General features: G+C 40.9%; 1 protein-coding gene and 1 non-coding gene across 3 annotated transcripts; both read right to left on the reverse strand.

Annotated features, from left to right (window-relative positions):
* Nucleotides 1-12,695: 12,695 nt before the first annotated feature.
* GABRB1 (gamma-aminobutyric acid type A receptor subunit beta1) lies at nucleotides 12,696-176,232 on the reverse strand. Of its 2 annotated transcripts, none has more exons than XM_070756591.1 (9): nucleotides 176,153-176,232; nucleotides 175,820-175,911; nucleotides 175,072-175,139; nucleotides 115,202-115,422; nucleotides 90,243-90,325; nucleotides 74,960-75,097; nucleotides 74,715-74,867; nucleotides 47,799-48,034; nucleotides 12,696-13,043 (listed from the first exon to the last, which is right to left on the reverse strand). In XM_070756591.1, the coding sequence occupies exons 1-9, from the start codon at nucleotides 176,230-176,232 to the stop codon at nucleotides 12,696-12,698; spliced, it is 1,419 nt and encodes a 472-aa protein (XP_070612692.1). The 2 variants fall into 2 exon arrangements, with proteins under 2 accessions (XP_070612692.1, XP_070612691.1); XM_070756590.1 differs by having other exon boundaries at nucleotides 47,793-48,034.
* Nucleotides 78,379-78,450, reverse strand: TRNAQ-UUG (transfer RNA glutamine (anticodon UUG)). Its single transcript has one exon. It is a non-coding gene; the product is annotated as a tRNA-Gln (tRNA).
* Nucleotides 176,233-288,358: the final 112,126 nt, after the last annotated feature.

Genomic DNA, 288,358 nt, shown 5'->3' on the forward strand with positions numbered 1-288,358 from the left:
ACTGGGGAGATGGATGTGCGGTTAGGGGGTGTTTGCATTTAATTAGGTTAATTGGCTTACCTCTGGTCATTGGGTAGGCAGGTTAGGGGCGGAAATCTGGGTGGTTTCAGCAACTGCGCGTTCTCCCTTGGGCATCTTTGGGGATGATTGACAGGTTCTCTCCAAGACCATGGTGGGTGCTACCTGCGCACTTGGGGGGAACCTGTCTTTGGGTCCCGCTATTGAAGTCCCAGGGTAGGGGTGAGCCGGCGGGACCCCCCTCATGCGAGTGTATGGCAGGGTCTCAGGTGAGGGAGAGGTCCCTCACCTGGACCAGCATCGATTACGCCCATAGTTGCCCAGGAATGTTGACCTTTTACGTCATTTCCGCCCCGGAAGTGTTTGTTTGACCCTGCAGGTCCACTGTTTCCGGGTCATAGTTGAGTATGTTGATTTATGCAAATTTATGCTAATTCATGCTAATTTAATTAATAAATTATGCAAATTTATTATAATAAAAATGACCCAAGTTTAAATCCAGCTCTTGTGTCCGAGTCGTTACTCCGTCTCTTCTGCAACAATAATAGCAAAAAAACAAAAACAAAAAAACAGTGAAAGCAGAAACAAACATGTAGCACCAGAACCAATCTAATGCAATAAATACTACTATCTTCCATTTCCAACTTCACCCTGTCCAAACTTAGGTAATAGTGAAATCTTAAGACTTAATTGTGCCCTGATCTTTGCCTCTGATTTCTTTCTAAACCACAGGCATCAGTGCAGGGGTGGCCCTCAAAAACTTTAGCAAGAAGTGCTCTGCTTGGTTGCTGGGTGGGCATGGCCATGGTGGGCATGGCCTAATCGGCCTCCTGAACCATGATGGGGAGGACATTTTTATCCTCCCCAAACTGCGGAGGTTTTTCTTGAACTTCCGGGAGGGCAAAAATGGTCTCCCCAAGCTCCGGATGCCCTCCAGAGGCCTTCCCGAACTTCTGGTAGGCCCATTTTTCGCTCTCTTCAAACCTCCAAGTGTGCCCTGCACTTACCTGCATCCAAAACAGGCTGAATTGGGACTCCTGGGAGGAGCAGTGTGGGATTGGCAGGGTCAGTCAGGAGTAGGATTTATTTATTTATTTTATTTATTTATTAGATTTGTATGCCCTCCCTCTCTGTAGACTCAGGGCAGCTAACAGTAATAAAACAACATATAACAAATCTAATATTTAAAATAACTAAAAACCCTTATTAAAAACCAAACATACACACAAATATACATGCATAAATTGTATAGGCCTAGGGGGAATGAATATCTCAATTCCCCCATGCCTAATGACAGAGGTGGGTTTTAAGGAGCTTACAAAAGGCAAGGAGGGTGGGGGCAATTCTGATCTCTGGGGGGAGCTGATTCCAGAGGGTCGAGGCCACCACAGAGAAGGCTCTTCCCCTGGGTCCCGCCAATCGACATTGTTTAGTTGACGGGACCCGGAGAAGGCCAACTCTGTGGACTTCCGGGGGTGGGGCCAGGCTGAAGCGACGTGAATTGTGACTGGAAATTGATCGGCAACCAATGCAGACTGTGGAGTGTTGGTGTGACATGGACATACTTAGGGAAGCCCATGATTGCTCTCGCAGCTGCATTCTGCACGATCTGAAGTTTCCAAACACTCTTCAAAGGTAGCCCCATGTAGAGAGTGTTACAGTAGTCGAACCCCGAGGTGATGAAGGCATGCGTGACTGTGAGCAGTGGCTCCCGGTCCAAATAGGGCCGCAACTGGTGCACCAGGCGAACCTGGGCAAATGCCCCCCTCGCACAGCTGAAAGATGTTTCTCTAATGTGAACTGTGGATTGAGGAGGACGCCCAAGTTGCAGACCCTCTCTGAGGGGGTCAATGATCCCCCCCTCAGGGTGATGCATGGACAGATGGAATTGTCCCTGGGAGGCAAAACCCACAGCCACTCTGTCTTATCAGGGTTGAGTTTGAGTCTGTTGACACCCATCCAGACCCCAACAGCCTCCAGGCACTGGCACATCACATCCACTGCTTCGTTGACTGGACATGGGGTGGAGATGTACAACTGGGTATCATCTGCATACTGATGATACCTCACCCCATGGCCTTGGATGATCTCGCCCAATGGTTTCATGTAGATATTAAATAGCAGGGGGGGAGAGGACCGACCCCTGAGGCACCCCACAAGGGAGAGACCTAAAGGTCGACCTCTGACCCCCCACTAACACTGACTGCGACCGACCAGAGAGGTAGGAGGAGAACCACTGAAGAACAGTGCCTCCCACTCCCAACCCCTCCAGCCGGCGCAGAAGGGTACCATGGTCGATGGTATCAAAAGCCGCTGAGAGGTTGAGAAGTACCAGGACAAAGGATAAACCCCTGTCCCGGGCCTGCTAGAGATCATCCATCAACGCGATTTATGGGTTCTCCAAACTGCACGGAATCTTAGCTAGAGGTTTTCCCAAACACATGTGAACCCCCAGCAGCTCACCCTGCATCCACAAATTGGAGAGAGGGGAGAAAATGATGAAATGGAACCGGAAGTGGCTATTTGGTGATGGGGTGAATAGCGAAAGCTTCAGAACATAGCAAATTGCCCAGGATTCTATTGCTGAGATATTTAATTATTTACAAATTTATCTTTTGCCAGATTGGTTTTTTTAAAAAAAATTCTTTGTGGAGGCTGCTTTTTTTTTCTTATATTCTCCAAATGAAGAGGAATATTACATATTGGAGGATTCTAAAATCTATCATCTATTGCCATCTAATGGCTGGAGGAAATATTGCAGTCGGTATAAAGATGGAGTTTTTTGTTAAATGTTGTTTTTGGTGGAAAGCATATGTTATCTGTTTGGCCTTCACATCTGTTTTTCTTTGAAGAAAGGAGGTTACCAGCTTTGGTGTGGAAGGAAGAAACATCTGAGATGAGATAAAGGAACTGATTGAGTTGACTGAAAAAATAATAGATAACACTATTTGAAAAGAGGCTTAAAATACTACAAGGAATACAGATATGGAATATATAGATGGCAATAATATTGAAAAGTAGAGGAAGAGGACTGAGTTCAACCACAAAGTTATAAATTTTACAAAGAAAAGACTATGCAATTAAATGAATTGGAATTATTAATGATTTAATTTTATTGGATTATATTATTAAAAAGGAAATAAGAGATAAAGAATGCTAAAATGGAATGATTGGTTAAGGAAGAGAAAATTGAATGGTTATGATTATTATGGATGTGAAAATTGAAAATTTGTTATGATTATTATGGATGAGAAAATTGAAAACGGATATAGTTATTATAGATGATTAATTTTAATATTTTTATTGACTATTTGAATTATAAGTTTATAATGTGATTTATAGTGATAAATAAAATAGGAGGAAAGGGAAAAGGGATATAAATATAAATTATGATTATTAAAGAAGGACTAATATGGGATAAATAATTAGTATTGATTATGCTGGGCACAATAGTGAAAGATAGATGGAATAAGGAAAAGTTTTTTCTTCTTCTTTTGGGAATGATAGTTAAATTAAATAGATTAGGGAAGATTATCACACTGAGTTCAATAGTGGAAGACATATAGAATAGGGAAGATATATAGATGAGGGAAACACATAGATTAGGGAAGATTATCATACTGTAATTGGCAGTGAAAATAATTAGAATAGGGAATATTATTATGCTGGGTATGACAATGATGTATAGATTAGGGAAAATAATTACCCTGGGATTGGCAGTGGACTTTATAGATTAGGGAAGATTATTACACTAAGAACAACAGTGGGAAATATGTAGATTAGGGAAGATTATTATTATACAGTATTGGGATTCTCAAGGGGAGATATTTTTTGTGAAGAATAAATGGGAAGCGAAAAATAATTTCTGAAATCCAGATGATAAAATCTGAAAAGGAGGTAGCACAAGATGAATCATGTGTACCAGAATAAAATTGACAAATAATTAGGACATTTTGATTAAGAATTTGGCTATTGATATTATATTGAATTGTATTTTAATTTGAGGTATGTGAATTTGAATCTCTGTAAGGTGTGGAAAAATAATAAATGACTTTGAGCAAGCTTATTAACTTAAGATAGTGATTTAGTCATCTTATTGAGTTGCACTTCCACATATTCATGTCAAATTATTTTTATTTTAGAGAAGAGTAATTTTAAACATGGAACTACTTCATTGTACGGTAACCATTAGGCAATATTGCACAGACTTTAAGTAGTGATAATTTTTTAGGTTTATAATAATAACAAACATTTATTCATAATGCCCTTTTACCACTCCATATTGATTTACAGCACTGTATAGGCAGTTTGTAATGTCTGCATATTGCTGCCAACAATCTGGGTCCTCATTTTTCTGACCTCTGAAGGATGAAAGGATGAATCACGTGATGCTGCGAGTTTGACATCCCTGGGTTAGTAAATGCTGAATGTCTATTTTCACAAAATTGTGTTGAAAAAAAACGGCAATAAGACTCTCAATGTCTTTTTATTCAGAAGTTCTCCAACCAAAAGGTTTCTAATGACAACCCCCCCCCCCCCCCCCAGTTTAAGGACAGAGATTCAGAGCACAAAGATATGAAAAGGCTGAAATGTGTGTCATGACATCACTACACATGTTTTCTTACCTGCCCTTTAACGAACTCTACTGACACAAATGCCTATACAGTACAACAATTCACATTGTTGGGGTCATCAATATTATGCTGCACACAGAAATAGAGGATCTCAGCAGGGTGGTGGATGGACATGGATGAATTTTGTTCCCCACTAAGTTCACATCCAAAATTGATCAGAATTATAGATGTATTCTGATAGTGTTATATTTGCACAGAGTCTTTCTGACTGAAAAACACTTCTGTTTGGTTAAATAAATGAGACTGCAGGAATGAGTAAGCTGAAAGGAATATTGCCCAAAACTGCCCAAAAGCAGAAATAAAAGGCAGAGAAGGAAGGAAGGAAGGAAGGAAGGAAGGAAGGAAGGAAGGAAGGAAGGAAGGAAGGGTGGGCAATTAATTATATTAATCCGGCCCTCTAAAACCATCCCAATTTCTCATGCAGCCCCATGGCAAAATTAATTGCCCACCCATGTAATAGAGCTATCCCTATGGATATGTATTTGGGATTATTCTAAAATACCTTTGGAAATCAGATTTTAAAACAGAGACTTGAAATGAAATTTGAAACTATTTTTTATGAACATCAAAAAAATTGATCACATATCAGTTTTTTTTACAGAGCTGCCATGTTTCCCTGAAAATAAGATTGTCTTATATTTTTTGAATTCTGAAATAAGTGCTTGGCATGGGTGAAATCCAGTAGGTTCTGACAGGTTCTGGAGGACTGGTAGCAGAAATTTTGATTAGTTCAGAGAACCGGCAAACAATGTACCATCTCTGGCTGGCCCCAAAGTGGGGTGGGAATGGAGATTTTGCAATATCCTCCCCCTGGGAGTGGGGTGGGAATGGAGATTTTGCAGTATCCTTCCACTGCCATGCTCACCAAGCCACACCCACAGAAACTGGTAGTAAAAACAATTGGATTTCACCACTGGCTTGGCCTTATTGCCATACACTCAAAAATCTGATTGGGCTTATTATCAGGGGATATCTTATTTTGGGGGAACAAAATAACCACCAGCCCAAATATATTTTGTTATTTGGGTCTACTTCCCATGTTGGCAGCACATGGCAATTAATTAATTTTTAACCTCATTATAGCATTAAGTATTTACACATACAGTTTGGTAGAATAGTGAGAGGACATAGACTTCTCTATAAAAAGTTTGTCTCAATCAAAAGGGAATTCAGTCAAGGCTTATTTGAACAAGGCACCTTTGTTACAAACATGGATTCATATTTCATGGATTTCAATAGCACTCTCAAGAGTGAAGACATAGGCACAGTGTGAGGAAATTCTTTTAACTAAGCCTTAAATCACTTTCAAAGAAACTCTCTGCACTTTGGGTACTTCTTGAGCTGAAAGTATATTAGGATAACACTTCAACAATGAAGAAGAAAGATACTAGTGTTAATGAAACTCCAAATTTCCTGAGACATTTGGATTGGAAAAAGCAGCAGAGTATTTGTAATATAATAGCTGAAGAGCAATTGAATGGAATTATAAGTGATAGTGTTTATAAACCTTGGCAACTTTAAGATAGTACATTGGGTGGGGAATTCTGGGTGTTGAAGTCCATACATCTTAAAGTTGCCAAAGTTGAGAAGTGCTGACTTAACTCTTGGCTTAATGAAGATTATCACATAGAACTATTTCAATCAATAGTGTGCAAAAGGTTTCATTTTTTGATCAGCTTTTATTTTAATTGTCCTGGGGCCTCTAAACCAGGAAACATGGCTTACTTGCTAATGGCTATATTGCATTAAATAAACTGAGGTTTTCTGTCTTTTTAAATAAAAGATTTGCTGAAAAGGTATTATATTTGCACATCCATCACTTTTAGGAGGATCATCTCATAGAAACATAGAAGATTGACAGCAGAAAAAGACCTCATGGTCCATCTAGTCTGCCCTTATACTATTTCCTGTATTTTATCTTAGGATGGATATATGTTTATCCCAGGCATATGTAAATTCAGTTACTGTGGATACCAACCACGTCTGTTGGAGGTTTGTTCCAAGCATCTACTACTCTTTCAGTAAAATAATATTTTCTCACATTGCTTCTGATCTTTCCCCCAACTAACCTCACATTGTGTCCCCTTGTTCTTGTGTTTACTTTCCTATTAAAAAACACTTTCCTCCTGAACCTTATTTAACCCTCAATGAATCTCAATGAACTAATGCTCTGGGAGACAAGTAGTAGAACACAATAGTCACATTCATTGCTTATTTTATTTCTTAAGGACAATTTGTTTCAACTTTTCACCCATTCCCATGAATATTACACAGTTGGAAATCCTGTTGTGTTGCATTCTGAATGATATGTGGTAGAGGGATTACAGACTCAGTTACACAAAAGCTGGCAACTTTTGAAGGTGATCTCATATTTTAATAGGTAGATGACAGTAGAACAATACTGTCCACCCACAATTTGCAAATGTATTTTTTTTTTGTATTAACTGATAATTCTTCTGAGATTCCAAAAATTTTGTTAGGGTTCTATATGTTCAGTGCATATATATTGTGTTGTGTTATGTGCTATCATCTGTGATCATTGTGTATTTTGAGGTACAGAGCCTCAATTTGTGAATGTAATATGAACATTCTGGTTTTATATTCAATGTCAAATGCATCAGATTTCAGCTAGGATAACATTTATTATTGTTCCACTGTAACATTGTTTTTATTATTGTTGTGAGCTGCCCCGAGTCTTCGGAGAGGGGCGGCATACAAATCTAATAAATTATTATTATTATTATTATTATTATTATTATTATTATTATTATTAATGGATTTAGCATTGAATAAGTAATACTAAACACTCAAATAGTACGTTTTAAAAGCTTAAACACATAAAGTTGCAACATGTAAAAGCAGGAGAAATGGCAAGTTATTTGGCTGTTCCTGAACCACTCTTGAGCTTAGACCATTGATAAATATTTTTGTGCAATTGTCAATTAAATTATAAACTTTATTTTATCAATACATGCCCTTTTTTGGCTAAATTATTTTTACTAGCAAACCGAAGTCTAGCTTTCTTTGAAAAAGATTCTAGTCATAGATTTATCTTGAGTATAAAACTTGAGTTTAAAACTACTTTCTACTCTTCAACAGATCTTACTTTCACTTAAAGTGATTTTAGGATTATATTAATTTATGAAAATAGGACTTCACTGATAAGAGAATTTTGAGCTAACATTTAATATCCCTTTTCATATTGCTTGTTTTCTGAACAGAGGAAAATAGACCTTATACAAACATACATGCACATCATATATTTAGGATTAACATCAAACTGTGCTGCTTAAAATATATAAAATAAATGTTAGGGAATAGATAAGAGGTCTCGATACTAATATGCTCTCTATTGTAATTGCTTCCCTCTTAGTCTTTTAACTCTACATATTTTTCTCTGCTTGATTTAACAGTAAGAGTGTATCTGTGCTATTAATGTTTTCTAGAGCAATGTTAGTCTCAGCAACTGTAAGATATGTGGCCTTCAGTAACCAGAATTCACCAGCCAGAATGTTTGAAATATATGTGCTCTATTTCAGGAGGGTCAACCTTGCAGCCTGCGTGCCAGATGTCTCACATTCTAGCCACACCCACCTGTTTAGCAAAGGGGAAAAAAGACGTGATTTGATAACAATGTGACACCGTGAGTTTCAGACCCCTGCTCTATTTCTGAGTCTCATGCCTTAAATTTACTAAGTAGGAAATTTAACAAGCTTTGAATACCTCTCATTGCAGCATAGGAACTGCAGCATAAAATTAGCTTAGATGGAAACGTTTATTTCACATGAACTTCCTTGACTTATTTCATTCAACAATTTCACCTTAACACACTTAGTAGTGGGATGATATATGTGAAAATCAGCAATCTCTAGCTCCTTTTCTGAACTGACAATTGTTTATTGGGAGCCATTTTAAGAAATAATGGGAGCCAGTTTGATATACGGTAGTCACTAGGGCATAGCAATAGCACTTAGCTTCATAGTACTTTACAGTCTTCTCTAAGCAGTTTACAGAGTTAGAATATTGCCCCCAATAATGTGGGTCCTCATTTTACCAACCTTGGAAGGATAGAAGGCTGAGTCAACCTTGAGCCAGTCAGAATCGAACTCCTGGCACTGAGCAATGAATTAGCCTGCAATACTAATCACTGTGTCACCGTGGCTCTTGAGGCTAGAAACTGAAAGATTATGAATTCTAAATCTGCCTTGGGCACAAAACCAACTGGGTGACCTTAGGCTAGTCACCTCCTCTCTGCCCTAGGAAGCAGGCAATGGAAAAACATTTCTAAAATATTGCCAAGAAAACTTCAGAGACTAATTCAGACATTTATCAGAAATTAACAATGATTTAAAGACAACAAATAAATGAAAGCTCATGTGTTCAACTGTGCCTTATCAAGTTTTACAACAGATGCTGTGAAGGCAATTTTTAGCAAATAATTATATGCTAATATTTTCATTTCCAGTTATGTAAATGCTATATATTTACAGATTAAATCAAAGCATTGTATTGGTTCTGTATCCTGAGTTTTCAGAGATATAATAAATACAAGCTTTCACACTAAGGGCACTTTGGGATAATAAACTCACTGTGTGTAACTGATGTGGTCAAAAACTTAATCTATTATATTTTTAGTCATGAATCTTAGCTCCCTCCTTGAAAAAGAAGGGCAGGGATTTGAACTATGAAGAAATTTGCCACCAAACTATTTAACAAAGAAACAGATTGTCTCTACAGCTTCTAGGAAATCAATTATACCTCACTAATAATATGCAAATTCGAATAGTTTCATGTTATATCAATTTTTTTGTATGTATGTATATATATCCATAGATATACATATTGTAGATATGCAAACATGCTTTAGATCTCACTGAGCACAGCACCCCTCTGCTATTCTTGAAAGCAGTTATTGTCAATGATTGGACTCTTTTTAGGCACTCTTTTTTCAGTGCTGTATGGTAATCTAAAAAAGTGACAATACTTTCATTAATAGCAAAGGGAGGGGGTTGTGTTTAAACGCAAAGCGAAGAATATTTCAAATTGTTTTCAAATTGACAAGGGAGAAAAACACCGAAAATGAGAGAATCTGATGGCATATATAATGATATAATATATAATATAACAGGGGTTTTTGTCTGTGGCCCCATATCAATATAACTGAAAAGGAGGTTTGTTAACCCCAGGAAAAATAAAAAAAAACATGATCTCTAAGATACAGTCAACGCAATATTGTACTATTATAATGCCACTCTCAAAGCCACATCTCACTGTAAGATGATGTAATCAAAATACATCTGTAAGAGGTAATTACAAACTCCTTCTCCTAGAAGAATGAAATATTTTGGAGAATATTAAAAGAGGCAGAATATTATATTTCTTCAAATGAGAAATGGAGAAACATGCTTCATGCCCAATTTTCTGCATAGTAAAACAGTTTCCAGCAGAAATTAACATATTAACAGAGTTGAAAGGGATCTTGTAAATCATCTAGTCCAACAACCTGCCCAAGCAGGAGACCCTACACCATTTCTGATAGAGGACAGTCCAAATCTCTTTGTGAAAGCTTCCAGTGATGAAGCTCCCTTAGCTTCTGATTCTTTAGAGATGGAGATTTTGGACCCATTAAAAAATCCAGGACAATCTATTCATAAACATGACCTTTTAGGACATAATAGGATTAACCTACCATCATTTGGTAAAAGACAAGGCCCTTCATTGCACAATCCCAGAACAGTTTAAAGTCATAGAAACCTAAAAAGATCCACCCATTTGTTCAACCATTTGGTCAGCTATCCCAGAATCACATGCTGTTGGTGGTTGAGCTCATCAATAAACAGAATCTTTCTTTCCAATCAGCCTCCAATATTATTTGCAATGTCTTTCTCCCAGGTTGTAACTGGACCTAAATTTTTCTTCTATGACTTCACTATTAACTCCTTCATATACATTGGGGTGCGAGGGAGAAGAGCTAAACTGTAGCTGATCATGTTCTACTCATAAAATAATTATTAATTGCTTTAATTTTACCCTATAAAATAATGAAATAATAACAGCTCTTGAATTATTTATGGCACTTTATTCCTACATTTTGGGGTATTTATTGGTGCTGCAAAAATTCAGTTCCCCAGTAGAGGGCAACAAAGAGATCACCATCTCTTCCCCCTAGCAATTTTGCTGATGTTTGCAGGCCAGATCTGATGGTCCTGTTCTGGGCTATGGCTATCAAAGAGTTATAATTGCTATACTATTAATTACTTTACTCTGGCATGCTTTCCCCCTCAAGTTGAAGTTATTTTTCTCATATCAGCCATTTGCATCAGGAAGAAACCATTATGGACACTAAAATCAGATTTCTTGAAAACAGCTGTAGGGTAGAATGCTAGTTATTTGGATCAGAATTGCAAGAAGGAAAATATTAAAGTCCTATTTTCTCACCTTATTTTCTACCATAGTAATGGGCCAAATTTTGGTGGCCAAGGTATGCCCCAATGTTTAAAATTTTGTAATGAGGACTGAAGACCAAGAAATGGTATTGGCACAAAGCACACATATAGAGTAGCTAGGTTTGGAGAAATTTTATTTTTTGAAAGAGGAAGTCCATTTTAAAGCTTATTGTAAGATTTCAACTTTTTCCACTTCAAAACAAAAGGAAATTTGTGCCACTGATTTTTGTGTTTTAACGATTATAGTCAGAAAGGGGTTTTGAAGGTTGAATGATCTTGGTCTGGGGACCTTAGGGCTGTTCCCTGCTAAATTAAAAAAATAAAAGAACCAATGATGTGACTAGAGATATATGCACGTTGGCACTTAAAATAAGTTTATGCCTTGGCCACAGCTTTCCCTATGGAATATAAATTTCTATTATCTGGCAAACATGACCCCTCTTCTCCCAACAATAATTCCCCGGATTCCTGGGATAGAGGGATAATAGTTGAAGCGATAATCTGATGATTCCATTAAAGTAGCCTTTAATGGAAGTAGAAGGGAAATATTTTTCTTCCAGCAAAACTTCATGTATAATATACTACAGTAAAGCTTTGTTATTGTAGACTTCTACTGGCATATCTTCCTTCTAGCACTGTCATTTCATAAAGGTATCCTTATTGACTGAATGTATGAATTATAATCAAATATTAATTAAAGCTGCATAAATGTATATATGAATAAAGGAATAATTCTGAATAAAAAATATTTTTGTGTAAAAGAAATCCATTAATTCATCACAGCGATACCACTTTTTAAGATATTAACTTTTATTGTGTGAGAGAAAAACCATGTTCTTTCTAAGCTATTTCTTACCATCTCCAATATTTAAAGATGTGTATTAAATGCATTAATCATTTGAAAAATATGTGCTGCCGGTTTCAGCAAGAGCACATTTTAATTTACAAAAATGTCTGACATTTATAAATTAATAGATAAATTATTTAACAATTCAGCTCTTTTCTCCATCAATATTGGCAGACCTCTGTCTACCCATGTACATTTTTATACTGTAAAATTATATATTGTTCTGGATTTTATTTATAATAAAAGACCTGCACTGAAAACCAATGTGTTGTTTCTCATGAGTTGTGCAGCTAGGTTGCCTTCTCAGTAAATGTGCATATGATTGAAGTTATCATCTGTCTTTCTTTGCAGACAGATTTTAATTTTGTTTGACAAACAATATTGTGATGCCATTAGATATCGATTTTTGAGGGAATGGGATTAGATAGAATTTCATTTCACATTTTAAATGTTAAGAAAAACAGGAAAGATTACCAGAAATAGTGTTAAACAAAACAGGAGAAAAGCACTTGTGTCTTAAACATATTTGCTCTTTGAAAGCAGATATAAAAAAATGATATGATATTCAAAGAGGTACTTTTGATTTTTTGGAATATACAGAGTTTAAATTGGGAGATATGAGCAAAAGGATACTCTCGCCTACTGAATAGGTGGACTCTGTACTGTGAATCTTCCTTAGAGTTGACAGAAAGTGAAGAGAGGAAAAAAAATGGTGTCTATGATGACTTGATGGAGGGATCACAGCATAACTCAGTGCACATAATAAAGCCAATAGACAACATTAAAAAGAATAAAAGTGATAGGAAAGACCATTCTGGACCATTTGTCTATGGAATTAACGTCAGTCAAATCTGGTATTTTGACTTTGAGCTGTGATGCTCTTCTTCGTAGTCGTCCCTTTTGGTGGGCAGTGTGTCTGTCCAAGGTGCTTCTGCTGCTGAGGTCTTTCATAGTAGGTGGTCTCCGGTAATGGATGCTGGCACTATCGTAAGAGTACATGGTGGCTCTTGGATCATTCAAACTTGCAAGCACATCAGAGCTGCTGACTTCATTTCTCATTTCCAAGTTAGTAAGAAGCATATTCCCACAGGTGTCAATCTAAAGGAGGGGTACACTTTAGAGAGAATCTCTATATCACTAATGCTTTTTACACTCCTGTATATTACCTGAAACAATGGAGCACTCCAGATTAAATGACATACACACACTCAACCAAAAATTTTTAAAAATGAAAAAATAGGAAAATCCATTCCTTTTAAGGATATTTTAAAAACTATCTTATTTACTACTGAATAGTCTTCTTACTTTCAGTGAAGTTTAAATTAGTCAAAACTAGTTTCAGCACAACACATTTCAAGTACTATACTATAAGGAGTTGCAAATCTGGACTTTTTCTAGTGTCATCTTGTTCAGGGAATATTGAGAAAATTTGTTGAAATAGAATCTTGGTCTGTTTTCCTAAAAATGTTGTCATTTTATTTCAGTTTCAGTTTATCCTTTCATTTCTGGCAATGGCAACATTCTTTATTGTCTATTTTAAACTGACTTTGCAGCATCCAGAGATTTCCATCAGGAAGCTAAACCTTATTTAGTGACTACAGTTATGACCAGAATCTTGATAGTTAAGTAAAATAGTCACTAAGAAAAACTGTAATTGTTCTTACAATGTATTTCAACTTTCTTTTTCTTTACCAATCTATGAAGGTTGTAAATGTGAGGACTGGTGTAAAGTTGCTTATTATCACCATTGTAAGTGAATGATTGCTCAATGAGGCAATCACTAAATGAGGATTACCTTAAAATCTAAGAAACTAGCATAGCACTTTTACCCTGAGGATCTCTAGAATAGAAGCTATTATTTCAGCAAAACCGGTAGTTGTGGGAACAGCAACCCCCACCTGGGTTAGATTAACAGATTAACAGAGTTGGAAGGGATCTTGCAGGGTCTTCTAGTCTAAGCTTCCCTCCACCCAAGCAGGAGACTCTATATCAGTGGTGGTGAATTTATGGCACGTGTGCCAGAGGGGGCACTCAGAGCCCTCTCTGGGGGCATGTGTGTCGTCCCCCCAGTATAGAGTTCACCTGATTTTGCTGATTGGGGCAGCCTTGGTGGGATCAGATCTCCACTTCTTTAGCTCCAGCTCTGTCAGCCTCTTCTCTCCTTCCCCCTCATTTTCTGCCAGGGTGAGTACCCCACTGCTTAGGCTACAATGCAACTTGCCTGATCCCACCAGGGCTACTCCAACCCCTGCCTCAAAACCCTCAGAGGAAAAGAAGTAAGGAAAGACTAATGTGAAGTGCTTGGTTAGAAAGAATTAGAGCCTTTCTCCATGGTGGATGGGCGACATGGAGGTCCTAAGACCATCAGGCAGTGCCACAGAGAGACCTCGCTCGGCCGGGTCCTGCATTAACTGTCTTAATTTGCCTACTGTCACCCCCAAATCTTGGTTTAATTTGTAAGTTCACAAAACTACAAACCTCATCCATGTAGCACTCCAAGTCATAATTTTTTTGGCTTGGCAATGTCAACAAATTTGACTATTTTGAGCAAATCAGTTATGCAAATTATGACATATGTTCCATGAACATGACATTAAACATATTCATTGATGCAAGTTCTAGATTGGGATCATACTTCATACTAAGGCACAATAGGATTTGTGGTAGGTTACATCGATGAAGCTATTAACGCAACCTTCTTAATAGGTTCTTCTATGTGCCCAGCATGTTGTACAAATTAAACATTTTGGTCATTGCTGGGTCAAAATATCAACAAAATATGTTAGAATAATAATTTAGTCTGAAAAAAGGAGGATGGATGGATTACTTCAGTTACCATCAATGACTCTGTAATTTTTAGAATTTAAAACAATTGTTGAATGTTGTTTTAATATAATATAAAACAAGCTAGAAATGAGAATAGAAAAATCCCTTCCCCCTCTCCAAAGAATCCCAAGATATATTCTAATGGAGCTAGTACTTACAATTAAGACTCTTTTTGTCAAAAGAGCTAAAAAACACACTAGCTTTTAATTGCTGTAAATCATCCTAAATCCATAAATTATCAACCAAGTGACTAATTTGATAGGAATGTTAATAATGAGAGAGGCAGAGAGGCAGGCAGCAGAGAAGCAGAGCTGCTTCTTTCGAAGTGGAAAAGACATCTCCAAAATACCTAAAACAATGAAAAAATATTAAAACAACTACTGAAGAGGTGCCCACAGACTCCTTCCTCCTAGCGGAAAGCCTTCACAGAGCTCAGCTGGAAGAGAGCTAAAGGACTTCTAGTGGAAAGCGTCCACAGGGCTCAGCTAAGAGGAAATCCTGATCAAAGGGTAAGCAGGGACTATTGAGATGTAGCAGGATGGGTAGAGACCATTTGGGCTAATAAGGCAAGCTTAAACTACCAGGTGCTATCAGCGTCGACTGTTCAAAACTGCTTAAAATTTCAAAGTGCTGGCTGTGAAGGAAGGGGGGGGGGTACTGTACATTTGAAAGCCATTGTTCTTGCCTGTTTCAGCTATTTGCCTCTCTCTTAAAGTTACAAACTGCTTAAGTGAAGTTGTTAAGTAGCAGCATGACAACCAGGTTCTAAAGAGGCCCACAGAGCAGGAAGCCATAAACCGAGGCAGGGTATTGTTTAAAAGTCAAGATTTTTCCTTCGCTAAGTGCAAACTATGCTGGGATTCCCACAGTAATCCCCAAAGCCAGCAAGCCCATTCTCAGCTGAACCCAGAAATAAGGAAATAGCCTTAATTAACCTGGATTCAACTGGTAACTGAAAGACTTTCCTGAAGCACTAAACCCCCGCCCCCACACATCCTGGAGACAGCTGCTGTTACAGAACAACACAAAGCATCCCAACACCCTATCTTCAGATCAGCAAAGCCTTTCCCAAACCACACCTCCCCCTTCTGATTACATCAAAGAAGAAGCCTAACTTCGCAAGCATCTTCAAGCATCTGGACAACATCACACTTCCTACTCCATTCCATTGCCTCTCCCTTCATACACTGAATCTCAAAGCAGACATGCCAATCAAACAGAATATACAACAACAAGCAACAATTGATAATCACAACTATCAATGCTTTACATGCAATGACATTATCAATGATCATGATGGTTTCATAAAATGCAAAACCTGCAATCAGGATGCACACAACTGCCTCAATATTTCTAAACATATTGCCACCTTTCTAAAAGCAAACTCTTAATTTCTTTATATGTGCTCTTCCTGCACCCCCAAGCTAAATATACTCAGCAGTTTGTCTGATGAGATTAACACCTTAAAAGAAGCCATCAAAACCCAACAAGCATTCATAGAAAGTATTGAACCAAGACTTCTCAAAACCCAACAAGCATTCACAGAAAGTATTGAATCAAGACTTTCATCCATGGAGAAAAATATCCAAACACTGATTAATCCAAATACCTCTCACCACGTCACCACCCCAACCTCAACCTCAACCACTTTCAATACTCCAAAAACCCACTAAATCTACCACTGATATCTCTACCCTAGTCAAGGATGCCATGGAATGTGAACAAAAATGCCAGAATGCTATCCTCTTTGGTCTTGAAGAAAGCCATGAATCAGATATAACAGATATAACAAAAATAAGAAATATCATCCACCTCCATCACTCACATGCACCCAAATATCATCCACCTCCATCACTCACATGCACCCAAGAAGGCATTTTGGAAGTTACCAGAATTGGACCTGAACACAAGTATAGCGATGGCTCAATAACCCCCCGCTTCTGCAAAGTGGTATGCAAAAATGAACAAATAAAAACAGCAATTCATCAGGACCATTAACGACATTGCCAGAAATAACAAGTCTTTCAACAAACTCAGATCCAGACCAGATCTTTCTCTCCTCCAATGTATTCGGTCTCGTGAACTACGGGCAGAACTCAAGAGACACTATGAACTTGGTGAAACAAACCTTTACATAGATTACCGCACAGAATACATCAAACCCAAAACCCATAGTCCTTCCTATATCTTCCGGTCTAACTTCTTCCAACCTACCACCTCACAACATCAAACTGACACCCGCCAGACCACCATCCCACAAGAACAAATGGACATCCCTACCACCTCAAACAAAGAATAGGAAAGCGTGCCCCTTACTTCCTCTAACCACCCCAAAACCAATCCCCAACACAAGACCAATCTCAAATGTAAACTATTAAATGCTAGAAGTTTAGTCAACAAGATGTCTGAATTCCTCCTTCTACTTGACACCTCCAACTTTGATATAATTTTTATATGCGAAATATGGCTAAATGCTTCCTACCCATCTTAAAAGCCATCTTAAAAGCCACAAGACTTTATGTAAAGCAAGTAACTAAAGGTAAAAGGAAGAAGAAACCGCTATGGTTTAGCAATGATGTAAGGGCTATAGTCATTGAAAAAAAGGCTGCCTATAGGAGGTATAAAGAGTCTGGAAGTATGGCTGATAGAGAGGTGTATAAAATGAGACAGAAGGAGGCAAAACAGATAATATATGCTGCTAAAGCCTCAAAAGAGGAAGAAATAGCAAAATCTGTAAAGAAGGGGGATAAAACCTTCTTCAGATATATTAGTGATAGGAAGAAGAAAAACTGCAGCATCACAAAGCTTAGTACCGGGAATAATACATGCATTGATGGAAATAAGGAGATCGCTGACCATTTCAATAGCTACTTCTGTTCAGTTTTCTCAAAAGACACCTTACAAAATAATACTATAGAGGGATATAGCATTGCTTCCAGCTGTACGGATTCAGCTCCAGTGATCTTAGAAGCCGATGTCTTAGAAGAACTTGAAAGATTAAAGATAAATAAGGCAATGGGTCCAGATGGCATCCACCCCAGAGTTCTTAAAGAACTCAGATCTGTCATTGCTACCCCCCTGACTGATTTGTTTAACCAATCCCTGTTAACAGGAGATGTTCCTGAGGATTGGAGAATGGCCAGTGTTGTGCCTATCCACAAGAAGGGCAGTAGAGAAGAAGCTGGTAACTACAGGCCAGTTAGCTTGACATCAATTGTAGTTAAAATGATGGAGACGCTACTCAAAAAGAGGATAAATCAGCATCTAAAAAACAATAACTTATTGGACCCAAATCAGCATGGCTTTACTGAAGGCAAATCGTGTCAGACTAATCTCATTGAGTTCTTTGACTATGTCACAAAGGTGTTGGATCAAGGTGGTGCCGTGGATATTGCCTATCTGGACTTCAGCAAAGCCTTTGATACGGTTCCACATAAAGAGCTGATAGATAAATTAGTGAAGATTGGAATTAATCCCTGGATAGTTCAGTGGATTTCAAGCTGGCTGAAGCATAGACATCAGAGAGTTATTGTTAATGGCGAGTATTCTGAGCAGAGACAGGTTACAAGCGGTGTGCCACAAGGGTCTGTTCTGGGTCCTATTCTTTTTAATATGTTTGTGAGTGACATAGGAGAAGGTTTGGTAGGGAAGGTTTGCCTATTTGCTGATGACTCTAAAGTGTGCAATAGGGTTGATATTCCTGGAGGGGTCTGTAATATGGTAAATGATTTAGCGTTACTAGATAAATGGTCAAAGCAATGGAAACTGCAGTTTAATGTTTCCAAATGTAAAATAATGCACTTGGGGAAAAGGAATCCTAAATCTGAGTATTGCATTGGCAGTTCTGTGATAGCAAAAACTTCAGAAGAGAAGGATTTAGGGGTAGTGATTTCTGACAGTCTTAAAATGGGTGAGCAGTGTGGTCGGGCGGTAGGAAAGGCAAGCAGGATGCTTGGCTGCATAGCTAGAGGTATAACAAGCAGGAAAAGGGAGATTGTGATCCCCTTATATAGAGCGCTGGTGAGACCACATTTGGAGTACTGTGTTCAGTTCTGGAGACCTCACCTACAAAAAGATATTGACAAAATTGAACGGGTCCAAAGACGGGCTACAAGAATGGTGGAAGGTCTTAAGTATAAAACGTATCAGGAAAGACTTAATGAACTCAATCTGTATAGTCTGGAAGACAGAAGGAAAAGGGGGGACATGATCGAAACATTTAAATATGTTAAAGGGTTAAATAGGGTTCAGGAGGGAAGTGTTTTTAACAGGAAAGTGAACACAAGAACAAGGGGACACAATCTGAAGTTAGTTGGGGGAAAGATCAAAGGCAACATGAGAAAATATTATTTTACTGAAAGAGTAGTAGATCCTTGGAACAAACTTCCAGCAGACGTGGTTGGTAAATACACAGTAACCGAATTTAAACATGCCTGGGATAAACATATATCCATTGTAAGATAAAATACAGGAAATAGTAAAAGGGCAGACTAGATGGACCTTGGGGTCTTTTTCTGCCGTCAGTCTTCTATGTTTCTATGTTTACCCAGACTCCATTATCACATCAAAAAACTACCATGTTTTCCGCTCAGACCGTGAATCCTGCAGAGGAGGCGGAGTAGCTATATTCTATAAAAAACCACTGAACCTAAAAATCCTCAAAGTTGCACAGGATTTATCGGTACCTGAAACTATTGTCTGTGATTTATCCCTAAATACCATAGTTCATTTTTTACTCTGTTACAGAGCCCCAGACAACGACATCGAACATGCTAACAAATTATCCACATTATTAATGTGGGCAACCAACTGCCCATACCCCATTATCTTCCTCGGGGACCTCAACCTACCAAACATTAAGTGGTCCTTAAATGAATGCAGCACGGAACCCATCCATTTTACTATATATAATACCGTCACCTATCTGGGACTCGACCAACTAGTAACTAACAATACCAGACTTGATAACTGTCTGGATCTCATCTTCTCCAACAGCAAAAGTGCAATATATGGCTTATAAATACAGTGGTACCTCGTGATACGAACCCCTCACCATACGAACAATCTGAGATACGAACCCGGGGTTCGGAAATTTTTTGCCTCTTCTTCCGAACTTTTTCCATCTTACAAACCTGCCCCCGCCGAGAAGCCCGGCCGCCCGGCTGTCGCTTTTTGAAACAGCCGGGGGGCTTCTCGGCATCCTCCCGAACCTGAACGCCAAACCCGAACTTTTGCCGAACCTCTGGGTTCGGCGTTTGGGAGGCTGCCGAGAAGTCCCGCCACCCGGCTGTCACCTTTTGGAACAGCCGGGGGGCTGCTCGGCGTTTTCCCGAATGCCGAACCCGGAAGTTCGGCAAAAGTTCGGGGTCGGCGTTCGGGTTCAGGAGGATGCTGAGAAGCCCTGCCGCCCGGCTGTTAGCTTTTCAAAAGACCCGCGGATTTGTCGGGCAGGTCAGGAGGCTGGAAAGGACGTGGGGAATCCCAATAGGGAATTCCATGGGCGGAGCTTTGACGTCACAAAGACGTCCTTCCTGGCCGGCCAAAATGGTTCGTAAGACAAAGTATTACTGTAACAGAATCATTTTCCAACAGCGACCACAGCATGATGTGTTCCGGTTCCGGAGTAGCGACGAGAAGATGGTGGATTCGCTGCTCCTCTGAGACAATGGCAAAAATTCGTCAAAAAATGAGTCAATCCAGATCAGATGCTGTCTGATTCCTTCTGGTTTTTCAGCCTTCCGTGCTGGGAACTCAAAATCGAATGCTGCTGTGTGTGTTATGTGGCACTGGGGACAAAATAGCCTTGAGAAACTGCTGGGGGTGATCAGCTGGGCAGCGGAAGATGGTGTCCGCTCCTACCCGATGCCCGATGCTGAGACAGAGAGGAAAGAAATGCGAGGCACCAGGAAGTGAGAGTGACTGGGGCCATAGCATTGGAATGACAGAAGAGATGGAGGAGTTGAATGGATGGAGCGGAGACCACTGCTGAGGCCGGGACGTGCCTGCCTGTTTCGTGAGACCGAGGACACCGAGGACGCCAAGGGTGCGGTTGGTTGCCGGCGCCAGAGGTCGTTCGGGAAGAGCGGAGGAGTTGGGAATGTCATCTGGTGGACAAGGAATGGCAGCCTAATCCCCTGTATGGCACCAGTGAGTGAGAGTTGCTGGTGCCGAGGGGGGGATGAAGGGAGCGGCGTTGGAGTTCGAAGGAAGGAGACTGAGGTGAGTTGGGGACTGTCGTGTGGAGCTGAGGTCATTGGCTGAGATTGGACTAAAAGAACAGAGTGGATATAGCTGGGGGAGAGTGAACAGTGGAAACTGAACTATTGAACTTTGAGGGTGTTGGTAAATGTTAAGATCGTCGCTTTGTCATCTTCCCCCCCACCCTCTTCCTCTCCCTGCTCCCATTTCCCATTTCTCATTTCCTGTATTCCCTATTGAATTACATTGAAGAACTGCGCCCCTGGTGGATGGCTCTATAATTACAACAGACAATGAAGGATTTTACTAAAGACATTATTATCATCCTGTTCTGGATTGACCGATTGACTGATGAATTTTAATCTACTTATTTATTCAAGAACTGGTTTTATATTAATTGATTCTAATTTATATAATTGTCTCAGATTAATTTTATAACTGACTGGTTAACCTTTTTTAATTAATTAACTATTTTTTAATTTTTATACATTTTTAAACTAATTTATTGGGGGGGTAATTTTAGTGATGGATATTTGGGATCAGATGGAAGGTATATATGAAATCAATCGAATGAATGGTGGGATTAACTTGCAGGATGGGTGGGGTATGGATGAGGTAAATGGTAATTGTAATTTTTATAATATGAATGGGTGGGGTGAGTGGGATGGTATGTATGGGAACAATAAGGTCAGTATAAATGCAGAATTTAGCCTACTTGGCGGTAGAGAGACAGGAGGGATGGGGGTATCTTTCTCCAGGGTGACAGAGGGCCAGAATATTCTGGTCCTGCTGGGGAGAGGTAGATATGGCGGGAGCCACGGGGCTAGACGTTCTGGAGGAAAAAGAGATCGCTGCTTAATAGCAATCCCTTGTTCCGGTCCCGTGAGCTCAAACCAGAGCCCTGGTGATGAGTGTAATCCGGGCCCTGGGCTCAAGCTGCTGCTACTCAATGCCAGATCGGTCGTGAATAAAGCTCTCCTCATCCGGGATCTGATTCTGGATGAGGAGGCCGATCTGGCATGTGTTACTGAAATCTGGCTGGGCCCAGAGGGAGGGGTGCCTCTCTCGGAAATATGTCCAGCCGGGTTTCAGATATGGCACCAGCCTCGACCCCAGGGAAGGGGGCAGGAGTGGCTATTGTAGCCAGGGAGAGCCTCCATCTGCGTAGACTCGTTGCTCCTGAGATCGCGGGTTGTGAGTCACTCCTTGTGAAGTTGGACTTAGGGATTCAGGTGGGCTTGTTACTCATGTACCTGCCTCCCAGCTGCGTGTCAACAGCCCTGCCTGTGTTGCTCGAAGAGGTGGCCGGGTTGGCGGTGGAGTTCCCCAGACTCATTGTCCTGGGGGACTTCAATCTGCCGTCGCTCGGCGGTTCCTCAGGATTAGCACAGGAGTTCATGGCCACCATGACAGCCATGGACCTGACTCAAGTAGTTCAGGGTCCGACTCATGAGGGTGGACACACACCCTACATGGTGTTTCTCTCAGAGCAATTGAATAGTGGTCTGAGACTAAGAGGCTTAGAAGCATTGCCTTTGTCATGGTCAGACCATTTTCTACTGCGGCTTAACTTCCTGGCTCCAATCCTCCCCCGCAGGGAGGCGGAACCGATTAGGAGGTTCCGCCCCAGACGCCTGATGGACCCTGAGGGCTTTCAGAAGGCGCTTGGGGTTTTACCAGATTCGCTCGTCCACAGCTCGGCAGAGTCTCTTGCTGAGGCCTGGAACAAGGCTGCAGTGGAGGCTCTTGACTGAATTGCGCCACTGCGACCTCTCTGTGGCACTAGACCCCGTAGAGCTCCATGGTTCAACGAGGAGCTCCGGGAGTTGAAACACCAGAAGAGACGTCTAGAGAACCGATGGAGGAAGAGTAAGTCCGAATCCGACCGAATACTTGTAAGAGCTTTTATTAAGACTTACAAAGTGGCACTCAAGGCGGCAAGATGCACGTACCATGCCGCCTTGATTGCATCAGCGAAATCCCGCCCGGGTGCTCTGTTTAGGGTGACCCACTCCTTTCTAAATCAGGGGGGAGTTGGGGAACCCTTGCAGGGCAGTGCTGAGGAATTTAACTCGTTTTTCGCTGATAAAGTCGCTCGGATCCGAGCGGAACTCGACTCCAATTGCATAGCAGTATCGGCTGACAATGAGTCAGTCGAGGTGACTGGGGCTAAACGTCTTTGTCCATCTGTCTGGGAGGAGTTTGACTTGGTGACATCTGATGAAGTGGACAAGGCCATTGGACCTGTGAGTTCTGCCACCTGCTTACTGGATCCATGTCCCTCTTGGTTGGTTTCGGCCAGTCGAGAGGTGACATGGAGCTGGGTCCAGGAGATTGTCACCGCCTCCTTGGGGAGGGGGTCCTTCCAGGCTCCTTATAAGGAGGCACTTGTGCGCCCTCTCCTCAAGAAGCCTTCCCTGGACCCAGCTGTGCTTAATAACTACCGTCCAGTCTCCAACCTTCCCTTTATGGAGAAGGTTGTTGAGAAGGTGGTGGCGCTCCAACTCCAGCGGTCCTTGGAAGAAGCCGATTATCAAGGGCCTCAACAGTTGGGTTTCAGGCCTGGTTACAGTATGGAAACTGCTTTGGCCCCGTTGATGGATGATCTCTGGCGGGCCTGGGACAGGGGCTTGTCCCCTGTCATGGTGCTTCTTGACCTCTCAGCGGCTTTTGATACCATCGACCATGGTATCCTTCTGCGCCGAATGGAGCGTCTGGGAGTGGGAGGCACTGTTCTCCAGTGGTTCTCCTCCTACCTCTCCGGTCGCAGTCGGTGTTAGTGGGGGGTCAGAGGTCGACCTCTAGGTTTCTCCCTTGTGGGGTGCCTCAGGGGTTGGTCCTCTCCCCCCTGCTATTTAATATCTACATGAAACTGCTGGGTGAGATCATCCAAGGGCATGGGGTGAGGTATCATCAATATGTGGATGATACCCAGTTGTACATCTCCACCCCATGTCCAGTCAACGAAGCAGTGGAAGTGATGTGCTGGTGCCTGGATGCTGTTGGGGACTGGATGGGTGTCAACAAACTCAAACTCAATCCAGACAAGACGGAGTGGCTGTGGGTATTGCCTCCCAAGGATAATTCCATCTGTCCGTCTATTACCCTGGGGGGGAACTATTGACCCCCTCAGAGAGGGTGTGCAACTTGGGCATCCTCCTCGATCCATAGCTGACATTGGAACATCATCTTTCGGCTGTGGCGAGGAGGGCGTTTGCCCAGGTTCGCCTGGTGCACCAGTTGCGGCCCTATTTGGACAGGGAGTCATTGCTCACAGTCACTCATACCCTTATCACCTCGAGGTTCGATTACTGCAACGCTCTCTACATGAGCTACCTTTGAAAAGTGTTCGGAAACTCCATATCATGCAGAACGCAGCCGCGAGAGCCATCGTGGGGCTTCCCAGATTCGTCCACGTATCTACAACACTCCGTGGCCTGCATTGGCTGCCGATCAGTTTCCGGTCACAATTCAAAGTGTTGGTCATGACCTTTAAAGCCCTACATGGCATTGGACCAGAATACCTCCGGAACTGCCTGCTACCGCACGAATCCCAGCGGCCGATAAGGTCCTACAGAGTTGGCCTTCTCCGGGTCCCGTCAACTAAACAATGTCATCTGGCGGGCCCCAGGGGAAGAGCCTTCTCTGTGGTGGCCCCGGCACTCTGTAATCAACTCCCCCCGGAGATTAGAACTGCTCCCACCCTCCTTGTCTTCCGTAAACTACTTAAGACCCACCTATACCGCCAGGCATGGGGGATTTGAGACACCTTTTCCCCAGGCTTATTATAATTTATGCTTGGTATGTATGTGCTGTTTGGTTTTTAATTATGATAGGGTTTTTAGTTTTTTTCTTAATATTAGATTTGTGCCTGTATAATATTGTTTTTATCGTTGTTGTGAGCCGCCCTGAGTCTTCGGAGAGGGGCGGCATACAAATCTAATAAATTATTATTATAATTATTATTATTATGATAAATTTCAGTCTCAACCTAAGCCACACTATGATCCACCAAAATACTACAACACCAAAATTCAATTTCAAAAAAGTGAACTATGAACTCATTGAAACCCACCTCTCAACATTAAACTGGAAAACTCTATTCTCTGAATGCTACACTACTGATGACCCCTACAACACATTCCTACTCGAAATGAAATTTATCCTCAGACTTCATGTACCTCTAACATGTACCATAAACAAAAAAAATAACCTCCCCATCTCAATAAGAAAATTACAAACAAGAAAAAAATCTCTCTGGAGGAAAAACAAAAAAGAACAAGTTTCCAACTTCAAAAGCCGATATAAAAGCATTTGCAATCAAATAAAATAGAATGCCTTAACTACTACAGCAAACAAGAGGAAAACCTCCTATGCACCAAATCTAATAGAGCTTTCTACAACTTTGTCAACAATAAACTCAAAGACTCTAGACCTATCCCACCTCTCAAAGGACCCAACAACAAAGAATACCCCGATGATTTATCCAAAGCCAACCTCCACAACTCTTTCTGTGGCTCTGTCTTTGTTAACAGCAATGGCTCATCCCCCAATTTCATCAATCGTACCTCAAACTCCCTCAACGACCTAACCCAAGTAGACTTCACTGAAGACCGAGTTGAAAAAGCATTACATGGCCTTCTCTATCAGTCGGACCAGATGGTCTATGTGCTTACCTCCTAAAAAAGCTCTCTTCTGCCACAGCTGAACCACTAAGCATAATTTTCAAAAAATCCTTCAGAACCAGCACACTCCCTAAGCTATGGTCGAAAGCAATGGTCATCCCCATCTTCAAAAAAGGAGACCCCTCTCTTGTCGATAACTACAGACCAATTTCACTATGCTGCATCCCATGCAAAGTCATGGAATCAATTATAAACAAATCAATTACTCTCCATCTAGAAACTAATAATTTGCTCTCTAACAAACAGAAAAAAACTATCCTGCAAGCTGCAGCTCCTCCACTGCAAAAATATATGGACAACTCATCTAGATCAAGGGAAATCTATAGATGTAATTTATATCGACTTCTGCAAAACCTTTGATTCAGTGGTCCACAACAAACTACTCCTAAAACTCAACTCCTATGGCATCTCAGGATCCCTCCATAGCTGGATTACAGCATTCCTGTCAAACAGACAACAAGTGGTCAAAATAGGAAGCACCATATCCACCCCTGTCCCTGTTAAAAGTGGTGTTCCCCAAGGTAGTGTACTGGGACCAACGCTCTTCATTCTCTACATCAATGACCTTTGCGATTACATCACAAGCAACTGTTTCCTCTTTGCCGACGATGTAAAACTCTTCAACACCACTGATAACACAACTACTCTCCAAAAAGACCTGAACTCTGTTTCTGAGTGGTCTAACACATAGCAACTCCAAATCTCAACTAGCAAATGTTCTGTCCTACACATTGGGAAGAAGAATCTGAACTCCAAATACGAACTGAATAATCAAATTATCACAGATAATCCCCACTTGGTTAAAGACCTTGGTATACTACAGTACTAACAAAAGATTTAAGTGCCAAAGCCCACTGCAATAACATAGCCAAGAAGGCTTCAAGAGTTGTAAACCTAATCCTACATAGCTTCTGCTCTAACAATCTCACGCTACTTACCAGAGCTTACAAAACTTTTGCCAGACCTATCCTTGAATACAGCTCATCTGTTTGGAACCCATATCGCATCTTAGACATTAAATAAGATCTAAGTATTACTCACAAGATCATATGCTGCAACGTCCTGCCTGTCGGCGACTACTTCAGCTTCAACCACAACAACACAAGAGCACACAACAGATTTAAACTTAATATTAACCGCTCCAAACTTGACTGTAAAAAATATGACTTCAGTAACCAAGTTGTCGAAGCATGGAACTCATTACCGGACTCCATAGTGTCATCCCCAAACCCCCAACACTTTATCTTTAGATTATCTACAGTTGACCTATCCAGATTCCTAAGAGATCAGTAAGGGGTGAGTACAAGTGCACTAGAGTGCCTTCCGTTCCCTGTCCTATTGCTCTCCTATACCTTTCTTCTATTCCTATCTCTTCTTCTATTCTTTCATTGATATGTTCTATTACTATATCTACTTTTCTATTCTTTCTTAGATATATTTTACTATGAGTATCTCCTCTATAACCTTCATCATGTATTTTACTATGTGTGTGTGTGTGTGTGTGTGTACACACACACACACTAAAACCCTCATTGTGTATTGGAATAATAAATAAACAAACAAACAAACAAATAAATTTGCCTGATTGTGTTATGCAACAGGCTTCTTTTACAGTCTATAATCTTGTACACAGAGCATCGCAATCAGGGATATTTGGTGTCTAAGAATAACGCCGGCTGACTCACCGGCCCCACGGCGATGTTGCTGAAGGGCCGGGCAGACTCGGACCCTTCAGATGGCGGCCGCCATCTTGTTTTCGGCCGAAATCTCGCGAGACGAGATTTCGGCCGGGAATGCCCTGCCCACGTGGCCGGGCATGACGTCGGGTCCGGGCGGGGCCTGCTGGCCCTATTTAAGGGGCAGCAGGCCGGGAAACAGCCTTTTCGCCCGGACCTGGTTGCATGAGCAGACACTTCTTTGGTGCTGCTCGGCCGCCATTTTGGGATCCCCTCGTGTCGCGGCCGCCATTTTGTGGCCTGCCGAGGGGGCGAAAAGTGCTGTGCTCGTTGCGCAACGAGGTTTATCCGGAGTCTAGTAAAACTTTTCCTTGCAAGACGACGTTGAGGCCTTACTCCTCCCCACTTGGCAGCAGTCTTCAGGATCCCCCTCGGGCCCGAGGGGGACTGGTAACCTCCTCCCGGCTGGGAGGAGGGCGTGGTGGGGGGGGTGCGGTCTGGGCCCCCGGTCTTGGGCGGTTGTTGTTCGGGAGGCCGGGTTGCAGGCCTTTGAGGCCTGCCTGGGCAGGGAAGGCCTGCCATAGGGCAATATAAAACAATAAATAATAATAAATACTGTTCACTATCCATATAATTATAAATATTATAATAGTATAAAGGGGTCGTGGTAGCAGGGGCTTCCCCCCCCTTTTTTCTCTGGAACCAGGCCCTTGGTAGGGCCCTGCGGTGGGGGATTTGTGCCTGCCACTTTTCAGGGGGTTCGGTTCTAGGTTTGTTTGGTGGCTCATTGCATTCTAGGGGAAACCTGTGATGGCTCCTAAGAAGAGGCCTGCCACTGCTCCGATGGCTCCGCCAGCGGCGCGCCCCAGGAGGGCCCTTAGGCCTTCTGCCCGGGCTCGGGCCAGTAGGGAGGGGGCTGCGGGGGTGGTCCCTGACCAGGGGGGGGGGTCTCGTTGCCTCCTGCCCCTCAACCTGATCTTTCTCCTGCTGTGTCTTGGGCCAGGGTGTTGGAGAGGCTCGACGAGCTCGAGCAGTGGAGGAGCGGTGCGGTCCCCGGAGCGTCCAGCGATCCAGTACCCGCGGCGTTGGGGAGAGATCCGGCGGCGGCCCAGGCTGGGCAGACGGCCCCGTTTGGACGGCAGGCCCCGGTAGGGCCTATGGCGGCTTTCCCGGGCCCCGCACCATTGGGCTCCCCGTGGATGTCTTCGACCCCGTACGGGGCAGGTGAGGCTGCACCACACACTACATCTCTGTCCTTTCTTCCTCCCCCCGCCCCGGGTTTTCCCCCGGCGGGGGTCGGGAGTGGGTCCAGCTTTTTGGGGTCCCCCGCGGGCACCTGTGGGCAGGTGTGGGCCCCGCCGGTGCCTCCTCCGGGGCCGCCGGCGGCTGGCGCTGCCCCGTTGTCTGGGGTGGGTCCTGCGGGGACACCAGCGGTGCCAGGTGCAGGGGGGTGGGTTCCACCGGCCCCTCCTGTCATGCCCCCGCTTCCGGTTTTCCCCTACCCCCATGGGGCGGGAGTTTTTGGTGTAGCGGCCAACTCGGTATGGGACCCCTTTGCTTGTATTAAAGCGGGTGCCATACCGTGCGGGCTGCCGTCTACCCCTCTAGGATGCCACCTTCACCCGTCGGTCAAGGAGGCTATTTGGCGGGGTGAATACGTGGATCTTTTTTCGCTTTTGAACCGAGAGGTTCCCAAGCAGGAGAAAGAGATTGTCCCGGGGGAGAAAACGAAGAAGACCAAGGTGACGAAATGCTTCAGCTCTTGGCTGTATGCTTTTCTCACCTATGGGTCTGTGGTGATCCAACGGCAGCCGGCTATGGCCTCTGCCATGTTTAAGTATATAGACTTGATTGCCAGGGCCCACTTCGAGTATAAGGGCACCATATGGCGCCATTATGATAAGGGTTTCCGTATGAGGATGTCGGTGGAGCCTAATTTGCCATGGGATATGGTGGTCCCGGACCTTTGGTTCCGGGCCACGCATATGTCTGGAAAGGAAGGCTGTGAGCGTACGGATAGTGGGCACTTCATGGAGGAGGAGCCTGGCGCGGCTTCACCGGCCAAGGCGACTCCTGGTGTGGCTGGCAAGGGGGCCTCGCCCGCTTGTCATGAGTTTGCTGCAAAAGGGGCGTGTTTTCGTCCCTTTTGTAAGTACAAGCATGCCTGCGGGAATTGTGGGGGGTCCCATGCAGCTTCAGTCTGTCCCCGCCCCAAGAAAGGGGGGGAGAAGAAGGGCGGGGGTCCAGGAAAACCTCCCCCACCGGCTGGGGGAAAAGGGGCCCAGCCCAATTAAAGTATCTGTGCTCGAGGGTTGGTTGTTCGACTACCACCCTCGCCCGAGAGCCGAGTTGCTCTTGAGGGGCTTCTCCGAGGGATTTAGGATCCCTTATGTGGGTGTTAGGAGGGCCTTCATGTCCGACAACCTCAGGTCGGTTGTCGGACATGAAGACATTGTACGGGCTAAGATTCGGAAGGAGGTGGCTGAGGGCAGGGTCCTTGGGCCCTTCCCGGAGCCGCCCTTTCCGAATCTTCGTGTGTCCCCCTTAGGTGTGGTCCCCAAAAAGGCGAGTGGTGAATTTAGGTTGATTCACCATTTGTCTTTTCCAAAAGGGGAGTCAGTGAATGACTTCATTCCTGACGAGCTTTGTTCTGTCCGGTACGCATCTTTTGACGCGGCCGTGGCTATGGTTAGGGAGTGTGGGGTGGGAGCCCTTATGGGTAAATGCGACATTAAGTCGGCATTTCGGCTCCTCCCCATTCACCCAGGCGACTTCGAGCTGCTGGGCTTCCATTTCGAAGGTGGGTTTTACGTGGATAGGGCATTGCCTATGGGCTGCTCTATTTCTTGCTCCCTTTTTGAGAGCTTTAGTACCTTCCTGGAGTGGGTGCTCAGGAGGCGGAGTGGCCTGGGGTCCGTCGTTCATTACCTTGATGATTTCTTGATGGCCGGGCCGGCGCAATCGGAGCAATGCTTTGCTTTGATGCGGGACTTCGAAGCCCTTTGTGCTCAATTGGGGGTGCCTTTAGCCTCCGAGAAGACCGAAGGCCCTGCCACCAGGATTACCTTCCTCGGTATTGAATTGGATTCAGTGGAGCAATCTTCCAGATTGCCCCTGGATAAGTTGATTAAAATCAGGTCCAAGCTTGAGGCGGTCTTGGGCTGCAGGAAGGTTACTCTTCGGCAGCTCCAGGAGTTGGCCGGGATTCTTAATTTTGCCTGTCGGGTAGTGGTGCCTGGTAGGGCTTTTTCTCGCCGGTTGTATGATGCGATGAAGGGGCTCAGTTTGCCCCACCATCGTACCCGCTTATGTGCAGGGGTCAGGGCTGACCTCTGCGTGTGGCGGGAGTTTTTGGAACGTTTTAACGGGTTGTCGTTTTGGCGGCAGGAGCTTCTTTTGGAAGCGGAGCTGCAGCTGTGTTCCGACGCCGCAGGGACTTGCGGTTTTGGGGTGGTTTTAGGTGACCAGTGGTGCTGGTCGGCATGGCCTCCGGAATGGAGTGCCTGTTCATTGGTTAAGGACTTAACTTTTTTGGAGCTTTTCCCCTTAATAGTGGCCTTAGAGCTCTGGGGGGAGCAGTTCAGGGACAAGACTGTGCATTTTTGGTGTGACAATCTAGCGGTTGTCCATGTTGTAAACGCCCTGTCCTCTAAGAGTGACAGGGTGATGCGGCTTGTCCGCCATTTTGTGCACAGGTCCTTGTCTTTGAACGCCTTGTTTTTGGCTAGGCACGTCCCTGGTTTAGATAACGGGGTGGCTGACGCCTTGTCCCGTGGTCAGTTGTCCAGGTTTCGGACCCTGGCCCCGTGGGCCCGAGAGTCGCCAGAGGTGTTTCCAGCCCACCTGTGGAGCCTGGGCGGGCTCTCGAGAGCTGGAGAGACGAGGCCTCCAGGGCGATCGCCTTATCGGTAGCTCCTAGCACCCTGCGAGCTTATCAGCGGGCAGGTAAGGAGTTTGGGGATTTCAGGCTGGGTAAGGGTTACCCCCATTGCTGGCCTGCCCCGGTTGAGCACCTAGCTGAATTCTGTGTCCTGCTGAAGGGGCGTGGCCTTTCAGTGAGGACTATCAGGGCTAGGTTAGCCGGCCTCGCCTTTCTGTCCAAGGCGGGGGGGGTTTGGTGATTTTACGGGTGATTTTCGCATCCGGAGGATGCTGGAGGGTTGGGTGAGGGAGCGACAGGGGTTCCCCTCTGACACTCGTCGGGCCCTGACGGTTCAGCAGCTGTCTCTGATTAATCAGACATTTGGCAGTCTGTGTGCCTCTCTTTATGAGGCTCGGCTGTTCAGGGCAGCGACTTGTGTTATGTTTTTTGGGGCCCTCAGGGTCAGCGAGGCAATGGCCTCCTCACAGTCTGACTTGTCGCTCCGCGCCTTCCAGCTTGCTGATCTGACCTTTAGACAGGGGGGTGTCTCTCTTTTGGTGAGACACTCCAAGACAGATCAGTTACACAGAGGGGTTAGACTTGAACTTAGCGCAGCCACCGATAAATCTGTTTGCCCGGTGGCTGCTTTGCAGCAATTTTGTGTTTTGCGTGGGTCAGGGCGTGGGTACCTTTTTCTACACCAGGATGGCACCCCCCTGACCCGGTATCAATTCTGGGCGATAGTGTCTAAGGCTATGTCTCAGGTAGGCATGGATCCCGCCGCCTATGGAACGCATTCGTTCCGTATCGGCGCCGCCACTAGCGCGGCACTTTCTGGTTTCCCGGCCCAACGGATTCAGGAGATCGGCCGCTGGCGGTCAGCGGCATATTTGGGTTATGTTAGGCCCGCTGAGGATCCGGGGCAGGGTTTAGGCTAGGTAACCTCTCTGTGTGTGTCCTCTTCCAGGTTCCCAGTCCAGGCAGAAACCGACGGCGCTCCTGTGTGGCCACAGCATGGTCTTCTGGGCCGGCCGCTCCGCAGCCAGAAGCGCCATCGGGACCCAGCTGTCGTTGGGACGGTGGGTCAATGTTGTTTGGATGGGCCGGAGGGGTATGCGGTGGGAGGGGCTCCTACCGACGTTGCTGGGTACTCAGCATCTCAGGGCGGTACCCGGCGCTGCTGGGCGGGCGGCTACCCAGGGTCGCGCCCAGATGGGACTGGGTGGTCGGCAGCCCATAGCCGCACCCAGATGGCTGGTCTTGCACCTCGGTGGCAATGACCTATGCCTGCTTGGCGGTCTACCGTTGATCGTCCAGGCGCGTGAAGACCTGCGGCGGCTTCGCACGTTATGGCCCACCACGCAAGTGGTGTGGTCAGAGATCCTTCCAAGGATCGTTTGGAGGGATGCCATTTCCCTTAGGGCCATCCACCGGGTTAGACGCAGGGTGAATAAGGCCGTGGGAAAAACTGTCAAAGAATTAGGGGGGATTGTAGTGGCCCATCCCCTCATCACTGTAGATCGGCCGTGGCTTTACCGGGCCGATGGCGTTCACCTGTCAGAACAGGGGAACGCCATTTTCTTACAGGACCTGCAGAGGTCTCTGCGTGAGCTGGCGCAGATAGAGGGGGGAGTCGGGGGGCCAAGATAGAGATCTGACCCCCGCTCCGTGGCAGGTTAGGGGCGGAAATCTGGGTGGTTTCAGCAACTGCGCGTTCTCCCTTGGGCATCTTTGGGGATGATTGACAGGTTCTCTCCAAGCCCATGGTGGGTGCTACCTGCGCACTTGGGGGGAACCTGTCTTTGGGTCCCGCTATTGAAGTCCCAGGGTAGGGGTGAGCCGGCGGGACTTCCCTCATGCGAGTGTATGGCAGGGTCTCAGGTGAGGGAGAGGTCCCTCACCTGGACCAGCATCGATTACGCCCATAGTTGCCCAGGAATGTTTGACCTTTTACGTCATTTCCGCCCCGGAAGTGTTTGTTTGACCCTGCAGGTCCACTGTTTCCGGGTCATAGTTGAGTATGTTGATTTATGCAAATTTATGCTAATTCATGCTAATTTAATTAATAAATTATGCAAATTTATTATAATAAAAATGACCCAAGTTTAAATCCAGCTCTTGTGTCCGAGTCGTTACTCCGTCTCTTCTGCAATAACGCCGGCTGACTCACCGGCCCCACGGCGATGTTGCTGAAGGGCCGGGCAGACTCGGACCCTTCAGATGGCGGCCGCCATCTTGTTTTCGGCCGAAATCTCGCGAGATGAGATTTCGGCCGGGAATGCCCTGCCCACGTGGCCGGGCATGACGTCGGGTCCGGGCGGGGCCTGCTGGCCCTATTTAAGGGGCAGCAGGCCGGGAAACAGCCTTTTCGCCCGGACCTGGTTGCATGAGCAGACACCCACCCGCCCTTCCCTATTTTGCAGTGTGCCTAGGGGTCGCCTGCGGGGGCCGAATGGGAATTTTTTGCAGCCTCGCCCATTAGGCCAGGCTGTTTTTTCGCCCATTCCACACTGGGGAGATGGATGTGCGGTTAGGGGGTGTTTTGCATTTAATTAGGTTGATTGGCTTACTTCTGGTCATTGGGTAGGCAGGTTAGGGGCGGAAATCTGGGTGGTTTCAGCAACTGCGCGTTCTCCCTTGGGCATCTTTGGGGATGATTGACAGGTTCTCTCCAAGCCCATGGTGGGTGCTACCTGCGCACTTGGGGGGAACCTGTCTTTGGGTCCCGCTATTGAAGTCCCAGGGTAGGGGTGAGCCGGCGGGACCCCCCTCATGCGAGTGTATGGCAGGATCTCAGGTGAGGGAGAGGTCCCTCACCTGGACCAGCATCGATTACGCCCATAGTTGCCCAGGAATGTTTGACCTTTTACGTCATTTCCGCCCCGGAAGTGTTTGTTTGACCCTGCAGGTCCACTGTTTCCGGGTCATAGTTGAGTATGTTGATTTATGCAAATTTATGCTAATTCATGCTAATTTAATTAATAAATTATGCAAATTTATTATAATAAAAATGACCCAAGTTTAAATCCAGCTCTTGTGTCCGAGTCGTTACTCCGTCTCTTCTGCAATAAACAAAGTGGGCCATACAATTGCTAGAAAGATGAAGGGGAAGGCTGTATTTGATTTTGGGGTTCAAATCCTCTATTAGGGTTGCCCAAATGTATTTGGGGACAGAACTGCCATCAGCAAGATTTCCTCTTTGAGGGAGATGGACAGTTCAGAAATGTAAAAACATAATTAAATAAAATTGTGGGTGAGGTCAGCCCCAAAATGTAAATATCAAAAACTGTTTATCTCATCGAAAGCTCTGTTATTGTGTTTTTCTTTTAAGACAAAAGATGTTAATATGTAAGTTGTTTTTTCTAATCTAAAACCTCAGTATTTTGTAGCCCAAGTATGCCCACCCATTTTCTGGAGAGCTTAAATGACCTCTCTGCTAAAGGGTTTCACTTTATGAGCAAGAGTTGGCTGCTGACAGCTCTCGTTGCATTTTAACTATTTTAATTTCTCAAGCTGTTCTGGCACCCTGCCTGATTTGTAACTCCAGGTTGTAGATATTGCTAATAAAAAGGAAGGTATTCAGACCAAATGGTTTAGGTTTTCATGAAGGCTGTGACTGTCACTGATCTTCAATGTCTTTTTCCCCATTTCTAATCTAATGATTGGTATATAGGGCAGCTTTTTGCAAGCAAAGAAGCTTTTTGTATTTGTGAACAGGTAATCTTTGAATTATAACTTTCATTTTAGTGATCATTCAATGTTATAATGGCACTGAAAAACTGTTTTTCACACTTACGACCTTTGCAGCATCCTTATGGTCACGTGATCAAAATTCAGATGGTTGACCACTGTCCCACATTTTTGACGGTTGTAGTCACCCAGGATCATGTTTGAAACCTTCTGACAAGCAGAGTCAATGGCTAGATTCACTTAACAGCCATGTTACTAACTTGCGATTCACTTAACAAATGTGGCAAGAAAAGTCATGAAATGGGGCAAAACTTATTAAATTTCTCACTTAGCAACATAAATTTTGGGCTCAACTGTGGTCAAGGAGAGGCCAGGCAAGGAGAGGCCAAGAGTGACAAGGAGTGGCTGGGAGGGGAGGGGTGAGGCAGGGCTGGGTGTCATAAGGAGAGGCATGGCGAGGTGAGGTGCCCTCGATATGAGTGACATTAAGTTGGCCATGCCCATCCAGTCACATGCCCACCCAGCCACGCCTACCCAGCCAGTCATTATGACAGAAAACTGGTTATTAAATTATTTGAATCTCACCACTGGATGGGGCTATGGGCTGGAAAATGGCAAAAAGAGTGCCATCCTGATATCATGTAAGCTTTCGTTCTTTTTTTTATTCCCTTTGGCAGACCATTGAGACAAAGCTTGTGTTCTGTTATGCTGTGTCAATTTGACAAATGCAATAGTTCCTGCAACTGCCTCTGACAGTGAACCATAAGACCAGGCTTTGCCTCCTGAAATGTTTCATTGAATGTTTTTCAGTAAATCTATGGGACATTAGCTAAGCAGGAATTCCCTGAATGGAGAAATAGACTGAAGTCCACAGTCATGAAAGAGAGAATGATAGCCTCAATCTTTACTAAATTAGATCTCAGAAAAGCATACTACCAAGTCCATATCAGGGTGGGAGATGAATGAAAAACTGCCCCTAGGGAGCTTCCAATTGAGAGTAATGCCTTTCAGACTGCAGGAAGCCCTGGCAGTGTTTATGCAGTTAATAAATGAGGTGCTGCACAAGCCCCTCTATAGGTTGGTCCTTGTTTAGTTGGAGATATCCTCATCTAAACTGAGACCATGAAGACCACATACCTCTGGTCTGCCAGATACTGGAAAAACCTCTGTCGGCAAACCTGTACATCAAGCTGTCAAAATGTGAATTTCACCATGCACGGTGAACCAAGTGATCACTTGGACTACCAACATCACTTGGGCTACCAACATCACTTGGGCTATCAAGTGCTAAATGAGGGCAAAGAGATGGACCCAGCCAAAGTACAAGCTGTCCTTGGTTGGCATCCACAGACAACTACAAAGCTTCCTAGGATTCACAAACTTTTATAAGAAATTCATCCCCCTTTTTTGCAAAGATTGCCAAACCCATGACAGACCTCCTAAAGACAGGGAACCAGGGATAACTGGCCACCCAGAACTAATGAGGCTATGGGAGAAAATCACAATGAACCTTTTTAGTGGAGTTGCCAAAGAGTAGGGGGAACACAGTGATCTGGACTGTGATAGACATATTCTCCAAGCAGGCATACTTCGTACCCTACAGTGGACTACCCTCAGCCTACCAGCTAGCCAAACTGTTCCTAAAGTCCATTTATCACCTGCATGGAGTGCCATAAAGAATTATGTCAGACAGAGGGGTCCAGTTCACGGCTAAATTTTGGAAGGAGTTCCTGTGATTCATTGTATCATCCCAGGGCCTTAGTTCAGTCTTTCTTCTGAGCACCAATGGGGGCAGGGCAGAGAGACTGAATGTCATGGTAGAACAGTATCTGAGGTATTACATCAGTAGTCCTGTTTACTGAATTGCATACAGTTATTTATTTATTTATTTATTTATTTATTTTATTTTATTGGATTTGTATGCTGCCCCTCTCCAAAGACTCGGGGCAGCTCACAGCATATATAAAAACAGAACAATAACGTAAATCCAATTAATATTACAATTTAAAAACAATTAAAAAAAAAACTTATGAACAAAACATTCAACAATCATACTTAAAACATTCAGTGGTCAGAGGGAAGATCTAAAAGTCCCAAGCCTGGTGGCAAAGATGAGTTTTTAAGCTCTTTCAGAAGGCAAGGAGGGTGGGGGCACTGCAAATCTCTGGGGGGAGCTGATTCCAGAGGGTCGGGGCTCCCACAGAAAAGGCTCTTCCCCAAGGTCCCGCCAGCCGACATTGTTTGGTCAATGACACTTTAAGGAGTCCAACTCTGTGGGACCTCACCGGTCGCTGGGATTCGTGCGGCAGAAGGTGGTCTCGGAGATAATCTGGCCCTGTGCCATGTAGGGCTTTATAGGTCATAAGCAACACTTTGAATTGTGCCCGGAAATTGATCGGTAGCCAATGCAGTCCGCGGAATGATGGCGAGATGTGGGCATTTCTTGGACGGCCGAAGACTGCTTGCACGGCTGCATTTTGGACAAGTTGAAGTTTCTGAACACTCTTCAAATGTAGCCCAATGTAGAGAGCATTGCAGTAGTCGAACCTCGAGGTGATAAGGGCATGAGAGACCGTGAGCAAAGACTCCCTGTCCAAATAGGGCTGCAACTGGTGCACCAGGCGAACCCGGGAAAATGCCCCCCCTCGCCACAGATGAAAGATGGTGTTCTAAAGTTAGCTGTGGATCGAGGAGGATGCCCAAGTTGCAAACCCTCTCTGAGGGACTCAATAATTTCCCCCCCAGGGTGATGGACGGACAGATGGACGTGTCCTTGGGAGGCAGTACCCACAGCCACTCCGTTTTGTCTGGATTGAGTCTGAGCCTGTTGGTACCCATCCAGACCCTGATAGCCTCCAGACATTGGCACGTTACTTCCACTGCTTGGACATGGGGTGGAGATGTACAGCTGAGTGTCATCAAACAGATGGACTAAGACGGGCCCCTGTCACCTCAACTGACTCGTCAGTCGACTCTGCACTCCAATTGGAGTCAAGGCCAGTCCGGATCTGAGCGATTTTGTCCGCAAAAAATTTATTACAAGCCTCAGCACTACCCTGCAAGGGTTCCCCAACTCCCCCCTGATTAAGAATGGAGCGAGTCACCCTAAACAGGGCAGCCGGGTGAGATTCCGCAGACACAATAAGGCCGACATTGTATGCACGCCTTGTTGACCTGATCGCCACTTTGTAAATCTCAATATGAGCTTTTACAAGTGTTTGGTCAGATTCGGATCTGGTATTTCTCCAATGCTTCTCTAGAGTTCTCTTCTGGCATTTCATTCCCCGGAGCTCCTTGGTAAACCAAGGAGACCTCCAGGGTCTGTTGCCAGAGAGAAGTCGCAAAGGTGCAATTTGGTCTAGAGCCTCCGTCGCAGCCATATTCCAGGCTGTAGCAAGCTACTCTGCCGAACTGTGGACAAGTGAATTTGGCATAACCCCAAGTGCCCTTTGAAAACCTTCTGGATCCATCAGGCATCTGGGGTGGAACCTCCTAATCGGTTCCACCTCCCTGCGGGGAAGGATTGAGCCTTAAAATTAATCTGCAGTAGAAAATGATCTGACCATGACACTGGCAACGTTTCTAAGTCCCTTAATATCAGATAATTACTCAACTGTCCCGAGAGGAAAACCATGTCGAGAGTGTGTCCCCTCTCATGGATTGGGCCCTGAACTACTTGGGTCAGGTCCATGGTTGCCATGGTGGCCATGAACTCCTGCGTCAACCCTGAGGGTTCACCGAGTGACGGCAGATTAAAATCCCCCAAGACAATAAATCTGGGGGACTCCACCTCCAGCCCGGCTACCACCTTGAGCAGCACAGGCAGGGCTGTTGACACACAGCTGGGAGGCAGGTACGTGAGCAACAAGTACCCCTAGGTCCAACTTCATAAGAAGGGACTCACAACCCGCAATCTCAGGAGCAGTGAGCCTACGCAGCTTGAAGGTCTTCTTGGCTATAATTGCCACTCCTCCCTCCCTTCCCTGGGGTTGTGGCTGGTGCCATACCTGAAACCCGGCTGGGCACATTTCCAAGAGAGGAACGCCCCCACTGCGCCCAGCCAGGTCTCAGTCACACACGCCAGGTCTGCCTCCTCCTCCAGGAGTAAATCCTTTATTTATTTATAGCAGACCTGGCATTGAGCAGCAACAGCCTGAGCCCAGGGTCTGGATTTCGCTTGTCACCAGTTCCCTGGGTTGAGTCCATGGGGCCGGAACAAGGGACCACTTTCAAGCAGTGGTCCCTTGTTTCCCATGAATGGCCTACCCCATGTATCCCACCATATCTGCCTCTCCCCAGCATGACTGGAATATCCAGACCCTCCACCACCCCAGAGATAGGCACCCCCACTCCTCCTGCCTCCAAGCCGTCAGACCAACTGTCCCTTCCATACATTACATCCCAGACATCCTCTCCACCCAATCATATTCATACATTCGTCTTAAAATTGATAAAGTTAAAAAACTTAAATAAAGTTAAAAACAAAGTTTATATTAACCCATAAATAGTGTCCCATCACAATGACATTCACTATCATTTTACATACACATAATCAGTCACTCTACTCCCCATCCCACCCCTACAATAAAATAACCTTAGCAATATATCTAAAAACAATTATTAAAAAATGTGTAAGATCCAATATAATATTGTTAATGCTATTCACAACACAGGACTAACTCCGTTCAAAGCAGTGAGCAGCATGGACTTTGTCCCAATGCCAGAATATCCAAGGGATCTCCCAGTGAGCTTGACAGACTGGCTGTCTGTCATGGGAAAATGTCAAGAAATTGCTAGCTAAAGCGGCATAGACCTATAAGAAACAGGCAGACAAATACCAAGCCCTGCAATGCCATTTCAGCTGGGGGGAAAGATCTACCTCTCCAACAAATACTTGAGGTTAAAACTCTCTAGCAAGAAACTGGAACCCAAGTTCATGGGGCCATTCTCCATCATGAAAATTATCAACCCAGTCATGGTATAATTAAACTTGCCCCAACTACTAGGGAAGATATTCCATAGGAGCCTTTTAAAACCCATAGTTGTGACTCCATGGTTGTAGGGGGCCAAACCTATTATAAAGTGACACATATCCTCGACTCAAGGTGGCACAAGAGACAGCCCCAATGCCTAATCAAGTGGAAGGGCTACCCCTTATTAGAGGCATCTTGGGTAAAGAGCAGAAACATCGAAGCTGACCAAGTCATAGTTAAAATTCAACAAAGCCTGGGGGGGGGGGGGGTGTTGCACTCCTAAAATCTATACCTGTACTCAAACTGTTTTTGTCTTGCACAGATCATCTTCAGGATGGAAGCTGAATGTCAACTTGTGAAGCATTACTGATCTGCTCTTGAGTTGCCATAGGCAGAGGGATGGGGAATCAAACATTGCAGCTGCATTGAAGAACTTGCACTTCAGTCAAAACAAAGCACGTTCCAGCTGGACATGTCAAGGTCATATTTATTTATTTATTACTTACTTACTTACTTACTTACTTACTTACTTACTTACTTACTTACTTACTTACTTACTTACTTACTTACTTATTGGATTTGTATGCCGCCCCTATCCACGCAGACCCACAGTGGCCAGAGGAAGGGACCTCTATCAACTGTAAAATTGCTTTGTTGGAGAATGTGACTGATGACACAACTTGGGGGGGGGGAGGGGAAAACAGGGTCAGAGCCAGGATGCAAATTAAATGAGAGTTTGCTTCATTTGGTCCGTGCTGACATGAAGCTCATAATAAATAACTGGATTTCTTTGAAGCCTGGCTTAAGGCTCATGATCTAATTAGGGCATTAATCAAAACCCTGACATTACTATTCTAGTGACCTGAATGACCCCAAAGGATGAATTCTATTCTCTGAAAAACCATCACCTTCCTATTTAGGCCAGTCAATCAAGGCATATCATGTGTAAATAAAATCTAGGACGTTCTATTCTATGGAGGATTTGGGTTAGTAAGCATGTATTACTTTTGCTCTTGGAACCCATAGAGACAAACCACAGAGCTATTTTCCAACCTCAAACAGCAGATAGTTTATATTAGTTAGGAATGAAAAAAAAAGAAAAATTAAGAGAGATCCATAGAATCTATGGATAACTGAAAAGTGCTTTCAAGGTCACATTCCTATCACCTACCCCAGGAGTCTGCAACAAACACTCAAAAAGCCAGTTGGAGGGAGGGAGAGAAGGAGAGAAAGAGAGAGACGTTTTGCATAACGGATCTCTCTCACCCATTCACATGACCCACTCACATGACATCTCCCCAGCCATGCCTAGCCAGGTTTTGTGGCTCCTGGTGTTTTATTTTCTATGGGAAATGGATCTCTCTCTTCCCCCCTCCCTCTCTCCCTCCCCCCTCTCTCTGTCTCATTTTTCTCTCTCGCTCTCTCTTTCTCTCTTCTATCTCTCTGCTTTCTCTCTCTCTCTCTCTCCCTCCCTCCCTCCATGATCCATCCATCCATGCTCTCGTGCACAGCTTCACATGTCATGTGAATTCAACCACTTGGGCTGTGGAGGCGGGTGGTGGAGACTGGAAGACAAAGCCAAGCATTGGAGATTCATGCAAAATGATGCAACTCTAACCCAGATCCTGTCAGGGACATCCCCCCCTTCCTAAGGGATTGCACAGCATAGAAGTTGAATAAATTAAATTAAATTAAATTAAATTATCTCTCTCAAGGTTAGCTTCCTCCTTGGAGGTATCAAGCAAGCAAACAAACAAACATGTTCTCCACCTGGGAGGTGGCAGTGCCGAACCCCACTTTTGGCTAGCGAATAGAGAAGGTACTGGCTGATCTCTATACACTGGTAGAATGCAGAGGAACCACTGAGAGGCTTCTGTGGCAGCTGCACCTTGTGAGGAGCCCTGGTAGGGTCTCCTCTCTCTGGCTCCATAAGATGCCGTCAGCCAGTGCCACTTCGTTCTCCACCAGCTGGTGAGGTGTTGACGCAGCATCTCCTGGATGGAGGGGACCTTGACAGCAGTGGTAAGAAATGGGCAGAGGCTGGCAGGTGGGTGCTTACTCACCTGCTCCAGGAGGGATGGCTCAGCCATCCAGGGGAGGTGGGCACCATAGCAGGTGGGGAAGAGCTGGGAAAGATGTGCGAGCCAAACATTTAGAGTGAGCTTGGCAGAGTTTGCAAGCAGGCTCGGTGGAGCTGGTTAACAGGGAGGGAGACCCTGGCATGTTTGGTTCACTTCAGCATGGGGTGGGAATGTGAAGGTGGAGGAAATCCATGCCTTCATTCCTACTCTGGAATATGGAATTAGTCTCCATCTCTTGCCATTGCCCTTATCTTCTCAGGCCAGGTAAGCAGTGACTGGGAGGGGAGGGCAAGGGGTGAGGCCAACCAGTGGTGGAACCACCTGACAGGGAGCTGCAGCAGAGGGATGAAAGAGATGTATGTGCCTCCGGAGCTGCAGGTTGTTGGCACCCGACCGACACATTTCATTTGTATTAATACAGGTACAGTAGTTCTTATTTTATGACTTCAACTGAGCCCAAAATTTATATTGCTAAGTAAGAAATTTGCTAAGTGTGTTTTGCCCCATTATACAACTTTTCTTGCCACATTTATTAAATGAATCACTGCAGTTGTTAAATTAATAATACAGTTGTTAAATGAATCTGGTTTCTCAGAAGGTTGTAAAAGGTTATCAGTTGACCCGGATATACAGCAACAGTCATAAATGTGAGTCAGTTGTCAAGCATCTGAATGTAAATCACATGCTGCATGGGCATGCTGCAATGATCATAAGTCATTTTTAAATGTAAAAAATTGTCATATGTCAATTTCTTTGGTGATGTTGTAGCTTCGAACAGTCATTAAGTGAACTGTTGGAAGCCAAGAACTACCTGTATGTATATGGATGCACATAGAACAGAGAAAACAGGTTTGGAAGGCATCTTGAAAATCTTACAGTCCAACCCTCTTCTCAACAAAGGAGACACTATACCATTTGGGACAAATGGTTGTCCAACCTCTTCTTGAAAACATTCAGTAAAGAAGCACTCACAACTGGTTCCACTAATTAATTGTTCTCTTTAGTTCTAGCTTTGATCTCTTAAGATCACCTTTTCTCTGTAAAATACCTTCAAGTACTGTAAGGTTGCTAACGGAGGTGATATTCACATGATTTCCCTACCGGTTCACTCAACACCAAAAATGGGGTTTAGGACATTTAGCCTCCGCCAGTTGGATGAAGCTCTTTCCTCCGCAGCAGCTGATCGGCCGCTGCCTTCACTCCCTCGCCCAAAGGCCCCTAGCTCTTGGCCCCAGCCCTTTGGCCACAAAAATCCAAATTCAGCCACAGCCTTTTGGCCACATGGGACACTTCGCCACCATCCAATCAGAATTGTTGTTACAAAATGCTACTTTTGGAAGGAAAGAATGGGACAGTTTGCTCTTTCATACACAAACACACACATTGAATGATAGAGATGGAAGGGACCTCGGTGGCCATCTAGTCTGACCTGACCCACCTTCTCATTCAGGAGACTTATAGAATGATAGAGAGAAAAGGGAACTCAGTGGCCATCTAGTCTGACTCCCTTCTCATTCAGGAGACTTACAGAATGATAGAGAGGGAAGGGAACTCAGTGGCCATCTAGTCTGACCTGACCCACCTTCTCATTCAGGAGACTTACAGAATGATAGAGAGGAAAGGGAACTCAGTGGCCATCTAGACTGACCCCTCTTCTCATTCAGGAGACTTACAGAATGATAGAGAGGAAAGGGACCTCACTGGCCATCTAGTTTGACCCACCTTCTCATTCAGGAGACTTACAGAATGATAGAGAGAGAAGGGACCTCGGTGTCCATCTAGTCTGACCCCCCTTCTCATTCAGGAGTCTTAAAGAATGATAGAGATGGAAGGGGCCACAGTGTCCATCTAGTCTGACCCCCTTCTCGGCTAATGATCCCCCCCTGTTTGCAGAGAGAGAAAGAGGTCCGTTCATGCTGTGGGCATCTAAACGATCCCATGCCCTTTTCACCCCCTCCTCTGTCCATGTGGACAGTCCACAAAGTGGGGGGGGGGGAAAGAGTGTTGGAAGGGACCCTGAAGAAAAAGAGAGAGAGAGAAATGCAAAGGGAGTTTTAGAGAGGAGCATGTAGCAGTGTGTTCCCCCAGTCAATGTTCCTTTCGCATCTGCCTTGAGGCATCGTAAAAATTCCACAGATAATCATGACAAGCAGGTCATAAAGGGGCCCCAGACAGCAAGCAGCCTTCACTTCTGTCATTTGCTAATAGAATCCTACCTATCTCTCTCTCACACCTACCCACCTGTCTTTTGTGAGGACCAATCTGATTGGCTTCCCAAATTAGCTTGTTGTGAGACAGGGAGTTCCACCAGCCAATTTAGCACCCCAGAAATTTGACCAGGAGACCAATTCTCCTGCTTGTGAAGAGGGCTGGACTAGATGGCCTCTGAGGTACCATCCATCTCTATGACTCTGTGTCAGTTTCCTGCTTGAGGAGGGGTGCTGAGTAGAATTGGTATGTGTGGGTTTGTGTTTGTGGGTGTGAAAGAGCTCACAATGCCCCCTCCCCATCCCACTTCTGGGGACCCTCAAGACGAATGAAGGAGGGGTGAAAAGAGGCATGGGTCCCCAAAGTGTGGGGGGGCAGGGGGCTTTGTGGGAAAAAATTGGGAAGGCTAATGATCCTTTCCTTTTTGCAGAGAGAGAGAGGTCTGTTCATACTCTGGGCATCTAGACGATCCCATGCCTTCTTCTCCATTCATGTGTAGAGTCCCCAAAGTGTGTGTGGGGCGTTGGGAGCTCTTTCACACACACACACACATACACACACACACACAGAGACACACACATGATCAGCAGCAATGAACTTTTGTTTTCAACAAAGCTAAACTCCAATGCTTATCCCATCAATAGATATGGAATCAAAATCACCAAGTACAGAATTCCTATATCTCCTTGAAATGCTAATTGTTTTAGGAAACTCCTGTTTCTTTGGTGTGGATATATGGTAAAGGGGTCATGAGGTCTATTGCCCCAACTAAATGTGACCCGGTATGCCAATTTGTAGAATGATAACTTCTATCTTTTCCTCACTCTTTTGTTAATTCCTGTTTCTTTGAAGATGAGGACCTTTTTCACACACACACACAAACACACATACACACACACAGACATGTTTGTCTTTGGGTTGCACTCAGCCATTCTGGTGTTTTGGGAAATGTACAACATTAACACTTGATTTGAAATGGAAGCAATGAACACTCACACTTAGGAATGAATTTGTCAGAAGTGAGGGTAGGGGGCCACCCCTGCCCTCCATCTATACACATTTAACAAGAGTTGGAAGGGACCTTGGAGAGTCCACAAAGTGTGAGGGGAAGGGGGGAAAAGACTTGGGGTCTAATGATCCTCACAAAAGATGGGTGGGTGGGACAGAGAGATAGGTAGGATTCTATTAGCAAATGACAGAAGTGAAGGCTGGTTGCTGTCTGGGGCCCCTTTATGACCTGCTTGTCATGATTATCTGTGGAATTTTTATGATGCCTCAAGGCAGATGCGAAAGGAACATTGGCTGGGGGAACACACTGCTACATGCTCCTCTCTAAAACTCCCTTTGCATTTCTTTCTCTCTCTCTCTTTTTCTTCAGGGTCCCTTCCAACACTCTTCCCCCCCCCACTTTGTGGACTGTCCACATGGACAGAGGAGGGGGTGAAAAGGGCATGGGATTGTCTAGATGCCCACAGCATGAATGGACCTCTCTCTCTCTCTGCAAACAGGGAGGGATCATTAGCCCTCCAATCTTCCCCCCCCACACACACTTTGTGGACTGTCCACATGGAGAGAGGAGGGGGTGAAAAGGGCATGGGATTGTCTAGATGCCCACAGCATGAACGGACCTCTCTCTCTCTCAGCAAACAGGGAGAGATCATTAGCCGAATGAGAAGGGGGTCAAACTAGATGGCCACTGTGGCCCCTTCCATCTCTATAATTCTGTAAGACTCCTGAATGAGTAGGGGGTCAGACTAGATGGCCACCGAGGTCCCTTCCCTCTCTATCACTCTGTAAGTCCCCTGAATGAGAAGGGGGGTCAAACTAGATGGCCACTGCGGCCCCTTCCATCTCTATCATTCTGTAAGTCTCCTGAATGAGAAGGGGGTCAGACTAGATGGCCACTGAGTTCCCTTTCCTCTCTATCATTCTGTAAGTCTCCTGAATGAGAAGGTGGGTCACATCAGACTAGATGGCCACCAAGGTCCCTTCCCTCTCTATCATTCTGTAAGTCTCCTGAATGAGAAGGGGGTCAGACTAGATGGCCACTGAGTTCCCTTTCCTCTCTATCATTCTGTAAGTCTCCTGAATGAGAAGGTGGGTCACATCAGACTAGATGGCCACCAAGGTCCCTTCCCTCTCTATCATTCAATGTGTGTGTTTGTGTATGAAAGAGCAAACTGTCCCATTCTTTCCTTCCAAAAGTAACATTTTGTAACAACCGTTCTGATTGGATGGTGGCAAAGTGTCCCATGTGGCCAAAAGGCTGTGGCTGAATTTGGATTTTTGTGGCCAAAGGGCTGGAGCCAAGAGCTAGGGCCTTTGGGCGAGGGAGTGAAGGCAGCGGCCGATCAGCTGCTGCGGAGGAAAGAGCTTCATCCAACTGGTGGAGGCAAAAAGTCCCATTCCCCCAAAAATGTTAGAGTGCATGAGCACATGTTTGCTTTGGTGATGCATGCATCTTCTGTGCCTGCATGAAACCTTCTCTGCATGTGCATGACCTTTTGTGCATGTGCATGATCTTTATGCATGTGGGCACCCTTCTCATCATGCACACGGCCTTCTGTGCATGCACTTTACTCCTGTACGCAGCTTGCATGCATAGTGCCAGGGTGGGTGGATGGGGCAGGTGGGGTAGGCCTACTCACCCACAAGTCGCTACTACCATTTCAAACGAACTGGTCTGAACCATCTGAATACCACCTTTGTTGCTAGCATGTCATTCCTAGTCTTTCTCTTCATTAGACATACTTAGTTCCCATAAACATTCATCTATTTAGTTTCCATATCTCTTATGTTGCTTTTCTCTACACTTTTTCTAGATTTTTAAGAATATTTTTGTATCATGGTGACGAAAACTGGATGCCATATTTCAAATGTGGCCTCACAAGTGCAATATAGAACAGTATTATTACTGCTTGTGGTCTTGATGTTTTCTCTGTTGATTCAGCCCAGGACTGTATTGGTTTTTTTGGTAGTTACAGCACAGTGCTGGCTCATAAGCTTTTGACCACTGACTACATTGCTCTCACAGTTACCACTGTTGAGCCAGGTGTTGTCTACCTGTACATTTAATTTGATGTTTCCTTTATATGTCTAGTACTTTACTTTTTTCACTACTGAAGTGCATGCGTTGGATTCTTTACTTACTTTACTCTGATATTTCTTACATCTGTTAAAAAAATTCTCACACCCAGGCCCATAATACAATAAAAACAGATAATCAGCATAAGTTGATCAACAGATTTTCCAAATTAATTTTAAAGTTTTTTACTTTATAAATACATTTATGGATGTATGCAGTATACAAATATATTTCTAGGCTAATTTTGGGAGAAATATATTTAAACAATAAATACTAATATTAAAATCACTGACTATTTAATATCTTATACTAATTATTGACATGATGAACTATTGAATATTATGAATATGTTCTAATACTCATTCCTTTCATATTCTCTAATTCAAAATTTATTTTTCCAAAAATTATTTTCCAATTAAGAGGATTAGGCCACTTTATAAAGCCTATTTACATTTGTAATATGAATTCACTAACAGATCGATTTGTTTGGAGTGCTACAATCTTCTGCTTCAACAATGCTTGTCCAGATAAATAGGAAACTATATCAACTTTCAGAGATATACCTGAACTTTTTGCATCTCCACTTTCTTCCTCTCATTGGTGGCTTTTTGTGCTGCTTTCTTCTGATGTTGAGGACCTTTGCCAAAGAACGTGTAGTTGACAAATGCATATTCCAGTAAAGCAAGGAATACAAACACAAAGCAGCCCATAAGGTAGATGTCAATTGCCTTCACGTATGGGATTTTGGGAAGGGTTTCCCTGAGGTGAGTGCTAATGGTGGTCATTGTCAGCACAGTGGTGATTCCTATAGAGAAGGAAAGAATTACCTTTCTAAAGATACCACAGCAAAGAATTCTAGCACAGGCATCCACCTTAATATCTGAGCCATTTCATATAAAGACTTTTAGCATCTTTTCCATTGTATCATTCAGATTTGGGGAATTATAACTTTCAAGACTTGCCACAATGAATAGCTGAGACCTTAGAGATTTGGGGACAATAGGAGAGAATATGAGTTTGTTTCTTTCTAAAGCAGAAGAAGCTTAACTACCATGATTTGAATAATATTCTATGTACAATGTTGCCTGATATAAAATGTTTTATATTTTATTGCCTTATGAATTGGAGGATATGTGCTGATTCTTAAGTTACAGAAAGTTCTCTACAACTACGTTTCACCAAGTTAGAATATTTGACCTGAATATTTGATCTAGCACATCTTCATATGAAATTCTTATATGCAGAAATCAAAGATTTTGTATAGACGTTTGTCAGTTAAACGTATATAATTATGACATTATTGTTGAAAAAAATCTTTGGCATTTTTAAGATAAATTTGTATCACTATGTTTTCTTCCCATCTACAAGATTTGATTACTTGATTATGTACCATTAAGTTGGTTTTGGTTCTCAGTGACCACACTGACAGATTTTCTTCAGGATGATCTATCCCCAACAAGGCGCTTTGGGTCTTCTAATGGTATACTATTTGCCATATAATTAAGTTGGTCATCCTCATCTTTTCTTTCCTTCCTTGTTCTTCCTATAATATTCACAAAATATGATCATTTGAGCCTGGGTGTTTGTGCCTCGAGTGAGAATTTTGAATTGATTTTATTATCCATTTCTTAGCTTTCTTGGCTATCTTGGGTATTCTCAACTTCTTCAACACCAAACTAAATTTCAAAAGCATCACTATTCTTTCTATCCTGCTTCTTCAATTTTATTGCTTCCATAGAGTGTCATAAGGAAAACCACTGCTTACATTGCCTGGTACCTGTTTATATAAAATATATTTTGTGGTATATTGGAAGTGACACTTTTCTGTACAGAATTTCATCTTTGTTTGATCTTCTTTGAGTTAGTTTCACTCTACAAACTACTACTAGACTTTAGATAAAATAATCAATTTTTTTAAAATTTCATTTCATTTCATCTTATATTTTATTTTATTATTTTATTTTATTTTATTTTATTTCAATTTTCATTATTGTCATCAGCTATTCAGTTATATCTGACACTTGGCCAGTCTATGGATCAGTACTTTGCATGCCCCTCTGTCTTGCATCACCTCTTTCAAATCTGCCATGGTCATCCTGTGTTACCCTTTATAGTGTTCAGCCAATGAATACTAGGATGGTGCCTTCTTATTTTCTCACTGATTACTGCCAGCATGATTGATGTTTCAAGTGAATCACTCACATCATATGGCAAAACTGACTTTATTAAAAAATAATAAATTTATAAAATTGGCTTTATAAAAGTCAATTTACCAAACTGACTTTTTTTTAAAAAAAGAGCTGAGGTGGCATATTGATTAGAGTGCAGTACTGCAGGCTATACCAGCTGACTGCTAGCTACAGTTCAGCAGTTCAAATCTCACTGGCTCAAGGTTGATTCAGCCTTCTATCCTTCTGAGGTGGGTAAAATGAGGACCCAGATTGTTGGTGTCAATATGCTGACTCTGTGAACTGCTTAGAGAGGGCTATAAAAGCACTGTGAAGCATATATACTGTATTTTTTGGAGTATAAGACTACACCTTTTTACCTCCCAAAAGAGGGTGAAAACCTGGGTGTGTCTTATACACCAAATGTACTCCCATCCACCCACCCACTCCCAAACTTTGGCCTCTGCCTCCGAGCAATTTACCTCTTTGCACCAAACAGAGAACAGCCTGTTAGGCCAAGCAATTCATTATCAGCTTCCCAACTCTCAGTTGACTGAGGCAGCAAGGCAAATGAAAGTGAAACTAAAGTGTAACTTTAGCTGCAAGGAGGCAAACTGGGAGTGAGGCAGAGGCACACTTTTATTTTATTGTGCTAACCAGTTGCTTCATCTGGATGCAAGGAGGTAAATCAGAAACTATATATGTCTATAGAATGTTCAAATTATATTAGATTATATAGATCAAATTATATTTTTTAAAGACTGCTTTATTATTGTTCTAGAAAACTTAACAAAATGAAGAAGCTTTTTAAAATAAATGCTAGATCTGAAGAGGCCCAGTGCTATTGTATCTTCTTTTAAATAGCAGAGAAGAAAGCCATATAAGTTTTAAAAAATCTGTAAAAGCATAATCTGAAATGTAACAGTGTCCTGTTTTATTATTAAGATAAGGCAGCTGAGTTAAACCCTGACTTCATAATGTTTGGAGTAAATCAATTTAAATAATTGGGATGAGTTAGTGTGATTACATTTAAGAAAACTTTCTGGTATTAACATACTGTCATAATGTACATTTCTCCAATTCTTTGTTATTTCTATGGGTTATTTCTATGCACAGAAATACATAGCAAACCATGTATATCATCTGTACTGTTTGCTTTTTTATATTTGGCAAATTGCTGGGAGGTAAGGGCCTTTTTTCCTTGCTTTCCGCTCCCAAAACTAAGGTGCATCTTATACTCTGGTGTGTGTTATACTCTGAAAAATATGGTAAAATATGATACTGCTATTGATAAAATTAACCAAGTTAATTTTTAAAAACTCAGAGAAAGGCTAAGCAAAATTTCATGGATAAAAATTTCTAAAGGAGGAAACAATTCAAGTAGTATGGGAAAACACTGAAAATGTGATCATAAAAGGCTAATCCAACATAATACCATTAAAAAAAGAAAAACAAGAAAACAAGAAGAAACCAACATTGTTGCACAAAGATCTTTCTGATAAACTAAAAGACAAAAAGAATAAGTACAAAAAATGGAAAGAGGAACACATAACAGATAGTCTGAATCTGCAAAGATGAAATTGGGAAAGCAAAGGCTCAGAATGAACAAATATTTGCAAAAGAAAATAAAAAATAATAAAGAAACTGTCTTTCAGCATATAAATAACAAGAAAAAAAATCAAAGAAATAGTCGGTCCACTAAAGAGAGAAGATGGCAAGCAAGTAACAGGTAGTAGAGAGAACTCATTCTTTGCATCAGTCTATGCAAAAAGAAATTATAGTCTGGTCTAACAAAATAAATAAATAAAAGACAGCCTAGAAATAAAAATGTGTATGTTGTGCTACAATTTCTTTTTGTGTGAAGACTGATGCACAAAATGAAAGTAAGGCAGTCCATGGTCCAGGAAACCAAACTGACCTTTTAGCCAGTGGTTTATTTCTAGAATTCTTTTCTCCCTCAATGGGTGTGGACCTTTCACTGGAAATCCTATGTAATGTTATTTATGTATGTATGTATGTATGTGTGTGTGTGTGTGTGTGTGTGTGTGTGTTTGTTTGTTTGTTTATTTATTTATTTATTAATTAATTAGATTTGTATGCCGCCCCTCTCCGTAGACTCGGGGTGGCTCACAACATACAATAGAACAATTCACAAGAAATCTAATAAATTAAAAAAAAAACATTTAAAAACCCCATTATTAAACCAGACATACATACACACAGACATACCATACATAAATTGTATGGGCCCGGGGGAGGGGGGAAATGCCTCAATTCCCCCATGCCTGATGGCAGAGGTGAGTTTTAAGGAGTTTACGGAAGGCAAGGAGGGTGGGGGCAGTTCTAATCTCCAGGGGGAGCTGATTCCAGAGATACCAGAGAGTCGGGGCTGCCACAGAGAAGGCTCTTCCCCTTGTTTAGTCGATGGGACCCGGAGAAGGCCAACTCTGTGGGACCTAATCGGTCGCTGGAATTCGTGCGGCAGAAGGCGGTCCCGGAGATATTCTGGTCCGATGCTATGAAGGGCTTTATAGGTCATAACCAACACTTTGAATTGTGACTGGAAATTGATCGGCAACCAATGCAGACTGTGGAGTGTTGGTGTAACATGGGCATACCTGGGGATCTCACCCAACGGTTTCATGTAGATGTCTCTTCTGGCGTTTCAACTCCCGGAGCTCCTTGTTGAATCATGGAGCTCTACGGGGTCTAGTGCCGCGGAAAGGTCGCAACGGTGCAATCCGGTCAAGAGCGTCCACTGCAGCCTTGTTCCAAGCCTCAGCAAGAGACTCCGTCAAACTGTGGATGAGTGCCTCTTGAATAACCCCAAGCGCCTTCTGAAAGCTCTCTGGGTCCTTCAGGCATCTGGGGCAGAACTGTTTAATCAGTTCCGCCTCCCTGCGGGGAAGGATTGGAGCCAGGAAGTAAAGCCGCAGTAGAAAATGGTCTGACCATGACAAAGGCAACACTTCTAAGCCCCTTAATGTCAGACCATTGCTCAATTGCTCAGAGAGAAACACCATGTAGGGTGCATGCCCCCCCTTGTGAGTCGGACCCTGCACTACTTGAGTCAGGTCCATGGCTGTCATGTTGGCCATGAACTCCTGTGCTAATCCAGAGGTTCCGCCGAGTGATGGCAGGTAAAATTTCCCCAAAACAATGAGATTGGGGAAACCTTCTGCCAGCCCGGCCACCTCCTTGAGCAGCACAGGCAGGGCTGTTGACATGCACCTGCGAGGCAGGTAGTTGAGCAACAGGCCCATCTGAACCCCTAAGTCCAACTTCACTAGGAGGGACTCACAACCCGCAATCTCTGGAGCAATGATTCTACACAGCAAAGGCTCTCCCTGGCTATTATAGCCACTCCTCCCCCCGGTCCCTGAGGTCGAGGCTGATGCCATATATGAAACCTGGCTGGGCAAATTTCAGAGAGAGGAACTCCTCCCTCTGGGCCCAGCCAGGTTTCAGTCACACATGCCAGGTTGTCCTCCTCATCCAGGATCAAATCCCGGATAAAAAGAGAGCTTTATTTACCATTGACCTGGCATTGAGTAGCAGCAGCCTGAGCCCAGGGCCAGAGTTACACTCATCACCAGTATAGAGAGCCGGAATGAGGGATCGCTATTAAGCAGCGGTCTCTCATTCTCCAGGAACGGCTAGTTCTGTGGCTCCCGCTATATCGGCTGGCACACGAACCATTACCTAGCTCAGCTCCAATGTGCATGTGCATGCTGGCCAGCTGATTTGTGGCTCACCTGGAGGCTCTGGGAGGACATTTTTGGCTTCCATAGAATCTCCGGGGGATGGGGAAGGGGATTTTTGCCCTTTCCAAGCTCTATAGAAACCTCTCAAGCCCGGGGAGGACAAAAATGGGCCTACCGGGCCCACCAGAGGTTGGGATATGGGCTGCTTCAGGCCTCCAGGGGCCTTCGAGGGCCAGGGTATGCCATTTTTGCCATCCCCAAGCATTGAAATATGGGTGTGGGCACTCATGCATCCGAGTGCTATCACAGTCAACGTTCCCTCTAAGCTGCGCATTCATGCAGCCACGCAGACGAAAACAACCCCCCACGCAGTCTTTTCCAAGACTGCTCAGAGGAGTCAGCCGGCAGAGTTGGCGGAGGAGTGACAAGGAAATGCTGGCAAGGGTTTTTCCTCCTGCAAAGGTTCCCATTCCACTGCAAGCCCGCCACGAAGTTTAAAGAGTCTCTCCCAGCAACCACGACTGGGAGATTTGCCACCACCCCGGTTCCCTCCTCCCACCACCTGTGTCTAGCCATTGCCTCCCGCCAAGCCGGCAGCCATCACTGTGGGTTCCTTGGGTGGGAACTGCCGCTTCCCTCCAGGCAACCCAGCCACATGGCTGTAAAAAGTGCAGAGGTTATTGCCATTGCCTCTGCCTCCACTCAGAGCCACTGTGGTTTGCCACACCTTTTCCTCTCGCTCAGCTCGACCATGGTGGTTCCCTGAGTGGAAGCAGAGGTGGCGACAATAACCTCTGTGCTTTCTATGGCCGCATGGCTGGGCTGCCTGGAGGGAAGCGGCAGCTCCCGTTTGAGGAACCCACGGCGACGGCTGACAGCTTGGCGGGAGGTGCCGGTGGTAGTCACAGGTGGTGGGAGAAGAAAAGGGAGCAAGGAGGCAACTGGGAAGCCATAGAAAGCACAGGACGACACTCAGCCAGGAGCTTCGGGACTATGCAGCCATGGTGGGAGCAGCCCCAGGATGGGGCACCGCCACGAGAAAGAGAGAGGGGGCTCTGCCCCGTGAGGAGACACCCACCGAGCTGCAGGTCCCGCCGCCACTGCTGCTGCCGCCTACTTTCCCTCTGCCTCTTTCTCCTCACACTTCCCGAGCCTGAGCCCACCTTTGCAAGTCCATGAGGCGTGGTCGCTCTCCCACCACAGCCCAGGCGCTGCCAGCTCTGACCTAAAAGCAATGTTAACACAGGTCTACATCTTTACATTCATATGCTGTAGCATAGATGGGGACAACTCCACATAGGGTGCTTTTAAGTCTCTGTGATACAGTTTGCCTCTTAATCAGCATTTGATATCAAGATAGCAGAAGCACGGGGAGATTCTTTTTAATAAAAGGTTTTTACATTTTCATTTTCCTGCACCAATCAATATGGATCTACAGTACTTTACTTGTTACGGGGATATTCAGCAAGATTTAGTAGATATGAATGGATGATATTTATTTAGGAATAAATAATATTGCTTTTTCTTTTCTTCTTTATCTTAATGTTTGTTGTTTTTTTTGGTTAAAAAGGGCAGTTAAGCTAGAATAAGGATTTAGAGATGCATATGAATAAATAAGGTTATATGAATATTGAAAATTAGCAGTGTTATAGGTCCCTTTGGCCCAAATGTATTAGATGATTAATGTTGTGGTTGGCTCTGGCCCAGCTCCTGCCCCAGGGAATGTGGAGGTGGAGGCATGGGAAGCGTCAACATGTCCTAGGCTTGTTTTGTTGCCAGCAGAGTCAGGGAGTGCAGTTTCCTTGGACGAAGAAGAAGGTGGGGGTGACTTGGAAGAGGGGGGCTTGGCACACAGCACAGGAAGCCAATCACCATAATCTTCGGTAGATTCGGATGATGAAGTGTTAGACCCATGCAGGTGCAGACATGCATCGAAGAGACCAATTGAGAAAATATTACAGGAGATAAGAGAGGCCACCTGTGTTTGGGTGGGGCTCCAGTAATTAGAGCTGCTGCTATAAATAGCAGCGTGCTGGTTTGGCTGTGTGGAAGATTATCTGATTGCAGTTCTTCAGGATCGTGCCTCACTGTTTCTGAACTTTATTTGTGGATTTTTCATGCCTTTGACACCAAAGCAGAGTAAAGTGTGTGTGTGTTTCACTTTGTGGGAAGAAGGAGGGCTGTGACATTTCTTCACAGCTACTAGCTAAGAACTTAAGGACTGATTAAGGGACTTGTACAGCCTACAATGTTGTTTTGGGGAAGAGTGCATTTTGCAATACAAAAAGGATGCTTTGTTTCTTTTGAATTTTGTGATAAAAGACTGTTTTGAATTTTCAAACTTTCAGAACACAGAGGAAGAGGAGAGGAAAATAGTGCTGTTTACAGTTTGTATTCTTGAATTCAAGGAGGAGGGGATATAGCTGGCTGTAAGGGGAAATTTCATTGACTGATTGTGTTATTGAATTCAGGGAGGAGGGGACTAGATTGGGAAGTATAAAAGGGTCAGAAAAGCCATTTTAAACTGCACTTTCAGAACACAGAGGAAGAGGAGAGGAAAATAGTGCTGTTTACAGTTTGTATTCTTGAATTCAAGGAGGAGGGGATATAGCTGGCTGTAAGATCACCATGGCTCTCTGGAAGATCCTTTTCCACATCTCTTCCATCTTTGCTGCCTGACTTTTGCAACATTGCATAATTTAATGGGCTAGCAGATCAATTTTATATCACCTGTTCCCTTTCTTTCCTATATTTTTTTGTCCTTTCCCCCATTCAGCTAAGAAGAAGCACCTTTAGGACTCATTTCTCTTACCTGCCCATACTCATCCTGTAGTCTGGGCAGTGCAGAGAACTCAGCATAGCTTCCAAACTGTAGGTCAGAAGTGGAGAGAAAGAAAGAAAAGGGAAAGAGAGGGAGAGAAAGAGGACGGGATGGAAGGAGGGAGGGATGGAGGAAGGAAGGAAGGGGTTATGACCTTCGCAGCAGCTCCACGATTGTGTGATCAAAACTTAGCCTCCGTTTCATATTTATGACAGTTGCTGTGTCCTGAGGTCACATGACCCCCTTTTGCTACTGTCTTACAAGCAAAGACAATGGGGGCGGGGGCGGGGAGAAACCAGATTCACTCAATGACAATGTTTATAACTAATCCACACCCAGGCCTGAAAATGTGCCATTCGGATATTATACTTTTCCGCTCACACCGAAAAAAAATTAGAGGGAACATTGATCACAGTCCTAATGAGAGCACTACTTGTGCTCCTAGCTCCTTAATTTTGTTGCCTAGTTGCTTATAATCTCTCAATATTTTACTGAGTTTCTTTTTGTATTGTTCATCCCAATTGAAGGAGGAAGAAAAGGTAATAAACTTTGGACCTAATTGTCGCGCTGGAAATTGCCAGCCCCCAAAGACATTGAGAAACATCCAGTAGTTAGATAGTTAACTCTGTCTAGTAATATAGCTCCTCCTGTGTGATGTAACCTGCTTGCTCACATCCCCTCTTCTTGATGAAGAAGGGCGGTCTCTATTTTAGAGTCCATTCTTTCGGTTCATCTTTCCTAGCTATAAGATGTGCCATCTTATGTCTCCTCAGACATTTATTATTTTTATACTTTTCTAATAAAGTAACTTGTTCATTCGAACATGCTTTGTCTGTACTTCAATACCCATCACCTCCGGAAGGTCCTGGCTCACTCCTCACGGGCTGAGCGCCTTGCTTAAGGTAAGGGCCCTTCTAATCTCGACATGGTAGCAGAGTGACGGTTATTGTTGAAGGAATAGACCCCGCTTACACCCCGTAAGCTCACTAGGAATTTCTCCAGATGCCAGCGAAGAAGAAGCGCAATCCTCTTACGCAATCCTACGTAGATTCTCTCACGAGTCAGCAGCTTGCCGAGCTCAAGGAGACTATTCGTGTAACGGATAGTAAACGGAATCCTACTATGTTTTTGCATTCTGAGAAGGAAGCCTCTCCAGCTGACGACAGCATTCAGCAAACTGTAAGTCTCTCTTACATGATTGATGATGTTGGGATTCGGGAGGAAGAATGTAAATCTGCCCAAGGGGGCCCCTCCGGCAGTCTTTCAATTAACCCTAGTGATGAAGAAGAAGACGAGACGTTAACTCTTTTCCCATCTCAATCATCTGTTATGCATGTAAAGGCATCAGCCAAAATGAAGCATCTAGATGATTTCAGCTCTCTCACTTCTGCTAAAATAAAGGGAACATTCCTAAACCTGCAGAAAATTGAGGAGCTCATTGAAAAGGATGAGAAAGAAATTCACGCTTTAGAATCAGTCTGTCTTCACTTTGATAACTTACCTACTATGAAAAATATAGAGCAGCAAGAAATCTATTTCAGTTACTTAAAAAAGGCTGATGATGCCAGGACTGAATTAAGATCTTTGAAGAAACTCCAGCTTAAACTTATTACAGAAAAGATGGAGGTTATGTCCCTGAGAGGTGCCACGTATGCTCATTCTCCAAAGGGAGAGACAGAAGGAATCCATTCCTCCCACTCACCCGAAGATAAGCATGCGCATATCAGCCATTCTCCCGTGGTGACCCATTTCTTCCCGCCTGCCTCTAACATAGAAGACATTCCAATTGAGGAAGGGAGGGCTAATCAGCCCAAAGAAAAAAAGCCGGAGCTTTTGCATTTTGAATTTGCTGACTATAGAAAAGAGGGGGTTTCCCCCACTGCTAAAAGTTACGCAACAGCGGCCACTAGTGGATGGAATGCCCGAAAGGAAAAGGCATTACCTGAAACCAGACAGGCTTTTTCCCAAGCTGATTTGGCAGCACAAATGCAGAAAAACCAAGTTCCATTTATTCCAGGTCCTTCTGTTTCATCGCAGAGACCTCCAGTCTTTATTCCACAGATGCAAGCGCAACTTCCCCAGGTGGGACAGCCACAAGGTTTGCCAGGAGGGGTTGGGGCTCAACCCCAACCACTCCAAGCAGTTCAGATGACTGCACCAACGAGGCAGACCATCACTTCTTCTGCTCTGAAAGGTGAGTTTGTGCTGTTACCTAATGGACACAATTATCGGAAGTGGCTTCACAGAATAAATTTGCACCTACTGGCTCATGACATAGATGGGATTGCACATAATCCCCCAGTAAGGCGCTGGACTGCAGAAGAAAGGGAAGCTGACATAAAAGCCAAGCTACTCATTCTTATGAGCATGGACTCACAATCGTCAATAAGATATGACACACGTGACATTACTTCTGCTCAGATACTAGAGTCAATAGACGGCATGTTTAGGCCAATATCAGATGAAGGCAATTACATACTGATAGCCAAGTTTAATAACACTAAACTTCCAACTGGGGGTGAACTTGCACCACACTTATCTAAGCTTTTAACTATTCATAAAGACTTAGAAGAAAGAGGATACCGCTATGATGACAATCAAGTAAATGCGGCTATTATAACTTCCCTTGGTCCTAAATGGAAGGAAGTTATTTACAAGTTCAGTATACTCCCACTGGCCCAGAAGACTACTCAGAGACTCTGTAACATGCTTACTGAAGAAGCAGAGTTGCTGAACACTGGCCTTAGACCTATGTCAGCAGCATTTAAATCTAACTTGGCCAAGGGCGGTCAGCAGAAAACAAGTACTCCAAAGTACTCACGCCAGAAACCTTTTAAGAAGGATGACACTCGCAAGTCTCCTGATGTGCAAAGTGTGAAATCTGGCGAGACTGATCATCCACCTTATCCAACTCAGCCTAAAGGCGCACAGAAGAAAGGATCCAGAGGAAAGAGTTCTGGAGCTGCAAAGTCAACTCCCAAAGACTCAAAAGATGAGAAACCTACTTATGTTGGTACCATCCACCTCAGCATTGTTCCTGAAAAGAGTCCACTCTACGACATTCGTGAGTTATGGACCCTAGACAGCGGAGCAGTGGCACACATCGCGTACCGGAAGGAATCCTTCAGTGAGCTACACCAGACAGATGTCAAGGAAGTATTCGGAGTTGGTGATCTACGTTCCAAGGTGGAAGGAAAAGGAAAAGTCTTCGTCAAAGAACTGGACTCCCTTATCTCAAATGTTTTCTACGTTCCAACTGCCAAGAACAACATCCTTAGTGGATATTGCCTGAGAGAAGAATTGAAGGTTGTAATAAACTTTGAACTTACTGATACTAATATTATCAAGGATGGCAAACTTCTTGCTACTGCCATTCCCATCAAAGGTATTTTTTATTTGCAACCCAAACCTGCCAGCAAAGGTAGTGTAAGTATAAGCGTTCCAAAGGGCGTTAGCACAGGTCCAGAGAGAAACCCTGGTGCCACCGCTAGTTCAAAGGTTCCTAAAACCAATGAAACCCCTGAGGTTCCTAATGCTATTACAAATGTTAAACATGTGTTAACAAATAAATCTTTTCATTCCAGGTGCATTCACAGATGGCATCGTCACTTGGGGCATGCTTCTTACCCCGTCTTAGCAAAGATGTCTGAATATGTTGATGGTTTCAAAATTGATGGGGCTTGCAAGGTTTACTTAGATTGTAAAATTTGTAACTCAGCCAAGTCGAAGCACTCTCCAGTACCTAAGGTGGCTGTCCGACTCTGTACATGCATTTTTGAATTGGTCCATACCGACGTTGTCGGTCCATTTCGTCCTACTGTTGGTAAACGTAAGTATTTCTTAACTGTAGTTGACAGTTACTCACAATTTGGCTATGTTTTTCTTTTAAAACAAAAATCAGAGGCGTTTGAGGCTTTTAAAGGCTTTGCTGCAGAGATACTCACCCAACACGACGTCTGGATCAAGCGGATTCAAAGTGATCATGGAGGTGAATTTATGTCACAAGAGTTCCAAGGATGGATGGCCAGAAATGGAATCCGCCAGCAGACCTCATCACCCGGGACTCCGGCTCACAATGGTGTGTGTGAACGCAGGAACGGGATTTTGCAGACAATGTTTCGTTGTCTCATTGAGGATGCAAACGTGGACTTTTCGTAGTGGGGCCAAGCATTAAGGTATGCTAATTACATTGTTAACAGAACATGGAGTAGCATCATTCAAGACACTCCTTATTACTTGCTTCATGGCAAGAAACCTGATATTCAAAATATCTACATTTTTGGTTGTTATGCCACTGTTAACATTCCAGTTGAACAGAGAAGAAAAGGAGGTCCTGTGTCAGAAAGAATGAGATTCATCGGCTTTGATGAAGTCTCCAAGTACCACAAATTTGCTGACTCTCATCATAGAGTTTACATTTCTAATTCAGCCAAATTTGAGGAAGACACAAATTGGTCCAGTATACATAGTAATGATACTTCAGTTTATTTTCCTAAGGAAGGTGTGGCGATACCTGATGACCAGGGAGCTGTGCCAGATATTCCTGATGTTCCAGATGATGAACAGCCTTCGACAGTCGCAGAGGAAACCTCTGGTGATGAACTTGAAGGCGGAGATGATGATGAAGGATGGACCAGCATTCCAAGACGTTCCAAGAGGACTACCAAAGGAACTCCTCCAAAGAGATTTGCACAGCAAGTATCTGAATCTCCTTATCTTTTCATGTGTAACAATCTTACACTTCCACCTGATCATTTTCACCAGATCAAACTTTTGCCTGACTTTGAACAAGAAAAATGGCATGAGGCTATGGAACGCGAACTGGACTGTTTAAAGAAACTTAAAGTGTTCCAAAAGGTGGAGCCTCCTAACAAGAAGAAAGTCATTGGCACACGCTGGGTGTATAAAGTCAAACAAAAACCTAATGAGGAAAAGCTGTACAAAGCTAGACTTGTAGCTCAAGGATTCTCTCAAGTTTATCCAGATGACTACACTGACACATATTCACCCACAGTCAGAAATGAGAGTGTCAAGATTGCCCTAATCACTGCTGTTGCTTTGGGCTTAGAGGTTTTTCAGTTTGATGTAGAGACTGCCTATTTGAACGCTGATCTGAATGAAGAGATCTACGTCAAGGGTGCTCCCGGATTCCAGGACCGATAAGGTGAGGTCTGGTCTCTCAGCAAGTCTTTATACGGCCTCAAGCAGAGTGCCCTCTGTTGGTACAAATTGTTATCCAAAAGCTAAATTCAATGGGCTTTATTAAGTCCGAATCTGATGGATGCGTGTTCACAAAAGGGCAAGGTAAGACTTATGAAATTGTTCTTGTTTATGTTGATGATATTGTTTATGTGGGTCTAAATGAAAGCACTAGTCAAACTTTTGCTAAGGGCCTTGAAAAACATTTCACCTTAAAAAGCCTAGGGCATATCAATGATTATCTAGGTGTTCAGTTTGAGAAAACTGAGAAGGGGTTCTCTCTTTCACAAGAAAGTAGGTTGACCAGCTTTTGCAAAATTGTAACATGTCTGATGCGCATACTTGTCGTTCTCCTATGCAAACTGACTTTTACAGGTTAACCCGAGAAGAGTATCCTGATTTTGAGAACAAAACATTGTACCGGTCAGTGATTGGATCGCTATTGTACATCAGCAGCTGGACGAGACCTGACATTTCACTGAGTGTGAATCTACTGTCCAGATACGTTGGCAAAGCAACCACGTTTCACTGGTCTTGCATAAAGAAGCTGCTCAAATACATGAAGCTCACGAAGGGCAAGAAGCTGTACCTCGAGCCGGATCATGTTGAGTACCCTGAAGTGATTTGTTATGCTGATGCTGACTGGGCAAGTGACACAGAAACACGAAAAAGTACTTCTGGTTATATCATGTTTTTAAATGGTTGTCCTTTCTTTTGGAAAGTTAGGCAGCAGAAGTTTATTTCTTGCTCTTCAACTGAATCTGAATATGCATGTGTTTCTGATTGCTGTAATGCATTAATGTCTCTTTTTCCTCTCATTGATAGTATTTGGGAAAGTCCTATGACACCAATTGTTATTATGGAGGATAATATTTCAGTTGCATTCATTGCTGAAGCTGAATTTGTTGGAGCTCGCTCACGGCACATTCACATCCGGTATCAAAATACCAGAGAGAAGGTGAAAGAAGGATTCGTGAAAATTCAGTATGTATCCACTACTGAGCAGATCGCTGACTTGCTGAATAAGCCATTGCCAGCTGATCAACATGAATACCTCACCAACAAAATGTGCCTCAAGTGAATTGATGTCTTGATGTCCTGATGTCCCTTATGTCTCCGATGACTGACAAAGAAGGGGTGCCGCGCTGGAAATTGCCAGCCCCCAAAGACATTGAGAAACATCCAGTAGTTAGATAGTTAACTCTGTCTAGTAATATAGCTTCTCCTGTGTGATGTAACCTGTTTGCTCACATCCCCTCTTCTTGATGAAGAAGGGCGGTCTCTATTTTAGAGTCCATTCTTTCGGTTCATCTTTCCTAGCTATAAGATGTGCCATCTTATGTCTCCTCAGACATTTATTATTTTTATACTTTTCTAATAAAGTAACTTGTTCATTCGAACATGCTTTGTCTGTACTTCAATACCCATCACCTCCGGAAGGTCCTGGCTCACTCCTCACGGGCTGAGCGCCTTGCTTAAGGTAAGGGCCCTTCTAATCCCGACACTAATTACTTTGGTTAGGTTCTCAGCTGCATCTTTGATTTTTGCTCCAGGTAGACAACATGCTTCCCTAGATTGTATGTTTGGTCTACAGATGGCTGGTTCTGTTCCTTTGAGAAGAGAATCTCACCTTCCTTTTTTTGGGGGGGGTAGTGGGTGGTGGTGGGGTTGCAGTCTGGGTTGCTATTATGTTTATCTCAGGTTTATTTGTTGATGTGACATTTTTAGGAATATTTGATGCTGTCTCTCCTCTAGGTATCTGCATGTTTTCATAGAGGTGGAGGTTGTGGGTCTGCTTATTTTCATATAGGAAGAGAAATAAGTTTTAATGGGGCTGTTTCTGGTTAGATTAGATTGGGCAGTAGGGATTTGTTAGATGTATGCTGCTTCTGTCTTTGATTATTATGTTTCTTTCTATTTGTCTTCCTTCAAGAGTTTATCAGCAGGGTCAAATCCTCTGGGAGTTATTTGTTCATTATTTGATTCAATTTGGTTATAGCATTCTTGTATACGTTGGAATTTGCCTAGCGTTGCCTCTAGATTAAGGTGACCAGACATCCCGCCTTCAGTGAGACAGTCCCAATTTCTGATCATTTGTCCCACGTCCCACAGCATTTGAAAAATGTCCCGCTTTTTTTTGAAGACCAACTGCCACACAGAGATAGCTGGCATGGCAGTTGGTCTTCATGGGCATCTCCAGGGCGGGTAGCCCCCCATCGGCCTAGACATGCTCCTGGATACGACCCGGACGGATCCCTGAAGAGGCAGGCAGAGCTGGCAGCCGGTAGGAAAAAGCTGAAGCGGCCAGGCATTTGACAAGCCTTGGCAGCTCGGGAGGTTCCCCTTCTTGCTCTGTCTCCCATGTCAGTCATTCTGGCCGGCTCCTTGGTTGAGAAAGACCTGGGAAGCTCAGCTGCTGAGCCCCTTCTCCTCCTCCTGCTCTTTTTCCTCTGCCTTCCCCGCCCCCACTCACTCACCTTAAAATAGACTCTGGATCACTCTTTTGCTGATCCCAGCCTCGCTGAAACAACGGGGGAGACAGGGAGGAAGGGAGAGAGAGAAAGAGAGGGACAGGGAGGGAGAGAGAGAAGGGAGCTGCTGAACCCCTTCTCCCCACTCCTCTTTTTCCTCCACCTTCCCCCCCACTCGACCATGGCACAGGGAGGAAGGAAGAGAGAGAGAAAGAGAAAAAAAGAGAGGATGGAATGAAGGGAGAGAAAGAAAGAGAAAGGAAGAAAGAAAGAAAGAAAGAAACATAGAAACACAGAAGATTGACGGCAGAAAAAGACCTCAGGGTCCATCTACTCTGCCCTTATACTATTTCCTGTATTTTATCTTAGGATGGATATATGTTTATCCCAGGCATGTTTAAATTCAGTTACTGTGGATTTACCAACCACGTCTGCTGGAAGTTTGTTCCAAGGAGCTACTAAGAGGGAGAGAGAAACAGAGAGAAACAGAGGGAGAGGGAGGGAAGGAGGGAAAGAGAGAGAGAAATAGAGAGGGAGGAAGAGAGAGAAAAGAGAGAGGGAGAGAAAGAAAGACGTAGGGAGAGAAAGAAAAAATAGAGAGAAGGGGAGGGGAAGAGAGAGAAAGAGAGTGAGAAAAAGAGAGGAAGGAAGAAAGAAAGAGAAAGAAAGAAAGAAAGAAAGAAAGGGAGAGAGAAAGGGAGAGAGAAAAAGATTTTTTTTGCTCCATATAGACCAAATTTTTAATCAAACCCCCCCCCCCCCCTCCTGTCAATGGTGTCCTTCTTTACCTATGTTAAAATCTGGTCACTTTACTGTAGATCCCTTATTTTCCCTCTAGTTCACATAATTTATGTTTAATACACGTATAACTTGGGTGTTCTTTGGGACTAAGCATATACATGGAACATATGTTGCATTCCACAATAATATGAGTCCATGAGTTTTTTTCTTTTTGCTGGTTCTCTTAGGGGTAAAAAAAAGTATGCTTCTTTCTTTTTTTTCTATCTTTTTCCTGCTTTTTGTGCTTATTTTTATACCTTGTTATTTATTTAACTTGTTTATTGTTATGTTAGTTTTATTTACCCTTTTCTTCCCTATATTTTTAAAAGGTTTTTGAGCTCCAATTCATTCCTGCCCTGTTATTTAAGATTTGTCTTTTTATTTGATTGATTTTGTTCTTTGATTTTTAATGTTCCATTCTTGTTCTTATTAATTCCTTTTTTAATTATCTTTTATTTTCTGCCCTGTATATATTTTACTTTCTACTGGGGACTTCCTTCCCTCCCTATTGGGACCTTAGGCTTAATTTTTTGCTTTTACTTCTGTCTTTCGCTGCTCTGGCCTTTTGTTGTTGTCTCTGCCAGCTCTATTCTGTCTTTTGGTGCTTTGCTCTTTTTCGCCTCAGCCCTGCTATGGTCAGCTCTCTCGGCTTGCCATGCAGCTTTCCAGTCAGCTCAGCTCTGTTGTCTGATGTGCTCTGTTCATCCCACCATTCAACTCTACCATCACTTTCTGTGTTGCTCTCTGTGCTGCTCTCAAGCTCTAGCTCTCTGTGCTGTCCCTTTGCTGCTGCTGGCTCTCCTCCCTGCTGCACTGTTTTTTGCTCTGCAGTCACATGGCACCTGTTTGCTGGTCTGTCACACTGGGATGCTGCTTTCACCAGCAAACAGCACCCCCTGGATGGTCCATAGCAAGCTTGCCTCTCCTCTTCCTCCTTGCTCTGATGTCTCACTGGCTCACCTTTTTACTCTCTGCCAGTTGTTGTTCTGCCCTTGGTCTGCTGGCCTTTATGCCCCATAGCTGATTTTTCTCCCTTCTCCACAGCTGCCCCCATTCACTCACCAGCTTGCCTCTTTGTTCTTCAATGGTTGATTTTACTGCTTGTATGACTTCTCATGCCTGTTTCCTCCAGTTTCTTATATATTGCTCTGCTCAATACTTTTCTTTATCTTTTCTTGCCTTTTTCTGAATCTTTTAGTTTTCACATTTCTTCCATGTCACCAATGGCTTTTGCTTTCTTTCTCTTTTCTACAATCTCTAATGTAGCTTCAGATAGCCATATAATCAATTTCTTTGGTTTCTTGTATGTAATATATCTTGGTCTACTCTGGTGACAATAGTTTTTATTTCCTCCCATAGTTCATCTGTTTATCTTTCTGTGAGGTTGAGCAGTGGAAATCTGTTCTTAACTGCAACTGCATATGCTGGGGGAATCTTCTCAATGTCCAATTTCTGAATCATTGTTTATTTATTTACTAGAGTTGGAAGGGATCTTGTACATCTAGTCCAACTCCCTGCTCAAGCAGGAACCTACATCACCCCAGACAAATGGCAGTCCAATCTCTTCTTGAAAGTCTCAAGTTTTGGAGTGTTCACAACCTCCACAGGCAAGCCTTCCACTGGTTGATTGCTCTCACTGTTAGAAAGTTTCTCCTTGTTTCCAGGTAAATCTTTCTTTGGTTGATTTCCATCCATTGTTCCTTGTCTGGCTTTCTGGTGCTTTGGTAAACAGTCTGACCCACTCCTCTCTGTGGCAGCCCCTCTGTGGCAGCCCCTCAAGAAGATTGCTATCATGTCTCCCGTGGTACTTCTCATCACTAGACTATTCATGCCCAGTTCCCGCAACCTCTCTTCGTATGTTTAGTTTCCAATCCCCTTATCATCTTGGTTGCTCTCTTCTCTAATGTTTCACCTTCTCACGTGTGGTCATTTGATACTGTAGCACCTGAACTTTACTTTGGCAACTAACACATTACATGAGGATAACAATGGATGTATCAGAACTTCAGACACAAAGCAATCTAGACCCAGTAGGAAATAGCCAGATATTAAACCATATCATATGAAGGACATACAATAAAAGAAACAAGTAAAATTTTTATACTGGCAAATAGATGATGTGGTGGTAAATGCCACATTTACCAAGCTATTATTCTGGGACTACTTCCTCAGGCAGGGAGAAGGATTAGGAGTATGAAGTACAGTAATGCTTAATTTGACCAATTACAATATACAAATTAGTGCATGAAGCTAATGAGATGGGGAATCACCTCACCACCCCATCCATCAAGCTGTTTCCTTTGTGCAGAATAGATTGACTGAGGCTTTATTTTCTTCTCTTTGCTGCTGCTGTTACATACATAAAAGGGTTAGAGCTGGAACAATCAAAGGCCCTATCTTTGGAATTATCCATGCTAATCATCTCTGGAAAACCTGTGCCTTTTGATATACATTTATTTCACCTCTTCAGGTGCTGATTTAATAAATAAAGTGATCCATTAAATCCTAGCTCTATGGTCCGTGTGTTTTCTCCGTCGTCCATCGCTATGACTGGCCTAAGGCCACCAACTGGTTTTGTATCCAAGGTGGGACTAGAACGCACACCTCTGGTTGTAAACTGATGCCTGAGCCACTACTGCAAACCGTCTCTTTTAAATTGTTGCTTTTAATTCCATTTTTCTCTTACCTATTATTCACATTTGCCCTTGCTTTTGCCTACCTTTTTTCCCATTTTGACAAATGAAATGTTTTTTATCTTTGATGATATTTAATAAATAAGTATCTACCTGTCTGTCTGTCTGTCTGTCTGTCTGCAACATATTTTGCTGATAATGAAAAGGAATTTGGCTAGTATAGTAATGAGAGCTTCATATGCTCTCATCAGCTAGTGATACCCGTACTGGGATTTGAACCCACAGAGTCTGCCTTGTAAGGTAGTGGCTTTAACCTCTAGTCCACAGGATCTCCTCCTCTCAGCTTGTACCAGGGAAGAGTTACAGTATATGTTGTTTTTCCTGTTGAATCACCCTAGTATACCCAAATATGGGAGGAGCATACTGCTTCTTTTCTGCCTCTTAGCCCCATCAGGGGCCATATCCAAGGTAGATAAACCATTATAGCTGACAAACCATAATCTATATATGTAACATATAAACATATATGTTTTCATAGATTTTCACGGGTATAGGTATGAAGGTCTTGGCATATTCAGTTTTTTCCTGTGTAAGTTTCAGAGATTTGTGGTGATGTTTCAGCGAGGTCCCACTCGTCATCTTCAGGTTGGTGTTTTTGTCCTTGTGCTAGGGCGAACACAGTATGACCTGAGCTACCTTCCCTCTAGAAATACTGGTGGGTGGATATGGAGTGCTGGCTCAGCAGCTGCAAGCTTTGTTGAAACTTCCTGGTGAGTCAGTGAGGTAACACCTGGGGTCATTGATGTAATTGATGTATGCTGATTAGTTGATGTTTGTGGATTGGAGCTGATATCCTGAGTAGTTGGAGCTTGCAGACTACTTAGCTGTTTTGTAATGTGTATCTGGGGTGTAACAATTTTGGTTTGGCTGTGAGTTTGTGGTCTGGTCATGTGTTTATGGTGTTTGTCAGTTTGCTCTGTGTGCATGTCAGAGGGGGCTGCAACAGTTGGAGGCACTGCTGTAGTTTGGCTTCTGGGTGGTGGTTGTATTTGGTCTGTAGGGTGGGTGTGGGTTTGGGTGTGGTGGGGATGATTGCTGGTCGTGTCCTGTGTTGTTCTGGGTCTGGTTTCAGTTTGTATGGCTGGGATATGTTTGTTAATGAGGGCTGGTGTCCAGATGTCTGGTAGGTGGGAGGTATCATCATGTTTGTGAACACTATAACAAAAGAATAATCATGGAAGCCATTGAAATAGAAAAACACCCCCACAATATGAACAAACGTGATGATACCTCCAGAACAGCATGTGAAATTGATTGTCAGTCAGTGTTGCTTCCTAAGTGGACAGTTTGATTTCACAGAAGTTTGATTTACTTGGCATTATATTGTGGTGTTTAAGTGTTCCCTTTATTTTTTTTGAGCAGTGTGTGTGTGTGTGTGTGTGGGGGGGGGTCTTGGCACATTCAGGTTTCTTCCCGTGTAAGGTTCAGAGAATCCTGGTGATGTTTCGACAAGGTCCCACTCATCATCTTCAGGCTGGTTCTTTCAGCTTTGTGCTCAGAAAGTCTTGGCATATTCAGAAGAAGCCCGAATATGCCAAGACCTACATACCTATACCCACGAAAATCTATGAAAATAAACAAACATACACACACACACACACACAAACACACACACGCACACACAGAGTGGTACCTCTACCTACAAACATCTATACTTACGAACTTTTCCAGATATGAACTGCGTGTTCAAGATTTTTTTGCCTCTTCTTGCAAATCATTTTTCACTTACGAACCCAAGCCTCTGAAATTGTAACTGGAAAAGGCAGGAAGAAGCTTCTGTGGGGCCTCTCTAGGAGTCTCTTGGGAGGAAACAAGGCTGGAAAAAGCAGGGAGAAGCCTCCATGGGGCCTCTCTAGGACTCTCCAGGGAGAAAACAGGTCCTCCACCATCCCAGTGGTTTCCCCAATCGCACACATTACAGTGGTACATCTAGTTACAAATGCCCCTACTGACAAACTTTTCGAGATACGAATCCAGTGTTTAAAATTTCTTTGTCTCTACTTCCGAACCATTTTCACCTTATAAACCTGAGGCTGGGTGCATGTGCTCTCTTACTGTGTGTGCACTCTTTTAGAAACATAGAAACATAGAAACATAGAAACATAGAAGACTGACGGCAGAAAAAGACCTCTTGGTCCATCTAGTCTGCCCTTTTACTATTTCCTGTATTTTATCTTAGGATGGATATATGTTTATCCCAGGCATGTTTAAATTCAGTTACTGTGTATTTCCCAACCACGTCTGCTGGAAGTTTGTTCCAAGGATCTACTACTCTTTCAGTAAAATAATATTTTCTCATGTTGCCTTTGATCTTTCCCCCAACTAACTTCAGATTGTGTCCCCTTGTTCTTGTGTTCACTTTCCTGTTAAAAACACTTCCCTCCTGAACCCTATTTAACCCTTTAACATATTTAAATGTTTCGATCATGTCCCCCCTTTTCCTTCTGTCTTCCAGACTATACAGATTGAGTTCATTCAGTCTTTCCTGATACGTTTTATACTTAAGACCTTCCACCATTCTTGTAGCCCGTCTTTGGACCCGTTCAATTTTGTCAATATCTTTTTGTAGGTGAGGTCTCCAGAACTGAACACAGTACTCCAAATGTGGTCTCACCAGCGCTCTATATAAGGGGATCACAATCTCCCTCTTCCTGCTTGTTATACCCCTAGCTATGCAGCCAAGCATCCTACTTGCCTTTCCTACCGCCCGACCACACTGTTCACCCATTTTGAGACTGTCAGAAATCACTACCCCTAAATCCTTCTCTTCTGAAGTTTTTGCTAACACAGAACTGCCAATGCAATACTCAGATTTAGGATTCCTTTTCCCCAAGTGCATTATTTTACATTTGGAAACATTAAACTGCAGTTTCCATTGCTTTGACCATTTATCTAGTAACGCTAAATCATTTACCATATTACAGACCCCTCCAGGAATATCAACCCTATTGCACACTTTAGAGTCATCGGCAAATAGGCAAACCTTCCCTACCAAACCTTCCCCTATGTCACTCACAAACATATTAAAAAGAATAGGACCCAGAACAGACCCTTGTGGCACACCGCTTGTAACCTGACTCTGCTCAGAATACTCGCCATTAACAATAACTCTCTGATGTCTATGCTTCAGCCAGCTTGAAATCCACTGAACTATCCAGGGATTAAGTCCAATCTTCACTAATTTATCTATCAGCTCTTTATGTGGAACCGTATCAAAGGCTTTGCTGAAGTCCAGATAGGCAATATCCACGGCACCACCTTGATCCAACACCTTTGTGACATAGTCAAAGAACTCAATGAGATTAGTCTGACACGATTTGCCTTCAGTAAAGCCATGCTGATTTGGGTCCAATAAGTTATTGTTTTTTAGATGCTGATTTATCCTCTTTTTGAGTAGAGTCTCCATCATTTTAACTACAACTGATGTCAAGCTAACTGGCCTGTAGTTACCAGCTTCTTCTCTACTGCCCTTCTTGTGGATAGGCACAACACTGGCCATTCTCCAATCCTCAGGAACATCTCCTGTTAACAGTGATTTGTTAAACAAATCAGTCAGGGGGGTAGCAATGATAGATCTGAGTTCTTTAAGAACTCTGGGGTGGATGCCATCTGGACCCATTGCCTTATTTATCTTTGATCTTTCAAGTTCTTCTAAGACATCGGCTTCTAAGATCACTGGAGCTGAATCCGTACAGCTGGAAGCAATGCTATATCCCTCTATAGTATTATTATTATTTTGTAAGGTGTCTTTTGAGAAAACTGAACAGAAGTAGCTATTGAAATGGTCAGCGATCTCCTTATTCCCATCAATGTATGTATTATTCCCGGTACTAAGCTTTGTGATGCTGCAGTTTTTCTTCTTCCTATCACTAATATATCTGAAGAAGGTTTTATCCCCCTTCTTTACAGATTTTGCTATTTCTTCCTCTTTTGAGGCTTTAGCAGCATATATTATCTGTTTCGCCTCCTTCTGTCTCATTTTATACACCTCTCTATCAGCTATACTTCCAGACTCTTTATACCTCCTATAGGCAGCCTTTTTTTCATTGACTATAGCCCTTACATCATTGCTAAACCATAGCGGTTTCTTCTTCCTTTTACCTTTAGTTACTTGCTTTACATAAAGTCTTGTGGCTTTTAAGATGGCCTTTTTTAATACAGTCCACTGGGTGCTTGCTCCTGCCATTTTATCCCTCCCCTTTAATTCATTATTTAAATATTCCCCCATTGCATTAAAACATTTAAATTTTTACTGCCGCAGAGATTCCCTTGCCTTGTGACTACCGCTGCCGGGATTTCTCCTTTGCTTGCCGCCCCCACTGGGACTCCCTGCCTCTGGACTACCAATGCCAACTGTCACCAGCCGAAGTGCCTGGGATTTTCTCTTTGCCTGCAGTGGCAGTCCGGAGGCGGGGAATCCCGGCCGTGGCAAGGACCGGCGGTTCAGTCTCAGACCAGGCTCCTTGGCTCGGACTCCATGCCTGGCATCCCCTTCCTCAAGGGGAGTCCCTTCAAGGCATCCAAAGCAGCTGGCTTTAACTCCCCACTCCCCTCACAGGCTCAAGAACTGCTTAATTGGAAGGAGTGGTGGAAGGAGAAGTGGAAACAAGGAGAAGAGACGTGTTCCCTCCTTCTCCTATTGATCCTGCTCTCCACGGAATAAATGAGGCTAAAAAAAAGTGAAAAGGCTTCTTGATCGGCGGGAAGGAGCACAGCTGCTGGAGATGAGGACAGGAGAAAGTCTTGGGGGGGAGAGATGGGAGTCCCTCACAGTCGTTGTAGTGTGTAGCGTTCCATTGCAGTGTCTCTCGTGCCAGAGCCCCCCCAGAATGGAGAAGGAGGAGGAGGACACGCATCTCTCCTCCTCGCTTCCGCTTCTCCTTCTGCCGCTCCTTCCAATTAAGACAGTTCTCGAGCCTGTGGGGGGAGTGGGGAGTTAAAGCCAGCTGCTTTGGGTGCCTTGAAGGGACTCCCCTGGAGGAAGTGGGTGCCAGGCATGGAGTGCAAGCTAGGGAGCTTTGTCTGAGGCCAAAGCACCGCCAGGCAGCTTCCCACGCATGTTAATCCACGAGGCTCCTTACTGGCAGCCTCTGCTGTCTCCTCCCCGCTTCCTCCCCCCGCCCCCCCGGACAAGGATCCGAATGCTGGTGGTAATAAGGCAAAAGGGATGAGTTTTGGGATGTGTTTGCATGCATTCTTTGGTTTTACATTGATTTACATTGATTTTACATTGATTAAATTGCTTCTACTTATGGACGTTTCTACTTACGAACCTGGTCATGGAACGAATTAAGTTCATAAATAGAGGTACCACTGTATTTGCTTTTACATTGATTCCTATGGGAAAAATTGCTTCTTCTTTGGAAGCTATTTCACATTGTGAAAAAGAATCTGAACTCCAAATACGAACTGAATAATCAAATTATCACAGATAACCCCCACTCGGTTAAAGACCTTAGTACAGTGATCCCCCGCTCGTTGCGAGGGTTCCGTTCCAGGACCCCCCGCAACAAGCGGGTTTTCGCGAAGTAGTGCTGCGGAAGTAAAAACACCATCTGCGCATGTGCAGATGGTGTTTTTAACTTCCGCAGCGCTAGCGAGGAGCCGAAGATTGGGGGCGGCGCGCCTGCTTTAAAATGATCGGAGCCGGCTCCGATCGCTTCCCCGCCTTAGGGGTCAGCGGAGAACGGCGCACCTGCTTTAAAACGATCGGAGCCGGCTCCGATCGCTTCCCCGCTTTAGGAGTCAGCGGAGAACGGCGCGCCTGCTTTAAAACGATCGTCCGGCTCCGATCGTTTTAAAGCAGGCGCGCCATTCTCCGCTGACTCCTGGCGAACTTCCCGGGCGAAGGGTGAAGGGCGGGCGAGCGGGTGCTGGGGGGGCTTCGCCCTCCCGCCAGCAAGAGGGGGAAGACCCAGGGAAGCCGCCCAGCAGCTGATCTGCCGGGCGCCATCTACGCATGCGTGCCCATAGAAAAAAAGGGCACGCATGCGTAGATGGTGTTTTGACTTCCGGGTTCAAAAATCGCAAATTACCCTGTTCGCAATGGTCGGGGACGCAATAACCGGGGGATCACTGTATACTAATAACAAAAGATTTAAGTGACAAAGCCCAGTGCAACAACATAGCCAAGAAGGCTTCAAGAGTTGTAAACCTAATCCTGCATAGCTTCTGCTCTGGCAATCTCTCACTACTTACCAGAACTTACAAAACTTTTGCCAGATCCATCCTCGAATACAGCTCATCATTGGAACCCATATTGCATCTCAGACATTAACACCCTTGAAAATGTCCAAAGATACTTCACCAGAAGAGCCCTTCACTCCTCCACTCAAAACAGAATACCCTATGAGACTAGACTTTCAATTCTGGGCCTAGAAAGCTTAGAACTAAGACGCCTTAAACATAATCTAAGTATTGCCCACAAGATCATATGCTGCAACATCCTGCCTGTTGGCGACTACTTCAGCTTCAACCACAACAACACAAGAGCACACAACAGATTTAAACTTAATATGAACTACTCCATACATGACTGTAAAAAATATGACTTCAGTAACCAAGTTGTCGAAGCATGGAACTCATTACTGGACTCCATAGTGTCATCCTCAAACCCCCAACACTTTACCCTTAGATTATCCACGGTTGACATATCCAGATTCCTAAGAGGTCAGTAAGGGGTGCGTACAAGTGCACTAGAGTGCCTTCCGTCCCCTGTCCTATTGCTTTCCTATATCTCCTATACCTTTCTTCTATTCCTATATCTCTTCTTCTATTCTTTCATTGATATATTTTATTCCTATATCTTCTCTTTTATTCTTTCTCAGATATATTTTACTATGAGTATATGCTCTATAACCTTCATTATGTATTTTACTATGTGTATACCCACTAAAACCCTCATTGTGTATTGGACAAAATCAATCAATCAATCAATCAATCAATCAATTCTTACGAACTTTTCTACTTAAGAACCTGGTCACGGAATGAATTAAGTTCGTAAGTAGAGGTACCACTGTATGTATATACACATTCGTAGATTTTCACGGGTACAGGTATGAAGGTCTTGGCATATTCGGGTTTCTTCCCATGTAAGTTTCAGAGATTTCTGGCGACGTTTCGACAAGGTCCCACTCGTCATCTTCAGGCTGTTGCTTTTGTCCTTGTGCTAGGGCGAACACAGTGTTGAAACGTCACAAGAAATCTCTGAAACTTACACAGGAAGAAACCTGAATATGCCAAGACCTTCTGGTTTCTCTTCAGATCGTATAAATCTTTCGCCTTTACTATATATATATATATGTGTGTGTGTGTGTGTGTGTGTGTGTGTGTGTGTCTGTCTGTCTGTCTGTCTGTCTGTCTATCTATCTAGATACATAGATACTGTATATATATATATATATATATGTATGTATGTATGTATGTATATATGTATGTATATATGTATGCATGTATGTATACATGTATGTATGTATGTATACAAACACACACACACACACTAGCTGAACTGTGCGACATAATCTGTGCATTGTGCTCTAATCTGAATAAATGAATTGACTGGAAGGTTGCTGGGTTCAAACTAAACAAGAAATTATCCCCCAACCACTCCAAAGTTTCCAACAGTAGGCATCATCCAATAAATAATTTACCTAGTGCAACTCTTGCAGCCGATGCATCATAGTTGATCCAGAAGGATACCCAAGACAGAATTGTAATTAGTGTAGAAGGCATGTAGGTTTGCAGAATGAAATAGCCAATATTTCTTTTCAGTCGAAAACTCAGGGACAGACGGGGGTAAGCCCCTATTTAAAACAAATGAAATGAAGTCGTGTCACAAATGTATTTGTTTTCTGGTAATGTTTCTAGTATATGTTTGCAGCTGCTCGGTACTTACCTGTTGCAAACACTACTCGTTTTGAGATCATTTTGTAATCAATAATCGAGAACTGAGGGAGCTCAATTTTACTAACTCCACTAACAGCAGATTCCCCTCCATTCCAGTAGAACTCAATATCATCAGTTGTGTATCCATCTGCAGTTGGAGACACAAAAGCAAGTATGTTAGTTTGTCAGCTAAATGTTTTAAAGAAAACTGCAAAGAAGACATAACATTAGGAGACATAATCTAAATTATATCACTGTAAATTTTTCACAGCTGTGTATCAATAAACATCATACATTTGAACTAGCCACTTTTGTTCCATTTAATATGGCAGATTAAATTAATGTCTCTTTTAATGGTACTTATTAAATTCTTGTTTTAAAAAGCAGAAATTCAAAGTTAAAATATTTTTGAGATTTTTCTCCAGTTTTCTATTAAATACAACACACAGCTGCTGAATATTATGAAATTTAATTATTTAAACCAAATCAATATATTACAATAGAATGCCACATTTTAGCGAAACAAGAATCCTTGGTTCATTTCTCTGGAAGCAAGTTCCATTTAGCACAGTAGATTGATTGATATATAGATTGATTAATTGATTGATTATTTATTTATTTATTATTTGAGTTGGAAGGGACCTTGCCAGTCATCTAGTCCAACCCCCTACTCGAGCAGGAGACCCTACACCATCCCTGACAGATGGCAGTCCAATCTCTTTTTGAAAGTGTCGAGAGATCATTTACACCATCAGAAAGTTCTTTCTTATTTCCAGGTTGAATTTTTCCTTGGTTAGCTTCCATCCGTGGCTCCTAATCTGGCTCTCTGGTGGCCTGGAAAATTGTGTGACCCGCTCCTCTCTGAAGACTGCTATCATGTCCCCCCGGACCTCCTCTTTGCCAGACTATCTGTGCCCAGTTCCTGCAACCTTTCCTCATATGTCTTGGTTTCCAGTCCCTTTATTATTCTGGTTGCTCTCTTCTATACTTTCTCTAGAGTTTCAATCAGTAATGGACTGAGCTGGAATGATCAGGTGCACAGTCCCAATTGGAAAAATGGAGATGCACACACATCTCTGTGTAGGAACACAGAGATGTGTGCGCATCTCCATTTTTCCAATTGGGACTGTGCACCTGATGTATGTGTGTCTGTGCACCTGACATGTGTGTGTCTGTGAGACCCTGTGTGAGATTCAGCTTCTGCACATGAGCAAGAAGCAAGATCTAATGCAAGGATGCTCAAATGTGAGAGATTTTGCTGATTTTCAGCATTTTTTTCTTCCGTGCAGAAAGCAAAGAAATCACCGATAAACGGTGAACTCTCACACGCAATCATCCTCATGTGAGATTGCACTTCCTACAGATGCACAGAAGCCAAATCTCATGCCAGTGTGCACACGTGCACGCTGCATGCATGCACACCTGAGCCCTTTGCCAGGACCACTGGCGACAGGCAGCTCTTCACTGATTTCATGTCTTTTTTATAGTGTGGTGACCAAAATTGAATGCAGTACTCTAGGTTTGGTCTAACTAGGGCATTATAGTATTAGTACCTCCCTAATCTTGGAGTGTATCTCTCTGTTGATGCAGCTTAAAATTGAGTTGGCTTTTTTAGTCACTGCTGCACATTGCTGACTCATATTTAGTGGTGGGCGAACCCAACGGTGTTCGGGTTCGGCGAGTTCGACCGAACTTGCCATGAATTTGGGTGAGTTTGCCGAACCTGAACCCGAACACTCCATGACATCGAAGCTCCGCCCTCGGAATCCCATTGTGGGATTTCCCAGCTCCTTTTGCTGAAAGGACCTCCCTTTGTTTGCTTAGAAGAGAGGGCAGAAGCATTGCTGGTTCTATAGTGTAATGGTTAGCACTCTGGACTTTGAATCCAGCGATCCAGGTTCAAATCTCAGTGGCACCTCCTTTTTAAAAAAAATTTTAATTTTTAATTTTTTAATTTATTATTATTATGTCAATACAACACAGCAAATGAGATCACTATGCTGCATTTCGTATTTCATCACCAGTCGGGCGCTTCCCAAGCACCTAGGACTGCATGATGTAGTGGCGAATTATGTTTGCTGATCCCAGTAAAGTGGCCTTTTGCAATTGACAGATGGAAATTTTGTCAATTCTGATGGTTTTCAAATGTCCTCTGAGATCCTTTGGCACTGTGCCCAGTGTGCCAAGTACCCCTGGGACCACTTTCAATGGCTTATGCCAGAGTCGTTGCAGCTCGATTTTTAGATCTTCGTATTTCACTAATTTTTCTAGCTGCTTTTCCTCAATTCTGCTGTCCCCTGGGATTGCGATGTCAATGATCCATACTTCCTTTTTCTCCACAATCAGGATGTCTGGTGTGTTATGCTTCAGAATTCGGTCAGTCTGAAGTTGGAAGTCCCACAGTAATTTTGCTTGCTCATTTTCAACCACTTTTTTGGGCTTATGATCCCACCAGTTCTTTGCCATTAGTAGATGGTAGTTCCGGCACAAGTTCCAGTGGGTCATCTGTACCACAGCATCATGACTATGCTTGTAGTCAGTCTGTGTGATCTTTTTGCAGCAGCTGAGTATGTGATCAATTGTTTCATCTGTTTCTTTACAGAGTCTGCACTTTGGATCGTCTCTTGATTTTTCAATTCTGGCTTTGACAGCATTTGTTCTAATGGCCTGTTCTTGTGCCGCCAGTATTAGTCCTTCTGTCTCCTTTTTCAGTGTTCCACTTGTAAGCCATGACCAGGTCTTTTCTTTATCCACTTTGCCTTCAATCTTCTCCAAGAACTGGCCATGCAATGCTTTGTTCCTCCAACTGTCTATACGACATTGAGATACAGTTTTTCTGTACTGGTCCTTAGTTTGCTACACCTTGAGAAGCTTCCTATTGTTGACCTCCATCAATGCTGACTCTTTGCTCTCCTTCACATAGTCAGCTAATGCATGCTTCTCTTCTTCCACTGTCTGCTTCACTTGCAAAAATCCTCTGCCGCCTATTTTCCTTGGTAAATACAGCCTGTCAACGTCACTGCGAGGGTGTAGTGGATGATGGATCGTCATTAATTTTCTGGTTTTTCTGTCCAAGTTGTCAGGCTCTGCTTGAGTCCAGTTCACTATGCCAGCTGTGTATCTAATGACAGGTATTATTATTATTATTATTATTATTATTATTATCATCATCATCATCATCATCATCATCATCATGCTTCTTTATATAATAAAAGGGGTTTGGGTCCTTTTAATGCTTTCTTAGTGGGGAAAAAAAGAAAGCATCAAAGGACCCTCCAGCTCTTTGGGGGCAAAAGGGAACCTTTCCGATGTGCCCATGGAAATAATTAATGATCATGATGATGATGATGATGATGATGATAATAATAATAATAATAATCATAATAATTAAAAAAATAAAGAAATTAATTTTTTTTTTAAAAAAAAAGGAGGTTCCACCGAGATTTGAACCCAGATCACTGGATTCAAAGTCCAGAGTGCTAACCATCACACTATAGAACCAATGATGCTTCTGCCCTCTCTTCCAACCAAGTAAAGGGAGATCAGGAGGAAGTATACGTGATGTCAAAGCTCCGCCCCCGGAATTCCATTGTAGGGTTTCCCAGCTCCTTTTGCTTGCAGCACAGCAAGCAAAAGTAGGTGGGGAATGCGACAATGGGATTCCCCACTCTCCTCCCGGCCGAACCCGAACTTTGCCTGGAGTTTTAAAAAAATTCGGGTTCAGTGTCACGAACGACACAAAATTTGGTACGGACCCAAATTGTGCGAGTTCGGTTCGCCCAATACTACTCATATTTACTTGGTTATCCACCAAGACTCTGAGATCTCTCTCACAGTTGCTACTGTTTAGTGTAGTTTCGCCCAGTTTGTATGTGTGTCTTAGGTTTTTCTTACCTAGCTGTAGGATTTTGTTAATTTTGTTAGTTTGAGCCCACAGTAGTCTATCGAGTCCATAGTCTATAAAGATCCTTCTCTATTTTGAGCCTATCCTCTAGGGTGTTGGCTACCCCTGCCAGCTTGGTGTCATCTGCAAATTTGATTAGTTTCCCCTCTATTCCCTCATATAGGTCATTAATGAATATATTGAAGAGTACTGGGCCTAGGACTGAACCTTGTGGTAACCTCTCTTTCCATGTGGATTTGGATACATTGAAGACTACTCTTTGGGTGTGGTTGTCAGCCAATTGTTAATCCATCTTGTTGTGTTGTAGTCTATCCCACTTTTTTCCACTTTAGTAGGTTGTGGTCCACTTTATCAAAATCTTTACTGAAATCCAAGTATACTTGGTCCACTGCATTGATTTGGTCATAGAGTTAAAAAATGATATGAGATTGGTTTGGCATGATTTGTTCCTGACATATTGGCTGTTCGTTATTATCTTGTTTGTTTCCAAGTAGTGGCAAAGCTGCTTTTTCATTATTATTTCTAGTATTTTTCCTGGTGTTGATATTAGACTGATTGGTCTGTAGTTACCTGGGTCTGTTTCCCCCCACCCTTTTTTTTTGTAAATTGGGACTACATTGGCTTATTTCCAATCTTCCGGTAGTTCTCCTGTGATCCATGATTTTTGGAAGATGTGGAGCCAGGGGTGGGCTGCTGCCCAGATGGGGGGGGGGATGCAGTGGGGTAGCAAAAATGGAGCTGCACCCCAGAGCACCCATTTTGCACTGAAATATGTTGAAAGAAAATGCAAAGCATCTTGCACAAGCCACACCCACAGTGTAGTAGTAAAAATTTTGGTAGCCCTTCACTGTGTGGAGCAGTGGTTCTATGATGACATCTGCCAATTCTTCTAGGACTCTGGAACGTAGTCCATCTGGTCCTGGTGATTTGTACTTGTTGAGTACTATCAGGTGGTCTCTTACTGTGGTTTTATTTATATTGAGTTCTGTTCCAATACTGTTTTTGCAGCTGTGTTGCAGGTTTGTTCGTTGGTGGTTTCTTTTTGTATGAAAACTGATGCAAAATAAGTATTGAGCATTCTGCTTTATCTCTGTTGTCTTTTATTTCTTTGCCATCTTCTCTTTTTAGTGTGCCGACTTTTCCTTGATTTTTTTTCTTGTTGTTTATGTGTTGGAAGAGTCATTGTTGTTTATGTGTTGGAAAAGTCATTGACTTTTATTGCAAGATTTTGCTCATATTGGGTCTTTGTTGTCATTAGTTTTTCTCTGAAGTTTCTGGCTATTTGTTGGAACTCTGCCTTAGTTATGTGTCCCTCTTTCCATTTTTTATATTTGTCTGTTTTCATTTAGTTTGCCTGTGAAGTCTTTGTTTAGCCATGTTGCTTTCTTTTTAAATTTCATGTTTTTCTTTTTCTTTTTCATTGGGATTGTGTTGTTCTGGGCTTTTATGATTGTGTTTTTCAGGGCCTCCCAAACTTCTTGTGTAGATCTGCCATTTAGGACTTCCATCCAGAGGATTTTTCTCAGGTTATCTCTTATATCTTATAGCAAGATATATCTATGTCTTGTTGAAGTCCACTTTTCTGAAGTTCAAGATTTTGAGGTTGTTAGGTCCAGCTGTTTGTGTTTGCATATTGTTGAATTTTAGTATGACGTGGTCACTCTCACCCAACATCCCTTCAATTTTGACTCCTTCTATAATTTCTTCTCTGTTTGTAAGTATTAGATCCAATGTGGCTGTTCCTTAGTTCCCACTTCCACCTTTTGGGCAACAAAGTTGTCTGCAAGGCAGGTTAGCAATCTGTTTGATTTTTCACTTGGTGCTGAGTTGGTTTTCCAATTGTTGTCTGGATAATTAAAGTCTCCCATTATTATTGTGTTGTGTTTCCTACATATTTCCATTAATTGGTTTGTAAAAAGGCTGTCCATTGTTTCAGTTTGGTTTGGTAGTCTATTATTTATTTATTCAATTTTTTAATGCCGCCCTTCTCCTTAGACTCAGAGTGGCTTACAACATGTTAGCAATAGCACTTTTTAACGGAGCCAACATATTGCCCCCACAATCCGGGTCCTCATTTTACCCACCTTTGAAGGATGGAAGGCTGAGTCAACTTTGAGCCGGTGATGAGATTTGAACCGCTGATCTACAGATCTACAGTCAGCTTTAGTGGCCTGCAGTACTGCAGTATACTCCTATTGTTGTGTCACACTTTTTTTCTTTTATGTTGACCCATATGCTTACTAAGGGGTGGTCTTCTTTAGTTGGATGTATGAAGGTTGCCCAGAAAGTAATGCACCACATTTTTTTCTTCCACAAATATTTATTGAACACAATGAAACTTTGCATGGACAACACTTGAAAAACATTGAAGGAAAATGTGAAATAACCTTACATAGATATGGCTTAAGATGGGAATGATCAAGAAAGAAATGGAAGATTTTTGGCTGTTCAAAAACAAGCACTACAAACTAATACCATGAAAGCGAAAATACAAAAATCCACTGACAATCCAATTTGCCGACTTTGCAACAACAAAGTTGAAACTGTTTCACACTTAATATGTTAGTGCAGCAAAATTGTGTAAACTGATTACAAAGTTAGACATGATTGAGTTGCTAAGTTAGTCCACTGGCATTATGTAAACATGTATGTAAACAGGTATTTTTCCTAAAAGTCAAGTACAAAGTGGAAAAAGTTACTGAAAACAAGACAGAGAAGATCTTGTGGGACTTTCGAATACAGACAGATCATCATTTGGAACACAACATGCCAGGTATCACAGTTGTTGAGGGCCAAAGAATACAGTTTATTAATATTGCTGTACCAGGAGATGCTGTACCAGAATCGAAGAAAAAGAAGTGAAAAAAATTACAAAATATTGCAACCTGGCCAGCCATTGAAACTACAAAGCTATGGATGAAACATCAGGAGTGGGTTCCAAATTTTTTTACTATCACTGTGGATGTAACTTAATTTTGTGGGCATGGCTTAATTTTGTGGGAGTGGCTCGGTGATCATGAGACTGGGTAGTAATGTGAATAGGTGGGCTTCGCCAACTTGACATCATTCATGTCAAGAGTTAGAGTGCCTGGCCTCTCCTTGCCTCAAAGGCCTCAACGAGATACAATTTCCCTATTTATTTACAACTACTGAACATCTAAAATATACTATTTAATCCTATGTATATACAGTATGCCATATGTGTACATACATATTACACACAGGAACACAAAAATATAATTATCTAGTATATAAACTGTATGTGTATGTGCACATCCACACCCACACAGTTCTTCTGAAACTATACACATTCAACCTCACTTACTACATTTGGAAAAACACATCCAGAGTCCACTTTCTTCCACACATTTAATTATAACTTCTGTATATTAGAAATTTACACGTGCCTTCAGGTGTTCTTTCCTAGCCTGCACATGACTATTAGAGCCAGGAGATGTCATGGATTGAGTAAAATATGGTGAAACTCACTTAACAATGCTCTTACTTAGCAAGCACAATTTTGGGCTCAATTGTGGTCATAAGTCAAGGACAATCTCTACCTTTCTCTCCATGGCAGCCTTATCCTAGTAAACTCCTTCTCCTCTCTGGCAATTTTTTTCTTTGTTAGAGGCACCTAAATAATCCAGACAATGTAAAGTTTCCTGCTGTAGTAGGGGGTTGGACTAGATGACCAGCCCTAAATCACTGTGCAGTTTCAAAGTGTCCTGTATAGTGCCAGGGTTTGTGGTGCATCCTTCCTCTTCTCTTTCTCTCTCTCTCTCTCTTTCTCTCCCTCTCCCTCTCCTTTCCTTCCTCTTCCTCTTTATCTTATTTTCTGTTTTTCTGTTTTTCTATCTTTATTTCTTTATTTCTCTCTATCTCTCCTTCCTTCCTTCCTTCCTTCCTTCCGTCCGTCCGTCCCTCCCTCCCCCCACCTCTCTCACACACACTCATCTGGGCACAAAGTATCTGTTGTTACAGAAGTTTTCATTTCTCTCTAAAATATACCTGATACTAATCAATTCAATACCCTATCTCTCAACTACATAAAACATAAGGGAAGGGAAGAAAAGGACTAACCTTTAAAAAGTTTACTTGGCAGTAAGCCTATTCTCTTTCAGTGGAATTTACTCCTAATGGATACACAATCGTGATTGTAGTCAGGCAGCTAGTTCGGTTGTTTAATAGGATCTAAGTAAAATTTCTACATTAACAAAATTTATACCTAAACAATAGAATATAGGAGCAAAAAATCATAGCAATAGTCTGAGCTATCCTTCTTCCCCCCTCACTTCCTTTTGCTTTCAGGATCAGAGGGAAAACCAAATAAAAATGGGAAGAAATGCCCCTTTTCAGCTGAAAAATGCCCGTCTCCTATTTTGCAGCCAGGCACCATTTCTGGGACTGAAAAGTTGAGGGGATCCAAGCAGGGCTGGGTTCTAATTTACCTTGCTGCTGGTTTTCTTCCTCAAGATGGTGTCTGCATGCACATTGTCAGAAACTCAGCTTCTGCACATGCTCAGAAGAAGAAAAAAAATCATTTTTAATTTTTTTTTAAAAGAGAAGATGGCAATGTCAATGAACCAGAACCAACCGATCTGGTTTGGTAACATCATCGTGATGTCACCAGCAGGTTGCTGCTGGTTCAGGTGAACTGGTCTGAACCAGGAGGAACCTATCCCTGTGAAAAATGTAATGGTGATATCCATTGTCATTGGGGCACTTAGTACCATGTCCAAGAATTTCAAACACATCAAGAAAATGCAGCTTCCTGCAATAATACCTGTGCAACTGCAAAAAACTGGCTACTTGGAATATCATATATTTTAAGAACATACTGTACTTGGTTGATACCTAGGACGCTGGCAGCAGCCCGTATCAATCATTAGCACCAGTCAATGGTATTTGTGACACATTTTTAAATGTTCAGTTGATTTTCTCAGTGTTTACTGCTTTCTTTTGAGTTTGTAGAGCAACATGCACAGAAAAGGAAAACAGCCTCTTCTATTTGATCTGCTGGGTAACCCAGCATTTTGCAAAGGATTATACATATTACATATGATGCATATTCCTGATTTAAATGACTGATGATATGATATGAGATAAGTGCCCTCTGCTTCCCATCATATTTGATTACCAAGGTTTTTGTTATGATACAAGATCAACTTTTCCCAGTCAGATAACACAGCACAACGAGGTATCACAGATCATTTTATTACAGTTATGATGTGATTCTTCTGCAGTATAATCTTTCCCATTGTGCAGGTAAAAAGAGGTTGAATTGACCTTGGCTCTAGGTGTAGCAATTGGTCAACACAGACTTTTAAGCAAGAAGGAGTTATCTTGTCTGGGCCTGGTGCTTTTTCAGGCTTCTGTCTGTGAAATAGATCTTTCCCTTCCTTTTCTGTGATCACTAGGGGATGTAAACCCAATGGGATGGGTTCAGTTGTAGAAGATTTGGCTGTGAACCAAGGTTTATTGTTACTGTATATTTGCAAGTTCCTGGTTGGTATACATAGGTTTTCACAGAAGCTGACATATGATGTTACAGTATCTGTGAGTTCATCTAGGTCTGCAGAGGTGTCTTTAAAAATATTCCACTGTGCAGTCAAAGCAAGCCTGTAGCTTTAACTTTGCTTCTTCAGTCGAAGTCCTCACTGATTTAATTGTTGGTTTTGTGGCTTTAAATCTTTGTTTGTAAGCAGGTACAAGGTGAATCATGCAATGATCAGAGTGGCCCACAGCTGCTCTTGGTAAGGACCGATGAGCATTTTTTATTGTTGTGTAGCAAAGGTCTAAGATATTATTGCCTCTGGTGGGACAATTTACATGTTGAAAGTATTTTGGTAGCTCATCTCTTAAGTTTGCCTTGTTTAAATCTTTCCAACATAATGGCCAGTGAATCAGGGTATTTGGCTTCAGCCTCTGTAATCTGATCAGCTAGGGTTCTTAGTGCCTTGTTTATAGATGCTTGCAGTGGGATGTAAATCACAGATATTAAGAAAGAATTAATCTCTTGAAGAGAATAAAAGGTTTTGCAATTAGTAATTAAGACTCCACGTTTTCATCCCAGAATTTTTGTATAATGGTGATGTCCTGACACCAGCTGTTGTTGATATATATACCTAGCATCTTGGAAACACTTCCCTCTGTCTCATGCCAAAGGGGTGGAGGAGAAATACATAAATGCCCAGAGAGAAATTGATCGCTTTATTTATTTTAATTATTTATTTAATTGGATTTGTATGCCACCCCTCTCCAAGGACACGGGGTGGCTCACAACATATGCAAAGAGACAGTAGTAAAATCAATCCAATTAATATACATAAAAACAATCCTTAAAAATCTAATTTAAAAATCTTCCATTAACATTCATTCAACAAATCGTACTAAAAACATTCATTGGTCAGGGGGAAGATCTAGTAACCCCAGACCTGGTGAGAAAGATGAGTTTTTAAGCTTTTTTGGAAGGCAAGGAGGGTGGGGGCACTGCGAATCTCTGGGAGGAGCTGATTCCAGAGGGCCGGTCCCCTCAGAGAGAAGACTCTTCCCCTAGGTCCCACCAGCCGACATTGTTTGGTCGACAGGACCCTAAGGAGATCAAATCTGTGGGACCTCACCGGTTGCTGGGATTCGTGTGGCAAAAGGCGGTCTTGGAGATAGTCTGGTCCTATGCCATGTAGGGCTTTATATGTCATAACCAGCACTTTGAATTGTGTCTGGAGACAGATCAACCGCCAATGCAGTCTGTGGAGTGATGACGAGATATGGGCATGTCTTGGAAGGCCCAAAACCCCTCGCGCGGCTGCATTTTGGATGATCTGAAGTTTCCAAACACTCTTCAAAGGTAACCCTATGTAGAGAGCATTGCAATAGTCAAACCTCGAGGTGATAAGGGCATGAGTAACTGTAAGCAAAGACTTCCTGTCCAAGGGCTGCAACTCGTGCACCAGGCAGACCTGGGCAAACGTCCTCCTCGCCACAGCTGACAGATGGTGTTCTAAAATCAGCTGTGGATCGAGGAGGATGCCCAAATTGCTAACCATCTCTGAGAGGGTCAATAATTCCCCCCCAGGGTGATGGACAGACAGATGGATGTGTCCTTGGGAGGCAGTACCCACAGCCACTCTGTCTTGTTTGGATTGAGTCTGAGCCTGCTGGCACCCATCCAGACCTTGACAGCCTCCAGACACCAGTACACCACTTCCACTGTTTTGATGAGTGGTCATGGGGTGGAGATGTACAGCTGAGTATCATCAGTGTACTGATGATAACTCACCCCGTACCCTTGGATGATCTCACCCAACAGTTTCATGTAGATATGAAACAGCGGGGGGGCTGGGACTGACCCCTGAGGTACCCCACAAGGTAGGGACCTGGGAGTCGACCTCTGACCCCCCGCTAACACTGACTGCGACCGACCAGAGAAGTAGGAGGAGAACCACCATAAAAGGGTGCCCCCCACTCCCAACCCCTCAAGTCAGCAAAGAAGGATACTATGATCAATGGTATTGAAAGCCTCTGAGAGGTCAAGAAGCACCAGGACAGAGGATAAACCTCTCTCCTGGGCGCGCCAGAGATCATCCATCAGCGTGACCAAAGCAGTTTCCATACTGTAGGTGGGACTGAATCCTGACTGCTGAGGACCTAGATAATCAGCTTCTTCCAAGGACGGCTGGAGCTGGGGTGACACCACCTTCTCAGCAACCTTCCCCATAAAGGGAAGGTTGGAGACAGGACAATATTTATTAAACACGGCCGGGTCCAGGGAAGGCTTCTTGAGGAGGGGTGCCCAAGTGCCTCCTTGTAGAGAGCTAGGAAGGACCCCTCCCTCAAAGAAGCATTGGGAATCTCCTGGACCCAGCTCTGTGTCACTTTTGTGCTGGCCGAAACCAGCCAGGAGGGACACGGGTCCAACAAACAGGTGGTAGAACTCACAGCCCCAATGGCCTTGTCCACTTCATCAGGTGTCACCAGGTCAAACTCATTCCAAACAGGTGGACTAAGACGAGCCCCTCTCACCTCAACTGACTCATTGTCAGCCGACTCTGCCCTCCAATTGGAGTCAAGATCAGTCTGGATCTGAGTGATTTTATCTGCAAAAATCTTGTTGAATGCCTCAGCATTATCCTGCAAGGGTTCCTCAGCTCCCCCCTGATTAAGGAGGGAGCAAGTCACCCTAAACAAAGCGGCCAGGCAAGATTCCGCAGATGCAATCAGGCCGACATTGTATGCACACCTTGTCGACCTGATCGCCACTTTGTAAATCTCAATATGAGCTTTTAAAAGTGTTCAGTCAGATTCAGATTTGATCTTTCTGCAACACTTCTCCAGACTTCTCTTCTGGCGTTTCATTCCCCGGAGCTCCTCAGTAAACCAAGGAGATTGCCATAGAGAGTTAGCAAAGGCGCAATTTGGGCTAGAGCCTCCGTCGCAGACGTATTCCAGGCTGCAGCAAGAGACTCTGCCAAACTGTGTACAAGTGAATCTGGCAAAACCCCAAGCACCCTTTGAAAACTTTCTGGATCCATCAGGTGTCTGGGTCGGAACCTCCTAATCGGTTCCACCTCCCTGCGGGGAAGGATTGGAGCTTTAAAATCAAGCCGCAATAGAAAATGATCTGACCATGACAAAGGCAATGTCTCTAAGCCCCTTAATATCAGATCATTACTCAACTACCCTGAGAGGAATACCATGTCAAGAGTGTGCCCCCTCTCATGGGTTGGGCCCTAAACTACTTAGATCAGGTCCATGGTGGCCATGAACTCCTGACCCAATGCAGAGGGTTCACCGAGTGACAGTAGATTAAAATCCCCCAAGATGATAAGTCTGGGGGACTCCACTGCCAGCCCGGCTACCTCATCGTGTAGCACAGGCAGGGCTGTTGACACGCAGCTGGGAGGCAGGTACATGAGCAACAAGTTCACCTGTACCCCTAGGTCCAACCTCATAAGAAGGGACTCACAACCCGCAATCTCAGTGGCAGCGAGCCTACGCAGCTTGATGGTCTTCCTAGCTATAATTGCCACTCCTCCCCCCCTTCCCTGGGGTCATGGCTGATGCCAGATCTGAAACTGAGACATAAGTAAATTAAGAACATCAGCTTTAGAGCAAAATACCCTGATAAACCATAATGCATAACCTTATATTTCCTGTTTGTTTTCTCTTTTTCTTCTTTTCCAGGACTAATGCCCCTGTTCTAGGGGGTCCGAATTTCAGCCTCGCTATGTTTCATCCATCAACTATGCTTCAGCTGTCATAAGGAATGGGGGGTGGGGGAAGGTGTTTGGGATTTGGGAGGGGAAGTTTTCCAGAGAGGCCCTAGTAAGTTTCGTTTCTTCTGGTGAAGGCCAGGGGAATTTCATTTCTCCTGAGAAAAGGTGATAAGGGGATCCATTAGTGGCATGCATTCCAAAAGCATGATGCGGTGGTGAAGATGCGTCCACCTGATGGACAATGGGAATTGGTTGTCTTCCCTAGAGTGACAAGTCGGAGACTTTGATATGGGCAACTATCGCACCTTTTTCCTCAGACTTTGCTTTGCTTTTGATGCATTCGCTTCTGATTTAGTAAAGTTTACTTTTAAAGTTCAAAATGGACTCTGAGTTTTACTTTTCTTAAAAACCCTAACCCTAACCCTTTTAATCTTCTTATTTGTCATTCATTTACCCATACTGTTTTGTCATAACCAAATGCCCCATAAAAAACCATACTCATTTGTATAATTTTCTTAAACTATATTTATGCTTCTTGTATTAATCTTCCTTATTTTATCGACATTATTCCAAGTCATTTAATTCTTCAATTCTCAACATAATAAATTTTCCAAATGCACCCAAGCCAATCTCATATAAAACATAGTAAACAATGTAGAATTTTTTTCCATTTAATCTATTTCCATTCTCTCTCATTTTTAGATGTCCACTTTTAAAACTGGTAAATAATTGTGTTCAGTCAACAGATTAACCTATCACCATTATCAATTTATCTTTCTAATGTACTGTATAATATCGACCCATATAAACAGGACTGAAAACTCTTCACTCTTAGTAAAATAATTAAATTAATTATATGTCAAATTCTAAACAGTTGGCATTCTAATTACAATTAATTTTAGGATAATGATTATAATAAAAAGAAGAACAAAAAGAATAAAAAAGAAAAAATGTTTCTGTAACATTCCAAAACCGTTCACCCGTTTGCTTTTAATTTCCTTTTTGTATTTATAATGTCTCCATCCCCATTTCCATATTTTCTTCCTGTTCTTTCTTTTACCTTTATAGCAAAAACTTTTTCCCCACACTCTTTTTCTCCTTCTTAAGTCTGTTTTCTGTATATGCCAAGTTTTTTTCCATATAACCTTATACATCTCAAATAGACAGACAGACAGACAGACAGACAGACAGACAGATTTGTGTGCGAGAGAGAGGGGGGGAGAGAGATGATGATGGAGATATTGAAGAGGGAGAAGAAGAGGCAGAAAGAAGAAAACTATTATAGTTTTGATGAGGAATGCTGAAACCAAAGTCTATGTCAGGGGTGGGTAATTAATTTTGCCATGGGGCCGCATGAGAAATTGGGATGGTTTTAGAGGGCCGGATTAATATAATTAACTTAGTTTACCCGATACTGTATATTATTGGGTAGAACTGAGTTAATTATATTATAAATTATAATTATATATTATATTATATTATATTATAATATTATATTATATAATATTATATTATATTTATTATATTTATTACATTACATTACATTATAATCATATTATAATTATAAATTAATTGCCCACCCCTTCCTTCCTTCCTTCCTTCCTTCCTTCCTTCCTTCCTTCCTTCCTTCCTTCCTTCCTTCCTTCCTTCCTTCCTTCTCCAGATGGAGAGAAGCTTCAGTTTCTCTGATTTTCTCTGCCATTTATTTCTGCTTTTGGGCAGTTCTTTACTTCTCTTGCAAAATATTCCTTTCAGCTGCCTCTCTTCAACTAACCTACATTGTCAGTTGAGAAAACATAGTGGAGGCTTTGCCTGAAAGTAGCTTTGGATTGCTTTTCTTCCTCCTCCCCCCTTTTATCCACTGAGAGGTGGGGTGGGGGGTTTGCTTTAAATTTCTTGGAAAGGCCAATGAAACCAATGAACAATGAAAAAATGAGCATTTATTGGATTTTTGCAAAAGGGCATGGAAAGAGAATTTCTCCTTCCTCCCTCCCTCCATTTCTCCTCCCTTCCTTCCTTCCAACCTCTGCGGGCCAGTCACAGACAGTGGACGGGCCGCATCTGGCCCCCGGGCCACACTTTGCCCAGGTCTGGTCTATGTTATGATTCTTCACAGTGTAATATGTTTCCAAGAAAAACTGTAATTTTATATATTAGTGGGGAATAAGACTTACAGCTTTCAATTTCCAGAGTGCAGTTTTGTTCATCCAAGGGATATCTGCGTAAATCCATCATACAGGCAGCTGTGGTAGTAATCCTAAAAAAGCAAGGATAAAGAAGAAAGGGAAAGTATAGTTCAAGAAGGATCTTTATGTCGAACATTTGGTGAAAAATTGGTCAGATATTTTCCATTTAAATGCCATATTTTTGTTCAGAACTGAAAGTGACATTTGTGAATCTCCTTGTTTATGAGAAATTCAGATACTCAAATCAATGATAAACTGTCTTGAAAGCCTTTCTTTTATGTTAAAAAATTGGCCATAAACAGGCAATATTGATCATAAAAAGATAATCATCCATTTAGCAACCAAAGTTACAACAGCACTGAAAAAAAATGACTTACAACTGGTTCCTTCACTTACAACTGTTGCAGCATCCCTAAGGTCACATGATCAAAATTTGGGAGTTTAGCAAATGGCATGTACAGTGTTACCTCTACCTAAGAACACCTCTACTTAAGAACTTTTCAAGATAAGAATTGGGTGTTCAAATTTTTTTTGCCTCTTCTTACGAACCATTTTCTACTTAAGAACCTGAGCTTGGAAAAATTTCCCAGGAAATTTGAGAGCAGCACGAAGGGCAGTTTCCTGCCATTCCCGCTGGGTTTCTCTCTCTGGCACAGTGTATGTGAGGCAGCCTCGTGCCGGGTGTATGGGAAGTGTGTGTGTCAGCATTCTAAATAGCATCTGAGAGATAAAACAAGTCCCAGTCCAATTCTCTCAATCAGAACTTGATTTATTAACAGAACCATGTTAGCTACGCCATTGTCATTCCAATTCTGAGTACTTCCCAGAATCCCACCTAGGTTAAGGTTCGTCTTATATCCCCCCACACCCACAAGTTCATCACGAGAGCCTGTCTGTGTGCAGGGGCTTATCAACTTCCTCTTCTCTTCAGTTGAGGCAGAACAAATGGTGGTCTTTGCTTGGAGAAAGGAATCTTTGGTTGTATCTAGTAACTTTCCCCTCTGACTACTCACTACCCTTCCCATCCCCCCTTGTGTTGTGTCAGGCTGAACTCTCTAACTCCACATGAAGACTTTGGCCTGACAGGCGGCCCCCCTTCATAAAGAACCATCTCCTGGAAAATTAGAATAAACACATAGGGGTTAGTATCAATTAAGACATTTCAGTTTAGTTGGGTAAGTTTCATGAAACTGTTTAATTAATCTATCAGCTTTGACATCCCGGCTCTTAACCCAGGTTGCTTCTGACTGGGGATACCCTTTCCAATGAATCAGGTACTGCAGTTTTCCTCAGAAAATGCGGGAATCTAATTTTTTTTTTTACTTCATAGTGAGTCTCCCGCTGAATCACTAGGGGGGAGGAGGAGGCTGTGCACATGGCCTAATGTTGGACCCGATCACAGGCTTTAGCAAGCTGCAGTGAAATACGGGGTGAATCCTCCCTAGGATTCTAGGCAATGCGAGCTGCACCGTGACTGGGTTGATTACTTTCACAATTGGGAAAGGGCCTAAAAATTTTGGACCTAGTTTTTTGCTAGGCAACCTTAGCCGGATGTATTTTGTTGACAGGAAATCTTTATCTCCCACTTTAAAAGGGGCTTGAGGAGATTGGTGTTTGTCCACCTGATTCTTGTAAGCTTTTGCGGCCTCTGTTAACACCTTCTTGGTGCCCTCCCATCCTCTCTTCAGTTTCTCCATCCACTCCGCCAACGTGATGGACGAAGGAGGTTCAATAGGTAGTTCTGGCATGGGAACAAAATCTTGTCCACTGGTGACCTGGAAAGGAGTTAATCCCATAATGCTGTGTACAGAGTTGTTGTACGCTACTTCTGCAAAAGGCAGTAGTTCAGCCCAATTGGTTTGTTGGTAACTCACGTAACATCTAAGGTACTGTTCCACTAGGGCGTTAGCAATTTCTGCTGCTCCATTTGTGAAAAGGTGGACTGCAGAACTGAGTCCTTGGATGGAACCAATGGTACGGACGAATTCTCTCCAGAACTTGGCGGTGAATTGGACCCCTCGATCTGACATAATCCTACGGGGAACTCCATGCAATCTGTAAATGTGTTTTAAGAATAACTTAGCCAGATGTGTGGCTGTGGGCAGTCCTGAACAAGCGATGAAATGAGCTTGTTTGGAGAACAAATCGATAACAGTCCAAATAACAGTGTTTCCCTTGCTCTCAGGCAGTTCCACAATAAAATCAATTGCTATCTCTTCCCAGGGCCTGCTAGGGTTGGCGACTTGCTGTAACAACCCTGAGGGTTTACCAGGCCTATGTTTCCTGGTGGCGCAGGTGGCACAACTTTTCACATAATCTTCAACTTCTGCTCACATCCTAGGCCACCAAAATTGTCTCCACACTAGGTGCAATGATTTCAGGAACCCGAAGTGACCCTCAAGTCTGGAGTCATGACTCCATTGGAAAACTTCTATTTGCAGGCTGACAGGCACATATAATTTGGCTCCCTTCCAAGCCAAACCTTCCCTCAGTGTCAGGATTTCCTTGTGGTTGTTGAACCACTGGTCAGTCGTTAAGGCAGACTTCAATCTGGTTTCCTACTCCTTGTCTTTGGGTGATGATTGTCTCCTCACCTGGCCTCAAGTGTGGACAGGAGCAACTTTCTCCTTAGGTTCCGAAGATGAAGGGGAACATGGGATGATTGGGTGGATTTCTTCTTCTCTTCAGCTGTTATACTGGGGTTTACGCGACAAGGTGTCCGCAAGAAGATTCTTCCCGGCCGGGATGTGCTTCAGTGTGAAGTCGAATCGTTTGAAGTATTGAGCCCATCATACTTGCCTAGGAGAAAGCTTTCGGGGTTTTTTAATGCCTCAAGGTTCTTATGATCAGTCCACACCTTGAAAGGAATTGGTCCACCCTCTAAGAAATGTCTCCATGCCTCCAATGCCACTCGAATAGCAAAAGCTTCCTTCTCCCATATGGCCCATCTCCTTTCGGTGGGGTTCAGCTTTTTGGAAAGGTATGCACATGGTAACAGCTGTCCTTCGCCATTCTCTTGTAGCAACACAGCCGCTACTGCTACATCACTGGCATCTGACTGAATCACAAACTTTCATATTGGGTCTGGATGTTGCAGGATTGGTTCCTTTGCAAAAAGTCTTTTTAGGTCTTCAAAAGCCTTTTGGCATTCCATTGTCCACCTAATTGGCTGAGAAGGTTTGGGCTTAGTAGGAGTGGACCCGGTTTTTAGGATTTCAGTTAAAGGCAAAGCAACTTCAGCAAAAGCTGGAATGAACTGTTGATAGAAGTTTATGAATCCTAAAAAACTCTGCAGTTGTTTGTGCGTGCGGGGAGCTTGCCAGTCAAGCACAGCCTTCACCTTGGCTGCGTCCATCTCTATGCCTTTGGTTGAGATGCAATATCCCACATAGTCTACTGAAGTTTTGTGAAATTCGCATTTGGAAAGTTTCACATAGAGCTTACCAGCCAAAAGTTTTTTCAAGACTTGCCTCACCAATTTGACATGGTCAGGCAGGTTATGACTATAGATAAGAATATCATCTAGATACACAAGGACACCCTCGTAAAGGTGGGCCTGTAATACTTCATTGATGTACTGCATGAATACCGCAGGGGCTCCTTTTAGGCCAAATGGCATGACACAGAATTGGAAACTCCCCAATGGGCAGTTAAAAGCTGTTAGCTACGCCATTGTCATTCCGATTCTGAGTACTTCCCAAAATCCCACCTAGGTTAAGGTTCATCTTACATCCCCCCACACCCACAAGTTCATCACGAGAGCCAGTCTGTGTGCAGGGGCTTATCAACTTCCTCTTCTCTTCAGTTGAGGCAGAACAAATGGTGGCCTTGGCTTGGAGAAAGGAATCTTTGGTTGTGTCTAGTAACTTTCCCATCTGACTATTTACTACCCCTCCCATCCCCCCTTGTGCTGGGTCAGGCTGAACTCTCTAACTCCACATGAAGACTTCGGCCTGACAGGGCTCCTCCTCACCACCTCAGAGTTCCACTTTTTTTAAAGCCTTAAAGTTTTGGATTTTTTGGATTCCCCTCACCTCACCTTCTTCCTTCAGAAGCGACTGTCCTCCTCCTCTTCCTCCTCTTCCTCCTCCCATCCAAATGCTGAGCTTTTATTTCTTTCCTAATGAGTTTGCACACATTATTTGCTTTTACATTGATTCCTATGGGAAAATTTCTACTTAAGAATCTGGTCACAGAATGAATCAGTTCTCTATAGCATTGTTTTGAGGATAGGAGTTGAAACAGTTTGTGTCCAGGATGTGAGGGGTCTGTAAATATTTTCACAGCTCTCTTTTTGATTTGTATAGTATTTCCTGTGCAGTATACAGGTCCTCAATGGAAGGCAGCTTGGTAGTAATAGTTTTTTCTGCAGTTCTAATTATCCTCTGAAATCTGTGTCTGTCTTGTTGGGTTGCAGAACCAAACCAGACAATTATAGACAAAAATTCCTGTGCAGATGACAGACTCAATAATTCCTCTGTACAACTGTATCAGAGCTCTTTGGGCAGTTTGAGCTTTCTGAGTTGGCACAAAAAAGAAACATTCCTTGTTTTTTGATGATGTTTTTGATGTTAAGGGTTTTTATGTTAAGGGTTAAGTTCACAGATATAGTCAAAGCCGTTGTAGCTCGAGTATCTTTATTTAATACACAGCTGGAATGGTCAAGGCGGCACAATATGTGAGGCGTGTAGCTCTTTTTAAAAGGTAGGCTTCTGGAGGTGTGGTTTGACAGCGCTTTGAATTTGCCAGTCGCATCTTAACCAATCTGTGATTGGTATGCAAATTTCACAAGCGTCTCCACGTACACAACATTAGGTGTCCATTTTAGATCTTGCGATATGGTCGAACCTATAAATCTGAAGGTCTCTATTGTTGATACTGTATTGTCTAGTATTGTAAGACGTGGAAGTATGGGTAAGTTTCTCCTAAAGTCTACCACCATTTCTATGGTTTTCAGTGTATTCAGTTCCAGATTGTTCTGGTCGCACCACAAGGTTAGCTTTTCAACTTCCTGTCTGTATGCAGATTCACCATTGTCTCGAATGAGTCTGATCACTGTTGTGTCTTCTGTGACCTTCAGTAGTTTAACAAATGGATTGTTAGAGATGCAATCATTGGTATATAGAGAGAAGAGAAGTGGAGAGAGCACACAGTCTTAGGGAGCCCCTGTATTAATGGTACAGGTATCTGATGTGATTTTGCTTAGCTTCACTTGATGTTTCCTGTTTGTTAGGAAGCTTATGATCCACTTATGTGGATTAGGTACCGGTAGCTGGTTAGCTTAGCTATAAGAGTGACTGGAATGATGGTACTGGGTGCTGAACTAAAATCTACAAAGAGGACCCCTGCATAGGTCTTTGGAGATTCAAAATGTTGTGGGATGTAGTGCAGAGCCATATTAACAGCATAATATGTTAATCTGTTTGCTCAGTATGCAAATTGCAGGGGATCTAACTGTGGATTCGTGATGGTTTTCAAATGGCACAGCACTAGCCTTTCGCAGGTTTTCATAACTACAAATGTTAGAGCAATTAGTCTGTAGTCATTCCTTGAAGGTGGGATTCTTCGGCACCAGGGTGATAGTAGAGTGTTTGAAACAAGAAGGAACATAGCATATCTTTAGCAATCTTCCTCTGTAACATTTCAATTTATGCTTTGTTAAATCCAAATTAGCACAGTAGCCATTTATGGAAGTTTACCAAGTGAATCAATAAGGGAAGAGTCTGCAAAACAGGGTATTTGTGATGCATTTTTGAGACATTGAATAATTCCAATATTAATAATAAATTTATTTTTCTATCACTTTCCCTAAACAGCTCAGAATTTACATTGAAATTTATAACATTTCAATATGCCGAAACAAAACTTAACATTGGAAAAAGATTCATATGAAAATTCTTTAAAACTACTGAAAATGATACATGAATGGATTTGAACGAAAGATGTTGAGTGGTTGAAGCACGTATCACTGTGCAGTGTCTTTTGTGTAGTGTGCATTTGTTTTTATTATTATTAAAACTAATAATTTTTTTTTTTTAAATGAATGAATTTTTAAGGAAAGAAAGGAAAAAAGGACATGGAGTTAATTCTACAACTTAGGAGCAAAATCTTAGAATACTCAGTTGCCACAAGATAAATACAAACAAAAGCAAAACAGAAACTATAAATTGACCAGTAGCAAAAAAATATTAGTAATACTGAAATAATATGGAATATGGAAACATAATAATGTAAGAGAAGGGTGGCATACAAATCTAATAATTAATTAATTAATTAATTAATTAAATTAATAAAACCAAGATTTATAGATAAAATGTAAGATTCTGCCATTATGCTGACAATATAAATAAATGGAATATACAAAAAATAAAGAGAAAAAAGAGGATAGTACTGTAATTAGGTAAGTCCAGAAAAGAAGGTGAGTTTTAATTGAAAATTAAATTTATTTATTTAGAATATGTATATAGCTTCTTACTTGCTCAGTGACTCTAGGCAGCTTACAAACTGTTCTGCCGGCTGTCTCAACTACCCGTAATTACAGGATAATTAGTCCAGGAAGACACACACCACATGATAAAAGGAAAACCCAAAAGTTTTTATAAACAGAAAAACAGAAACAGCTCCCTTTTTAAATGTCAAAGGGATTTTCTGATACATACAAGGCACAGGTTAAATACAATCCAATTGCTCACCCAATAACTGGGAAATTGAGTCCAATTCTAAAGTCCAGAGAGTCCACACACACAATCTTGAACAGCAAAAACCACGATCTTGATGAAACAATGAATTAGATAAACTGCCATGAGGCTAAAACACCAGACTGCGCTTTTATCTGTAGCGCTAATTACAGCAGCCCCACCCAACCACAGGTGACCTCATTTATCTCTTGTAATAATCCTTCAGTTGTTGTCTACTATGCATCAATCTACACATGCGTGGATGTGTCATAACTTCTTGGTCGGACTCCAGGGACGATAAAGGTGATTTATCTCCTCCTGGGCTGTCTGCCACACTCCCCTCTTCCCTGTCACTCACGCTTCCTTGGTCAGAGGAGACTTCATCGGCAGATTCTACTGGGAGCAAACCAGGCCTGCGGCATGTGGATGTCTCCCCCACCTCCACCTCCACATTCCTTGGGGCAGGAGCTGGGCCAGAGCTAACCACAACACAAACAATAAAAACACAGTATAGAAAAATAAAATAAAAGAATAAAAATAAAGAATAATAACCTTCCATCCACCCTAGCAACAACACATGGTCAGATATAATGGACCCCATTCCAAGAATGCTGGCAAAACCAAGTCTTCAGGACCTTATAAAAGAGTTCCAAAGTGGGAGTCAGTCTAATTTCTGAAGGGATGATATTCCAAAAACAGAATACCATCACAGAGAAGGTGGTTCTTCTGGGTCCTGCCAGATTTATCGATTTACCAATTTACCAATTTATCTATCTGTTTGTTTGTTTAAGCTGAAAGGGACCTTGTAGGTCACCAAGTCCCAGTCCCTGCTTAAGCAGGAAATCCTACAGCACCCCAGCCAAATGACAGTCAAATCTCCTCTTGAAAATGTACAGATGTACCTACTTGGGGGATGGAACCTGCAACATTCTTTCCCTGCCTGTTCTAGTGGGTCATGTGGAAGAAGCAAAGTGTAACTAGAAGTCAATTTGGCTGTCAAAAATAGATCATGCCAAAGAAATCTAATTTCATCTTTTGACAATCATTTAACTATGAACCTGCAGTGTTTAGAAGCAGCCAAAAAACCCAATGCAATCATAAATTGCGCTAACAGAGGGACAGAATCAAGATCGCATGAAATATTAGTACCACTTTATAAAGCCTTAGTAGGACCACACTTAGAATACTGCATCTGGTTTTGGTCACCATATTATAAAAATGATATAGATACAATATAGATAAAATATAGAGACAATAAAGATATAGATAAAGAGCAACAAAGGTGATTAGGGCTGGAGGCTAAAACATATGAAGAACGATTGCAGGAATTGGGTTTGTGTAGTTTAGTGAAAAGAAGGACTAAAAGTGACATGATAGCAGTATTCCAATATTTGAGGGCCTGCCACAAAGAAGAGGTCAACCTGTTTTCCAGGGCACCAAAAGGCAAGACAAGAAACAATGGATGGAAACTAATCAAAGAGAAAAGCAACTTAGAACCAAGAATTTTTTTTCCTAATAGTGTGAATCCTTTGAGGGGTTTCGGACAGGATCTAGGTACACCACGGCCATCATCTTGGACCATGAAATCCACCCCTGAAAAAGCCCCTGGCCAAGAGGCCAGCCATGAGACTTTGGTGCTGCTGATTCCAAACAAAGCAAGCTGTGCCTTCTCCCCTGGAGTGACATGAGCAGTAAAATACTATTGAACCATCCAGACTTGGGACCAGAGTTGGGAGTGCCTGGCGCCAGCCCCAATTCCACAACAAAGGATCTGGCCAGTTGCTGGAGCCCAGTAAGGGCCCCCAAAACTCCCTGAGAGAAGTTGTCTTGCTCAACAGGTAGAAGATGCTCCTCTCCATTCGGATAAGTCTGAGATTCCACCAGGAGAGGAAACCCCTTCATGCTCTGAGGAAGGGAGTAGTGGCAAAGACGACCCAATGAAGAGTGCAGCTATCTGACCCTTTGTCATAGAAGCCAAACTTACAGTGCCCGAGATGGGGAGGAAGGAGAGATAGAGCCGGTTGTGGATGGGCTGCTTGTGATGTTTGATTAGCAAGTCTGTTGTAAAAAGTTGGGGATCTGCACTATGACCTTAACCATCCCCATCCAGTTTCAACAAGTGGATGGGTTGCTAATTGCAGGTCCCCCACCATGCACATCGCTGAATTAGTAGACTCGCAAATAGGACACCAGCATGAGTTCATAAAAACGTCAAAGCCTTGAAAACAAGTATTGTATAGACAATACTTCAGAAGATTTAAATTCAAGCTGAAACACATCCCAGCCAGGAAGAACTTATTGGTAGATGCTTTGTCCAGAAAGCCACAGTATGATAGCCAGAAGGAACAGGATATGCATGCAATCATCTCCCATCAACAGAAGGAGACAGCAGCACAAGTTATCATTTGAAACCAAGCCAGATGACCGGGTGCTCCTGACCAAAACAGATGGACCACAACATGTAAAGTGGCTCTGCCAAATGACTCCTGGCTCAATGACAACAAAGAAATTTTGACCATGAGGGAAGGCTTGGCCTGGAAGGGATCCAAATTATACGTACCTGCCAGTTTGACCCTGAAAGTACTACAACAAAGCCATGACTCCAAACTGGGAAGGCATTTTGGATTTCTAAGAACTCTCCCCTAACCAGGCACCAGTTTTGGTGGCCAAAGATGAAAGTTGTGGTGGAAGACTACATCAAACACTGTGCCATATGTGTGACCAGGAAAAATAGATAGATAGATAGATAGATAGATAGATAGATAGATAGATAGATAGATGATGGATAGATAGGTAGGTAGATAGATAGATAGATAGATAGATAGATAGATAGATAGAGATAGAAAGATATATATATACAGTGGTACCTCATGATATGAATCCCTCGTCTTACGAACAATACGAGATACGAACCCGGGATTCAGAAATTTTTTGCCTCTTCTTACGAACTTTTTCCTTCTTACGAACCCGCCGCCGCCGCTGCCGCCGCCACCAAGAAGCCCTGCCACCCGGCTGTCACCTTTTGAAACAGCCGGGGGGGCTTCTCAGCGTCCTCCCAAACACCGAACCCGGAAGTTTGGGTTTGGCGTTCGGGTTCAGGAGGAAGCTGAGAAGCCCCCCGGCTGTTTCAAAAGGTGACAGCTGGGCGGCGGCGTTTTTTTGGTGGGGGTTTTTTCGTTGCATGGATTAATTGAACTTACATTGTTTCCTATGGGAAACAATGTTTCGTCTTACGAACTTTTCGCCTTACGAACTTCCCCCCGGAACCAATTAGGTTTGTAAGATGAGGTATTACTGTATATATAATTGATAGAGAGATAGATATCATCTCTATCTATCTATCTATCTATCTATCTATCTATCTATCTATCTATCTATCTATCTATCTATCATCTACCTACCTACCTACCTGCCTACCAACCAACCTACCTACCAACCTACCTATCTACCTATCCATCCATTCATCCATCCATCCATCTAGAGGCTTGCCTGAGAACAGAATGGAAACAGTTTAAATTCTAGCGCTGGATGATGCTTCGTCCCTATCCCCAGGACAGGGGGGGGGAAGGATGGGACAGTGGGGTGAGGAGGACCAGGGGGCGGGGCATTGCATAATGGGAGATGCACATCTCCACTCACTTGCAGGCGGGGGGGGAGTTTGTGAGGCATTTGTGAGACAAAGTTATGGGAGAGCCGGTGGGCCCCACTCAAGGCGACTGGGAACAGAGCTTTGGTGTCGTCGTCCTGGCTTCAGGTTTTTGAGGGAAGGCTCAGAGAAGCAGGGAGCCGCCAACTCGGTTTGGGGGCACCAAGAAGGGGTGACTCCGGACCCTGAGCTGGACATTCGTCGCCCGCCAGGCAAGGGGGGGAGGGAGGTGTGGCTGGGCCAGGTTCAGAGGGTCCTGGCGGGCAGCAGTTGCAATTCAACCAGCCGATGGGCAGAAGGGGCGAGGAGGACTCAGAATGGTTTCTCCCGTATGGAGAAGCCACGCAGTGTCACCGGGGCTGCTGAGGATCAGGTGGGAGGAGGCGAAGTAGCAGCCAAATTAGGACTCCGGTCTGCTACTTCAACTGACCGCCGCTTCTTTGGTCTTGGAGACAAAATGGAGTGTGTGGCTGTCCCCGTGGGCTCCAGAGGAGGAGGAGGAAGGGGGGCAACTTGTCAAGGGAGCCTTGTCTGAAGCCAAAGTGCCAGGATTCTACTTTGCTGCTGTCGCCAAAAACTTTCAAGGAGGGTGGAAGCCCCACCGGTTGACAAGCCACCAGGCATTTTCCCACACGTGTCAATCCACCTGTGAGGCTCCCTCTGGGCAGCCTGCACTGTCTTCCTCTCCCCTCCTCCCCCCGCCACTGAACAAGAATCCAAATGCCGGTGGTAATAAGGCAAAGGGGTGAGTTTTCGGATTGCACGCATTATTCGCTGTTACATTGATTTCTATGGGAAAAATTGTTTCTTCTTATGAACTTTCCTACTTAGGAACCTGGTCACGGAACAAATTAAGTTTGTAAGAAGAGGTACCACTGTATATTACACACAGGCACTCAAAAATATACATATGTACACACATGCACACTCCTCTAAAATTATCCACGTCTAACCTCATTTACTGCAATAGGGAAAACATACCCAGAGTCCACTTTCTGCCACACATGTAAAAGAGAAACTGATCAAATTACAGCATTGTTCCAATAAATAGAGCCGGGGTGGCGCAGCAGGTAGAGTGCTGTACTGCAGGCCACTGAAGCTGACTGTAGATCTGAAGGTCAGCGGTTTAAATCTCATCACCAGCTCAAGGTTGACTCAGCCTTTTATCCTTCTGAGGTGGGTAAAATGAGGACCCGGATTGTGGGGGCAATAGGCTGGCTTGGTTAAAAAGTGCTATTGCTAACATGTCGTAAGCCGCCCTGATTCTAAGGAGAAGGGCGGCATAAAAATTGAATAAATAAATAAATAAATAAATAAATAAATAAATAAATGTAATTTAGCTGATATGTTAACCAAAACTGTATCTTTAGTAAAGTATATGAACTATGTGAAATATTTCAGATGATCAGCTGTATAGCTTTAAATGGGAGGAGTGTCAGGGTATGTAGATTTAATAGCTGTAAGCTGATGAGAGGAGGCAACCAGAAACTTGATGCAAAGGGAATGAGGCGGAAGGGTTATTGCCACTTTAAGAAACTGGGTAAGAAGCTGCCTGTATAAAGGAAGCTATTAGAGGGTGTGTCCCTTCTCCTCAGGTTCTCTCATTGTGTATACTCATTGCTCTTCTCTGTGTATCAGTAACTGTATGATAAGGTATTTAACCATGTATATGTTTGTATATATTTATTTATTTTATTTATTTATTAGAGTTTAAAGTGACCTTGTAGGTCATCTAGTCCAACCCCCTGCTCAAGAAGGAATCTTACACCACTCCAGTCAGATGGCAGTCCAAACTCATCTTGAATATGTCGAGGGTTGGGGTGTTCACATCTCCGCTGGCAGGCCTTTCCATTGGTTGATTACCCTCACTGTCAGGAGGTTCCTCCTTATTTCCAGTTTGGATCTCTCCTTAGGCAGCTCACAGTATTAATCTATTGAGATCTTTCTGTATTTTGAGCCTATCCTAGGGTGTTGGCTACCCCTGACAGCTTGGTCTTATCTGTAAATTTGATTTGTTTATTTATTTATTCATTCATTCATTCATTCATTCATTCATTTATTAGATTTGTATGACGCCTCTCTCCGAGGACTCGGAGCAGCTCCCAACAAACAATACAGTTTACAAATCCAATGTTAAAAAGCAGAACAATTAAGAAACCTTTATTAAGAACAATCACACAACTCAAAATACCATACATAAAGCAGGACAGCTGGGGGAATAAATTTCCCCATGCCTGGCGACATAGGTGAGTTTTCAGTAGTTTATGAAAGGCAAGGAGAGTGGGGGCAGTCCTAATCTCTGGGAGGAGTTGGTTTCATAGGGCCGGGGCCGCCACAGAGAAGGCTCTTCTCCTGGGTCCCGCCAAACGACATTGATTTGTCTACAGGACCCGGAGAAGACCGACTCTGTGGGACCTAATCAGTCGCTGGGATTTGTGCGGCAGAAGGCAGTCTCAAAGGTATTCTGGTTCGATGCCATGTAGGGCTTTATTCCCCCTATATTCCCTTGTCTAAGTCATTAATGAAATGTTGAAGAGCCGTGAGTCTAGGACTGAACTCCGCTATCACCTTCCATGTGGATTTGGAGCCATTGAGGACAACTCGTTTGGTGCAGTTGGTCAGCCAACTGTTTATCCATCTACATGTGTTGTAATCTAACCCATTTTCTAATTTGTGGAGTAGGAGATTGTGATCTATTTTATCAAAAGCTTTACTGAAGTCCAAGTATGTTACGTCTACTGTGTTATGTTGGTCTACTGATTTGGTTACAGTGTTGAAAAATGATATGAGATTAGTTTGGCATGATTTGTTCCTGACAAACCCATGTTGGCTGTCTTGGATGCCTAGATGTGGGCCTCACTGTGAGCATTTTCCTATAGGGATCTGCCCTTAGAATGACAATGGCACAGTGGAAATATATCCCCTTACAGTGGCAGCCACTACCAGATGCGTGGAGACAGGCTACCTCCAAAAATATCATTTTTTTGTCTTGGATGCCTAGATGTGGGCCTCATTCTGAGCACTTTCCTCAGGAGATGTGGCCTTAGAATGACAATGGCACAGTGGAAATATATCCCCTTACAATGGCAGCCACCACCAGATGCACAGAGACGTGCTCCCCCCAAAAATATCACATTTTTTGTCTTGGTCGCCTTGGTTTTGGGCCTCACTCTGAGCACTTTCCTTATATAACAAAATACCAATAATGGCGTACTGGAAAATCTGCAAGAAATACTTGCTTGCAAGAACCAGTGGGACCAAAAAATAGAAAAAATCATAAAAAATGATAAATTGCTCTAGGACTTTAGAATCCAAACATACAGCTAGCATATAACTCCCCAGACTTAACAATTGTCAATAAGAAAGACAAAAAAGTCTAAATAGTTGATGTGGCAGTGCCTGCAGACAGCAGTAGAGAAGAGAAATAACTGGAGAAGATAACAAAATAAAAATATCTAGAAAAAGAAATAAATGACTATAGCAAAAACAACCAAAGATAGCACCAATAGTAATAGGGACCTTGGGTTCAATCCCAGAACAACTGGAGCACCATTCAAACACCATTGAAATTGACAAATTTGCCAGGTAATTGCAAAAGGTGACTTTAGTTGAAACAGCTTCCATCCTGTGACAATATCTGTAACACCATCAAACATCAAGATCTGACTATCCTATTCCAGGTCCTTGGAAATGACTCAATTGGCAGACAAAAATGCTAAACCTAGTTTGAACATCTAGCTGACTGTGCAATGAATCATAATAAAACAGCAACAAAAAACATTTGTTAGAACTTACTGATTGAATCCTACCTTATTCCATTTTCAAAAATGATAGTGATGTTCTAGGCCACGGGTGTCAAACTTGCAGTGTCACATTGCCATCATATGACATATCATGATGTTTTTCCCCTTTGCGGAGCTGAGGTGAGTGTGCCCTACATTTGACACATCTAGCCCATGGGCTGCTAGTTTAACACCCCTATTCTAGGAGAAGGGGGATCAAAAAAGGCAAGATTAGCATCTTGCTTTTTTTAATACCCGTATTTCACTCCCAGGTGATGCCACTGGATACAACCCAAAATTCAGCCTGACTCATACAGAGAGTTCATTCCCAGTTTCATTAAATAAGTACATCCTGGGTTTCTCCTTGAACTTTAGGTAGGAGCACATTTTCATATCTTGATTATGATTTTCAGAATCCACTAGACTGGAACACAGATAGTACCCCACTTATAACTGTTCATTTAATGATGGTTCAAAGTTTAAAAAATAACTTATGGCCTGACCTTAAAGATACAATACTTGTATAAACAGTGGTGGGATTCAGCTGGATCACATTGGTTTGCCTGAACCATTAGTTAATTGTTTGTGCAGTTCAGACAACTGGCTGAAAATAAAGTGCAAGAGAAGATTTTTTTTCTCTCTCCCTTCAGTTAAGGCAGACAGCAAAGAACCACTTAACAGGCTACCTCGTTGTGATAACAGCCAACAATGCTTTGAACAAAGTCAATAAACAACAGAACGTGACGGGGTAGATCAGGAAAATAATCATTCATCAATCATCCATCTAGGGATGAGTTTAACTGCTTTGGGAAGAACAAGATTACAAACATTTTCATTATAAAGGGTATTAAGTAATACTTCTGTGACCATCTGATACTCCCTGGAGTTCCCCAAGACCATTTATAGCTGCTGCAGTAGTGGCTACTTCTTATTTCTAACTAGGGGGGAAAGATACAGGAGGAGACAATGATCATACATACAGGTGGTGAATTTAACACATGTGTGGTCCAGCTAATTGTATGCTTCTCCTGTGAAGTACCCAATTTAGAACACAGAGAACAGAATAATAGAGTTGGGATGGTTAATGACTTTTGGCCAGGCTTTCAATTAGCCTGAAAAGCTGTTATTAGTTTCCTTCTCAGCTGATGCTTTTGCTTTGGGGTTTTGAATTTTTTTGAAAAAGAAATGGCTGTTTTAAGTTTCCTGCATTGTTTTAGTGATTCCTGGCACTGTTTTTTGGGTATTATTTATTATTATTATTTATTAGATTTGTATGCCGCCCCTCTCCGTAGACTCGGGGCGGCTCACAGCAATAATAAAACAATGTACAACAAATCTAATATTTAAAAGTAACTAAAAAACCCCTTATTTAAAAAGCAAGACATACACACAAACATACCATGCATAAACTATATAGGCATGGTGGAGTTGACTCAATTTCCCCATGCCTGACGGCAGAGGTGGGTTTTAAGGAGTTTACGAAAGGCAAGGAGGGTGGAGGCAATCCTAATCTCCGGGGGGAGCTGGTTCCAGAGGGTTGAGGCCACCACAGAGAAGGCTCTTCCCCTGGGTCCTGCCAGACAACATTGTTTCGTCGACGGGACCTGGAGAAGGCCAACCAGTCGCTGGGATTTGTGCGGCAGAAGGCAGTCCCGGAGATATTCTGGTCCGATGCCATGAAGGGCTTTATAGGTCATAACCAACACTGTGAATTGTGACCAGGAACTGATCAGCAACCAATTCAGACTGTGGAGTGTTGGTGTAACATGGCCATACCTAGTGAAGCCCATGATTGCTCTCGCAGCTGCATTTTGCACGATCTGAAGTTCCTGAATATTTTTCAAAGGTAGCCCCATATAGAGAGCATTGCAGTAGTAGAAACTCGAGGTGAGGAGGGCATGAATGCCTGTGAGCAGTGACTCCCAGTCCAGATGGCGCCGCAACTGGTGCACCAGGTGAACCTGGCCAAACGCTCCCCTCGCCATAGTTGAAAGATAGTTCTCTAATGTAAGCTGTGGATCGAGGAGGACGCCCAAGTTGCGGACCCCCTCTGAGGGGGTCAATAATTCCCCCCCAGGGTAATGGATGGACAGATGGAATTGTCCTTGAGGGGCAAAACCCACAGCCACTCTGTCTTATCAGGGTTGAGTTTGAGTCTGTTGACACCCATCCAGACCCTAACAGCCTCTAGGCACCAGCACATCACTTCCACTGCTTCGTTGACTGGACATGGGGTGGAGATGTGCAACTGGGTATCATCAGCGTACTGATGATACCTCATCCCATGTCCTTGGATGATCTCGCCCAGTGGTTTCATGTAGATATTAAATAGCAGGGAGGAGAGAACCGACCCCTGAGGCACCCCACAAGGAAGAAGCCTAGAGGTCATCCTCTGACCCCCCACTAACACCGATTGTGACCAACCAGAGAGGTAGGAGGAGAACCACTGAAGGACAGTGCCTCCCACTCCCAACCTCTCCAGCTGGCGCAGAATGATACCATGGTCAATGGTATCGAAAGCCACTGAGTGGTCGAGAAGCACCAGGGCAGAGGATAAACCCCTGTCCTGGGCCCGCCAGAGATCATCCATCAATGCAACCAAAGCAGTTTCCATGCTATAGCCGGGCCTGAATCCTGACTGTTGAGGGCATACTTCCCTCACTCTTTTTGAAAGCCTTTAGTGATGGAGCACCCACAACTTCTGAAGGCAAGCTATTCCATTGGATGATTGGACTCACTCTTAGGAAATTTCTCCTTAGTACTAGGTCATGATGGCAAACCTATGGCATGGGTGCCAAAGGTAGCATGTGGAGTCATATCTGCTGGCACGTGAGCTGTTGGCCTAACTCAGCTCCAACATGTATGTGTGTGCTAGAACTAGATGATAAAGTAGCAGAAATACAACAGACTTTGAAAGAGAATGAACAAAGGATTAAGACAGTTAAAGAGAAAATAGACAAAGTTGAGCAGAGAATGGAAGAGCTGGAGGATAGAAGTTGTATACTTAAGAAAGGATATGATGAGTCAATAACTCACCTAGAGTTACAACGTGCATCTTATGATTTGGGATTTCAGAACATAACAGAAGAAAAAGATGAAGATTTACATGCAAAAATGGCAGAAATCATCGGAGGGATCCTTTAGGTGGACCCTCAGGAACTTATAAATTAAATTGATGAACTTTATAGAGTACAAACGAGCTATGCCCGAAGACATAACCTACCGAGAGATGTCCATATTAAGTTTGTAAGGAAGACTCTAAGAGATGATATTTTGAAATGGACATGAAATGAAAAACTGGAAGACAAAGGAGAAGAAATTATAATACTGAAACAAGTTCCGAGAAGAGTTCGAGAAAGCAGAAGGGAATATCACTTTTTGACTAGAATTTTAATTAAGGAAAATATAACCTTCAACTGGCTTATTCCAGAAGGTCTCTCTCTGTATTGGCAAGCCCAAAGAGTGAAATTGGAGAACGTTGAAGATGCCAGAGAATTTTATGAAACAAGTGGTATAAACAAATTCGAGCAACTAAGAAAGGAAATATCTATAAGGAAAGAATATGAATTGGGTGCTACCAGCCAGGAAAAGGAGGAAGCCATGGGTGCGAAAAGAAAACAATCACAGCGTGAATCCAAGCATACCAAGAAATATTACAAATAACTATATCGGAGGATATGAAAATATTCTCAGTCAATGTAAATGGACTAAATGAACCAAGAAAAAGAAATCTAATATTTTCAAAACTTAAAAAACAAAAAGCACAGATAATAATATTACAAGAAGTTCATATTAAAAAAACCAATAGAAAATTGCTATACAATCCAAAAATAGGGAATATCCATACCAGTTTATCAGATCAAAAAAAGAGAGGCATTGCAATGTGTATAGACAATTCAATAAACTCCAAACAATTATATACTGACCAGGAGGGTAGAATTTTAATTGTACAACTGAATATAGATCCAAAACCTCTCATTATTGTCTCTATTTATGCACCCAATGACAATCAAACAGAATTTTACAAACAATTGCATCAAAAGATAAATGAATTAGCTATTGAGAACATGATCATAATTGGCTATTTCAACCCAATCTCAAATAGATTATTGGACCACTCGGGTAAAAAGAAAGACAAGAAAAAGAAAACAATTCTGCCAATTACTTTTCAGAAAATGAGGTCAGAATTATTATTAAATGATATTTGGAGGGAATGACATCCCTTAACTAGACAGTATACCTTTTATTCGAACCCCCACAAATTCTGGACAAGAATAGATATGGCCTGGGCCTCGAAAAAAACCATAGAACAAATTAAAGAAATAGAGATAGATACAAACACATGGGCAGATCACATATATATTGGAAAAGACACAGGAAACAAATTAACTGGCAGATGAATAGAAATATTATAAGAGACCCACAATATAGGGAATGGATAGAAAAAGAATTAGAATTGTTTTTTAATTAATAAAAATTCAGAAACATCCCCACAAAATTTATGGGATACAGTAAAGGCATATATTAGAGGTTTAACGATCTCCTATACTGCGACGAAAAATAAAGAAAAAAAAGAAACAATATGAACAATTAGAAAAATAATTAAAAGATTTAGAAGTAGTATCACAGCATAACTCAGAAGATCGAAAGATAAAAAGAAAAATAGAATTAGTTAAGCATAAAATAAAGCTTATAGAACAAGACCAAATAGCTGAAAAAATTAAAAGAACCAAACAGGAATACTTTGAACATGTTATAAGCCAGGACGATGGCTAGCATTCAAACTAAGAAAACACAGACAATCAAAAATAATAAAGGAACTGGTAGACGATAAAGGTATGATAAAATTTAAAACTGAGGAAAAATCAAAAATAGTGCAGGAATTCTACAAGGAGTTATATAAAAAAGAAGTAATAAAAGAAGAAGAGATTTTCAAATACTTGAACTCCTCAGATTTACCTTTGCTATCAGAAGAACAACAGACAAGGTTAAATAGCCCATTCACTATGATTGAATTACAGACAATTTTACGGATATGAAAATAGTCAAGAAAGTGAAGTATTTGGGAATTTGGATCACAGCTAAAACTATCTCTTTAAAAAATGACAACCATATGAAACTTATTGGCGAAATAAAAAAAGATTTAGAAATATGGAACAATTTACAATTATCCTTGATAGGGAGAATCTCAACAATTAAGATGAACATATTACCTAAGGTATTGTTTTTATTCCAGGTGATACCCATAAACCCAGGAGGGAAGTTTTTTAAAGAGCTAACAAAGATAGTTAGGAAATTTTTATGGCAAGGGAAAAAGGCAAGAATAAAATTAAGTGCATTAGAAGATATAAAAGAAAGAGGAGGTTTTGCATTACCTAATTGGAAGTTATATTATCAGGCTACAGCACTATCCTGGATTAAAGATTGGATAACTTTAGAAAATAGAAGAATATTAAACTTGGAGAGTTATGATCTTAACTATCACTTCTTAACTATTCCAGATTGGATCTCTCCAATAGAAGCAATTTGCCACCCTAACCCAATTCAAGAAGGGAAGATACCAAAATACAAAGAATTAATAGATGAACAAATGGAATTAAAATCAAGACAAAAATTACAAGAAGAGGGAATAACAATTGGCTGGTGGCAATATGTACAGATATAGTCTACATATCAAAGAGATACTAAAATATATACATTTAGGAAGAGTAAAAATTATTTGGGTAATTTGTTAATTGCAAATCAGAGAAAACTAATAGGGAAAGCATATAAATGCATGATAGGATATAAAAATATAGACCAGACTTTGAAAGATAACATGATAAGTTGGAGTAAAAATGTAGGAAGAGAAATTGACTTAGAAACCTGGGGAAAAGTTTGGACATATAACTGGAAAATAACTAAATCAGTTTCACTAAAAGAAAATCAGATCAAGATGTTTTATAGGTGGCACTTACCACCCAATAGAATTGCCAAGATGTTCCCTAATATGTCCCCAAACTGTTGGAAATGTAAACGAGAAATAGGTTCCTATTATCACCAGTGGTGGACTTGCCATAAAGCTAAATCATATTAGAATAAAATAGAAAAGTGGATAAAAGAATTTACCCTACAGGAGTTAAAGAAAACTCCAGAATTTTTTAAATTAGGTATAACAAACCAAAAATACAAAAAAGACATTTTTTTACTTAATAACCCACATCTTGACAGCGGCTAGGATAATATATGCACAAAACTGGAAAGGAGAAGACATCCCCACGGAGGATGACGTAATAAGGAAAATTATAGAATGTGCTGAAATGGATATGATGACAAGGCAGTTAAATAATCAAGAAGAATCTTACTTTTATAATATCTGGGAAAAGATTTATCTATGGCTAAATAATAAAAAACACTAAATGATTTGAAAACAAAGTAAAATGTATAAAAACTGCTTATCCTTCTATAATAATTATTATTGATGGTTGAATTATATAAAAACAAAAAAAAATTCTTTTCATTCTAACTATTGTATTGATTTTGCAAATTTTAGCGTATTCCTTTTCTGTATTAGAAATACTTCTACAATGAGTGGGGCAATTGTAGCCGCTGTATATGTTAAATGTGTGTCTGTTCTTTATGACAATTAATAAAAATATTTAAAAAGAAGAAGAAGCGTTGCCTTTATCATGGTCAGACCATTTTCTATTGCAACTTGACTTCCTGGCTCCAATCCTTCCCCGCAGGGAGGCAGAACCGACTAGGTGGTTCCGCCCCAGACGCCTGAGGGACCCAGAGGGCTTTCAGAGGGCGCTTGGGGTTATTCCAGATACACTCGTCCACAGTTCAGCAGAGTCTCTTGCTGAGGCCTGGAACAAGGCTGCAGTGGAGGTTCTTGACCGGATTGTGCCATTGTGACCTCTCCATGGCACTAGACCCCGTAGAGCTCCATGGTTCAACGAGGAGCTCCGGGAGTTGAAACGCCAGAAGAGACATCTAGAGAAGCGATGGAGGAAGAGTAAATCTGAATCCGATTGAACACTTGTAAGAGCTCATATTAAGACTTACAAAGTGGTGCTCAAGACGGCAAGATGCGCGTATCATGCCGCCTTGATTGCATCAGCGGAATCTCGCCTGGTCGCTTCTTAACCAGGGTGGAGTTTGGGGAGCCCTTGCAGAGCAGTGCCGAGGATTTTAACACAGATCCGGGCAGACCTCAACTCTGATTGGATAACAGAGTCGACTGACAACGAGTCAGTCAAGGTGACTGGGGCCCATACTTGTCCATCTGTCTGGGAAGAGTTTGATCTGGTGACACCTGATGAAGTGGACAAGGCCATTGGAGCTGTGAGTTCCACCTCCTGTTTACTGGATCCATGTCCCTCTTGGCTGGTTTCGGCCAGCAGGGAGGTGACATGGAGCTGGGTCCAGAAGATTGTCAATGCTTCTTTGGGAAGGGGGTCCTTTCTGGATCTCTACAAGGAGGCACTTGTGCGCCCCCTTCTCAAGAAGCCTTCCCTGGACCCAGCCATTCTCAACAACTATTGTCCAGTCTCTAACCTTCCCTTTATGGGGAAGGTTGTTGAGAAGGTGGTGGCGCTCCAGCTCCAAAGGTCCTTGGAAGAAGCTGATTATCTAGGTCCTCAACAGTCAGGATTCAGGCCTGGCTACAGCATGGAAACTGCTTTGGTTCCGTTGATGGATGATGTCTGGCGGGCCCGGGACAGGGGTTTATCCTCTGTCCTGGTACTTCTTGACCTCTCAGCGGCTTTCGATACCATCGACCATGGTATCCTTCTGCACCAGCTGGAGGGGTTGGGAGTGGGAGACACTGTTCTTTAGTGGTTCTCCTACTACCTCTCTGGTCGGTCGTAGTCGGTGTTAGTGGGAGACAGAGGTTGACCTCCAGGCTTCTCCCTTGTGGGGTGCCTCAGGGGTCGGTCCTCTCCCCCCTGCTATTTAATATCTACATGAAACCTCTGGGCGAGATCATCCAGGGGCATGGGTGAGATATCATCAGTATGCGGATGATACCCCATTGTACATCTCCACCCCATGTCCAGTCAATGAAGCAGTGGAAGTGATGTGCTGGTGCCTGGAGGTTGTTAGGGTGTGGATGGGTGTCAACAGACTCAAAATCAACCCTGAGAAGATGGAGTGGCTGTTTGTTTTGCCTCCCAAGGATAATTCCATCTGTCCATCCATCACTCTGGGGGGGAATTACTGACTCCCTCAGAGAGGGTCCGCAACTTGGGCATCCTCCTCAATCCACAGCTTACATTAGAGAACCATCTTTCAGCTGTGCGAGCGGGGCGTTTGCCCAGGTTCGCCTGGTGCACCAGTTGCAGCCCTATCTGGACTGGGAGTCACTGCTCACAGTCACTCATGCCCTCATCATCTCGAGGTTCGATTAGTGTAATGCTCTCTATATGGGGCTACATTTGAAGAGTGTTCGAAAACTTCAGATTGTGCAGAATGCAGCTGCAAAAGCAATAATGGCTTCCCTAGGTATGACCATATTTCACCAACACTCCACAGTCTGCATTGATTGCCGATCAGTTTCCAGTCACAATTCAAAGTGTTGGTTATGACCTATAAAGCCCTTCATGGCATCGGACCAGAATATCTCTGGGACCGCCTTCTGCCGCACAAATCCCAGCGACCAGTTAGGTCCCACAGAGTTGGCCTTCTCCAGGTCCCATCGACTAAACAATATCGTCTGGCAGGACCCAGGGGAAAAGCCTTCTCTGTGGCAGCCCGACCCTCTGGAACCAGCTTTCCCCGGAGATTAAGATTGCCCCCACCCTCTTTGCCTTTCGCAAACTTTTTAAAACCCACCTCTGCCATCAGGTATGGGGGTACTGAGATAGTTTCCTCAGGCCTATATTGTTTATGTATGGTATGTTGTGTGCATGTTTTTTAAATTATGGGTTTTTAGTTTTAAATATTAGATTTGTATTGTACTGTATATTGTTTTCTACTATTGCTGTGAGCCGCCCCGAGTCTACAGAGAGGGGTGGCCTACAAATTTAATAATAATAATAATAATAATAATAATAATAATAATAATAATAATAATAATAATATGTTCTGCCGGGCTCTCTGATAGGAGCCTCCCGAAAATTCAAGGGTACAAATTTCAGACACACAAACGTTTGAAAATTCAAAACAATGTTCTTTATCACAATATTCAAAATAAACAAGGCACTCTTTTTGTATTGCAAAGAGCACTCTTCCCAAAACAACCGGGTAGTCTCTACAATTTCCTTAAGCAGTCATTAAGTACTTAGCTAGCAGCTGTGAAAACTTCACACCCCTTCTTCTTCCAACGAAGTGACACACACACACACACGTTGCTCTGCTTTGGTTTAAAAGGCGTGAAAAAGCAACAAAGTCCAGCAACACAAGATTCCTGACAAACTCCGATCAGATATTCTTCCACAACGGCCAAACCCACATGCTGCCTCCCTTATTTCCTGTAATATGTTCTTATTTGGTCTCTTCTACGCATAATTCTGCGCTTGCATGGGTCCAAAATGTCATCATCTGAATCAACGGAAGATAAGGGAGAGTGACTGCCTGGGCTGTGTGCCAAGCCCTCCTCTGCTGAGTCACTCCCACCTTCTTCTTTGTCCGAAGAAACTAAACTCTGAACTGATTCTGTCGGCAATAACACAGGCTTGTGACATGTTGAATTTTCCCCTTCATCCACCTCCCCATTCCCTGGGGCAGGAGGTGGGCCACAGCCAACCACATAATAATAATAATAATAATAATAATAATAATAATAATAATAATAATAATAATATTGCTTCCTCCTCTTAGTTTCCCCAATACCATAATCTAAGAAGTGGTTTGGGTTGGGAGAGAGTAACTGGTCACTCAGCCTTTTTTCAAGTCTAAAATGGGAGTAGAACTCAAAATTGATTAAGGTGCAGGTCTTGGTTTCTATATCTGGACCTTAACCACTACTTTGTTTAAAAACGAGGAAGGAAAGTCAAAATAACTTGTAAGAATTGCAGGTGAAAACAGGGTTGGAAAGCTGCAAACATCACAGATAACATTTCAGATCAATATCCCATACAATGATGCAAAAGACAAGAGAGGTTGTAACAAATTACAACATGAGATGGACCTCTTAGTATAAAGTGTCCAGATTTTAACATTGGTAAAGAGGGACACCATTGAGGGACACCATTAGCAAAAAAAAAAATTAGCAAAAAATATGCTTGGAGATTTTCCCCACCCTTAAAGGTGGTCGGGAAAAGCTGTTGACCTTCCTCCCTCTCTCAAATCCTGCTGGACGCAGCTCTGGGCTGGAATCGGGTGACCGGCAGGTCCCCGCAACCCTGTGCCTGCCTGCCTGCCTTCCTCCCTGTCTTCCTCATCCCTCCCTACAGCAGAGTCTATTTCCCTCTGTCTGTCTTGGCTTCCTGCCAGCCAGGAGACCATGGGAATGGAGGGAGGGGCTCCCTGAGCCTCTTCCTTCGCCAAGGAAAGAGAGCAGCTGTCGAGAAATGGCTCCTGGCTCCTGCACAGTGTTCGAAAACGATGCGTGGCAGATTGTTGCTGGGTGCACGGCTGTGCGACCGTGTACCCTAGAAGGAACAGTGGTTTGGTCATGGAATGACTTGCTTAATGCTTCATCACACAAACTCTGGTCCCAATTTTAGTTGTAAGTTGACGACCACCTGTAAAAAGCAAAATAGCAAGTCTGGGTAAAATCTTGAACAGGTTGTAAGAAAATAGGTAGGGTTGTGTGTGTGTGTGTGCGTGTGTCTGAAAATTCATGCTGCATGCCAAACCTTATACAAAATAATCAATTCCAAAAGCAGTTTCAAAATACAATGAAATGTAACATACCTCAAACCATAAAGAACAGTTCCATCTGGATGTAGCCGAATCATCCGATTTTTCACAGTAACTCCATGAACAAAGGATTTCTTGTCATTCAGGAAGTATGTATCTGGAACCCAGAGATAATCAGCCACTCTGTTATCTAAAGTTAGATTCAAAGGTATGCCAGAGTAGGATAATCTTTTATCTCTCCAGGATTGCTGGAAATACATAGTTAGTGTATAATCCTGGGAAAAAAGAAAAAAAAAAGCAATTATTATTATACGGTAGCTATTATTAATATTATTGTTCCTTCCCCACATTTGGCACTGTTCCGCTCACTATTGTCCACCAAAATGTCTGTATTCCTCCTTTCATATTCAAAATCACTAAATCACATGGTTTGTACTGGGAGAGACCCACAAAATGTGTGGGCATGGGGAAACCCAACATTTAATGTATTCTTTTTTCTTTCTGTTAGATTTTATCCACTGCATTCTAAGATTGTTGTTTCTAATATTATTTTTAATGCTTCAATGTTTTTATGCTCTAAGCTACCCAGGGTTGTTAGATACAAGATGGGTGGCAAACAAATTTCCTAAATAAATTTTATAATAGTTATATAACATCAGGCTTTTTATCCTGATTTTCTTCCAGTACTTAAAATACCATATTTTTCAGAGTATAAGATGCACCGGAGTATAAGACACACCTTAGTTTTTGGGGAGGAAAATAGGGGAAAGAATCTGCTTACCAGATATTCATCTGGCTAGCGTCCTTAGTCTGGTCAGCTTCAGCAAATTATTTTATCCCCTGGTTAGGGTTTTAAAAAAACCTTATTCAGAGAGAGTAACAATGAAAGAGCTCAGAAGCCAGTAAGAGCAGGGAACATCATTAGCACCTGGAAAGAAACAATCGGAGCAATAGAGCAATGGAAAAAAACCTGCAAAGACTTAGGGTTTGGAAAACATTTTTCTTTGCAGAGAGTAACAATAAAAGAGCTTGCAAGCTGGTAAGAGCTGGGAACATTGTTAGCACCTGGTTAGGGCTGGCAAGAAACATTCGGAGCAAATAAAGCAATGAAAAAAACCCCCTACAAAGACAGGGTTTGGAAAACATTCCTCACAGAGAGTAACAATGAAAGAGCTTGCAAGCGGATAAAAGCTGGGAACATCATTAGCACCTGGTTAGTGCTGGAAAGAAACATTTGGAGCAAGTTAGACCAATGGGGACAAAAACCTGCAAAGAGGGTTTGGCAAACATTCTTGGAAAACATTCTTCGAAGAGAGTAACAATGAAAGAGCTTGGGAACATTAATAGAACCTGGCTAAGGCTGGAAAGAAACATTTGGAGCAAGGAAACAATGAAAAAAATAGTCTTTTCTTGTCTGCCACCGTAGTCACAGTGAAGCCAAGCACTACATAAGCTTTATCATATTTTCTCCTTTTAACGTTTGTCTCATTATCTCTGTCTCTCTCCTCCTTTCTTTTCATCCCTGTTAAATATTTTTCTACAGTGTCTCTTAAGGATTTTTTTAAAAAAATATTTTTTATTATTTTCAAAAAAGACAGACAAAGACATACAACATTAAACATTTAAGGAGCTACCATTGCTCCGCTTATCGTAGAAGTCTAACTAATACAGAATATAAAAAAACCTCTAACTGTTACCAGATCTAAGCAGAAATGCCACACTTGCAAATTGCATTATCATTAAATTTGATTCTATGTTTTTAAGATTAAGATTATTGATTAAATTTCTTTATATATATATATATATATATATATATATATATGTGTGTGTGTGTGTGTGTGTGTCACATGTTTAAGCTGAATTTGAAAATTAAGGGAGACTAGGATAGATCTATTTCGGCCTTATTTTGGCCTCATCAGCTAGCCATACCCACTGGGACTTGAACCTGCAACCTTTGCCTTGTAAGGCAGAGAATTATCCTCTAGGCTACAGTATCCAATCCCTTCAGCTCTGTACCAGGGAAGGGTTACATTTTTGTGTCGAATCACCCTGGTATATTGAAGGAACATCACAGCTCCTTTTTTGCCTCTCGGCCCAACCCAGGGCCATTTCCAAGGCAGTTAATTTTATTGATAGCCGACAATTCTATCTATATGTGTCACATGTTTAAGCTGAATTTGAAAATTAAGGGAGACTAGGATAGATCTATTTCGGCCTTATTTTGGCCTCATCAGCTAGCCATACCCACTGGGACTTGAACCTGCAACCTTTGCCTTGTAAGGCAGAGAATTATCCTCTAGGCTACAGTATCCAATCCCTTCAGCTCTGTACCAGGGAAGGGTTACATTTTTGTGTCGAATCACCCTGGTATATTGAAGGAACATCACAGCTCCTTTTTTGCCTCTCGGCCCAACCCAGGGCCATTTCCAAGGCAGTTAATTTTATTGATAGCCGACAATTCTATCTATATGTGTCACATGTTTAAGCTGAATTTGAAAATTAAGGGAGACTAGGATAGATCTATTTCGGCCTTATTTTGGCCTCATCAGCTAGCCATACCCACTGGGACTTGAACCTGCAACCTTTGCCTTGTAAGGCAGAGAATTATCCTCTAGGCTACAGTATCCAATCCCTTCAGCTCTGTACCAGGGAAGGGTTACATTTTTGTGTCGAATCACCCTGGTATATTGAAGGAACATCACAGCTCCTTTTTTGCCTCTCGGCCCAACCCAGGGCCATTTCCAAGGCAGTTAATTTTATTGATAGCCGACAATTCTATCTATATGTGTATATATATGTGTATATATATATGTATATATATATATATGTATATATATATGTGTATATATATAAAGTAATACACTTGTATATATATAGAGAGCAATAAACAGATTATTAGTAATACGAAAAGAGAATAAAATAAACACTTCTAAATTAGTTATCATATAAACTATTTAATTCTATCTTATAATTTTTCAAATAATCATTTATTCTTGCATATTTAATTTTTAATTCTATTTTTACCATTCCACCAATCATATACTTTATCCCATATTTTGTAGAATTCTGTTTCGGTTTGGTTATTCAAACGTTTAGTCATCATGTCTAATTCTGCATATTCTATAGTTTTTTTGAATACCTCCATATATTTCGGTATCGTCTTTTCTTTCCATTTCTGTGCAAATACTATTCGTGCCGCCGCCAATATATGTATTATTAAATAGTAAATTTCTTTTTTATACTTTATATTTGAAATACCCAATAGGAAAAATTCAGGAGATTTTTTAATCTTCTCCTTAGTTATTTCATTTATCCAATTCTCTACTTTATTCCAAAATATTTTTGTCTCAGAACAGGTCCACCATGTGTGGTAATATGTACCAACTTCTTTTTTGCATTTCCAACAAATAGGCGATACAGATGGAAACATTTTAGAAATTCTATGTGGTGGAAGGTGCCATCTATAAAACATCTTAATTTGATTTTCTTTAAAAGAAATTGATTTTGTTATTTTCCAATTATACGTCCATATCTTTTCCCAAGTTTCTAAATTAATCTCTTTACCAAAATTTTTGCACCAACTGATCATATTATCTTTCAATATCCAACCTATCGTTCTATGGTTTAATAAATATTTATAAACATTTCCAATTGTCTTTGTTTGATTTTGAAATAATAATTTACTCAATACATTGTTTTCTTTCTTAAAAATATAAGTCTTTACATCTATTTGATATCTAGAACTAATCTGCATATAATGCCACCAATCTAAATCTATACGTAACTCGTATAACTCTTGTTTTGTTCTTAATTTTAATTGATTATCTAACAAATCACTATATTTCCATATCTTACCTTTTCCTTTAAGATTCGGGTGTACAATGGCTTCAAAGGGTGAAACCCATTCTGGCATTACTAAAAAGTGATTTTTCTTTATTTCATTCCACACTTCTATCAATGCTTTTCTAATAACATTATTTTTAAAATATGAGTGGGTTTTTAATTTATCATACCATACAAATGCGTGCCAACCGACCATCAAGTCGTGACCTTCTAGGTTGAGCAATCTTTGATTTTCTAATGTCAGCCATTCTTTTATCCATGTCAGAGCCGTGGCATGATAATATAGTTTCCAATTTGGGAGACTGAGGCCTCCTCTTTCTTAAGGATTTTTCATATGCACATCATACCTCCTACTCTACAATGTGTGCTATTGTTTGGTGCAAAAAACCCTTATTTTCTATTGCAAAAAAAGCACATTCCAGGGGTCATGTGCCCTCCCTAACATCACTCCACATCCCCCAGGGGGGCCCAGCCCACTATTTGAAAAGCACTGATCTATAAGAACAAGGCTGGAAAAAGCTAGCAAGAATCTAGTTTAGAGCTGTCTGATTTATTAGTTAGAAAATATGTATATGATACAAAATTGGTCCTGTTCATTTTTCCTTGCATATTTTTACCCACTTTATTATGAAAAATAATAGAGACTTTTCCTTTTGCTTTTAAATTAACTGTTCTTTTGTCTCCAAGTGAGTACACCTGTATCTATTAAGACTATAATGACTAAAGGGATATATTCTAAACATAGAAACATAGAAACATAGAAGACTGACGGCAGAAAAAGACCTCATGGTCCATCTAGTCTGCCCTTACACTATTTCCTGTATTTTATCTTACAATGGATATATGTTTATCCCAGGCATGTTTAAATTCAGTTACTGTGGATTTACCAACCACGTCTGCTGGAAGTTTGTTCCAAGGATCTACCAGTCTTTCAGTGAAATAATATTTTCTCACGTTGCTTTTGATCTTTCCCCCAACTAACTTCAGATTGTGTCCCCTTGTTCTTGTGTTCACTTTCCTATTAAAAACACTTCCCTACTGAACATTATTTAACCCTTTAACATATTTAAATGTTTCGATCATGTTCCCCCTTTTCCTTCTGTCTTCCAGACTATACAGATTGAGTTCATTAAGTCTTTCCTGATACGTTTTATGCTTAAGACTTTCCACCATTCTTGTAGCCCGTCTTTGGACCCGTTCAATTTTGTCAATATCGTTTTGTAGGTGAGGTCTCCAGAACTGAACACAGTATTCCAAATGTGGTCTCACTAGCGCTCTATATAAGGGGATCACAATCTCCCTCTTCCTGCTTGTTATACCTCTAGCTATGCAGCCAAGCATCCTACTTGCTTTTCCTACCGCCCGACCACACTGCTCACCCATTTTGAGACTGTCAGAAATCACTACCCCTAAATCCTTCTCTTCTGAAGTTTTTGCTAACACAGAACTGCCAATGCAATACTCAGATTGAAGATTCCTTTTCCCCAAGTGCATTATTTTACATTTGGAAACATTAAACTGCAGTTCCCATTGCTTTGACCATTTATCTAGTAAAGCTAAATCATTTACCATATTACAGACCCCTCCAGGAATATCAACCCTATTGCACACTTTAGAGTCATCGGCAAATAGGCAAACCTTCCCTACCAAACCTTCCCCGATGTCACTCACAAACATATTAAAAAGAATAGGACTCAGAACAGACCCTTGTGGCACACCGCTTGTAACCTGTCCCTGCTCAGAATACTCGCCATTAACAATAACTCTCTGATGTCTACGCTTCAGCCAGCTTGAAATCCACTGAACTATCCAGGGATTAAGTGCAATCTTCACTAATTTATCTATCAGCTCTTTATGTGGAACCGTATCAAAGGCTTTGCTGAAGTCCAGATAGGCAATATCCACGGCACCACCTTGATCCAACACCTTTGTGACAAAGTCAAAGAAATCAATGAGATTAGTCTGACATGATTTGCCTTCAGTAAAGCCATGCTGATTTGGTCCAATAAGTTATTGTTTTTTAGGTGCTGATTTATCCTCTTTTTGAGTCTCCATCATTTTAACTATAACTGATGTCAAGCTAACTGGCCTGTAGTTACCAGCTTCTTCTCTACTGCCCTTCTTGTGGATAGGCACAACACTGGCCATTCTCCAATCCTCAGGAACATCTCCTGTTAACAGGGATTGGTTAAACAAATTAGTCAGGGGGGTAGCAATGATAGATCTGAGTTCTTTAAGAACTCTGGGGTGGATGCCATCTTGACCCATTGCCTTATTTATCTTTAATCGTTCAAGTTCTTCTAAGACATCGGCTTCTATCACTGGAGCTGAATCCGTACAGCTGGAAGCAATGCTATAGTATTATTTTGTAAGGTGTCTTTTGAGAAAACTGAACAGAAGTAGCTATTGAAATGGTCAGCGATCTCCTTATTCCCATCAATGCATGTATTATTCCCGGTACTAAGCTTCGTGATGCTGCAGTTTTTCTTCTTCCTGTCACTAATATATCTGAAGAAGGTTTTATCAAATCACAAACATAGATGGTCACTGCAACCTAAATTTTCTCCCACCTTGACCTCTGAAACCCAATTCCCATTCGTAAAAACTAAATCTAAAATATTCTCCACTCTAGTTGGTGTCTTAACCAGCTGTGCCAGAGCTGCTCCTGTAAAGGCCTCTACTATATTTTTACTTTTGCATGTAAGGGCACTGGGGATATTCCAGTCAACATCAGGTATGTTGAAATCACCCATAACCACAATATCTCCCTTTACTGTCATTTGGGTAATTTCACCCACCATCTTGTTGTCATATTCCTCAGATTGCCCTGGAGGCCTATAGATTACCCCAGTTCTAATGACAGAACCATCTTTATTTTGCATGCAAATCCAGAGAGTCTCCAGATCTTTACACGTATTTTGAATTAGTGTTGTTTTTAGACTTTCTTTAACATAAATGGCTACTCCACCTCCCCTTCTCTCTATTCTATCCTTCCTATACAGTGTATATCCTGGTATGGATATTTCCCATTCATTAGAATCCTTAAACCATGTCTCAGTTATGACAACCAGATCCAAATTATCTCTAGATATTATGGCCATTAACTCACAGAGCTTGTTGCTCAAGCTTCGAGCATTCGTGCACATTACCCAAAGAACATTATTTTCATTATTAGTTTGCCCCTTATCATCAACAACTACATCTATTTCATTTGCAGCTCCCTTTTCATAAGCTTCCAAAATCTGCTTTATCCTCATTGCTCGGGGACAGAAATCATCCACATCAGTTACATCTCTGTCCCCTTTACCTAGTTTAAATGCCTGTCCAAAAAAGTTCTGAATTCATCATCCAAGCACCTGGGTAACTCTGTATGATGGATGCAAACCATCCCTCTTAAACAACTCCCTATTAGACCACCTACTGACATCATGACTTACATAGCCAAAACCTTCAGCTTTACACCACTGCCTTAACTACACATTAAACTCTCTGATACAAGTTGTTTTATCCTCCTGGCCACAAACCGTTAACACCTCTGAGAAAGTCACTGAATCAGTTATTTTACCCAGCTCCACACTTAGACGTTGAAAATCTCTTTTTACTACATTAACATTTCTCTGGAACAAATCATTTGTGCCAAAATGCACCACCACATCAACATTATTACCTTTACTCACAGCCTTGACAATGTTTGTAATCCGCCTCCTGTCCTTGCTGGCAGTGGCCCCTGGGAGACACCTCATTAGACTTTTACATTGACAGTCTTAGGAATGAAATATAGATTACGTCCATGACAGTATATCCCAGGCAACGTTCTGTTTTAACAGAGTGGCTAAAAATCTATACACACAGTGACAAAACTGGATATTGCATCCTTCACATTCAAAAATGACAGAGGCAGCAATTAGACATCATTATTGAAATATCAGGAATAACAGTCATGATGATTTACAAACCTCCCTGCATTAAGTTTGTTTGATTGTTTATTTCTTTCTTTATTTAGACTTCTATGCTGCCCAATCCCACTGGGACTCAGGGTGGCTTACAACAACAATAATGAAATACAATGTGAAAAGTCAAATAATAAATAGTAAAAATAATTTTAAAAACCATTATACTAATAGATAATAAACAATTAATAAACCCTAACAAGCAATTGAATTAGACACACATAGATATCAATCACTCAGTTCAGCTGTGACAAGATGTATCACTCATCGCCCCCAGGCCTGCCGGCAAAGCCAGGTCTTCACAGCCTTTCAGAAGTCCAGTAGAGTGGGAGCTGTATGGACATTGGGGGGGGGGGGCAGTTTATTTATTTATTTATTGGATTTGTATGCCGCCCTTCTCCAAGGACTCAGGGCGGCTCACAACATGTTTAAAACAATATACAATATACAAATCTAAAAATTCAATTAATATACTAAAAAAACATTTTAAAACTCTAATAAGATTTAAAATAATTCATTACCATTCACACAGCAAACATACTACACTCGTAGGTCAGGGGGCTAGGGTCTAATGGCCCCAATACTGGTGGCATAAATAGGTCTTTAAGCTTTTATGGAAGCCGAGGAGGGTGGGGGCAGTGTGAATCTCTGGGGGGAGCTGATTCCAGAGGGCCAGGCCTCCCACAGAGAAGGTTCTTCCCCTAGGTTCCGCCAAACGACATTGTCTAGTTGACAGGACTTGGAGAAGGCCAACTCTGTGGGATCTAACTGGTCATTGGGGCTCATGCGGCAGAATGCGGTCCTGGACATAATCTGGTCCAATGCCATGTAGGGCTTTATAGGTAATAACTAACACTTTATTTACTGTATTTTGGTGTATAAGACACACCGAGGTATTAGACGCACCTAGATTTTAAAGGAGGAAAACAAGGAAAAAAGTATTGTGAACCAAATGGTGTAGTATTATATTGTTTAATAAAATACCAGTGTAGCAGAATACTTTTTACAACCATGTACACTTTTTACAAACTTCAACCTTGACAGCTTCAAGACTTGTGGACTTCAACTCCCAGAATTCCTCCACCAGTCATGCTAGCTCAGAAATGGAAATTGAAGTCCTCAAGCCTTAAACTTGCCAGGTTTGAAGACCTTTGCCCTCCTAACCCCAACTCAAACAAACAAACAAATGAGGACAATTCATTTTGTTAGTTGTTCCTTTAGTCACAGAAATAGCTAGTGATAGAATCATTTACAATTACAGTTCCCTGCTGAGGTTGCCTTAATATTACTACTATACCATGAGGTTTTCAAAGACCCCTCTCTTGACTACTCCAATTTTCACAATTGAAGTGCATGGAAATATATGATGATAAACCTGAAATATTCCTTAAAAGGAGTATTTCTAGAGCAGGGATCTCCAACCTTGGCCACTTTTAAGACTTGTGAACTACAACTCCCTTTGCTGGCTGAGGAACTCTGGGAGTTAAAGTCCACAAGTCATAAAGTGGCCAACATTGGAGACCCCTAGACCAGATGACCTACAGTACAGAGTCACTTCCAACTCTTTCTCCCTCTGTCTGTGTGTGTGAGTGTTTGTCCCCCCGCGCTATTGTGCAGGCTTGAAGTGTAAAAACTAAACCTCGTTTTCAAGACTTTTTATTCCATTTTGCCCCTCTTCCTTTGTTTCTCTCTCAAAGGTCAGTTGTGAGGTGCCAAAAATAAAACCGAAGTGTAAAAACTTCCATTGCTTTAAGGACCACCTAAACAGCCATCCCCCGAAAGCTCGCTCGGCTTCAGGCTATTATTGATAGTATCCAATGCTCTCCACAGCCTGCCTCCCTTGACACCTTTTGAGACTTCCTCTTTCTCAATTATCACTTTATCTCAGACATAAAAAGTTCCCATATAATAAACTGTCTGAGCCTCTGCTCCGCGCTTTCTCATTCAGGAACCGTGGGTCTTTCTTTCTTTTTATCCCTGAGAAGAGGAGGCTGCAAACGGGAGAACCCAAAGCAGTGACAGCCTTCCCGTAGTCAGGGGGTGGCAGTTTTTGCAGTTTAGCAGCCGTGGCTGGTGCCAGCCGACATACTGTATGAAAAGCTGCTGCTGCAGGACTATGGAAAAGTTTCTGCCACTGCTGCTGACCACCACCCAACTCCCCCCAAGCCACATTTAATGTATAAGACGCACCCAGTTTTTGGTGCACTTTTTAAAGGTAAAAAGCTGTGTCTTATATACTGAAAAATATGGTATTTATTTATTTGTTTGTTTGTTTGTTTGTTTGTTTGTTTATTGTATTTGTATGCCACCCCTCTCCAAGGACCTGGGGCGGCTCACAACATATCAAAGGTACAAAACAGCATACATCTCAAAAATTGAATTAATATGACTAAAAGAACTTAAAAACTCCAACATTATTAAAAAAAAACATTCATCACCATTCACTCCATAAATACACTAAAACACTCATTGGTCAGGGGGCTAGGATCTAATGGCCCCAGGCCTGGCAGCATAAATAGGTCTTTAAACTTTTTCGGCAGGCAAGGAGGGTGGGGGGCAGTGTGAATCTCTGGGGGGAGTGGATTCTCCTACGACTCGCCAAACGACATTGTCTGATTGATGGGATCCTGAGGAGGCTGACTCTGTGGGATCTGATTGGGCACTGGGATTGATGCAGAAGAAGGCGGTCTCAGGGGTAATCTGACCCGATGCCATGCAGGGCTTTGTAGGTCATAACCAACATTTTGAATTGTGTCTGGGAACTAATCAACAGCCAGTGCAGTCTGTGGAGTGCACCAGCACCCTGAGTTCATAGGGCCGGAACAGGGGATCGCTTTTAAGCAGCGAGCTCTTGTTCCCTGGGAATGGCCTACCCCATGCCTCCCACCATATCTACCTCTCCCCAGCAAGATCAGAACATTCTGGCCCTCTGTCACCCCAGAGATGGGCTCCCCCACTGCTCCTACTTCCAAGCAACTAGGCCAGCTGTCCCTTCCATTTATCTCATACATCCCAGACATCCTCTCCATCCAATCATATTCACACATTCATCTTGAAATTGATCCCCTTTAATGTAGTTAAAAACAAGTATTATATTAACCAGTATATAGTATCCCATCATAATCGTACTCACTGTCATAATACATGCACACGATCAGTCACACCCCTACAATAAAATAACATTAATGATATAGCTAAAAGCAATATTTTAAACCCCCAATATAAAAATTGAAGGACCCCTCCCTCAGAGAAGCATTGACAATCTTCTGGACTGAGCTCCATGTCACCTCCCTGATGGCTGAGGCCAGTCAGTAGGGAAATGGGTCCAACAAAGAGGTGGCAGAACTCACAGCTCCAATGGCCTTGTCCACTTCATCAGGTGTTACCAGATCAAAACAGATGGACTAGGACAGGCCCCTGTCACCTCAACTGACTCATTGTCAGCTGATACTGCATTCCAATTGGAGTCAAGGTCCAGGCCAATCACAAGGTTATTGTCAAAACAGATATTAGAGGAGGCAATTAATATATGTGTGTGCCTAAAGGTGAGAGGATAGAAGTACCTTCAAAGTAATTCCTGAGAGCTCTGCTTTAGCACCACCACCACCCAGGGAGAGAAAGAGAGACTATAGAAATCCCTTTGTCATCTGTCAGCGTGACTAAAGCAGAAACAACAAAGTTAATTACAGGAGGGAAGAAAGGGTGTGGCCCTATTATGCACACATTGACTAAATTGAACAGCATCATATAAAAGCAAGCATCTCTCCAATGGAGATTTTACACCTTGACCAAGTCAATAGGGACTTTTTAGTAGATTTAAAATAAATTTTAAACGTTCCGGAGATTGTGATGGCTACTGCCCCTTTATTTATAACTACACCTGGAACTCACATTTTTAGGACAATTATAATTATATAAGGCTTATAAATGAAAAAATTGAAAATAGCTTGGATTACTGCGCATAACATAGATGAGATATTTGATAATGATTACGATTATGATTATCTTTGGATGACCTTTTAAAAAAAAATCTTTGTTTTTCTTTCTCTCTTTTTAAATTTAATTTATGATGATAAATAAAGTGGGAGGACAGGGAAAAGAAAAGGGAGGATAATTACAATAACAGGAGTAGGATTAATATGGGATAATTACTAGCACTGATTATGTTAGGTATTATATAGGAAAGACAGAAAATCAATAGATTAGGGAAGATTATCACTGAGTTCGATAGTGGGAGACATTTAGAATTAGGGATAATATATAGATTATGGAAATATGTAGATTAGGGAAGATTATGGCATTGCATTTAGCAGTGGAAATACTTAGAATAGGGAAGATTATTGCACTGATATGACAGTGACACCGATTAGGGAAGATTATTGTGCTGGGATTGGCAGCAGGATTTATAGATTAGGGAAGATTGTCATACTAAGAACGGCAGTGGAAAATATCTAGATTAGGGAAGAATATTAATACTTTGGTTCTTTTTTGTTTTTTTGTTTTTGTTTTTTTAATGGAGGATACTTTTTGCATAATGTAATGGAGCAATAACGATTTATATTTATTTTGATTTGTTAAAGTAGAAATACTGATATAATGAAAGAAGTGGAATAAATGAATTGAGTAGGGAATGTATTTTAAAATTTCTAATAACAACCCTTCCTCCTATGTATGGATTAAGATGTGATACGAATAGCATTTTTCCTTTTTGTATTCTTTTCTGCTCTTCTTTTTTTCTTTTCTCTTTTATTCTTTCTTTCTTTTTATTTTTTCTCTTTCCTTCCTGGGTTTTTAAAGAGTTGTAAATTTGGATATTTTCTATTGTTAAGGGCAGTTATGATAAAATGACGTTTTTGGTTTTTTTTAAAAAAAAAATGAAAGTAGGAATGTGTTTTCTAAGAAGGGACTGAAACATGATGGCATAGTTCATAGATCATTCTTCACTGCCCTGAGAGAAATAATATGTGACACCCCCCAAATAAGTTGGACCCTGAATTACTTGGGTCAGGTCAATTGTTGCCATGAAAGCCATGAACTCCTGCACTGCATCAGATGATTCACCCAGCAACAGCAAATTGAAGTCGTCCAGGACCATGAGCCTGGGGAACTCCACTGCCAGCTCAGCTATCGCCTTGAGCAGTGCAGGCAGGGCTCTTGCAACACAGCTGGGAGGCAGGTATGTTAGCAACAAGCCCAACTGAACCCCTAAGTCCACTCTCAAAAGAAGAGATTCACACCCAACAATCTCAGGGGTAGGGGCCCTGCAGGGGCTTAGAGTCTTTCAGACGATGACTGCCCCTCCCCCACACCTTCCCTTGTGTTGTGGCTGATGCAGGACCGAAAAGCCATTTGGCCACATTTCCTTCCTCAGGTCCCAGCCAGGTTTTGGTCACACAAACCAAATCATCCTCCCCCCCCTCATGAGCAGTTTACCCTTCCGCTCCCATTGTACGTGCCCCTCTCAGTCAAGTCCATGATGCCCTGGCTCTCTCCCCCACCTATGTCCCCCATCCCACCACCACCAGTCTCCCAACTGCCCAACAGAACTGCAGTTACATTACCAGACCAAGCGTTATGGTCAGGCCCCTCCCCACCTCCATCCCAATCCTCACTGGGGGGGACTGACCCCCAGCCCCAGGTCTCCCACTCCATCAATTCAAGCACTCTATCCATTTCTCAACACAACCATCCACTCACACTAGTGTCCCTAATGTAAATATAGTCTCTGTGGAGGAAAAAAGTTATTTTTAAGTCTATCCAATTTCTTCTCAGAGGGAATGCAGGCTTACCATCAAAGGTGGGGGATGGGCATAAGATCATATAGTCCTGGAAAGTAATTATTTCCTCCTATGTTAAAAAGTATTTAGTTTCTTCTTTCTTCTTAATTTTGAATGTTAATGTATCCATTTCTGACATTCTAATATTTTTATATTAGAAAATATGAAATTATTTATGAATTACATTAGTAGGGATCTCTTCATTTTTCCACTGTTATGCTAATACACTTCTAGCTGCAGTTAACATATGTAAAATTAAATATGCATTCTCTTTGTTATATTTTTCTGGTAGAATAGCCAACAAAAATATTTCTGGGTTTAGCTTTTTGTGTTGCTTTACTATTTTTTCCAACTATGTGTGTATGCACTTCCTAGAAGGGAATAAAATCCCTTTCCAGGTATGGCTGTCCACAAAAATCTGGAAGCCTAAACACCCCAAAGAAAATGTTCCAATACCAAAGAAAATGGACAATACCATTACTGTAGCCTTTAAACAGGCCCTAGAGAAGGATAAGTGGTTCTTCAAACACAAAAAAACTTGCTTTATGTGGGTTCCTCCCGGTGCAGTGCACCGATAGCAATGGCCCACTGGTGATGTCACTGTCATACCCCCACCTCGGGAACTGACTTGAGTCCTAGCGCGGTTCTCCCATTGTTCCCATTCCATGCCTCAGACAGCTCAGGTCCACCGATTTCCTCGCTTATCTGCTGAGAGGTGGAGACAATAATGGGCACCAAAAATTTTCCTGCTACACTGTGGATGTGACTTATTTTGTGGGTGTGGCTTATTGGTCATGTGACTAAGTAGGAATAATAATAATAATAATAATAATAATAATAATAATTTATTGGATTTGTATGCCGCCCCTCTCCGTAGACTCGGGGCGGCTAACAACAATGATAAAAACAGCATGTGACAATCCTATAATAAAACAACTAAAACCCCTTATTATAAAACCAAACATACACACAGACATACCATGCATAACTTGTAATGGCCTAGGGGGAAGGAATATCTCAACTCCCCCATGCCTGGCGGTATAAATGAGTGTTGAGTAGTTTACGAAAGACAGGGAAGGTGGGGGCAATTCTAATCTCCGGGATGGTTTGCTGGCCATTTGATCAGGTGGTTGGCTTGAGCAATCATTATTGTTCAAGTGAGCTGTTAAGTTCTCGACTTACAACTTTACCAGTGTCACTCGATGGGGGGGGGGTGTGTGTGACAATTTGCTTCACGTTTCCCGCGCTCTCCTTCCTGGGTTGCAGGGAAAAAAGGAGAGCCCAACTGAGACCAGTATCCAGGAAGTGACAGCCGCCGATCAGCTGGAGCTGTGCACCCATCTTCATTTCCGCTGGTGTAACTGCGTTCCACCCCGTCCTACCTGCTGCCCACCTGGGTGGAGACAGATCAGTGCTCTCTCTCTCTCTCTCTCTCTCTCAATGTTCCTCTCAGCTGCCTCCACCAAGGTGCAGGCTGTCCCATTAAGGGCGGGGAAGGGGTTGGAGTGGGAGCAGAAAGACCGCAGGGGCGGTTCTTCCAGGAGGCTCAGGCCTGAATGCTTCTCTCCATTTGATGATCCCAGGCATCTTCACATGTTCTGGGCTTCTCGGGATGCTGGGGATGGGGAATGGGTGGCAGGAGCTATCTCCATCCCTCCCACCCCCCGCGTGCCGCAGCAGCCCAAGAAGCCCCAAACATGAAGCAATGATCCCAGGAATCTTCACACGTTTCAGGCTGCTGGTGGGAGGGGGGCAGAATGGGCAGCAGGAGCTATCTCATTCTTCTCCCCTCAGCAGCTCGAGAAGCCCTGAATATGCAGCAATGATCCCAGGCATCTTCGCACATTCTGGGCTTCTTGGGCTGCTGAGTGGGTGGAGATAGCTCCTACTATTGGTATGTGATTCTCAAAAGATCTTCATTGGCAGAATATGAACTGGTCATGGGGGAGGGCTGGGATGAGGGGAAAAATTGTAACCTAATATAATATATATTCCTTGCACACCCATTTGCACTATTTGGGTGACCCTGAGGACACAGTTAAACCTCCACTCAGAAAGAGAGCTAATGACCATGTGCCTACCAGGAATATAAATCCTTTCATCCTTCACAATTCAGGCAGAACTGAATAAGCTTCTGAAATGCCTTCAAGGAAAAACAAAGGGCAGTTGCCTTTTGAAATAAAAAAATATATATTTGGGACTTCTGAGAAGAGGGATCTTGAAGACTGCAATTCTCAATAGGAGCAATTGGAGGGCTGGATTTTTCATCTTTTCTTTTCAGTTATTTGTTATTTTTAAGCTGTCAGTAATCTACAATGGGCCTAGACCCAATGATAGAAATACTGTATTTGATACAGAGTACATGTGGTAGTGGTGGTTGTTCAGTCAACAACAACAACAACAGCAGCAACAGCAATAATAATAATAATGATGATGATGATGATGATAACAACAACAACTTATTAGGTTTGTATGCCGCCCCTCTCCGAAGACTTGAGATAGAGATCAACATATAATAAAGTTATTATTTACAAGATATACAATATCATTAATATCATTAATATTACACAGTAACTATAATACAATACATAATACATAATACACAGAGAGCAATACCATTTAGCACATAACAATAATTTTAGCACACAGCAAGTACATTAGACCAATTAGCACACAGCAATATAATATAGTCTCTTATTCTCACACAGCAGGTACATATTCTATTACGCACACAGCAATATAGTATATTCTATTACTTGCACACAGCATATACCTTTACAACAGCACACAGCAATATCTTATATTCTCTTATTCGCACACAGTATATACATATACACTTAGTACACAGCGATACAGTATATTCTACACAGTATATTGCACACAGCAGATACATATACCATTTAGTATTAGCACACAGCTTATTCTCTTATATTAATAGCAGGCAGCAAAACTTAGCACACAGCTATATAACATGTTCTCTTATTAGCACACAGCAAAGGGCATCAATACTAGCTAGCATATATATATATATACCAATAACTAACAATACAATATAAGGCAACAGGAAAGACACAATGCAACAAAGCTCAACACAACAGAATGCAACAGAGAGCAGCAGATCTCCTCCATATGGCCAAATTGCAGCCTAGCTCATAATTGCTGCCTAGCTCTTAAAGTAATATTACTATTTCCTCCTAACATACATTGTTGGTTTATCTTCATATATTGAAAACCCAACCATTACAGTACGTGGTACTGACATAAGCACACCTTGATTTTAACTGCATCTTTTAAAGTTTTTTTTAAAAAATTGATATATACTGTAATCAGCTGGTTGAATGCTGGTCTATCCTATAACCCCTTGCTGGATTGTAACATTAACTTTTTTGTTTTCTTATTGTTTATTTTGGAATTCTAAATTACATTTACTTTTGCTGTAAGGAAGTTGGCGGGTAGTGAAATCTATTTGACTTGATTTACACTTATTTTCCTGCAAGGACTTTGGAGGTTGCATTTTAACTTTCTGCATTAAAAAAATATGAAAAAGAGTCACAATCTGATTTGGTTTCTTTACACCTATCATTCAGGTTTAAAAAAAAAACAAAAACATTGTGTGCATTTCAGTTGCTAAGCCGAAATTTAAAAAATAGTTTCTACCAAACATCTCCCTGTTGCACAGCCCTCACAATGCTATGCACAGCCCTCACAATGCTATGCCTTTTCACTTTGTTTAAAGCATGCCACTTATTAAAAAGACTGCTTAGTAAATTATGTCAATCTATACAATTATCTTACATGCATTCATTCTGGGAAGTTGGATTCTAAAATAGGGAGAATACTGGAAAATGCAATGGATATAATGAATATGTTCTATGCAGTTATTTTTGTATTTCTGAGAAAGACTGTGTCATGCAAGATAGCTGTTCCCATGGCAATAGTGGTGACTCATATGAGGTTATGAAAAAACTCAGTAAGTGATTCATCTTGGTTGTTTAAATGATGGCTACGTACATTGTAGATTTTTTTTTATTCTCAAGAGGTAGAAGTTCAATATATGTGAAGCAGAATCACTTAGAACACAAATGAATATTATAATCTTTCTTTCAGAAAAATAGCATATGTCTATATTTAAGAGTTGCTGCGTACAACATGAAGTTTTGCTGTCTGCCCCTTTATAAAGATTATCAAAAAGATGTCTTTGTTCCTGAAACAGGAACAAAAATAAGATAGAGATATAGCACTGTATATGGGGAATAAATTATTTATTAGTGCATAAGGACAGTTCTGAATCAAATTAATATTAGCAAATGTAGTAAATGCACTTGAAAAAGTGAAGGGATCCATAAGTGGACGAATTTGTATTCAGAAATGCAAAAAAGTTATATAAATTCAGTGCAATTATGAAGATGTATCAAGCCTAGTTTATGGTTTTTGAAGAATAAGATTACATTTTTGAAAATCCCAAATCCAGTTTTCTTGGGCAGAAGGATTCTAGCTTCCACTAGCATCAGTCAATATGGCTACTAGCAAGGAAATTTTAATTTAAAATTTCTAGTTTGCACCACATTTCTTTCTTGCTCCAGCCCTTCCAATCAGCTCTCTCTTTTCTTCTGATACAATAAACAGGTGGTTCTCAACTTATAACAGTTTGTTTAGTGACCTTTAAAGTTACAATGGTAGTGAAAAAAGTGAGATGGCCATTTTTCACACTTTTGACCATTGTTCCATGGTCACATGTTTAAAATTGGCAACTGACTCATATTTATAACAGTTGCAGTATCCCTGGGTCATGTGATTGCCTTTTATGATCTGATAAACAAAGTCAATGGGGATTCACTTATCAATTGTGTCATTAATTTTAACAACTGAAGGGATTCATTTAACAAGTGTGTCAAGAAAGGCTGTAAAATGAATCAAAATTCACTTAACAAATGTCTCAATTAGCAGTATAAATGTTGGTTTCAATTGTGGTGATAAGTCAAGGACTATCTGTACTTCTCAGATGTTATTAGTTTTTGAATCAATAGTTTTATATCCTATCTTATTTTATCCTGAAACTCAAAGCAGCATAAATAATGTTGCCACATAATCTCTTATCTAAGCATTGAACAATGCCAGATCTTAAACTAAAGGGACTTCTTCACTCACATCAAATCTCTACAAATGATAAATGACACTTCTCATTACCAAATCAAGTTATTCTATTGGCATTATGATTGGGCAAGAAATATGAATATCAATTGCCTAAAGAAATGTAATTATCATCATAATTTTCAAGGCCTAGGCTGAGCTTTAATGTTAGCACTAAATTGATTTTTAAAAAACCTTTGGCTTACAACCTGATAAAAATATTTTAAAAGTTTCAATAAATTAAAAAATGTTGAACCTCATCTATATGTTCACTTCCAAAGATTTCTTCTTTGGAGAAAAAGTATTCCTACTTTGTCTTAAAATTTAAAAAAACCCTTCCTTTTCTTTAAATTGCTTGCCTATAGGTGTACAACTGCAGCTGGAGATCTCCTGCCATAATGTTTTTGGGGAACAGCAATAAGGAAACTTGAATTTTTTTTTAAAAAAAGCTTTCTTTGCTGTACTTGTTGTACATTAATCTTAGCAGAGGTTCTAGTCTGAGGAAAAGAGCAGACAAAGCTATTCTCCTGAATGCCATTGTTGAACCTCTTCTACTTCCAGAGTTCCATAATTCTAACGGAATACTAAATAATTCAATTTTTATCTATTCTACATTTAAAACACCCTCACCTCTTTTTGAAAATGGTTCAAGAGTGAATACACATGCACACACACAAAAGGGAGAGGAGACAGGGATGGAAAGAGAGAGAGGGGGAAGTGAGAGGGGGAGGGAATGAGCGAAAAAAGGGAGAAAGAGAGAGAAATGAGAAAATGATGGAGGGAAAGAATGAGGTAGAGGAAATAGAGGCAAATGAGAGAGAAGGGAGAGAGAAATGAGAGAAAGATTGAGAGATAGAGAGAATGAGAGAGGGAGAAGAGGGAAACAAATGAGAGGGAGAAGGGGAGAGAAAGAAAAAGGGAGATGAAGAGGAAAGAGAAAAAAACAGAAATGAAAGTGAGAGAAATGAAAGCAAAAAGGGGGAGAGAGAGAAACAAATGAGAGAGAAAAGGGGGAGAGAGGGAAAGATACACAGAAATGAGAGAGACCTGGAAGGAGACAATGAGAGAGAGGAGAAAGAGAGAGAGAGAGAAGTGGAGAGAAAGAAAGAAAAGGGACAGAGAGAGGGAGGAAAAGAGAGAAATTGAGAGGAAGGAAGGAGGGAGGGAGGGAAGGAAGGAAGGAGGGAAAGAAGGAAGGGAGACATTTTTCAAAGAAAACATCAGGAGCCACAAATCCACCCACTCATGGCTGGAGATGTTACTATTACTATTTAATACACCATTTGGTTCAGAATACTTTATTTAGGTGCGTCTTTATAAACTGGTGCATCTTATTTACGGAAAAAATACAGTTCTCATGGGCAGATAATTTTAATAGCTATCGCATTCTAATAAACATTCCAATAAATGTAATTATCCTCTGCTACTGATAAATGAATTTTATTGTCTTGTATAAGTTCCATAATAGCTTTGTTATATTGAAATTCAGTTAAATTAACATTAACTTATTATGTGCCAAAAAATAATTTTGGAAGATTGACAGATACCTTTTCTGTTCCAGGATGCATGAACAATAGAATCCTAATTTTACATTTTACAGTTTTTAAAAGTTTTTAATTTTATGATGGCTTAGGATGGTAGTATAAGCCATAAAAGCAGAAAACAATAACATCTGCCCTTTTCATGAATTGAGTTAGAATTTAAAAACTACTTTTTGCATGGCAAGATAGAATATGTGCAGAATTTCTTTTTTTCAAGTTTCATATTCAATAATGAGGGCTCAATACTTTATTTGAACAACTGGATCCAAATTATCTGCTGATTTACATGACAAGCATCAATATTGCTGAAAGAAAGCATACAGAATACTGACAAAAGGGGTATCATAATTTTCTTTAGGTTTATAGAAATATGGGAAGTTTCCATGTAAATACTCTGCCAGGTTATTCGATAGTTCGTGAGCAGCGCAACATTTGATGTAGAAAGAGAACTTGCCATGGCTACACCTATACACCACATATGTGAAATGCCATGTACACAAATAAGGAAAACTGTTTTGGACTTTCACTTCTCTACACCTATATAAAGTTGTCTAAGAATACCTCTCACTAAGTTAAGTAAAAATTAAAAATTAAAAGTTAACAGTGTGTTTGTAGGATTTGATAAGCTCTCAGACATTACATAAGTATTTCAGGTATTGCTGTGCCTGGAAGTTCTATGGGCAGAAAGTTAACATACAAAACAAAACATTATTTCCAAAGCACAAAAATTATCCTTGTTTATATTAACTATTCATAGAATGGAAAAGAATTGGAAGGAATTGGTGATTATTTATTTATTTGTTTGTTTGTTTGTTTGTTTGTTTGCTTGTTTGTTTGATTTCTATGCCGCCCTTCTCAAAGCGACTCAGGGCGGCATACAATATTATAAGTGCAACAATATATAAAAGAAATCTAATTTACTTTAAAAGAATTATACAAATTGCTAAAAGTATTAAAAACCCCTTAGGCAACATACACATTCATCAAATTCAATCAATCAAGAGAGGGAGGGGGCGGTACATATCTCCGGAGGGAGTTCATTCCAGAGGGCCGGGGCCGTCACAGAGAAGGCTCTTCCCCTAGGTCCTACCAGATGACATTGTCTGGCCTACAGGACCTGGAGAAGGCGACTCTGTGGAACCTAACAGGCCACTGGGATACATGAGGCAGAAGACAGTCCTGAAGGTAGTCTGGTTCTAAGCCATGTAGGGCTTTATAGGTCATAACCAGCACTTTGAATTGCACTGGAGACCAATTGGCAGCCAGTGCAGCTCATGGAGTGATGTTGAAATATGGGCAGATCTTAGTAGCCCCACTATAGGTCACAGAGCTGCATTTTGCACAATTTGTAGTCTCCGAACACTCTTCAAAGCTAGCCCCAAAACCAGCCAGGAGGGACACAGGTCCAATAAACAGATGGCAGAACTCACAGTTCCCATGGCCTTGTCCCACTTCATCGGGTGTTACCAGGTCAAACTCCTCTCACACAACAGGACTAAGACATGCCTCTGTCACCTCGACTGACTCATTGTCAGCCAATACTGCATTCCATTCGAGTCAATCTGGATCTGTGCAATTTTATCTGCAAAAAACTCATTAAAATCCTCAGCACTATCCTACAAGGGCTCGTCAACTCCCCTGGGTTAAAGAGGGAGTGAGTCACCCTAAACAGGGCAGCTGGGTGAGATTCCACTGATGCAATCAAGGTGTCATGATACCTGCATCTTGCTGCTTGAGCTCCACTTTATAAGTCTCAATATGAGCTCTTACAAGTGTTTGGTTGGATTCAGATTTATTTTTCCTCCAACGCATCTCTAGACATTTCTTCTGGTGGTTCATTCCCAGGTGTTCCTCGGTAAACCAAGGAGTTATCCGGGGTCTATTGCCACAGAGAGGTCGCAAAGGCGCAATTCGGTCCGTATTGCGACCGTATTCCAGGCCAATACCAAGGATTCTGCCAAACTGTGTATAAGCGTATCCGGTAGAACCCCAAGCACCTTCTGAAAGCCCTCCAGGTTCATCAGACACCTGGGGCAGAACCACCTAATTGGTCCTGCCTCCCTGCAGGGGAGGATTGGAGCCTGAAACTCAAGTCATAGCAGAAAATGATCTGACCATGACAAGGGTGAAATGTCTAGGCCCCTTAATTTCAGATCATTGCTCAACTGCTCTGAGATGAATATCATGTCGAGTGTGAATCCCCCTTTGTGAGTTGGACCCTAAATTATGTGAGTCAGGTCCATAGTTGTCATGGAAGTTATGAACTCCTGTGCCAACTCAGAGGACCCACTGATTGACGGTGTGGTAATGAACAATAAGTCTTGGGATCTCCACTGCCAGCCCAGCCACCTTAACATGCAACTGGAAGGCAGGTACATGAGCAACTAGCGCACCTGAACTCTTAGGTCTGTTGTGTATTCTCTGTCAGCCTGTAGAATGTTCAGATTTAGAAGTTGGAGATGACGTAGAAGCTGTCAATACCTCCAAAGAGAATCCAGTCACACATCAAGGCCGAGACATCGTAGTTCTTCGCCAAATCCCAAGACGGGTGAGGGAGAAACGTAAGCCATACCAAACATTAGCAACCAAGCTAAACAAAGAAGGCATACAATTCAGGTGGCTTATACCAGAAGGAATGACAATCACACTTCTGGACAAAAAATACAAAATTTCTTCACCCGAGGACGCCAGAGATTTCTATGCCCACATTTTGAAAACAGATCAAACCACCTTGAAAGAACTTGATACCAGAGATACTCTCCCAACCGAAGAAAGCACCTCTGACGACAATTTTCCAGACAAAGACAAAGAATCCCAAAACCAGAATGGCGAATCAACCAGACAAGGACAAATTACCCGGGCAAGAACAGAAACAAGAAGAGAAAAACCTAAGGAAGTCACACCTCAACAATAAACAAAATAAAATTACATTATTCTCAACCAATATAAACGGTTTGAATTCACATAAAAAGAGACAAAAAATATTCCACAAATTATCTGAACATAATTATGATATAATTTCACTACAAGAAACTCACATTAAAAATGAAGAGACTACTCTATTAGCTATTCCTAATTTTGAATTTTTTTTGTGCTTCCGCTGCTGAAAAAAAGAGAGGTATAGTCCTATATGTTAAAAAAACCTACTCTCCCAAATTAATATATACCAACGACAATGGCCAACTATTAATTGTTCAAACAAAATTACAAAACAAGAAAACAATAACTATAATAACAATATATGCACCATCCGTTAAGCAATCTACTTACTTTAAGAACTTGCATAAAAAAATATTAGAATTAGATTTGAGTAATTTTATAATAATTGGAGATTTCAACGCAATAGTAGACATAAACAAAGACTATAAAGGCAACTCTAAACATCGTACCCACAATATTATACCTTCAACCTTTAACCAAACAATTTATGAATTTGCCTTAAAAGATATTTGGAGATACTTTTACCCAGAAACTACACAGTACACTTTTTTTTCTCCTCCCCACAGAACCTGTTCACGTATTGACATGGCTTGGTCTAATATAGAAATCATAAATCAAATTATTGACATCCAAATACTCAATGCAACTTGGGCAGACCATAATCCCCTATTATTAACAATTAGAGACATTACCCACAATACTTTTCATAGATGGTCGATGTATTCAACGATTATTAATCAAAAACAATTTCAACACAAAATACAAAATGACATTCCTCCATTTATTAAAATTAATTTCAATGGTGTGATACCTAATGAAATAGCCTGGGACACCACTAAAGCCTATATACACGGCATTTACATCTCTTATACCGCAAATAAGAACAAAGAAAAACATGCTCAACTACACAAATTAAATACATCTCTTCAAGATGCCGAAAAAGCACTCCACAACGACCCCAAAAACAATATAACTCTACTCAAAATAAAAACGATTAAACACGAAATAAATTTAATAACACAACAATACATAGCCCAAAAAATTAAAATCGCAAAACAAACATACTTTGAATTTGCCAACAAACCAGGGCGTTGGCTATCACTTAAATTAGCCCATCAAAAATTAGATAGAAATATAGACGCCTTAGCCGACCCCTCTGGACACTTAAAAACAACTAACTCTGACAAAAAACAAATTATCCAAGACTTTTACCAACAACTTTATAAAGCTTCAAATCTGGATGCTGATTTACTATTGAACTACTTACAAACAAATGAACAAAAAACACTGATAACAGATGATCAAAGAACACTCTTAAATAAGTCAATCTCCATCTCAGAAATTGAAGCTGCAATAAACAAGCAAAAAACCAATAAAACCCCAGGGCCTGATGGAATTCCATCCGAATTCTACAAATACCACCTCGAAACAATGGCACCTATACTTTTAGATATTTATAATAACGCACTCTCGTGCGCAAAATTACCTATTTCCTGGTCCGAAGCCTACATAACTCTTATCCCTAAAGACACCCAAAACAGACACCTCCTGGAGAATTACAGACCAATAGCCCTACTCAATACCGATTATAAAATATTCACATCGATAATTGCGGACAGGCTAAAGAACATATTAAATAAAATTATCCACCCAGACCAAAACGGATTCTTACCATCAAGAAATATTTCTACAAACACAAGAATGATACTGAATACTATCAAATATTACGACAAAAACTATGATAAAACAATTGCACTAATATTCATGAATCTAAAAAAAGCTTTTGATAGTCTTCAGTGGCATTATCTTATAAATCAATTTCTATACAATTTCTATAACAAAAGGCGTGCGCCAAGGATGCCCTTTGGCCCCACTCATTTTTATTCTGGCTATAGAAACATTCCTGAAAACCATAAGAAACAATACACAAATTCAGGGCATCACGATTAAAAAAGAACACTACAAATTACAGGCTTTTGCGGACGACATTGTATTTATCTTACAAGACCCCATACAAACAGCACTTACTTTATTTGGCGAAATACATAAATTTGGTGAAATATCTGGTCTGCAAATTAACAAGAATAAAACTCAAATTTTGACAAAAAATATAATACCAAAAGATGTACTTTCCTTGGAAGAATTAATTAAAATTAAAATTACCAAAAAAATTAAATATCTAGGAATATGGATGACCTCAAATTACGCTACCATTAAAAAAGATAATTATGAACAACTTCTTAAAGAAATACAAAAAGATTTCAATAGATGGTCGAAATTAAACCTATCCCTTATGGGGGAAATATTTGCTATAAAATTGAACATTCTTCCAAGGTTTCTCTATCTATTTCAAGTTGCCCCAATAAATTTGAAGAAATCTTTTTTTAACTCTCTACATAAACAAATAAAGAAATTCATTTGGACAAAGAAAAAGACCAGAATAAAACTGAAAAACCTTCAAGATCATAGATCTAAGGGCGGACTTGGACTCCCTGATTTCTTCATTTATTATCAAGCCACAATTCTAACAATGATAAAAGACTGGATCACTCTCAAAAATACAAGACTCCTAACTCTAGAAGGTTTCGATCTTCTTGCTGGGTGGCCGCATTTTTAACAATGGACTACCACAAAATACCTAAATATTTTAAAAATCATTATTTACGTAAAACTTTAATAACAATTTGGTTTATGATTAAGAAACATTATTATATTTCAATACCAAAATGGACATCTCCGAACGAATTACTAATTTTTCCTAACCTTTTCTCCCACACCAAAATTTTGAGATACCAACAATTACTTGATAACTCAGATGCTCTCATATCCAAACAACAATTGAATGATCAAGGAATAAACATAGATTGGTTAACATATTTACAAATTAAATCAAAATATGAACAACACAAAAAACAATTTGGATTCCAAAATGACAATGTGATAGATACAATTCTTTTCGGCCCCCCCACAAAAATGATTTCTAAATTATATAATTACTTACTAACACAAGAAAACTGTGAAGAACAAGTGAAAGGCTGTATGATAGCCTGGGCTCAAAATTTTGGGTATACGATCAATTTAATCGAATGGGAGAAAACCTGGACACTAAACTACAAAATGACAACAGCAATGTCCTATAAAGAGAATGAAATAAAAATGTTTTATCGATGGCATTTGCCCCCAGCAAGAATATCCAAAATGTTCCCCAACTTTTCACCCACCTGTTGGAAATGTAAAATAAAACCGGGAACATATTACCACACATGGTGGACATGCCCACTTGCGGAAAAATACTGGACAACCATTAAAAACCTAATTGACCAAGTCATGTCAATTAAATTGCCATTTAAACCCGAGCTCTACCTTCTAGGTATATTTAGGCAAAACTTCACTAAATCACAAAAATATCTTATTTTACAAATTATAACAGCAGCAAGAATATCGTACGCCCTCTTTTGGAAACGAGACCAAATACCTTCTTTATTTGTAATAATCACAAAAATTATAGAGTGTGCCGAATTGTCAAAAACAGCAATGGAAACACAAAACAAAAAAGATTCAGAATATTATGAAATATGGGAAAATTGGTACAAATGGGTTTCTCAAAAAAAATACCAAAATTACCTATTGTAAAACCACTATCTTATCAAACCATTAACTATATCTTACCTTCGAACGCTCTAATTAAATTTAAACCAATTAAAAGATTGAGCGCCAAAAACCAATTAATTTGCAATAAAATTTATACCATATCTCTTTTTATCTGTCTTTCAACCAACTCAATATACATTACAACACTAACAACTTTCGCCAACACATAGAACATATTTACTATACTATTCATATACTCCTCACACTACTTCCAGACAAAAGTCGTCCCTGAAAACGTCTGCGCTAAACGCAGATCTTTCTTTTTTCTTTTTTTTTATTCTTTCCTTTCTTTCATCTATCCTCTTCCCGTTTCTCTCTTCTTATGCCTTCAACTTAGAAAATATTTTTACTAACTTGTTATTAGTTAATACATATTAAAGGAAATACAACATTTACTATTATAACTTTAGAAAATTCTTCATTCTCTTTATTTACTGCTTATTTATTGTTTATTTATAATGTTTAAGAAATATAACATCTCTATTAAGAAGTTGATTTAATGTTTATTTACAACGTTTAAGAAATATAGTATCTCTTCCAAGAAGTATATGTATTACAATCTATAGCTTACAATGTATAACTGTACGCCCTATCTTAACTGCTTGACTTTGTACCCCTTCCCTTTTTTCCCCTCCGTCCTTCCCCTGTTTTCCTTTTTCCCTTTTTTTCTTTTTTTTCCTTTTTCATTATATTTATAAATAAAGTATATTTAAAAAAAAAAGAAGCTGTCAATTACCCTGATTTAAGAGATGTGGGAGAAGCTAGCAAGGATGAAAGGGAAATAAAAGAGCCATCCGATGAAAGCAAGTTGAGCAATGCTTCTTCAGATAACGGAGAGATAGAAGGGAGTCCTTGATTAAACCCAAAGTTCAGAAGGTTACAGAAAAGAAAAAAAGAAATTGGGGGGGGGGGGGGGAAAGAAATTTTAATATGCTAATCAGAGTGTGTAAATTAATTAATTAATTACATCACATTCGGAATTGAATGGAAGAGACAGATTGCTTTTCATCAAAGCGATAGAGAGAAAATGGTGGCGTAAATTGTCTCTCCAGATAAGTAAGCTTTTTATTGCATGATAATCTACTTTTAAAACAGTGAACCCTGACTTAGAGATAAGAAGATGTTTTTGAAGTAGACAGCTTGTTATTTAGATAGTAGTTTATAACTTTGTAATATAGCCAGTGAGAGTTGGAATGCATTTCTCTGCTGGAACTGAAATGATGAGTTCCAATGTGGAAGAAAAAATAAAAGAAATGTTATTTTGAGAATTACCAGCATGTGAAGCTCTTATTATTGAAGCAACTAGCCTCACCCCAGCCCAGATCCAGAACAAGGTGCAGCTTCAAAAAGAGAGACTCACAACCCTCTATCTCAGAGAGACTGCATAGGTTAAGGGTTTCTCTGGCTATAATAGCCACTCCTCACCCCCCTTCCCTGGGGTCGTGGCTGGTGTCACACCTGCTGGGCACATGTCAGAGAGAGGAACTCCTCCCTCCGGGCCCAGCCAGGTTTCAGTAAAACACACCAGGTCAGCCTCCTCCTCCAGGAGCAAATCTCGGATGAGGAGAGCTTTATTAACAACAGTCCTTCAGCTGTCAGCTCCGAATGCTCTCCACAATTGGGAATCAATCCAACGCCAGCCACTCTCACTCACCGGCATCAGGCGGTCCGGTGTCTGGCATTCTCCATCTGGCCGCAACTCCACTCAGGAACCCTCAAACAACGTGGCTCTCCACTCTCCACTCTCCACTCCTTCCCCTTTCTCTTTCACAGTTTCTCCTTCACTGCTGTTTTTCCTTCACTGCTGTTTTTCCTTTGCTGCTATCTTGTAAGCTTTCCGTGGTTTCATCATGGCTTCTTCTATCGCAGTCACGCTCTATTCTGTGCAACCACAGTCGCCATTTCAACACTCCACCTCAGCATTCTTCCAAACCCACGGGATAACTTGTAAAAAAGTCCAACGAGAGAGCGTGTTGCAGTAAATGAACCTAGCCAATTCAGTCTTAGAAATACACAGAAGCCCTTGCATGGTTGAGAAACAGGGTATACTGCTTTAGCTTAGTTTAATTGATTTTTTTACTGTAATCTGTGGCAGTGTAGTCTTTCTTCCTCCTTCCTCACTACCACTGGAACCAGAATTTATTCCAACTCCCCGCCCAACTAAAATATCTCTAATTTATGCAATGTAAATGTTCTCAGTCAGTTTCACTTTCTCCATTTTCAAAGATACAACATCTCTAGTTCTGTATACTCTGTTAAAAAAATGCATACACTTAGTAAGGATTCATAGATCAGCAATACTCAGCTGCCATGAGGGTTCCGCAGTGTTTGGCCTTCAGGAGCATATAATTTCTGTCTGTCCTGTTGCTGTTAAAGATTATGGACTCTTCAGGAAAAAAAGGGGGTATTTCTAATTCCAAACTATAAGGAGCTTGATTCCTTAAACATCTAAACTGGACATTGATGCGTTAATCAGTCAAAGCCCAGATAGAACATCTATAAAGTTTGCTTTCCTAATTTCTGGGGTCAGACCTTGGAGAAGAGTCTTACATTGAGAAAAAAGAATTCTTAATCTTTTTCCAAGTAAGGCTGTCTGAATTTCTGATACAAGCTGTCCCTTAACTAAATCTGCTAACCATGACAAAAAAAATAGGCAAGGAGACCATTGGTTCCTAAACAATTTACTATTTTTCAGTTTATCTTGTAGCATCAGCTTGCTCCAGAAATTCAATGCAAACTACGAGTTAACTCCTAGTGGCTTTTAAACTTTAGCTTCTGTTTAAGGAAAACAAAGGTCACAGTGTTTTGAACAATTTGAACATCACCTCCATTTTAACCTAAAATATATTCTTAAGAATTTAATATACAGCATATTTAAATATCTTTTTAAACCCATTCAGATGCATTCAAGAAAATGTATTTCATATTATCTAAAAATCATTGTTGCTCTCATTAGTCTCCTTGACATCTGCTTCTACCATGCTAATTTCAATTTCAGGTCAGCAAATACATTCTCGCTTGAATAAAACTCCTGGAGGTTTTTAAAGCTCTTGTGGGAAATATTATGCCCTTTAAAAACAGTTCTTACAATTGCAATGTTCTTAACATTTTGAAAAGGAGTTGCAAGGAAATGTACTTGTGAAAAACAGCAAAATGAAGATTGGAAAGGCATGGAAAATACTGTATATTTAAGTAACGATAATGCTTTTAATGTTAACACCATAGCATCACTACCACTAGAATAGAATAGAATAGAATAGAATAGAATAGAATAGAATTTTATTGGCCAAGTGTGATTGGACACACAAGGAATTTGTCTTGGTGCATATGCTCTCAGCGTACATAAAATAAAATATACATTTGTCAAGAATCATGTGTAGAACACTTAACTATTATGTCATGTTGAGTCTAGGATAAAAAGAAAATATTTTTTTTATGGATTTACCCTCTAAAAGTAGACATCGAGATGAGAATCAAGATATACAGAGGCTGCAAATGATATATGGAATAGATGATAAAAATTCAAAATTAAGCCCAAGTGAGATGAATGTATGGTATATTAAGCTACATCCCACCAAACTGGACAAATACTGTATTTACACTATTTTGGCTGCCAGTCCAACTGAGTAATGGATTTTAGTCCTCACATTTCCCTTTATATTTAGGGCATGGCCTAAATCTCCACCTGCCTATTTACTCATGAGGAAAACAAAAATATAACTTTTATTATGACCAAATAAAAGGTTCATTTTATTTTTCGTTTCCAATTATCAACCATGTGTATATCCACAAGATAGATCTTTTGCACTATGTACTGTCCCCTATATTTGTCAGCATTGTAAGTAAAATATATCCCAAAATACAGCTATAAATATTCTTAATGACCTTATCCTCCATGAATCTGTAAAAACTTTAAATTGATGCCCATGCCCACATAGAATATATTATTAAAACTTAGTTCTACAAAGAAATATTTCCTGTTAACATTACAAAACCACCATTCAGGTTTATAGAATGATCCTAGTTCCAAGCATGAAAGAAAAATAACATATTTCTCTCTGGCCATATACATTTTTGAAATATATAATTTTTGGATCTCTATTTTGTCTCCCTAACATTTTTCTAAGCTAGAGAGCCTCATTTTTTGCCCTTTCTGAGCCTCTACCTATACCACATTATATCTGAAACAACAATAAATTGTGTACAGTATTATTTGTTTGTTTGTTCATTCATTCATTCATTCGTTCGTTCGTTTGTTTGTTTGTTTATTTATTTATTTATTGGATTTGTATGAGGCCTCTCTCCAAGGACTTGGGGCAGCTCACAACATATCAGAACAACATAATAATACATCTAAAAATACAATTAATATGGCTAAAAAGACTTAAAAACTCTAATATAATTTTTAAAAAACATTCATCACCATTCACTCAATCAAACATACTAAACATTTGTTGATTAGGGGGATAAGATTTAATGGGGCCAAGCCTGGTGACATAAATGGGACTTTAAACTTTTACGAAAGGCGAAGAGGGTAGGGGCAATACAAATCTCTGGGGGGAGCTGATTCCAGAGGGCTGGGCCCCCCACAGAGAAGGCTCTTCCCCTAGGCCCCACCAAATGACATTGTCTGGCTGATGGGACCCTGAGAAGGCTGACACTGTGGAACCTGATCGGGCACTGGGATTCATGCGGCAGAAGGCAGTCTCAGAGGTAATCTGGCGCAATGCCATGTAGAGCTTTGTAAATCATAACCAATGCTTTGAATTGTGTCCAGAAACTAATTGGCAACCAATGCAGTCCGCGGAGTAATGGTGAAATATGGATATGCCTTATAACTATTATAGCTATCAAATCCTTGCTGAATTAGTAGCAACTGGGAGAAATGAAAAAGAATATGAAGTAACTCACTAATTAAAGGTACAAGGGTAAAGAATTTAAGAATTTGAATGTTGAAGTGTATTAATTAATCTGAGTAATTCAATTAACCTTTTTCTTTTTCTTCTGTAATTAAACTGTGTGACAATTTGTGTGATATAACTAATCTTTCTTCTTTTGTTTCTGTGATTGAATAGAGTCATATAATATAGAAGTATAGGTATAACAAATATAATAGGTATATAATAGATACATATAGATTTATTTTTCAAGATAAATTAAATATTGTTTGCTATAATTGATCAATCAGGTTGAATAACAGAACATTGGAATTAGACTTGTAAAATATATGAAAGATTGTAGGAGGACTTGGAACAATTTCTTTATAAAGCCACAAATGTTGTTACAAAAACAATCAAAAAATAACATCAGGAACAGCCTCTCCTGTACCAGTAGGACAGAAATTGATTACAGAAATGACAACAATTGAAAAAGAGCAGACAGCCCCAACTTTACAGTCGATGGTAGATAACAAGATAACTGGACAAAATAACCAAATTTATTATTAAATTGCAAGAGGCCTCAGCTAAGACACAGGAAATAATAGAGAAAAATCATGAAGTCATGAAAGGAAACTTTGAAGAACTGAAGGGAGAAATTACAAGATTTGAGAATAAAATAGACAATACACAAGAGACGATAATTGAATATGGACAAAAAATAAAAAAGATAGAAGAAAAAATAGAGAAGGTGGAAAAGAGACAGGAAGCGATGGAAGAAAGACTGAAAAATACAAAATAAAGAGCGAGAGGGGGCTGTATCCTAATTGGAACCTGAAAAAGCATCTTATTATTTGAGGTTGTGAATGTGATGGAGGAAAAAGGAGAAGACACCCTGATTCTGATAACAGACATCAGAGTATTGGAACTAAGAAAAGAAGAGGTTAGGAATAACAGAACAGAAAGAGAAGAAGAATAAAATAAGACAAAAATTGAAACTAGAAGTGGAAGGGCAAAGAGGCTAGTAGCCAAATAAGGATAATAGGAAAATATGTTAAAGTCTTGTCAATTAATATCAATTGGCTAAATTCACCAGCCAAAAGATGACAAACATTCACCAAACTTCAACAACAGAATGTAGATGTAATTTGCATACAGGAAGCACACATAATTATCTAGGCCCTCAGCAGTCAGGTTTCAGGCCCGGCTACAGCACGGAAACTGCTTTGGTCGTGCTGATGGATGATCACTGGCGGGCCCACGACAGGGGCTTGTCCTCTCTTCTGGTGCTTCTTGACCTCTCAGTGGCTTTCAATACCATCAACCATGGTATCCTTCTGCACCGGCTGGAAGGGTTGGGAGTGGGAGACACTGTTCTTCAGTGATTCTCCTCCTACCTCTCCGGTCGGTTGCAGTCGATGTTAGTGGGGGGGGGGGTCAGAGGTCAACCTCTAGGTCTCTCCCTTGTGGGGTGCCTCAGGGGTCGGTCCTCTCCCCCCTGCTATTTAATATCTACATGAAACTGCTGGGTGAGATCATCCAAGGGCATGGGGTGAGGTATCATCAGTATGCTGATGATACCCAGTTATACATCTCCACCCCATGTCCAGTCAGCGAAGCAGTGGAAGTGATGTGCCAGTGCCTGGAGGCTGTTAGGGTCTGGATGGGTGTCAACAAGCTCAAACTCAACCCCAACAAGACGGAGTTGCTGTGGATTTTGCCTCCTAAAGACAATTCCATCTGTCCATCCATTACCCTGGGGGGGAATTATTGCCCCCCTCGGAGAGGGTCCGCAACTTGGGCGTCCTCCTCGATCCACAGTTAATACTGGAACATCATCTTTCGGCTGTGGCGAGGAGGGCGTTTGCACATGTTCGCCTGGTGCACCCGTTGTGGCCCTATTTGGACAGGGAGTCATTGCTCCTGGGCCCAACAGAGATCATCCATCAACGCGACCAAAGCAATTTCTGTGCTGTAGCCGGGTCTGAATCCTGACTGTTGGGGGCCTAGATAATCGGCTTCTTCCAAGGACCGTTGGAGTTGGAGCACCACCACCTTCTCAACAACCTTCCCCATAAAGGGAAGGTTGGAGACTGGCCGATAGTTTTTACGAATGGCTGGGCCCAGGGAAGGCCTCTTGAGGAGGGGGCGCACAAGTGCCTCCTTGTAGGTATCTGGGAAGTAACCTCTCACCAAAGAAGCATTGACAATCTCCTGGACCCAGCTCCATGTCACCTCCCTGCTGGCAGAAACCAGCCAGGAGGGACGCGGATCCAGTAAACAGGTGGCGGAACTCACAGCTCCAAAGGCCTTGTCCACTTCATCAGGTGTCACCAGATCAAACTCTTCCCAGACAGATGGACAAGTATGGGCCCCGGTCACTATGACTGACCCATTGTCAGTTGACTCTGTTATCCAATCGGACATTTATCAGCCCCAGTCACTTCGACTGACTCATTGTCAGTTGACTCTATTGTCCAATTGGAGTCGAGGTCTGCCCGGATCCAAGCGATTTTATCAGCCAAAAACGTGTTAAAATCCTTGGCACTACTCTGCAAGGGCTCCCCAACTCCCCCCTGGTTAAGAAGGGAGCGGGTCTTTTTTTTTTTTTTAAATCTTTGGAACACAATGAAAGCATAAATAAAAGGCTTGAATACTGCATACACAATAAGGAGAAATAAAAAAATAATAAACAAATTAACAATTTACAGAGGGAAATAGGGGACTTAGAAAGGAAACAATTAACAGAAACAAATATAAATAAAATTAATTTGATAACTCAAGAAAAATTAGTACAAAAAATCAAAAGAGCAAAACAAAACAATTTTGATTATGCTTACAAGTGGGGTAGATGGCTGGCATACAAATTAAGAAAAGAAAACAAGGAAAAATATATAAGCCAGCTAGAAGACAAAAGGGGATAAATAAAAGTAATACAAGCAGGAAAAAGATATAATTATTAAATATTATATAAAAGGAGCTACATAAAAGGGAGGAAAATAAAGAGGATGATATCCAAAGATATTTAAGACATATGGAATTAACACCAATCACAAAAATAGATAGAAATGTACTTGATTAAGAAATAACTCTAACTGAACTAGAAAGATCAATAAAAAAGCAAAAGAAAAACAGCTCTGGGGCCAGATGGCATTACAGCAGAATTAAATAAAGAATTAATAAATCATTTGAAAAAGTTGCTGTTGGTAGTGTACAATGAAGTATTGAATAAAGGAGAAATTCTCAAAACATGGGTGGAGTCTATGATTACATTAATTCCAAAAGATGAAACAGATAAACAAAAAGTACAAAAACTAAGGAGAAATTTCCTGACAGTCAGAACAATTAATCAATAGAGCAGCTTGCCTCCAGAAGTTGTGAATGCCCCAACACTGGAAGTTTTAAAGCAGATGTTGGATAACCATCTGTCTGAAGTAGTGAGGATTTCCTGCCTAAACAGGGGGTTGGACTAGAAGACCTCCAAGGTCCCTTCCAATTCTTCTTCTTGTTGTTGTTATTAAAATATTTGTTGAATTATAAAATGGAAACAGAGATAGTTAAAGGAACCATGGGCAAAAAAAGAGAATCAGCACATAATGTTTTATAGGTGGCATCTCTTGCCAGCAGGACGCTAAAATGTACAAAAATATGGATGCTAAATGCTGGAAATGCCACCAAACTGAGGGAAGCTAATACTACATGTGGTGGACTTGCCCAAAGATTTTTTAAAAAAAGGAATAAAATTCATAAATGGCTAGAAGAAATTACACATCACAAAATAAATTAAAAACTGAAAACCTTCTCATTAGATATATTTGATGGAAAAATAGAAAATAAATATCGATATATCATTTTACACATATTAACAGCAATAAGGATAATGTTGGCACAGCATTGGGAACAAGATAAAATATCAAATGACAAACCTATTATTAAAAAAATATTAGCGTGTGTAGAACTAGAGAAATTGATGTATGAATTAAATATCAAAGAAAATTGAGAATTCTATGAAGTTTGGAACATGTTTTATCAATGGATTGAGAAAAATAAACCAGGGGGAAAATAGTATACAATATACATACAGTTAGAGATATAAGTATAAGGAGAAATAAATGTTATGAAATGGCAAATAAATATATAAACAAGGACTTATTCATTGTAAAAAGAATATAAGTAAGATTTATGCTGAGAGGTATACCAATACCTCTGATCCCCTCAGAGAGGGTCCGCAACTTGGGCGTCCTCCTCGATCCATAGCTCACATTAGAGAAACATCTTTCAGCTGTGGTGAGGGGGGCATTTGCCCAGGTTCACCTGGTGCACCAGTTGTGGCCCTATTTGGACCGGGAGTCACTGCTCACAGTCACTCATGCCCTCATCACCTCGAGGCTTGACTACTGTAATGCTCTCTACATGGGGCTACCTCTGAAAAGTGTTCAGAAACTTCAGATCCTGCAGACTGCAGCTGCGAGAGCAATCATGGGCTTCCCTAAATATGCCCATGTTACACCAACACTCCGCAGTCTGCATTGGTTGCCGATCAGTTTCCGGTCACAATTCAAAGTGTTGGTTATGACCTATAAAGCCCTTCATGGCATCAGACCAGAATATCTCCGGGACCGCCTTCTGCCGCACAAATCCCAGCGACCGGTTAGGTCCCACAGAGTTGGCCTTCTCCGGGTCCCGTCGACTAAACAATGTCATTTGGCAGGACAAGGGGAAGAGCCTTCTCTGTGGCGGCCCCGACCCTCTGGAACCAACTCCCCCCAGAGATCAGAATTGCCCCCACCCTCCTCACCTTTCATAAGTTCCTTAAAACCCACCTCTGTTGTCAGGCATGGGGGAACTGAGATATTCCCTTCCCCCTAGGCCTGTACAATTTATGCATGGTATGCTTGTGTGTATGTTTGGTTTTTTAAATAAGGGTTTTTTAAATTATTAGATTTGTTACATGTTGTTTCATTATTGTTGTTAGCCGCCCCGAGTCTACAGAGAGGGGTGGCATACAAATCTAATAAATAAATAAATAAATAAATAATAATTATATATACTGAGAATTGAAAACTGTAGAAGGGATACAGTTTAACTTGTAAATATAGTTAAGGAAATATGACATCAACATAATCTACTGTTAAAGAAAAAAGGGTGTGTGTGTATTCAGTTTATTGGGGTTTCTTTTGTTTTGTCTGTTTGTTTGTTTTTCTTTTTTGACATTTTAAATATTTTTTAATGTTTTATACTCAATAAAAATTATTTAAAAAAGAAGTGAGACTTGTAATCAAGAAGTCTATCACTTGGCAATAAGAAGTTTACTGTATATATCCCAGTGAACAAGGGCTGATATTGCATGTGTACTGAACATATTCAGTTCACTGCAGCACCCACAAAGATGCATTGAATGAGTATAAAGAGGGTTCTTGGATATCTAAAGGGAACCATAGATTTGGGAGTAAAAATACAGTGTAGTGAAGATTTGAAGCTAAAGTGTTATGTTGACAGTGACTTCGCCAATGATGTAAAGACCAGAAAGTCAAATTCTGGAATGATTGTAATGTTTGGTGGGACTTTGGTTGACTGGAAGTCTAGAAAGCAAACAACAGTTGCTGTCTCTACTGCAGAGGCAGAATTCATCACACTGTCAGAACTGTGTTCAGAGGTATCATGGTACAAACAATTGATAACAGATCTAAATGTCAAGGTAAACAGTTAGGTCATGGTTTTTGAAGGTAATTTAGCATGCATTAAGATGGCCACTGGTGATAGAATAAAGAGTAGAAGCAAACATGTGGATATCAAATACTGCAATGTAAAGGAAGCTATAAAGGATAAGTTAATATGTTTGCAATGCTGTGCATCAGAAATCAATTTGGCTGATGTGATGACAAAGCCACTTGGTAGTATCATTTATAAGAAGTTTGTAGAAGTAATGGGTATGATTGTCTCTCCAGCCATGAAGGGAGGAGTGTAAGGTTTTTTCCTGCCTGAGAGAGACAATGATTATCTAAAGCTCAGTAAAATAAGCTGGATGAGGTATAAGGTGAACATGTGCAGGAATGAAGAGGGAGAAGGGCGGAGTTTGGCCTGAGTTCACTCCATTGCTCTTGATGTTTCTGATGCAGAAGGATATTCCTGTAAATATGGTACTATAACCTTTATGGTACTATCGGAGAAGCGTGGCATACAAATAATAATAATAATAATAATAATAATAATAATAATAATAACAACAACAACAACAACAACAACATCACTGCATCCTGATTGTGGAGAAAAAGAAAATATGGATCATTGACATTGCAATCCCAGGGGACAGCAGAATTGAGGAGAAGGAGCTAGAGAAATTAGTGAAATACGAAGATCTAAAAATTGAGCTGCAACGACTCTGGCATATGCCAGTGAAATTGGTCCCAATGGTCCCAAAGGATCTCAGTGGACATTTGAAAACCATCGGAATTGACAAAATTTCTATCTGTCAATTGCAAAAGGCCGCATACATAATTCGCTTGGGAAGTGCCTGACTGGTGATGAAATACGAAATCCAGCATAGTGATCTTGTTTGCTGAGTTGTATTGACATAATAATAATAATAATAATAATAATAATAATAATAATAATCATCATCATCATCATCATCATCATCACCATCATCATCATCATCATCATCATCATCATCATCCAGAGGACCAGGAAAATTCTGAAGAGCAAACTGAATGGTGGCAACACTATCAAGGCTATAAATACTTGGGCCATTCCTGTCATTAGATACACAGCTGGCATAGTGAAGTGTCCAGCTCTTCTGGACAGTTGGACAGTTGGACAGGAAAACCAGAAAATTAATGATGATTCATCATGCACCCTCGCAGTGACGTTGGCAGGCTCTATTTACCAAGGAAAATAGGTGGCAGAGGACTTTTGCAAGTGAAGCAGACAGTGGAAGAAGAGAAGCATGCATTAGCTGACTATGTGAAGGAGAGCAAAGAGTCAGCGTTGATGGAGGTCAACAATAGGAAGCTTCTCAAGGTGAAGCAAACCAAGGACCAGTATTGAAAAACTGTAACTCAATATCGTATGGACCATTGGCAGAACAAAGCATTGCATGGCCAGTTCTTGGAGAAGATTGAAGGCAAAGTAGATAAAGAAAAGACCTGGTCATGGCTTACAAGTGGAACACTCAAAAAGGAGACAGAAGGACTAATACTGGCGGCACAAGAACAGGCCATTAGAACAAATGCTGTCAAAGCCAGAATTGAAAAATCAACAGACGATCTAAAGTGCACACTCTGTAAAGAAACAGATGAAACAATCGATCACATACTCAGCTGCTGCAAAACGATTGCACAGACTGACTACAAGCATAGACATGATGTGGTGGCACAGATGATCTACTGGAACTTGTGCCGGAACTACCATTTACCAGTGGCAAAGAACTGGTGGGATCATAAGCTCAAAAAAGTGGTCAAAAATGAACAAGAAAAACTACTGTGGGACTTCCGACTTCAGACTGACCGAAGTCTGAAGCATAACACACCAGACATCCTGATTGTGGAGAAAAAGAAAGTATGGATCATCAACATCGCAATCCCAGGGGACAGCAGAATTGAGGAGAAGCAGCTAGAGAAATTAGTGAAATGCGAAGATCTAAAAATCAAGCTGCAATGACTCTGGCATAAGCCAGTGAAAGTGGTCCCAGTGGTACTTGGCACGCTGGGCGCAGTGCCAAAGGATCTCAGCGGACATTTGAAAACCATAGGAATTGACAAAATCTCCATCTGTCAATTGCAAAAGGCCGCTTTACTGGGATCAGCAAACATAATTTGCCGCTACATCACGCAGTCCTAGGTGCTTGGGAAGCGCCCGACTGGTGATGAAATACGAAATCCAGCATAGTGATCTCGTTTGCTGAGTTGTATTGACATAATAGCCAAAAACTGTACACAGGAACAAAACAAAAAATTGGAAGAACTTTTAGGAATTCAAATGACAAATAAAGTAAAATATCTGGGAATTTGGATAACAGCCAGATGTTTAACAATAAAGGAAGACAATTAGGTGAAACTAATGTGAAAAATCCAAAAAGAGTTAGAAACATGGTGTAAATTACATATTACCTAAAATTCTTTATCTTTTTAAAATAGCCCCAAGAAAATTTTACACTGATTTAGATAAATTAATTTTGAAGTTTATTTGGCTTGGGGGGGGGGGGTAAGCAAGGTTTAAAAGCTAAATACTACAGGACAAAAAGAAAAGAGGCAGTTTTAGAGTACCGGACTGGAAACTATATCACCAAGCAGTAACTGTATCATGGATAAAGGAATGGGTCATACTTACAAATAAAAGAATTTTAGCAATAGAAAGTTACAAATTGGTTGGCATAATTTTATCTGGGAAGACAAACATCAGACCCATAAGTACTATCAGTGACACTATATTAGATAACTATTATTGGACAACTGGTTAGAAATGAAAAACAAGTATTACAACCAGATCCCTAAATGGATATCTCCAATGGAAGCCCTAATCTACCCCAATGTACTAGATTTAGACAAAGAAATTACATATAAGGAATTATTAGATGAATAAAACAATTTAAAAACAAAAAAATTGGCATTAAGGGGAATAAAAATTGTTTGGTGGCCATATTTGCAAATTCAAACAAAGTACAAAAAAGATATATCACAATCCATATTCCAAAAGAACACCAAGAATTGGATAAAATACTATTTTAGGTATGAATGAGAAAATATTTACTAAATCTTACAATTGCTTACTTAAAATAAAAATGGAAGAAGTAACGGTGAAGAGGTAATGATAATTAGAGCACAAAATTTAGGCCACACTATCGAATTGGATCTTTTGGATAAACAATGGAATCAAAATTATAACATGACAATGGCCTCATCTTATAGAGAGAATATGTCAGGATGGCTCCACTCAATATTTAAGAAAAGTAAAACTCAGAGTCCATTTTGAACTTCAAAAGTAAAATTTACTAAATCAGAAGTGAATGCATCGGAAGCAAAGCAAAGTCTGAGGAAAAAGGCGCAATAGTTGCCCATATCAAAGCAACCCCAATTGCCCCCCTTGGCAAGACAAATAATCCCCATTGTCCATCTTCATCAGGTGGACGTATCTTCACTGTTGCATCATGCTTTTGGAATGCCTGCCACTAATGTACCCCTTATCATCTCTTCTCAAGAGAAACAAAACTCCCCTGGCCTTCACCAGAAGAAATGAAACTTACTTGGGCCTTTCCAGCAAACTTCCCCCTCACCCAAAACCCAAATACCCATTTCTTATGACATCTGAAGTGCAGTTGAAGGATGAAATACAGCTAGGCTGACATTCGGACCCCCCTAGAACAGGGATGTTAGTCCTAGAAAAGAAGGGAAAGAAAACAAACAGAAAGAATAAGGTTATACATTACAGTTTCTCAGGGCATTTTACTCTAAAGTGATCAATTTCTTTCTGGGCATTGATGAGCCTCATCAAAAGCCTTACAGGCTATTGGCCAATTCAACTTTAGCTGAGCCACGCACTCTTTCAGAGTGAGGTGTTTTGGCCCATTTTGCGGTAATTCAGGAATAGGCACAAAGTCCTAGAATGAGGTAAACACAGTCAATCCAAGATAATCCAATCAGGCACCCCATGAAGTCTATACACATGTTGAATAAACAGTTTAGCCAATGCTCTAGAAGAGGGTATTTTTGTGCAAGTCACAAAATGCACCTGTTTGGAAAAAAGGTCAGAAACAACCCAATTCACAGTATTCCCCCCTCTCACAGTTCCACAATGAAATCCATAGATATTTCCATGGTGCTCCAGACCTCACCACATTCTGTAACAGTCCCTGTGGCTGACCAGGGGGCCTCAGATTGGCTGCAGCACACACAGGACAGCTGGCAACATAAGCTTCAATGTCCTTTTTCATGGAAGGCCACTAAAACTGCCTTCTCAGTAAGAGCAAGGTTTTCACGAATCCAAAATGTATTGCTACCTTGGAGTTGCGAGCTCTTTCCAATACTTCTATCCTCAGGGAGGGCGGAACATACAACCTAGACCCTATCCATGCTAATTCATCCCACAGAGTGCACTCCATTGAATGGGCTAGAAACCACTCCTCCAGCAGCACTGCCATTTGGGTATTCTGTGCCCTCGTCACCACTGGGTGTGCCCACTGCTGGGGCGGAATGACTGCCTGAATTACCTCTAACCGAGGACTGTTATATTGAGATAATCTTGACTGTGTCAGCCATAAAATTCTTTCCCCCAGGGATGTATCACAGCAAAAGTTGAAATGGGCAAAATGCTGTGACCACCGGGCCTGCTTAGGTGACAGTTTCCTGGGTTTTTTCAGTACTTCCATGTTCTTGTGGTCAGTCCAAACCTCGAAAGGGTGCCTGGCCCCCTCTAAGAAAAGTCTCTAAGTTAAGAAGGCCTACCACACTGCAAATGCTTCCTTTTCCCACACTGCCCACCTCTGTTCAGTCTCAGTCAGTTTTCTGGAGGTGTATGCACATGGGGGGAGGCCTCCTCATTTCCTTGTAGCAATACTGCCACATCACTACCATTGACCTGGACCACAAAAGGGGCTTTCAGGTCCGGGTGTTTGAGGATGGCCTCATCTGCAAACAGTCTCTTTAACTTCTCAAATGCCACTTGACATTCCACTGTAGTGGTTGGCTCGGCTTGGGCCTAGCCTCACCTTTGGTTTTTAGGAGGTTCATGATTGGCAGAGCTATTTGGATGAATGAGGGAATAAATTGTCGGTAAAAGTTTGCAAACCCCAGGAAACTCTGCAGCTGCTTGTGGGTGCATGGAGATTCCCACTCCAAAACAGCCGTCACCTTTTCTGGGTCCATCTCCACCCCTTTATGTGAGATGTGATAACCCAAATAGTCAATTCTAGTCTGATGGAACTTACTCTTAGACAACTTGGCATACAGTTCTGTTGCTTTGAGTTTCTTTAACATGCACCCGCGATGTATTGCTCCAACGTTTCGGTGTATATGAGCACATTGTCCAAGTAGACTAAAACTTCTTTATACAGGTGTTCATGAAGCACATCATTGATTAGCTGAATAAATATGAATATATTTATTCAGCTGGCATTGGGCCAGAATATCTCCGAGACCGCCTCCTGCCGCACGAATCCCAGCGACCGATTAGGTTCCACAGAGTGGGCCTTCTCTGGGTCCCGTCAACTAAACAATGTCGGTTGGCGGGCCCCAGGGGAAGAGCCTTCTCTGTGGCGGCACCGGCTCTCTGGAACCAACTCCCCCTGGAGATTAGAACTGCCCCTACTCTTCCTGCCTTCTGTAAGCTCCTCAAAACCCACCTTTGCCGTCAGGCATGGGGGAATTGAATCATCTCCCCCTAGGCATGTTTAATTTATACATGGTATGCTTGTGTGTGTGTCTGTTAGTATATGGGGTTTTTTAAAGCTTTAAATATTTTAACTGATTGGATTATTTATGATTTGTACTACTTGCTGTGAGCCGCCCCGAGTCTTCGGAGAGGGGCGGCATACAAATCCAAATAATAAATAAATAAAATAAATAAATACCCCCAGCGCCCCCTGTAGGCCAAAAGGGAGTATCTAACAGGTAGCTGAATGCCATTTTCCATTCGTTTCCCTTTTTAATCCGGACCCAATAGTATGCCTCATGTAAATCCAGTCTGGTGAAGATCTTTCCCTTTGCCAAATAAGCCAACATGTTCTTCATGAGGGTAGGGGGTACACATTTTGCATGCAAATGGCATTCAAATTGTGGTAATTGATCACCATCCTTCTTTTCCCGGAAAAGGATTGGGGCAGCCACCTGTGGCCTGGCTAGTTGTATGAAACTCCTCTCCAAATTCTTGTCAATGAATCTATGTAGCTCCTCCAGCTCACGAGGGGTTAAAGAGTACATCATTGGTTTTGGAAGCTTCACCCCTGGTAGTATCTCAATACTACAGTCTGTGGGCCTATAGGGTGGTAGCTTATCTGCTTCACTCTCAATGAATGCCCCCTTGAGGTACCAATAGTCCTTTGGGACTTTTTCCTCTCCGTCGAGCCACTCCTCCCCAGCAAAACCTTTCAGTCACAATTGTCCCAGGGTGAAGCCTGACTCTCCCCACTTCTTGTGGGAGATGGTGACCATCCTGGTGCACCAGTTAATGTTAGTGTTCCACTTTCTCAACCATGGTAGTCCCAAAATCAGAGGATTGTCCATCTGCAGCCCCACAATAAATTGTATAGTTTCTTGGTGGGGCCCCATTGTCATAATTAGGGGGTCAGTCTCATGCCTAGCTGGTTTCCCTCCAGCCACTGACTTTTCCAATTGTCAAAAGGAGATGGGGTCATTCATGGGCTGTAGCTTTAAGCCCATCTTCTCCACCACTCCTGGGCACATGAGGTTTCTGGTGCACACAGAGTCCAAAAGAGCTGGCATCCTTCTCCTTACACCCCCCCGGTAGGTCCCACAATGTGACAGGGATGTAAAAGGATCCACAAGGGGGACTGTCCTCAATAATTAGGCAGACTGGAGGTTCCAGCTCCTCCCCTTTTGGGGGCGAACTGCCTCTGGAGGTTTCATGGTGCATTGCTCCGTTCTCTTGCTGCCAGTAGGATTCCCCCTTGGCACAGATTTTGCAAGACACACAGCTGCCCTATGGCCCTCTTTTCTGCACCTGAAAAAGGGCGGTGGCCTCAGTTTAGACTTGGCAGATCTCCCACCTTTTCTCAGACTCCGTTCTGCCACCGGAGGGGTTATTCTCCTGCTGGCTCCTCAGCAGAACAATCTCCACCTCCGCTGCCATCTGCAAACAATGGTTCAAGTCCTTGGGAACTCCCCTCAAGTTGCAATGTTGGTAGATGTCATCATTCAGGCAATCCATGTAATATTTCATGACGACCACAACCGGGTACTGTTATGCTGGGCTTTTGGCAATTAGCCCCCAGTGAGTTCAAAATAAGTTTCAAACACACAATCAAAAAAGCAATAAAGCAAATTTATATAACAGTCTTGAAAACATGAGCTCCGAGAGGAGTCAAATTACTCTCACCCAAAAGTCCTTGGATGCAGAAACGTGCCAAAACAAAAGAATAGATAAGCCAGCTGTTAATTTCCACAGCCATACAAGCCAAAAAACCCTGGAATATCAAAAGTTCACTAAAAGTCCTTGAATATGCTGTAGCAATCATCTTCCAAAAGTCTTTCTTTCACAAATGGATAAACGCCCACAGCCCTCGCTTCCCATCACCCATAATTTATCACAAACACATTAACATAATTACTCCTTGAACTCATTTATGCTCACTTATTTTCTGAGATGCCCGTGCAACTGTTCCCTTCTTGCCACAAGCCTGCACACATGGGCATCCACAAGTGGGTCCTCCTCTGATTCTGATGACTCACTAATTGGAGCACTGACTGGTGGGCTGGCTGCACCCATTTCCCCGTCTGTTTCCTCTCCCCCACTGTCTATCCCTGACTGTGAGCCAACTTCACTGCCTGACTCTGCTGGCAACAAAACAGGTCTCTGATAAACCAAGGATTCCCATGAATCAACATCAAAATTCCCCACTGCAGGAGCTGGCCCAGAGACAACCACAACTGGTACTAGCTCACATAGGACATGAGCTGCCGGAATTCCTGGGTGGCCACAGACCAACCACCCTGTTTCAAGATTTTAATTCTACTTCTGGCCTTGCATTCAGCAAGAGGATCCTTGGAAAACGCTCGAAGGGCTATCATAAATTCATCAAAATTCCCCAATACACGGTCACTGGTGTCGTGCGAGGAGACCATCCAGTCAGCTGCTCTACCATTGAGGGCCCTCATAACCGATCTGACCCTTGCAGGGTCTCCAAGGAATCCCCCCCATAATCTTCCATATATTGTAAGAAGCTAGGAATTGTCTCAGCCCCCCCCCCAGGGGATCCATTATACGTCTGAGCCAGGGGGTGTTGTGGTTGGCTTTGCCCCAACTCCTGCCCCAGGGATTGTGGAGGTGGAGGCAGGGGAAACTTCAACATGTCCTAGGCCTATTTTGTTGCCTGCAGAGTCAGGTAGTGCAGTTTCCTCGGACGAAGAAGAAGATGGGGGTGACCTGGAAGAGGGGGGCTTGACACACAGCCCAGGAAGCCAATCACCATTATATTCAGTCGATTCGGATGATGAAGTGTTAGACCCACGCAGGCGCAGACACAGAATTTTACAGAATTTGGGAGAACTCGTATAAATTGTTGGAACACAAAAAGAATCAAAATAATAAATAACAACATACAAGATATTATAAGTGATGGAAAGATAATAAGAATAAATAAGCTAAAAGTAAAGAATATAACAAATTCATAATAGTGATACGTAAAGCTATAATATACACACATATATTTTTTTTTCTCCTTTTCTTTTTGTTTTTCTATGTTCTATGTTCTTAGTTTATGTTGTTCAGGTTAGTGTATAATTTTTTATATGCTAGTTTTGTATTTATGTATATTTTGTATATTGTATGTTGTTTTGTTTTAAATTAACTCAAAAAAAATATTTTTTTTAAAAATAAAAAATAGATCTGCAAACAACTAGAAGAAAATAAAGTTATAACTAGTAGCCAGTACAGGTTTGTTAAAAGCAGATCAATGTAAACCAATCTTACTTTATTCTTTGATTAAGAGACTAAATTATTAAACCAGTTAAATGCCTTGGGCATAGTATACTTAGATTTCAGTAAGACATTTGACAACCTACCTCTTGGCAAGCTAGAAAAATGTGGAATAGACAACATCATGACCAGATGGATTTGTATCTTGCTGACAAACCATGCTCAACAAGTGGTCCTTAATGGTACTATACCCACATGGAGAGAAGTAAGCAGTGGGATACTACAAGGCTCTGTTTTAGATCCAGTACTCTTCAATATTGTCATAAATAATTTAGATTGGGGAACAGAAGGGGAACTCATCAAATTTGCCAATGGTACCAAATTGGGAGGAATAGGTTAGCAGAACTACCCCAGAAGATAGGTTCAAGATCCAGATGGATCTCGGCAGACTTGAATACTGGGACCTATTTAACAAAATGAAATTCAATGTAAAGAAAAGTAAGTTTTTACACTCAGTCAAGAACAACTAAATGTACAGGTATATATCAGTTGATACTTGGCTCAATAGCAATAACTGCAAGAAAGATTTTGGAGCCCTAGGGAACAATCACTTAAATATAACCCATCAGTGTGCTGCAGCTTCCAAAGTGTCCAATGCAATACTAGATTGCATTAACAGAGGGATGAAATCACAATCAAATGAAGTGTTAGTACCATTTTATAAGGCCTTGGTAACACCATACTTGGAATACTGCATCCAGATTTGCTCACCATAATATTAAAAAGATTGAAAAAAGTTTGGAAGAGCGCAGAGAAAAACAACAAAGACTGCACTGTGCTACAGGTAAAAAGTTGTGAGCATGAAAACAGCTGTTCTTACATAATTTTGGAGTGCTGAAAATGAAAATAACATTTAAAATGTATATTGGCTCTAGTTTTCATGATATAAGCAACCAACTAATGAAGTAAGGTTTATAATTTATAAAGTGTGAATTTACATACGCTGGGGAAAGAGCAACTGGCTGAAAACTGTGAGTTTGAGTAAGAAAAGGAGGAGAAAGAAGGGAAAGAGCCATCCTCCAATCAGTTTGAATTTACAGAGGCTGGGGAAAGAGCAACTATCCCCTATTGGTGATCCATGTGGGAGAAAGGTAGCGGCCCGCACATTTAATGGTGTGCAAATCATATAATTGAACACTCAACCCCACCCAACCAGGATTCAGCTCTCCCACCACACTCCCACACTCAGCAAAATACCTACACACTCCCTACAAAAGAATCTAATAAACTAATAACACAACTTCCCTCATTCTACTCTCCCACACCCACCTTGCAACCAACCACACATATGGAAGACAAACGAACTGCACAGCCAGAAGATGGAACAACCACACACATGGAAGACAGACCGACCACACACAAGGATGAGGAAGGAACAGACTCCATGGTGATTTGCAGATTGTGTTCTATGTATATACTTTTACCCTCAAACCTCCTAAACTTTACATGCAACAAGTTGAGGAAAAAATAGAAAATCTAGAGAAAAACCTAAAAACTCTGAAACACAAATATCAAAATGAGAAAGACCAACAAACTCCTAGCAGAACCAACACCTCAGAGAACACCTAACCCTAACCCTAACCCTCAGAGAATGCTAAACTACTGATGACCTCTACAACACATTCCTACTCAAAATGAAAATTATTATCAGACTTCATGTACCTCTAACATGTACCATAAACAAAAAAAATAACCTCCCCATCTCAATAAGAAAATTACAAACAAGAAAAAATCTCTCTGGAGGAAAAACAAAAAAGGACAAGTTTCCAACTTCAAAAGACGATATAAAAGCATTTGCAATCAAATAAAAGCAGAATGCCTTAACTACTACAGCAAACAAGAGGAAAACCTCCTACGCACAAAATCTAATAGAGCTTTCTACAACTTTGTCAACAATAAACTCAAAGACTCTAGACCAATCCCACCTCTCAAAGGACCCAACAACAAAGAATACCATGATGATTCATCCAAAGCCAACCTCTTCAACTCTTTCTTTGGCTCTGTCTTTGTTAACAGCAATGGCTCACCCCCCAATTTCATCAATCGCACCTCAAACTCCCTCAACGACTTAACCCAAGTAGACTTCACTGAAGACCAAGTTGAAAAAGCATTACGTGACCTTAAACCTTCTCTATCAGCCGGACCAGATGGTCTATGTGCATACTTCCTAAAAAAGCTCTCTTCTGCCATAGCTGAACCACTAAGCCTAATTTTTGAAAAATCCTTCAGAACCAGCACACTTCCTAAGCTATGGTCAAAAGCAATGGTCATCCCCATCTTCAAAAAAGGAGACCCCTCTCTTGTAGATAACTACAGACCAAATTCACTATGCTGCGTCCCATGCAAAGTCATGGAATCAGTTATAAACAAATCAATTACTCTCCATTTAGAAACTAATAATTTGCCCTCTAACAAACAATTTGGTTTCAGAAAAAAACTATCCTGCAACCTGCAGCTCCTCCACTGCAAAAATATATGGACAACTCATCTAGATCAAGGGAAATCTATGCAATTTATATTGACTTCTGCAAAGCCTTTGATTCAGTGGTCCACGACAAACTACTCCTAAAACTCAAATCCTATGGCATCTCAGGATCCCTCCACAGATGGATTACAGCATTCCTGTCAAACAGACAACAAGTGGTCAAAATAGGAAGCACCATATCCACCCCCGTCCCAGTTAAAAGCGGTGTTCCCCAAGGTAGTGTACTGGGACCAACGCTTTTCATTCTCTACATCACAAGCAACTGTGTCCTCTTCGCTGATGATGTAAAACTCTTCAGCACCACCGATAACACAACTACTCTCCAAAAAGACCTTGACGCTGTTTCTGAGTGGTCTAACACATGGCAACTCCAAATCTCAACTAGCAAATGCTCTGTCCTACACATTGGGAAGAAGAATCTGAACTCCAAATACGAACTGAATAATCAAATTATCACATGTAATCCCCACTTGGTTAAAGACCTTGGTATACTAATAACAAAAGATTTAAGTGTGAAAGCCCACTGCAACAATATAGCCAAGAAGGCCTCAAGAGTTGTAAACCTAATCCTACGTAGCTTCTGCTCTGGCAATCTCACACTACTTACCAGAGCTTACAAAACTTTTGCCAGACCCATCCTCGAATACAGCTCATCTGTTTGGAACCCATATCGCATCTCAGACATTAACACCCGTGAAAATGTCCAAAGATACTTCACCAGAAGAGCCCTTCACTCCTCCACTCGAAATAGAATACCCTACGAGACTAGACTTTCAATCCTGGGCCTAGAAAGTTTAGAACTAAGACGCCTTAAACAAGATCTAAGTATTGCCCACAAGATCATATGCTGCAATGTCCTGCCTGTCGGCGACTACTTCAGCTTCAACCACAACAACACAAGAGCACACAACAGATTTAAACTTAATATTAACCGCTCCAAACTTGACTGTAAAAAATATGACTTCAGTAACCGAGTTGTCGAAGCGTGGAACTCATTACCGGACTCCATAGTGTCATCCCCAAACCCCCAACACTTTACCCTTAGATTATCTACAGTTGACTTATCCAGATTCCTAAGAGGTCAGTAAGGGGCGAGTACAAGTGCACTAGAGTGCCTTCCGTCCCCTGTCCTATTACTCTCCTATATCTCTTCTTCTATTCTTTCATTGATATATTCTATTCCTATATCTTCTTTTCTATTATTTCTTAGATATATTTTACTATGAATATCTCCTCTATAACCTTCATCATGTATTTTACTATGTGTATATTGATATATATTCACTAAACCCTCATTGTGTATTGGACAAAATAAATAAATAAAAATAAATAATAAGCAAAACAGAATCAACCCCCCAGAGGATGAAAATGGCTGGACACATGTCACACAAGGAAGGAAAAACAAACCAAATACAAAACCACTATCAATTCCAACCCATCCCCTCCCACTGCCTACAAGCAACAAATACCCAGGACCCCTAACACAAGAGAACCCAAAGATAATTTGACAAAAAATCACCAGAAAGAAAGCACCACCAGATGCCACTGCAACAAAGAAAAAGACCCCCTCACCAACCCAATCAAAAGGAAAAGAAGAGTGCTGGTGATTGGTGACTCAATTCTCTGGGGAACTAGACCTACCATCTGCAGACCAGACAATCAAACCAGAGAGGTGTGCTGCCTCCCTGGAGCTAAAATCTCTGACACAACACAAAGCTTAACCAAAATAATAAAACCCACGGATTACTAACCCCTATTGGCGATCCATCCAGGAATAAATGACACAAGGAAGGACTTGAATGCATTAATGAGAGACTATGACCAATTGGTCAACATAGTCAAAAACATAGGTGCACAGGTTGGTTTTTCTTCTCTCCTACCCACAAGAGGATGACTCCCGGCCAGAGAATACAAAATCCCACAAATAAACTATTGGCAAAAATGTTGGTTTCGCCAAAAGAACTTTGGTTTTCTCACCCACGGCCTACAATATCTCCAAGAAGGACTTCTAGCACAAACAACTCAAATGCCTTTACACAAATACACAAAGCCTGGGAAACAAACAGGATGAACTGCAAATACTAATGCATGAGGTGAACATGATTTAGTTGGAATAACAGAAACCTGGTGGGATGAAATACATGACTGGAACACACAGATAAAGGGATACAAACTTTTCAAGAAAAATAGATCACACAAAAAAGGAGATGGAGTTGCACTGTACATAAAAGACCACTATATTGTTACAGAGCTACATCCAACTAAAGAAAAAAAATCCCTAGAAAGCATATGGGTTAATGTAAAGCAGCGTTTCCCAACCGGTGTGCCGCGGCACACTAGTGTGCCGCGAGACACCGTCAGGTGTGCCGCGGCGAGAGGCGGCGGAGGAGAGTGGGCGGATCGGGCGGGCAATGGGGCAGGGCGGAGAAGCCAGGGGCGCGTTTGGCCGGAGGCACCTGCTGCCGCACCTCCCTGCCCCTGCCTCCCCACGGTGCCTCCGGCCAAACACGCCCCTGGCTTCTCCGCCCTGCCCCATTGCCCGCCCGATCCGCCCACTCTCCTCCTCCACCGCCTCCTGCCTTGGGGCGAGCAATCCGGGAGTCCGGGACTGTGTGGCTTTGCGCCATGAAGAGAAAACGGCCGACGTTTCCCTGCTGCCGTTTTCTCTTCATGGCGCAAAGCTACACAGTCCTGGACTCCCGGATCGCTTGCTTCTCCGGTCAGCAAAGCCATCTGCCCAGGAAAGCGCCGCGCTGGCCGGAGAAGCGAGCGATCCGGGAGTCCGGGACTGTGTGGCTTTGCGCCATGAAGAGAAAACGGCCGACTTTTCCCTGCTGCCGTTTTCTCTTCATGGCGCAAAGCCACACAGTCCCGGACTCCCGGATCGCTCGCTTCTCTGGTCAGCAAAGCCATCTGCCCAGGAAAGCGCCGCGCTGGCCGGAGAAGCGAGCGATCCGGGAGTCCGGGACTGTGTGGCTTTCGGCCAGGCTAATGGGAGGCGGCGCAAGGCCGGGCGCTGGGGACGTCTGGGAGGGCGAGGAGGCTGATGGCTGCTGCACACTCCACTCTCTCTCCGGCTCTCTCTCGCTCTTTCTTTTTCTCTCTGTTGCTGGCGTGGTGAACGAGAGAGAAAGAGAGAGAGAGAAAAAGGAGGGGAGAGAGAATGAGAGAAAGAAAGCAAGAGAGAGAGAGAGAAAGAAAGGGGGGAAGGAGGGAGAGGGAAAGACATAGATGGAGGGAAGGAGGGAGACAGAAAGAGAGCAAAAAAGAGAGGAAGGAAGAAAGAAAGAGGGATGGAGAGACAGAAGGGAAGGAAGGAAGAGAGAGAAAGAGGGAGGGAGAAATAGAGTGAAATGGAGGAAGAGATATTTTTTTTGTCCAAACTTTTCTTTAGCCCCCCCACCCCCCCTTCAGTGTTCCCCAGAATTTTGAAAACATGAATAATGTGCCGCGGCTCAAAAAAGGTTGGGAAACACTGATGTAAAGAAAGAAAATGTGAAACAACAATAGGAGTATACTACAGACCACCAAACCAAACTGAAATAATGGACAACCTTTTTACAAACCAATTAACAGAAATATGCAAAAAGCATAACACAATTATAATGTGTGACTTTAACTACCCTGACATCAATTGGAAAACCAACTCAGCACCAAGCAATAAATCTAATAGATTCCTAACCAGTCTTGCATATAACTTTGTAGCCCAAAAAGTGGAAGTAGGAACTAGAGCAGTGTTTTTCAACCAGTGTGCCATGGCACACTAGTGTGCCGTGAGACATGGTCAGGTGTGCCGCGAAGCTCAGAGAGAGAAAGAAAGCAAGAGAGAGAGAGAGAAAGAAAGAAAGAGAAAAAAAGCAACAGAGAGAGAAAGAAAGCGAGAGAGAGAAAGAGAGGGAGGGAAGGAGAGAGAGAGAGAGAGAGAGCAAAAAAGAGAGGGAGGAAGGAAGAGAAAGAAAGAGGGATGGAGAGAGGGAGAGAAAGAGGAAGGAAGGGAGAGAAAGAGGGAGAGAGAAATAGAGCAAAAGGGAGGAAGAGAGAGAAATTTTTTGTCCAAACTTTTTTTAGCCCCCCCCCTGCCCCACTCAATGTGCCCCAGGGTTTCGTAAATGTAAAAAATGTGCCGTGGCTCAAAAAAGGTTGAAAATCACTGAACTAGAGGGACAGCAACATTAGATCTATTACTCATCAACAGAGAAGAAATGATAGAAGGAATTGAAGTAGAATGGACGTTGGGTGAGACTGACCATATCATCCTAAAATTCAATATAATGCAAACAAAAATGGCTGGTCCTAACATCACTAAGGTTCCGGACTTCAAAAAAGCAGACGTCAACAAACGTAGCGATAACCTGGGAAAGATCCCCTGGATGGAAGTCCTAAAAGGTAAATCCACACAGGAAGCTTGGGAGGCTCTGAAAAACACAATCATAAAACCCAAAACAACACAATCCCAATGAAAAAGAAAAACAGGAAACCAGTATGGCTAAAAAAAGACCTCACAGACAAAAAAAAATCAAATACAAAAAATGGAAAGAGGGACACATAACCAAGGCAGAATTCCAACAAACAGCAAGAATCTGCAAACAAAAAGTAAGGACAGCAAAGGCCCAAAATAAATAAAAGCTTGCAACAAAAAAGCTTCTTCCAGAAGATAAATAACAAGAAAAAAAATCAAAGGAACAGTCAGTTCACTAAAAAGAGAAGATGGCAAAGAAATCATAGACAACAGAGACAAAGCAGAGCTGCTCAATGCATATTCCGCATCAGTCTTCACACCAAAAGAAACCACCAATCAACAAAACTATAAATAAAATAAATAAATAAACCAGTATCACAGCCGCAAAAAACAGTTTTGGAACAGAAATCAACATAGCTAAAATCATAGTAAGAGACCGTCTGAGAGAACTCAATGAGTACAAATCGCCAGGACCAGATAGACTACACCCCAGAGTCCTAAAATATCTGGCAGATATCATTGCAGAACCACTACTTCCAAAAGTCATGGAACACAGGAGAACTATTGGAAGATTGGAAATGAGGCGACCAATGTTCCCTCTAAATTTTTTTCGGTGTGGGCGGAAAAGTATAGTGTCTGAGCGGCAGTCCCTTTGGGACTGGGCAGCATAGATAAATAAATAAATAAATAAGTAAGTAAGTAAGTAAGTAAGTAAGTAAGTAAGTAAGTAAGTAAACAAACAAACAAACAAACAAACAAACAAACAAAAAGGAAAAATTCCCTTCTTTTTTTATTAAAAGAAATTAATAAAACAAAACCAAAATCTATTACTATTATTACTATCTTCTCCTCTTTTTCCATCCGTCTCCTCCCCCCTTGTGTGTGTGTGTGTGTGTGTGTGAACTCTTGAACCATTTCCAATAACAGGTGAGCTATTGGAAATGGTTCAAGAGTTCACACACACACAAATGGCTGGGTTTTTTTTTCTCTGTTATTATTTGGGTGCTTTTTACCATATGCTTTAAATCAAGAGTCATTTCTCTCTTTTTCTCTCTCCCCCTCTTGCTCTCTCTCTCTTTTTCTCACTTTCTCTCTCTCTCTCTCTCTTTCTCTCTCATTTTCTTTCTCTCTTTCTATTGCTTTCTTTCTCTCTCACTCTTTCTTTCTATCTCTCTTGCTTTCTTTCTCTTCTCTCTCTTGCTATCTCTCTCCCCCCTTTCTCTCTTTCTCACTTACTTTCTCTCTCTCTCTCTGTCAGTGAGGGGGCTGCGAGAGCGCTTTCTCCAAGCGCTTTGGGAACACCTGCCCTGCCTCTACTGCAGCCCCCTTGTTGAAAGTCCAGGACAAAAGCGCTCCCAGCGAAGGGGCTGCGAGAGGGGTGGGGCAGACATTCTCGAAGCGCACGGAAAAAGCCCTCTCTTGCAGCCCCCTGGCTGGGAGCACTTTCATCCTGAGGAGAAGCCGCCGCCGCGCCACCGCTGACGGAGAAGTCGCGCCCCAAGGCAGGAGGCAGCGAAGGAGGAGAGGGGGTGGATTGGGTGGGTGGGGGGCAGGGCCGAGAGGCCAGGGGCGCGAGGGGGCCGGAGGCACCATGGGGAGGCAGGGGTGGCCGCGGTTCCCTTTCCTCCTACTGCCGGCACCTCCCCGCCCCCCCCCCCCCCCGCGGGCTGGCAGGGGGATGGGGAGTGTGCGCCCATGGAAAAGTGTGCGCAGGGGGGTATTTTGGGGCGCACACGTGCGCGTGTGTGTGCACGCATGCAGCTTACAGGGAACGCTTGAGCCGACGTAGTTTCCATCTACAAAAAAGGGGGGGAAAACAGAGCCAGGCAACTACAGACCAATCAGTCTGACATCTATACCTGGAAAAATACTAGAAAAAATAATAAAAAAACAGCTCTGCCACTACAAACCAGATGATAATAATAATAATAATAATAATAATAATAATAATAATAATAGTAATAGTACTGTAATAGTAATAGTAGTAGTAGTAATAATAATAATAATAATAATAATAATAATAATAATAATAATAATAATTTATTAGATTTATTAGATCAACCAATGGAACAGCCTGCCAGTGGAGGTTGTGAATGCCCCATCACTTGACACATTCAAAAGGAAATTGGACTGCCATCTGGCTGGGGTGGTGAAGGTTTTACTGCTTGAGCAGGGGTTTGGACTTGATGACCTGCTAGGTCCCTTTCTAAACAAACAAACAAACAAACAAACAAACAAACAAACAAATAAAATGCTTGATGCAACTTACACCATAGATTACATAGTCAGTATTGTTGACCAACAGAAAACCACCATGTGTACCAAGATGATGCAATATTAGCCAATAATACATCACCAAATTCTATAAAAGTCGCACCATCTGTTGCTTGGAGAGTTAGACAGCAAATATTGTTTTTTTGCTAGTAAATTTAGTTACAGTATTTCTTGAACCTTTTTAAATAGAGCAGATAATTTCTGTTATATTTGCAGTGAAGTTACTTTTTCATCCCAAAAATGAAGGGTCACAACCATGATTAAGAAAGCCTACAACGTGTATTTGGGTTGCAAAATAGGAGACCAGAACAAAAAATGGGTGCCACATGTATGCTGTAATTCATGTGGATCAAGACTTGTCCAATGGTTGAATGGGAATAAGCCTTCTATGCCTTTCGCGGTGCCAATGATTTGGAGAGAACCAATAGATCATGTCAGTAATTATTATTTTTGTATGGGACTTTCAATTGAGAAAGGGCTTACTAAATAAAAAAAGTTGTTTGTGCAGTATCCTAACTGCATGCTGTGTGGATAGCATTCATCAGCAATATGTCAAGTACCTCATAGAGAATTATTACTGATTGCAGTAGACTGGCCGCTATGGCAGACACTGCAACCAGGGAATAAAAATGTAAAGCATTCAACACAATTTTACTACCTCCATTTACACACCAAGTTGGGATTAATGAAAAACTTTGTGAAGGCAATGGATAGGAATAAAGCAGCTTTCATGTACCTGATAAGTAAATTTCCATCACTTAGTGCTGCAAAAATAAATGAAGGAATTTTTGTTGGCTCACAGATCCGTGAACTTATTAATGAAGATGAGTTTCTTATTCTGTTGCATGGCAAGGAAAAGACTGTGTCGATAGCATTCATGTCAGTATCAACAAATTTTCTTGGAAACAATAAAGCAGCAAACTACAAGGAAGTGGTTGAAAAACTCATCCAGGCCTACAAAAATCTTGGTTGTAACATGTTGTTAAGAATTCATTTTTTACACTCTCATCTGAATTTCTTTCTATCAAATTGTGGAGCAGGGAGTGACAAGCATGGGGAGTGTCAAGACATTGCAGCTATGGAAAAAAGATATCAAGGTAAACGTATCCCATCAATGCTTGCAGAGTACTTTTGGATAATTGTAAGAGACAATCCTTTCCTTGAATACAAGAGAAAAGTGAAGAGAAGCAAAAGGGACACAAACTGAAGGCAAGATTAATGAGAAATCTAAACTTCTGAACATTTTAGACTTGTTTGCTAATTTAGTTTTTCTTGATAAACATATACAATAGATTATTTCATGTATTCATTGTTGAGAATATAATTCACTTAATTTTAATAAAAAATATACAGATTTATATATGCATATAATGTTTTGGTGCATTATTTGCCTATTACCTGTAGTTGGAAAATGTAAAATGTCTGTTGCATGAAAACTAGAGCCAACTAACAAATTTCATTATTATATTTGAATTCAACATGTGAAATTCATTAAGAAATATCACATTTCATTTCTGCAACTAAAAAATTTGAAAATTTATAGAACAGTGATGGGAGGCTAGAGGCTAAAACATATAAAGTACGGTCATAGGAACTACAGTCCAGCCTAGTGAGAAGAAGGACTGTTAACACTGCTGTCATGTTTTGAGTCTGTGAGACTCGAAATTGAAGTTTGAGACCCTGTAAAAAAATTTCCCTGCATTTCTGAAACTTGAAATTTCATGGCTTTTCATCATTTCAGGGGTTCTCTCTGTGAGAATTTTTTGGGGGTGGGTGGGTTTAGTTTTTGCTGAGCAAAAAAAGTTACACTTGTACTGTTTTCGAGTCTGTGTGACTCAAACTGAAAATTCTTTATTTTAAGTGCTTATATTTGGTCAATTTGAAAGCTTCTTTCCCTTGGAAACTAGGTTGAACATTTCTGCACACAATGAAATGAAAATTGAAATTAAAAAAATAATGCTTATTGGTTCATTTTGCTCATAAAAGCCCCCCTTTTTATTTTTTTTTCAATTTATAGATAGTTTAGCCTGCAAAAATGCATAACATTTTACTAAATTTGGTGTGTAATTACTATTTTGAACATTCCTGATGATAAGAAAAATATAAATGAACTGAAAAAAATGATGCTTATTGGTTTTTTAAATCAGAAATAAGCCCCCCCCCGCGCTGCTTGCAACCATTTTCACTTAAAAAAAAAATTAGGCTCCAAATCCGAAATATTTTTAATATCTTAGGTATTGATTTACTAAATTTAATATTGCTGATCATCATAAAAATATTTTGTGGGGGTGGGGGCTAACTTTATTCTGGACAAAAAAACTTATGTTGAGTCTGTTTCGGGTCATATATGGCCCGGACCAAAAAGATATTTTTTTTTGGTGCTTAAATTTGGTCTTTTTGAAAACTGTTTTCACTGGGAAACTAGATTGAAAATTTCTGAACCTAATGATATGAAAATTGAACTGAAAAAATTGATGCCCCCCATTTTTTGAGCATTTTGTGTCAGTTTATATTTTTTTAAACTACAAATCTCTAAGGAATTTCCCCCCAAAAGTTTTGATATACTAAATTGAACATTCCTGATCATAAGAAAAATAGAAATGAACTGAAAAAATTATGCTTATTTGTTTATTTTGCTCACAAATGGGCCACCCCCTTCAGCCTTGCTGTGTGCCATTATTTTCACTTTTTATATAGATTTGGCTAGAAATATTGGGAATATCCTTTTGAAAAGCAAGCACGTGATAGCCAGACAACTAATTTTATGAAAGAAATCCATTTTACTAAAAACAAGTATGTAATTTTGAAATTAACAGCATAATTTGTATATAAATTGAAATAATTGAACACAGCAGGGGGCATTTATGTGCAAAATAAACAAATAAGCATCAATGTTTTCAGTTCAATTTTCATTTCATTATATTCAGAAATGTTCAAACTGGTAATTCAATGCCAAAGTTATTGAAAATATTTGGAATTAGGGGCCTAGAAAAATTTATAAAGTGACATGCTTTAAAAAATAGGGGGGCACAGCCCTTTTATGAGCAAAATAAACAAATAAGCATCTTTTTTTCAGTTCAATTTTCATATCATTGTGTTCAGAAATGTTCAAACTAGTAATTCCACACCAAAGTTAGTAAAAGTGTATGTTGTTTTCAGGCAAAACTATATATAAATTGAAAAAAAGTCACAAAAAAGTAGGGGTGGGCTTTTATGAGCAAAATAAACCAATAAGCATTCTTTTTTATTTAAATTTTCATTTCATTGTGTGCTGAAATGTTCAATCTAGTTTCCAAGGGAAAGAAGTTTTCAAATTGACCAAATATAAGCACTTAAAATAAAGAATTTTCTGTTTGAGTCACACAGACTCGAAAACCGTACAAGTGTACATTGGTTTTGAACAGTGCAGCAGGGATAAAGCAGTGTTCCAATATTTGAGGGGCTGCCACAGAGAAGAGGAGGTCCACCTATTTTTCAAAGCACCAGAATGTGAGACTAGAAGCAATGGATGGAAACTAATAAAGGAGAGAACAAACCTAGAACTAAGGAGAAATTCAAAGTCAGGTATCTTGAAGAATAAGCAAGGTATCATGTTTAATTCCTGATGTTATTTTAAATTCCTTGGGGAAGTTTTTTTTTGTTAGCACAGATATTCAACATAAGCAGTCCTCAATTGCTGCATCTGCATAAGAAGCAGTCAAAACATAGACAGGCAGAAATTGGGGATTGGCCGAATCAACAGAGTTCAGTAAGAGGCAGCAATGCAGCTGCTAGGCAAGTGGATATATTATACGAAATATAGACTCCACTACTTAGCCTTTCAGTGAATGATGACAGGAATTAATTATCTAAACATATGAACCCAGTCTTACAACTGAAATAAAATTCATCTGGATATTAATAACTAGATTGCTGAAAAGGCTGTAGTGGCAGGAATAATGTACAGAGAACTATTACATACATACCTAACCATATGACAGTCGTGCCCCTCCTCAGTTTTCCATTTTCCTGTGTATTACTTGGATTTTCATTTTGCGATTACTGTATACTATAATTTCTAGCCATTCCCGGATAGACACGGCCGATTCCAGAAAGCACGAATGCGATGTGGTCGCTGTCCATCGTTCTGAAACTCCACTACTGAGTCGCAGTAGTCGGCAGATGGCACTCTTCTGCGTGTGACAGCATCCAAGCGACCTCCACCCGGCCCCTCCCTCACATAGACAGAATGGATTTCTTCAACACCCAAACAAACAGAATGTTTCAGCGTTGGACTCCGCACTTTTATAGAACGCTTTCTGCCTTGGGCCTTTTTTTTACCCCTCTTTCCCTTTTTCAAAGAAGTACTCACCATGTTGACTTCAGAGACCATATCTATACTGGCGATCTCGATTCTCATCCCAACATCAACAGGTGAACCTGGAAACCGAGATGAATGATTTGTTGTGTGATTTTTAAAATGACCAGTTAAGGAAATGAATTGGAATCTTCATTTCTACTTCTTATTTTTGTTGTTTAGAGAGAGGGGGGAGGGAGGGAGGGAGAGAGAGCATTCTTCTACCCACACATCGCACTTAGGGAGCAGTGATTTATTTGTTTAAGACTTTTATAAAAGCCATAAACTAACAAATCTGACTGCTGGTATGAACACTGGCAACAGCCAATCTTTGTCCAACATGTGTGGTTGTAAACTTGCATACCTTAGTGTGTGTGTGTGTCTGTCTGTGTGTGTAGGAAAGAGAGGGGAAACAAAAAAATCTTTGGGATAGTATGCAACAGCCCCTCACCAGTCTTAGCTGGTTTAACTGTGCAAGCTTGTAAACTAGATTAAGTAATTTTAAAAATTCCGGAAGAGGACAATGGCAAACAATTCTTCCAAATGGTTGTTAAACAATAGCGTCACATATAGACACATAGATGATAGACACATCTAGACATATAGATGAATTAGACTCGAAGGAATCTTTTCCTTCTACTCCCAAGACTGGACGCGCTACTTAGCAGGCAAGCTGATTAACATTCTTACCAGCCTTCTGCCTCCGAATGGAAGGCAGCGCGCTGCGTTGTCTCCTGTTGTAAACAAATCGGGGGAGAATTACCTCCAAAATCTGGCCTTAAGCGAATGTCGTATCCTTTGAGCAATCGGTCCACCGTCTCTTTCACGTAGGACATGTTGCTGGGCTCGTTCACGCTAAACAAGCAGAAAGAAAGTGATTCAGGACGAGGAGGGAGATACCCTCCCATTCCCGGCCACAATCTATTTATCCTTGCCTCGGGGGCGGTGGTTCGAAATCAATGAGGGGGCATCCTGCACCACACATAGGCGTGCCGACACACGGGGGACGGGGGAGAGAAACAAACAGACACGCACGCATACACACGGATACTCATCCCACATATGCGCCTCCTTGCACCCACGCGCCCATCCTCACCTCTTAGCATAGGAGACTACAGCTATCATCACCGGGAAGACAAAAATCCCCGCGCCCTCTCGGAGCTGAACTGTCCACATTCCTTCCTCCTGATGAACAGCGGATGACTCTTTTTTAATCCCCTCCCCCCCTTTTCACTCCCGCCCCACCCGCGAAGATTCAAGGAATGCAACTTTCAAGCCACAGGCAGGGCGCCCCCACCACCGCCAAGAAGAGCGCCACGCATGCGTGGCACTGGTTCAATATCTGAAGATCCCGGCCAGCCACTGGGCCAGTCAAGTGAACCGCGCTGGAGGGCCCTGCTCGCTCTCCCGAGGGCGCCCGATGAAAAACTAACATTCTTCTGCGCGGCAGAAGGTGAAAGTCAGCCATCTGAAGTTCACCGCAGCTGGGCTGCGACGCCGCTCTCCCTCCGTTGGTGCCTTTCCTTCCCTACCGCTGGTTGGTAAAAAGGGAGCCAGTTTAGAGTGCAGCCGACCGCATTATGTGACTAAAGCTACGGCTGGGTGACACAACCCTCATTTCCTCGCTGCTGTTTTATATAGCCATAGATAGGACCAGAGTCTACCATTAGCTTCTTTCAAGCTTTTGAAAGAAAGCTTTCTCTTGCCTGTCTAGGCAGGGCCGCCATCAGGAATTTTGGGGCCCCATACAGCCTAAGTGTCTGGGTCCCCCACCACCATTTTAAAACTAGTTTATTTTGTGACATACCAATTATGTATTAAATTTACCTTTAAAAAAAATTAAACCCTGCCATTACAACAAGGTACACTTGTTTGACAGATTAATCATATGTTAATAACACAGAAAATATATTCAAGTGACATCAACATATTACATACATATAAATAAATAACCAGAACAGTGCAAATACACCAAATTAACAAAATATTATTAATTTTGCCATCAACAATATTAAAAGCAGCAATAAGATGGCACAAAGGATAAAGACAAAATACTCCTGCATCACACTAGAAAAATATTTGTTTTCACAATAATACCAATAAATAACAGGTAACCAGAAGATAAATTATACGCAATAATGTTTAAAACTATAGTAAACTCCACCATAGGTGTAAAAAGCACAGTGCAAGAAAAAAGAAGAGAAAGAGGAGGGAAGACCAAAAAACCCCTTCCCTCTTCTTCTCATTAACCTCTCCACCTATCTCCTTATAGCATTTTCCAAAGTTTGCAAAATTTTAAAATTGCTTTATAAAAAAGAACATACCCTCATGTATCATCAAATCCACATTATGAAGCAAATGTTCAAAAAATCCAAGATTTTTTCTCATACATGTACCTGCTATTGAGTTCCATAACTTAATATATTTAAGCTTTTAAATGTGTAATGTATAATGTCTCTTAACAAACAGCATGTCCATGGCTCTAAGAGCAACACCTTTTTTTCCTCTTTATTCTTTCTTCTTTTCCTAGGATGTTATCATATCTATTAAACATACGGTGAGATATTACTGTGTATGCATTTAATATAATTTAGAATGTGAAATTTAAAATACCAAACTCCCACTTCAGATCTTCTCTGCACAAGTCTCAAAATATGATGTGGTTGTTTGTTTTTTGAAAATCCTTAATCCTTAGCTCGACACAGCTTATCCTTTGCATATTTAAATCTTCCTATTTCCCAGAATGCTTGCTTCTCGAATCCAGGATGGTGTTTGTTCTCGAATCTAAAATGGCGAGATGGCTCCAAAAAACATGTCAACTCCAAAGCAACAAATCTTTTCCTCACACTTAGAAGGGAACAATTTCGAAAAAAACCTAACACCATAATCAAAATGTATACCAAATTAGCTCTGATCCAAACTTCATGTTTAACAGCTATGAAGCTCTTCAGGCAGAATAGAGAAAATTAGGCATTTTTGCTGACTTGTGCTCTTGCCTGCTCCCGATTGTAACAATTTTGCAACTGAATCCAATTAGCTTCCTTAGCCCTCTCGCCGGCCCCCCCTCATTTTTCAATTTGGCCGGACCCGTGACGCCTGTACCGGTAATACTGCCCTATCGGCGGCCCTGTGGTATTAAATCCACTGCTCAAGTTTGGAGACTATAGATGAGAAAGGGAGGAGACAAAGCAGTCCTAAATAACAATCTCTCTTTCTCCCTCAATTTCCTTTTTTTAAAAAAAGGATGATGGCACATAAAATAATTTGACTTCCACCAGATTGGAGTCCTCTAAGCAACAGGAACGTTTGCACCTATAACAAGAGATTATATCCTGTACATTCACTCATTGCTGTGTGGGTAATAGAGTACTTAAGGATTCTGGTCCTTAAGATGATTTATAGCATCTTCCAGCATCACCAAGCCACCACTGTGGCATATGTTGCTAAGAAAGATGGACTTTATTTTGCCATCGCAAAAGTTGGAAGGTACCATAAAATGTTATGAATCATTAATGTGAAAAAGGTCTTCCCCTGCACTTCTCTTCGAAATAATAGAGTGGTGAAATCAGGACAAGCATTGAGCTCACCACTTAGGAAAATACAGGAAGCACCATTCATTCATGTCTTGTTTCGTCCCACTGCTTTGCATCACTCAGTGCAGGAGGATTCCAAGCATAGGCTCCTGGTAGCCATAGTCTTCTATTACTGAGTCTGTCTTGCGACATCTCTTTAAAGATATGAAGGAGTAGAAAATGCAAAGGAACAGACCCCTAACATTATTGGCTAATCCATGCTGTTAGGAAGAGAAGAAAACAGAAGAGACACTGGGGGCACTCTGTGAATAAGTGCACCAGAGTGCCTTCCATCCCATCTTAATGTGTCTCATTCATGTATGTATGTATGTATGTATGTATATATGTATGTATGTATGTATGCATGCATGCATGCATGCATGCATGTGTGTATGTATTTATGTTTGTTTGTTTGCATGCCACTCTTCTTCTTTTACTAGTATCATGTATATAAATATTGTTATATCTTTGTATACCACCAATACGTACTTGACAAAACAAACAAACAAATAAATAAATAAAAATAAATCTGCAGGAAGGGATATTAGTTTTACATCTTCACTTTTTCAATCACCAACTCCAACAATCCTAGAAGGGTCCAGCTGATTTGCTTCAGGGGGCAGTTACTCCACTTTAAAGACAGAATTCAGAAAAACACATGATAACTTCTTTCACAGTCTGCCTTGTCTGTTGCACTAGACAAGATGTCTGCAACCTTAAACACTGAAAGAGCCATTTGGACCCTATTCCCACAGAAAAGAAGGCACTGGCACCATAAAACCTGGGTGGGCTTGGCCAATTCAATATCACTCCCAACCAATCACATGGCAGCAGCCTTAGCCACACCTACCTAGGTTTTGTGGCTCCCAGTGTTTTCTGTGAGAATGGGTCTCTGTCTCTGTCTATCTGTCTCTGTCTCGCTCTCTTTCTCTCCTCATTCTCTTTGATTTGTTTCCCTCTTTCTCTCCTCATTCTCTTTGATTTGTTTCCCTATTCTCTCCCTCCAGCTCCCTCTCATTTTTGTTTTTTCTCTCTTTTTCCCCTCTCCCTCCCTCCCTCCCTTTCTCTCTCTTTCTCTCCTCTTCTCTCTGATTTGTTTCCCCCTCTTTCCCCCTCTCCCTTTCTCCCTCAAGTTCTCTCTCATTTCTCTCTCCTTCTGCCCTTTTTCTTTCTCTTATTTGTTTCTCTTTTTTCTCTCATTCTTTCTTTCCATTATTTTCTCATTTCTCTCTATTATTCTCTTTTCCTTCCCTTTTGTCTCTCACATTTCTCTCCCCCCCCCCACATTTCTGCTTTTCTCTCTTTTCCCCCTCCATCCCACCCTCCCCCTCTTTCCCCTTCTGATTTGTTTCCCTCCCTTTTCCCCTTTTCTCATTTCTCTCTCTCTCCCCCTTTCCCTTTTCCTCATTTGTTTTTATCTCTCTTTTCTCTCATTCTCTCCCTCCATCATTTTCTCATTTATTTCTTTCTCCCCTCTCTTTCATTTCTCTCACTCTCTCATATCTCTCTCTCCCTCCCTCCATCTCTCTCTCTCTTTCTCTCTTTCCCCCCTCTATCTCTGTGTTTCTTCTCTCTCTTGGAAAGCCAAAGCTGGGCTGACTTGGCAAGCTCTTCTTGGGGCTCTTTGTTATTCCTTTTTTTTTCTTCTTGGCAATTTTTCAGAAATCTGGGTTGCCTGAAGAATGAGCATGAGCCATGGCAGTGGCTTCCTCCTCCCTCTCCTACTGTGACCTCATGGTCAGCTGTTGTGGGGCCAGGAGGGTGCACAGGAGAAGGGATACTCTCCCCAAGTGAGTGGCCAAGCTTGGCCAAAGTGCAGTGAAGGCATGCAGAGTTTGGTTGACTGGCTGACGAAGAAGTGTGTTTGGTGAGGGTGCTACTGCTTTCTTCTTCTCTACAGCAGAAAAATGGGGCTGGTTCTGCTGAACCTTGCATGCCCACCCCAGGGATCAGGCTAAGAGAAAGCTGGAGTTCCCTCACCAAAGATGCTCCTCCATCAGCCGGTCAACTCTCAGTATGCCTTCACTGCACTTTGGCTCAGCCCAGCTGCTCACTTGAGGAGGGTATTCCTGTTCATGTGAGCCCTTCTGGCTCTGCAACAGCTGGCCAAGGTGTTGCATTAGGAGAAGGAGGAGGAAGCTGCCACTGTGCCTCATGGTTGTTCCTCAACTGCAGGCTTGTCCCCCTTCCCATTGTATCCTCCTCCAGAACCCATTCCCATCATGCCAGCCCTCATGTTAGTGAGGTTAGCATCAGCCACGATTAGGTTGGGCCAATGTCTCAGGGTGCAAATCAGGTTGTGTGACTGGGTTGGGAGGGAACCACAAGAGTGGGGTCAAAGAGAGCTGCAGGTTGCTGGCGAAATGGTTGAAGAAGCTGTTTTCTCCCTCTTTTCCTCTAAGTTGCTCCATGATTCTAATTCAGCTACAGATTCTCTAACCAGTTAGGAGCAGTTACTATTTTTTGCTTTTTTAAAAATCTTCTTCAATGATGCCATTTAAAGACAGAGAAGGAGGCAAAAGAGAGTAGAGATCCCTCTTTCTGTTTCTCTAAGGGCACAATTAAAATATTTTATATTAATCCTGTTTCTCTAAGTACAGAATTTAAAAATGTTATTTTATGGATATTGTGTGTTTCTTCTTACAAGTGCCCTAATATTAAATTTCCCTTTCCAAGTATTTGTTGAATAGGTAGCCTGACTTCACTCATAGCTGTGTTTTTTAAGCTTAGTAATTTTAAGATGTGTGAACCAACAAACTTGAGGAGAGACGGGATTTTTAACTGTTTTTAGTATTGGATTACTGTTATATGCTGTTTTATTGCTGCTGTTAGCCGCCCCGAGTCTGCGGAGAGGGGCGGCATACAAATCCAATAAATAAGTAAGTAAGTAAGTAAGTAAGTAAGTAAGTAAGTAAGTAAGTAAGTAAGTAAGTAAGTAAGTAAGTAAGTAAGTAAGTAAGTAAATAAATAATCTCCATGTTTGCTTGCACCTGCTTTCTCTCACAGTTTCCCAAACAGTAAAGGGAGGTGGGTGGTGAATTCCTAAGGGTTGGGGGAAGCTATGGAATGCACAAGGGCCTATTGTTGCCAGCAAGACATTATCCAACAATGTCAAGTTAGGAAGAATGTTTGAGCAGTGCAGTTTCCGAAAACTAAGGAACTTAACTCAGTTGTTGATCTATGAATGTGGGCAGCTGGAGGGGAAAAGAGAGTTTTACCTATGTGGGTTTTGTGGGAAAATCCCAAAACTGATTTTGCTTCTGCTGTGCCTAGATCATGGGTGTCAAATTTTCTGTGTCACATTGCCATAATGTGACATATCACAATGTTTTTCCCTCTGCATGGAGCTGGGTGGGCATAACCTGAACCTGACACATCCAGCCTGTGGGCCACCAGTTTTATACTCCTGGCCTAGATGGATCTTTCAATAAAGCTACACTCTTGGTCATTCTAAAGAGCCAGAAGTTTCTTTTGCTGAATGAGCCAAATGGGACAACTGACATCTGGAAGTTGAAATTCACATATCTTAAAGTTGTTTGAAAAATGTTGATTCAAATGCTGATTTGTAGAAAATTAACCATACTATGGAATAAATAGATGATACAGTCTAGTTATGTGCTTGCACTCCTCTAATATGAGAATAACTGAGTTATGCAAATGTTTTATGGATGGAAAGTAGAAATTGACAGGTAAAGTTTTGGAGGGGTAGGCTGCTTTGAGATTGGAAACCTATGGGATACTTTGGGAAAGAAGACGTAAGATTGAAGTCTAGCAGGACACAAATCAACTGTACAAGAAAGCCTAAAGAGCCTTGAGTTCTGTAGGAACCAATGAGATCTGTTGAGGTATTGGTGCCATATATCTCAGAAAGAATCAATCTTCTGTGACTTCTTTGCTATAAAAAAGTGCGCTCAGGATGGCCACTGGCATACCTGAAACTCCTCTTCCCTCTGAAATACTCTGCAGTATTCATGTATTCTCAACACATTTATTTAAATACTATCCTGATGAAATCAATGGTGGATTTTCAGCTGGTTCACACCTATTCAGGAGAAATGTTTGTTAACTTTCTGAGCAGTTTGGAGAACTGGTTGTTCGAAGAAATCTTCCTACAGCCTTTTGATATTTTTCCCACATTATAGGGCTACTGTCAGAAAGGCAGGAAGAAAGTGTTGTAGTGTTGTGAAGTTTCTGGAAGATGCCCTAATTAATTCATGAGCCATGAGCCAAGTTTCAAAAGAAATACAGTCATTTATTAGAAGCAACATTCCGGTAATACCCTGATGCAGTCAGAACTGACCTCACATAGGTTAGGAGCCCTCATGATCCTTGTCTCCCCCCTTTTTCCTAGGCATGTCATAAATCACATTCTCCACGTTGGCAGGCTCTGAAACCCACACCCCTCCTGCTGACTCCGGTAACCTAGGACACAATCAGCAAGAATAGCCGGGGTGGCACAGCAGGTAGAATGCTGTACTGCAGGCCACTGAAGCTGACTGTAGATCTGAAGGTCAGCGGTTCAAATCTCAACACTGGCTCAAGGTTGACTCAGCCTTCCATCCTTCCGAGATGGGTAAAATGAAGACCCAGATTGCAGGGGCAATAGGCTGGCTCTGTTAAAAAGTGCTATTGCTAGCATGTTGTAAGCCGCCCTGAGTCTAAGGAGAAGGGCAGCATAAAAATAAAATAAAATAAAATAAAATAAAATAAAATAAAATAAAATAAAATAAAATAAAATAAAATAAAATAAAATAAAATAAAATAAAATAAAATAAAATAAAATAAAATAAAATAAAATAAAATAAAATAAAATAAAATAAAATAAAATAAAATAAAATAAAATAAAATAAAATAAAATAAAATAAAATAAAATAAAATAAAATAAAATAAAATAAAATAAAATAAAATAAAATAAAATAAAATAAAATAAAATAAAATAAAATAAAATAAAATAAAATAAATAAAGGCACTTGTAGAATGTAGCTTTAGTTAGGGCAATCAAGCAGCTCCAGCAGTTCTCCCCATCCCCGTCCCATGAAAATATTTTTACCGCCCTCTTTTTGACTCATGCAGTATACGGGTTCTCAATGGAAGGCAGGTTGATAGTAATTGTTTTTTCTGCAGATCTAATGATCTTCCGAAGTCTGTGTCTGTCTTGTTGGGTTGCAGAACCAAACCAGACCATAGAGGTGCAGATGACAGACTCAATATTTCCTCTATAGACTTATATCAGCAGCTCCTTGGGCAGTTTGAGCTTCCTGAGTTAGCTCAGAAAAAACATTCTTTGTTGTACTTTTTTGATGATGTTTTTTATGTTAGGTGTCCATTTTATGTCTTGAGATATGATAGAACCTAGACTTTTGAAGGTCTCTACTGTTGATATTGTGTTGTCTAGAACAAATAATCAGTGGAATCACTTGCCTCCGGGAGATAGTGCTCAATCACTGGAAGTTTTTAAGAAGAAATTGGACAGCCATTTATTTGAAATAGTATAGGGTCCCTGGCTTTAGGTCAGGGTTGAACTAGAAGACCTCCAATATCCCTTTCAAATTCTGTTGTTTTCTGTTATTATTCTGTTATTCTTAAATTGTGGGGTCATCTAAAATTACAACTCATGGCAATGACCACTCCTAAGACCAGATGAACATTGCATGATTCACCTTGTTCCTGCTTACAAACAAAGATTTAAAGCCACAAAACTAACAATTAAATCAGTGAGGACTTGGACTGATGAAGCAAAGTTAAAGCTACAGGCTTTGACTGCAAAGATTGGAATAATTTTAAAGACACCTCTGCAGACCTATATGTTACAGATACATAGTCAGCATGAAGACAGGAAGAGGGAAGAGGCAGCGACTGCAGCTCCTTGGAGGGGAGATTTTCTGAGAGAAAAGCCATAAGAGATTGCAAAGAAACCATAAGGAATTGCAAAGATCCTGAGGGGAGAAGTTCTAACGACTGAATACTGCAAAGAAAAGCAAAGAATCGGTGAGTTTTAGCGTGCTACAAATATAGCAACGTGTACCCTTTTCCACTCACCTTCTAGCTGCTCCATAACAAAACAAAGAACCTCAGCAGCCAGCATTTGAGGTATAAGAATCCAGATACTTTTCTCTCCTTAACTCCAGAAAATCTCTTTCCCTCTTCCAAAGCTTAAACTCAAACCATAAGCTCAGAGACTTAATTAACTTCAAGAAGTTTCAAGACACTTTAAAGAGGAAAAGTTATTCTCTCCCCCCCCGCTCCCCTCCCCCCTAGTCCATCTCAATTTGCATATCAAAGGCCTGAAGAAAGGAAACTGACTTTGCAAACACCCAGATGGTGCTAGGAGCTGGTAGGCGCTAATAATACTCCAACAAAAGGAATAAACAAACCAACTTATTAACAAAGAATTGCTTTCAACCCAACAGTAAATTCTCTGGTTTTCCAATTTTTACTTACTCAGCATTAGGAATCCTGACAATAGCGAAAGGACTCTGAATAAACTTTAAAAAGAGTCCAGCCATTGCAAAAGACTTGGGAAGACGCCTGACCCCCAGCTGTGTAGAGCCATCATTAATTACCTGACCTTAAAATTCCTAACTGAGACACTCAGTGGTAGGAGCCCAGCCTGCAGTGAAAGGCCCTGCTAATACCAGAGTCTAGCTGCTAGTGAAGAATCCTGGAAGATGCCGGATCCCCAGTATTACCTCGTGGCTGAAAAACTAGCTCTACTCCTCAAATCTCTGTCCTTCATATTCCTAAAATCACTCAGCTTGCAGTGACGCTCAAACCCCCCCCTAGTGGCTGTATAATAACACAGCAACCTTTCTCATTCAAAAGCTATAAATCTCTACAGCTCGCTCCAACACCCCTAGTGGCTGCAAAAAAACCTAGCAGTCTCATTCAACCAACAGCTATGCCGTCCAAGAAAAAACCACAAGCAAATCAAGTAAATTAGTCTGTTAACATTTGCTTTGTATGTAACAACACTATTAATACACAAGAAGGATTTATAAAATGTCACTCCTGCAAAAAATCAGCTCATCATACCTGCCTTAACATAAATAAGCATGTCGCCACTTTTCTTCAAGATAATCCTTCTTTCTACTATTGCTGCCCATCCTGTACTCCCAAACCAGACTCCCTTGGCAATCTATCTGATGTAATCCAATCAGCAGTCTCTAAAACCCAACTATCATGCTCAGAAAGCATGGAACTACGGCTTGCCTCCATAGAAAAAAACATCCAAGAACTGATACACGCTAAAACACCAAAACAAGTACCCTACACCACCCCACCACCACCACTTTATACTCCACCCAGGCCACCACTACCTCTATCTTCAAAACCTACTACTGACATCTCCACCCTGATGCAAGATGCCATGGAACGTGGACAAAAACGCCATAACGCCGTACTTTTTGGCCTAGAAGAAAACGGGGAAACCGATCTATCAAATATCCGTAGTATCATCCACAACCATCCTCCTCAATCAATCGCCCCTGACGATATCTTAGCAGTTTCTAGAAGCAGCCCTGTACTAAAGTACAGTGATGGAACAAGGGCTCCCCAGCTGTGCAGAATAGTCTGAAAAAACGAAACTATCAAACAACAGTTCATCAGGACCATGAACTCCATCGCCAGAAATAATGCAAATTACAACAAACTCAGATCCAGACCAGACCTAACACTACTCCAACGCATCCGCTCTCGTGAACTACGGGCCAAACTCCGGAGACGTTGTGACCAAGGTGAAACTAACCTCTACATTGACTACTGCTCTGATTGCATCAGGACCAAATCTCATAATCCTCCCTTCTTCCCCAAACCCATTGTCCCTCCTCAGCCATCTTCTCCACCCATCATCCCTCATCTTCACACAGACCCCCCCAGCACTTCAAGCAACAAATAGGATAGTGCGCCTCTTACTACCTCATTCCAATCCAATTTCTACCCAACTCAACCCAATCCCACCCTTGACCACGAACTCAATCTCAAATGTAAACTAATCAATGCAAGAAGCATAATCAACAAATTATCTGAATTCCTCATCCTAATTGACACAAACATATTTGACTTAATAATTGTTTGTGAAACATGGCTGAACTCTTCATATCCTGACTCCATCATCACACAAAGTAACTACCTGGTCTTCCGGTCTGACCGCAACTCCCGCAGAGGGGGTGGTGTAGCCATATTCTACAAAAGCTCACTCAACCTAGAAAACATTCAAGTTACACAAGATCTCATCCTCCCTGAAAGCCTAGTTTGTGACATTTCCCTCAACACTACATTCCGTTTCCTTCTGTGCTACAGGGCTCCAAACTACGACATTACCCATGCAACTAAACTAACCTCCCTCCTAACTTGGGCAACCTCCTGCCCCCATCCCATTATCTTCCTTGGTGACCTCACCTACCACACATCAACTGGTCACTAAATGAATGCTTCACTGAACCTATACATACCGCCATCTATAATGCCGTCACCAGCCTAGGACTAGAACAATTAGTATCAAACAACAACAGACTCAACAACTGTCTCAATCTCATATTCTGCAACAGCAAAAGTGCTATCTATGGACTGCACACAAAAGAACCTTTTTCCAACAGCGACCACAGCACGATCAACTTCAACCTCAACCTACATCATCTAAACACTCACATGAAGTATGCAGCGCCTAAGTACAATTTCAGGAAAGCCAACTATGAACTCATAGACGCCAATCTCTCATTCATTAATTGGCAATCCTTGTTCTCTAACTGCATCACCATTGATGACCTCTACAACATGTTCTTACACCAAATTAATAGACTGATAGATCTGCATGTTCCACTCACTTCTCCTAGAAGAAAACGAAAAAATAACGTACCAGTCTCAATAAAAAAACTACAAACCAAAAAAAGATCCCTCTGGCGTAGAAAAAAAAGGCCCAGTAACCAACTTTAAAAGCTGCTACAGAAGCATATGCCAACAAATAAAAGTAGAATGTCTCAACTATCACAGTGAACAAGAGGAAAACCTCCTACGTACCAAATTCTCAACTGGCAATCTTTGTTCTCTAACTGCAACACCATTGATGATCTCTACAACACGTTCTTACTCCAGATTAAAAGACTTATTGGACTACATGTGCCACTCACTCCATCCAGAGGTAAAATAATAATAATAATAACTTACCAGTCTTGGTAAAGAAACTACAAACCAAAAAAAGATCTCTCTGATGTAAAAGCAAAAAAGGCCAAGTAATCAACTTCAAAAGCCGCTACAAAAGCATATGCCAGCAAATAAAAGCAGAATGTCTCAACTATCACAGCAAACAAGAGGAAAACCTCCTTCACACCAAATCTAACCGAGCCTTCTACAACTTCGTCAAGAACAAACTTAATGACTCCAGACCTATTCCACCTCTCGTAGGACCCAACAACAAAGAATACCACAATGACCCATCCAAAGCTAACCTCTTCAACTCCTTTTTTGGCTCCGTTTTTGTTAACAGTAATGGCTCATCCCCCCTCTTCGCAAATCGCATTCCAAACTCATTAAAAAACCTAACCCAAATCATCTTCACTATAGACTATGTTGAAAAAGCAATCCGTGACCTCAAACCTTCCCTATCTGTCGGACCAGACGGTCTTTGTGCATACTTCCTAAGAAAACTTTCTTCTGCCATAGCTGAACCCCTAAGCATTATCTTCCAAAAATCCTTCAGGACCAGCATTCTCCCCAAGCTGTGGTCAAAAGCAGTAGTCATCCCCATTTTCAAAAAAGGAGACCCATCACTAGTTGACAACTACAGACCAATATCACTATGCTGCGTCCCTTGTAAAATCATGGAATCAATCATAAATCGATCAATCACCCTTTACTTAGAATCTAATAACCTACTATCAAAAAAGCAATTTGGATTCAGAAAGAAACTATCCTGCAACCTACAACTACTTCACTGGAAAAACATCTGGACTACCTACCTTGATCAAGGAAAATCCATCGATGCAATTTATATCGACTTCTGCAAAGCCTTTGACTCAGTGGTTCACGACAAACTTCTCCTAAAACTCAAATCCTATGGCATCTCAGGACTCCTCCACAACTGGATTACTGCATTCCTGTCAAACAGGCAACAAGTTGTCAAAATCGGAAGCGCCATTTCCACCCCCTTCCCTGTCAAAAGCGGCGTTCCCCAGGGCAGCGTACTAGGTCCTACTGGCAACTGCAAATATCAACCAACAAATGCTCCACCCTACACATTGGCAAAAAGAATCCAAACCTCACATATGAACTGAATAAACAAATTCTCGCAGCCAACCCACACTCAGTAAAAGACCTTGGAATACTAATATCAAACGACCTAAGTGCTAAAGCCCACTGCAACAATATCGCCAAAAAGGCTTCCAGAGTTGTTAACCTGATCCTACGTAGCTTCTGCTCTGGCAATCTCACACTACTGACTAGAGCCTACAAAACCTATGCCAGACCCATTCTCGAATACAGATCATCTGTCTGGAACCCACACCACATTTCAGACATCAACACTATCGAAAGATATTTCACCAGAAGAGCCCTTCACTCCTCCACTCGAAACAGAATACCCTATGAAAATAGACTATCTATCCTGGGTCTTGAAAGCTTAGAACTGCGGCGCCTAAAGCACGACTTAAGTATTGCCCACAAGATCATATGCTGCAACGTCCTTCTGGTCTATGACTACTTCAGTTTCAACCACAACAACACAAGAGCACACAACAGATTCAAACTTAATATTAACCGCTCCAAACTTGACTGTAAAAAATATGACTTTAACAATCGAGTTGTCGAAGCGTGGAACTCATTACCGGACTCAATAGTGTCAACTCCCAACCCCCAACACTTCTTCCTTAGACTCTCCACGATTGACCTCTCCAGGTTCCTAAGAGGCCAGTAAGGGGCGTATATAAGTGCACTGATGTGCCTATCGTCCCCTGTCCAATTGTCTTTCCTTATCTCATATATCATATATATTCTCTCCTTATCTATCTATCTATCTATCTATCTATCTATCTATCTATCTATCTATATTATATATATATATATATCATATATATTCTCTCCTTATCTCTTATATCATATATATTCTCTCCCTCCCATCTACTTCTCTTCTTTTTACTTTCTATCGTTATATATATTACTTAATGTCTATTCTCTTCCATATGTATTGTATATTGGACAAAGAATAAATTAAAAAAAAAAAGTCAGCTTCTGTGAAGACCTATGTGTACCAACCAGGAACTTGCAAATATACAGTAACAATAAACCTTGGTTCACAGCCAAACTCAAGCAGTTACATCATTCCAAAGAGGAAGCCTACAGAAAAGGTGATAGAATGCTGTACAATCAGGCCAGAAATATATTAACAAGGGAGATCAGAGTAGCAAAAAGGACCTACTCTGAAAAGCTAAAGAATCAATTCTCAACAAATGAACCAGCAAACATGTGGAAAACTCTCACAAACATCACCGGTTACAGCAAACCACCTTCCCAAGCTGAAGGAGATCAGCAATAGACAGATGACCTGAACGTGTTCTACTGCAGATTTGAAAAGAAACCACAACCACTTATCTGCATAGCCTCCATCCCAGACACACCAACAACAGCTAAATTCAGCTAAATTCAGTTCTACAACTGAACCCATCCCATTGGGTTTACAACTCCTAGTGATTACAGAAAAGGAAGCAAAAGATCTATTTCACAGACAGAAGCCTGGAAAAGTACCAGGCCCACACAAGATAGCTCCTTCTTGCTTAAAAGTCTGTGCTGACCAATTGGCCCCCATCTTCACTCAAATCTTCAACAAATCACTAGAGTTGTGCTATGTTCCTTCCTGCTTCAAATGCTCTACTATCATCCCAGTGCCGAAGAAGCCCTCCATCAAGGAACTGAATGACTACAGACCAATTGCTCTAACATCTGTAGCTATGAAAACCTTTGAAAGGCTAGTGATGATCCACTTGAAAACCATCACGGATCCACTGTTAGACCCCCTGCAATTTGCATACCGAGCAAATAGATCAACAGATGATGCTGTTAATATGGCTCTACACTACATCCTTCAACATCTTGAATCTCCAATGACCTAGGCTAGGGTTCTCTTTGTAGACTTCAGTTCAGCATTCAATACCATCATACCGGATATTCTCTTAACCAAACTCAATCAGCTAGCAGTACCTGAACACACTTGTAAGTGTATCACAAGCTTCCTAACAGACAGGAAGCAGCTGGTGAAGCTAGGAAAAATCACATCAGATACATGTACAATTAGCACAGGTGCCCCCCAATGCTGTGTACTCTCACCACTTCTCTTCTCTCTATACATTACTGACTGCATCTCAAACGATCCATCTGTTAAACTACTGAAGTTTGCAGATGATACAACAGTGATCGGACTCCTTCGAGACAATGATGAATCTGCATACAGACGGGAAGTTGAACAACTATCCTTGTGGTGTGACCAGAACAATCTAGAATTGAACACACTCAAAACCATAGAAATGGTGGTAGACTTTAGGAGAAACCCTTCCACCCTTCCACCTCTCACCTTACTAGATAACACAGTATCAACAGTAGAGACCTTCAAATTTCTAGGTTCTATCATATCTCAAGACCTAAAATGGTCACCTAACATCAAAAACATCATCAAAAAAGCACAACAAAAAATGTTCTTTCTGTGCCAGCTCAGATAGCTCAAACTGCCCAAGGAGCTGCTGATACAGTTCTACAGAGGAATCATTGAGTCTGTCATCTGGTTTGGTGCTACAACCCAACAGGACCAACACAGACTTCAGAGGATAATCAGAACTGCAGAAAAAACAATTGCTGCCAGCCTGCCTTCCATTGAGGACCTGTATACTGCACGAGTCAAAAACAGGGCAGGGAAAATATTTACTGACCCCTCGCATCCTGGACATAAACTGTTTCAACTCCCACTCTCAAAATGTCACACTGCACACCAAGACAACTAGACACAAGACACTAGTTTTTTCCCAAACGCCATCACTCTACTGAACAAATAATTCCCTCAACACTGTCAGACTTTTTACCAAATCTGCACTTCTATTCTACTAGTTTTTCTCATCATTCCTATCATCCTTTTCCTCCCACGTAGGACTGTATGACTGTAACTTGTTGCTTGTATCCTAAGATTTTAATTAATATTGATTGTTTCTTCATTGCTTATTTGACCCCTATGTACCACATGATTCTTGACAAATGTATCTTTTTCTTTTATGTATGCTGAGAGCATATGCACCAAGACAAATTCCTTGTGTGTCCAATCACACTTGGCCAATAAATTTCTATTCTATTCTATTCTATTCTATTCAATCATGGTTGAATCATATTTAAAATATGACAAATACATGGTTCCCTCATGAAGACCACCCACAGTTTCAGTTAGTTTAATTTGAAATGGCTCAACATGTATAAATATCAGTTTGCCATGCAAAATTGGTTGTTTGACAATTGTATTGATCATTTGTTTGCTTCCTGCTGCAATTTAATGTGCTGGACTGGTTGCATCTTTTAAAGATCTATCTATTGTATACTAGGATTGCCTGCTGTGGCATCAGTCCATTCCTTAATTTCTAAAGGAGACAATTTCCTCTGGCCTTCTACTCCTAACAATTCATTTGCAGAGATTATGAAGTCAGGTCTTCTCTATTATTGCCACCATTATCTGGAACAGCATTTCTTTGGAGGACCTTCCTCAATTTTGGCCTTTCAAAAAGATGTCAAACTTCTAGTTTTAAAGTGTTTTGTTTTAAAATTCCATTAAATTAATTGATGTTTTAATTCAAATTCTTAATTCATTTTCCTTGTATAAAAAAAATCCAAAACTAAATAAATTTATTTCTGCTATAAACTAAAAACAGAAAGACTCTTATGCCAATTCCCTAATCCTCAGGGCAGCAACACCTCATTTAAACATTTTTACAAATTACAAATTGAATTGGCAAGCCAAAAAAAGTGGATTGTGACATAACACTCAGAAAACTAAAAACAATGTGGTGCAAAAACAGAGCATACTTTTAAAATTCAGAGCTTAACAGGATATACTCTATTAATTCAATAGATCATCCGCTGGCTTCAGGGAACAGTTGGCTTTATTCAAATTAAGGTGACACATCCAGCTGGTCATACATATCCCTTGTTCTGAATTGAATCATGGGTCTGGCACTCTCTAATCCTAGAATCAAGTTGCCTCTGGAGAAAAATCATTCAACTGGAGCCTAACCCCCAAAACAAAATGTCAAGAATATTGATAAGACTATAATATTAATACAGTGGTACCTCTACCTAAGTACGTCTCTACTTAAGAACTTTTCTATATAAGAACCGGGTGTTCAAGAATTTTTTGCCTCTTCTTAAGAACCATTTTTTAATTAAGAACCCAAGCCCGAAAAAATTTCCCAGGAAATTTGAGAGCAGCACAAAGGTCTGGCCAGTTTCCTGCCATTCCCCCTTTAATGCCGGCCATTTTGGGCTTTTCTGGGCTGCTAGAGGAGCCTTTCAGTGGCGCTTAAGGAGACTTTGGCAACCCAGAGTGAACGGAGCATTTTCCTTTCTCTGTGTGCTTGGAGAGGGAATAAACCACTTTGCTGTGGCGACTCCCTCACGCTGCCTCCCCTACACCCAGCGCGAGGTTGCCTCCCAGAGCATCTGGGTGTGGAAAGGCAAAATGGGGTGCTTCACCGTGGCTGGATGAACTCAGCTTCAGCCAAACCAAGGAGTCACCACAGTGAAGGAAAGATGCCAGCTACAAAGTGAACAAACGAGAGGGGAGGGGAGCCCTTCAGTATGGGAAGGAAGAGGAAGCAGGTAGTCTTTTGGTCAAAGAAGTGGGAGGTTCTCCCCTCTCACCCGCCTGGGTTTTTCTCTCTGGCGCAGAGTATAGGAGGCAGCCTCATGCCAGATGTATGGAAGGTATGTGCTCCTCTTCGCCACCTCAGAGTCCCTCTTTTTTTTAAGCCTTAAAGTTTTGAATTTTTTTGATTCCCCTCACCTTACCTTCTTCCTTTGGCAGCAACTGTCCTCCTCCTCTTCTTCCTCCTCCTCCTCCTATCCAAATTCTGAGCTTTTATTTTTTTTTTCCTAATGCATTTGCACATATTATTTGCATTTACATTGATTCCTCTGGGAAAAAATGCTTCTACTTACAAACTTTTCTACTTAAGAACCTGGTCACGGAATGAATTAGGTTCTTAAGTAGAGGTACCACTGTATAAGGAAACTCAAATTCAATGAGATTAAATTTAATCTAGCTAGCAATTACAAACTGTGTCCACATCTTCACCTCTACTTTTAAAAATTGAACATAGAATATATAGAATAATAATAGAATTGGAAGGGACCTTGAAGGTCTTCAAGTCCAACCCCCTGCTCAAGCAGGAGACTGTACCATTCAGATAAATGGTTGTCCAGTCTCTTTTTGAAAACTCCTGTGATGGAGTATCCTTAACTGAGCCAAGCTGTTCCATTAATTGTGTTAGCATACTGTATGTAACTATGTTGGGTGTTGCAATACAGAAGCTAACAATGTAAGTTAAAGACTGTACCTGCTGGTTGACCATAAGAGGGAGCCAACAATATTCCTCTTGGGGGAGTTTATACTAAAGAGATTTATATTTGCTGTGTATATTTTCCTGTGCATAATAACCTGATTTGTAAACCATTATTAGGATTATATGTGTATGATATTGGACTGTGTAACTACTATTGTTTATTTGCCTATTTGTATTGTTCTATTTTGTTCTAAGTCTGATTCATTGACTGACTAATCCACATTGCTATATTTACTCTGCTTAAAGTTTGTTGAAGGTTTATTACCTAGATATTTTAACAAGTTGATTGCTCTCATCATTAGGAAATGTCTCCTTAGCTCTAGGTTGCTTCTCTCATTGGTTAGTTTTCATCCATTGTTTCTTGTCATGCTTTTTTTGTTGCTTGGAAAATAGTTTGACCTCCTCTTCTTTGTAGGAACACCTTAAGCATTGCTATCATAGCTCCCCAAGTTCATCTTTTCATTAGACTAGACTAGATATACCCAGTTCCCATAACTGTTCTTCGTATATTTTAGCCTTCATCCCTCTAATGATTCTTGTTGATCTCCTCTGCACTCTTTCCAGAATCTCAGCATCTTTTTATATTATTGTAACAATACTGGACGCAGTATTCCAAACCTTAATTCTAAGTCTTATTCCAGGTCTGTCTTAGGCTTTATAAAACAGTACTAAAATTTCCTGTGATCTTGATTCTATTCTTTATTAATGCACCTTTTAGGTGATGATTGAATCTAGAGTGTAAAAACGACAAGGAAAATACAATTAATAACTTGAATATTGCTTTTAAGAATTTAGCATGGATCAAATCCTGAAGGTATAAACTGGGGTGTTATTCAAATTGAGATTTATTTTTGTATTAATAATTCTTTCTCCTCTTTTACTTTTACATTGTCTGGATCTTTTTGCATTTTACTTTCTAATTCTTCTTTTTCATTCTGATTTTTTTTCGCTTGAATAGTTCTAATTTTTTTTAACTTGTATATGCAATTGTTAATCCTATAATAAATGCCTTAGTTATGTCCCATATGTTTTGGGTCATGGTATCATTGTTCCAATTTACTTTTTAAAAAAATGCTAATTCTTTTTCAATATATTGTTTGTATTCCTCGTCTTCAATCACCTTAGAATTCATTATCCATCTATTCTTTTTTTGTTGTTCTCCTTTAATCACTAAAGATAGGGGATTATGATCCACCCAGAAATTAGGTTCTATTTCAATTGAAGATATATCTTTTTCTAATTCTATGTCTGTCCAGACCATATCTAGTCTGGACTAAGATTTGTGGTGACTAGAGAAATAGGTATATTTTTCTTCTTTCAGGTGTCTCTCCCTCCATACATCTTTCAATTTAAATTCATTCATCATACCAATAAATTCTAGGGGTAATTTCTATTATCAATATTCTTCCCTCTTCATTTGTATATATTTGTTTAGTATTTAACCAGCTTTTAACATATGATGCAATCCCTCTTTTTTTTCTCGGCTAGAGATGCAAATAATTTATCTAATTTTGGTTTCTCTAGAATGCTGATGTCATTCTTTTTAACATGGACTTCTTGCATGCAGATAATGTCAGCATTTTGTTTCTGTAAGGAGGAACTTTCTGGCAGTGAGAGCAATCAACTCGTGAAACTGCTTGTCTGCAGAGCAGTTAAGACTCTCAAGAAAAGACTGGACTGCTATTGGACTAGTGTGAGGTAGGGTCTCCTGCACCAGCAGAGAGTTGAACTAGATGACCTGCAAGATCCCTTCCAACTCTAATAATAAAATAAAATAAAATAAAAAACATGGCTTCGAGCCAGATTACCTGTGGGACTGCCTTCTGCTGTATGTGTCCCAGCGACCGGTTAAGTCCCACAGAGTCAACCTTCTCCAGGTCTTGTCAACTAGGAAGGGCCTAGAGGAAGAGCCTTCTCTGTGGGGCCCCCAGCCCTCTGGAACCAGCTTCCCCCTGAGATTCGCACTGCCCCCACCCTCCTTTCTTTATTTTCTTTATTTGTTTATTAGATTTGTAGGCTGCCCCTCTCCGTAGACTCGGAGCGGCTCACAGCAGTGATAAAAACAATATACCATAACAAATCTAATATTAAAATCTAAAATAACAATTTACATTAAAAAGCTAAAAAAAAACTCATTATATAAAAAAAAGCATACACACAAACATACCATACATAAAACTACATAGGCAAGGGGAGATGTCTCAGTTCCCCCATGCCTGATGGCAGAGGTGGGTTTTGATGGCAGAGGTGGGTTTTAAGAAATTTACAAAAGGCAGGGAAGGGGGGCAGTCCTAATCTCTGGGGGGAGCTGGTTCCAGAGGGTCGGGGCCACCACAGAGAAGGCTCTTCCCCCAGGTTCCACCAGCCGACATTGTTTAGTTGACGGGACCCGGAGAAGGCCAACTCTGTGGGACCTAACCGGCCGCTGGGATTTGTGCGGCAGAAGGCGGTCTCGCAGATATTCTGGTCCGGTGCCATGCAGGGCTTTATAGGTTATAACCAATACTTTGAATTGTGACCGGAAACCAATCGGCAACCAATGCAGACTGCGGAGTGTTGGGTAACATGGGCATACCTAGGGAAGCCCATGATTGCTCTTGCAGCTGCATTCTGCACAATCTGAAGTTTCTGAACACTCTTCAAAGGTAGCTCCATGTAAAGAGCATTACAGTAGTTGAGCCTCGAGGTGATGAGGGCATGAGTGACTGTGAGCAGTGACTCCCAGTCCAAATAGGGCTGCACCTGGGGCACCAGGCGAACCTGGGCAAATGCCCCCCTCGCCACAGCTGAAAGATGTTTCTCTAATGTGAGTTGTGGATTGAGGAGGATGCCTAAGTTGCGGACCCTCTCTGAGGGGGTCAATGATCCCCCCCAGGGTGGTGGACGAACAGATACAATTGTCCTTGGGAGGCAAAACCCACAGCCACTCCATCTTATCAGGGTTGAGTTTGAGTCTGTTGACACCCATCCAGACCCCAACAGCCTCCAGGCACCGGCACATCACTTCCACTGCTTTGTTGACTGGACAGTGAAACCTTGTCTTACAAACGCCTCTTCATATGAACTTTTTGAGATACGAACCGGGCATTGAAGATTTTTTTGCCTCTTCTTTTTTAAAAAAAATATTTTTTATTAACTTGACAAAACATACATTACATGTAACAATTAGTGGAGCAACGATCACTCCTGTCAAAGTAGAAGTCATCTTTATATTTATAATAAGTAAAAAATAAAAAAAATAAAATAAACTAACTTTATTATTATTTATAAAATACTTAGATATATCAATTGTAAGATAATAAGTAAAAACACATCAAAACATTTAAAAATATATAGAAATTTTAAAATTACCGTATTTTTCGCTCCATAAGACGCAGTTTTTTTCCTCCCAAAGTAGGATGAAAAATCAGCCACGTCTTATGGAGCGAAGATGCAGGCAGGGGGGGGGGAGGCGCTGGAGCAGAGGGGGGTGGGCGGCGATATACTCATCTGGAGACCGCCGCCTCTGTCGCCGCCTCTCCTCTTCCCAACCCCGAAGAGAGCCGCGCTTTTCAGCCTCCGGAAGTGCTGGGCTGGGGGACGCCTCCACCCCGCAGGTTTAGGAGGCGAAGCGGCACCGGAGGAGCGTTGGCGGTTCTGAGCCTTTGGGAAGGCTATGGGAATCGCTTCAGGAGGCGTGGAGGTCTCAGCCAGTCGCTCGCAGCCGGCCGCCGCCTGTGCGATTCCCGAGCCTTTGGGAAGGCTATGGGAATCGCTTCAGGAGGCGGGGAGGTCTCAGCCAGTCGCTCGCAGCCGGCCGCCGCCTGTGCAAAGTTTGGCTGCGAACTCGGCTGGCTAGCTGCTGCCTGGCCCCCTCCCTCCCCGAGGAGGGTCTCCCTTCGCACCACCAGCGGCGCTTCCCCCGCCAGCCAGCCAAGCCCCGCGCCCGCCGGAGCCGGCTCTTCGCTCTCCCCCCGCCGCCCGCCGCGTTTTCAGGAGGTGGGGAGGGTCGGGCGGCCGGCCAAGGCCAGGAGGGACGCCGCTGCCCCCCTTCCCTCTCTCCGCCCGCCGCTGCGCCTCCTGCTGAGCCCCCTCGGCCCCGCGCGGCGCCTGTCAGAGGAAGCTGCCCTGTCCCGGCCAGGATCCGGGGGCGAGGTCGTCGGGGTTTGAGGGGCCCTAAACCGCCCACAGCAGAAAAACAGAAAAAATAAGGGAGAAAGAAAGAGAGAGAAAGGAAGAGGAGAGATAGAAAGGGGGAGAGAGAAAGAGGGAGAGATAGAGAAGGAGAGAGAGAAAGAGAGAGATACAAAGAGAGTGAGTGAGAGAAGGAGAGATAAGAGAGAGAAAGAAAGAGGGACAGAGAGAAAGAAAGAGAGGGACAGAGAGAAAGAAAGAGAGGGACAGAGAGAAAGAAAGAGGGACAGAGAGAAAGAAAGAGAGGGACAGAGAGAAAGAAAGAGAGGGACAGAGAGAAAGAAAGAGAGGGACAGAGAGAAAGAAAGAGGGACAGAGAGAAAGAAAAAGAGGGACAGAGAGAAAGAAAGAGAGGGACAGAGAAAGGGAGAGAGAGAAAGAGAAAGAAAGGTAGAGAGAAAGAGGGAGAGATAGAAAGAAAGAGAGAGGGGGGCTTGTTTGTATATTTTCCCAATTCCCCTAGGGCAGTGTTATTGTAATAAATATTTTAGCCTACTGTTTGGCTCAAAATATTTTTTTTTCTATTTTCCTCCTCTAAAAACTAGGTGCGTCTTATCAGCAGGTGCGTCTTATAGAGCGAAAAATACGGTATAACTTGAAATGAACTATGAAAAAAAAGAGAAATGGTAGAAGAGGAAAGAAGGAGTTTATCTTTATATTGTTAATAATCACTGTCTAATACAATACAGTGGTACCTCGAGATACGAGTTTAATTCGTTCCGGACCTGGGCTCTTAAGTCGAGCAGCTCTTATCTCGAACGACTTTTCCCCATAGGAATTAATGTAAATAATTTTAATTGGTTCCAGCCCTCAAAAAACTCACAAAGTTAGTCTAAATTATGCAGAAAGACATGTTTTTAATGAAGAAATATAAATGAATAATGAAGTTTCTTTCACTTAACTTGTAAACTTTCTTAAACTTTTAAATTTACATATGTTCAACTTCTCTGACACCCAATCCTGTAGGACAGAGGTCCCCAACCCTTTTTGCACCAGGGACCGGCTTTAAGCGATCAAGAGAGGAATGGGTGAATGAATGGATGGAGGGTGGGAAGGAAGGAAGGAAAGAGGGAAGGGACAGGAACAGAGGGAGGAAGCAAGGAAACTTATGAAAGGGGAGAGTAAGAGAGGAATGAGTGAAGGGAGGGAGGGAGGGAAGAAGGTGGGAAGGAGAAAGAAAAGAAGAAATAGAGGAAGGGAAGGTAAAAGAGAGAAAGAAAAAGAGCAAGAAAGAGCAAGAAAGAAAGAAAGAAAGAAAGGGGGAAGGGACAGGAACAGAGGAAGGAAGCAAGGAAACTTATGAAAGGGGAGAGTTAGAGAGGAATGAGTGAAAGGAGGGAGGGAGGGAAGAAGGTGGGAAGGAGAAAGAAAAGAAGAAATAGAGGAAGGGAAGGTAAAAGAGAGAAAGAAAAAGAGCAAGAAAGAAAGCTGCAAGCACCCCCCCGAGCCCCCCAGGCCGGCTGCAACCTTTTAAAACACGCGCGCCGCTTCGCAGCTGTCTCCTGAAGCCGAACGCGGAAGTTAGCGTTTGGCTTCAGGAGACAGCTCCTTGGCGCTTGTATCTCGAATTTGGGCTTGTAAGTAGAACAAAAATATCTCTCCCCTCCCAGCTCTTATCTCGAGTTGCTCTTAAGTAGAGCAGCTCTTATGTCGGGGTTCCACTGTATAACTACTAGGTACAAATATATTTAAAACAGTGTAAAAATAAGGTTATCTCTGTTTCTTTGTATCCCACCAGATACATACCTTTTGCCAAACCTCATAAAATTCTGATTCTTCTTGATTTTTCAACCTTCTCGTCATCATGTCAAGCTCAACGCATTCTAAGGCTTTCTTAAATATATCAATTTCTTTTGGGATCTCAAAGTCTTTCCATTTTTGAGCAAAAGCTATCCTAGCTGCTACTAAAATGTGTATTATTAAATAATATATGTCTTTTTTGTATTTCTTATTTGACATGCCTAATAAAAAGAATTCTGGTGTTTTCTTAATTTCTTGCTGGGTTATTTTTTTTAGCCATTTTTCTATTAAATTCCAGTATTCTTTTGCTTTTGGGCATGTCCACCAAGTATGGTAGTACGTACCTATTTCTTCCTTACATTTCCAACAATTGAGTGATGCAGTTTGGAACATTTTTGAAATTCTATTAGGTGGCAGATGCCATCTATAAAACATTTTAATTTGATTTTCTTTAAAAAGAAGTTGATCTTGTTATTCTCCAGTTATGTGTTCATACCTTTTCCCAAGTATTTAAGTCTATCTCTTTGTTCAAGTTTCTACACCAGCTTATCATATTGTCCTTTAATGTCCATTCTGTATTTTTACAATTAATTAAAAATTTATATATGTTTCCAATTAACTTCTTTTGATTTGTAGTTAATAATTTACCTAAAATGTTATTGTCCTTTCTAAGTATATATGTTGCTTTATCTTTCTGAAACCTAGGCTTTATCTGTGTATATTGCCACCAATCTATAATAATACCTGTCTCCAGCAAGTCCTGTTTCGTTTTTAAATTCCACTGGTTATCTACTAAGTCTTTATATTTCCATATCTTGCCTTCTTGTATTAAGTTTGGGTAGGTTACGGCCTCTATGGGAGATATCCATTCTGGTAAAACTAAGAAATAGTCTTTCTTTATATTAATCCAAACATCAATAACTGCCTTCCTAATTATATGTCTTTTAAAATAAGAATGTGTTTTATACTTTTCGTACCATACAAAAGCATGCCATCCTAACATTAAGTTGCGGCCTTCTAAGTTCAATAATCTTCTGTTTTGTAAAGTAAGCCATTCTTTTATCCAAGTTAAAGAGGCAGCTTGGTAATATGACCGCCCAGTGGTGGCCGTGCGTTCTCCGGCTGCTGCCACAATGTTGGCCTGCCCCAAGCAGCCAGCCACTCTTTGTCAAGGGCATGCACAGAGGAAATGTGGGATTCCAGCAGATATCCAGGAGATATGAGTAATTATTCAGTCATACAAACAGATACATTAAAGTGTATAAAATAGTGTTTACTTTTAGCACAGTCAAGTTAAACAGTCTGGCCATACACATTCAAATCAGTCAATATCTCCCAATATAAAAATAATATTACAAGTCTGTCTTTGTCTTACATATCAGACATACATTACAGCTTACAAAAACATCAAACTGTCAGAGCTTACTATATATCAGTCACAGTGAATAAGCAGAAAGAACAGAGATAGCAGAGAGAGAAAGAGAGACAATAATGCTTTCTGGCTCTCTCTTATGGCAATTTGCAACACTATTTCTTAAAGCTATAGTACTTCAATACTACAAACATTCATTGTTAGCTTGTTTATATACAGTATTGCAAACCCAACTGTCTTATATAGAGTACTAACACCAGCCAAGGATGTCTGCTGTCTCCATTCATGTTTATTTTGATGTTAGAAATTTTAAATGGAAAGGTAAGGCAAAATGAGGAAATAAAAGGAATGAAAACTAGAAAAGAAGAATTTAAATTACAAGCATTTGCAGATTATTACGGAAAATCCAATAAAAATATCTCCAAAATTAGTAAGACAAATAGAGCAATATGGAGAAGTGGTGGGGCTGAAAATTAATAAAGACAAAACAAAAATTATAGTAAAAATGTAACTGGGGGGGGAAAAAAAGGAAAATACAGTGGAACCTCTACTTACGAACTTAATTTGTTCTGTGACCAGGTTCTTAAGTAGAAACTTTTGTAAGAAGAAGCAATTGTTCTCATAGAAATGTAAAAGCAAATAATGTGTACAATTGGGGAAACCACAGGGAGGGTGGAGGCCCTGTTTCCTCCCAGGAGATTCTTAGAGAGGCCCCATTGAGACTTCTTCCTGCCTTTTCTGGTTACAGTTTCGGAGGCTCGGGTTTGTAAGTGGAAAATGGTTCTTGGGAAGAGGCAAAAAAATCTTGAACACCCAGTTCTTATCTAGAAAAGTCCATAAGTAGAGGCGTTCTTAGGTAGAGGTACCACTGTAATGTAGCAACTAAACATACAGTTAGTGAAAAAAGTTAAATATTTGGATATTCAACTAACTGCTAGATGTGTAACAATAAAAGAAGATAATTACCATAAATTGAGAAATCAAATTGACTTCTGGTTTCGACATCACATTGTAACTGAGCAGCCTCAGATGCTCCGGGATTGTGATTGGCTTTTCATAGCTTTTGGGCAGCCTTTTGGGCAATTGCGGCCCCGAAAGGGGAAAATCCAGAGCCTCTGTGGATGGCAGGCATGCTGCCGGACAGCGAGGAGAGCCCCTGTGCCATCTATGAAGAAATCGACCTGTCTTTGACAGATCGGCCCGGAAACGTGGCAGCCTGACTCCCATAGAAGGTAACGAGAAAAGCAACAAAAACAGCAGCGAGAGAGTGAAGAAGAGTGAGTGATCGAGAAAGCGATCTGACTGGTAGGATTATAAAATCATTTGGTGGAAATATTTGTGGAGGAGCCCAGCTATGGATAGTGTTCATTTACTTAAAAGGAAGGACTGAATCAGAGCTGAGTGAAAGCGGCGACTGCGCAGACAACTCCAATGGCAACAGAGAATGAATGGTGACAGAGAATGATAGAGAATTAAGAATGAGCGGACTTCAAATCTTCTAAGATCATGCGCTGAAGATACAATGTGCAAAAAAATTGCTTTTTTGATTAAGAAACTTAATATCTGGTATTCGATTCAGGCAGCAAGGGCTGAGAAGGAATTTGGAAAGTGCTGAGGTTGCAGAATTAGATATGATGACAAGACGGTTAAATAATCAAATGGAAACAGAGTTTTATAAAACTTGGGGAAAACTGTATAATTGGTGGAATATTAAAAAAGAGTTTTAATAATATATGAACACATTTTAAAACATTTGAATTTATTAAATTAAATAAATGATATATTGAAGTTTTAAGGATAGTTTTATATTAAGAAATTTAAAGGACAAGGTTTTTTAGAGTAACCGATTTTAAATATTTTATTATATAGTTAAATCAGATATAAAGAAGTAGATTTTAAAGTGTATAATTACATAGTATTGCAGTATTTTAAGAAATTTTAAGTATTAGCTTTTTGCGTTTAATTAATTGGCTTTAATTAGTTTAATTACATTATTAAAATGGAAATATAAAATTGAATGTTATATTTTAGTAGTATATTGATATTAGAATTGATTTTAACTAAATGAACTATAATATCAAAATGGAAACATAGATGTAGAATATTATTAATTGTTTTTCTGTATGGATCTGATCATAGTTAGATTTTTTTCTTTCTGTATTCTGTAGCTCCTTTAAATGTTACATGTTGTTTGTGTTGTTTGTCTAAAGAAAAATCAATTTTATTTATTTATTTTTTTAAAAAAGGAAAGTGCTGAGGGTACGTGGAAGTGACGCTGTTGTACCTGGGAGTCTAAGTGGATCTAAACGAGTCGGAGCCGCACTCTGAGAACCGGAAGAGACTTGTAAATACAAATACAAATTGCAACAGACTTTATTTTCGCTCCCTACTTTGTCTTCTACTTTGAATTATTTTGAACTGTGAACTTACAAAAACTGTGTTTTTTTAATACTGATTAGGAAAATACTCTTCCAAGAAATCTAAAGAAGAAGAAATTAAAGCTTTATTTTTTCTCTCTCTTCAATCTTTACTATCTTTTTCTTCCCCTTCATCATATAAGGAAATACTTTGAAACTCTTATATCTTTCTCTCCTCTAAACTCTTATATCTTTCTCTCCTCTCTTTGGAATTTTCCTCAACCAATTTTAAGGTGTGAAAACTATTTTAATAAATCTAGACAATTAACTTATTTATTTATTTATTCATTTAGTTATCATTATATTATTATAATAAACAGCATTAAGTACATAGATTCATAAATTTACAAGAGATACTGAATAGCTATATATTTCCTTTAAATACCTATTTTTGTTATTTAATTTACATATTTAACCATTTGATATATAGATAGATTTACTTATTAACTTACTTATTAATTGTCCTATTCATGATTATTATTGATCATTATTATTACTATTAGTTGAAACATTAATTGATTGTTGAAAGCTCTTATTTAATGATTAATTAATTTCTGACCTTGATTTGGTCCTAATTAATTGATCTTAATTAACTCAATTTGAATAATTGATTTATAGTTTGTTATAAGCCAACTGAGCGAATTGATTGAGAATCAACTACTGACTACAATTTAATATTTACTAACCCTGCTTAAAATTAAATTAGATACCAATCAATACAACAGGATTCACCCAAGATTGTATGGTCCATCTGGAAAGCCTCTGGAACTTATTCAAGATGTCTAATATTAACAAAGCTTGGAAGAAAAATCCAGCCCTCCAAAATACACTATCTACTCATCGTGCACCGGACCCATTCTCATCTGACAAGGTCTCAGCCTCACCCTCTATGACTCCTGCTGAGCAAGCAACAACTTTAATGCCCACCAGAGATCATCCATCAATGTGACCAAAGCAGTTTCTTGTGCTTTGGCCGGGCCTGACACCCGACTACTGAGGGCCTAGATAATCGCCTTTCTCCATGGACCACTGGAGCTGGAGCACCACCACCTTCTCAACAACCTTCCCCATAAAGGGATGGTTGAAGACTAGCCAATAGTTGTTAAGGATGGCTGGGTCCAGGGAAGGCTTCTTGAGGAGGGGGCACACAAGTGGCTCCTTGTATGGAGCCAGGAAGGACCCCCTCCCCAAAGAAGCATTGACAATCTCCTGGACCCAGCTCCGTGTCACCTTCCTACTGGCCGAAACCAGCCAGGAGGGACACAGATCCAGTAAACAGGTGGCGGAACTCACAACTCCAATGGCCTTATCCACTTCATCAGATGTCACCAGATCAAACTCTTCCCAGACAGATGGACAAGTACTAGCCCCAATCACCTTGACTGACTCATTGTCAGTCGACTCTGTTATCCAATCAGAGTTGAAGTCCGCCTGGACCCAAGTGACTTTATCAGCGAAAAATGTGTTAAAATCCTCGGCACTGCTCTGCAAGGGCTCCCCAACTCCCCCCTGGTTAAGAAGGGAGAGGGTCACCCTAAACAGAGCGGCCGGGCAAGATTCCGCTGATGCAATCAAGGTGGCATGATACGCGCATCTTGCCGCCTTGAGTGCCACTTTGCAAGTCTTAATATGAGCTCTTACAAGTGTTTGGTTGGATTCGAACGTACTCTTCCTCCAACGCTTCTCTAGACATCTCTTCTGGCGTTTTAACTCCCGGAGCTCCTTGGTAAACTATGGGGCTCTCCGGGGTCTAGTGCCACAGAGAGGTCACAATGGTGCAATCTGGTCAAGAGCTTCCGTTGCAGCCTTACAGGCTACAGTAAGAGACTCTGCTGAACTGTGGACAAGTGCATCTGGAATAACCCCAAGCGCCCTTTGAAAGCCCTCTGAGTCCATCAGGAATCTGGGGCGGAACCACCTATTCAGTTCCATCTCCCTGCGGGGAAGGATTGGAGCCAGGAAGTCAAGCTGTAGTAGAAAATGGTCTGACCATGACAAAGGCAGCACTTCTAAGCCTCTTAGTCTCAGACCATTACTCAATTGCTCAGAGAGGAATACCATGTTGGGTGCCTAACCCCCCTCATGAGTCAGACCCTGAACTACTTGAGTCAGGTCCATGGCTGTCATGGTGGCCATAAACTCCTGTGGTAGCCCAGAGGTTTCACTGAGTGACGGTACGTTAAAGTCCCCCAAGACAATAAGTCTGGGGAACCTCACTGCCAGCCCGGCTACCTCATTGAGTAGCACAGTCAGGGCTGTTGACACGCAGCTGGGAGGCAGGTACACGAGCAACAAGTCCATCTGAACCCCTAAGTCCAACGTCACCAGGAGGGACTCACAACCCGCAATCTCTGGAGCAACGAGTCTATGCAGGCAAAGGCTCTCCCTGGCTATAATAGCCACTCCTCCCCCCCTTCCCTGGGGTCGAGGATGATGTCATACCTGGAACCCGGCTGGGCAGATTTCAGAGAGAGGAACTCCTCCCTCTGGGTCCAGCCAGGTTTCATTCACACATGCCAGGTTGGCCTCCTCCTCCAGGATTAAATCTCGGATGAGGAGAGCCTTATTTACCACTGACCTGGCATTGAGTAGCAGCAGCCTGAGCCCAGGGCCAGAATTACACTCATCACCAGTACCCTGGGTTGAGCTCACGGAGCTGGAACAAGGGATTGCTATTAAGCAGCGATCTCTCATTGCCCTGGAATAGCTAGCTCCATGGCTCTCACCATATCTGCCTCTCCCCAGCAGCACCTGGATATTCTGACCCTCTGCCACCCCAGAGATAAGTGCCCCTCTCCTCCTGCCAGGTGGGCCAAGTATATCATTCATACCATTCCCATTCATCCCATCCATACCATAATCCCACCCATCCCACCCATCCCTTCCATATCAATCATTCATACCATACATATTATTACACCACCCCCCAATTATCCATCAATTTTTTAAAAACCCAATAATTAAATTAAAATATAGATTAAATTAATAATAGTTAAAACATTAAGAAAAGTAAGTAAATATATATATAAAATATAAAACTAAATTCTATACAAACTGTAAATATTATTATGAATATAGCAAATGATCAATAGTTCATTAATCAAGTCAGCAACAAAATGGTGCCAAGTTCTAAATCGGCTATGTTCTAAAATTGTCCAGTGGAAATGTCCAAGTCTCTGGTCAAGCTCTTTGGTGTTGGCCGCTGCCTTTGATATCCTATATTGGAATTTTAAAAAAATACAATTAGAGACAATGCAATTTGGAGACAACTTTATAAAGCTAATCCAATCAATATATAATAACCAAACTGCCAAAATTCTAATAAATAATGATATCACCACTAAAATTAACATTGAAAAAGGAGTATGTCAAGGAGGTCCATTGGCACCATTAATTTTCCTACTAGCCCTGGAAGTATTTTTAATAAAAATCAGAAACGCCAGAGAAATCAGAGGATTAAAAATTAAAATAGAAGAGTTTAAAGCACAAGTGTTTGCTGATGACATGACTTTTATATTAGAAGACCCTCTTGAGACTGGTCCAGCTCTGATAAGTGAAATAGAAAACTTTGGTGAAATAGGGGCTTGAAACAGAATAAAGAAAAAACCAAAATAATAGTCAAAAATATGACACGTAAACAAGAGTCCAGTTTAGAAACATTGTTAAACATAAAGATAGTCCCAAAGTCAAACATTTAAGACTTTTGATATCAGCAAAATGTAGTACAATAAAAAGTGATAATTATCAAAAATTAGTACAAGATATAGATAAAGATTTTGAGAAATGGTCTTGTCTTCAGTTCTCATTTATGGGTAAAATAGCAACAATTAAAAGCAATATTCTACCAAGAATACTGTTTCTTTTCCAGGTGGCCCTGATAAAATTAAACAAAACATTCTTCACAGATCTTAATAAAAAATTTAACCAATTTATCTGGGGGGGAAAAAGCTAGGATCAAATTGAAATTATTACAGGATCACAGAACAAAGGGAGGTTTTGGCCTATCTAAATCTTCAAATTTATTATCAAGCTACATCTCTTAAATGGATTAGAGAATGGATAAGTCTTCAAAATGTAAGGCTCCTAACACTAGAAGGTTTCGACTTACAACTAGGCTGGCATGCCTTTTGAAGTTGTGAAAGTAAAATTCCCAAATATTTTAAACAGCATTATATAAGGAATTGTTTGATTGACATATGGTTACAGATTAGGAAAAATTACTATAATTCTCTCCAGTAGAGGCAGTAACATATCCAAACGCATTAAAACCCCCGAAAATAGTATCTTATGAACAAATACTTGATAAACAAAATGAATTAATTCCTAGACAAACTCTCATAGAAAAAGGTATAAAATTGGATTGGTGGTCCTTTCTACAAATTAGCTCAAAACATAAAACAGACAAAATCAAATATGGCTTTCAAAATACTAATAATTTAGACAAAATTCTCAGATAAATGGGCCCAGATAAGAAAACTGGGATATACAACATCCTCCTCGCTGATGAAACAGCCAAGGAGGGGTTAAAAGCAGGGCCGCCGATAGATGGGTATTACTGGGAGGGGCGTACCGGGCCCGGGGAAATTGAATAATGGGGGGGGGGCGGCGCTTCTCCTGCTGAGCCCAGTCCTCTCCCGGTGGCTTTCGGCTCCTCCCGCCGAGGAACTGCAAGGCTGGCCTCGGAGCCCCGCGTGGCCAGCGTTCCCTCGTGCCCGGTGGGCTCCCCTTTCCTAAACCCCCACCAGCCCCCTCCTTCCCTTCCCGCCCTGCCCTCCTTCCCCGAGGCGTCCCTTGCCCATCATCCCCTGCCGGGCAATGGGGCAGCGGGACTGCTAGATGGGCAGCTCTTCCGGCGAGGGTGGGCAAGGCGCGCCCTTTTCAGCTCTCGGCCTCCGCCCACGCAGAAAGCATCCTTCCTCGCATCCAGCGCCGGCCATGGGGTCTTCCGCTGCCGCCTTCCGCAAGGCCCCCCGAGGAGCTGCGTGGGTCTCCAGCCTTCTCCTGGTGAGTCACTGCGGCAAGGATGCGGGCGAGGGAGAAAGGGAAGAACCCGGCGCCTTGGGCGCTTCCCTCTTGCGGTAGAGGGGTAGGTGGTTTGTGGGGAGCGGGGGAGGGAATGAGCCGGCATAGTCAAAATCACAACTTCTTTCATTTCTTTTTCTTTCTTTCTCTATTTCTCTCTTGCTCTTTCATTCTTTTTTCTTTATCTTGCTTTCTTTCTTTCTCTTGCTTTCTCTCCTTCCTTCCCTCTTTCCATTTCTTTCATTCCTCCTCTCTTTTTATTTCTCTTTCATTCTCTTTCTTTCCTCTTTCTTTCTTTCATTTCTTTTTCTTTCTCTCTCTCTTTCTCTCTTGCTCTTTCATTCTTTTTTTCTTTCTCTTGCTTTCTTTCTTCCTCTTTCTTTCTCTCCTTCTTTCCCTCCTTCCATTTCTTTCATTCCCCCTCTCTCTTTTTATTTCTCTTTCATTCTCTTTCTTTCTTTCTTTCTCTTTCTTGCTCTTTTTCTTTCTCTCTTTTACCTTCCCTTCCTCTATTTCTTCTTTTCTTTCTCCTTCCTACCTTCTTCCCTCCCTCCCTTCCTTCAGTCCTTCCTCTCTTACTCTCCCCTTTCATAAGTTTCCTTGCTTCCTTCCTCTGTTCCTGTCCCTTCCCCCTTTCTTTCTTTCTTTCCTTCCTTCCCTCCCTCCATTTCTTGCTTTCCTTCTCCTTCCTCCCCTCTTTTCTCCCTCACTCCCTTCTTTCACTCCTTCCTCTCTTACTCTCCCCTTTCACACCTTTCCTTGCTTCCTTTGCACCCTTCCTCTGTTCCTGTCCCTTCCCTCTTTCCTTCCTTCCCACCCTCCGTCTATTCATTCACCCATTCCTCTCTTGATCGCCCCTTTTACCATTCCTTCCTTCCTTCCTTCCTTCCTTCATAGCTCGCCCTCGCCTTTCTTCTCTTCCTTCCAGATGGGAGTGCCCCCTCAAGACACCCGCCTGACTGCTGGTACCCTGATTTTTCTCTCCCCTTGTTCTTTCCAGCTCCTCTCCGGTGGCTGCCGGGTGTGGGATCCCCCTCCCCTCTCCCCTTGCTAGAAAGCACATGGTTTTGTCAACAAGAAGGGAGAAGTTCCAAGGAGCCGTAAATAAGCCTCGCTCCGCCTGACCGATGCCAGGATCTTTCTTTCCCTTGTCACTCCCGCTTCTTTCTTTCTCCTGGACGAGTCCACACAATCGGCTTAACCCAGTTCCTGAAATAGCCTATGGCAGTGCTTCCCAACCTTGACAACTTGAAGATATCTGGACTTCAACTCCCAGAATTCCCCAGCCAGCGTTCTCTGGCTGGGGAATTCTGGGAGTTAAAGTCCAGATATCTTCAAGTTGCCAAGGTTGGGAAACACTGGCCTATGGGACCGCCTCGCTTGGCGTGAAGCGGGAAATGATCCCCGGGGGATGGAGTGGCTTGGCGACTTAAAATAGTTTTAAAATGGCGGGGGGGCAGACACTTAGGCAGTATGGGGCCCCAAAATTCCTGATGGTGGCCCTGGTTAAAAGAAACCATGATGGCTTGGGCCCAGAACTTCAGATAAGCCATTAATTTGGCAGAGTGGGGAAGAATTTGAAATATAAACTTCAAACTAACATTAGCCATACCATATAAGAAAAATATGCACAAAATGTTCTACCTTTGGCATCTTCCCCCAGCCTGATAAAACAAAATGTACCCAGCCATATCACGAATCTGCTGGAAATGCAAGAGGGAAATAGGACCATACTACCACCTATGGTGGACATGTCCAGTCACAAAAGAATTTTGGAAAAGAGTTAAGAAATGTCTTTTACACATTATTTCACAAACAATTAAACTAAAACCTGAATTATTTCTATTAGGTACCACAGGGCAGAAATTGGCTAAAAAAGAAATATATTTGATTCTACACATTACAACAGCAGCCAGGTTGATATATGCACAAATATGGAAAAAGCAAACTGCGCCATCAACTCTATCCCTAGTAATCAAAACCATGGAATGTGCAGAGATGACAAAACTGACTCTTGAACTTCAAGAAAAAGATGACTCTGACTTATTTATTTATTTATTTATTTATTTATTTATTTATTTAGTTAGTTAGTTAGTTAGTTAGTTAGTCCAATACACAATGAGGGTTTTAGTGGGTATATATCTATATACACATAGTAAAATACATGATGAAGGTTATAGAGGATATACATAAAGTAAAATATATCTACGAAATAATAGAAAAGAAGATATAGTAATAGAACATATCAATGAAAGAATAGAAGAAGAGATATAGGAATAGAAGAAAGGTATAGGAGATATAGGAGAGCAATAGGACAGGGGAGGAAGGCACTCTAGTGCACTTGTACTCGCCCCTTACTGACCTCTTAGGAATCTGGATAGGTCAACCGTAGATAATCTAAGGGTAAAGTGTTGGGGGTTTGGGGATGACACTATGGAGTCCGGTAATGAGTTCCACGCTTCGACAACTCGGTTACTGAAGTCATATTTTTTACAGTCAAGTTTGGAGCGGTTAATATTAAGTTTAAATCTGTTGTGTGCTCTTGTGTTGTTGTGGTTGAAGCTGAAGTAGTCACCGACAGGCAAGACGTTACAGCATATGATCTTGTGGGCAATACTTAGATCTTGTTTAAGGCGTCTTAGTTCTAAACTTTCTAGGCCCAGGATTGAAAGTCTAGTCTCGTAGGGTATTCTATTTTGAGTGGAGGAGTGAAGGGCTCTTCTGGTGAAGTATCTTTGGACATTTTCAAGGGTGTTAATGTCTGAGATGCGATATGGGTTCCAAACAGATGAGCTGTATTCGAGGATGGGTCTGGCAAAAGTTTTGTAAGCTCTGGTAAGTAGTGTGAGATTGCCAGAGCAGAAGCTACGTAGGATTAGGTTTACAACTCTTGAAGCCTTCTTGGCTATATTGTTGCAGTGGATTTTGGCACTTAAATCTTTTGTTATTAGTATACCAAGGTCTTTAACCGAGTGGGGATTATCTGTCATAATTTGATTATTCAGTTCGTATTTGGAGTTCAGATTCTTCTTCCCAATGTGTAGGACAGAGCATTTGCTAGTTGAGATTTGGAGTTGCCATGTGTCAGAAACAGAGTTCAGGTCTTTTTGGAGAGTAGTTGTGTTATCAGTGGTGTTGAAGAGTTTTACATCATCGGCAAAGAAGACACAGTTGCTTGTGATGTAATCGCAAAGGTCATTGATGTAGAGAATGAAGAGCATTGGTCCCAGTACACTACCTTGGGGAACACCGCTTTTAACTGGGATGGGGGTGGATGTGGTGCTTCCTATTTTGACCACTTGTTGTCTGTTTGACAGGAATGCTGTAATCCAGCTATGGAGGGATCCTGAGATGCCATAGGATTTGAGTTTTAGGAGTAGTTTGTCGTGGACCACTGAATCAAAGGCTTTATATTGCCTGGGGAAATTGGTATAAATGGCTGGAAGAGAAAAAATACCTGCAAAACCTGAAAAACACAAATAAACAACACCTCAGTACTGAAGGCACATAAAATAACCAAAACATACGACCAACTGATGGATCCAAAACTCTGTTTAAAATATCTTACATAGACTCTAGAGCAGTGGTTCTTAACCTTGTTTGAGGTACCGAACCCACCAGTTTCATATGCACATTCACCGAACCCTTCTTTAGTGATAAATCAAATATGATTTTTTTCCAAATTCAAGACATAGGTATATCTTTTTTTACTGGCACACAAAATGAACCGTGCGTGAACATCAAAGAACAAAAGCAACACAGTGCATGAACTCACAACAAATTACATACCTGCAAATCAGTGTGACTTCTGCTGTTGTTTTTGAGAGATCAGTTCAGATATGCGTGGCTTCACCTTGGCAAGTGCTACTCTCATGTCATTTTCACAGCAAAGTCTGTTCCTTTTCTTTGTTTTTATGTCCAGCATCCTCGAAAAGGATTGTTCGCAGGGATATGTTGCAACAAATGGTTTAAAAATTTCCAGGGCTTTCTTAGCAATAATTGGATACTTTTCCAACTGTCGACACCAAAACATTGAGAGTGTGGTTGTTCTGAAGAGTTGCTGTTGAACCTGGCTCTGCTGAATTGCAATGATTTTGTCGAGGTATTCATAATTGACATCTGCTGTCTCAGCAGCAAACGTGAATGGCTCTCACCCATGCTGGATATGACTCTCTTGTAGGGAAATATCCGTCGAGAGACTTTGCAAGCTAATCTAAGTGCATGGCAATTGTTTACTTCAGTTCCATGGATACAGAATTGTCTCCAATTCCAGACACATCTTAGATCTTACTTACACAGTCATCCAGAAGAGGAAAGTTTGCAAAGTTATTGTTCTCTGTTCGTCATTTCCATAACGGTAGTTTTTTAAAAAAAGCTTTCAGGTTTTCTTCTGCTTCCATGATGTTGACTCCACCACCCTGCATCTGCTGATTGAGATGATTTAGAGCTGCGAATATATCAGCAATGTACGCTAAAATGAGAATGAACTCAGGATTTTTGAAGCAATCTGCATGACAATGTTGCACCTGTCCCCGGGATAACCACCGAACATTAGAATGGTACAGGAGTACCTCGAATTCAGAACCCATTTCTTTACACAGCTCACTGAAGATGTGATGCCTCAGAGCACTATTTTGCACATAGTTCACACATTCCACTACAGTTTTTAATATTTCTGCCATTTTTGGAGGCAAGGTTTTTGTTGCCAATGCATGCCTGTGAAGAATACAATGCGTAACAATGATGTGTGGTGCATCGGCTTTTACTAGCACACCAAAACCAGACTTTTTTCCCAGCACGACCGGAGCTCCATCCGTACAAATTGCAGAAACCATATCCCATGAAAGATTGTTGTCTCTGAGGAAGTCATCCACAAGCTTCTTCACATCGGCTGCCTTAGCTGTTGTTGTAAAAGGCTTACAAAATAAAAACTCTTCTTTTATCATGTTGTCTTTCACATAGTACAGAAAGACAGCAAGCTGGCTTAGATTAAAAATATCTGTGGTCTCGTCGAGTTGAAGGCTGAATTTTGCCAGACTTGAAATTAGATCTGCGACTACTTGAGCCAAGATGTCTTTACTCATGCACTCTATTCTGTCACTTATGGTGTCATTTGAAAGAGGAATTCGGGATAATTTACCTTCGGCCGCTGTTCCGAGTGTCAGATTTGGCATCTTTAACACTGCTGGTTTTATGAGTGTTTCACCGATGGTGTGCGGCTTGCCCTGCTTTTCGATCAGATAAGCAACTTCGTACGATGCAATGAGGATCGGTTTGTTCACGGGTACAAATCCAAGAGCAGGCAGAGTGGCCCTTTCATCGAATCTGGCTCTTCACCTTGAATTCAAAAAGCATTGTGTTCTTGTATTCCCCATCTCCATGCAGCTTCAAGAAGTGTTCCTTCAGTTTTGCCAGTGCGAGACTAAAGTTGCTCTACTTGGCATTGCAAATCATGCAGATAGGACGCTGACTCCCATCATGTTCCGTGATACATGTGAATCCATGTTTTACATATTCGTCTGACCACTTTCTTTTTTTGCTCGATATAGTATGGATTAAAATATTAAGAAAGAAACCACACAATGTACGACTACGACAGTCACACTGTGACTACTGAGCACACTAAATTCCCTCAGCACTGATTGGCCAATTGATGTAACATGATCATCTGCAATAAGTGATGGCCAAGCGGGGCATGTCATCACGAATTTACATAATGAGTCGGGTGTGTCTTGACCTCCATGGCGGAGGCTCCACTGAACCCCTGAGACCAACTTACCGAACCCCTAGGGTTCAATAGAACCCCAGTTAAGAACCACTGCTCTAGAGAATATCATACCACTCACCAGCAGATTACACACTTCAATCTTTGCAGATTACACACTTCAATCTTTGCAGATTTTATATGCATATACTATTTCGAACAAACTTCCTACTTAATTTACAACTATATTTACAGAAATCAAATTTGTTAACTCTGCAACACACTCAAAAACAGTTAGCTCAACCACCAGAACCAAGCTATCCTTGTTCCTCCCCCTTATCTTTCACTTTTCTTCCCCCTTTTTTTCTTGCTACTTCTCTCTATTTCTTTACTATTTAATCTAAACCTATGTATGATTGTAAGTATGTTTATGGATTCTCTGTGTTTTAACTGTTTAAATAAAGCCTTTTTATAATAATAATAATAATAATAATAATAATAATAATAATAATAATAATAATAAAGAGAGAAATCAAATTGAGACTGCTCTAGAGAAGTGGAAAAATTTACAGCTATCACTAATGGGGCGAATAGCTTTAATTAATATGAATATTTTGCCAAGAATTTTATTTTTATTTCAGACAATACCAATAAAACTGGTGAAAAAAATGCTTCAAAGGTTTGAATAAAATAATATAGAAATATATATATGGCAAGGGAAAAAAGCAGCAATAAATGCTAAAAGATTTGGGTGGGTTCTGAGTACTGTTCCCCTTAAGCTGAGTTGTGCACTGTAGCGCAGGAGATTTAAAATCTCAGCGCAAAAGATTGCAATTCTAGTGCAGAGGTCTGACCTCTGCACTAGAATTGGCAATTAGAACTGTTGCTGAGATTTTAAATTCCTCTCCAGTAAAGGTGGGAAAGAAAGGGGCCAATTGCAGGCCCACTTTCCTTCCCACCCCTTTATCCCTTTCTCCTTCTGCCGGCAGCCGTTCAGCTCGCTGGCTAGGGTAAGTAAGTCCCTTACTGTGGTGGGGGGGTGGATCCGCCGACCCGCCACCAGCCCAATGGCCATCCATGGAGAAGGGGGATCCGCCAGTCTGCTGATGCCTGTCCATGGGGGAGAGGGTGGATTCGCAGGCCCACCACCAGCCCAATGGCCATCCGTGGGGGCAGGGGCAGATCTGCCGGCCCACCGATGGCTGTCTGTGTAGGGAGGCAGATCCGCTGACCCACCGCCAGCACGATTGTTCTCCATGGGGGATAGTGGATCCGCTGGAGAAAGAAAGGAAATAAAGAGAAGAAGGGAGGGAGAGAAAGAGAGAAAAGAGAGGAAAGAAGAGAAAGAAAGGGAGAGAAAGAGAGGGAGAGAAAGAAAAAGAGAGGGAGAGAGAAAGAAGAGAGGGGGGAGAGAGATAGAGAGAGGGGGAGGGAGAGAGAGAGAAAGAAAGAAAGAAAGGGGAGAGATAGAATGAGAGGGAAAGAGAGAGAAAGAGAGGGAGAGGGAGAGAAAGAAAGAAAGAAAGGGGGAGAGATAGAAAGAGAGAGAAAAAGAGAGAAAGAGAGGGAGAGAGAAAGAAGACAGGGGAAGAGATACAGAGAGAAAAATAGAGGGAGAGGGAGAGAAAGAGAGGGAGAGAGAGAAAGAGAGAAAGAGAGAGAGAGAAAGAAAGGAAGAGAGAGAGAAAGAGAGAGAAAGAGAGGGAGGGATGGAGAAAGAAAGAAAGAAAGAAAGAAAGGGGAGAGATAGAAAGAGAGGGAGAGGGAGATAGAGATAGAGAAAAATGAGAAAATGATGAAGGGAAAAAATGAGGGAGAGGAAAAAGAAACAAATTAGAACAGGAGAGAAGGAAAAAAGGGAGAGGGAAGAGAGAAGTGGAGAGGAATGAAGGAAGGAGGGAAGGAGGGAAGGAAGGAGAAATGGAGGGAAAAGGAAGGAAGGGAAGAAGGAAAGAAAGAAGGAAGGAAGAATGAAATGAATGGAGGGACGGAGGAAAGAAGGACTGCTGGGTGGGGGTTGTAATTTTTTTACATTTTTTTTTCAACATACATTCAAACAATACAGTGTACCATCTAATTTTCCATGAATAAAATGCAATATTTTGTTAGTAACTAATATCAATCATCAAAAAAGTTGCAAAAGGTTTTTTTTCTAATTTTGTCATCCAAGTACATACTTTTCATTTAATTAAATTCCCTCCTTAATGTTCCTTCAAAAAGTACAACACCAATTATATTTCTAACTTATTAACCATTATGCCAAAGTGCTTCCTTCTTTCTATATTCATTTTTCTATAAACCAAGAAAACCTTGTATAGCCAATCAGATATAAACAAAAGAAAATTAAAAACAAAACATGAACACATAGGAATTTCAGACTTCTTCCTCCCCCTCTAAATAGCATATTTACCTAATCCCAAATTTAAAAATTATTTCAGTCCATCTAACATTTAGCCAATTAATACCTATCTACATTTCTTACTTAATCATTAATCTTAAAATTCAGTCAGGTTGAGAAAAGAAAAAAGGGGGGGAAATCTAAGTATTCTCTATTTTCAATCAATTAAAAATAATTAATATCATTAATCTCCCCAACAATTCTAAATTCAATTCTATTTATGCATTAATCCAAATCAGTATCACCTACTACATATCTTATTATAATCAATACTTGTAACTTTAGTAAAACAGATCAGCAATTTTAAAATTCATATATCTAAATAGAAAAAAATAATTAAAGTTAAAAAAGAACAAACAAAACAATACTCCAAGCTTAATCAACCCTTCTCAAACTCCAATTTCTTTAATCTGAGCAGAACTTTGAACCAAACCCTTTTATTTATTTATTTTTTTGTATCCCCTTTTAATCCCCTTTTCCATTTTATTCTTTCTATTCTTCCTTCTAGGAAGGAAGGACTTTATTAGAAAAATAAAGGGGTTATTGGATCAAACATTGGACACTTGACAACGTAGTTATGATGGTGGCAATGTCCCAGGGTTATGTGAACATTTTTGGGGATCTTCTGACAAGCAACTACAGGGATTTAGTTAACGACTATGGCAAGAAAGGTGGTAAAGTGAGGCAGAACTCACTTAATAACCGTCTTACTCAGGAGATAGAAACGTTGGCCTCCATTGCGGTCAGAACAGAAGTTGAGGATTATGTGTCTGACCAGTGCACTCTTTTAGAAGCAGATCAGGAGTTCATTTTGAAGCTCCACAGAAAACATCTAGGGGGGAGGCAGGTTGTCCTCCACTTACAATGGTTCATTTACTGACCATTCAAAGTTGCAACAGCCCTGAAAAAAAGTGACTTATGCACTCTTTTCACAGTTAGGACCTTCGCAGCAATCCGATGAATGCAGAATCAAAACTTTGCTGCCATTTCATATTTATGACCGTTGCTGTATGTTCTGAGGTCACGTAACTCCCTTTTGTTTCTAACCGATCCATGGTCAGGTATGAAAATGTGCCACTCAGATATTATACATTTCCACCCACACTGGAAAAAAATTAGAGGGAACATTGGTTCTGAGTACCAAATTAGGAAATATACTATCAGGTGGCAGTGTTGACATGGAGGGCTGAAGGAAGGAAGGACATGATCTGCAACTAGGATGGCATGCATTCTTATGGTATGGGAAAAATAGAGTACACTCATACTTTCAGAGACATTAGGTAGGAAATAGCTTATTAACAGTGTTGTAGAAGGTGAAAGAAAAACATTATAGAGAAATATCAATGTGACTCACAACTAGGGAAGCATTGACATATCCAAAAATGACAAATATGAAAAATTGTTAGATGTAAGGATATCCTAAACGAAAAGGAAGAACTGAAACAAAAACAAGATTTAGAAAAACAAGGAATTGAGTTGGACTCAATACATATTTGCAAAACAAGAACAAGATTTAGAAAAACAAGGAATTGAGTTGGACTCAATACATATTTGCAAATCCAATCAAAGTACAAAAAAGATGTTAAATAATATGGTGGTTTCCTGATCTCAGGGTTACTGATTTGATTAGGTACATGGCCGATAGGCCCCCCAATAAGGGAGCCATCAACTTGCTTGAACTGCATAGGTTGTCTCAATTTTTTAAGTCTCAGTTCCATCTTTTTCATAGTTCACAAGCTAACCAAGCAACCTGAGTCTACCAGAGCCATAAAGACCCCTCTCACCACTGAGTGGGGCACTAGCATCTCCACCAGAGCAGTCAAAGGGTTCCACTTACCATCAGATCACCCTCTCTATCACTGTTGCTCTAGTAGAAGACCAGGTTGGGGTTGCTGGATATCAGAGTTCCTTCCCCTTCACTAGAGAGAGAGATTCAGCCTAGAAATAAGGAAGAACTTCCCGACGGTCAGAGCAATTAACCAGTGGAACAACCTGCCTGCGGAGATTGTGAACTTCCCAACTGCCATTTGGTTAGCTTAGGCACTGGGTTGGACTTAATGACTTGCATGACCTTTCAACTCTATAGATAGATAGATAGATAGATAGATAGATAGATAGATAGATAGATAGATAGATAGATAGATAGATAGACAGACAGACAGACAGACAGACAGACAAACAAACCTCCATGATCTGCTGCCACCCATGCCTTCTCCTTTCCTTTCCACAGTGCCTTTTTAGAAGCTTCTGAGATTGACAGATTCACCAGTGCTGCTCCCCGTGTCTTCATTCCAACAAATTTATCAGGCAGGTGGTCTACAGGTGAGCTATGGTATGCTACCAAGAATTTCCACTCCACTGGCTCTTCTCAGTCTGCAGCCTTCCGGGCCTTCTATTTACTTCTTTGAGTCACGGCAAACCCATACAGAACCAAGGGGAATTCCAGCTTGACTGCCTTCCTCACTCAACTTGCACATCATGCCTTCAAGTCAGGGCAAATGGATCCAAGCACAATTGCCTCCTCACACACCAGGGGGTGCTCCATCTTGTCTCTGCTCTCACTTTCTCACTGTCTGCACCTTCACATTTGCTTGGCTGATTAGTGGTGCCTCTCAGGGAAGGAGCAACCCAGGTTTTGCTGTGGCATCAGCTTTTTGCTTTGTTCCTGACATCATTAAGCCACAGCTTTCTCAGAGTTATCTGAGTAGGCTGAGTTTATTGTCAATTAGTGAACTCGAACAAGGAAACACTATCAGGAGAATTGAATTTCCAAAAGTAAAACTTTATTGGATATATCATGTTGACACCAAAACAATGAAACCTGCTCTGGTGTCCTGTGCAAATGCTTGCCCTTTCAATAATACTTTCTTCTTCTTCCCACACCTGGTTGATCACATTGTCAATGTTGTGTTCGTTTAAAAATATTCACAGAAAATCTGTGATTGGTTAAGACGCGTCTATTTAGAAAATAGCCGCGAAGGTTAAATAGTTGTCAGTTAAGAAAAGCCCGCCGTTTTAAGAGAGTATAAATAGGGCAACGGATTAGCCGTTGCCCTCATTCGGAAAACTGCTGTTCCAGTGCTTGTATTATGCCTCGTTATGAATAAACCAGTTCTGATTAAACTACCGGAGTCCTGACTTTTCAGTGGCGACGAGGAGGTCGAACTCCCGTGAACGCAGCCATGAACTCGGCCATGGCTCCACCACCGCCTGTATTCAACTCCGAGACGGAAGCTTGGACCTCTTACATGTCCAAATTCACATTTTTCCTGAAAGCGAGCAATCTACATGACGCCGATGATGACAGAAAGAAAGCTATATTCCTCGCTTATTGCGGCACAGAAGTCTACAGCCTAGCCTCTATGCTCGTTGACCCAGACACTCTGGAAACCATCGCATGGTCAGCTCTACAAGCAAAACTTGCCGCACATTACCAGCCGACAACTCCTGTCCGCGTATACCGCCACCAATTTGCACAAATGCGGCAAACAGACGGAGAATCTACCAACGATTTTATTACTCGGCTACGCGCACTCCTTCCAAAATGCAAATACAAGGATCCGGAGGAACAGTTGATTGACCGCCTTATCTTCGGACTAACCAATATCACGCTACAGAAGAAATATTTAGTAGATGAGGATGCCTCCCTCCAAGACATTCTTAAGGCAGCAAAAGCCTCCGAGGTATCTGAAACATCTGTTGCCGAGATTAAACGCGCAACCTCAACCATTCATCACATCCCCGATGAATCAACTTGGCACGCCTGCTCTCCCGATGAGAAACACTTGGAATCCACCACTCCAGACGACACCTGCCTCCAAATCTGAAGAGCTCCCGACCACGACACCAAAGAGGCACCCCGTTCAGACAGATGCGCCGGCTGCAACGGAAATCATCCTTGTTTTCGCTGCCATTTCAAGGACGCCTATTGTCGCCGTTGCCAGCGCCGCGGCCACATCGCTGAAGTCTGCCGCGCCGCCAACCCAACTCCAGCAAATCCGCAAAACCAACGACCCTACTTTTCACCAAGGAATCGACGACCGCCGTTTTCACGCAACGTTTCCCGCCCGGCTGACAACTCTCACTCTTCAAACCAACGAGGTAACTGCCCTTCTTCTGTAAACTGCAATTTCCCCACTGCAGAAAACAAGCTATTTGTTTCTCTTTTCCTCAACGGCCGTCCCTGCGAAATGGAATTGGACACTGGCTCCAGACATTCCATAATGCCTTGGGGAAAACTTAAATTATATTTACCTCGTGTAAAAGAGACTGACTTAGAACCTTGGGAACCGGGTTTGAGTGATTTTCAGGGACATAAGATTCCAGTATTAGGATGTTTAAATGTGCCTATTGCTTTTAAAAAGTTTCAAGGGTTTTTACCTCTCATAGTGGTTGACGGTCCTAAACACACATTATTGGGACTTAGATGGTTGCAACCCCTAGGCATTGAAATTTCAGGGGTTAACAATGTATGTGACTCTTTTGACTCAAATGAGTTATTGAAAGAATTTCCCGAAGTTTTCTCTAGCACTCTGGGTAAATATACAGGCAGCCCCATATCATTTAATTTGGACCCAAACATTTCTCCCATCCGACTAAAGCCCCGCAGAATTCCCATCCCACTTTTGCCTAAAGTGGATGAACAATTGGACAAATTAATAGCTCAGGGCATCTTGATTCCCACTGATCATGCTAAATGGGAAACTCCTATCGTAACCCCCGTTAAACCGGATGGATCTATTAGAATTTGCGCAGATTATAAAGCCACAATAAATAAAGCCTTACAGCATAATGCCTACCCAATCCCAGTCGTGCAACAACTCTTGCACACATTAGGAAATGGGTCCATCTTTGCGAAGTTGGACCTAGCCCAGGCATATCAACAGCTTCCCGTTGATCAAAACACCTCTGAGGCCCAGACGATTGTAACGCACAGAGGTGCCTTTAAATGCACCCGTCTCCAGTTTGGAGTCTCTACCGCCCCTGGCATCTTTCAGGGTCTCATGGAACGAATTTTAAATAATATTCCAGGGGTCGTCCCATATTTCGACGACGTATTAATATCAGCCACATCTAAATCTGAATTATGGGATAGAATCAGGCGCGTTTTAACTAAATTTAAAGAAACAGGACTCCATTTAAAAGCAGACAAATGTTCCTGGACCGTTCCCAAAGTAGAATTCTTGGGTTTTACAATAGATAGATTTGGAATTCACCCCACAAATGACAAAGTTGATGCTATAAGAAATGCTCCCACCCCCTCAAATAAGACAGATTTGCAAGCATTCCTAGGACTCCTTAACTTTTATTCTGTCTTTTTTAAACAGAAAGCGACGGTGGCAGAACCGCTACATAACCTTCTAAAGAAAGACTCTGCCTGGACGTGGGGACCAAAAGAACAAGCCGCTTTTACCGCAGTAAAAAATTTACTTTCCTCCAACAGTGTTTTAGTACAATATAATGTAGCTATGCCTTTATCCTTAACCTGCGACGCTTCACCGTTCGGCATAGGAGCTGTCCTCAGCCATAATTTTCCAGACGGCACAGAAGCCCCAATAGCCTATTACTCTAAAACTCTCTCTTCAGCTGAAAGAAATTATTCCCAACTCGACAAGGAGGCGCTAGCCCTTGTGGCTGGAGTTAAACGATTTCACTACTATCTCTGTGGTCGCACCTTTACTTTAATTACCGACCATAAACCTCTTTTAGGCATTTTGGCGGGAAACAAACAAACTCCCGCCTTTCTCTCCCCTCGCATGACTCGATGGGCTATTTTCCTTGCCGCTTACAATTATGCTTTAATCCACAGGGGGGGGGGAGATATAGGGAATGCCGATGCATTAAGCAGGTGCCTCCAAACAGAATTGGTCAGTGATCCTGCCCCTGCCTCAAGCATTTTATTAATTGAAACTAGTAAACAAAATTTATTAACAGCAACAGAAATAGCCAATCAGACACAAGTAGACCCAATTTTAAAATATATTAAACAATGGATATTAAAAGGATGGCCAAATGAACAGCAATCAAATCAATTTCAACCCTTTAAGAATAGACAGCTTGAATTAAATGTGTTAAAAGATTGTATATTATGGGGAGACAGGGTTGTTATTCCAAAATCCTTACAGAAACAAGCATTGCAGTTATTGCATATAGGTCACCCAGGAATAGTCAAAATGAAAACTATTGCCAGAAGTCATTTATGGTGGCCGGGGTTGGACAGGGACATAGAGTCATGGGTTGGTGGTTGTGCACCCTGCCAGAGAACAAGACCCAACCCACCAAAAGCCACACCATCAGAGTGGCCAACACCAAGAGGGCCCTGGTCCAGAATACATATTGACTTTGCGGGACCAATCAGGGGCCAATCCTTTTTACTAGTTGTAGATGCATACTCCAAATGGCTGGAAATTGAACTCATGGCATCTACAACTACTAGCGCAACCATAAAGGCACTAAGGAAAATGTTTGCCACACATGGCATCCCAGACATTTTGGTCTCTGACAACGGGCCTCAGTTAACAGCCCATCAAATGGAACTATTTCTTGCAGACCAGGGCATAAAACATGTGCTCACCCCACCTCATTTTCCTCAAGCGAATGGGCAAGCAGAACGAATGGTTAGAACCACAAAGGAAGCATTAAACAAAGCACCATTAGGAGATTGGCAACAACAAATCGATGAATTCCTAACCATTCAGCACATTACGCCATCAGCGTCCACGAACAAAAGCCCGGCAGAACTTTTAATGGGCAGAAACCTCCGCTCTAAATTAGACAGAATTCACCCAAATTACCAAAATGACCAAAAAGAAGTTAAATTACAAAGCGAGAGACAGTTTAACATTGGGGATTTAATTTATGCTAAAGACTATGATTCAAATGATAAATGGAAAGAAGGAACGATATTAGAAAAAACCGGGTTAAAAACATATATCATAATATTAACAGATGGGCGCAGTTGGCATCGGCATGTCGATCAACTACGCAAAAGAATTAAAACTAACTCAGACATTTTGCCTACTGTAGAAAAACCAATAGAGGACTTACCAGAACCACTTCGAGACTCCAGCGATGGCTGCCTGTTGCCCCTGGCGGCCGGCGAAAATCAAAATGCATCATCGCAACCAGGCCCGTCAGAGACTAGCCTTAGCGGAGCAACGGAGCCGGCCGTCCAGGCAAGCAGCTCCCAGCAAAATGAACTGCGCAGGTCCCAGAGATCTGTAAAGCCGCCAATCCGCTTACAGGACTATGTGACGTGGATTAACACATAATCATGGTCTCATCCAAAGAGGGAGGAGTGTTGTGTTCGTTTAAAAATATTCACAGAAAATCTGTGATTGGTTAAGACGCGTCTATTTAGAAAATAGCCGCGAAGGTTAAATAGTTGTCAGTTAAGAAAAGCCCGCCGTTTTAAGAGAGTATAAATAGGGCAACGGATTAGCCGTTGCCCTCATTCGGAAAACTGCTGTTCCAGTGCTTGTATTATGCCTCGTTATGAATAAACCAGTTCTGATTAAACTACCGGAGTCCTGACTTTTCAGTCAAATTATGAGATGGTCTTTTGTTATGAGAACAGTCTATGTCTTTCTTGAGCACCTACAGTGGTAACTTTGCTCGCTCCATGATCTCAGGATCTCTGCATACATTCTCCACATTGCTCAGCAGTTAAATAGGTGGTGGCATTATGATCTTTTGTGAATAGTAGGCAAAGGTGCTTGTGCAAGTAGTAGAAGCAATGATTTTAGCTTAAAATGATATCCTCTTTTGTTGCAAAGCAAGTGGCTTGTATTTATGAATGAATTCTTAACACTGTCATTTACATGTTGGGGATAAACAAAGAACTTGGCATCATAGGGCTGGAAGAGACTTCAGAAGACTTCTATTCCAACCTTGTGCTTAAGGCAGGAGCATTATGCCACCCCAGTAAAATGGCTGTCCAGTCTAGTTTTGATAATCTCTAGTAATGGAACACCCACAACTGCTAGCAAGTTATTCCACTGATATTTTTTTTAATCTCAGAAAAATTCTCCTTTCCGTAGATTGTATCATTCTTTGACAAACTTCCACCAATTACTTCTTGCACTGCACTCTGGTGCTTTAGAGAACAAGTCAATCCCTTCTTCTTTATGACAGCCCCTTAAGTACTGAAAGGTAGTTGCCATGACCCCCCCCCCCCATTCTTGCTGTGAAGGTGGAATAACACATGGACAACAGTATGGGTTTTATGGGTCACTTCATTGATTTATGGCCTTAATAAAACAACCTGAAGAGGTAAAGCCAGATGGGGCGGAAAAACTTCTGCCAATAACCTTTCTTAGCAACTATTGGGCAAAAGCTCCTTGCTGGGCAAAAGCTCCTTGCTGGGCAAGGAGAGAGGTTCCTGCCATTCCCTTGTCCCCTGCCATGCCCCTTGGCATATGGGAAGGCTCGCCCCCAGTCCCTGGGAGGCCCTGGCCAGTGAGCCCTAAGGGCATCCCCCCTCCATTACTCAGGTGGAATCTGCCCAGATGTCCTGGCGAGGGGCAGCCCATCACCTTCCAAAAGGTGCCCTAAAGGAGATCACACAGTTGCTGCTAACGCCCCTATTCCACCCCTTGCCACCATAGTGACCAAATCACCACGACCCAATTGACAGCTAATTCCTGCTAATGGAAAGAACACCCCCTAACCCATTCCCACCCCTGTCCCCAGTGTGTAGGCAAAAAAACAGTCATGCAATAGTGTGCTCTAACCACAAAAAATTCCTACTCAACCCCAGAGGTGACCATCACATCACACTGAGAAAAGAGGGAGAGCGGGCAGGTGTCCTTATTTCTCAGCAGTGAGGATCGAAAAGGAGGCAGCAGAATGAGAGGTGGCTTTATATACCCCTCCAAAGCTTTGTCCCTTCCTCGGAGACTGCGCAGGCACCACCTGTGTGAAGACTTCTGGGCAATCTCCCCACCTCTCACGAAATCGCCCTTTCCCCTTCCAAAGCAAGCCACCCACAAATGGCGGCTCCCATGTGTCCCTTTCCTCCCCGCAAATGGTGCTGGCAGATATTCCACTGATTACCACTTGCAGTAAAGGCAGAATAACACATGGACAACAGTGTGGTTTTTATGGGTTACTGTATTGATTTATGGCCTTAATAAAACAACCTGCAGAGGTGAAGCCAGATGGGGCGGAAAAAACCCTGCCAATAACCTTTCTAAGCAACTATCGGGCAAAAGCTCCTTGCGGGCAAGGGGAGGAGTTCCCGCCCTTCCCTTGTTCCCTGCCATGCCCCTCGGCGTGTGGGAAGGCTCACCCCCCAGTCCCTGGGAAGCCCTGGCCAGTGAGCCCTAAGGGCATCCCCCCTCCATTACTCAGGCGGAATATGCCCAGAGGTCCTGGAGAGGCAGAGGCCATCACCTTCCAAAAGGTGCCCTAAAGGAGATCACACAGTTGCTGCTAATGCCCCTTTTCTGCCCCTTCCCACCACAGCAGGGGGTCAAATTTCAATTCCACCCATTACTTCTTGTACTGCACTCTGGTGCTTTGGAGAACAAGTCAATCTCCTCTTCTTTATGACAGCCCCTTAAGTACTGAAAGGTAGTTACCATGACCCCCCTAATTCTTTTCTTTCATAAGAAATATACATACTTAGGCCCTTCAACCAGTAGTCTCCAGAGCCTTTATAATCTTTGTTGCTCTTTTGAGAACATTTTTTCAGATTGTCAACATCTTTCTTGTACTGTGCTGACCAGGGAAAGCCAGCCAAAGCATAGAAAAGCTGGAGCTATTTGCCTTGGACGGGAAATGAACACTCGGACACCAAGCTGGGTAAAATGGATCACTTTATTAAATATTAACAGAAAGACCTGCAGGGGTCGCTAAATGGGGCGGAGTTTCCTGAACACAACATACTTGGGCAACTCAAATGGGCGTTACTCCATGCCTGGTCAGGGTGAGGCATGCCCCACCTACTCCCGACCGGAAAGCCACGCCCAGCGTGTGGGAGGGCTCACCTTGCATGACCCGGAACCGGAAATGACGTAGGGTGAGCTCCAAGGGCACCCCATTCACACCTCTCTGTCCGTGTGCAATGGGGGTGCCAATCATCTTACAAAAGATGCCCAAAGGAGAACACACAGTTGCTACTGATACCCTTTCCGCCCCGTTTCTGCCATATAGTGACCAAGAATATAAACATCAAATTGCTGAATCAGAACCTATTTACATACAGATGCACCCCGTAACCACAAATCCTTACCCTCGTCCAGGATGGAGTAGGCGAAAAACAATCCGTAGCAAATGCCCAAAGACTGCAAAAATTCCTACTCGGCCCCTACCAGGCGACCTATAAAAAACATCCTGGATTGAGCGGAGAGTGGGTTCTGCGGCGAGCTCGGGGGCAAGAGAAGCCGGGGGGGCAAGCAAGCCCTGATAAAGGGCACACGCCCCACCTCTCGGCTTCCCAGAATGCCCGAGCGGCTGCTGATTGCTCTGGGGCGTTCCCGCGCTATCGCGGGGAACGCCCCCCAGCTGATGGGGGGAGCCGAGTTGGTTCCCGCCATTGGCAACTTTCGGCCAGGCGTTAATTCGCCCGGCCTCTCATTTGTGCTGGTTAGGGCTTGATCAGACATAGGCCCTGTAGCATTTTCCCTTCAATCATTTTCTCATGGATCTTTTCCTTTTCCTGCTTCAGAGCTGCCAGCCAGTCACTTTTCTCCAGCCTTGCAGCAATGTGTGAAAACTGCAAAGGGACTGTTACGGTTGCTCAGGGCAACATGAATTTATAATGTTCCAAAGGGGAACATTTTGTGCATAAGAGTTTTCCCCAAGATTTGTCCCAGCAGCCTGGCTTGGGCCTCAGTTGATCTAAGCTACAGGAGTTGAAGGAAACATTGTATGAATTGCTGGGCATAAGAAAGAAATGAGAAAACTGAGGAATGCTGAAGAATTCTCTTCAAGACTTCTCCCAGCAGCCAAACAGAGGCTTGGGCCTCTGTTGTTGTAGGCTACAGGAGCTGAAAGCAGCATTATGTTAATTGCTGGCAGCAAGCAAGGAATAAGGAAGCTGTAATCTGTAAGCAACCTTCCATTCATCTGTTTCTTCCCATTTTTCCATAGCCTTTGCAGAAACAAAATCTGAAGCAAACAGCTTCAAATTCTGAATGTATTTATTCATTAAATTTATATGCTTCCCACCTCATTCTGAAAAGCAACTCTGAATAGCTTACAATTATAATCATAAAAATGTAAACAAAATAAAACTATAAAATCTACAAAACATGAAGCAAAAAAGGGTAAAAACAGTATGGTGGTAGCATCTTCTCAGTTAATATACCAACTATCTCCAGTGTTGAGCACATCCCTCAATTTCTCATAGTCTGCTTGGTAAATCTTCAAGGACCTTAGAATAGATCCAAAAGGAAATCCAAGACAAAGGTCGAGTTATCTTCAGACTTGAATTTGGGCCATAAATATATCTGCATAAGAGCAAAACTTGTAAGTCTGAAAGATGTCCAGGCCCCACTAAAGAGAATCTAAAAGATAGTCCTAAATGCAGCAAAATTGGTCTCACTGTGGTTTCCTGTCAGTGGAGTAATATATAGGATCCTCCTAGGAGACTAAATGCAGATAATAAAATGATCAAACTATGTCATTAGTAAAAGCTTCACAGGAAGGTAATATCACAAAGCAAACAGCAAACGAGCATCAGAGCTCATAAAAATAGTATTACTCTTTTGCGACTCCAGAATTTAAAAAAAAAATTCTATTATATTTTTCCTAGAAAATTGTAAGGCCACCCAACTTTAAAACAGCTCTGGATCATATACATTTTCTATCTTCCTAGCATTTTTGTGGTAGTGCAGGGTTTGCTTCCCCCCCCCCCCCCTATCAACCAAGACTTTAGCCACTGGCTGCAATGGGAATTAACTAACTACAGATTATTAGGCAAGACTGATGTTGTAAGGTGAGAAAAAGTTAACTGGCTCCAAATTACCCAGCTGTTAGGACCTAGAAAATGCCCACACTGCCTGATAATATAAGCGGGGCAGAAACTATTGGGAAGGCCTTCCTTTAAATAAGGAAGACCCTACACCATAAATTAATTCATAGGTAGTAACCAATACCAGTGCAGCCTGCCAAACAAAACTATTTTATGGACCTAATGAGATATAACAAGGTATTAGGAGCAGTGATGGGCTCCTACAGATATGGTCAGGTACGCAGAACCAGTAGAAAAATTTTGGCCAGATATGCAGAACCAGTAGAAAAAAATTGATTTTTTTCCCCTTCTTTTTTCCCTTCTGGGCTCTGGATATGTTTTTCCTGTCACAGCAAATGAATTTGAATGTGTATAATTTTAGAAGAGCTGTGCATGTGTGTGTGTACATACACATACAGTTTATATAGTAGATAAAGAAAGAAAGAAAGAAAGAAAGAAAGAAGGAAGGAAGGAAGGAAGGAAAGAAAGAAAGAAAGAAAGAAAGGGGGAGAGATAGAAAGAGAGAGAAAGAAAGGGAGAGAGAAAGAAAAGAGGGGGAGAAAGAGAGGGAGGAGAGAAAGAAAGAGGGAGAGAGAGGGGGGAGAGAGAGAGAGAAAGAGAGGGAGAGAGAGAAAGAGAGGGAGAGGGAGAGAGGGGGGAGAGGGAGAGAAAGAAAGGGGAGAGATATAAAGAGAGGGAGAGAGAGAAAGAGAAAGAGAGGGAAAGGAGGAGAGATAGAAAGAGAGAGAGAAATAGAAAAATGATGGCAGGAAAGAACGAGGGAGAGGCGAAAGAAACAAAGAAAGAGGGAAAAGGAAGGAAGGAAAGAAGGAAAGAAAGAAAGAAGGAAGGAAGAAAAAATGGATGGAACAAGGAGGGAAGGAAGGAAGAATGAAATGAATGGAGGGACGGAGGAAGGAAGGACTTTTTGGGGGGGTGTAAATTTTTTTTAAAATTTATCTCAACATACATTCAAACAATACAGTGTACCATCTAATTTCCATGAATAAAATGCAGTATTTTGTTAGTAACTAATATCAATCATCAAAAAAGTGGCAAAAGGTTTTTTTTCTAATTTTGTCATCCAAGTACATACTTTTCATTTAATTAAATTCCCTCCTTAATGTTCCTTCAAAAAGTACAACACCAATTATATTTCTAACTTATTAACCATTATGCCAAAGTGCTTCCTTCTTTCTATATTCCTTTTTCTATAAACCAAGAAAACCTTGTATAGCCAATAAGATATAAACAAAAGAAAATTAAAAACAAAACATGAACATATAGGAATTTCAGACTTCTTCCTCCCCCTCTAAATAGCATATTTACCTAATCCCAAATTTAAAAATTATTTCAGTCCATCTAACATTTAACCAATTAATACCTATCTACATTTCTTACTTAATCATTAATCTTAAAATTCAGTCAGATTGAGAAAAGAAAAAATTCTCTATTTTCAATCAATTAAAAATAATTAATATCATTAATCTCCCCAACAATTCTAAATTCAATTCTATTTATGCATTAATCCAAATCAGTTTCACTTACTACATATCTTATTATAATCAATACTTCTAACTTTAGTAAAACAGATCAGCAATTCCTAAATTCACATATCTAAATAGAAAAAATAATTAAAGTTAAAAAAGAACAAACAAAACAATACTCCACGCTTAATCAACCCTTCTCAAACTCCAATTTCTTTAATCTGAGCAGAACTTTGAACCAAACCCTTTTATTTATTTATTTTTTGTATCCCATTTTAATCCCCTTTTCCATTTTATTCTTTCTATTCTTCCTTATAGGAAGGAAGGACTTTATTAGAAAAATAAAGGGGTTATTGGATCAAACATTGGACACTTGACAACATAGTTATGATGGTGGCAATGTCCCAGGGTTATGTGAACATCTTTTGGGATCTTCTGACAAGCAACTACAGGGATTTAGTTAACGACTATGGCAAGAAAGGTGGTAAAGTGAGGCAGAACTCACTTAATAACCGTCTTACTCAGGAGATAGAAACGTTGGCCTCCATTGCGGTCAGAACAGAAGTTGAGGATTATCTGTTTGACCAGTGCACTCTTTTAGAAGCAGATCAGGAGTTCATTTTGAAGCGCCACAGAAAACATCTAGGGGGGAGGCAGGTTGTCCTCGACTTACAATGGTTCATTTACTGACCGTTGAAAGTCGCAACAGCCCTGAAAAAAAGTGACTTATGCACTCTTTTCACACTTAGGACCTTCACAGCAACCTGATGAAGGCAGGATCAAAACGTTTCATATTTATGACCGTTGCTGTGTGTCCTGAGGTCACATGACCCCCTTTTATTTCTAACCGATCCATGCCAGTTCTGCCGGCGTGTCTCAACCACCCGTAATTACAGGGTAATTAGTCCAGGAAGACACACACCACATGATAAAAGGGAAACCCAAAAGATTTTATAAACAGAAAAACAGAAACAACTCCCTTTTTAAATGTCAAAGGGATTTTCTGGTACACACAAGGCACAGGTTAAATGCAGTCCAATTGCTCACCCAATAACTGGGAAATTGAGTCCAATTCTAAAGTCCAGAGAGTCCACACACACAATTCTGAACAGCAAAAACCACAATCTTGACAAAACAATGAATCAGATAAACTGCCATGAGGCTAAAACACCAGGCTGCATTTTTATCTGTAGCACTAATTATAGCCAGCCCCACCCAACCACAGGTGGCCTCATTTTCTCTTGTAATAATCCTTCAGTTGTTGTCTCCTATGCATCAATCTACACATGCGTGGATGTGTCATTAATCCTTGTTCAGAATCCAGGGATGATACAGATGACTGATCTCCTCCTGGACTGTCTGCCAAACTCCCCTCTTCCCTGTCACTCACACTTCCTTGGTCAGAGGAGACTTCATCGGCAGATTCTACTGGGAGCAAAACAGGCCTGCGGCATGTGGATGTCTCCCCCACCTCCACCTCCACATTTCTTGGGGCAGGAGCTGGGCCAGAGCTAACCACAACAACGTCCAGGCGTGAAAATGTGCTGCATTGGTGGCAACTCCTCAAATATCTGTATACTGCTGTCAAGTACCCTCTGGCCCTCCTTTTTTCTAAACTATCTATGCCTAGTTCCAGCAACCTTTATTCATATGTCTTGGTTTCCAGTCCCTTTATCATTTTTTGTTGTTGTTATTATTATTGTTGTTATCATCATCATCATCATCATTTAGATTTGTATGCTGCCCCTCTCCGAAAACTCAGGGCGACTCACAGAGTAGATACAGACATAAATATATAGCACAAATCTAATAATCTCTATTTTCTCTAGAGTTTCAATGTCCTTTTTGTAGTGGAGTGATCAAAATTGAATGCAATACTCCAGGTGCGGTCTGACTAGGGCATTATAGAGTTGTATTAGTCTTGGAGTGTTGATGCAGCTTAAGATTGTGTTGGATTTTTTAGCTGCCACTGCACATTGCAGGCTCATATTTAGTTGGTTATTCACCAAAACTCCAAAATCTCTCTCACAGTCACTGCTGTTAAGTGTGGTTTCTCCCAATTTGTATGCGTGTCTTCGGTTTTTCTTACCTAGGTGTAAGATTTTACTTTTTTCAAAATTAAATTTCATTTTGTTAGTTTGAACCCACAGTACTAATCTTTCTAGATCTTTCTGTATTTGGAGCCTATCCTCTGGGGCATTGGCTGCCCCTGCCAGCTTGTTGTCATCTGCAAATTTGATTAGTTTCACAGCTCGTATAATGCCTTTGTATTTAAAAAAACAATTTATTGGGCTTTTCGTTATTCCAGAAGCTTTACACTGTAGCCTCACCACCAAGCATCTGCTTTCTCCATTTTTGGCAAACAGATTTTCCAAATTGAATCAAAGCAAAAAAATTATAATCCCATGTCTCCTTTGGCAGCAACACTCACCAACAAAATTTTAGGTTCTCTTCCCTCTCTCCAGGACTGAACTTAGTTTCTCTTTCCAGGTGTTACCAGACTTCTTGAAAATCCTTCTGTTGCAGTGTTGGTGCCGTGGCTTTGTCGGCTATGGCCTGGCGGCCTTGCTGTTCATACCACCACCGGTGGAGGTCAAGAAAGTTTGTCTGGGCGGTATGCCGGTCCCAAACTAGACTCCCACCAGCAACCCCATCTTCACCTTCCCTTTAGGGAGGATCCAGCCCGGTTCCATAGGAACCAGAACCCTCAGGTGGCAGGGATTCGGAGAACTCCACGGGAGAAGGGGAACTCCGTGTTGCTGCGGCCATTGGCCCCACCCCTCTTATAATAATCATCAATTTCTGATCAACGATGTCAACTTTTTTTCTGTTTGGTCTGGGTTTTATTCCAATCTGCACTATCCGGTACACGTTTTTCTCAAGTATTTGATGGATTGCACCTATTTTGTTATCCATTTTTTGCATATCTTCTCTTATAATTTTGTGGTTCTTGTCCAATGTCTCCTGAAGTTTTAGCATGGTTTCCTGGATAGCCAGAAGTGTTGCTTGCATCATTTGTGTTGTGTTATTTGATTTTTCTGCTGCCAGCATGCTGTCTATAGACCTCTGTGTAGAGGGTGATCTCCTAACTCCTTAATTTTCTTGCCAAGTAGCTAATAGTCTCTTGATATTGTGTGTTATTTGTCCCCACATGAAGGAAAATAAATCAAAAGTAATCTGTGGACATTATTATTTTAGTATTTTATTTTAGTATTAGTATTTAATAACATATTTAGTATTATTTCAGTAAGGTTCTTGGCCACGTCTTTGATTTTTGCTCCAGGATACCTCCCCAATTGCTTGTCTGAACTACAGATGGCTGATTATGTTACACTAAGAAGTAAACCAACAGACACATCCCCACTCCCATGGATGTCTTTCCATCAAATGTCCCATCATCTCTACAGTTTTAAAAGGGTTCAACTACAGATTGTTCTGGCTGCAATATACTGCCAAAACTCAAGCAGTTACGTCATTCCAAAGAGGAAGCCTACAGAAAAGGTGATAGAATGCTGTACAATTAGGCCAGAAATATATTAACAAGGGAGATCAGAGCAGCAAAAAGGAACTACTCTGAAAAGCTAAAGAATCAATTCTCAACAAATGAACCAGCAAACATGTGGAAAACTCTCAAAAACATCACCTGTTACAGCAAACCACCTTGCCAAGCTGAAGGAGATCAGCAATTGGCAGATGACCTGAATGTGTTCTACTGCAGGTTTGAAAAGAAACCTCAACCACTTATCTGCACAACCTCCATCCCAGACACACCAACAACAGCTAAATCTTCTACAACTGAACCCATCCCATTGGGTTTACAACCCCTAGTGATCACAGAAAAGGAAGTGAAAGATCTATTTCTCAGACAGAAGCCTGGAAAAGCACCAGGCCCAGACAAGATAACTCCTTCTTGCTTAAAAGTCTGTGCTGACCAATTGGCCCCCATCTTCACCCAAATCTTCAACAAATCACTAGAGTTGTGCTATGTTCCTTCCTGCTTCAAACGCTCGACTATCATCCCAGTGCCAAAGAAGCCCTCCATCAAGGAACTGAATGACTATAAACCAGTTGCTCTAACATCTGTAGTTATGAAAACCTTTGAAAGGCTAGTGATGTTTCACTTGAAAACCATCACGGATCCACTGTTAGGCCCCGTGCAATTTGCATACCGAGCAAATAGATCAACAGATGATGCTGTTAATATGGCTCTACACTACATTCTTCAACATCTTGAATCTCCAATGACCTACGCTAGGGTCCTCTTTGTGGACTTCAGTTCAGCATTCAATACCATCGTACCGGACATTCTCTTAGCCAAACTAAATCAGCTAGCGGTACCTGAACACACTTGTAAGTGGATCACAAGCTTCCTAAGAGACAGGAAGCAGCAGGTGAAGCTAGGAAAAATCACATCTGATACATGTACAATTAGCACAGGTGCCCCCCAAGGCTGTGTACTCTCACCACTTCTCTTCTCTCTATACACTAATGACTGCATCTCAAATGATCCTTCTGTTAAACTACTGAAGTTTGCAGATGATACAACAGTGATCGGACTCATTCGAGACAATGATGAATCCGCATACAGACGGGAAGATGAACAACTAGCCTTGTGGTGTGACCAGAACAATCTAGAACTGAACACACTCAAAACCGTAGAAATGGTGGTAGACTTTAAGAGAAACCCTTCCACCCTTCCACCTCTCACAATACTAGACAACACAGTATCAACAGAAGAGACATTCAAATTTCTAGGTTTTATCATATCTCAAGACCTAAGATGGTCACCTAACATCAAAAACATCATCAAAAAAGCACAACAAAGAATGTTCTTTATGCGCCAGCTCAGGAAGCTCAAACTGCCCAAGGAGCTGCTGATACAGTTCTACAGAGGAATCATTGAGTCTGTCATCTGCACCTCCATCACTGTCTGGTTTGGTGCTGCAACCCAACAGGATCGACACAGACTTCAGAGGATAATCAGAACTGCAGAAAAAACAATTGCTGCCAACCTGCCTTCCATTGAGGACCTGTATACTGCACGAGTCAAAAAGAGGGCGGGGAAAATATTTACTGACCCCTCACATCCTGGACACAAATTGTTTCAAGTCCTACCCTCAAAATGTCGCTACAGAGCACTGCACACCAAGACAACTAGACACAAGAACAGTTTTTTTCCGAACGCCATCACTCTACTAAACAAATAATTCCCTCAACACTGTCAGACTTTCTACTAAATCTGCACTTTTATTCTACTAGTTTTTCTCATCATTCCTTTCACCCATTTCCTCCCATGTTGACTGTATGACTGTAACTTGTTGCTTATATCCTAAGATTTTTATTAATATTGCTTCTTCATTGCTTATTTGACCCCTATGACAATCATTAAGTGTTGTACCACATGATTCTTGACAAATGAATATTTTATTTTATGTACGCTGAGAGCATATGCACCAAGACAAATTCCAATCACACTTGGCCAATAAAAATTCTATTCTATTCTATTCTATATGCAGACTCATTGTCATCTTGAATGAAAACAATGACTTCTATATCACCTTCAAAGTACTTTTGCAGATGGATTCTTTGAGATATAGTAATTGGTATATAGAGAAAAGAGTAATGGGAAGAGTACACAGCCTTGGGGGCTCTTGTGCTAATTGGTTTTATGATTCACCCTGAACCTATATACAGGTACAAGGTGAATCATACAATGATCAAGTGTCCCACAGTTGTTCTTAGTAGAAAGAGACAGGCATCTTTTATTGTAGAGGAGCAGTGGTCTAAAATATTGCCTCTTGTGAGACAGTTGACATAACTTGAATATAACTTGGTATTTTACGTTCTTTATATAAGGATGTCTCCTATATAAATGTAATATCAGTTTGTAGTTACTGTACAAATATGTACAGTATGCACTTTGATGTTAATAGAAAACGAAGAAAAAAGTTAAGAGTACATTTGATGTAAGACAAAAAAAAATGTTGTGAGCAAAAGAAAAGGGCTGCTTTCTCTCTAGCAAAGGATGCCAATAGCTATGCTGCTTAGCTAACAAGAACTATGAAATGATATCAGATCTTTTGATACTTATGTTTAATCAAAAACCAAACTCAGATCCAGTATCTGATTCAGATTAACAGAGTTGGAAGGGACCTTGCAGGTAATCTAGTCCAATCCTCTGCCCAAGCAGAAGACCCTACATCTGTCTCTACCTAGGATTGAACTCACAAACACCTCCACCTCTAGGCCACAGCAGCTTGGGTCTGCAAAAACAAGAATTTTTGCTGGAACCTGAGATCACCAGATGAGCTGAGCTGCTGGGTCACTGCTGCTCTGCTAGGCTGCTAGGCAAGTCTTTGGTTTGCCGCCCATTTGCCACTGCTTATCTGGGCTCCTGGGTGAGCTCTTGGGCTGCTGTGCTGGATTGCTGGTTAACCATCACTCAGTGCCATCTCTCACTTGGGCTCATAGGCTACCTGGCTGGGTTCTTTGGATTCCTGGGCATCCTGGGTCAATGATTCACCTTCACTCAACTGGGCTCCTGGGCTCCCAGGTTGGGTTACTAATTTACCTCTGCTCAGCTTGCCTCCAACTGCCATGAATCTCCAGGCTCCTTGAATACTGCATTGGTCAATGGTTCACCGGGCAGCCTCTCCCTTCAATTGCCGCCAACAGTCTTGAATTTCCAGGCTCCTGGATTACTATGCTAAGTTGATGGTTTGCTGGGTAGTCTCTCAGGTGGGCCACTACCAGCCTCTTCTCAGCATGCACTATTTTGACTTTCTTGCAGTTATTACTTGAATAACTAACTACAATGAAAAGGATCCATTTCAGCCATCTCAAGATATTTTGTGAAAGTTCAGCATGAATTCATTGGAACTTCTAACCAAGTACTATTTTATTTATTTATTTATTTATTTATTTATTTATTTAGTTAGTTAGTTAGTTAGTTAGTTAGTTAGTTAGTCCAATACACAATACATATAGAAGAAAATAGACATGAGGTAATATATATAAAGAAAATATAAAAATAGAGGAGAAGATATATGAAAGGAAGAAAATATATATGATATATGAGATAAAGGAAAGACAATTGGACAGGGGACGAAAGGCACACTAGTGCACTTATGTATGCCCCTTACTGACCTCTTAGGAACCTGGAGAGGTCAATCGTGGATAGTCTAAGGGAGAAATGTTGGGGGTTAGGGGTTGACACTATTGAGTCTGGGAATGAGTTCCACGCTTTGACAACTCGATTGTTAAAGTCATTTAAAAAAAAATAATAATTGATTTTTTTTAAAAGGACAAACAAAGGCACACAACATTGAACACTCAAGGAGCTGCCATTGCTCCGCTTATCTTAGAAGTCTAACTACTACAAAAAATAAAAACCTAACTATAGTCAGATCAATAGAAAAATAGCATACATTTATATTAGATATTTATTAAATTTGACTCTATGTGTTAATTAATTACTTTGCCTGAAAAATACTTATTCAAAAAAATATAATATAGTAAATAGCATATCTAAATTTATTCTACTGTAAACCTTTTTAAACTATTAAACTCTAACTTATAAAATTTCAAAACTATAGGTTCAAAAAGTTATAAATTCTTGTTACTTTAACTTGTAATATTATTTTAAAAATCCCACCATTTATACAATTTGTTTCATATTTTATAATATTCTGTTTCTACTTGATTATTCAAGCATTTTGTCATCATATCTAATTCTGCACATTCCATAATTTTTTTATAAACTTCTGCGTCCTTTGGTATTTCCTTATCTTTCCATTTCTGCGCAAATGTAATTCTTGACGCAACCAATATATGTATTATTAAATAATAAATTTCTTTTTTATACTTAATATTTGAAATACCCAATAAGAAAAATTCAGGAGATTTTTTAATCTTCTCCTTTGTTATTTCATTTATCCATTTCTCTTTTATACATAGCAGAATTCAAAGAGTTAAAAGAAAGACCTACAGAGGACATTAACTGTTTATTGCTCTGGAGTGGCAAATTGTTTGACGACCCTTCCCATAGAACTGATTTTAGACTAATTGACTATTATATCATTGTCTCAGATTAATTTTAACAGCTAACCGGTTAACCATTTTAATTTTAATTTTATACTTTATATTTTTATATCTTATATTTTTAATTAATTTATTGGGGGGTAATTTTAGGGATGGATGTTTGGGATTGGATGGAAGGAATGTATGAATTGAATGGGAATTATATGCATGAATTCTTTGGTCCACCTGATGGTGGAGATGCAGGAGGGGAGGAGGCACCTATCTCTGGGGTGGCAGAGGGTCAGAACATCCCGGTCCTGCTGGGGAGAGGCAGATATGGTGGGAGCCACGGAACTAACCGTTCCAGGGGAAGGAGGAATCGCTGCTTGACAGCGATCCCTTGTTCCGGTTCTGTGAGCTCAACCCAGGGTACTGGTGATGAGTGTAATTCTGGTCCTGGGCTCAGGTTGCTGCTACTCAATGCTAGGTTGGTGGTAAATAAAGTTCTCCTCATCTGGGATTTGATCCCGGATGAGGAGGCCAACCTGGCATATGTGACTGAGACCTGGCTGGGCCCAGAGGGAGGAGTTCCTCTCTCTGAAATTTGCCCAGCTGGGTTTCAGGTATGGCATCAACCGCGACCCCAGGGAAGGGGGGAGGAGTGGCTATTATAGCCAGGGAGAGCCTGCACCTACATAGACTCATTGCTCCAGAGATTGCGGGTTGTGAGTCCCTCCTTGGGAAGTTGGACTTAGGGGTTCAGGTGGGCTTGTTACTCAAGTACCTGCCTCCCAGCTGTGTGTCAACAGCCCTGCCTGTGCTGCTTGAGGAGGTAGCCGGGCTGGCGGTGGGATTCCCCAGACTTATAGTCTTGGGGGATCTTAACCTGCCGTCGCTTGGCGAAACCTCTGGATTAGCACAGGAGTTCATGGCCACCATGACAGCCATGGACCTGACTCAAGTAGTACAAGGTCTGACTCACGAGGGAGGACACGCACCCGACATGGTATTCCTCTCTGAGCAATTGAGTAATGGTCTGAGACTAAGGGGCTTAGATGTGTTGCCTTTGTCATGGTCAGACCATTTTCTATTACGGCTGGATTTCCTGGCTCCAATCCTTCCCCGCAGGGAGGCGGAACCGATTAAGATGTTCCGCCCCAGGCGCCTGATGGATCCAGAAGGTTTTCAGAAGGAGCTTGGGGTTATTCCAGATGCACTAAACCACAGTTCGGCGGAGTCTCTTGCTGAGGCCTGGAACAAGGCTGCAGCGGAGGCTCTTGACCGGATTGCGCGGTTGCGACCTCTCCGGGCCACTAGACCCCGTAGAGCTCCATGGTACAACGAAGAGCTCCGGGAGTTGAAACGCCAGAAGAGACGTCTAGAGAAGCGATGGAGGAAGAGTAAGTCCAAATCCAATCGAACACTTGTAAGAGCTTTTATTAAGACTTACAAAGTGGTGCTCAAGGCGCCAAGATGCGCGTATCATGCCACCTTGATTGCATCAGCGGAATGCCGCCCGGCCGCTCTGGTTCCCTTCTTAACCAGGGGGGAGTTGGGGAGCCGTTGCAGAGTAGTGCCGAGGAATTTAAGACATTTTTCGCTGATAAAATCGCTCGAATCCGAGCGGACCTTGACTCCAATTGGATAACAGAGTCGACTGACAATGAGTCAGTCGAGGTGACTGGTGCACGTACTTGTCCACCTGTCTGGGAAGAGTTTGATCTGGTGACACCTGATGAAGTGGACAAGACCATTGGAGCTGTGAGTTCTGCCACCTGCTTACTGGATCCGTGTCTCTCCTGGCTGGTTTCGGCCAGCAGGGAGGTGACACAGAGCTGGGTCCAGGAGATTGTCAATGCCTCCTTGGGGAGGGGATCCTTTCTGGCTCCTTATAAGGAGGCACTTGTGCGCCCCCTCCTCAAGAAGCCTTCCCTGGACCCAGCCGTGCTTAATAACTACCGTCCAGTCTCCAACCTTCCGTTTATGGGGAAGGTTGTTGAGAAGGTGGTGGCGCTCCAACTTCAGCGGTCTTTGGAAGAAGCTGATTATCTAGGTCCCCAGCAGTCCGGTTTCAGGCCTGGCTACACCATGGAAACTGCTTTGGTCACATTGATGGATGATCTCTGGCGGGCCCGGGACAGGGGCTTGTCCTCTCTCCTGGTGCTTCTTGACCTCTCAGCAGCTTTCGATACCATCGACCATGGTATCCTTCTGCGCCGGCTGGAGGGGTTGGGAGTGGGAGGTATTGTTCTCCAGTGGTTCTCCTCCTACCTCTCTGGTCAGTCGCAGTCGGTGTTAGTGGGGGGTCAGAGGTCGACCTCTAGGTCTCTCCCTTGTGGGGTGCCTCAGGGGTCGGTCCTCTCCCCCCTGCTATTTAATATCTACATGAAACCGCTGGGTGAGATCATCCAAGGGCATGGGGTGAGGTATCATCAGTATGCGGATGATACCCAGTTGTACATCTCCACCCCATGTCCAGTCAATGAAGCAGTGGAAGTGATGTGCCAGTGCCTGGAGGCTGTTGGGGTCTGGATGGGTGTCAACAGACTCAAACTCAACCTGGATAAGACGGAGTGGCTGTGGGTCCTGCCTCCCAGGGACAATCCCATCTCTTCGTCCATAACCCTGGGGGGGAATTATTGACCCCCTCAAAGAGGATCCGCAACTTGGGTGCTCTCCTCGATCCACAGCTCACGTTAGAGAAACATCTTTCAGCTGTGGCAAGGGGGGCATTTGCCCAGGTTCGCCTGGTGCACCAGTTGCGGCCCTATCTGGACTCACTGCTCACAGTCACTCATGCCCTCATCACCTCGAGGTTCGACTACTGTAATGCTCTCTATATGGGGCTGCTTTTGAAAAGTGTTTGGAAACTTCAGATTGTGCAGAATGCAGCTGCGAGAACAATCATGGGCTTTCCTAGATGTGCCCATGTTACAACAACACTCCGCAGTCTACATTGGTTGCCGATCAATTTTCGGGACAATTCAAAGTGTTGGTTATGACCTATAAAGCCCTTCATGGCATCGGACCAGAATACCTCCGGGACCGCCTTCTGCCGCACGAATCCCAGCGACCGGTTAGGTCCCACAGAGTTGGCCTTCTCCAGGTCCTGTCGACTAAACAATGGCGTTTGGCAGGACCCAGGAGAAGAGCCTTCTCTGTGGCGGCCCCGACCCTCTGGAACCAGCTCCCCCTGGAGATTAGAACTGCCCCCACCCTCCTTGCCTTTTGTAAAGTTCTTAAGACCCATCTCTGCCGTCAGGCATGGGGGAACTGACACATCTTCCCCGGGCCTATACAGTTTATACATGGAATGTTTGTGTGTTTGTTTGCTTTTAATAATGGGTTTTTTTAGTGTTTTTTAAATTATTAGATTTGTTCTTACATTGTTATTGTTATTGTTGTGAGCCGCCCCGAGTCTACGGAGAGGGGCAGCATACAAATCTAATAAATAAATAAATAAATAAATAAATAAAATGCTTTTCTAATTATATTATTTTTAAAATATGAATGTGTTTTAATCTTATCATACCATATAAAGGCATGCCAGCCTAGCATTAAATCATGGCCTTCCAAATTAAGTAACCTTTGATTGTCCAAGGTTAACCACTCTTTTATCCATGTTAGGGCAGTGGCATAATAATATAATTTCCAATTTGGGAGGCCAATCCTCCTCTTTCTTTGTGATCTTCTAACGCATTTTACTTTATTCTTGGTTTCTTGCCTTGCCATATAATTTTTTTTATTGTCTTATTTAATTCTATTAAAAAATTTGATCCTGGATTTATTGGAATAACTTGAAAAGGAAACAAAATTTTGGGGATGATGTTCATCTTAATTGTGGATATTCTTCCCACCAATATTAATTGCAAATTATTCCAAACTTCTAAGTCTTGTTTAATCTGTCCTAATAATTTCAGATAATTATCATTTTTTATAGATATGGCTTTAGAGGTCATCCAAATCCCTAAATATTTCAACTTTTCTGTAGTTTTCATATTTGATAAATCTTCTAAATGTTTTCTTTGTATCTCTGTTATATTTTTTGTAAGAATCTGTGTCTTATCTTTATTTATTTTTAATCCTGCGACTTTCCCGTATTCTTCAATTAAGTTTATTAGCCTTGAAATAGATTTTATGGGATCTTCTAAAATTAGAACGACATCATCTGCGAATGCTTGTACTTTATAAATCTCTTTTCTTAACTTCAACCCTTTTATCTCCCTGTCAGCTCTTATTTTTATCAACAGTGCTTCCAGGGTTAACATAAATAAGAGTGGTGATATTGGACACCCTTGTCTTACTCCTCGTTGTATTGCCACTTTTTCAGTCAACTCACTATTTATTATAATTTTAGCTGTTTGTTCAGAATATATTGCATCTATTATATTAAAAAACTTAGTTCCAACCTCCATCCTGTTTAATTGTATTTTCATAAAATTCCAGTCTACATTATCAAATGCTTTTTTTGCATCTAAAAATATAAGCGTCATTTGTTTTTCTGGATATTGTTCATAGTATTCTAATGTATTTATTATTGTTCTTAAATTATTTTTAATTTGTCTTCCTGGTAAAAAACCATTTTGATCACTATGTATCATATCATTTATAATGTTTTTAAAGCTGTTGGCAAAGACTGATATAAAAATTTTATAATCTACGTTTAACAATGAGATTGGTCTATAGTTCTCAATTTTTTCTTTTTCTGTACCCTCTTTATGTATTAAGGTTATTAACGTTTCTGATCATGTTTTAGGTAACGTACCTTCTGCCATTATTTGATTGTATATCTCAACATATTTAAGAAGAGTATTTCTATATCTAACTTATAAAATTCTACTGGTATCGCATTTGGACCTGTCACTTTATTATTTTTCTGGTTCTTTATAGATTGTTTTAGTTCCATTTCTGTAATAGGTTTATTTAATCTTTGTTGTTGGGCTTCGGTTAATACCGGTAAGTCTATATTTTTCAAATACTGTATTCAAAAATTAAATCCTCATTTATTTCTTCCCTCGTGTATAATTTTCTGTAAAATTCTAATGCTATTTCCTTCTTTTCTTCTATTCTATGTTTCATTTTACCTTTTGAGTCTAACAAATTTTTTATGATTTTGTTTTCCCTTTTTTTTTAATTTATACGACAACCATCTTCCTGGTTTATTTGCATGTTCAAAATATTCTTGCTTTGCTCTCTTTATCTTTTCTATTATTGGTTCTTGTTCCATCAATCTTAATTTATGCTTTATTAATTCTCTCTGATTTTTAGCTTTGTCACCATTATCACCTTTTTGCATTAATGTTTCTACTTTTTTGAGATCTTCTACTAATTTTTCATAATGTATTTTCTTTTCTTTATTTTTTTTTTGCTATATAAGAGATTGTTAGCCCACGTATACATGCCTTTGTTGTGTCCCATAAGTTTTTTTTGGGGGGGTGTCACTATTTTTATTTATTTAAAAAAATATCTAGTTCCCTCTCAATCCATTTTTTATATTCTGGATCTTTTATTATATTTCTATTCATTGACCAGTTATTTGCTTTCTTTTTACCTTTCCAATATATCACTAAAGGATTATGGTCTGCCCAGGTATTTGTTTCTATTTCTATTTTATTGTTCCATTAGGTGTGATGATGTCCAAGCCATGTCAATTCTGGACCAGGTCTTATGTGGGTTAGAATAAAAAGTGTATTGTCTATCTTTTAAATGGTATTCTCTCCATATATCCTTCAATACTAGTTCTGTGCTCATTTTCCAAAATGTCACAGGTAAAATTACCTTTTTTTTCCTTTTCTTTCCTTTTTCCAGTATAATTCATTTGGTCATCTGAAATTGCATTAAAATCTCCTATTATTATCATATTTTCAATTGCCAATTCCCTTATTTTTTCATGTAAATCTTTGTAGAATTGCTTTTGGTTATCATTTGGTGCATAAATTGAGACAATTACAAAAGGTTTTGTTTCAAGATCTAATTGTACCATCAAAATCCTACCATCAGTGTCATTGTATATTTCTTTAGATTCAATTGAGTCATCTATATACATTGCTATACCCTTTTTATTTTGATTTGCCAAACTAGTATATAATTTTCCCAATTCTGAGTTGTTCAGAAGACTCCATTTTGTTTTGTTTTTATATGAACTTCTTGTAAAATATTAATCTGTGCTTTTTGTTTTTTAAGTTTGGCAAATATTAGGGTTCTTTTCTTTGGATTATTCAACCCATTTACATTGACTGAAAAAAATTCCAAGTCATGTGTCATCTCTATTTGTAGTATTTTTTTGCTTCCTTTGGTTCTCGAAGTCTAGTTTCTAAAATTAATTCTTGTGATGCTGGTGGTTGTTTCTTCTTTGCTTCTGGTATTTCTTCCCCGCCTCCGCCCGTGGCCCCCATCATGTCATCACTGCTCTTTGGCTCTATCTGAGGCTGATCAATCCTATCCAATCTGGTATGTGCTAAGAAAGATCTTGCAAGTTCCACACTGTCAATTATCACTTTTGTTGATTGCCACGTTAGAGTAAGGCCCTCTGGTACCAGCCATCTAAACACGATATTTTTCTTGATTAAAATACTTGTAAGGAAGTAGTATTCTCCTCTGCTTTCTCTCACCCTCTTCAGAACTTGTTTCAGAATTGTGATGCCTTTTCCGTTAAGTTGGAATTTCTGGTTTCTTGTCAGTCTCATGATCTCATCTTTAATTACTCTTCTTGAAAACTTAATATGTACTTCTCTTGGTAGCTTATAACGTCTTGTGTATCTAGTTTGGACTCGGTAAACTTCATCTATTTCCCTTTTCAATTCTGCGGGGTCCTCTTGCATAATTCCTCCTATCACTTCTGCCATTTTTGTGGGTAAATCTTCATCTCTTTCTTCTTCAATGTTTTGAAATCTCAGGCCATGTGATGCGGATTGGAGTTCAAGATTAGTTATTGCGATATCGAAGCCTCTATGAGCGTTGTAATTATGGTCTTCATATTCTTCCACTTTCTGCCCCATAGCTTGGATTTTTTCCTCTGTAACTTTAATTCTTTTTTCACTCTCTTGCAGGTTTTGTTGTATGACTTTTATATTCCCATCCATTACTGCCATGTTTCCTTTTACTTCTGTTAGTTCTTTTTTAATCTCATCTTTCATCTCTTGTCTCATCTCTTGTTTCATCTCTTCCAGGTACTTCTTCATTTCTTCTTTATTAGTCTCAAGTTGAATTTGTGTCTGAGCTTGTGTCTTCTGCATGAGATCTTGAATACCAGCTAGTGCATCCTGAATGGACTGGAAGTTTGGATCCGCAGGCAGCTTCTCTTTCTCTTTTTCTTTCTCCTTGGCCAACATTGTAGTTATAGCCCTTTGTTGTAAAGGAGATGATGTTGGAGAAACTTTAGGTGTAGGAATTGAAGTTGGAATTGCAGTAGTTGCTTTTTTTCAGGTAGTTCTTGTTGTCACCAAAGTCACACTTTGCGCCCTGTAAGAACCTTTCATATTCCAAAATTTCTACTTTGTTTAACTATTACTTAGATCAATCTCTTATTTACGCTCAATTACAGAAGAAAAAAATTCAAATCTGCAATACTAATAATGAGAGATAATATTTAAAGGGGAGAAAGGAATATCAATATGGGAAAAAGAAATAATAAAAAAGGAAAAGAGAAAAGAAAAATGGAGGAAAGGCAAAAAAGTGGTTTTAATCCTTTAAAAACCAGATCTCATGGGGAGGGGACCAGGTTGAGAAGGGAAAGAAACAAAGCTTCTAACACATAATTAATTAGCAATAACCAAAAAAAAGGGGGGGAAGTTGTAATTCTATTGAAAAAAAGGGCAGGGGAAAGAGAAGAAAACTTTTAAAAGTTATTTAAAAGAGAAAAGGGAAAAATTGTTTGAAAAATATTTAAACTGTTTTAAAAAAGAAAAAAGGAAATAAATGAGGAATTAATGATAAAATCCAACAATAACTGTAAAAATTAATGAAAAAGGATTAAAAAAGAGAAAACAAGAATATCAAATTTCAAAAAGAAAAAGGAGTCCAATATATCCAAATATGCCAAATATGAATTGTGAGTTGTACTTTAATGTAACAGTCCAGAAAAAGGAAAAAACTCCAAAACCAATTCCAACGTATTATCTATGCTATGCCAGTTAAAACAAAAATAATAGTAAAATCCATGTCTATTTTATTATATAAAAGAAAAAGTACAGGAAAAAAGATATAATAAAAGAAAAAATCCTTACGCCTCCAATATCTGGTTGAAGAAAAAATAGTCCCTTAGATTCCAAAACAAGGAAAAGAAAATAGTAAAAATATAACAAAAAGCCCACATTTTTTCCAAATGGCTAATATTGCAGTAAGATTCCAATAAAATGATTTAATTTAAGTTCAGTTTGGTTTATTCAGTTTATTTTTTCGTATGTTCAATTTGCTTAGATATTCCTACTTCATCTAATTTGACAAATTAACAGTTCAGTCTTTCAATCTTTATACTACTATTGAGAAAAAATTATAAAAATACGAATAATAAAAAATAAAAAGAAAGAAAAAAACACACTATAATCTTAAAATTCAAAAGGAAAAAATATACTATTAATATTAACGAAGACAAGTAGTTCCAGCCGTTTTTCTTCTGAGTGTATGGATATCACTTCCAGTTTTTTCACTTTGTTTATGTTTGCCTTTTCGATCTGAAATCTTCTCTTTTCAAACTTGCTCGTTGGTATACCAAAAGATTGACACGTTGTGCTGTAAATCCTCTTTCTCTATTGATCCGCTTCTTCGTAGACCTATGTATTCTTTTTTTTACTTCCTTCTATTGGAGATCACTATGGCTGCGCCCAGGCAGCTGCCTGGATGGAGCTCTTCATGGATGTAGCTGCGGGGCTTTCCCTGGCCCCGGGACCGTGGTGATCCACCCCAGGGGATTCGGGAGACCCCCTGTCCTGTGCTGACCCCTCCGGGTGTCGGCAGCGCGCAAATTGTGCCCTACGACCCTGAAAAGGTGGGCTGTGGAGACAGAGCAATGTCTCTGCACCCCCGTTGCGATCGTGCTCCAAGCCGGAAGTCAAATTTTGTACAGTCAAGTTTGTAGCGGTTAATATTAAGTTTGAATCTGTTCTGTGCTCTTGTGTTGTTGTGGTTGAAGCTGAAGTAGTCATTGACAGGTAGGATGCTGCAGCATATGATCTTGTGAGCAATACTTAAATCGTGTTTTAGGCATCGTAGTTCTAAGCTTTCCATACCCAGGATTGTTAGTCGATTTTCGTAGGGTATTCTGTTTCGAGTGGAGGAGTGAAGAGCTCTTCTGCTGAAATATCTTTGGATGTTTTCAAGGGTGTTGATGTCCGAGATGTGGTATTGGTTCCAGACAGATGAGCTGTATTCAAGGATGGGTCTGGCAAAAGTTGTGTAGGCTCTTGTGAGTAGTGTGAGATTGCCGGAGCAGAAGCTACGTAGGATCAGGTTAACAAATCTAGAAGCCTTTTGGGGGATATTGTTGCAGTGGGCTTTAGCACTTAGGTCATTTGATATTAGTATTCCAAGGTCTTTTATGGAGTGTGGATTGGCTGTGAAAATTTGTTTATTCAGTTTATATATGATGTTAGGATTCTTTTTGCTGATGTGGAGGGTAGAGTATTTTTGGTTGATATTTGAAGTTGCCAGGTGTTAGACCAATCTGAGACAAAGTCGAGGTCTTTTTGGAGAGTAAATGTGTTTTCCGTGGTGTTGAAAAGTTTTACACCATCGGCAAAAAGAACACAGTTGCTTGTGATATGATCGCAGAGGTCGTTGATGTAGAGAATGAAAAGAGTAGGACCTAGTACGCTGCCCTGGGGAACACCACTTTTGACAGGGATGGGGGTGGAAATGGCGCTTCCAATTTTGACAACTTGTTGCCTGTTTGACAGGAATGCAGTCATCCAGCTGTGGAGGAATCCTGAGATGCCATAGGATTTGAGTTTTAGGAGTAGTTTGTCGTGGACCACTGAGTCGAAGGCTTTGCAAAAGTCAATATAAATTTCATCAATGGATTTACCTTGATCTAGGTGGGTAGTCCAAATGTTTTTGCAGTGAAGTAGTTGTAGGTTGCAGGATAATTTCTTTCTGAATCCAAATTGTTTGTTAGAGAGTAGGTTATTAGATTCTAAGTAAAGGGTAATTGATTGATTTATAATTGATTCCATGATTTTACATGAGACGCAGCATAGTGATATTGGTCTGTAGTTGTCAACGAGAGAAGGGTCTCCTTTTTTGAAGATGGGGATGACTATTGCTTTTGACCATAGCTTGGGGAGTGTGCTGGTCCTGCAGGATTTTTGGAAGATAATGCTTAGAGGTTCAGCTATAGCAGAAGAAAGCTGTTTTAGGAAGTATTCACAAAGACCGTCTGGTCCGACTGATAGGGAAGGTTTGAAGTCACAGATTGCTTTTTCAACGCGGTCTACAGTGAAGTCGATTTGGATTAGGTTGTTTAGAGAGTTTGAGATGCGGTTAGCAAAGATGGAGGATGAGCCATTACTGTTAACAAAGACAGAGCCAGAGAAAGAGTTGAAGAGGTTAGCTTTAGATGGACCATCGTGGTATTCTTTGTTGTTGGGTCCTACGAGAGGTGGAATAGGTCTAGAGTCATTTAGTTTGTTGTTGAAGAAGTTGTAGAAGGCTCGGTTAGATTTGGTGTGAAGGAGGTTTTCTTGTTTGCTGTGATAGTTGAGACATTCTGCTTTTATTTGCTGGCATATGCTTTTGTAGCGGCTTTTGAAGTTGGTTACTTGGCCTGTTTAGCTTTTACATCAGAGAGATCTTTTTTTGGTTTGTAGTTTCTTTATCAAGACTGGTAAGTTATTATTATTTTCTTTATCTCTGGATGGAGTGAGTGGCACATGTAGTCCAGTAAGTCTTTTAATCTGGAGTAAGAACGTGTTGAAGAGATCATCAATGGTGTTGCAGTTAGAGAACAAAGATTGCCAGTTGAGAATTGAGAGATTGGCATCAATGAGTTCATAGTTGGCTTTTGTAAAATTGTACTTAGGTGTCGCATTATTCAGGTGAGTGTTAGGATGATGTAGATTGAGGTTGAAGTTAATCATACTGTGATTGCTGTTGGAGAAGAGTTCTTTTATATGCAGTCCATAGATAGTGCTTTTGCTATTACAGAATATGAAATCAAGACAGCTATTGAGTCTGGTATTGTTTGATATTAATTGTTCAAGTCCCAAGCTGGTGACAGCATTGTAAAGGGCAGTATGTATAGGTTCTGTGGAGCATTCGTTTCGGGTCCAGTTGATGTGTGGTAGGTTGAGGTCACCAAGGAATATAATGGGATAAGGGCAGGAGGTTGCCCACGTGAGTAGGGAGGTTAATTTTGTTGCATGAGTGATGTCATAATCTGGAGCTCTGTAGCAAAGTAGAAAGCAGAGTGTGGTGTTGAGGGAAAGATCACATATTATGGTTTCAGGAAGGATAAGATCATGTGCAACTTGGATGCTTTTTAGATTGAGTGAATTTTTATAGAATATAGCTACACCACCTTCTCTGTGGAGTTCACAGTCAGACCGGAAAACAAGGTAATTACTTGGTGTGATGATGGAGTCAGGATAGGATGTATTCAGCCATGTTTCACAAACAAAGATTATGTCAAATATGTTGGTGTCAAGTAGGAGGAGGAATTCAGACAACTTGTTCATAATACTTCTTGCATTGATTAGTTTACATTTGAGATTGAATTTGTGTTCAGGAATGAAATTGGATTGAGTTGAGTTGAAGTTGGATTGAATTGAGGTAGTAAGGGGTGTGCTTTCCTATTCTTTGTTGGAAGTGTTGGGGATGTCCATTTGTTGGTGAGGGATGGTAGGTAGAGAAGTGTAGGATGGCTGAGGAGGGGCGGTGGGTTGGGAGATGAACGGAGGGTTGTAGGTTTTGGTTCTGATACATTTGGGGTGGTAGTCTATGTACAAGTTAGTTTCACCATGATCACAACGTCGCTTAATTTCGGGCCATAGTTCATGAGAGCGGATGCGTTGAAGTAGAGTTAGATCTGGTCTGGATCTGTGTTTGTTGTATTTGGTGTTATTTCTGGCGATGGAGTTCATGGTCTTGATGAAATCTTGTTTGGTAGTTTCACTTTTGCAGACTATTCTGCAAAATCGGGAAACCTTTGATCCATCACTGTACCTCAGTACAAGGCCGCTTCTAGTGACCTCTAAATTGTCATCAGGGGCTATTGTTTGAGGACCCTGGTTGTGGATGATATTACGTATATTTGTTAAATCAGTTTCCCCATTTTCCTCCAGGCCAAATAGGATGGCGTTCTGATATTTTTGTTCACACTCCATGGTATCTTTAACTAGGATGGGGATGTCTGTAGTTGGGTTTGGAGGTAGAGGTTGTGGTGGCCTAGGTGGAATATATAGTGGTGGTGGTGGGGTGGTGTAGGGTACTTGTTTTGGTGTTTTAGCATTTATCAGATCTTGGATGTTTTTTTCCATGGAGGCAAGCTGTGGTTCCATGCTTTCTGTGTATGATTGTTGAGTTTTATAGACTGCTGTTAAGATTATATCAGACAAATTGCTAAAGGAGTCTGGTTTGGGAGTACAAGATGGGCAGAAATAGAATGAGGGATTATCTTGAAGAAAAGTGGTGACATGTTTATTTATGTTAAGGCAGGTATGGTGAGCTGATTTTTTGCAGGAGTGACATTTTATAAATCCTTCTTGTATATTAATATTGTTGTTGCATATAAAGCAAATGTTGTTGAAGTTATCAGAATTATCTATTTGGGGTTTCTTCTTGCTTGGCATAGCTGGGGTGAGTCTTAATAATCTATTTGTTGCTTATTGATTGTTTGATTGTTTGACCAGGTTTTATGTACGGATGAGATTTTGAGTGAGGAAAGTTTAGATGTCACTGCTGGGTTCCTTTGCAGCCACTGGGGGGGGGGGGGTTGGAGCGACCTGTAGAGATCTTAAAGCTGCTGAAAGAGGAAGGTTTTTAGATGTGACTGCTGGGTTATCTTACAGCCACTGGGGGGGGGGGGTTGTAGCATCATTGCTAGATGAATGGTTTTGAAAGGGTCTTTGTTAAATTAGTTATCCATGTGGTAATGGCGAATGGCTATCCACTGTTTATATGTGGAGGCAGTTGGGATTTTGGTGTTGGACTCCTAGTGCTGCTGCTTCAAAGTCCTTTGGGATCAGCTTTCCAGCTTTGGGAAGGTACAGAGGTGTTATGATCTGCAGGAGGCTTTCCTTTCGTCTTTCATCCACCCAGGTCAGTTTGCAGAGCTGGGAGGGTCAACTGCGATTCTTTGAAAGCTCTAAGGTACTTTGCAGGGAGCTATGTAGTGTCAGGGAGGAAATCAAGCTCTTAACGGTTCTCTTTTCCACCCACCCAGGTTAAATTGAAGGGTTGGGAGCTAGCTGTGCTTTCTGCTAGATTCACTCTCCCTTCGAGTGAGCAGAGCAGAGTTATTATGAGTTATTCAGGGACAAGTGGGAGTCGGGTCTCTTTCAGAGCTGTTTGCACTTTGCTGTATCTTCTCCCTCCCTCCTGTTGGGATATAATCTCTGCCTCTATTCCGGAAAAGGATGTACCTCAGTTAGAAGTCTTGTAGCTTTGGATTCTTGTGAAGTCAGCTGCTTTGTTATTGTTGTTGCTGATGCTTTATTGTTCCTCGTGAGTTGATGGTATAATTTTGCTCAGAAAAACACTGTTCCTCTTGATGAATTAGATGTAATTCTTTGACTTTGGACAATTGCAACCAATGGGATTGTAAATTCAGATAGCTGCAATTAGGCCTCTCACATCTTGGTCCATTTCTTCTGCAGCCAGCAAGGGTTTCCTGAAGGCCTCTGCAGCCAATAACACAGCTCCAGATCAATCCCAATTATAACTATAGTTAGCCTATGTTAAATATATAGGCTATAAATATATATACACCCCAATATTCCCACACATCTGTATATGCTTTGCACAGTGAGTGTGCTGGCCTTTGCACAGCGAGTGTGCTGGCCTTGTCATCATTCATTTTTTGCCTTTCCAGATATGGTCATATAGCTAGGAATCATCCCTGAACACAGACCACATTCCAAATAATTTCTGTTCTTTTTTGTGATTTGTTTCTTAGATGGGAGAGAGACTATATGTTGGAATAAGCAACAGGAAAAAGAACTGAATTTAGCTATCTGGAATTCAACAGATAGCTGTGGAATTGAATTTGAATGGAAGGTAACAGTGCTCCGTGTGCCTTCGGTGTTTAGTCATGCCAGCCACATGACCATGGAGACGTCTTCAGACAGTGCTGGTTCTGTGGCTTAGAAACTGAGGTGAGCACTGTCCCTAGAGCTGGAAATAATTAGCACGCATGTGCGGGGGAATCTTTACCTTTATCTTAATTCACCAGATGAAAATGTTTGATTTGTTTTAGAGAAATGAGAATGAGAAATGCTGTTAACCAACATTCATTCTCCTCCTGCCACTTAATCCAAATAATGTGGAGCAAGTTTTACCTATGGACCATTTGGAGGTGAAAGTGGCAGATGGTGAACTCTTCACCTCTGTCCTTCCCAAAGTCAATTCCAACATCTTGCCAGAATGAACACTCTCTGAAGACGTCTCAGCTTAGAGATTGCAACAAGTCAGACTGCATTATCCAATTGTCAAATCTGGCTGTTGTTCATCCAGCTAATTCCAAATAATGAATATCCAGTTCTGTAGCCCATAAAGCCCATAAAGCAGACCTGGGCAAGATGCGGCCCGGGGCCCAGATGCGGCCTGCCCACTGTCTGTGACCAGCCTGTGGATGTCGGCCCAACTTGTGCGGGTGCGCATGCGGGTGCAGGCAAAAACCAAAAGCTGTGCGGCATTTCAAAAAGCCGTGCAGTGGAGTCGGATGGCCTCACCACCTGTGTGCAGAAGCAAAACGTGAAAAAGTGGCAGTCACGTCTTGCCTGTTGCTCGGCTGACGGCGCTGCCTACACTGGAGCTCTCACCCCGCCCTCTCCACCTTTCCCGTAAGTTGACTTAACCTTCTTTGGGAATTTGCGGCGGAGCCTCTCCCACCCCCAGGCTGGGGAGCAGGGAGAGAATTGGAAGACTGAGAATGGAGAGAAGGAAGGAGGAAAGGAAGGAAGGAAGGAGAGAAGGGAAGGAGGGAGGAAGGAAGGAGAAATTGTATTACTCTGGAAATATAAAACTATTAAATATGAATCTCTCCCCTTTTATGGAAAGCAAACAAGTTCCTTGATAGATAAAAATAGAAGTAGAAAAAAACTAGACAACTTTAGGACTTTTTAAAAATGAAATAATCAGGTAGCATTATATGAATTGAATGAATTATTAACTTAAAATTGGATAAAAGAACTTTCCAGGATCATAATGTTTCATAATTTGGAATTATAGGGAAGTGATAATGACCAAATGATTTCAACTTTTTTTCATTTAGCATCTGTCACCAGCATATGTATACTATATACCAGGGGTGGGCAATTAATTTATAATTATTATATAATTATAATATATTATATAATATATAACTTTTCTAGATAAGAACCAGGTGTTCCGGTTTTGGCATCAACGCTGACACCAGGCAGCCTTCCGTTTCTCCGGGGTTGTCCTGGCCTTTCGTGTGTTTTTTGGTGGCTTAACGGTGATCACCAACCTGGAGAGATGGTGATTTAATAGAGGAATTCCTTGTGTACCTGAGGGAGGTCAGCGGACCCACTGGGAAGCAGGGAAAACCTTTTTTCCAGCTCACGAAGAACCGATCTGCAGATCGGCCTGAAGCTGTGACGCTCCGACTCCATTAAGGAAGCTGTGAGAAGATGATGGTGAAAGCTCTTGGAGTGAATTAAGTGAAGAAATTCCATTTGATCGATCGTTGTTTGTGGATAATAGCAGATGAAAGACCTCCTGTTGTATGCTTTGCATTGCTAAGAAAGAGTGCCAAAACCCTTGAGAAAAAGCGGCGACTGCGATTCTGTTTAATTGGCTGATGGCAGCAGAGAACAAACAAGATTAGGCAGATCGAGCAGATGTGTGAGTGAAAATCATATACCATCTGAACTTTTCTGCTGGACTCCATTTGTGATTTTGCAGTGATAGATTGGAAACAACGTGTGATACACAACAGTTGGGGGGAGAGAAGGCTTTTGGATGTCTTGATGGTAAGAGGAAGTTTTGGACAGATTTAAGTGGATTAGAACGAATCGAGTCGGTGACAAGCTACAAAATCGGAGGTCTTTATATACTTAATCTTTTTTCTTATAACTATTATAACTATTAACTATTATATATTAATTGAAAGTTACTTTTCATCACATTACTTACTTAATTATTTTACCCTTAACTTATTCCAACTTACTTGAATATTTGAATACTCATATCTAGAACATTAATAATACTTATGAGATATTGATATAGAATTGTATATTGACATTTTTGACTCTTAAGAATTGGATTATAGAGTTTATTATAAGCTATCTTACTAAGATTAATATAAATCAACAACATTGGACATTTTGAGTACAAGCTAAAACTAATATTTCCGTATCTTTTACTATACTCTATCTGACTTTTCCATAAAATGTTCAAAATGTCATCTACTAATACAAACACAATTACTAAAGCTTGGAAGAGGGCAACACCTTAACTCTCAACCCCGACCATCCAGTGTAACTTAGAAAACCCTTCTACTGACAAAACATCAGTTGTACAACCAGACCAAGCTGCACCTATCACCTTAGCCTCCTTACAAGAGATAATGATTAATATGCGAAAACAATGGATCAGAATTATGAATTAATAATGGGAAATATGGGTGCAATGAAAGAAGATATCAAGGAAGATATTAAGAAAATTGATGACCGTGTTGGGCACCTTGATGAGAAGATAGAGATGATGCATGGAACCCTCACACAGAATGATGAAAAAATAAGAAAAATTGAGGAAGTAAATGATAGAATGGAAACCAGACTACAATACGCAGAAAGTAGAACAGAATATATTAATAAAAATCTGGAAGAGGCCATTATAAATCTTGAACTTGAAAAATCAGCATTCTTCTTGAGGTTCCAGAATATTAGCGAATCAAGCAAAGAGAACCTGCCTCAGATCATGTCGGAAATTCTCGCATCCATCACTAACAGAACCCCACAGGAAATGTATCAACAAATGGATGAAATTTACAGAATATCCACAAGCTATGCAAAAAGAAATCATCTACCCAGGGAAGTACATATCAGATTTACAAAACGTACTATAAGAGATGAAATCTACAATATGTCAAAGGAAAACCCTGTATCATATAAAGAAAAAGAGATAATAATCCCATGTCAAGTTCCCAGATGAATTCGTGAAAAGCGGAAACCCTATCAAACACTAGCTAATAAACTTAACAGAAATAAGATACTATTTAGATGGCTGACACCTGAGGGCATGCTTATCTCCTTAATTGATAAAAAATACAAAATAACTTCGATAGAAGATGCAAAGGACTTTTATGATCAAGCCATCAAAAAGGTGGATGAGGAATGTATTAGGGAACAAGAATCAAAAGATAAACCTAGTCTGGATGAACTTAGCTCTGAAAACATTCTCTTAGATAAGGAAACTGGACTTAAATCAATGGAAGAATATGGCAGAGACAGCCCAATAACAAGATCTAAAGCAGAGGCAAGAAAGGAGAAAAGAAGAGAACCAGCAAACTAACCTACACCACAAAAATCCCAGGCTTGGAGAAATCTTCTCATCCCTTGCTCAAGCCAAGAAAATAGGAGTAGTACTATACATTAAACCCAAACTCAACCCCCAACTAATTTATACAGATGACAATGGACAGATATTAATAGTACAAATTACATCAGGACCAAAGAAAATACATATAATCGCAATTTATGCTCCCACAATAAATCAATCTACTTTTCACGCAAAACTACATCAAAAAATTATGGAACTAAACTTGACAAATATAATAATAGTTGGTGATTTCAATGCAATATTAGATAGCAAAAAGGATCATAAAAGCACCAAACAAATGAAAAAGAGAAAACAATTACCGACAACCTTCAAACAACTTACAGCTGAATTAGCTCTAAAAGACATATGGCGTCACTTTAATCCAAACAATAGACAATATACCCTTTTCTCCTTTCCTCACAAGTCATGGTCCCGCATTGATATGGCCTGGGCTGACTTGGAATTCATCAATGAAGTAACAGACATACAAATACTTCCAAACTGCTGGGCAGACCACAACCCCATATTGTTGAAATTGAGAGATTCAACTAATAATTATACAAGACGATGGACTATGAACCAAACAATATTTAAAGAAGAAAACTTTCAAAAAACTTTAAAACAAGAAATATGTGAATTTCTCCAAATTAACAATGATGGTAACACTTCCACACAAAACCTATGGGACACAATGAAAGCCTATGTGCGAGGAATTTATATTGCATACCAAAGTAAAAAGAAAAAGCAGAAAGAAAACAGCCTATCTACACTAAAAATAAAACTTCAGAACCTTGAAAAAACCCTACAAACCAAACCAAACAACACCGAAATTTTAGGAGAACTGAATATTACAAAACAATACATAAACTTACAAACCCAAGAAGAACTCTCACATAAATTAAGAATTGCCAAACAAAAGCATTTTGAATTTGCAAACAAACCCGGGCGATGGTTAGCCTCAAAACTCACTCATCAAAAAGCAGATAAAACCGGGGGACTTCTGGCAGGAGCACGACCGCGTCGGTGGTGCGGAGGCACAGCTCTGTCTCTGCATCCTACCTTTCCGGACTGCAGGGCACAATTTCGCACTGTGCTGACACCCGAAGGGGTCGGCCCAGGACAGGGGGTGTCCTGGATTCCCCGGGACAGATCGCCGTGGCCCTGGGGGTTAAGGAAAGCCCTGCAGCTGCATCAATAGAGAACTGCGTCCAGGTGGCTGCCTGGGCGCAGCCATAGCGGTCGCTGAGAGAAGGAAGTTCAAAAACAGAACAAAGAAGTCTGCGAAGAAGCAGATCAATGGATAAAGAAGACTGACAGCACCATGAGATAATCTTTTGATATTTAAATGATAAAGCTTGAAAAGAGAAGATCCCAGATTGAAAGGCGAACATAAACAAAGAAAAAAAAACCTGTAAGTGATATCCATACGCTCAGAAGAAGAACGGCCGGAACTACTTGTCTTTGTTAATTTTAATAGTACAATTTTCTTTTTTAAATTTTAAGACTTTAGTGTGGTTTTTTCCCCTTGCTATTCATATTTTTATAATTATATTTTTCTTTTTAAAATAGTAATTAAAGACTGAATTGCTAATTAGCCAATTGGATGAAGTAGGAATACTTAAATTATTTGAATATATGAATATATGAACTGAATTGAAATCACCCCATCTGAATGAAATGTTACTGAAACTTTAACCACTTGGAATATATTTTGGACCGTCTATTTTATTTTTCCATTTTTATACTTTTTTTCTTATTTTTTTCTCTTATTTTCCTTCATTTTTTTCAGATTTTGTGGGATTATTTTTCCTAACCAGACATTGGAGGCGTAAGGATTCTTTTTTCCCTTTTTCATAATTTTTTCTTTTAATACAATAAGAAGACGTGGATTTTATTTTTATTTTTATTTGGATATTATAGATATTATACTGGATATTGGCTTTGGAGATTTACTTTTTGGACATTTGCATTAAAGTACAACTCATATTTGGTCTATTTAGATTTATTAGGCTTTTTTTGGACTCCATTTTTAAGACTTTGATATTTTTTTCCTCCTTTTTAAATTTTTGGTGTTATTATTATTTTTCACCTTTTTACTCTTTTAGAATATTATAAATAACTTTCTAATAATTTTTTCTATTTCTCTTAAATAATTCTTAATAGTTTTTCCCCTTTCTCTTCTTTCTTTATTCTTCCTCACTAGAATTATAGCCTTTCCTTCTTTTTCTTCTTATTAATTAATTATGTGCTCGAAGCTTTGTTTTCTTTCCTTCCCCACCAGGTCCCCCCCCCCATGAGCTTTGGATTTTAAAAGACTGAACTGTTCTTTTTTTCTCTCTTCTTCCTCCCTTCTCTTTAATTAATTACTGTATTAATAGAATTGAATTGATATGTTCTTTTTTCTCTCTTACCAGTATTATAGATTTAAAACTTTTCTTTTCCTTAATTGAAAATAAATAAGACATTGATTTAAGTAATTGTTAAATAAAGTAGAAATTTTGGAACATGAAAGGTTCTTACAGGGCACAAAGTGTCACTTCGGTGACAACAACAACGCGAAAACAAACAACCACCCCAACTTTGACTTCAACTCCTACACCTAAAGTCTCCCCAACATCATCTCCATTACAACAAAGGACCATAACTACAATGTTAGCCAAAGAGAAAGAAAAAGAAAAAGAAAAGCCACATATGAACTCAAACTTCCAGACTATCCAAGATGCACTAGCAGGCATCCAAGATCTTATGCAGAAGACACAAACTCAGAGAAAAACTCAACTTGACACTAATAAAGAAGAAATGAAAATGTATCTGCAAGAAATGAAGCAAGAAATGAGGCAAGAAATGAAAGAGATGAAAGATGAGATCAAAAAAGAAATTGCTGAACTCAAAACTGAATTAACAGAAGTGAAAGGAAACGTCGCCGAAATGGATGGAAATATAAAAGTTATGCAACAAAACTTACAAGACAAAGAAAAAAGAATACAAGTGACAGAAGAAAAAAATCAAGTTATGGGACGGAAAGTGGAAGAATATGAAGACTATAACTATGCGGCCCGTAGAGGCTTTGACATAGCAATAACTAACCTTGAACTCCAATCCGCATCACATGGTTTGAGATTTCAAAATATTGAAGAAGAAAGAGATGAAGATTTATCCGCAAAAATGGCAGAAGTTATAGGAGGCATTATGCAGGCAGATCCAGCAGAACTGATAAGAGAAATTGATGAAGTTTACCGAGTCCAGACTGGGTATGTAAGATGCCACAACCTACCAAGAGAAGTCCATATTAAGTTTTCAAGAAGAATGATTAAAGATGAGATACTGAGATTGACAAGAAATGAGACTTTCCAACATAATGGAAAAGAAATCATGATTTTGAAACAAGTCCCAAAGACAGTGCGAGAGAGCAGAAGAGAATATTATTTTCTTACAAGCATTTTAATTAAAAAGAACATTGTTTTCAGATGGCTGGTACCAGAAGGTTTGACTCTAACTTGGCAATCAACGAAAGTGAAAATAGAAAGTGTGGAACAAGCAAGATCCTTCTTAGCACGTAGCGGATTGGACAGAATTGAACAAACTCGGATTGAACCAAAGAGCAGTGACGACATGATGGGGGCCACAGGTGGAGGAGGGGAAGAATTACAGGTAGTGAAGCAGAAACAACCACAGGCTTCACAATTAATCTTGGAAACAAGACTTCGAGAACCAAAAGAAGTTAAAAGGTACTACAAATAAAGATGACACATGATTTGAAAATCTTTTCAGTTAATGTAAATGGATTGAATAACCCAAGGAAAAGGAACCAAGTATTAACTAAAGTCACGAAACAAAAAGCACAGATAAATATCTTACAAGAAGTTCATATCAAAAAATCAAAATGAAGTCTTCTTAATAACTCAAAATTGGGGAAATTATATACTAGTTTGGCTAATCAAAAGAAAAGAGGAGTGGCAATGTATATCGATGAATTAATTGAATCCAAAGAAATATATAATGATAGTGATGGAAGGATCTTGATAGTACAATTAGATTTAGAAACAAAACCTTTTGTAATTGTTTCAATTTATGCACGAAATGACAACAAAAATTTTTTTTATAAAGATTTGCATGAAAAAATAAACGAATTATCAATTGAAAATATGATAATAATAGGAGATTTTAATGCAATTTCAGATGATCAAATGGATTATACTGGGAAAAGAAAAGAAAAGAAAAAAAGGTAATCTTACCTGTGATGTTTTGGAAAATGAGTACAGAATTATCATTAAAAGATGTATGGCGAGAATACCACTTAAAAGATAATCAATATACTTTTTATTCTAACCCACACAAGACTTGGTCCAGAATTGATATGGCCTGGGCTCCCGCCCATATATTGGAACAAATTAGTAAAATAGAAATAGAGACAAATACTTGGGCAGATCATAATCCTCTATGTATATATTGGAAAGTCAAAAGGAAAATAAACAATTGGTCAATGAATAGAAATATAATAAAAGATCCAGAGTATAAAAAATGGATAGAGAAAGAACTAGAGATCTTTCTTAAAATAAACAAAAATAGCGATACTACTCCTCAAAATTTATGGGACACAACTAAAGCATATATACGTGGGTTAACAATATCATTTATAGCAAAAAAAATAAAGAAAAGAAAATATGCTATGAAAAATTAGTAGAAGAACTTAAAAAATTAGAAATGTTAATGCAAAAAGAGGGTAATGATGATAAAGTTAAAAACCAGAGAGAATTAATAAGACATGGATTGAGACTAATTAAAAATAATTTAAGAATAATAGTAAATACATTAGAATATTATGAGCTGCACCCAGAAAAGCAAATGTCACTTATATTCCTAGATATGAAAAAAGCATTTGGTAATGTAGATTGGAATTTTATGAAAATACAATTAAACAAGATGGAGGTAGGAACAAAGTTTTCAACATAATAGATGCTATATATTCTGAACAATCAGCCAAAATTATAATAAAGAGTGAACAGACTGAAAAAGTAGCAATACAACGAGGAGCAAGACAAGGTTGTCCAATATCATCATTATTATTTATTCTAACATTAGAAGCATTGTTGATAAAAATAAGAGCAGATAAGGAAATAAAAGGACTGAAGATTAAAAAAGAAATTTGCTGACGACGTGGTATTTATTTTAGATGACCCAACAGAATCTATCTTAAAGCTAATAAATTTAATTGAAAAATATGGGAACATCACAGGATTGAAAATAAATAAAGAAAAGACACAGATATTAACAAAAAATATGACAGAGACACAGAGAAAATATTTAGGAGATTTATCAAACATGAAAATCACAAAAAAGGTGAAATACTTAGGGATATGGATGACTTCCAAAGCTAAATCTTTAAAAAATGATAATTATTTAAAATTATTAAGTCAGGTTAAAAAAGATTTAGAAGTATGGAGTAATTTGCAATTATCATTGGTAGGAAGAATTTCTACAATTAAAATGAATATTCTCCCTAAAATTTTGTTCCTCTTTCAAGTCATCACAATAAATCCAGGACTGAATTTTTTTGCCGAATTAAACAAGATAAAAATGTTTATATGGCAAGGTAAATAGTCAAGAATAAAACAAAATTCGTTAGAAGACCGCAAAGAAAGAGGAGGCCTCGGCCTCCCAAACTGGAAACTATATTATCATGCCACCGCCTTGACATGGATAAAAGAGTGGTTGACCTTAGAAAATTAAAGGTTACTTAACCTAGGACGTCATGATTTGATGGTGGGTTGGCATGCGTTCATATGGTATGACAAATTAAAAACACATTCATATTTTAAAAATAATATCATTAGAAAAGCATTGATTGACGTATGGAATGAAATAAAGAAAAACCATTTCTTAGTAATGCCAGAATGGGTTTCACCTATCGAAGCTATCATGCATCCAAATCTGAAAAAAAAGGGAAAGATTTGGAAATATAGAGATCTGTTAGATAATCAATTAAAACTAAGAACAAAACAAGAGTTTCAAGAATTAGGTGTTGACTTAGAGTGGTGTCAATACATACAGATTAGTTCTAGATATCAAATGGACGTAAAAACATATATTTTTAGAAAAGAAAATTATGTATTAAGCAAATTACTATTTCAAAATCAAGTAAAGTTAATTGGAAATGTATATAAATATTTACTAAATCATAGAATGATAGGTTGGATATTGAAAGACAACATGATCAGTTGGTGCAAAAATTTTGGCAAAGAGATAAATTTAGAAACATGGGAAAGATATGGGTGTATAATTGGAAAATAACAAAATCAATTTCTTTTAAAGAAAACGAAATCAAGATGTTTTATAGATGGCACATTCCACCATATAGAATTTCCAAAATGTTTCCGACAGTGTCGCCTATTTCTTGGAAATGTAAAAAAGAAATTGGCACATATTACCATACATGGTGGACATGTCCTGAGACTAAAATATTTTGGAACAAAGTAGAGAAATGGATAAATGAAATAACAAAGGAGAAGATTAAAAAATCTCCTGAACTTTTTCTATTGGGTATTTCAAATACAAAGTACAAAAAATAAATTTATTATTTAATAATACATATATTGGTCACGGCGCGAATTGCATTTGCGCAGAAATGGAAAGAAAAGACAATACCAAAAGATGTTGAAGTATTTAAAAAAATTATAGAATGTGCAGAATTAGATATGATGACAAAGCGTTTGAATAATTAAACTGAAACAGAATTTTATAAAATATGGGATAAAGTATGTGATTGATGGAATTTTAAAAATAGTATTAAAAATTAAATAAATAATAATATATAACTATTTGAAGAATTATAAGATAGAGTGAAATAAAGTTAGAAGTGTTATTTTTTCTGCATTATTAATATTTTGTCTTTTTTGAATAAATACACAATATTTTATAGATAAAGAAATGCAATTAACAGGCTTAATATTAAAAACCTAGTTAAATTTAATAAAAATGTAATGTACACGTGTGGTATTTCTGTATTGATCTGACAACAGTTAGGGTTTTTATATTTTTGTATTAGTTAGACTTCTATGACAAGTGGAGCAGTGGTAGCTCCTTAAATGTTTAATATTGTTTGTCTTTTTGAAAAACAATAAAAATATATTTTTTTTAAAAGCAGATAAAATCATAGAGGCAATATATGATCATACAGGTGTCTTAAAAACAACACTTAGTGATAAAAAACAAATAATTAAATCCTTCTTTGAGGAATTGTATAAAAAAATGACGTAAATGAACAACTATTCCTCTCTGAGCAATTGAGTAATGATTTGAGACTAAGGGGCTTAGAAGTGCTGCCTTTGTCATGGTCAGATCATTTTCTACTGAGGCTTAACTTCCTGGCTCCAATCCTTCCCCACAGGGAGGCGGAACCGATTAAGAAGTTTCGCCCCAGGTGCCTGATGGACCCAGAGGACTTTCAGAGGGTGCTTGGGGTTATTCCAGATACACTCATCCACAGTTCGGCAGAGTCTCTTGCTGAGGCCTGGAACAAGGCTGCAGCGGAGGCTCTTGACCAGATTGTGCCATTGCAACCTCTCCGCAGCACCAGACCCCATAGTGCACCATGGTTCAACAAGGAGCTCCGGGAGTTGAAATGCCAGAAGAGACGTCAAGAGAAGCGATAGAGGAAGAGTAAGTCTGAATCCGATCGAACACATGTAAGAGCTCATATTAAGACTTACAAAGTGGCGCTCAAGGCAGCAAGATGCGCGTACCATGCCACCTTGATTGCATCAGCGGAATCTTGCCCAGCCACTCTGTTTAGGATGACCCACTCCCTTCTTAACCAGGGGGGAGTTGCGGAGCCCTTGCAGAGTAGTGCCGAGGACTTTAACACATTTTTCGCTGATAAAATCGCTCGGATCAGGGTGGACCTCAACTCCGATTGGATAGCAGAGTCGACTGACAATGAGTCAGTCGAGGTGACTGGGGCCCGTACTTGTCCACCTGTCTGGGAAGAGTTTGATCTGGTGACACCTGATGAAGTGGAGAAGGCCATTGGAGCTGTGAGTTCTGCCACCTGCTCACTGGATCTGTGTCCCTCCTGGCTGGTTTCGGCCAGCAGGGAGGTGACACAGAGCTGGGTCCAGGAGATTGTCAACACTTCCTTGGGGAGGGGATCCTTTCCGGCGCTCTATAAGGAGGTGCTTGTGTGCCCCCTCCTCAAGAAGCCTTCCCTGGACCCAGCCGTACTTAATAACTATCGTCCAGTCTCCAAGCTTTCCTTTATGGGGAAGGTTGTTGAGAAGGTGGTGTCGCTCCAGCTCCAGCAGTCCTTGGAAGAAGCCAATTATCTAGGTCCCCAACAGTCGGGTTTCAGGCCCGGTTACAGCACGGAAACTGCTTTGGTCGCATTGATGGATGATCTCTGGTGGGCCCGGGACAGGGGCTTGTCCACTGTCCTGGTGCTTCTTGACCTCTCAGCAGCCTTCGATACCATCGACCATGGTATCCTTCTGTGCCGGCTGGAGGGGTTCGGAGTGGGAGGCATTGTTCTTCAGTGCTTCTCCTGCTACCTCTCTGGTCGGTCACAGTCGGTGTTAGTGGGGGGTCAGAGGTCAACCCCGAGGTCTCTCCCTTGCGGTCTCTCCCTTGTGGTATGCCTCAGGGGTCGGTCCTCTCCCCCCTGCTATTTAATATCTATATGAAACCACTGGGTGAGATCATCCAAGGGCATGGGGTGAGGTATCATCAGTACGCTGATGATACCCAGCTTTACGTCTCCACCCCATGTCCAATCAACAAAGCAGTGGAAGTGATGTGCCAGTGTCTGGAGGCTGTTGGGGCCTGGATGGGTGTCAACAGACTCAAACTCAACCCTGATAAGATAGAGTGGCTGTGGGTTTTGCCTCCCAAGGACAATTCCATCTGTCCGTCCATCACCCTGGGGGGGGGAATTATTGACCCCCTCGGAGAGAGTCCACAACTTGGGCATCCTCCTCAATCCACAGCTCACATTGGAGAAATATCTTTCAGCTGTGGCGAGGGGGGCGTTTGCCCAGGTTCGCCTGGTGCACCAGTTGCGGCCCTATTTGGACCGGGAGTCACTCCTCACAGTCACTCATGCCTTCATCACCTCAAGGCTCAACTACTGTAATGCTCTCTTCATGGGGCTACCTTTGAAGAGTGTTTGGAAACTTCAGATCGTGTTGGTGTTGGTCATCACCTATAAAGCCCTTCATGGCACCAGACCAGGTTATCTACGAGACCGCCTTCTGCCACACGAATCCCAGCGACATGTTAGGTCCCACAGAGTTGGTCTCCTCTGGGTCCCATCAACTAAACAATGTCATTTGGTGGGACCCAGAGGAAGATGTCATGCTGAATATTGCCAGCCCCAGAGACATTTAGTAATTAAAGGGTTAACTGTGTGTGTTTTACTAAGATCCTCCTACTATGATGTAATATCCTGCCACATCTATCATGTGAAGACATATTTTGTTATGTTGTCCATTGAGACATGTTTATTTTCTACTTTTATAATAAAAGAAATCTTGTTTTGAACAAATGACTGAGCTTCCATCTATCGCCTCCGCGGTGATTAAGGTTCTAAGAAACCGTGACATGGTAGCAGGAGGTTGGTTCTCTTATTTAAGCCTGAAAAGCATTAATCTGTAAAGGCTTGATATGCCTGCAAAGAAGAAAAAGTTCTTTTTCACAGAGTCTTTGTTATCCGGAATGTCAAATAAGTGAAGCCCTTTCTATGATAACTAGAACTCAAGAAAAACACCCTGCTAACATGCAAACACAATCTTCTGATCAAAGAGAAATTCCAGCCAACGCAGCCCTACCTCTCACAGAAGAAGACTCAGCTCCAATCGTGAGTAAAAACTCTGATCCTATTTTAAATGCTGACATGCAACAATTGATTGATGTTGCAGAATCTATAAACTTGTCAGAAAGTTCAGCTCAGCCGATTTATGCTTCAAACCAAATAGAAACTATGTTAATGAGTTCTTCAGAGCCATGCAGTCAGGCTATTTCTGAGTGCAACACGAGTCATAAACTGCTCCAGTCTCGGAGCAAAACCAAAACTTATACATTGTAATAAACAAGACTCTTTAAAAAGCTCTGTAAGCAGTGTGAGTTCAACTGAAGATATTGAGACAATAAATAACTTAGTGGCAAGCTTAGAGCGAAGTTTACAAGACAGTCAGAGTTTCATCTTAAATTTTTATGCACAAAAGGGACCAAATTCCCTAGATGAAAGTGAAAAACATTTAATGAACTCTTACTTCACTGATATTATTCAATATAAAAAGAAGCTTAATAAATTAAGAGATATACAAATGCATTTTTGTGAGAAAGATCTTGAATCAGATAATAGGGCTGAGATTCTAACTGCACATCAAAAATTCACAGACATGTACAATCTCTCTGCCGATGTGGCATTTTCAAAATAAAAATTCAAAAGTGATGTTGTGGTGCCACCCAGTGGCCAAATTAAGCAAATGCAGCTTATTTACTCTAAAAAGTCGGAAAAATTCAAAAGTGATCCTGCAGTGCCATCTAATGACCAAATAAAGCAAAATGTATATGATGAAATGTATTTTCAAACACGTGGAACAGATTTAATTTCAGATGATCCAATGAAGCAAGCAGAGCATATAGTCCACTACTACCCTGCAGATAAACCGCAGATACCTTAAAGAAGCCAAGGCGCGCAGATGCAACATGACCAACAACCACGGGTTCCAGTTTCTCAGATACAACCACCATTGGTTCAAGTTCCTCAGATGCCACAACCAGTAGCAGTACAAGCTGCAGTTCAAAGGCAAGTTTTTGCTTTGTCACCATTGAAAGTTGAGTCAAGATTAAAAAATAATGGACAAAATTATAAAGCTTGGTTACATGAAATCAGAGTAATATTACACAGTGAAGGTGCTGATCACATGGCATTCAATCCACCCAATAGAGAGTGGACTGAAGAAGAAAGAACTTTAAATACCAGAGCCAGTACCCTGATGCTAATGTCAATGGACACAGATTTGTCAGTTAGATTTCCACATAATATCACTGCAAGTGACTTGATCACAGCTCTAGATGAACTTTATAGACCAATTTCAGCTGAAGGGACATGCTTACTATTTTCTGATTTTTTCACTGCAAAATTAAAGCCTGGAGAGAAAATTGCTGCACATTTATCTAAACTTTTAGCAATGCAGAAGGAATTGATAGAAAGAGGATATGCAATTGACGACATTCAGATGAACACAGCTATAATCACCTCCCTGAATCATGACTGGAAGGATGCTATTTCAAAATATAACAACATACCTTTAGCTAAACGCACCACATCCAGAGTTTGTAAGCTTTTAACAGAAGAAGAAGTTATTATGCAAAGTAGACTTAAATCCACAGCACCTGCTTACAAACCTCCAATGAGTCGCAGCTACCAACAAAGGGGCTACACTCCAAGATATCCAGGGTATAACCAGCCCAGAAGAACAGATTTTCAACGCTCTCAATCTGGTGATTCTCAATGCTCCCAATACCTGCTCAGCCCAGAGGAACAGATCCTAGGGGCAGCAGAAGCAGAAGCTCCAGCAACTACAGATCAACTCAACGAGGTTCTAGAAGTGAACCACATCCTTATATCAGTTCTTTGGTCCTGAACAATGTTCCACAATCAGGTCCAGAGCATGACGTTCGACATCTATGGACTTTAGATAGCGGAGCAGCTTTTCACATTACCTACCAAAGAGAACTTTTCACAGAACTGCACAAGACCGATATAAAAGAACTACATTCAGTGTCAAATCACTTATGCAAAGTTGAAGGTGAAGGAACTATTTACATAAAAGAATTAGACAAAATGATTCCACGTGTTCTATACATTCCACAAGCTACAAGCAACTTACTCAGCATGTATCACCTAAACAAAGACTTAGGTTATAAAGTTACCTTTTTGGGAAAGGAAGCTCACATTATCAAGAACGAGACAATTGTTGCTCGTGCTTTTCCAATTAGAGGTGTTTACTACTTAAGGCCAAAACCTCTGATGAAAGTTGAAGTAAGTATAAAAGTTCCAAAGGGGGAAAGCACAGGTGCAGAGAGAAAACCTGTTGTTACTATAGAAACAAAGGCTCCTAAAGCCAATGAAGTTCAAGAGGTTCCGCATAATGTTGCAAATGTTAAACCTGTACTAACAAACAAATCTTTTCATTCCAGGTGTGTTCACCGTTGGCATCATCGTTTGGGCCATGCATTCTTTGCAGTTTTATCCAAGATGCCTGAATTTGTCAATGTTTTTAAGGTTGATAGTAATCGCAAAATTTATTTAGATTGTTCTGTTTGTAACACATCAAAATCTAAAGCTCCATCTATTGCTAAACATGCCACACGTTTGTCTACACACATTTTTGATTTGGTTCATATCAACATTGTCGGTCCATTTCGGCCTATTAAAGGTAATTGTAAGTATTTCTTAACTATTGTTGATAGTTATTCTAGATATGGTTTTGTGTACCTAATGAAACAAAAATCAGAAACCTTTCAGATCTTTAAAGACTTTGCTGCAGAAGTCCTCAATCAACATGGTGTCCGCATCAGAAGAATACAAAGTGATCGTGGTGGAGAATTCATGTCCCAGCAATTCCAAGGATGGATGAGATGAAATGGAATCCATCACCAAACTTCAGCTCCTTACACTCCAAGTCACAATGGGGTGGTAGAACGTTGGTAAGGTGTTTTACAGACGATGTTTCATTGTCTTCTAGAACAGTGATTTTCAACCTTTTTTGAGCCGCAGCACATTTTTTACATTTACGAAACCCTGGGGCACATTGAGCGGGGCGGGGGGGTGTGTTAAAAAAAGTTTGGACAAAAAATTTCTCTCTCTTCCTCCCCTTCGCTCTATTTCTTTCTCCCTCCTTTCTCTCCTGTCCTTCCTCTTTCTTTCTCTCTCTCTCCATCCCTCTTTCTTTCTCTTCCTTCCTCTCTTTTTTGCTCTCTTTCTCTCTCCCTCCCTCTATGTCTCTCTCTCTCTCCTTCCCTCCCTCTCTCTCTCTTTCTTTCTCTTGTTCTCTTTCTCTCTCTCTTGCTTTCTTTCTCTCTTGTTCTCTTTCTCTTTTTCTTTCTCTCTCTCTTGCTTTCTCTCTTGTTCTCTTTCTCTCTCTCTTGCTTTCTTTCTCTCTTGTTCTCTTTCTCTCTCTCTCTCTTGCTTTCTTTCTCTATTGTTCTTTCTCTCTCTTGCTTTCTTTCTCTCTTGTTCTCTTTCTCTCTCTCTCTCTCACTCTTTCTCTCTCTTGCTTTCTCTCTTTCTTTCTTTCTTTCTCTCTCTTTTGCTTTCTTTATATCTGAGCTTCGCGGCACACCTGACCATGTCTCGTGGCACACTAGTGTGCCACGGCACGCTGGTTGAAAAACACTGTTCTAGAAGATGCTAATCTCAACAATTTCTATTGGGGTAAAGCACTAAGGTATGCTAATTACATTGTTAACCGTATTTGGAGCAGTGTTTTAAATCAAACTCCTTTTTACATGCTTTACGGAAAGAAGCCTGATATTCAAAACCTCCACATTTTTGGCTCATATGCCATGGTTAACATTCCACTGGTCCAGAGAAAGAAAGGAGGTCCAGTAGCAGAAAGACTGAGATTTATAGGTTTTGATCAAAGTTCTAAGTATTATAAATTTGCTGACACTACTCACACAGTTATTTCTAACTCAGCTAAATTTGAAGAAGATACAAATTGGTCCAGAATACACAGTAATGATACTTCAGTTTATTTTCCTAAAGATGATGTTCAAGGTACAGCGCAACCTGATCCACAGGCAGTTGTTCCAGATGTTGTTTCTACAAAAGATGATGCACAGTCTTCACCAGTCGCAGATGATGTTCCTACTGATGCAGTTGGAGATGACCAAGATGATGAATGGACCACAGTTCTAAGATGTTCCAAGAGAACCACAAAAGGAATTCCTCCAAAGAGATACCAACAGCAAGTATTACAAAAATCTTTTCCTTTTCTTTGTAACAATGTTACACTTCCTCCTGAGAATTTTTCTCAAATAAGACATTTACCTGAGTCTGAACAAGAAAAATGGTATGAAGCAATGGAAATTGAACTGGACAGTTTAAAGAAACTTAAAGTGTTTAAATATGTTGAGCCTCCAATGAACAAGAAGATTATTGGTACACGATAGGTCTACAGAATTAAACAAAAAGCAAATGGTGAGAAAATATACAAAGCAAGATTAGTAGCACAAGGATACTCCCAAGTTTATCCAGAAGATTACACAGTTACATTTTCACCTACAGTTAAAAATGAAAGTGTCAAAATTGCCTTAACCACAGCTATTTCCTTGAATTTATCAGTTTACCAATTTGATGTTGAAATTGCTTATCTGAATGCTGATTTAAATGAAGAGATCTATGTGAAGGGCGAACCCAGTTTCCAGGATCAAGAAGATGATGTCTGGTACCTGCAAAAGAGTCTTTAGGGCCTGAAACAATCTGCTTTAATGTGGCATCATTGTCTTATTGACAAGCTAAATTCAATGGGCTTTATTAAGTCCGACTCTGATGAATGCGTGTTTACAAAAGGGTAAGGTAACGTTTATGAAATTATACTTGTTTATGTTGATGACATTGTTTACATTGGTCCAAACAAAAGTATGAGTGAAGTTTTTGCAAAAGGTTTAGAAAGACATTTTACATTGAAAATCTTAGGGTACATTCATGATTATCTAGGAGTTCAGATTGAAAAATCTCACAAGGGGTTTAGCCTCTCACAAGAAAACAAAATTGATCAACTCTTGCAAAATTGCAACATGACTGAGGCACATCCATGTCACTCTCCAATGCAAACAGAGTTTTACAAGTTGACACAACAGAATAGTCCTGAATTCAAAGATCAAACACTTTATCGTTCAGTCATTGGGTCACTGTTATATATTAGCAGTTGGACAAGACCCGACATTTCACTTAGTGCCAATCTTTTGTCAAAGCAAAGCAACTATGTTGGCAAAGCAACTATATTTCACTGGACATGCAATAAAGAGACTGCTGATATACATGAAGCACACAAAAGACATGAAGTTGTTCTTAGAACCAAAACACAACAAGTTTCCTGAGTTAGTTTGCTACGCAGATTCTGATTGGGCAGGTGACAAAGAAACACGAAAAGTACTTCTCGTTATATAATGTTTTTAAATGGTTGTCCAATTTATTGGAAAGTTAGAAAGCAGAACTTTATTTCTTGTTCTTCTACTGAGTCAGAATATGCTTGTGTTTCTGACTGTTGTAATGCTTTAACTTGTGTTTCTGCTCTTGTTGATAGTATTTGGGGTGATCCTATGAAACCAATTATTATTATGGAGGACAATGTTTCAGTTACTTTCATATCTGAAACAGAATATGTTGGATCGCGTTCACGGCACATCGGCATAAGATATAAGAATGCAAGAGAGTATGTAAAACAAGGATTTGTGAAACTACATTATGTGCCCACAACTGAACAGATTGCTGACGTGCTGAATAAACCACTGCCAGCCGACCAACACGAATACCTCTCCAAGAAAATGTGCCTTATGTGAACCAATGTCACTGATGACTGCCAAAGAAGGGGTGTCACGCTGAATATTGCCAGCCCCAGAGACATTTAGTAATTAAAGGGTTAACTGTGTGTGTTTTACTAAGATCCTCCTATTATGATGTAATATCCTGCCACATCTAACATCACATCCTTCTTCTTCATCCTAAAACTCCATTCTCCATTCTACCTCTATCATGTGAAGATATATTTTGTTATGTTGTCCATTGAGACATGTTTATTTTCTACTTTTATAATAAAAGAAATCTTGTTTTGAACAAATGACTGGGCTTCCATTTATCGTCTCCGTGGTGATTAAGGTTCTAACGGACTTTAATTATTTACAAACTGTGACAGAAGAGCTTTCTCTGACCCTCTGGAGTCAGCTCCCTCCAGAGATTAGAACTGCCCCCACCCTCCTTGCCTTTCGTAAACTCCTCAAAACCCACCTCTGTTGTCAAGCGTGGGGGAACTGAAACATCTCCCCTTGCCTATGTAGGGGTTTTTTGTGTATGATATGACTGTATGTATGTTTTTTATATATTGGGGTTTCTTGTTTTTAAATGTATCTTGTTTTTGAATGTATTATTGTTATTTTAGATTCTAACTATTAGATTTGTCATTGTATATTGTTTTTATCATTGCTGTGAGCCGCCCCGAGTCTACGGAGAGGGGCGGAATACAAATCTAATTAATAATAATAATAATAATAATAATAATAATAATAATAATAATAATAACAACAACAACAACTAATAAATAAACTATTCAAGAACTTAGAAAATACAAAAAAAATAAATAAGGAAGATCAGGATATGCTAAATGACAAAATAACATCAATAGAATTAATCAACGCAATTATGAAACAAAATAATAATAAAACCCCGGGCACAGACGGTATACCCGCTGAATTCTACAAACAATTTCAAGAAATGCTGGAGCCTATAATATTACCTCTCTTTAATGAAATTTTTGAAGGTTCAAAGCTTCCTTCCTCTTGGAATGAGGCCTATATAACGTTAATACCTAAAGATACACAAAATAGAGCTTACATTCAAAATTATCACCCAATATCCCTTCTTAATTCAGACTACAAAATCTTTGCATCAATCATAGCTGAAAGATTTAAAAGAATACTTACTGTTAGAATACATACAGACCAAAATGGCTTTCTTCCAGCAAGAAATATAGCAACAAATACAAGGATTACTTTGGACTCTTTAGAATACTACAATAAAAACATAGACAAACCACTATTCGTAGACTTACAGAAAGCCTTTGATAGTTTATACTGGCAACACAAATGGCGTCAATGCAACTTGGTAATAAATTTACAGAACTCATTAAAACTATTTATTCAATACAAACAGCCAAAATATTGATAAACAATGATATGACAGAAACAATAAACATCAAAAAAGGAGTGAGGCAGGGCTGCCCCTTAGCCCCCCTGATTTTTATTTTCGCACTAGAAGTTCTACTAAATAAAATAAGACACAACAAGGAAATCCAAGGACTAAAAATTAAAAGTGAACACTATAAACTTCAAGCATTTGCTGATGACATGGTATTCATTGTACAAGACCCCTTAGAATCTGCACCTATTCTGATTAATGAAATAAATAAATTTGGAGAGATTGCTGGACTAAAAATCAACAGGGAAAAAACTAAAATGATAACAAAAAATATGACAAAACAGCAGATATTGAAACTAGAGGAATCTACTAAAATCAAAACCGCCAAAAAAGTTAAATACCTAGGACAATGGATTACCGCTAATTGTAGCACTATTAAGAAAGAAAACTACGATAAACTAATCAATGAAATGGACAAAGACTTTTCCAGATGGTCGAAGCTCCCACTTTCTATAATGGGGAAAATTGCCGTAATTAAAAGTAATATACTCCCTAGATTTTTATACCTTTTTCAAACTGCACCCATTAAATTAAACAGGACCTTTTTCAATAACCTATAGAAAAAAATTTGCAAATTTATATGGACAAAAAAAAAGGCCAGAATAAAACTTAAAAACCTACAAGACCATAGGTCAAGAGGTGGATTCGGGTTACCAAGCATGGAACTATATTACCATGCCTCAATTGCAAACATACTGAAAGAATGGATAACACTAAAAAACTCTAGAATATTAACACTTGAAGGCTATGACCTTCAATCCAGGTGGCACACGTTTCTGATGGCAGACATAGGTAAAATACCAACATATTTCAGGTCACACTACATACAAAAAAATCTTAATTAACACCTGGCACTTGATTAAAAAAAACCATTACCTCTGTATCCCGAAATGGATATCCCCAACAGAAGCAATTATATACCCGAATGCATTAACCCCTGACAAAATTATAACATAGGACCAACTGTTAAATGAAAATAATGATCTAATCCCTAAACAAAAACTCATGGAAAAAGGTATTAAAGTGGATTGGTTACACTACTTACAAATTAAATCAAAATATAATGAAGATAAGAACAAATTAGGCTTTCAAAAAAACAATCTCCTTGATGAGATAATTTTCACAAAAAACCCAAATATCAAACATATACAATCTCCTCTTTCAACATGATACAGTAGAAGAAATAGTTAAAGGAACTATGATAGCATGGTCACAAAATTTTGGATATACAATTAATTTAAACGAATGAGAAAAAATTTGGACTGTCAACTACAAACTAACGATGGCAACTTCATATAAGGAAAATCATTACAAAATGTTCTACAGATGGCACCTGCCACCGGCTAGACTTGCAAAAATGTATCCAAATTTATCACCACTATGTTGGAAGTGCAGGGAAAAACCAGGTACATATTACCACATCTGGTGGACATGTGAAACCACCCAAAAATATTGGTATAAAATCAAAATTATACTAGAATAAATCACCTCCCAGACCATCCATGCAAAACCCGAACTATTTTTATTAGATATCATAAGACAAAATTTTAATAAAGAAAACAGATATATTATAATTCACATTATTACAGCCGCAAGGATTCTATACGCACAATACTGGAAACAGGAAAAAAACCCAACCGTTTTATCTCTTTTGATTAAAAAATGGAATGTGCAGAAATGTCCAAGCTAACAATGGAACTGTAAAACAAGGATGAGACAGATTTCTACAAGGCATGGGACAAATGGTACCATTGGTTAAAAAAAAGAAATTACTTAAAAATTATACATCAAGAAAAATGTCCAACTAAAACAACGTGTAAAACCAGTAAACAACAACATGAATCATAATACCAAATTGAAACAATAAAATGTAAACATCGATCGAAACAAATTTTGAATTACAAAGAAACTGAATGAACAAACTCATAAATCACTGATAAATGATGGCACTAGCAACTACGTCAAATACATATGGATAAAACTTCAGGAAAATCTATACCACAGGCCGCAAAACATAGAAGCCCCAGCTCTAACGCTGGCCCCCCACACTCTTCTTACTACTCTTTTCTTGCTCTGTTTTTCTATTCGTCCTCCTCTTGTATTTCTTTCCCTTCTTTCTAAATACTTTTCCCTTTCTTTCCCTCTCCTTCCCCAATCACGCATGCTATATAAGTAAACTATAATTGCTAGAATGCACATTATATCCCTTTACTTTTCTGTACCCTGTTTTTAATGAATATAACCAATAAACATATTTTTACAATGAAAAAAAAGATATAATATATAATATATAATATATAATTATATATATAATATATAATTATAATTTATAAATATACAGTATTGGGTAGAACTGAGTTAATTATATTAGTCTGGCCCTCTAAAACCATCCCAATTTTTCATGTGGCCCTGTGGCAAAATTAATTGCCCACCCCTGCCACAAAGCCAGCAGTCTTAGTTTACAATCCTGAATAAATAATTATTTTAATGGTACAGTAAGAGAATCCATGGGAGGCATCCAGATCTGAACAGATTTGAAGTAAATTTCAGAAATATCATTACAGTGGTACCTCAAGATACGAACCCCTCGTCTTACGAACAACTCGAAATACGAACCCGGGGTTCAGAAAAAAATTGCCTCTTCTTACGAACTTTTTTCGAGTTACGAACGCCAAACCCGAACTTCCAGGTTCGGCATTCGGAGGCTGCTGGGAAGCCCCCCGGCTGTTGTAAAAGGTCACAGCTGGGCGGCGGGGCTTCCCAGCAGCCTCTGAACGCCGAACCTGGAAGTTCGGGTTTGGCGTTCATAACACGAAAAAAGTTCGTAAGAAGAGGCAAATTTTTTCTGAACCGTTTGGAGGCTGCTGGGAAGCCGCGCGGCTGTTTTAAAAGGTGACAGCCAGGCTGGGGGGCTTCCCAGCAGCCTCTGAATGCTGAACGCGGAAGTTCGGGTTTGGCGTTTGGCTTCGGGAAGCTGCTGGGAAGCCGCGCGGCTGTTTTAAAAGGTGACAGCCGGGCTGGGGGGCTTCCCAGCAACCTCCCGAACCCCGAACTTTTGCCGAACTTCCGGGTTTGGGGTTCGGGGGGTTGCTGGGAAGCCCCCCCAGCCCGGTTGTGACCTTTTAAAACAGCCGCGCAGCTTCCCAGCAGCCTCCGAACGCCGAACGCGGAAGTTCGGGTTTGGCGTTCGGCTTCGGGAGACAGCTGGATTAATTGACTTTACATTGTTTCCTATGGGAAACAATGTTTCGTCTTACGAACCTTTCGTCTTACGAACCTCCCCCTGGAACCAATTAGGTTCGTAAGACGAGGTATGACTGTATATGTTTGCTATCCCAAACTATTTTCCGAAGGCATATAGATGAATACCTCAAAGAAAAATTGGAAGCATTCAAGCATAAGCTGGACCTGAAGGCAAGCCAATATATCTTAACATATATTTTCTTACAATGTAGATAACTTGGACCTAGAGTCCATACGTTCAGTGGTTATTATGTAATGTGTAAACCAGTATTTTATTTTTTTAAAAATATTAAATACATTAAAACATTGGATATAGTGTAACCATCCTGGCAATTTGCCATACATACTAAATTATAAAATAAGTATCATATACACCAGGGGTGGGCAATTAATTTTGTACTAACATACATAATTTTAATTCTCTATTCTATAAATCCTAGTTACTTTCATTTTGTATCTCTCTTTTCTGTTTCAAGCATTGATAAAGTTGGTTCCGCATCTCATTAATATTCTGTCACATCTTTGTTTTTCAATTCCAAAGTCAATCTATCCATTTCAGAACAACTCAGAATTTTCTTAATCACTTCATCATCTAGGGAAATCTCTCTATTTTTCAGTTTTGGGCAAAAAACATTCTTGCTGCTGTTATAACATTATTAAGTAGGTTATCCCTTTGCTATATTTTTCATTTAAAATCCCCAATAAAAATAGTTCTGATTTGAACTCTGTTTTCTGTCCAATTAACTCTTCCAGCCATACTTGAATTTTTTTTGTCAATATTCCTTTGCTTTTTTACATGATCACCACATATGATGTGGCTAGTTATGTGCCTATTTCTTTATTGCATTTTCAACATTTTGATTATAAATTTCTAAACATTTTAGCCAATAAACCTGCATTTTTCAAACTTGGCAAGTTTAAGAATATAAACCTGTTAAGTTCAAAGTAAAAGAGAGAGACACATGGTAGACTGATTTGTATTTATTAGGAATCGGTTTGTATGAGAAGAACTTGCAACAAAAGTAACTTGCAGCAAAAAGACCAAGTGTGCAGCATGAGTTTCCCTTTTAAAAAGTTTTTCCCTTGATAGCTGCTTGAATTTCCCAGCCAATCTGCGGCAGGTATGCATATACACCTATTTACCACAACATATTTACATATTGGCTACATACTTAGATTTGCATACATAACTCCGCTTCCCTCACAGTTTGTTATGCATCAGTCAATCATTTAACCACATGTTGTAATCATTCAAACAGGGCAGTCGTCAACTTTCCAATTTGGACCTGCGCAGTTCTGTTGACTCATCAATGGCTGAAGAGGAGGTCGGCTCGCTCGCAGCTCCGCAGATCTCCAAGGGCCTAGCTGGTCTGGCCTGTGTTGAGTCTCCCTATGTTGAGTCGGCTATACCAACGCTGGACTCTTGGAGCCCATGACAGGGTTGTTAAGTCCAGGGTTGTTCGCACGTCTTGGGAAGGGGGCGCCGGTTGGATTTGCTTCCTGTGGGAAGCAAAGGATCAAAGTTTTTATTTATTGTTTTATTGTCCATTGTTCGAAGGCTGGCTGACTCCAGTCTCCTTCAGAGGTCTCCACTCTCACCCGTCATCCATTTTTATAGTGTATGATTTGGGCCCAATTTTATGTACAGCTGTGCCCTTTACCCAAGTCACACACCCCCCATTGAAGTTCCTCATGTAGACGCCATGAGACGCCCCACCTCAAAGTTACGCTCTAGACTACTTTTAAGGCTCATGTATGAGGGGTGAAGTCGGTCTAAATTTAATTTCCATCCCATTAGGAGCTCTGCTGGGCTTTTATTTGTTGAACTGTTAGGGGTTATGTGCGGCATCAGGAGAAATTGGTCGATCTTTTCTTGCCAATCCCCTGATGTTGAGTGGCTCAGAGCTTCCTTGGCCACTCTAACCATTTGCTCTACTTGTTTATTTGCAGCTGGAAAATAGGGTGAACCTAATGCATGTCTAATGCCCAGCTCCACCAGGAATATTTGCATCTGCCTTGCTGTAAACTGGGGTCCATTGTCAAATACGATTATGTCTGGATATCCATGTGTTGCAAAAAGTTTCTTCAACACTTTTATGGTTGCACAAGTAGCGGTTGAACTCATGAGAATTATTTCTAGCCACTTAGAATAGGTGTCTACCATCATGAGGAATGATTGAGAGTGGATGGACCCTGCAAAATCTATATGCAGTCTTGACCAAGGGCCCCTAGGAGTCTCCCATTCTGTTGGTATTGTTTTTGGAGGGCTTGGTCTGGATTCTTGGCAAGGGCTGCATATGGCCACCCACTGTTCAATATCTGTATCTAATCCTGGCCACCACAAGTGGCTTCTGGCTAGGCTCTTCATCCTCACCATCCCTGGGTGACCCTTGTGTAACATGTCCATTACTCTTTCCCTTAGGGTTTGGGGTATTATTACTCTCAATATGGAAAGTTCCATTTGTTTGCTCTTGTATTGTTTTAGTTCTTCCTTTTTTAAAAAATATATTTTTATTGATTTTGTAAATATGGTTACATGAAACTAACATAAAACAGTGCACAGTGCGTGTGCCCATCACCTGACCGACAAAAAAACCCCATCACCACCACCACCAATTGCGGGGGGTTCAAATATTTACTAGTTTATATATATATATTTCCTTGGCTCTACTTTGCATTTGTTATTACTGAAAGAGTGATTGGAGTTTATTTTTCACATTTGCATCACAGATTCTACTCAGCATATAACCTTTCACCTTATTTCATCGTACCATCAGCTTCTCCAGTTTATTTTCATCAAAATTGTTTAATCTTATTTCCATGATTTCAAAATGTATGTGATCCACCATGTACCAGTACCAGTTCTGTAGTGTCCATTTTATAGACTCTTTCCAACCCAATACCACTACCGCTTGAGCACTTTCCAGTGCTGCACTTTTTATTTCTTTAAAATCTCTTAGTTCTCTTTGTTTAATTAAAATCGCTATTTCTTTTGTAATTGTCCAATTAATATTTAACATTTTATTTATTTCATTCTGCACTTCCTTCCAAAATTTCTGGATTTCTACACACTCCCAGAACATATGCATGAAGATTCCTTTCTTTTGGCAACCATGCCAACAATTACCTTTCTCTTTCCTCTGGAAGTGTGCAAGTTGTGCTGGTGTATTTATGTAAGATTTTTCTTCTCATCTCTTTAACTCTTGTGTTCTTAATCTTATGTATATTTTCTACTATTTCTTTCATTTCACTTTCATCTATTTGTAAATCATTTTGCCAGCATCTTGTCAAACCTTTTATTACTTCCTCTTCTGCTTGCAATAACATTCTATATATATTGCTAGCTTGAGCTTTTGTATTATTGATCTTTTTGTTTAATATTTTCTCTAAGCAATTTTCTTCTCTCAAGAAAGCTTCTTTGTTCTCACTTTTATTTAAATATTTACTTATTGCATTAATCTGCAGCCATTTCTGTTGACCCAGCCACCATTCCAGCCGAGTTCTGCTAACTCTCCTGTCCTTCTCATATAACTGTTCAATTCTCATTATCCCTTTACTATTTAACTCTTTTATAATTCTGCTTAAGTTAACATCATTACCTGTATTCAATACATGTAACGTTGATAATTTTGAATTTCTAATTCCCCATTTCCCCTGCCATTTAAACCATATTTCTAAACCTGCTTTCAGAGGGTCGGTTAAATTATTAATTTCTATTTTACTCCATTTTTTAAATAATAACTCCTTATTATTTATATTATTAATTTCCTTTTCCAGTTTCACCCACTTCTTTCCCCCCCATAACTGTAGTTCCATTAATCTTTCTATTTGAAATGCTTCCCTATATAATTCTAAGCTCGGGCTTCCCCCCCCCTTTCTCATGGGCAAACAGCCATTTTTTCCTTATTCTAGGCCTTTTGTTTCCTTCAATTCAAAAATTTAGTTTACTATCCCATTCTCTCAATTTTGCACCAGGAAAGGTACCTGGTAAAACCTGAAATAAATACATCATTTTTGGTATAATCATCATTTTAAGGGCTCTAATCTTAGCAATTCTTCTCAACCTTTTTTTCCTCCAGTTTTTTATCTGCTTTTGAAGTCTCTTCCATGTTGAATTATAATTAACCATCGCAATTTTGTTAGGATTCTTTAACAACCAAACTCCTAAGTATTTCATTTTTTTTACGTCCTAGTTTCAATCCTGACACTTTTTGTATCTCAATTTGCTCTTTAGGGCCTGTATTTAAACAAATTATCTCTGATTTCTCTATATTAACTGTAAGACCCGACTGGTCTTTAAATTCCTGGAGTAAAATATTTATTCTTTTCATCATTTCAATTGGGGTTTCAGTCAATACTATAGCATCATCTGCAAAAAGATTTAATTTTAATTCAAGTTTTCCTATTTGGTAACCTCTCCACTCCTTGTCATTTCTAATTTTATTTGCTAAGACCTCAATTGCCAATGTAAATAACATTGGGGATAGTGGGCAACCCTGCTTAGTTCCGTTCTGAATTTTAACCTTCTATGTTCTATTACCATTTACCCTAATATAAGCTATATTATCCTTATAAATTGCTTTTATAATTTGACAGAAGCTGTCTCCCATATTTAAATCTTTACACAATTGAAACAAGTAATCATGGTTAACTTTATTGAAAGCTTTGTACACATCTAACTTTAAAATACCTAGTTTTCTTTTGGTAGTGGTAGCATGGTGTATCACATTAACAACGTTTCTAATTGGTTCATAAATCTTTCTTCCTTTAACAAATCCATATTGGTCTTCTCCAATTATCTTTGGTAAAATATTGTCTATCCTGTTTGCCAATATTTTCATAAATATTTTGTAATCCTAGTTAAGTAAGCTGATAGGGCGATAGAAACCTGGGTCCATTAAATCACGATCCGGCTTTGGGATAGTTATAATCTCTGAAATTTTCCATGACTGTGGAATTTCGAAGGTCTGAAAAACATTATTAAACAATTTCTCCAAATGCAGTAAAAGTTCATTCTTATAAGTCTTATAATATTCACCAGTAAAACCATCTGGGCCTGGGGCTTTAGCAGGTTTTAACCCTTTAATAACTCTAGATATCTCAACATTTGTTATTTTTGCATTTAAGATTTGTCTATCTTCTTCCGTTAATTTCTCATTAACTTCTATAGTTTGCATTGTGATTTGTTCTTTTTTATATAAGTTCCCATAAAAGTCTCTCATTATTTTTTCCATTTCAATATTACTACGTTTTATTGCACCTTCCTTATCCTTTAAAGCAGGGATATGGGATCTCCTTTCTTTTTTTCAGATAATGTACCATTTGTTTCATTGATTTGTTCCCCCATCCCATAATTCTCTGTTTTACAATCATCTTCATTTTATTCCATCTCTCTTCCTCAAGAGATTGTAGTTTCTTTTTCTTAAGTAATAGTAATGTATTCCAGGCTCTATTTCTTGTAATTTTCAGACTCTCTTGGATTAGGTGTATCTCTTTTAATAATCTTTCTCTTTCAACTTCCCAAGATTTCTTAATAAAAGCTTCAGTGCTAATACAATTACCTCTCATAACAGCCTTGTGTGTATCCCAAACTATTGTTTGCTTAATTTCTCCCGTTTCGTTAATACTAAAGAATTCACACAATTCCTTTTGTAATTTGAGTCTATTTTTTTCACTAGCCAAACCACAGGGTTGTATCTCCAGATCCTTTGTTGTCTATTAGCATCCATTTCGATCACTGCTAACAATAGAGCGTGATCTGATAACCAAATACTTTTAACTTCTGCTCTCTTGAGGTGTACCTCCCCCGTTTTATTCATTAATATATAGTCAATGCAGCTAAATTTATTATGTCTTGCTGAATAAAATGTATCCCTATTTGCTGCGTTTGCATGGAGGTCCAACATATTAATTTTTTTTAAGTGTAACTTTTTCTTTTCTCCCCTCCCTGCTGTTAATTCCAAATTAAAATCACCTGCTAGGATCACTATGCCTTCTGCAAAATTATCTAACTTATGCTTTACATTTATTATGAATTGCTTTGTATTTGCATTAGGAGCATAGATTACTGCTAAGGTTACTACCTTATTATTTATTTTCCCCTTAATGAATAACATTCAACCGTCTTTATCTCTTTTAATATTAATTAATTGAAATGGTACTCTTTGATTTATCAGAATTGCCATGCCCCTGCTTTTTGTGGTCCCTCTGGATTCATAGATCCGTTCCCAATCACTATTGTTAACTAATTTGTCTGATCTTTTCCTCCCTTTATGAGTTTCTGATAGAAACAAAAAATCAGCTCTACTATCCCTGGCCAACTTCATGATTCTATAACGTTTTTTCTGCGATGACATTCCGTTCACATTTAATGACAGTAAAACCCTTTCACCCATTTTACATACTTTTGAATGTGTTCCCCCTCCTGCAAAACAGAGCCTGTTGGAAAAGTATTTGTTAATTGTCTTGAACCCCCACCCTAGTGCCCCTTTCCCTGCACCCCCCCAAAGGGGAGGCAACGAAAAGAATTTTTGTTTATCCAAGAGGCACTCCTGGATTTGCATTCCACTGGAGAACTCCCCCACCTTTCCCCTTTAAAAGCAATAAAGGAAATCCCCCCTCCTTCCCTCTTTATCCCTTGTTAGTTAGCATAAGATACACAAAGAAGCTAATTAGTTGAGAACAATAATACCATGTTAACAGATCAGTTCAGTTCATTATTTCTTCTTTTGACGCGTAATTCTAGATTCTTCTTTTTTTTCTCTTTCCTGGAGTAATGCAAGCTCCTTTTGTAAGGCTGCAATTTTTTCATCTTTTTCTTGATCTGCTGTGCGAATTGGCTGAGCTGCAAACAGGTCATCTTTTCCTCTTCCTTCTTCTGCTGCTGATTTCTCCTTCCCTGTTGATGCCTGGAGATTTACATCCAAATCAATCCCCAGCTGTTGGAGCAGTTTCTTCCCCTCATCCAAGGATCTTGCCTGGAGAACTTTGGAATCTTTAAAAACAATTATTATAGCGGGAAATTTTCAGGTAAAATGGACTCCGTTTTGAAATAACTGACTCGTGATAAGTCTCATTTGATTTCTGGCCTGGAGCGTCTCTGCAGACAAGTCTTTTAAAACGTGTATTGGAGTGCCTTTATAATGTAAATTTGGAATTTGCTTTAATTTTCTGTAAATTTCTGCTGCCCTCCTTTCCGAAATGAGTCTTACGATAATGTCCTTTTGATTTCCTTGACTCCGAGGGCCAAATACCCAGTGTGCTCTTTCATATTCACCTAGGTCACATTTAATATTATTTTCACCAAGCCATTGATGGTTCGCTTGGATGAGACGTTTACCCTCAACAAAATCTTGCTTGAAGCCCCTCAAACGCAGATTAGATCTCCTTTGTCTGTCTTCTAAGTTATTTATGCGTGACTCCTGGCGAACTTTCCCCTCCTCCACTTTCACAATTCTCAGATCTTGTGCTTTCGACTTCTCTTTTAAATCTGTTACACCAGCACTGACGGCAGCTATCGCCTTTTGAATCTCTTTGAGTTGCTGCCCCATATTTGCAAATGCCGTTAACAGTGAGTCCATTTTTGCCTCCAAATCCGGAGTAGTCGCCATTTTTCCTTTGTTCTCTATTTTCCCCCTACTCACATTTAAAACAGCAGCTTGCTTCTCTTTTGTAACATTTTCAAAATCTCCATTTAGTTCTCTTCCTCTCAATCCGCTTTTCACCAAGCCAGAGAGGGTTGTCAGGGGTTAACTTTCACTTTTCCTAATTCACATTAGGGAGTTCTCTGTAGAGGCATCTATCTCTCTCGACGCATGTGCAAATCCCCCTTGTTTTAGTTCTTCCTGAGATGTTTCCTCTGTCCACTCCCTGAGTATACAACCTGTTAATGCATTAAGTGTTTTGTCCTTTTGTGTCTCTCTGGCTACTTCTTCTGTGACTATCAGGTGATTGTCTAATTCTATTAGCAGCAGATCTGCCACTGGAGCCGGGTTATTAAATACTTTAGGCTCTGGGCAGTGGCTTAAGGCATCTGCATGGCTAATCCCTCCACCCAGTGATTTAGGGAATAATTGTAGCCGGATAGGAAGATCACCCACCTGGTCATTCTTGGGACATAATGGCAGGTATGGCTTTGTTCTCTGCAAAGAGGCCCCTGGTCAGTGATTAGTTTGAATTTCTGCCCATATAGATAATCATGAAACTTCTTTATACCAGCTACTGCTGCTAATGCCTCCTTATCAATTTGGCTGTAATTTCATTCTGCATTGGATAAAGTTCTTGAAAAGAATGCTATGGGTGCCTCAGTGCCGTCTGGGAAAACGTGGGCCAGGACTGCATCTACCCGGTAGGGTGAGGCGTTGCAGGTCAGCCTTAAGGGCATAGTCACATTGTACTGAACGACAACACTATTTGAGGACAAAAGGTTCTTTATTTTATTAAAAGCAAGCCATTCTGGGTCTCCCCAATTCCAGCTGGATCCCTTCTGTAACAATCTATGCAGGGGTTCTGCTGCCTTGGCTTTCTGTTTTTTTAAAAAAAAACAGAGTAAAAATTTAATAGAGCTAGGAAAGCTTGTAACTCAGTTTTATTTTGGGCCTCTTTGATCGCTCCCATCTTGTCTTCCATTGGGTGAATTCCCATTCCATCTATTTTAAATCCAAGAAATTCGATACTCGGGACTCCCCACGAGCATTTATCAGCCCTTAATCCGAGACCCTTTTCCTGAAATCTTTTAAGGACTTCTCTGATTCTTTGATTTAACTGATTTTGAGTTTCCCCTGAAATTAACACATTGTCAAAATATGGTACGATGCCTGGGAGTCAATCTAGCAGTCTCTCCATTAAACTTTGGAAAATTCCCGGAGCTACACTTACTCTGAATTGAAGCCTGGTGCATTTAAAAGCCCCACTGTGTGTCACAATTGTTTGTGCTAATGCTGTGGCCTCATGTACGGGGAGTTGTTGATCCGCTTGGGCTAGATCAAGCTTGGCAAAAATCTTTCTGTTCCCCAATGAATGCAGCAGGTGTTGGACTACCAGGATTGGATATGCACGTATTGAATACAAATAATGACGTTAATTTAAGCAGAATTATAAAAGAATTAAATAATAAAGGGATAATGAGAATAGAACAATTATATGAGAAGGATGGAAGAATTAATAGAACTCGGTTGGAATGGTGGTTGGGTCAACAGAAATGGCTGCAGATTAATGCAATATGTAAATACTTAAACAAAAGTGAGACTAAATAAGCCTTTTTGAGATAAGAAAATTGCTTAGAGAAAACATTAAAAGAAAAGATTAATGATACAAAAGCACAGGGAAGTAATATATATAGAATGTTATTGCAAGCGGAAGAGGGAGTAATAAAAGGTTTGACAAGATGCTGGCAAAATGATTTACAAATCGATGAAAGAGAAATGAAAGAAATAGTAGAAAACATACATAAAACTAAGAATACAAGAGTTAGAGAGATGAGAAGGAAAATTTTACATAAATGGTACTACACACCAGCACAACTTTCACACTTCCAGAGGAAAGGGAAAGGTACTTGTTGGCATGGTTGCCAAAAGAAAGGAATCTTTATGCATATGTTATGGGAGTGTGTCGAAGTTCAGAAATTTTGGAAGGAAGTGCAGAATGAAATAAATAAAATGTTAAATATTAAGTGGATAATTACAAAAGAAATGGCGATATTAGTTAAACAAAGAGAATTAAGAGAATTCAAAGAAATAAAAACTGCAGCATTGGAAAGCGCTCAAGCGGTAGTGGTATTGGGTTGGAAAGAGTCTAAAAAATGGACATTACAGAATTGCTACTGGTACATAGTAGATCACATTCATTTTGAAATCATGGAAATAAGATTAAACAATTTTGATGAAAACAAATTGGAGAAGCTGATGGTACGATGGAATAAGGTGAAAGATTATATGTTGAGTAGAATTTGTGACGAAAATGCAAAAAATAAACTCCAATCACTCTTTAAATAGTAAACAAATGCGAACTAGATCTAAGGAAATTAAAGAACATAAACTAGTAAATATTTGAACCCCCCTAATTGGTGGTGGTGGTGGGTATTGTCAGTCGGGTGAGGGGCACATTTATTTATTTATTTATTTATTTATTTATTATTTGGATTTGTATGCCGCCCCTCTCCGAAGACTCGGGGCGGCTCACAACAAGTGTAAAACAAATCATAAATAATTCAATTAATTAAAATATTTAAAGATTTAAAAAACCCCATATACTAACAGACACACACACAGGCATACCATGTATAAATTAAATGTGCCCAGGGGGAGATGTTTAGTTCCCCCATGCCTGACGGCAAAGGTGGGTTTTGAGGAGTTTACAGAAGGCAGGAAGAGTAGGGGCAGTTCTGATCTCCGGGGGGAGTTGGTTCCAGAGAGTCGGTGCCGCCACAGAGAAGGCTCTCCCCCTGGGGCCCGCCAACCGACATTGTTTAGTTGACAGGACCCGGAGGAGGCCCACTCTGTGGGACCTAATCGGTCGCTGGGATTCGTGTGGCAGAAGGCGGTCTCGGAGATATGCACTGTGCACTGTTTTATGCTTGTTTTATGTTATATACAAATGTGCAAAACCAATAAAAAATTTATTTAAAAAAAAGGATTGGACATGTGTTATTCTGGAGTGCTTTGTTAAGAGTTGATTTATAATCAGCGCAAAATCTTATAGACCCGTCTGATTTAAGTGGGGTCACTATTGGTGTTTCCCATGGGGCATAATCCACTGGGACAAGGATTCCTTGGGCTATGAGTTTGTCCAATTGGGCATGTAGCTTGAACAGGAGTGGAAGGGGTACTCTTTGGGGCTTGAGGTGCAAAGGGGTGATTGCTGGGTCTAAGTTAAAGGAAACCAGGGCCCCTTTGTAAGTTCACAAACCCATGGCAAATATATCTGGGAATTCCTTAGTAAAATCGGCATTGGAGTGTTCTTGAATCTTATGGATCCCTGTTAATTCTATACCTAGTGGGTCCATCTATTCCATTCCCAACAATGTGTGTTTTGCCCCATCTACTACAATCAATGGCAGCATTTATACATGGTGTTTAAAAATTACTGGGACTCCCACACGCCCCAATATTGGAATCCTGTTTCCCTGAAAGTCCCGCATAGTCGTTGTAACTGGTTCTCATTTGTCCCTTGTTAGGTTCGGCATGTACAATTTAAGTTTGTGCCATGGTATAACGGTAAATTTCGAACCCATATCCAGCTCCATCTTACATGGTTGGCCATTTAGCAAGAGGGACACCAAAATTTTACTCTTTGCCCCATGGCCGGTGTAGTTTACTGCAGGGTAATGGCTACTCAGTTTTGTTCCCGACTGTTGCCTTACGCTCTCTGTGGGTAACTTTTGGAAAAGTTATTGGAAAGATGGTTTTCTCTGTGGCTGCTGTTCCTGAATGGACATTGACTTCTGGTCTGAGGGCTGAAGTCATCCTGCAGAGTCCTGCAGAGTCCTTCGATGATGTGTCTGCATTTGTTGCAGCGGCAGCAGATCATGTCTCGGAAAGAGCACCTTGCTCTTGGATGGGGTGCTCTACATCCCTGGCATTTGGTTCGGTTCCTTGGATTCCTGCTGTTTGTGGATGAGATCTGCAGACAGCATTGCTCTTCGTGGCCGGGGTTTTCATCGTCTGGTTCGTTTGGCTCTGCCGTTTCTGCTGCATCAGCTTTTAAAAGGTTTATCGCTATGGAGTTTCTCTTTAGATCTTCAGCTGCTTCCAAGACCTTTATTGCTTGAGAGGCTTTGCGGACCTCCTGAAGTGTAGTGTCTTCATCCATGATGAGCTTGTTCCAGAGGGCTGCTTTCCACATACCAAAGATTATTCTGTCTATCAGCCTAGGTTCTGGGTTCTCATACTTGCATTTCAGAGCGCTCTGAGATGAGTGACAAATTGGTTT

This window comes from Erythrolamprus reginae, chromosome 7 (assembly GCF_031021105.1).
Source record: "Erythrolamprus reginae isolate rEryReg1 chromosome 7, rEryReg1.hap1, whole genome shotgun sequence".
Taxonomy (NCBI): Eukaryota; Metazoa; Chordata; class Lepidosauria; order Squamata; family Dipsadidae; genus Erythrolamprus; species Erythrolamprus reginae.

What these genes read in the sequence shown, in the direction of transcription:
- GABRB1 (XM_070756590.1), bottom strand. Translation starts at nt 176,232, where the DNA reads ATGTGGACAGTTCAGCTCCGAGAGGGCGCGGGGATTTTTGTCTTCCCG. An exon ending in ACGAGTAGTGTTTGCAACAG is followed by an intron (nt 74,868 to 74,959) that starts GTAAGTACCGAG and finishes TGTTTTAAATAG; the next exon opens with GGGCTTACCCCCGTCTGTCC. An exon ending in GGCTGCAAGAGTTGCACTAG is followed by an intron (nt 48,035 to 74,714) that starts GTAAATTATTTA and finishes CCTTCTCTATAG; the next exon opens with GAATCACCACTGTGCTGACA.